The sequence below is a fragment of the Mauremys reevesii genome, linkage group 20 (assembly GCF_016161935.1).
Source record: "Mauremys reevesii isolate NIE-2019 linkage group 20, ASM1616193v1, whole genome shotgun sequence".
Classification (NCBI taxonomy): Eukaryota; Metazoa; Chordata; order Testudines; family Geoemydidae; genus Mauremys; species Mauremys reevesii.
In genome coordinates, this window is record NC_052642.1 from 22810895 (window position 1) to 23054428 (window position 243534).

The window sequence follows — 243534 nt, forward strand, 5'->3', positions numbered from 1 at the left end:
TGGAAAATCATTTTGAAGTTGGAAAATCCATAGTGGGATTATGCAAGTGTGCAGGGCCATTAATTGTCTCCTGCTATGCAGGACTGTAACTATTGGCAATGTGCAGGGCATAGTGGATGAATTTGCAGCAATGGAGTTCCCAAACCATGCTGGAGCAATAGACAGCACACATATCCCTATTTTGGCACCAGACCACCATGCCACGGAGTACATCAACAGAAAAGCCTACTTTCCTATGGTTATGCAAGTGCTGGTGGATCACCGGGGATGGTTGATCAACATCAGTGTTGGCTGGTCAGGGAAGGTTCATGATGCTTGTATCTTTAAGAACACAGGACTGTTAAGAAAGCTACAAGCAGGGACTTTCTTTCCCAACCAGCGGATCACCATTGGTGATGTTGAATTGCCAGTCAGGATCGTGGGGAACCCAGCCTACCCCTTGCTCCCCTGGCTCAGGAAGCCATACACGAGCCACCTCAACAGCATCAAGGAAAGATTCAACTCCTGGCTCAGCAGGTGCAGAATTACAGTTGAATGTGCCTTTGGTAGATTGAAGGGACGTTGGCATTATTTACTCACAAGATTGGATCTGAGTGAAAAAAAATCTCAATGGTTATGGCTATCTGCTGGGTACTCCATAATATCTGTGAAGCAAAAGGGGAAAAGTAGCTGAGGTTCCTTCTCCTGCATCGAGCTTTCCTGTGCTCAACTGCTGGGAAGGACTGGACTGCGGTGCAGTCACAAACAGGTCCTGGCTCATGGCATAGCTGGATCCCCCAGTCACATGTCCCCTATCTTCCTCCTCCACCTCCTCCTTGCTCTTTCTGTTCATGCCAAGGGCCTGTGACCCGGGCTTCTCAGAGGTATCCACAGTGGTGTGCAGGGTGGTGGTGGGGTTTCCACCAAGTATGGCATGCACCTCTGTCTAAAAGCAGCACGTCTGCAGCTTGGCACCAGATTGACTGTTCACCTCCTTGGCCTTTTGATGGGGCTGACGCAGTTCCTTCCCTTTCATGCAGCACTGCTGGTGGCCCATCATACCCCTGCTCCTGCATCCCCCATTACATTTGCTTGTAGATGTCCACATTTCTACAGCTGATCCATATCTGTGCTTGCACAGCCTCTTCTCCCCACAGATCCAGGAGATCTACTATTTCCTGTCAACTCCAAGCCAGAGCACAGGAGCATGCAGCCATCATAGTCACCTGGGCAACTGCACACAACAATGGAGAGCTGCTAGGTGTGCTTGCCAAGCTGGACAGTCAGGAAAAGGCATTTCAAAAACTGTCAGGGCTTTCAAAGGGAAGGGACCTTCCAGTCTCTGTTACCTTAAGCAGTGAAGTTCACAATTGTGACCAGAGCAGTCAGTGGCAGGCGTTGTGTGACAGCTGATGAAGGACAGTTAGGGTCAACATAAGTAATGCAATATCTACACTCGCGCTGTATCTACCACAGTCCATCGACTGTGGCTCAACACTGCTCGGGAGGTGGTGTTACTATGTCACTGTAATGGGGTGCTTACATCCATGGGAGACAAATGTAAGTGTAGACACAGGCACAACGAGGTTGCCGCAAGGCAGCTTCTGTCAACATAACTTTGTACTGTAGACCAGGCCTTGGTGATACTTGAGCATGGTCTCCCACTCTATGCGAGAACCACATTGGGTTGTAGTTTCTCAGAGATGTCTCTGCCCATATAGATTAAGATATATGTGGTGACTGGATTACTCCCTGAGGCGATTCTTAGGTCCTGATCTTGCAAGCTGACCCATGCAGGTGGACTCCTGCCCCTGTGTGGAGCCTTGCATGGGTCTGCTGTGGATCAGAATGCATGATCAGGGCCTTTGATTGAGCACTCTGTGGTTCAAGGACTGTAATCAGGAAAAACACAACATAAAAAAACAGCAAACAATGTATTCCTGATTTTCTCTCTCAACTTATCCAACTTGGTCTCCATGCAAGCCCCTGGTAAACCTCTACATAACATGACTTTCTCCACCTCGCCCTCCATTGTGATCAGTCTATTTCATTGTATTTATTCTCTTACACAGAACCTATGATAATAGCTGAGTAAAGTCCAGTAAAACATTCACCATTTTTAGATCCATTAAATGCTGACTCAATTAACCATCATGTCTATACAAAGAGTATGGAAGTGAGCTACTGTACAGACACGGTCACTCCTCTAGTGGTGAGTTCAGTGTCCGTGGTCCCCTGACTATCAGTGATCCCCTGCTTAGGGCTGTTCGGCCTTCCCGCCCCACACTCTCACTGTATGTATACGGTTTTGCTGGGATCTCCATAAATGTCCTAGCTGGCAGTTGTATGTTAGGACGTGCCATGCTGGGCTGCACCACTCATGCCATATCGCGGCCCTTCACAATGTGTTATGACAGATACAGACCAACAGTAGATGTCACCCTGAGCTAAATTAGATCAGATGTTAGAGGTAACCGAGTGTCTGATAAACATAGTCACATCTCAGGGTATCCCTGAATCCTCTTTAAAAGACAAAAGAAAACACTTTGGACTGGGAACAAGCATGGTGAGGGGCCATCCAAATCTGTGTCCATTCAGACCTATGATCAGTGCTGAAGAGGCACTCGCTGAGCTGGGATGGATGGGGAGGGACATTGCTGGAGAGGCCTTTACCCTGCAGCAGGGCTGAGAAAAGATGGAGCAGATGGTAAGAAGCCCCAGCACAGAAGAAGCCTTTGCCGTATATCAGGTCACCGGGCAGATGAGATGGCTGGATAGACAGGTGCACAGGGGCTGTTCTCCAGAGGCCTTTGGCTGAGAAGGGCCAAAGGTGACTAATACAATGATCCTGGGAGGATATGTTACTCGCTATAGTTATCCAACCACCATGATGTTTTCTTTCCCTTATAAGACAAGTCAGTAAGACAGCTTGCGTTAGCTGAGCACTAGTGGGAACGGCTGCCAGTGTGGCACTCTGAAAGGAAGTAAGCGTTAGGAGGAATACATGGGCACAGAAACACTTCCTTGGCACGTTGAACAGAACATCATTGCAATGAGACTAAAACAGCCACTTGCAGTAACTTCTCGGGGCGCTTCCTTAACTCCCCTCTTTTCTCTACAGAACTCTTCCCAGCCATCATTTACCCTGAACACTCATGGACTGCGTTTACCTGACTGGCAGTTTAGGTAAAAAAGAGGAAAAGCCCCTTGTACCCTCACTAACCCCTGCATCTCTGTTTTCAATCCAGGTCAGCTTTTCTGCCCCCACTTTCACTCCCTGAGTGGTGCTGCTGGTCTGCCAGGCTGGAGCTACAATTAACAGCTCTCCCCAACAACCCAATCCAGAGCTCCCATTTTAATTTTATTTTTGAAGAAAACATGCAATGTCACATGGTTTGAAACATGCTTCTAGATGAATCTCACTATGCTCTAGATAAACAAGCACCGGTACTGAAAATATGGCCCTTGCTCCTCCACAGCCTTGCACAACAAATCTGGGACACATTGCGCTCTGCTATTAAACGAGACTCCAGACCAGGAGTTAGACTGCACACTGATCAACAAACCTGTTGCTAGCAACCCTGGCTACTGCAGCATGACTCACCCATCAGTGCCTGTCAGTGCTTGCTGTGACCTTGCTGAAGGCTCCACCACCCACAGATCTGAGATGGGCTGTAGTAGAATAGAGACCCCAGACAGAAGTGAAGGACCTGGGGAGCTGAGACTATGGGAATGCACATCACCAACACCCGACTGAATGTAGCAACTCCGTGTTTTCACCAGATACTGCACTGAAAAGGACAGTGTCCCAGATGTTCTCAGAATCTCTTAGTACTAAACTTCCCTTCCCTTGCCTCCTATCTATTTGAAAGCATTTGTGATTACTGGAGCAGCAATATGAGAGGCTAGAGGAGAGGGGACCCAGGCAGGGCAGAACAAGCTATAGAGGTTTGAGATCCTTTATTGTATAGATGCAAGGAAAGGGTGTTGGTTCCTTCTTTTAATGTAGCCCTCACTGGCTGAGCAAATCTTTGCCCCAATGTTTTTCCTGTTTGGGCAGGGGAGGTTTCTGGGGGGTAGGGGAGCATAAGTAAGGACAAACTATGAGGAAAGGAGGGTGAGTGAGCTTGTGGCACAGTATCTGTGCATCTCAGATCAATAGGGTGGTATGAGCCATCAGGTGAGAGACAATAAGGGCTATAAATTATGTGGTGCTCTCTTCAGCTACTGCCGTTGAGTCAAACCTGCAGTTTACACATAGGAGCTCACACACCTTCCCAGTGGCTCCTGTGGATCACTAGACAGTGGTGACATCTTCAGACTAAAGGGAGCTAGCTTTGGCATTTCATCCCCAGTGCCCACCATGCCTTGTGAAGCCTAAACTGCACAGCAGGGACCATAACACGGCTCCCTTGCTCGGTGCACAAAGGGGACGCCTAGACTCTAAAAGCAAAAGGCTATCTTTCTCCCACAGGGACCAGCTGCCATGTGGAAAGGGAAGCACACGTGGGGTCACAAGTGGCAACCAATGGCCCCTGAACTGAGCATTGCTCTTCAGGGGGCTGGAAAAATTTGCATAGTGCGGGGACCAGATTGTAAACCCTGTGTATAATGGAAACCACTTCAAGCCAGAGGGTGCAGCAGCACCCCCAGTTCCAGCACCGCTGCTGCTCTTTACAGATGTGCATGTGTGTTCCCGTTTTCATCTAGATGGTGTCTATCTGTGCAGTGCTCACTGTGCCAGATTTGCAGCTTCATCCACAGGCAGCAACAGTCTATTCCCTAATAGCCTCCCAACTGCAGCCCTCCTTCAAAGATGCTCCCTTCCCATTGGCTCTGGATGGCCTACCAATAACAATCCTGGTGCCTGTCTCCCTGTCTCCAGGAGAACAGGAAGCTTGAGCCATGGGCACATGAATGCCTGAGCATGCAACCAAAAAATTCAAACTGCAGCAGCCTTTTGTGGAGTGTTCGCTTGGGAAGATACTTGTGTCTGGGGTGTGGCAAGAAGACAGGGGCGGCTCTAGCCATTTCGCCGCCCCAAGCACGGCGGCACGCCACAGGGGGCGCTCTGCCGGTTGCCGGTCCCACGGCTCCGGTGGAGCTCCCGCAGGCGTGCCTGTGGATGCTCCACCAAAGCCACGGGACCAGTGGACCCTCCGCAGGCACGCCTGCGGGAGGTCCACTGGAGCCGCCTGCCGCCCTCCCGGCAACCAGCAGAACGCCCCCCGCAGCATGCCGCCCCAAGCATGTGCTTGGCATGCTGGGGCCTGGAGCTGCCCCTACAAGAAGAGCAAGCCCACTTTGCTGCACGGCCACATCTGGAGAACCAGGGACATCAGCTGGGGAAGTGCAATATAGTCTCACTAGATAAAGAAGCCAAGAACCGTTCCAGATCTGACTGAGTCCTGGTCACTTTTCTACCCTCTGGGGTGAAGCATAGCACATACTGCTGAGATCTTCTCTTCCTTTTCTGATTGCATCTTTCCCCTTAGGCATAGGGTACTATTCTTTTCACCCCTCCTCCATTTCTTCTGGAGGTTGGGAGCATCACCTTCCACAGTGGAGACCCTCATCCCAAAGGATTAATTCCAAGACTTAATGCCTTTTCCAGGCAGGGGACAGGGCTAGGTGCTCAGGTCAGAGGTTTAAAGAGCTGGGAAATGCTCAAGGGACATGTAATGGGGGTGATATGCAGCCTTTCACCTCCGTGTCACTGGCTCCAGTGACCAAAAGCTGTCAGGCGTTCAGTGGACCCTGTGTGAAAGGAATTGGTGATCTCAGTCCAGTTCCTAGCAGCCAGGTGTCTATGTAGATACAAAACACACCACAAACACTGACAACATACACTGGTCCCCTTGTGGGCATTCTTGGCAGGCAAACCAAGAACTGCCTGGCTTCTGGAGACTGAACTCCCTTCACCCCAAGACAGGGTTGAGGTACACTGGCATGATGTGGTGGTGGTGAGGAAGCTCACCCTGTGGGCTGCCCACCTTTACCTGCACTGGGGATCTGCTGATGCACTCATTTAACTTGACTCAGCACATGAAGTGTACTCACAGGACTTACACCCTGATCTCAGGGCCTTAGGAGGGTTTTCTTTCATACTGGTAAAGAATGCATGGGGGGGGGGTCTAACGCCCTCCTGCCCCGAGCTGGTGCCCCAGTGCTGCTATCCAGGCACAGCTGAAAACAGGCAGACATCTTTCCTGTCTGTTTGAATATCCTGAGTCACAGATTACCAGTCGGAGTTTGTGCTGCCGTTTTTATTTCTTCCTTTACAACTGCACTCTCTAGAGGTGACACAGGAGAATGGCAAGAAAAGCATGTTCTGTGCACTTGTCTGAGTCTGCACAACTGATGGGAGACTTATTGTTATTATTACTGTCTGTGAGGTGAGCTGATGTACTTCGTTACTGTATGTGCTGATGTCTTTCCATGCAGACAACTGTCCATATTGGCAGATTCCTTCTGAAAAACGAACTCCATTGTATTATCTAGTAAAATGCCTGCAGTGTGGGAGTGGAAATCTGATGTTTTACATAACTGTTGAAGACAAGTGATAACCTGATTTCCGTAGTGCTTTAATAGTGGGACTCAGATAACAGGTGCAACGATGGGTGAAGCATAAGGACCTAGAGATAGATAGATACATAGATAGATAGATAGATAGATACTAGCACTAATCTAATCTATGTCTGTCAAGCCCTGCTATGAGGAAAAGCTGGTGCTTTGCATGAACTGACAGGTTACCTGTTCTCTCCATTTTGTCAGACATTCTCACTACACAATGTTTATTGTCCTGTGTATGTGAAATCCCAAAGCAAGGCTGCTGAAGTGCGGGATGAAAAAATGCAACAAAGAATGCTCGACTATTCACTCTTAGTCAAGTAATTTCACCATATGATGCTCAGTACTGGTGCTGTGCACAGCTGCCTGTAGAAAGGAAGGGCCACTGAATGCCCATTGGATCTTGGTCCTGACACAATGTTACTGGTGATATATCAGTCTCAAGTGCGTTCACTGTCCCTAGCAGACCCACCCCAGTTCTGGTCCATTCTGTTTCAAAAAATGATACATTAAAACAAAAATATTATCCTAGCCATCACACCGTCTGGATGGCATCAAAACAACCAACCAACAAAATGTTCCGACTAACCTGATCTGACAGTCCTGAACAAGATACACTCCAATGGCTGATCGATTTCACTACCATGAAGGCTGCGCCATATGTCACATAGATCAGGCCTGCAGAAAAGGGAGACCAGCTAAAGCAACCTCTGCAGCAAGCTGAAACACCCAACAAAATACAGCATCACTCAAAATAAAGAAAACCCCATCTAAGGGAATGAATCTGCCTCTAACAGGTTGGCAGTATTTGCCTGAAACAGTCTATCCTGTTGTCAGGAGCTGCTCCTACTAGAAGCGGGTACATGGGTCCTGGAGACTCCCTAAGGCAGGTGGCTTGTTGTCCCAGCCAGACAGAAAGGAGATGGAAGTGGCTGTCTTAGAAACAAGATCTCCAGGACATGGGCTGAGCATTCCTGAGGGAGGACCTGTCTGACCAACCGAGTCTGGGCAGAAAGTCTGAGCTGAACTTCTTGTTTATATCTGTGTTTATTCAAACAAACCTCCAGGCGGGGGGAGTCTGGGCTCTACAGGACAGGAGAGAGCAGGACAGGAACAACACCTGCTCACATTGTTACCTGAGCCTTCCCTGGCTACCAAGAGGGCTGATTCACTAGGAAACAGACCCAGTAAAACTGAGCATATAAAACCCTCCGGAGCCTCAAACTAAGTGATACCTGGAAAGATACTGGAACAAATTATTAAACAATCAGCTTGTAAGCACCTAGAGGATAATAGGTTTATAAGAAATAGCCACAAATCAGGCATGGTAACATACAAAAGCCAGTAGAACACTTCAATCTCCCTGGACACTCAATAACAGATTTAAATGTAGCCATCCTTCAACAAAAAAACTTCAAAAACAGACTTCAAAGAGAAACTGCTGAGCTACAATTCATTTGCAAACTTAACACCATTCATTTGGGCTTGAATAGGGACTGGGAGTGGCTGGCTCACTACAAAAGCAATTTTCCTTCTCTTGGTATTGACACCTCCTCATCAATTATTGGGAGTAGACCACATCCACCCTGACTAAATTGGCCTTCAGCATTGGTTCTCCACTTGTAAGGTGTCAAGTATCAGAGGGGTAGCCGTGTTAGTCTGGATCTGTAAAAGCAGCGAAGAGTCCTGTGGCACCTTATAGAATAACAGACGTATTGGAGCATGAGCTTTCGTGGGTGAATACCCACTTCATCGGATGCATTTACACTTGTAAAGTAACTCCCTTCTCTTCATGTGCCAATATCTATTTATGTCTGTATCTGTAATTTTCACTTCATGCATCTGAAGAAGTGGTTTTTACCCACAAAAGCTTATGTCCAAATAAATCTGTTAGTCTTTAAGGTGCCATCAGACTCCTCATTGTTTTTGTGATATTAGGAAAATACTTTCTAACTCTCAAGGTAGTGAAGCTCTGGAACAGGCTTCCAAGGGAGGTTGTGGAATCCCCATCACTGGAAGTTTTTAAGAACATGTTGGACAAACACAGGTCAGGGCTGGTCGAGGGTTACTTGGTCCAGGCTCAGCGCAGGGGGCTGGACTAGCCGACCTCCCGAGGTCCCTTCCAGCCTGATGTTGCTGATTCTAGTGTTCAGGAGGCAGGTGATGCTAATGGAATGAGCACCTGCCCTGCCATTAGGGCTTTGGTGAGGACCAGCTTCTATCCAAACCATTTTTTTCCTGAAAATTTGCTTTATACCCAAAGGGCCCCTCGAGCCCCAGCCCCGACCTAGTGCCTAATGCCCACTGACATCACCCCCAAAGCTGTGTCAGATGCTGTGTTGCTTAGATGAGCCATGTCACAGTGCTGTGCGAGGCAAGCATGACATGGTGCCAGGAGAGTTGGAGGTACAGATGGGCAGGGCACAGGCACCATCTGGACAGCTGACAGGGTCCCGTTACTCACAACCCGCCCGGGCAATGTACAAGTGGTGCTGTGCTGGAGTTTCTGAAGCACAACACTATGGAAATGCAGCTTGTGAGGAGCATGGGGTAGGGGCAGCAGCAAACTTTTGTGGGAAAGTCCAGAGGGCAGGAGCTCTGCAGGAGCAATCAGGTCAGGACAACAGGAGTCTGACCCACAACCAGAGCTGGAACGACTCCCCTTTGGGGCCTGCTTCCTCATGGGGCTTTTAGTCTGAGCCCTGCAGCTTACTTCACAGGGGGACAGGAGTGGACCAACAGCTCCACGTTGCTCTAGGTTGAGTCCCACTTTGAAGGGAAAGTCTCAGCCTTGTGGGTCCATTCAGCTCTCCCCAGCCTGCCAACAAGCCCTGTAGGTCCCATCTCACTTTAGATTCAGGAATAGGGCAGCAAGGGTCGGCAAGCAAACCCCCCCACTGCAGCTGTAAATAGGACTAGAGCTAGAGGTGTTTCATGATCCTTAACACCCTCTGCAGGCTCCCCGCTGCCGGGCTAGAGAATATAAGATGCTCCTGGCCTGAGCAGCTGCAGTGAGAGGGGAAGAGTTTTCCATGCTCCTGCTCCCCTCTGAGGTCTTCATTTGGTCTCCCAGAAATCCTAGTGGTGGGGGGCAGGGGACAGTCACCTAAACAGCCTTGTAGATGCAAGGCCTCTAGTCACCTTGAAGCTGTGGGGAGGGCGCTACCTAACCCCATATAACAGGGGTCGGCAACCTTTCAGAAGTGCTGTGCCAAGTCTTCGTTTATTCACTCTAATTTAAGGTTCTGCGAGCCAGTCATACATGTTAATGTTTTTAGAAGGTCTCTTTCTATAAGTCTATAATATATAACTAAACTATTGTTGTCTGTAAAGTAACTAAGGTTTTTAAATGTTTAAGAAGCTTCATTTAAAATTAAATTAAAATGCAGAGCCCCCCGGACCAGTGGCCAGGACCTGGGCAGTGTGAGTGCCACTGAAAATCACCTCTGTGCCACTGTAGGTTGCCTACCCCTGCCATATAAAGTGGAGTGGCTATAGGGTCCCCTGCAAACAGCAAAGGTGAGATGGGGCCCTCCTGGGCTTATTGGAGGGGCAGCTGTTTGGGGTGACCCACACTCCCTGCCTCACTCTTCTTCCCCTCTCATCTGACTCACTCACTCTCACTGATTCAGGGGGTTCCTTTGCTCCCCGTTCAGCCAGCTCATCTCCCCTATCCTCCTGGCTTCCAGTTCTGCTAAACACAGTTCCACTTGCTTCTCCCCTCCCCCCTGACTCCCACTCAGATTGCTCATGCTCCACATTTGCTGCACAGCCCCACCAGGCTTCCTCCTTCAGAGAGAACAAGTGTTCAGGCCAGCCGCCCCTCTGCCCGGCACACTTCCTGCTGGATCGCCCAGGCACCAGAGCTCCATCAGACCAGCATGAGCTTATGTGCAAGGCTCCCCTCTCCCATCCTGCACAGAGTTCCATGTAACATCCTTCTCTCAGCATGCACTCACCCACCCCGAACACCAGCTGGCCTGAGGCAAACTCAGCTGTGCAAATCTCTGCCCAATGCCTTTTGTAAGTGGGCCCGTGCCTCATAGGCTGGCAAGTTAGGTGCATGCTGGGGCCAGTGGATCCACAGCACCCTCTGCCGTCCCAGAAGCGGCGCAGGCCAAAGGACAGCATGGCAGGAGCCCCGGCCAGCTTCTGTCATTCCCAAGCCGTGTGGTGCTCATTCCTGAAATGCCCATAAACGAGATCCTGGTGTGGACAGCCTGCAGCCCTGGGCAAGGCAGACAAGCCCAGGTACAAGGTCACAATCCAGCCTTGTTCACAACTAAGGTGTTCGTCACACATGGTGGTGCAGAGCCTGTCAGCAGCCTGCAGCTTACAGGACAGAGATGGGATCAAAATAGCGCCATAATTTTACAGCACAGCTAAGAATAGCTCGCAGGTCAGCCTCCTTCTGAAAGGCAGCCGGGACATCAGCTGGAGCATGCGCCTTGGCACGGTCAGAGGAGCCGGGTAAACCCAGGAGAAAGGTCTGCCTGTTAACCAGCGAAGCGGGATTTAGGAACGAGAAATGCTGAACCATGGCAGAGAGAGACAGGGAGAGTGCAGCAGGAGAGAGGGACACAGATGTGGGGCAGACCAAGCCCCCTCCCAGTTTGTGTCACCAGCTAAGCTGGAGTGTTTTCACTGCAAGCCTTTTCCTCTTGGGATTTGATTTCTGTGATGCTTTGACGGGCAGCACTTGACAGGCTCCCCTCTAGGGCAGTGGCCAGCATCAGCGCGCGTGGGTGGGGCAGCATGCAGGCCATCTGCCAGGGTAAACCCTTCATTCCCAGCCAGCGAACACATCAGCTCTGTGACCCCACCCTCCGGCGTGGGGTGGGGCTCCGGGCGACAACATAGAGGGTGCGAGACGGAGCCAGTCACAGAGTGGGGGTTGAACATACTTCCCACTGGGGTCACAGTCAGAAGGAGAAGCAGCCATTTTCCAAAAGTGTCCTATTTCCTGGCTATTTTACGCATTTCTTTCACCAAACTAGCCTATGCAACTGGGCTCCTTCAGGAGCGTTTGCTTGCCAAGCACCGCGTGGTCAGCCAAGGCTGCTTTTCACAAAGCGCCATAACTGGGGCAAGTGTTAGTTACTTTCACTTGAACGGTTTGTGAAAGGCCCTTGCAGGACCTGCGAAGAGCTATCTGCAGCTATGACCAATACAAAATGGCTCCTACACCATGCAGAAGGAGGTGACCCCCCAGCAGAGCACAGCTCCAGCTGCCTTGACAAACAGCAAGGGGCTTCCAGCCACGAGCAGCCCCCTAGAGCTTCTGCTAGCTTGGAGAAGGGGGCGGCAGCTTCTAGCTGAGACTGGCTGCGTGCAGACCCTCGCAGCCTAGCCAGGGAGATGACTGCAGACATGAGCAGTTCAGGGGAGTTCTTATCAGCTTGGTCCAGGAGAGAATTCCTGACTGGTTCACCTTGGGGAGCTGCTGACTCCAAGTCATCAGGGTCCTGGTTTGGGTCTTGGCTGCGGTGATATGTAAGGACCAGACCACACCTAAAGCAAGTCTGGGCCCTGGATGTAAATTAACTCATTAGCAGAATCCTTAAGTCCAGGCTGAGGGGCTGAAATAAATGGGTCTGACTCCCATGGAAGCTGATGCTCACTTACGCCCTACTGCGCAGCTGATCAGTTCAAGCTGGTTTTTAGTTTTTTACTCTGGTTAAAACTCTCCAGGGCCCTTTGAGCTGGGACCCAACCCACTGAGCTTTACCCCAGAGCACACTGACCTGGCCACCTTTCCAAGCCCCTGGAGACAGGCACATGTGATGGGGATGCTGATGTCCACAGCTCTGGGCATTCTTACCTCACACTGATGTTGTGAGGGAGTGGGTCTGCTTGGTGCATGGGTCCCCCTGCTGGGGGCCGTGGTGCATGGGCTTCAGTCTGCCGGCTGGTTCTGCTGTCCCAGGACCATTCCTATTGCAATAATTCTTGAGATACTGGCTCCTCTGGATCCCAGCTGAAGGTAGGTTTGCACTAGTGGGAGTTGGGTCTCAGCAGGCTGTCTTACCCATTGTCTGAAAGGGAGTAGGAAAGGCTCAGGCTGGTGTGTGAGACCAGCTCCGTGAAAACAATGTGCTTTCCCAGTAGAGCGTCACAAGACCCTGGGAATGCCTGCTTTGCCCTGCACAGCAAACCAGTATCAGGTGCAGTGGTGGAATCATTTCAGGGGCCATCTCCTCTGCTAACAAGCTGGAAACAGGAGAAAAGCACATTACATAACTGGCCTTGGCTGTAAATGGCAGCACACTAGACTGTCTCCTGCATTCTCTGCAGGACTGCTGGCATTACAGAAATCCCCCTGCTTTTGAGCCCAGGAAGGTGAAAGGACTTATCTGTGCATGGGGGAATGCATTGCCAGCCTGCCTGAGCTGGCGGGAGGGGCCCAGTCCTGGTGGGCCTCTCCCACATCCTCCAGGGTGGCACAAACATCCCAAATTTAGGTCAAGTAGGGAGGAAATGCCTTTTTGCCCCACAGTGTCAGGCTGCAGCTTTGAAATGCACTGTGCTTATATGGAGGGTTGATTGCCTGTATGACCACCCAGCAGGGTGGAACCCCTGCTAGAGTACATGGCTGTGGGGTCTATGCATACAGTCTGTGTGCAGGACATTGCATGTGTACAGACAAACTTACAAGCCATTGCAATGCTCAGGGAACAACTGGTTGCTCCCCTTATTCATTGGGAGAAAAGATGTTTCCTGGGCCCGCTGTACCCTGGTGCAAGTGAAACCAATGTAAACAGGCTTAACCTGATGTCAGAGCATCTGCACACCATGTTGCACTGCTTGAGCTCTTCCATAGCATGTGCCCACGGCTCCAACAGCTTTAACATTCCTGGTGTGTACTCCCTGAGGCTCAGTGTATCTTCTTTAAACCAAACAGCCCTAGTAAAAGGAGGACATGGGGAGGAAGCTCGCAGCCATGCCAACACTTCGTTTAATAACAAAGGCCACTTCTCAAGGATACTATGCTACTCACTGTGCGTGTGGCAGGACTTGACAGCTTCTTGATCATCAGTTCCCCCCTCCCTGCGTAGCTTCCACCCAGTCTCTGCAGAACTTTCACCTCTCACCAGCTCCATAGTATCATAGGACTGGAAGAGACCTCGAGAGGTCTTCTAATCCAGTCCCCTGCACTCAAGGCAGGACCAAATATGATCTATTCTAGACCGTCCCTGACAGGTGTTTGTCTAACCTGCTCTTAAAAATCCCCAATGAGGGAGATTCCTCACCCTCCCTAGGCAATTTATTTCAGTGCTTAACCACCCTGACAGTTAGGAAGTTCTTCCTAATGTCCAGCCTAAACCTCCCTTGCTGCAATTTAAGCTCATTGCTTCGTGTCTTATCCTCAGAGGTTAACAAGAACAATTCTTCTCCCTCCTCCTTGTAACAACCTTTTATGTACTTGGAAACTGTTCTCATGTCCCCCCTCAGTCTTCTCTTCTCCGGAATGAACAAATCCAATTTTTTCAATCTTCCCTCATAGCTCATGTTTTCTAGATCTTTAATCATTTTTGTTACTCTTCTCTGGACTTTCTCCAAACACTATCAATGCAGGTGCAAATATCCATGCATGCAGGTGTCCTCGTTGTGCGGAGACACTCAGCTCTTCTCTTGCACAGAGCTCTAAGTGTTTTACAGGAGGAAAGACTGAGGCACAGGGAGGACGTGACTTACCCAAGGTCACCCAGCAGCTCAGGGCCAGAACTGGGAGAGAACCCAGGTGTCCAGGCTCCAAGACCTGTCTACTGGCCAGCACCACCTCCTCATCTTTTATGCTGGGCCCTGTGGTCTGGGTTGGTGTGACATAGGACTGTCTAATGTGCAAAGCCCTGGGGACACAGTCATTCCCTGTGTGTAGTGCCCTCTTCCAGATGGAAACTGGGACAGGGGCTTATGCCAGGATAGCTTTAGGGACATGGCACAAGAGGTGACATGGTGAACCAAGCTCACAGGGCCCTCAGGGGGATCAGCTTTGCCAGGGTGAGCCCAATGTCTCACCCTTTTTCCTGGAGGCACTAGAGGCTCCATGGGAGGGTGTGTTTACTCCATGCTGGTTGCACTGGGCACAGGCTGTTGCCGGGGTGCCCTGAAGGCACCTATGAACTCTCACTCAAACCACGTGACAGAAAGAAACTGCAGGTGTCCGGTGCAAGGCTTAGCGAGGGGAGAGCTGGGGGCCACCATGGCAGCCTGCTGTAGCAAGAAGCTCTCGGGAGTGCAGGTGCACTCAGGACAGGCAACTGGCTCTCTTGGAAGGGCTCATTTGAAGAGCTGTTTGCATGTTTTCGGACCTTGTTGGGAGCTAACGTACACAGCTTTAGCTCACTTCACTGGGAAGCTGAATGTTAGCAAGGCCAATGAAGTGAACATGACAATACAGCTCTCCCCCTACTCAATGGGACTACTCCCCACTCACCCACGCCTGCCACTCATCAGCCTCTGGTCCTTTCCAAAAGCTGTGTGGATAATGGGAGGCAGTAGCAACTCAGCAACCCACCTCCTTCCCCACCCCAGGCAGACGTAAAGCATCCCACTGCCTTCGGCCTGCTGGAGTCATTGACCCCTGGGCAGAGCAGATGTGAAATGCTGCTGTTCTCGTAAACATGCTGCCTCATGCAATGGGGAGGCCACTTCCCACTGCCACATGGTGGGCACCTCCCCTACCCTGCCAATGGGGTAGAATTCAGCAAAGGAAACTGGAGTCTGGGTTGCAGGCAAAGCTTCCTGACAGTGAAAGCTCTAGAGCCTGACCTTCATGGGCATTTGCCCCATCTCCAGCCACCTGCGCCCATCCCTGGTGCGGACCCCAGGACAGACAGAGGAAGCTGCTCTAAGCCACAATCTGCACCACTGCAGTTTACCTCCCTTTCAAGCAGGGGAAAGCCCTGCTGGTGCGAACAGTGGCTTTACCTTTCAGCATTGGTGCAGCTACGCTGATGGCACAAATCGGGGCTAATCCCAGGGTAGCCAAGACCGAGATTATGGACTAGCCTCCCAAGGGATGCGGGGAGGGCACTGAAAACGAGACTTGACAAGGTGTTAGAAACTGTACTGAAGAAAACAATGTTACCTGAGGTGGCCCCATTTGGAGATATACCTAGCTCACAGAGCTGGAAGGGATCCTGAACAGTCATCGAGTCCAGCCCCCTGCTTTCACTAGCAGGACTAAGTACTGATTTTGCCTCAGATCCCCTCAAGGATTGAACTCATAACCCTGGGTTTAGCAGGCCAATACTCAAACCACTGAGCTATCCCTTGCACCCTCCTGCATACAGAGTTACTAGCTGTCAGATCGGATTGCAGAAGCATTTGAGCTATCTGTAGGAAACAGGCGCTTTGTCCTTGCCTCTCACAGGAAACGAAACCCATTTTGGCTGCGCCCCGTTAAGACGGGCACAGAAACCAAAGGAAGGAGCAGCAAACACCAGGGCTTCACTGCTTTAATATGTACTGCGTTTCCCACCACCTCTGTGCCCTGAGTCAGCAATAACCACTCACACCCCACAATGTGTGTGTGTGGAATGCGGGTCCATTTGAACCTAAGAGGAGCAATCTCGTTCCTGGCCAGGCACAGGTGGGAGAGATGTGACCCATTGTCTCCCTCCCCTAAAATGGCACAGACAGAAGCTGCAATGGATTGCCAAAGGGCCAGATGCTTATCCTCTTACTCAAATTGAATGGTCCCTTCAGTGGGGCTATCCGCTGGGCAGGATGCTCCTCGGGGTGAGTATGGGGACCAGAATCTGGGCAAAGAGAATTTAATTTCTATAATCCCTGATCTGATGGCACTTAAAATAACAGCACGTCTAAGCAAAGACACTGCAGACGTTGGGCATTGGTACGGCCTGCAGGAAAGGGGGATGCCCACCACAAAGCCAGCGTTGGCCCTCACCAAAGGTTTTGGAATCACTTGTGATGTTACTGATCAGAGTCCAGAGAGAAAGGGGAGGTGATCCCCAGAACCCCACTGGTGACCGATCAAACCCTTAGAAAGCAATCCTATGGTGACTGTGCAGAGCCAGGGGTATTCTGGGGTGCAGTGTTTGACCAATAGAATTGCCCTGGCCTATTGGGGCAGATCCTTGCACATTTGTGTGCTCACAAAGGGTCTGTGTGGATCCAGTTGCAGGATCGGGGCCTAGGAGGGTAACAGTAGCTGACACAATATGAATGAATCTGTTTGGCAAGCGTTTTGCAGAACTCTGGATATTAAACCTCTTTTCCAAAAAGGGATTTAGATTGAAAATTCCAGTTGCCATAGCAATGTAATGCTGCTCTTTCCTGTTTCATTTTTCTCCTTCTATTATTTCTATATCTTAGCAGCCATTAGATAAAGTGCCAATGAGACAAACCTCGGGATTGTTTATGGTAAGAATGATTTTTGTGTGGTCTCCTTGTTGAGTTGGACTCAAGAGGTTAAGGATCGCATTGTGTACGCTTCCGGGACCAGGACAGCGTCTACCAGTCTAAAGATGCTCATTGATAATCAATCATATTAATATTTAATGGCACTCAGAGAAGTCCCATGATACTTTTGCATGATACGCTGACGATCGAAAACCAGTATAATTACATTGCTTGTGCGTGTTCACACAATGCTCCTTCTGTCGGCGGAGCGTGTCCACAGTTGGTAGTCTAGCATCGACAGAGAGAGCAGTGCCCTGGGGGTAGCTATCCCACTGTGTTCCTCACCCCCTTCTGCAGCCAGGAGTTGTGAGAAGGCGGAATGGATCGCAGCACATCATGGGTTCACATGGGCTCAATGTCCCATGATGCAGTTTTTTGTCCCATCATTCCATGGGTTTCCAACTGCATTTCGCGGCATTTTTCAACAGTCCCAGTTTAATATGCGCCCACCATCTCCGTCTGAAAGCTTGGATCCTGCAGTGCGCTTTACTGTTGCGGTCACTGTTATGAACACATTGCGGATGGTCATGCAATATACCATGAGCTCAGACTCTGAACAGGAATCAGAGTTGCCTGACCTGTTGTGTGCCACGGAAACATACAACACCAGATTACTTTTGGCATTCCTGGAGCAGCTGAACTTGGTGGACCATAGCTTTAAGGCTCTGGAAACAAGCACTGAGTGGTGGGATCGCATTGTTATGCAGGACTAGATGACGAGCAGTGGCTGCAGAACTTTTGGATGTGGAAAGCCACCTTCCAGGCACTGCATGCAGAGCTTGCTCCAGCACTGCGGCACAAGGACACCAAAATAAAAGCTGTCTTCTTGATGGAGAAGTGCATGGCGATCGCTGTGTGGAAGCTGGTGACTCCAGACTGCTACCGGTCAAACACAAATCAGTTTGGAGTTGGGAAGTCGACCAGGGGGCTGCATTAATACAAGTATGCAAGGCTATTAATCGCATTCTGATACAAAAGACTGTGACTCTTGGCAATTGTGTAAAATAATGGTATAATGGGATAGCCTAATTTTGGCAAGTAATTCATCTTTGACTACTAGCGGGAAATATGCCCAATGGCTTGTGATGGGATGTTAGATGGGGTGGGATCTGAGTTACTACAGAGAATTCTTTCCTGGGTGTCTGGCTGGTGAGTCTTGCCCACATGCTCAGGGTTTAGCTGATCGCCATATTTGGGGTCGGGAAGGAATTTTCCTCCAGGGCAGATTGGCAGATGCCCTGGGGGGGTTTCGCCTTCCTCTGCAGCGTGGGGCACGGGTCACTTGCTGGAAGGATCTCTGCACCTTGAAGTCTTTAAACCATGATTTGAGGACTTCAATGGCTCAGACACAGGTTTGATACAGGAGTGGGTGGGTGAGATTCTGTGGCCTGCATTGTGCAGGAGGTCAGACTAGATGATCATAATGGTCCCTTCTGACCTTAAAGTCTATGATTCTATGAAATATTGGATGGCTTTGCAGCAATGGGATTTCCTAACTGTGGAGGTGCCATAGATAGCACACATATTCCAAGTTTGGCCCTGGACCATCTTGTGATGGAGTACATCAATAGAAAGGGGTACCTCTATGGTATTGCAGGCACTTGTGGATCACCGTGGGCATTTCACCAACAATGTGGGATGGTCTGGAAAGGTACATGATGTATGCATCTTCAGGAACACTGACCTGTACAGAAAGTTCCAAGTAGGGACTTTCTTTCCAGACCAGAAGATTCCAGTGGGGGATGTTAAAATACTCATAGTAATCCTGGGAGACCAGCGTACCCCTTACTCCCATGGCTTGTGAAGCCTTACATGGAAAACCTGGACAGCAGCAAAGAGTGCTTCAACAATAGGCTGAGCAGGTGCAGAATGACTGTAGAATGTGACTTTGGTAGATTAAAAGTGTGCTGGTGCTGCCTTTATGGCAGGTTAGACCTAAATGAGGAAAATATTCCTGTGGTCACAGCCTGCTGCACGCTCCATAATATTTATGAGGCTAAAGATGAAAAGTTTCCCCCAGGGTGGATCACAGAGGCAGATTGCCTTGCTGCTGGATTTGAGCAGCCAGACACCAGGGATATTAGAGTGGCATGATGGGTGAGGGGGGCTATTCAAATCAGGGAGGCTTTGAGGCAACATTTTGACAATGAGAAACAGTAATGTGTTTTTCTATACAGCACTCTGTCATGCTTTGTTAATTTGCCACCTTGCATGACCATTGTGATGATTCCTGATTGGGATTTGTAGTCAGCTAGTCTTGTACAATCCCTTCACCTACTTCTAGAACATACAGAGCAAAGGATAGTTCTACCTCATATAACCGAGCAGCATCAACTCAAAACGATCACTTACCATGGCTCTCCTCTCCTGCATCATATGCACTAGATGGACTGCTGGGACTGGCTAGACTCCTCTGGAGTGGAAAAGAGGTCCTGACTTGCCGCACCACCAGATGACCCTGCCATGTGCTCCATATCATCCTCCAACTCGACCGCCTCATTCACGACTATGTCCTTGGGGTTGAGTCCATTCTCCGTGTCATAAACAGATAAGGGTTAAGGTCTCTTTTACCTGTAAAGGGTTAACAAGCTCAGTAACCTGATGAACACCTGACCAGAGGACCAATCAAGGGACAGGATAATTTCAAATCTCTGTGGAGGGAAGTTTTTGTTTGTGTCCTTTGTTTGGATTGCCATTCTCTCTTTGGATTTAAGAGAGGCCAGACATATGCTTCAAGTTCTCCAAAGTTTCCTGAAGTATTTTCTTCTATTCAGTATAGTGAATATTAGAAAGGCGAATTATTCTTATAATTAATTTCTGCATTTGCAATTGTGTGTTTGCTGAAGAAATATCTTTATTTGTTTGCTGTTACTTTGATTATTCTGAGAAAGGATGGGGGGGGGAAAGCCTCTCCAGGTTTATAAGTTAGACCCTGTATTTTTTCATCCTGATAATACAGAGATAGTGTACTTTTTTTTTCTTTCTTTAATAAAATCTTTTCTTTTTAGAACTTGATTGATTTCTTCCCTTGTTTGGATTTTCAGGGGAAGGGGAGGGGGGAAAAGTGAATCCCTCTTTGTTTTGATTCAAGGAGTTTGAATCTGTGTTGATCTCTCCTAACGGCTAGGGGAGGGGGGAAGAAGGTGGAGGGGAATAGTTTATTTCCCTTTGTGTTGAGATTCAAGGAGTTTGGATCTGTGTTCCCCAGGGAAAGTTTGGGGGAACAGGGAGTGTGCCAGACACTAAAAACTTGGCTGGTGGCAGCTTTTACCAGATCTAAACTAGAATTTAGTTTAGAGGAGTCCATGCAGGTCCCCATCTTGTGAACCCTAAAGTTCAAAGTGGGGAATAAACCCTTGACAGTCCGCCACCTCCAGCCCTGCCGAAGTATCCATGGGTCTCTTGGCGATGGAGGATGGCATCCAGCTCCTTACAGAAGTGGCAGGTCTTCGGTGCAGCACCAGAGCTACGGTTTGCCTCCCTTGCCTTCTGGTACGCTTGCCTCAGCTCCTTTCTCTTCACACAGCACTGATGTGTGTCCCGTTTGTAGCCCTTAACCAACATGGCACGAGAAATATGACCATATGTATGGAAGTTCCTACGGCTGAAGTGAAGCTTGAACTGCGCAGCCTCCTTTCCCTACAGTGCCAGCAGATCCAACAACTCAGCTGTGGTCCAAGCGGTGAGTGTTTGCTATGTGGAGCTGCCACAGTCAGCTGGGAAGATGCAATGAGAGCTCTCCACACTGAGCAAACCAAGTGGAATATCAAAAATTCCCAGGCCTTTAAAAGGGAAGGGGTGGATGCCTGTGTAATTGGGTACAGGACAGCGGAGTTCAAACTGCTGACCAGAGCGGTCAGGATGGGCACTATGGGATACTTTCTGGAGGCGATTTACAGCGACATAACCAAGCAGAAGAGTTTTGCTGGCAGAAGGAGCAGTGCAGTGTGTACACCTCCCCCGGTTTGTCAATGAAACCTGACTTTTGTCGACAAAATTGTGTAGTGTGGACAAGGCCTGTGCCAACATCCAGATCCCACCTAAGGACCTTCCCTTTTCCAGTTTTGCATACAATAAATTATTCATTTCCATAAAAAACACCCCAGGCTATTCATTCTCTGGATATCCCAGTGCCTCCTGTCTTTTCTGTGTCTGTCTTTTGGGCCCTAATCCTGCTACCAGATCCACATGGGTAGGGCCCCCCTGAAGCCAATGGGAGGCCATGTGCACGTGTCTGACTGCGTGGCTCTGATTCCAGGATAGGGCCTTAAAATTGTAAGCAACTTGGCAGGGATCAGCTTTAATTTGTGTCTTGTACAGTGCCGGTGCTTAACAAATGCTAAACAACTCCTACAATAAGGAACTGCAATACTGAATCGAATTCAGGGGCTCACCTAGTATCCCGTTTCCTACCATGACCAGCATCTGATGCTTCAGAGGAAGGTGCAAGAACCCTGCAGTAGGCGTTTGTGGAGAGCGGATATGCTATGACCACTGCTTAGCATGCTGTTCGTAATTGTTTTATTGTTGCCTTATGCTTCCCTCCCCGTCTGTCTGTCTCCTCCTATTGGTTCTTATTTTACACTCTGATTATAAGCTCTTTGGACCAGGCATGGTCTTTTTGTTACATGTGTCTAGTCCCTGGTACTGATCCCTGACTGGGTCCTCTGGCACTACTGCAGTACCAGTAACCAAACTACCAGCAGTCAGAAGCTGGTTTATGCCTTAAACTCTCCTACTTCATCACCCTGCCCACATCCTGGTTTATATATTAATATTTACTATAACAACTCTGGATATTCTTGTTAGCCGCATAAACTGCCACCCTTTTTGGAATCATGCTACAGTCTTGCCCTCAATTATATCTTGTGGCAAGGAGTTCCACATACCAATTGTGCAATGTGTGAAAAATCATTAACTTTATCAGGTTTGAATTTCCTACTTTTCAGTTTCACTGAATGTGCCCTTGTTCTTGTGTTCTCCTAGACTCGTAGACTTTAAGGTCAGAAGGGACCATCATAATCATCTAGTCTGACTTCCTGCACACCGCAGGCCACAGAACCTCACCCACCCACTCATGTAATAGACTCCTAACCTCTGGCTGAGTTACTGAAGTCCTCAAATCATGGTTTAAAGTCCTCAAGTTACAAAGAATTAACCATTTACACTAGTTTAAGCCTGCAAGTGACCTGTGCCCCGTGCTGCAGAGGAAGGCAAAAAATCTGCTAATCTGACACAGGAGAAGATTCCGTCCTGATCCCAAATTGGCGATCAGTGACCCTGGGCATGTGAGCAAGACCATCTGGGAAAGAATTCTCTGTAGTAACTCAGAGCCCTCCCCCTCTAGTGTCCCACCTCTGGCCGTTGGGGATTTTTTATTCAAAGTTCTAATCTACCTTCCTTCCCTAGACCATTCATAATCTTCTGTACACCTCTACCCCGATATAACGTGGCCCAATATAACACGAATTTGGATATAACGTGGTACAGCAGTGCTCCGGTGGGGGGAGGGCAGGGGCTGCGCTCTCCGGAGGATCAAAGCAAGTTCGATATAATGCAGTTTCACCTATAACGTGGTAAGATTTTTTGGCTCCCAAGGACAGCGTTCTATCAGGGTAGAGGTGTACCTTTACTCTGTCTCCTTACGCATCTCCCCTCTAAGGCAAACAGTTCCATTTATTTCAATCTCTCTTCAAATGAGAGCTTCCCTATGCCTCAGTCATTCTAGTCAGCCATCTCTGAGCCCCCTGGAATTCTGCTATATGAATAAAACAATAATAATAAAATAAATAACTACAAAAATCAATGGTATTAGTAATATATATTTGTATTGTGGTAGCACTGAGAGACCCCCAACCAGGGATTGTGCCCTCCTGTGCTAATCACTCTGCTCTACACACACAAGTCCCTGCACGAAAGAAATGTGTCATGTCCAACGGTGAATGAAATGGTGAATGAGTGACCTTATAACTGTTGTGTTGGAACAGACACAAAGTATTTGTCTTGTCTTCCAGAGATCAGAGTCCCCTGCAAGCAGCCACTGGTACGTGCCCTGCCCAGAGAGACAGCAAGCCTGCCTTGGTTGCTGCTGCTCTGGGGCCCTGCTGCAGTAGTTCTGTGGCATTGTCTGCAGCCTGCAGAGCGGGATTCATGCAGAGTATACCAGGTCCCTGCATGATCCAAGGCAGCGGGAGCCTGGGCGGAGATATAAATCCAAGTCTCTGTGAAATCCTGGACAAATCACCACTGTAGAGGCTCAAAGGCAGGCTTGGTTAAGGCTGACCTGCCAGCCTGCCTCATGCATGGCTTCCCTTTTGCATCCAAGAACCCGCCTCCAGCTTACTTGGTCACACTTTAGGAAACAAGTTTCGTGTTTCAGGCAGATACAGGGAGCAGATGTTACCCTCTTCTGTGTGATCACAAGAATGTGTTTACAAGAAGGGACATTCCTCAGATCCAGTCCTACTAAAACATGGATCTAGCCACCAGAAACAAACGCCGCCTAATATCTACACAAAACACCCTGGGTCCGATCCTGTTACATTAAGGCCCATTCACACCATTCTGGCCTGAGGCCTAGAAAAATCAGGTATTTCATACCAATACGACCCTGTGAAATGATGATTGATACTGTCATTATGTGTGAAAGAGGAAACAATTTCTAAGGTTTCTGAAGAACCCTAATTTATGGATAAAAGTTAACGAGCTCTCCAGTAATACAGTTTTTGATGTCGGAGTTGTTTTGGAGAGTAAATGAAGAATTGACAACACAGTGGCCACGAGGATACATCTTGGATGTGGTTGACAAAAGATTTGATAAAGTACATACTGTTAAAATTTTGTTTAAACTGTTAGACAGGAGAGAGAAAGAAATATAAGTGCCAAGAAATATAAGTGCCCAACACGTCCATTTCTACCAGCCAAAAAGAACTCACGTTCTCTTTTACCTCTGCCAGGCCTCTTTGGGTGAGTTCAGTCCCAGACTCCATACACAGGATCCTTCACATTGTCTTTCTTTGTGGCCATAAATAACATACATAGTGTAAAGCAGAAATGGAGTTCAATGATAGACTCCACTTTACCTAACATAGAATCACAGAACATCAAGGTTGGAAGGGACCTCAGAAGGTCATCTAGTCCAACCCCCTGCTCAAAGCAGGACCAATCCCCAGACAGATTTTTGCCCCAGATCCCTAAATAGCCCCCTCAAGGACTGAACTCACAACCCTGGGTTTAGCAGGCTAATGCTCAAACCACTGAGCTATCTCTCAATCTTGATGCACAAGACTATTAGGAAACAGGACTCTAGGTTAGCTGCAATGTTACGTTCTCTCATTAATGTAGTAACTGAACCCAGTGAGAATATATGTACCCTTCTCTTCGAGGTGAAAGGCTGCAAGAGCAATCTGGTCCCCATTGCATGACCATGTCCTGGGCAGGTTATACCGGTCTCTGACAATAAGGTATGACTCTTGCATATTAACAGCAATTGTCCTGCCAATAAGGTATTTCTGGACTCAATTAAAATGTATTGAATTGAGACAGATTGGCTGGATGGGACTTGAGGAGAAACAAGGAAGTGGTAAGCCCTTCAGGAGGGGAGGAGACTGCAGGGGATGATGATAGAGGCACCCACTACAGGGGGTGTTCTGACATCTTAATAGAGGACCTGTCAATCCTGGCTGCAACCCTCAGGCCATGTCTACACTACCACTTATGTTGGCAAAACTTATGTTGCTCAGGGAGCTTCTCCCACCGACATAGCTACTGCTGTTCGTTGGGGGTGGTTTAATTATATTGACAGGAGAGCTCTCTCCTGGCTACACAAGAGATCTTACATCAGCATAGCTGAATCGGTCCAGCTCTGTGTTGTGCAATGCATCTCCACCTGCAGTACAATGCATTCATCATCAAGAGATCAATCCTGCAAGGTGCTGAGCAGTCTGACCCTGATCCAGCAATGCAATGCACGTGCTCAAACTGAAACACATGCTTACGTGCTGTGTTGGGTTGGGGTCAAAGTGCTCACTGCTTTGCAGGTTCAAGATCTTGGTGAAATATTGATATTGAATTCAATTCTGTGCTAAGGCCATGATCAATATTTAGACACACAGCAAGTCTGATGTTCTAAGTTTAAAAAATGTTGAACCAGAGACACACAAAATATTATAAAGCCAGTAAAAAAAAAATTAAAATTGGTTAATTTTAAATGCTTCTAACTTGTAATTTAATCAATAAAATAATTTAAAATTTTCACAGAAATTTTTCTAGATGTTTCACAGAGTGGTGAGAGTTTGGAAAGAAATATTTTGTTCTTCTTAGAAAAAAATCCCTGGAATTAATCCCCAGCATTATTTAAAGCAAACTTCCACCATATGGAATCAAGGCCACCATCTCCATAATAAAACTTTGTTATATCCTTGATCTCACTTGAAACAGTTGATTCAGTCCTTACTGATCTCAATTAGCACATTTTTGGACAGTGGATTCTCAGTGTATTTTAAAGACATGTAAGGTAGGAGCCAGCTCTGAATGAAAGAGCTAATAGCGACACTGACTGTGCCCAAGCTCTGTGCCTGGTGGAGGGATTATTTGTCACGTGGAGTGGATGTGGAATTTGGGGAAGATGTCCTCTTCCCTGTGCATGAGGCCTAGCAGACTGGTCACACACAGACGTCAGCAGGAGCAGCTGCAAGATGGGAAAACATGGGAGTAGAGGGGGCGGGAGGAGCTGAACTTACCATTTCCCTCCTGAGGAGCTTTGGAGAATGCAGTCCCTGTAGCTAAGTAAGTTTAACACATTGTCTAACAAGCACAACAGCGTTCACGTTATTGATTTGGGGCTTAATCTAGCTTCAACGGAGTCAATGGGAGCCTGGCCTGGCCCTTATTCCTGGGTCACAGACATTTTGCCAGACTGAGGGCTGAATGGGGAATTTGCCACGGACTGCAGGGAATGCCCCTGTAACACTGAATGCAGTGGTGGAGGGTGTGAGTGCCAACCTCTGGGCAGATTGTTAGGAAGCAGGGCACAAACCTCAAATAGGTGGTGAGTTCAATACTTAAACTCCACCAACCAATTATCATGTGTAAACTCTTCAGACACTATAACAGACTTAACATGGAGTCACAAACAGTCCCCCTCCCCTTGGGTACTTGCATCTATCTCACACCCACGTGAACCTATCTTTGTGATAGATGGTCCCTGACACCAAGGATCACAGCAATATTCAGGTTACTCCCAGCCCCAAAGGACTAGTCACTACCCCAGGTCAATTGCACCTCAGATCGCACACCAAAGACAACGTTTGTAGCCAATCCTATAATAAACTACCTACAGATTCATTAAATAGGAAAGTGAAACCAGGGAGTTATTTACAAGGTTTATGGAGGTAAACATAGATACACAAATGGGCTACAATCTTAAGCTTCTATAATCAACAAGCTCTGTGTCCTTTAGGGCTAACCCAGGCTAAGCAGCTGTGGATCTCTTGCTTATGCCTACAAACACTTTGCCCCTCAGAGTCCAAGCAGCATAGAGATACCAAATTCTTTTTGTTTGGGGTTTTTATCTCCCTCCTGCCCTGTACTCTGAGCTGCAAACTCAGCTGATGGGGAGAGGAGATGGAGAGAGTCCACTTGCATGACTCATTTTAAGGGGGAGGAGAGCCGAACAACAGAAGTCTTTTGTCCTGTTTCTGACAATATGCAAGGAGATTCTAGCTGCAATGTCCCACAATACTGGGGCTGGTATCAATGGACCTTTCCTTCTGGAAAGGGTGTAACATTTTCTGTTGAAGAGCAGCCCTTCACACTAATTTGTCTCTCTTGTCTGGTGATCTACACAGTCACAAAGGCTCACAACACAACGGCTCAGATATTACCTGGGATACAGACGTTACAAGTGAGATTAATTCAGGCAGCAGCTCACAAGCATTCAATAAAGTCTAAACTTTAAACACAGTCTTATCATTCTAATACCTATTTTAACAACACTAACACACAGGTGAGCCAGCCTGATTCCAGCTCTGTATTTGTCAGGGTTCAACTGAGACATGGGGACGTTGGCATGAGCTGGCCATGATCTGCTGGTGTCACAGCCCCTAAAAAGAACAAATTGCAACTACCTTTAATATGAACAGACAGTCCACAGAAACTACAGATTAAAAAAACAACAACACTTTTTTTTAAACCAAGTGGTAAGCTGCTGTGTACCTTGTAAAGTGTTAAAAGAAACTCAGAAAGTGTGGAGGTTTAGCAAAGATATCATTATGTTTCAGATTCCTCAAATCTCTAACAAGAAAAAAATGTAGGTGTGGGAGTTAAAATTATGGTGGGAGAAGCTTTACCACCTACACAACAAAAATGCCCCCTGCTGTTTGATTTGTAAACTGCCAACTACACTTTGTGTAAATAACATTTGTAATCTGTAAACTCTGTGGGGCAGGGACTGTCTTTGAACAACGCCCAGCACAATGGGGCCCTGATTCTGATTGGGATCTCCGCGCACTGCTGAATTATAACCATTACAATTATGTATATTAAGGTTGCAAAGTCAAGCTCTCAGAAGTTAGGTAATGTCAGGTTTACAGTTGTCTGTGAAAGGTTAATTCAGCCCCCTTGTGTGTAGGCCTTATGATTAAGGCTGCGATTTAGTCATGGAGGTCACGGAATCCATGACTTCAGAAGACCTCCGTGACTTCAGCCAGCACCAGCTGGCAGCTGCAGGGTAGCCCCGCAGCTCCCTGCCATTGCTTCCAGCCACCATGGGCGGCAGGGGGTATCCGCTGCTCCTGGCCACCGTGGGCGGCAAGGGGGACCCCCACTGCTCCCGGCTGCTGTGCATGGCAAGAAGGACCCCTGCCGCTCCCTGCCCGTGCAGAAGTCAGGGGGGACCCAGCGTCTGGTGCAGGGCCATCCCAAGGGGGAGGGAAGGCCCAGGACATAGGCACAGAGTTTCTAATTTGCTGAGGGGTGCTCCCACCCACCTCCGCCCAGGCCTTCCCTCCAGGCCCCACCCCGTCCTGCTTCTTCCCATCCCCATTCTGCCCCCACCCCACCTCTTCCCTCCCCAATTCCATCCCCTCCCCGAAGTGTGCTGCACCCTTGCTCCTCTCCCCTCCCTCCAGCACCTCCTGGTGCCATGAAACAGCTGATCCACAGCAGGCGGTAGGTGCTGAGAAGGAGGGGGAGGCACTGATCAGTGGGGCCCACCAGCAGGCAGGAGGTGCTGGGGGGAAGGGGAGGTTCTGGTAGGTGGGCTGCTGGTGGCCGCCACTCGCCTCCTCACCCTTCCCCCACCCACTGCCCTCCTCCTCGCTGTCTACCCACCCACCCGCCTCCCTCCTCCCCTCCTGCCTCCCCTCCCTACGATTGTATCGACGCGCGGGGCCCAGGGCGGTTGCCCCGGTTTGCTGTACCCAAGGGACAGTTCTGCCTGCCCCCATAATGGAAATAAGGCATAAATTTTCAACAGCGAGAGTAATTAACCATTGGAACAATTTATCAAGGGTCAGGGTGGATTCTCCATCACTGATGATTTTTAAATCACGGTTGGATTTTTTTAAAAAGATCTGCCCTAGGAATTATTTGAGGGAAATTCTCTGGCCTGTGTTATACAGGACGTCAGACTAGATGATCCCAACGGTCTCTTCTGGGCTTGGAATTTATGAAAAACCCCATCCTGCCTTATCTCCCTCTGTTCCTGTCCTCCCCAGTCTGCCCTGTCCTCCTCTGCTTCTGTCCTTCCCCAACGTGCTCCTGTCTGCTCCTCACCCCTCTGCATTCAAGGCAAGGTGCTTCTTCCTTCTTCTCCATGCTGCCTGTACACCACCAGGGAGCATTTTAAGAGAAAAGGAGAAACAGTCTCCCTGCTCTAAGTTCTAGTACCAAGCACCACAGTGGCTCCTGAGGCCCAGGAATAGCAATTGCAGGGAAAGTAGTGCTAACCCCTGGAGCCCTGAGCTGGAGCACTCCCAGTAGAGATGCAATGTTTGGAGAATATAGCTGCTAAACTCTAACAAACCTCTTCTGAGCATGTGTACGTGATGATTTCCAGAGAATTGCAATTCTGCCAAATGTTGGTGCATTTCACAATGCAGCAAAAAGCAGCTTTCTAACTCCAGAAGGACACCTCTGCTCCAGTCAAATTTCAAAGTCCCCATTACAAAGATTTGCTACAATTTTTCAACAAAACCACTATAATAATTTTTTTAACCTTGGCAAAACAACCTATTTTCCTCTAACCGTGTTCTCAGAAATGACAGAATCATTTTTGCTGTAGCGTTCCAGAAAAATTTAGCCTGAGGCAGACACCAGCATGGAAAATGTCAGCCCAAACAGTTAAAATTTGGCAAAATACAAGGAAATGAAAACAATGTCTTTCTTAGAGCAGAAAGTGTTAGGCAACCTTAATTATAGGTGTTGCTGCCTGCTTCTCGTGTAATACTAATAATTTTCGGATTAGATCCTAAAAGGCACTAAACACAAATATAATACTGGAATTATAAGAATTCACAATTTCAATATCAAACACATTTGAAAGTATATTTTAATGACAACCTAAAAATATAAAGAACATATGCATATTACTGGTTTTACACTTGAGGGTTGAAGAGTCTCTTATTTAAGAAGCTCTGTCATCTAAAAATACTCCTGCAGCTACATCTTACTAATATAATTTAAAAAATGATAAAGAATAATTCTGAGTAAGATATATTTTTTTGTATTTCGATTTTTAGTTAATTTTAGTGCTAGTGAAAAATGCTGACTAACAGCCATGAGGACTGATGGTCTCCATTTCTCCACAGAACAGGTTTTAGGTGCCATGCAATGAAATCATTCAGGTAAAGTTCTGATTAAAAGCAACACAAAAGTTGGCATGACAGACAAGTGTAACCTGGAACAGCATGTGCATTCACTGACAGAGCTCTGAGCATAAACTTGTCAGTGTTGTTCTGCTTCTAGGCAAAACTATAGGCTTCCAACTTGTCTGGGTATCAAATTTAGCCCAAATACTTTGTACAGAGTAGTCAATATAAGATATGACATGAATGCTATTAGAACACTTTTTATTTTGGAAGGCTGTCCCTAAAATAGGCTATTTAAGGGTGAAAAGAGAATAGTGACAGCTTTGTATAATTTTTGGTGGTGTCCAGAATGGGTCCAAGTCCTGCCCCTTCCCCCCCCGCCTAAGACTCTGGGAGGGAGTTTGGTGCGGGAGGGGTGTGGGCTCTGGGAGGGAGTTTGGGGTGCAGGCTCTGGGAGGGAGTTTGGGTGCAGGAGGGGTTTGGGCTCTGGGACAGAGTTGGGTGTGGGTTGCAGGCTCTGGGCTGGGGCAGGAGGTAAGACAGGAGGTAACTGTCCTGATCTGTTCAGCACTGGTGAGGCATCAGCTGGAGTACTGTGTCCAGTTATGGGTGCCAAACATTGGGAGTGATGTAGACAAATTGGAATGTTCAGAGGAGAGCAAGAAAAATGATAAAAGGTTCAGAAACCCTGACCTACAAGGAAAGGTTTAAAAAATGGGTATGCTTAGTCTTGGAAAAAGGAGTCTGAGACATGCCCTGATAACAGTCTTCAAATATGATAAGGACTTTTATAAGGAGAATGGTGATCAATTGTTCTCCCATCCACTGAAGGTAGGACAAAGAGTAATGGTGTTAATCTGCAGGAAGGGAAATTCAGGTTAGATATTAGGGAAAACTTTCTAACTATAAGGATAGTGAAGCTCTAGAACAGGCTTCCAATGGAGGTTGTGGAATCCCCAATGCTGGAAGATTTTAAGAACAGGTTAGACAATTTTCCTAGACCATCCCTACCAGGTCCTGCCTCAGCGCAGGGGGCTGGACTAGATGACCTCTGAGGTCCCTTCCAGCCCGATATTTCTAGGATTCTATGTCAACAAAATAATTCTAAGACAAATAGTGCATAAATAACATTTATTTTCTTCCTTACTAGTATTAGTAATAACAAAGGATAGTTTCCTACTATGCGGAAACTTTTCTCACTAAAGATACTCACCTTGTAGTTATTTTCCTACTTTGTTTTGCCAAATTTTGTGTTGTACATGATTGAAGAGTTGCACAGGTACTTAAGTGATGAGATCTAGATAACAGGGTCTCTGAGTGTTTGAGTGATGTGTTATTGATACCTTGTTGTGAATGGTGCAAAGCAAGGATACAACATCCTGCAAAGGTCATGGAGAATCTTTTCTGTCCTACATGTAACCATGTTTGTGGTTCTTGAAATGGTCTGACCTAGCAGGTTCACTTGCAGTGTTTGCTGAATCCTTGTATATGGACATGAGTGTGAGACTCCATCACTTCTATTTTGTTTAACTGGTTGAGTGTGCTTTCATCTGATAATCTGCTACTGGAGTTCTAGAATAAGACAGTATGTTCCAGCTCTCTCAGCCTACTCCTGCAGTTGAATTAAGTTTCTTTCAGAAGAAGCTGTGACTCTGACCAGGGGTGCTGGAGAGCCATTGAACCAAACGTTAAACCCGGCATATAACGGAAACTTCGTCAAGCCAAGGGGGTGTGGCAGCACCCACAGCACCCATTTACCTGACATCTTAAATAAAGGTTAGTGCAAATACAATAATTTATAATTTGCTAATTTAAATCCCTGTCTTAATCAATTTCAGTTTGCTCATTTTGAAAGTTATTTAAACTAAACTCTGCTTAAAACATACACCCAAGCAACCTCACTGATTTAAATAGGGTTGCCTGGAAAGTGATGGTAGGATTTGACTCATTTATGTTTAAATGAGTATTTGCTTCTCCCCAACCTTCCTCTAATTTGATCCTGCAGTGAAGTCAGAATCTGAATCAGGACATGACATTCATTTCCAGGATGTGAGATTGTAGAGTTGCAAAACAGAATTATGACAGACTTTTCTGCACAATCAAGATGGAAAAAGCTTTTATTCAACCCTTAAAGGCTGAAATAATAGCAATGGGAATACAAAAAATGACTGGCCAAATACACTGTTTTTGAATGAGTTCTTTTTTCCCTAATTTAACTATTATTAGAAAAAAACATGGTAAAATATCCCCCACCCCGCCCCCTTTCATTTAAACTAGTCCTAAATCAGAACTTTCTCTTAGCAGCAAAACTGATCTTACCTGCCGTGTTTCATTTCCTTTTGGAAACTCTTTAAATGTTGATTCTTCCCTGTACAAAGGAAAAATTGGTTAAAACTGCACCGTGCCCTTTTAGAAAATTACACAGACACTGCCCTGTAGAGCTTTATAATCCCTCCATGGAAATGAAGAGATTAGCATCTGAATGCAATGCAAAATGAATCCAGAATACAAAATGATTTGCAGGCTTCTTTAAACGTTTGCATTATTTATTTGAATTACTGTTCAGTTGGGTTGGTGGCATTTTCCTTGTGCTTCAGCTCCCCTCCTTCGTTAGGAAAATAAAATAAGGAGAGAATTTTCAAAAGGGGTCGGGGGGAGGGGAGGAAACGGAGTCGATGCAGAGGGAAATCGAAGTATCGGATTGCTCCAGAAATGGAATCTGCTTGGCTGCACTGAAGCCTGCTTGTTCTCAGCGAGTGTGGAAAGTGCTGCTTGCAGACAGCAGGGTGAAGGAGACAGGCAGACAGAGACCATAGTGCTGACGTTGGAGGCCCAACCCTTGTGAGGTTGCAGAGGGTAAATGGTACGGCGCTGGCTGGCGATGGAGAAGGGGGGGGCTGGGTGGTGGGCGGGGAAAGCGGCCCTGGAAGCTTCCTGATTGCCGGAGCGAAGCTGCCAGTCTGCCCGGCTCCCCCAGTCAAGCAGAGCACTAGTGGAAGAGCCACACTTCTCGTCTCCCCGAGCCGGAGTGTGAGCCGTGTGTGCCCGGCGAGCAGCCCCACGCCCGGACGGTGCAGCGCGCAGCAGCCAGCCAGCGAGCCCCAGCCCCTTTCAATGGAGGAGCAGCCCGGCCAGCCTCCGCAGCACAGCCAGCACCACCACCATCACCACCACTACTACTACTACAACCACAACCACCACCACCACCTCCAGCAGAGCCCCTACCTGCAGCATGCGGCCGAGCCCAGCCCCAAGGCCCCGCCGAAGCCGCTGCTGAAACATGAGCACAAGCACGCGGGCCCGCAGCACCAGGACACGCCGAAGAAGAAAACAGGTGCGGGAGGCCGGGGGGGACCGGGCTGGGGCTGGAACTCGGGCCGGGGAGCGGGCCCGGAGAGCGGGCAGGGGTCGGGCGGGACCGGGCTGGGGCTGGGCTGGAACTCAGCCGGGGGAGCGGGGCGGGGGTGGGGCGGGACCGGGCGGGGCTGGGGGAGGCCGGAGAGCGGGGCCGGGGAGCTGGGGCAGGGCTGGGCTGGAACTCGGGCCGGGGAGGCCGGGAGCTGGGGCGGGGAGGCCGGGAGCTGGGGCGGGGGTCGGGCGGGACCGGGCTGGGCCGGGGGAGGCCTGGGAGCGGAGCGGGGGGAGGGAGGCCGGACAGCGGGGCCGGGGGGCTGGGGCAGGGGTCGGGCGGGGCGGGCAGCGGTCCCGGGCGGGCTCGGCGGGAGGCGGTGACGGGGGAGGATGGGAGCGGCCCCTGCCGTGGCGTGTCAGCGCCTCCCCCGGGAGCGGCCCGGCGGCGGGACGTTCCCGGCTGCGGGGCGGCCCGGCTCCCCGGCCCTGCGCCGGGCCCTCGGGCGGGGGTTCGGCCGCGGCCCCCTCCCCAGGCCCGGCTGGAACATTCTCCGCGGCTCTCGGGCCGCTTCCTGTCCGCCATGTTGGGAGCCGGGCCCGGCGGGGGGAGCCGCCGGCCGAGCCTAGGGGCTGGGACCCCCCCGCGCCGGCCCCACCCAGGCCCGCCTCCCGCCGCAGCGGCCCTTAGGTGGGCCTGGGCGGGGGCGGCTCTGTGGGGCCAGCGTCTCGGCGCGGCCTGCGCGGGGCTCGGCTCAGCGGGCACGTTTCCCGCTCCCCGGCTGGGCGGCGGGGGGGCCGAGGCCTGGCTGAGGGGATGGAGCGGGTGTGGGGGGAGGGAGCTGGGGGGTGGCCGGGGCCTGGCGAAGGGGCGGGGGAGCCTGGGGGCGGCGGGGCCCGGGGCCTGGCGAGGCAGGGCCTGGCGGAGGGAGGGAGCTGGGGGCGGCCTGGGCCTGGGCCTGGGCCTGGGCCTGGAGAAGGGTGGGGAGCCTGGTGGCGGCGGGGAGGGAGCTGGGGACGGCGGGGCTGGGGCCGGGCGAAGGGTGGGGCGGGCGGGGCCGGGCCGGGGCCCGGTTGTGGCGAAGGAGGCGGCGGGGGAGCTGAGGGGCAGCGCGCGGGGCCCGGGAGCTCGGCGGCGGGTGGGCAGGGCCGCGTGGGGCGCTGGTGGGGCTGGGCCTGGCGGTCTGGGTGGGACGGGCGGGGGCTGCGGGGAGGCCGGGCCGCCCCCTGGCAGTAGCAGCACATGGCCCGGGGCGGGGGGGTGGCAGGTTGGGGTAAACCCCGCTCAGCCGGGCTGCAGGGGCCCAGCCCCCACCCAGCGCCTGGGCTTGAAACACTTGGGCGGCATGGCCAGCTGCCTGCCCCCAGCCCTAAGCAGTGGGGGGCACGGGGCAGTGGAGGTTTTATTCTTAATGGAGGTGCTCATCTGTGCCGCAAACATGGCTATGTTTAGCCTTCTCCCCCGGTCCTTTGTGTGAGCAGAGTATAAACTGGCCCCTTTCCCCCTCCAATAGTGTCTGGTTTTATGTGGGAAGGGGAGACTTACAGGCTTTACCTTACATTTGTTTAATGTAAATGTTGTCGGAAAGCTCCCCACTGTAAGTGAAGACAAACACTGGGTTGTAGGTTAGAGATTTGAGGGAAGTGCCTAGCTTCTCTGGAGTCAGACTTCAGTAAGCAGGATTAAGCTTAAATTGATTTTATTAGGGCTCCATGTTTGTGACAGTTTCTAGAACATCACATTGAAATATAAAATTTCAGTGCAGTGTGCATTCAAACATCACTCCTCAGGAAACCTTTTGTGCCCTTCAAATGCAGGCAATGGCAGCTTTGCCTCGATGTTTGGAGAAACTGGGGAATTCTTTAGACGCTATGAGAAAACTTAGCTGGTGTTCTGGATTTGCTGAAGGATCAAAAGAAATTATTCTGCTAATAACGGAATGGCAATAGATTTCTAAGGCCCTGATTCTGTGAGTGGAATCTTAGACTCATTTGGATTTTCATCACAATTAATGGGACTTCACATGGGGATACGGGCCTGCCTGCTCAAATCTGGTTGCAGGATTAGGACCTGAGAAATAAAACTCCATGTACAATATGGGGTCTTTCAGTCTCACAGATCCTCAAGTGCTTTTTGGGTATATTGAGGGATTGTTTTATCTACCACTGAAAAGCAGCAACCTCTTGGGTACTGTAGTTATTTAACAAATAACACAGAAACCCTACATAATGGTTTCAGGCTGCAAAGTCAAGAATCCCATATCCATTTGAAACTATGGGTGAGACCTTAGACGCATTTGAATTTGGCCATGACACCCTAGCCCCGGTGAAGAACGTACAGTGTATCATTAATAACATAAGGGGTCAGGACCTTAGGTTTTCATCTTATGCCATAGATGGCAATTCCAGCCAGTGCAGTGTGTCTCTCACCTCCCAGCATTATCCTGGCATGTGCTGAATTAACACCTCCACTGCTGAATGGCTTATTCAATCATCAGCACCTTAGAAGTAGGGTATGCGCCTGCCACTACAGACCAAATGCCATCATTCCTTGGCCTGGCCTACACCTAAAATATAGGTCAACCTACCTACATCACTCAGGGATGTGAAAAATTTCACAGCTGTGCAACATAGGTCAATGTAACCCTCGCTGTAGGTGCAGCTATGTTGATGAAATAATTTCTGTGAGCCTAGCTACCACCTCTCGAGAGGGTAGATTTACTACAGTAACCAAAAACAGCCTTCCACTGCTGTAGCAAGTGTTAAACTACAGTGATGTAGTTGCAGGTGTGCCTCTGTAGCACTTGTAGTGTGGACATACCCTTGGTTTGTGAGAGCACAGGCTGAGGTAGTATAGTTGTGCTACTAAAAAACCTAGTAACACTATTGGTTGGTATTGTGATATGACTGTGTGCACAGAGGAATTTTTTTTTCTTGTTGTAGAATTAAAACTAAATGAACCATAAATTCCCACAATGGTCCTATAATATATAAGAAAAATTTTCACTCTGAACAGTTCAAGCATGGATTAGAATGTGTGCTTAGAACCAATTCTGCTCTTATCCCCCGCACAAGAGTGGTAAATAACCCAGATATCCCAGCCACTTCTCTGGCGGCTTGATTCTGCTTCCAAGGAAGCCCATGGAAAAACTCCCATTGCCTTCCATGGTGTGAGACTGGACTTTAAGTGATTTTATAACTGGCAGTCCAGAAGGTCCTTCAGAGAATTCATTCCAAATACCTCACTTCCATTCATTAAAAACTAAACTCTGGGTAAGGATCTGATCCTAAATCCATTGAAGTCACTCTGGAGTTTTTCTGTTGACTTCATTAGACTCTGCATGGGGCTGGGATTCCTAAATGCTGTTCTCAAGGAGCTGAAGGGAAGAATCTCCAGACATTTCTCTGGCCCACAAACCAGTTTAATGACAGAAAAATAAAAAAAAAAAATCCTAAAATTTACCTATTTCCCTGTTACAGAAGGTTATTTGTATGTTGGGTGAATAAGACCATCTGCACTGAAATTTGGAATTGTGTTAGCATCTTTCTACTAAGAACAGTATTTAAATGTGGTTCTCCAGAAAAGTGGTAGCTAAAGCAGACTGATCCCCACCCACACAGATCACATTGCAGGATCGGGGCCATGGTTTCAAATCTCAGTGTGGCCAGGACTTTGTTTTTACAACTTATATTACTGCTGCCCGTGTGACTTTTTTTTTTTGAACACTTAATGGTATGTTATAGTACAGTTCAGAAAGCTGTTAGAATGCCATGTGCATTTAGTCTTTTAAAATGTTCTTTTGCTGGCTACCCAAAAGGCTATTAGGGATCAGAACTGTATCAAAAATAGATGTCAAGGTGCCCCAAACCTGCATGCTAATAAGTCTTGCTCAATCATCTGCAGGTGAGTGCAATAGGGGACTGACTAAGTATATGCTGAAACAAGTTGAGCAAAATAACTGAATAAAAATAATACCCAAGTTAAATTTCCAATATATCCAAAGGCAGTAGTGTGACTTTGGACTAATGCCTGTCAAATTCCAGTTTAAAAATGCCCTTCTGCGGTCTTTTTTGGGGGGTCTCATGGCCAAACAAAACATCTGGAAACATACTTCTGTGTTTCTAAAACTTGACAGTGGTAGAATAAGCTTCTCTATTTGAAGTGCACTTTTACAGCTGTCAAGCCAAGACCTTGTATTCCAAGCATTAGCTTAGAGAGAATTTACGCAGTTCATGTAAATGCCTGAAAACCGGAGCTTGAAACTGACACTGTTAATGAAGTCAAAAGCAAAATCCATTAGTTTCTCACTCCTGATGCATAGTCTTATGATCATTCTCTTTATTTTGTTTTATTAAATAGTGATGTCAGAAATCCGAGTTACAAAAGGCCTTACACAGTATCTTATCCTTGAAAAGACTTGCTCTCTGCATGTCATCCTGAAACTAATTTTCAGTCCTTGGCTCATACATCAGAATTCCATCAATCTGTGCTTCATTGGGTTGAAGTATTTATGGTGCACAATATTAACACCATTACATTACTGGAAAACTTGTAGCAGTTGCTGATAGTTCCACAGTGTCTTACTTTGTTTAACCTCCCTCAACAAGCTGAGCAATGGGGTTCTTGTAGGAATCTCTATGGTTCAGAGTTCCACAAGATATGACCACTTACCCTCGGATGCCTGGTAGCTGAATGTCTGCACTATAAGTACTACAGCAACCCAGCTGCAACTACGCCACTGTAGTGTAGACACTACAGCAATAAAAGGGGTTTTTCTGAAGCAGTAGCAAATCCACTGACCTATCTGTGCTGCACAGAGCCTGAACTTTTTCACAGCCCTGAGCAAGGTAGCTAAGTTGACCTTAGTTTTAGTTGTAGACCAGGCAGGAGTGTTTAGGATGCAAGATCCCTTAATTTTGAGAGTGACAGTTTTTAGTGTAGCAGTCGAAGAATAATAAAATTTCTTCTTGGAAAATATTCATTGTGAACTTGCTAAACCAGGGTGTAACCTTCATTTTACACCATTTTTACAACAGTGTAACTGAATCAGGTCCAACGTGTTTTCTGTTGAGGAGAACACATGAGTTTTCTTGCATCTGAAAAATATGATGCACTCAAGCCATATTAAGGTAATTTGAGGCCCCAGAGATGCCAGGACATGGGGAGGGGGCACCTTCTGGCCCCACCTGCCCTTGAAGTGGCATTAGTGATCACTCTTCCCCCCCCCCCAAAAAAAAGGGGGGTTGGGGGCAACACCAGGATTTCTTTCTTTGTCCCAAGAGCTCCAGCAGTGCCCTCCCCCTCCAAAGGGGTAGCAGCAGGGAACTCCATTATTTACTTGTTTATGGTGGGTGGACTGAGCCCTGTCACAAATGCAGTCCTCTGATGTAGTGATGGTGGGGCCCTCCAGAGCGGTAGGTCTTGGAGTTGCGCACCATTGACGTGCATGGGACAGTTCATGCTTTTCTGTAGACATCAGTTGCACCTCATCATGTTTTTGAATTTCTCTTTGCAACCACAAGGGCTAGAAACCTACTTTTTCTTTTGATGGAAGCTGAGATTCTGATGTAATCACATGGTTCAATGAGGTGGGGAATCTAGGTAAGGGCCTGTGTTTCCTGTACCTAAATCCAGATCTGCCCAATACTTCCATTTTCCCCAGGATGCCCTTGTAATACTGTAGTTTTTCAATGGCTTGGCCTCGCACTGATGGAAAAGTTCACCTAAAGAATAGATTATTTCTTTCCAGTCGTTATCTTTTTTAAAGCTAATAACTCATGCAGGGAAGCGGTGGGACTCCTATAACTTTTAACACTGTTCCCTCAGAATAGTTACAATGGGAAATTTTCTAAAAGCATTTCCAAAGCTGATGAGCACTGGAAAATTTGGCTCACAGATGGTACTTAGGGAGAGGATGAAGTGCGATTTAGGGCTACTTGTCTCTTACTGTCCTGGGTGCAAAAAGCAGTGTTTGAGAAACAATGACAAGGTGGAAACGTTATCAGTGTACGAATTGGATGAAGTCCTGTTGATCAACAGGGACTTTGAAGTAGCTTGTGTAGCAATGTCCTAAGCATTCTTAAACTTACCAGAATCAAACCGTATTATCATATCTCTTTCAGTGAATAAGAATTTTACTAGGAAAATAGCATAATTTCTTTATTCATCTTCACACCAAAAATTCAGTCACATAACAAAGAGGTGGAATTTGGTCATGGTTAACTATCACAGATATTTGTGCACTTCAGCTTTGCATGGCAGTCAGTTTTAAATACAGACCTTAGAGATGGCAGGAGCTTATAAAAATTGGCCCTGTGTTCATAATATGCTGGGTTTTAAGAAATTGACTTAGCAAAGGTGGAAGATCCAGCTGTCCAGTTGTAGCTTCTTGGGAGTGAATTTTCCTTTTCCTTGGTCTGAAAATCCATAATAATGTTTCAGTTCTCTTCAGCATTATGAATAGCCTGATTGCTTGCTGTATGCAAAGGGATATAGTCTTCAAAAAAATAAGAGCCCAGAGGCCTGCCAAATACTCTATTGCATGTTAGAGGCCATAGAGAAGTGTTTCCTTCTAGTGGATTTATGTGCTTAACTCCATCACTGAGGTGAGACCGTACCTTTACTTTGACGTTAAGCGGTAAGGCCCTGCTTTCACATATCAAAGGGTGGACACTTTTTACTCTTTTAAAAAGCCTATTTGAAGAAGATGGTTATGCTTAGGGGTTTAATTATAGCTTGCTTGTTTTTTCAATTAGAAGTTTAACATTTCACATTTTTAATTCTTGCCTTTTTGTTGTCTTTGCCTGTTTTTAGGCTATGGAGAGTTAAATGGTAACGCAGGAGAAAGAGAAGTATCATTAAAGGGCCTGTGTGCTGATGAAACAACCAACCCATCTTCCAGGGTACCGAATGGCAGCCAGCAACTTGTAGACACTAATGTAAACCCAAAGCAGACTGTTAAGGCCAGCACCTTTGGGAAAGCTGGAATCAAACCCAAGAACTTCATTCAGAAAAACAGCATGGACAAAAAGAATGAAAAAATTTATGAGAATAAACTTAGAGAAAATCAATCCTCAGACAAGCCAGAGGCAGTATCTATTCCAAATGGTGTTGTAACAAATAGTTCTGGTTATATCACTAATGGCTATGTAGGCAAAGGGGCAGATAATGATGGTAGCGGGTCTGAGAGTGGATATACCACACCTAAGAAACGGAAAGGCAGGCGTAACAGTGCCAAGGGTTGTGAGAACTTGAACCTAGTGCAGGACAAAATAATGCAACAGGAGGTCAATGCCCCATCCTTAAAACAGGAACTTGAGAGTTTCAAGACTGACTATAGTGAACAAAAGGGAAACCGAGTTGACAATACTAGGCCTGTTTGGAAGTATGAAGCTGGGCCTGGAGGGGCAGGTCGTGGGAAAACGGGGGTTGGGGAGGTACAACGAAAAAACTCTGATGCCAAACCTGGGATTAGCAGCAAAAAGTTTGATGACCGGCCCAAGGGGAAGCATGCGTCAGCGGCTGCATCAAAAGAGGACTCATGGACCCTGTTTAAACCACCCCCAGTTTTTCCAGTGGACAACAGCAGTGCTAAAATAGTTCCTAAAATAAGTTATGCAAGCAAAGTTAAAGAAAACCTCAACAAAGCAGCTCAGAACCCATCTTCGTCTCTGTCTTCTTCATCATCGTCTTCATCTACTGGAGAAACGCAGGCCCAAATGCCGAGTCGACTGTCCCAAGTGCCCATGTCTGCTATGAAGTCTGTTACTTCTGCTAGCTTTTCGAATGGGCCCATTTTAGCAGGGACTGATGGAAATGTATATTCTCCAGGGACCCAGCCACTGCTCACAACTGCTGCTAGTACTTTAACATCAACCTCGTCTGAGTCCGTACACCAGGACATAAGTACAACTTCAACAGCCGTTGAACAAAAGAAGTCTAGCCTTTTTATCTACCCTTCAAATATGCAATCTGTGCTTTTGGGCGCAGCACAGGTAGATCTGCCATCTCAGACAAATCAGCAGAACCTGGGGGATATCTTCCAGAACCAGTGGGGTTTATCATTTATAAATGAGCCCAGTGCTGGGCCTGAGACTGTTCTTGGGAAATCAATGGATAATAAAATAATGGAAGTGACATTTCAAGGGGAATATCCTGCCACTTTGGTTTCACAGGGTGCTGAAATCATTCCCTCAGGAACTGAACAACCTGTGTTTCCTAAGGCTTATGAGCTGGAAAAACGGACTAGCCCTCAAATACTTAGTGGTATTATAAAGCCTGGGACTGCTAGTGAGATTGGAGTCTTGTCTTTGGAGCCACATCACATAGGTGACCTGCAAATGGCAGAAACCAGTAGCCAAGGTGCTTTAGTGTTCCTCTCAAAGGACTATGAACTAGAGAATCCCTTGGCCTCTCCTACGAACAGTTTGTTAGCCTCCACCAAAGATCAGAGGTGCCAGAGAGGCCTAGGAAGGAAAGATAGCTGGGGCTCTTTTGACCTGAGGGCTGCTATTGTTTATCACACTAAAGGTAATGGTTCCACTTGTTTCCTAACAGAACTCTCTCTTAATTGGTTTGGGAAAGTCCAGTCCTGTGAAGGTTGCAAGCCTTGATCTTAAGAACGGCCTTGGTGCTCCCAGTCTCTGATGGCCATAGCAGTATAAGAATTGTGTTTTTAAAATACTCTAACAGTCACTTGATTTCATTCAAGCTATGTTAAAGGTGCTCACTTCTCTATTCATGTGGGTAAGTGTGTGAGATTTGGTAGCGGTAATAGCAGCTGTTTTACCTTCGGTGCCTGTTTGTGTGTCTTTAAACTCATGTACGGTGAGTAGATCTTCCAAAACTTCCTGACGTTGAAGAGGGTGAAAGCTCAGCAATGGACCCACTGGTTGACCTGGTTTGTTCCTCTTGTTCTAAGGCTGTCTGTCACAGACAACGCTCCAGGGGTTTCTCTTTAAAAAACGAGCTGGGTGTCTGAGCCGTGGCACGGATATTTCCAGCTAGGAGCCAATAGACTAAAATGACTCAAATTACCCCTCATTCTTGAAGTTTTTGAATGTTCACAAGCTCTCTGCCTCTTCTTGCCAGCTCTGCAGTTCAGTTAGCTAGGTCAGGGGCGGGCAAACTTTTTGGCCTGAGGGCCACATTGGGTTTCCAAAACTGTGTGGCGGGCCGGTTGGGGAGGCTATGCCTCCCCCAAACAGCCAGGCGTGGCCCCTATCTGACCCCCCCCAACCGTTTCTTACCCCCTGATTGTCCCATTTCTCTCCCTCCCCCCGACTCCTGCCCCATCCACCACTCCCTGTCCCCTGATTGCCACCTGCTGCCATGTCCAACCCCTCCTCTCATTCCTGACCCCCTCCCACCCCGTCCAACCCCTCCTCTCATTCCTGACCCCTGACTGCCCCCATTCCACCCCCCCGTTCCCCACCCCCTGATCAGCACCCCGAACTCCCCTGCCCTTTATCCAACCCTCCCCTCCACCCCCTTACTGCGTTGCCTGGAGCACCGGTGGCTGGCGGCGCTACAGCTGCACCACCCAGCTGGAGCCAGCCATGCCACCGCACTGCACAGAGCTGTGCTGCCCCAGGAGCTTGCAGCCCCGCCACCGAGATCATTGTGCCACAACGCAGTGAGCTGAGGCTGCGGGGGAGGGGGAACAGCAGGAGAGGGGGCAGGATCTCAGGGGCTGGGCAGGAGGGTCCTGCGGGCGATCGTTTGCCCACCTCTGAGCTAGGTGCTCCCTTGACTTGGTCTTGCTTATCTACCTTTTGGGCAGTTCCCTTTTATTTTATTTTTTGCTATTCCTTCCCCCCCCCCCCCGCCCAAAAAAAAAAAAAAAAAAGGAAGATGCTCCAGGAGCCTTCCATGAAGTATCCCTTTCAAGGGAGAGCTGAATGATAGCTGCTCAGAAGTGGGAGGCCATTAAAGAAATCTTGTCCAAGTGGGAAATTTAATGCCTTATGACCCATTGCAGAGAGAGTGCAAAATTACCTCTCCAAGGCCTTCACAGTTCATTCAGGTAAAGCGTAGAAATCTTGGTGGCTTTGTTTTGCCATTAAGCAACTCAAAAATTGTCCCAGGTCATCACACTGTAATTTTGTAACCCTTTATGCTCTAGTGTTCTCATTGGGAATAACAGCCTAGTGTTCATCAATGTATTTTTATCTACATTTCAGGGTTTCTTTTAGTCATGAAGCAGAGCTTTAGAGTTTTGTGTTCCTTTCACCTGTTGAGGCTTGACTCTCAGCCAGCCTTTCAGAGAAAACCAGGGACACTGGGAAGTAAAGTTCCAGGCAAGCCTCATCCTGCCATGTCTGGAGATTTCTGCAACAGTTGTGAACTTGGATTTTTATTTTGTTTTTGCTCAGCTTAAATTTATTTTTTTTAAAGAAACGAAGTAGCCATTCTGTTACCACTATTCTTTAGATCTCTTCCCTTCTTCAGTCAGCTGGGCAAGACAGTCTCCACCTAAACAGTAGTAGCTACAGTGGAGGTGATGAATAATTCCCCCTCCCGCGTTCTGCGAAGGAGCTAATCATTGTCAATGGCAGAAATAAACGCTTAATGGGAATGAAAGCACTTCTAAACTAACTCTTCCCTTTCCTTTGCCGGCCACCCCCTCCACCCACACCTGTACACACACTTCTTCTATTTTGGCCCATCCAGAGCAGTAACTCCAGTCATCATATGATTCTGGGAGTTCTCTGCCCCAACATCCTTCTCAGGTACCTTCTTTATTTCTCAATTTGCCTTCTCCTATACCAATTTCCAGATGACATCTTGGCTTCAGCCTAGAAGATAATGGGTGGATGTCTCTTGTAATCAATGCCATACAGATCATGTGACGTGGGTTGCTGGGAAGAACCTGAGCTTGCATCATACGAGTCAGTGCTCATTAAATGCCTTTCCTGGTTTGGGGAGTGGAAACCAAAGTCCAAATTTGAGTGTCTTCCCATTTTTCTGCTTTCTGGTTCATCTGCATGTTGGCATTTGTTCTGAAAGGGTTCCAACATGATTTGGAGCATATTTTCTGAAATGCCATTTTATGGATCTGTGGTGTGAGACATACTGCTCATCCTCAGACAGCTGCAGAAAGTAATTACTCATTAAGGCCATGATCCTGCAATCAAATCCTGGTGGGTGACCAGGCAGAGCCCAATTGAAATTGGTAAACTTCATGCTGGTGCAAGGGTCTGTCTGCCCACATCCAGTTACAGGACATTAGCCCTAGTCAGTGATCTATCTGTGTGGATGACAATACCAGTACCATTTTCTGCTTATGTTCTGTTGGCCTGCAGTCAGACTACAGCACTGAAGCAAACAGCTCTAATAAAATGTCTAACAAAGCTTCAGAATATGTAGAACAGCAAAATAAGTTCCCCACGGTTCTGCCACTGTTTGTTTGTCTTGTGCAGTTTCCCAGTGTCCCTGGTAAATAACTGCCATGTTCCTATGAAGTAAGTCTGACAAATCATTCTATGCTATCTCCAGTGGAGAGAAGCTGAAAGCCTGACTTGTGTTCTAGCTGTTGTAGTTTGGGGGAGATTTGTGCAGACTGGACAGTTAGTGTGTGTAGATTCCATTGGGGGTGGGGGGGAATTGCTCCTCAAAAGTTGCTAATCAACTTGGAAAGAGAGGTGTTGCTGGCTCGCTTCTCAGATCTGTCCTCCATCTTAATCTGGTAACGCTCATAGTTGAGTCCTCTCAAACTAAAACACAGGATGGTTCTGTTGATACTTTCTGTACGTGTATGTTCCATCCACGCGTTGAAAGTGCTTTACAAAATGTAACAGTCTCAGCTTCCCATTGAAAGGTGTTGCTGCCCTTTTACTGATGGGGAGGGGGGAAACTGAGGCACACGGCAGTACAATCATAGAGGCAGCTGGGAATAGCATTTGAGTGATAGTCCTGTGCTCTAGGCACTGGACAGCGTTGTCTTTCCAGACAGGATACGCTTTGCTATAAGGTGTATTGCTGGATATGGGAATTCTTGGAGTGGAATGCTTGTACATATGAAGACATGTACCCAGTGTGCTTTTGCCCTCCTCAGTTTGCTGGGCACATGCATGTCGGGCACTGGGAACATGCTGAAGGTCTGGCAGTGCTTGGTTGTGCACCTTTTTATTTATTTTTTGGATGCTCTGAAAGTTAGTTTCACAAGTCTTTCTCCCTGCTTTGCCTCCAGGGTTCCATTGATTAAGGCCAAAAGGGACTATTATGATCTAGTCTGATCTCCTGGATAGCACTGGTCCTAGAATTTCAACTAGTAATTTCTGTAACAAACCAATAACTTCTGCGTGAGCTAAACAACCTGTCTCTTTGCTGGTAACTCGTACGTCTCCACTATGTACTGCAGTACTGTAAAAGGAATCAACTACACCTCTACTCCGATAGAAGAGTGTCCTCGGAAGCCAAAAAATCTTACCGCATTATAAGTGAAACTGCATTATATCGAACTTGCTTTGATCCCCCAGAGAGTGCAGCCCCACCCCCCCCGGAGTGCTGCTTTACCGCGTTATATCCAAATTCATGTTATATCGGGGTAGAGGTGTATGTGCTAAATGAGATCTACTAGCTAAATATTGGGTTCTGGTTGTTACATGGTTGGAGATTGGGTGGCTATTTTGGGTGGGAGTCTGAAAAAATCCCAGACCTGCAGGAGGAGGTGGTGACTATGCAGGGGGCTTCACTTCCCTCTGGATTGGCACTGATGCAGTCATGTCAATGCAGTAGGGGCTATTGAAGCGTCATCTTTGTTGAGATAAAACTGTGGTCTTTACCAATTCTGGGGGTACCTTGTTTTTTAAACAAGAGTATGGTATATTTGTCCCAGCTATACTTTAGCTGAAGTAACTATCGGATTGCTTAAATGCTCCCTTTTTTTAAAACATATTTCATATCCTAAATGGTCATGTATTGTAGCCTTTGTGTTTAAAATAGATGCCATTTTGTAGGTCAGAGATGGCTGCATTTCAGGGATTCCTCTGTATGATGTGGGGCTTTTTCGAGGGGGCGGGGGGTGGAGGAGGAAGCTATGTAGTAAGAATATTGTTGGCTAAAGGAAGAAGGATTTAGGTCTCATTACAAAGTAGTAAAGACCTCAGATGAGATGGGGAGAGAAAGCTAAAGTTATATCTACTGCTCTTTCCTGCCCGTGGGTTTTTCCCGGTGCCCCTGCTTAGTTCTTCCTTGGCTTCTCTGCTGTACCCAATGAAGAAACACTAGTGGCATGGAAAGTAGAGCAAGCAGCCACTAGTGGCTTTCACTGGAATGGTGAACCGGGTCAAAAAAATAGCAGAGCTGTGAATTCAGCAACTTTCTCTCTCGGGGTGGGGGGAACCTAGTTTTCCTTTTGTTGGGTGAAAGAAGTTAAGTCTCTGTTTGACACTGATGTTTTTGTGGGTCCTGAATGTAAGAATTCTGTCCGTCCCCCATCCCCCCCTTTGTTTTTTCTTGCTGATCAGGATCCATTAATTAGTGGCTAGAATTGTGGTACAGGGTACAGAGTTACTGAAGATCTATTCACAGTTTTAGCCTTATGCATTTTCTTATACAAAACCAGAACATAGCCTAATTCTTCCGACCAGCAAGTAGGGACACAACTCAGACCATGGGGAAGCTGGTATTAAAAGCCTCCCTCTCCCTAGCTTCCTTTCTAGTTTTCTGTTTTGAGCAGGATATTTACAGTTGACATAGTAAATTGAAATCAACAAACATCTAGCCCACGGCCCTACTGAAATATGTAACCTGTTGGCCACTGGCAGGCTCTCCGGAGGGGGAGATTTTATGGAAGTTAAGTATCCATCTTTATATAGAATCATAGCAGGCTTCTGTTCCCCATTAGGTTAGGCCCCTCTTGTATTGTCAGAGCCATCTGTGTGGGACTTGGGAACCCCATTGAATCCATAGGGCTCCGTGCAGGTGTCTCCACACAGGTCCCATTGTAAGATTGAGGCCTTAGATAACAGGATTCCTGGTTTCCTAGATAAGTAGTGTGACAAAGTTCCTCTCTGCCTTGGTGGGTCCTGTGCTTACTGGTGGATTTGCTCACCTCAGAGATTCACCATGTGGATCAGGAAACAGCCCAGAGACCTTCCCCTCTGGTAGAAGCCACAGTCCAGGTCAATTCCTCCTGTGTCTGATCAGGAGTTGGGAGGTTTGGGGGGAACCCGGGCCCACTCTCTACTCCGGGTTCCAGCCCAGGGCCCTGTGGACTGCAGCTGTCTATAGTGTACAGCTGCATGACAGCTACAACTCCCTGGGCTACTTCCCCATGGCCTCCTCCCAACACCACCTTTATCCTCACCACAGGATCTTTCTCCTGGTGTCTGATCATGCTTGTACTCCTCAGTCTTCCAGCAATGTCTTCTCACTCTCAGCTCCTAGTGCCTCTTGCTCTCAGCTCCTCACATGCATGCTACAAACTGAAGTGAGGTCCTTTTTAAACTCAGGTGCCCTGATTAGCCAGCCTGTAATTAGCCTGTCTGCCTTAATTGGTTCCAGCAAGTTCCTGCTTGTTCTGGAACTGCCCCTGTTACCTTACCCAGGGAAAAGGAATCTACTTAATCTGGGACTAATATATCCGCCTTCCAACACTCTCCTGTAGCCATCTGGCCTGACCCTGTCACAGTAGTAATTCCATAATCTCAAGCTGTATGACTGGACACTGCTGGAAGGCCCTGTCCCAGACATCTCCTGAGATCACCAGGAAGATGGAGCTTCTGCTTGCCAGAGCTGAGCCCTGGTCCAATGAAATTTAAGAGCTTCATAGAGCATGGACCTGGAGAGCCCAGGGTTTGGAAGACCTCATGGGAAGGGGACCAGACCCATTGAATCTCATCTCTATTCTCTTGGAAGGGTTTGCTAGTGAAATCTTTCGGGGTTTGCAGGTCTCTGGAGAGAAGATGCACTGTTTCACTTGTCATTGTTCCCGAAAATCCAGCATCTCTCCCTGAACGTTTCACCAATTCTTGAGGCTTTGCAGTCTTTGAGTTGAGGTCCTGGAGCAGGAACATACTGCAGATTTTTGGAGGGGAAGGGGGTGCGCTCCTCTTGCTTTTAAGGAATGGGTTATTCGATTCCTGGTTAAGTTCTCCTTTGTATTTCTGGGGGTTACGGAAGCCTCTTCTAGGGAAAGGCGATTGTGGAAATAAAAGGATCTTCTTGGAGCTGTAAATCCTGTGGGGAGCATGGGGAAGTTGCAGATCATATTATTGTCTGAAAAAAGAGGGAGGCTAGGAGTGTTTTAAACTTCCAGAAACTTCACCAGCATCAGTATGTAAAAACCGATCTCAAAATAGAGAATGGGAAGCTGGGAAATCAGCTCATAGATCGAAAGGGCTTAGCCTACAATTCTAAACAGTCTTCTACTGATCGTTCCAAATTATGCAACTTTCCTTTTTCTCTGTCCTTCACCCCGGGTCATTGTCCTGATGAATTTAAAGGGGTTTTCTGCAGTGGTCAGTTTGTTGAGCTGCCAGATATGACGGGCCAATGAGTGAGGCACTGAGATAATCCAGAACTACGGGGAAAACTCACAGATTCATTCTAGGGAAAGCATTGAACAAAGAATCCAACATTAAGATTGATCAAATTTTAAGCTCATTAGTTTTCTGTTGTAATTGGCTGAAGAGAGCCAATGTGGAGAGAAGTATTTTTCCTTCATGAAAGAGTTTCAGCAGGTAAATAAAATGTTAAGATAGTATGGGGTGACTGCATTTCAGTGTTACAGGTCAGTCAGAGGAGAAGAACATGTATGTATTTGTTCTTATTTAGCATTTAAACCCATTCCATGTCAGAATAGTTAATGCTGGGTTTATGGCAGTCTGTCTCAGACTAATGTGATGAGCTCATAAATTTTGTTAGTTCTTCAGGATTTGTCAGACTGTATGCTTCAAGATAGCCAGGAATTACAGGACACTTTGCTCTCATCGCCCTCTTCTCTTCTACCTGTCCTTCTTGGGAGAAAAAGGAAGATCACATTTGGAGGCTAAAGGCTAGTCTACCCCAAGTTACATCGGCACAGCTATGTGTCTCCTGTGCCTCGGTTGTGAAATACACATCCTTGAGAGACCAAGTTAAGCCAATTTAACCCCTTGTGTTGGCGATGCTAGGCTGATGGAAGAATTCTTCCAATGCTCACTTCTCAGAGGTGGACTACTCACAGTGAGAGGAGAACCCCTCCCTTGGATGTAGAAGAGGTGTACGCTGATGTGCTGCAGCATTTTAAGTTGAGACGTCGCTTAAGGAAGCTGCGTTGGTTTTACGTTCTTTCCTCTTTGGGCATGTTTATACCACAGAATTACATCAACCTAAGTTCCACTCCGTGTGTCAGCGATGTTTGTCCTCACTAGGAGCTCTTGTACTGATTGTACCGTCAGTGTGAGACATTGTGGGATTGCTTCTGAAAGACAGTGACAGTCAATGTAAGCAACTCTGTGTTTGCAAAAAGAACAGGAGTACTTGTGGCACCTTAAAGACTAACACATTTATTTAAGCATGAGCTTTCATGGGCTACAGCTCACTTCTTCGGATGCATAGAATGGAACACACAGACGGGATATTTATACATACAGAAAACATGTGTTTGCACTGACACTACATAGACCATGACTCTGTGCTGCTTGTGCAGGGGGAGTTAAGTCAGTAGCATGTGGTAGCTACATGGACAGGAGCAAAATTGTAGTGTAGACCCTTCCATAGTTAGGTTGACATAAGCTACCTTGCGTTGACTGAACTCTGTAGTGTAGACCAGGCTTTAGATTACAAACATCAGGCAAAAAGTTGTCCATTCTCATTTTAGTTCTGTATGAGTCCTGTCTTTCGGGGTCGGACATGCTCTGATGTAATACAGCTTTCATGTTCGTGGCATCTGATGTAGTTAGGACCAAATGAAAGCACAGAAGCCAAGAACTTTCTGTTTTTTTTATTTTATTTTATTTTATTTTGCATGAAAGAGTGGTGGTGTAAGGGGTTTGAACTCCTCCTCATCTTTATTATAATGTATCTGATTTGAATGATTACAGTGTTTGATAGTAACTTGTTAGTTGTTCTGTAGCTAGAAAGAGGGCTCATGGTTTCCAGTTGTCTCTTCCTTTTTCCTTTCTCACCCCATTGGACAAGACTGTTCATAACAGTGATATTCTTTAGCAGCTAGGAAATGGTGCATGCACTGTCATTTTTAATGGGCAAGTGTAATGCCGCTTTGCACTTCCAATAAATGTTTCATTTCACCTCCTAGAAGGCTGCATTACACTGATGAGTAGTGGTCACTTGCACTGACCTCTCTCAGGCTGTTGAGGATTAGTTAATGTTTTGTAAAGCACTTTGTGTCATCTGATGAGCGCAGAGTATTGTTGTTATCATGACATGAAAATAACAGGCTTAGTAAAATTTTGTGACTGGCCTTTGTTACAAAAGGCCTAAACGCTATCCCGAGTTCTCACTGCATGTATCAATATGCACCTTCTTGCCCACAGAGCTTGCCCACGTCAGCAAACAAGTGTTGTTGGAACCACTGTACAGACAATTGATTGAGGTGGCATTTGGCACATACCTGGTTAAATTTGTTAATTCTGTAGATATTCTCCTTTTGCCGCTCCCCCTTTCCGTGCTGCCTAATTTCCTTATTGCCTAGTTCCAGTGTTAGTGGGCCCCACTCCCATCTTTGGTAATAGTATTGCTGTTCACCCACAGCTATTCTCCGTTCCTGCCCACTTCCCATCCACGTCCTGCTTAGTACAGTCACTGGCTTCGCTCTCAGAAAGGAATTCTTAACGCTGATTCATTTTATTTTGTAGAATATCTGCTCCTTCTCCATAAGTATTAGCCACATTTCCAATATTAAGACACAAATAAACCCTCCTTAAATATTTTAAGCCATACAATAAAGACCTGTTAAGTGAATAACCCTGGTTCTTTTCAAGAGGACTCAAGATCTGTTATGAAATACAGTTTGGCTTCCTTAGAGAAGTCGCATTTTGTTCCTGTTGGTACCCTGCATGTGAATTTGTGTAAGGGAGACTCATTTAAAAGCACCATCACTGTATGTCTTTTTTGTTGGGGTTAGGTAAATAGAAAATGTGCGTTCTGTTAGTGAGCATTTGTTTAAATTGGCTCCAGGATGCTTTTATAACGAAAGCTATATGTTGAGCAAGTAGCTTGGCAAGCTCTTTGGTGTTTCTGTGCATACTTTTTCTCTCAGGCCTGGTCTTCACTAGAAAATGGAGGCATTTTAACTACATTGTTTAGAGGTGTGGAAAAAGCCACACCCCTGAGTAGCATAGTTAAACCAACCTAGCCCCCAGTGTAGACAGTGCTAGGTCAACAGAAGAGTTCTTGCAGCCACTTAGCGCTCACTTCTCAGGGAGGTGGGTTTCCTACCTTGCAGAAATGCTTCTTACTGGTTTCATGGTGATCTTAGTCCAATACCATTATGTATGCCATGCTTCAGCAGGTCTGTGCTGTGAACCAGGAGACCCTTTTTCAGGCAGTTTTAATTTCACATGCTATAACTGTCTACTCATAAAAATCAGCACTTCAGGCTACTTGTAACGGTTGAAATAGTTGCTTCTAAGGGATATTCCTGTCAGTATAGTAAATCTTGAGCTGGGTAGTGATTTGTAAGGCTGGGAAGTGGCAAGTGACACATCTCGTTTCTGATGCAAAGTTGGCTGTCTGACTTCTGAGGCTGTATTGCAGCTGCTTCTAGGCCTCTTATTACCACGTCATTCAGGCCTGATTCCCCTCTGTTGCACCAGTTCAACCTAAATTTCCCCTTTAATTCAGTGCAGCAGTTATAGTATAGTGCTAAGCCTGAAAAGGAAAGCGTGTCCTGAAGCTTCTGCAGCACTACAGTAAAGTCAGTGAACACTAACTCTTTGTCTCTTTTGCCTTCACAGAAATGGAATCTGTTTGGAATTTGCAAAAGCAAGGTAAGAGTTTCAAAAAATGAAACTGTGACACTAGTAACAATGAGATGTTACATTAAACCAAGAGAGCTTAAGAGCTGAGCATGGTGAAGCAGTGTCCTGAACAAAAGCAGGCAGTGGGTGAGGTGTCTGGGGCTTGTCTTCTAAAGGTGCTGACCGCTGTCAGCTCCTCATGACGCTGGCTGAAGACGTGGGTGCTCAGAAGTGACAATCAGGACTGTCAGCCCCATCGTGAAATGTAAAAAACAAAAATCAGGCTAGGTCTGATAACGCCTGTAATTTTGTAATTGCTGGTGTCAAACTTCACCCAAATATCAACCTTAAACTTTCCTGGGTATCCAGATTTCAGCTGTGAAAATGAAGTTTCTTTTCATTTGTGGGAAGAACGCTAAATGAAGATCTTTGTACTTTTTGCCGTATTACTGCACTGATCTAATGCTGGGCGCGAGCACTCATCTAACTGACTCCACACAGGCGCTTGAATACATTGGCTGGAGGTGCTGTTGCTGGGAGTCCACTGGAACGCTGCACAGCTCTTTTGTATAGAGGAAGTAGATCACTGACCTGTCAGCAAAGAGGAAACTGCCTTTTTAAAATTGTGGCAGTTCAGTGGTGGTGGGGGGGCGGGGGAGCGGGTTTTAACAATTAGCTAAGTGTTTTGCTGGTTTGTGGGTCTCTGGCCCACGAATATTTTCTGCTTCAGAACCTGAACACAATTTGTTTAATTTGTTTAAAGCTGAATTTAATTTCTTTTCAGATCCCAAAAGGATAATCACTTACGATGAAGCCATGGAATGTCCAGATCAATGAAGGTAGCAGGACAAGACTGCCTGTTACAACCTTTCTGCAGTGTGATGCTGTTCACAGGGGACAAAAGGCTTTTATGCGCCTTCTAAATCTTCAGTGCAGCAGAGGAACCATAACTAGAATCACAGGATAATATATACAAATTATATATAGTTATTTAAAAAATGGCAACTGAAAGTAATTAGACTTCTTAAGGAATCTGAAAATTTATTTCAACAGACTTCACACGTGATTATTTAATCTCCGGTACTGAATAGGTTTTTTTAGTTTTATTTTTTGTTTTTGTTTAAAGAGCGAATGCAAATGATTAACGAATACAGACTCAGTTCACAAGCCTGGTTCTAAAGTTCCTGCTGTCATCAACGTGGGCAACAGTGACCGTTGGAGAGGCATTTCCACTTTACAAGGTTTCTGTTTCTGTTGTTCTGTGACTGTAGTGATACACTAATCACAGGGAAATTGGGATGTTTCACCATCCTTCATCTCCCCTTCCCCTCCACCTCCTTTTTGTTTTATTTTGTTTTACTTTGAACCCTGTGCGAATGCTGGAGAAACGCCTTGAAGTTTGCAGGGTTTCCTTTTTTCCAGAGAATATAATCTGCATGTCTTGCCAGGAGTCAAACAGCCCATCAGGTGCTGAGAAAATTGTCTTAAAGCATCGTTCTTCTGGGGGGAAGATTGTAATTCTGCAGTTCTGGGATACACGTTGGTTTTACAGAGTTGACAAAACTCCGGTTACATTTTGGACTATTACAACTGAAGCGCTCTTTCACGAGTGTCATTTTAAAAGACAACATGCAAAACAAGCAATTGGTTTAGGCATTTAATATGGAAAAAACCCTGTTCCCACACTTTTATGCCATTGTATCACTGGGAGCAAAAAAAATATATATATACACATATATATATCTCCTGCTATCAAATGTAGGTGCTTCATATTTGCTCTGTCTGTCTCAACACTAAATGTGCTTTTTTCCTGTTTTCACTGAAAACCTGAAGAGAAATTGTTCTGCTAACTTTCACCCTTCTTCAATAATTTTTTTCTCTTTAGAAATAAGTTCTAAAAAAAAGGAAAACAAAAAAAAAAAAAAGGAAAACAAAAAAAAGAAAAGAAAAAGGAAAAAAGAGAAAAAAAACCTATGGGAATCGTAACCCTTTTCCATTTGTCCCTGAAAGCAATGGGTGAGGGAATACTGTCCCGGCCATTGGAAATATTCTTTTATATTTTAATGCAGTCTGTGTATTTCTGAGCTCTTTTGCTGCTTCTCATTATAGCTCTATTAAAATATATTTTATTACAAGAGCAAAATGGGGGGTGGGGTAGGAATGAAAATTTAAAAAAAATCAAAACAAAGGAAAGCTTTCTGGCAATAGCAGAGAAGGCGGAAGAGTGCAGGCTCCAATTGTGTAATCCATACTGTTGCGCTGCAGCTTGTGTGAAGCATGTTAAAAATGTGTTGGGGTTGTTTTTTTTTGGTTTGTGTGTGTTTTTTTTTTTTGTTTGTTTTTGTAGGTGCAAAATTCCTGGGGTCCAATGTAAGACTGATCAGTTAATCATTAGTGAAACAAAACAAGTTTTCTGGCCTGTCCAAATTCCATACAGACACAACTCTTAAATATTCTTGTATGTTCACAGCTAAGTGTTGGCTAAAATATTTGGGCATTTAGATTGACAGGAGTTAGCATCTGGTAAAATCAGACTGGATCCCATGGGGTATTAGGGGACAGAAATAACCCCATTACTTTTGCCTACTCTTTGTGCTTAAATGTATCTACTCTTTTTTTTTTTTTTTAATGAAAATAATTAGGTATGTAGCATGTGTTTGTTTTTTTTAATTGTTTGATGCTTTTATTGAGGTTTGTTCCTGAATGAAGCTCTCAGGTTCATAGTGGGACAAAGAAACTTTAATTTTTCCTGTACCTTTTTAAAATTGTTCGCTTTCTGCCATGCTTAGTTTTAAAAGTATAACTGTGGATTGCCTACTCCATTTTATGTATTTTATTTATATATATATATATATATATATATATATATATATATATATATATATATATAAATAAAAATAACTTACTGTATCAGTCCAGGTTCAGAAACTTGTGGTTGGCCAGTTGCGGAATAGTTCTGTTTCACCTATAAACTGTATCACCTTTACAGGTGTTTGTAACTTTCAAATGTACAATATGTTTACAGATGTGCCCTGCATCTAGTCCTCCCACGTTCCTATTTTTTAATTTTGTTAAGTCTCCTGACTGCTTGCCAAAAGTTGGAATTGCTGTCGGTTTCTCTGTGAAAGAGAACTGATGATGCATTCTTGAGCTTTAAAGTGTTGAACAAACTGGAAAATATGACTTAAAAGTTGAGGCGAAAAATGTTTGTTTGGTTTTTTTAAAAAAATCTTTCAGGTCAATAGCAAAGTCTCTAGTTTGTTTTACAGGCTTTAAAGTTCCGCTGTATATTTATTTGCCTTGTGTAATCACTTGCCGCCTTAAGGGCTGGATTCCATATAAAAAAGCCGTTTTGCTTGCATGGGGTATAAAGCTGTGCTCCCCACAAGATCTGCTTTTGGGGCTGGTGTGATGCAGGAGCAGAATAGCAATATCTTTTAAATGGAATCTGACCCTTAGAGTTTAGAAATGTGTCTTAGTCTTGCTGAGTATTGAGGAAACTCACCTTAGCTAATCCAGTGCATCTTTCAAATAATGAAATAAGTTCTCAAAAGAAACAGAATAAAATAATCTCTAAATGTTTGTTCCCCCGGCTTTTACTCACATCTTGCCCCTTCCCTAGGCCCATTGGTATTTGACACAGAAACACCTTCTACAGTTCTCTCCATTGTGTTTCTGAGCATCTCATCTCTTAAAATATTTCACCATCTGCCTCCTCCACTCGAAAGCTCCATTGGTTGTACCATTGGCTTTAAGCAGTTAGGAAATTCTCTTTCTGAGAGCCCTGTAGTTCCAGCTTGCTAACAAAGGCAGTATTTCTGGGCAACAGAAACTTTGGATAAACTTTATTGCCTAGGGACAGGCAGGACCATGGAATAAACTTCCTTTGTGCTGTTTTGGAACACTTAACCCTCTCTGTGTCTGCAGTCTTTCTCCTTAAGTCCTCACACAATTCTTTACTGAGCACTTATTAAAAAAAAATCTTAAGAGTTAATCTGTTTTCTGATTATTTTTGTGTAAATTTATAAAAACAAATTCAGCTGTGACTAACTTAGTCCATTTAAACAATGCTATTGTGTTACTGATAGATCTCTTGAATTTTCCTTGGACTCAGAGTATTAGTACTGTAGCATAAACCAAATACAGCCTAGAAAAGGTGCCACCGTCTCCCGTTCTGGGGACTGAATACGGTGTGGGGGTGCATGCAGGGAGGTGGGACGTGAAGACTAGGAACTGAATGAATGTGTGTGCAAGCGTTTTATTCCTGTTTGCAGAACGAACTTTGTATTTATTTTTGTGCCATTTGTTTTTATTACACTGAGTAAAATAAGTTTAAAACAAAACCCTAAAATACATGTAGTATTGGAAAGTGGCACTAAGAATGAAATCATGATCTATTTTTTTTAATAGCTATGAAGATACTAATTCAGGTTAAAGGCTTCTTTTAACTTTCTCTTTTGATTGTAGGCCCTATGAGTCAACCTACTCCTTACCCCTCCCCCTTCCCTTACCAAGTGAAGTTTTATATTTATTTGACTATTCCAGCACAAGAGGGGTGTGGGTGGGTGCGCGTGCGCACATGTGTCCTCTTCCTCCTGACTAAAATCTGAACCCCACCGCCACCACCACCTCTCTCCTTTCCTCATCCCTCTAGTGGCAGGTTTCGTTGGGGTATTAGCTGTAATGTGTCTTGCACAAATGAAACCTGAATGTGTACCAAAATAAACACGTGGCTATTTCTCTTTGGTGGACTGAGGTGTGTTTTTTGTCCACTCCAAGGAATGGCTTAACAGGTGCCCTGTGTTTCCCCCTTCCCTCCTGTGATGGAGATGTCGGTCCTTTCATTCCGACAGCATTGGCCTCTGTGCTCTCCTCATCTGGTATCCCATCAGACTGACGGCTGTGGTTACTCTCAAGTTTTTGATTTTGTATTTGATTAAAAAAAAAAAAAAAGTCCCAGCTCAGTCATTTGGGGACCCTGATTACAGCTGCAGAAGCCAGTTGCCTAGCAGATCTGGTGTGCACCTTTGAGAACTACCTGTGTAGTGTAGATGGCTTCTGGTTTGTCACTAACCCATTTTGAACCATAAATCTGACTGTTTGTTTGCTTTCTTTAATTGCTGCAAATTTCTTTTCAATATGGAAAAGACAAATTTAACCGCAAAATGGAACTGTCATGTACTCAACGGCTGGGGAAGGGGACTAGAGAGAGCAGGCCATTTCAATCAAAACAAAAATCACTTTCTGCTTTGAGAAAATAACTTCAGAGAGATGGAAATTGTCCTCTCTAACTTTCATAGGCAATTAGTGTTTTTTCTACCACTCCTTTCAAAGACCAGGATTTTGATGCAAATGCACCTTCCTCGTTAACAGCTGCTAAAAGGTGGTGGTGGTGGTAGAAACATTTCTTGATGGTAGCATGGCAGAAAGTTGTTACATGCATAATTATTGCAGGACAACTTGTACGTGGCTAATAGTGTCTCTGTGTGTTAAGGTCTTGCTCTTTCTGGTAATAGCATTTTCAATAACTTGCTCCAGTGTCCGGTGCTTTCAGTAATCCTATCACTCGGATGTTTTTGTACATGTTTAGTGTTCACTTTCATTACCGAGGCTGTTTACAAGGGAGGAGGTGAATGGCGTTAGGAGAGGAGAGAGCAAGGCTAAATATGATTCAAGCTGCTACAAGAGTTTTTGTGCACAAGGCAAGATTCACTTGATGATTGCAAGAACTTCGCTAACCAGTGTGGTGTGGCTGAAGCAGGGAATGGTTGGGGAGTGGATAGAAATCCTGGCTTTTAGCACCATAGGGTTAATGGAAGTATGCCTACCCATGTGAAAAAGTGAAACCAGTTGAGAACCATGAATCTGGACTGATCCAAAGGATTGGAAGATCTCCGGCTCCTCTACAGACACGCTGCATTACAGAGCTTCAAAAATTTGCCCAATCTGTATTACATCACCAGGGTAAAGCTGGCTTCCTTATATCCTGTCTAAAGTCCTCAAAGTTGTATAACTTAGCACCATGACACTAGGGGTAGTGGATGTCTGAGGCAGCACAGGAGTGTTGTATTGCGTGACCTTGTGTTCAGAGTATAATAATTCCTCGGTGATGCGCTGCTAGGATTGTTGGGTTGCTGTTGTGAAATGGAAATCTCATTAAAGGAACAGAAGTCATAGCTTCGCTTTCACTGGGGGATACTGAGTTGTATTTATCATTGACTGTTAATCAGAAAACTTCACTTGTGTCCAGAGTTCTAAAGCCATTTTGTAACATAGCAGTATCCCTTTTCTACAGCCTTATTAATAAGTTTAGTAGCTTCTTTTAAAAAAAAAAAAAAGTTCAATTTCTTTCTGTGGTATGAGCATTGTATACTGCGAACATATGGACGTTCAGCAAATCTCAAACTTGCAGTTTTTCCATACAGTCTTTCCTCAGGTGCTAAATAAGGGTTCCAAAAAAATTGATACTGCTTTAGGAGTTTCTGCTTTATTCCTAAAATACCTATTTTTTTGCTTAGGTGTTATAAAGATTCAGTATTTTAACAAGAATGTTTTTGTTTTAATATGTAAATAAGAATATGCTTCTTCAGTTTGGTTTTATCCCGTTTGGGCCTATGTTGGTCTCCTTTATCCTTTTGAGAAGGACTGACTTATGACCTTGAAGACATTTCATTAAGTGTTGCGTTTAAGAATGAATCTACAATTGTTCACGTCTTGGATTAATGCTACTGCTGCTATCAGTAACTCTGAAAATCAAGAATGTGATGCACTTTTTACATGACCATATAGTTCTTCTAAGGACGGTTTGACCCCTCCTGTAAAACAGCCACTAATTCTGAGGGTAACCTAGAAACTGAAATAACAGGGTTTGGAAGATGAGCGTAACTAATTTTGGTGCTGAACCATCTATGAGGATTACTATGCAATGCAAGCAAAAGAAAACTGTTAACTTCAAAGAACACTGTGTCTCATCCCTCCGTCAGACTGCTATTGGAAAGGTGGTGCAAATGCCTGAGATGTCACTTTCTCTTCCTTTTTGGCTGGAACAGGGAATTCAGCTAAGAGTAACCTTAGGTCAAAGAAATCTAGCTGACGCATGTTCTGTTTTGTAGCCATGTAGATCTTTGGAAGGAAAATGCTGATGGCTGCAAAATCATGTTTTTAATGCTTAATCTCAATGTGAAATTTATGGCGAGGATTAACCAGCAGTATTAAAAATCATCTGACCTCCCTAGCCAATTGCAGCTCTGCTTTCCCAAAGTTGTGAAACACTCTTATTTTTGCCTGGTGTCTTCTCTGGCTGCTCTCAGGCTGATGGGGCGGGGAGCCCAGCTGGCATCTGAGGTTAGCTGTCTTTTCCCATATTCCACTAGTGCAGCGAGACCTTGAGATTGGGGTCTCTGCTTTGTTTAGCAACAGAACAAAAATGTGAATGATTACAAATAAATGAAGGCATACGGGTTCGTGAGAAGGAGCGTGTCTCTGGTATAATGGCACTGGCTCGTTTGACATAGACACACCAGAGCTATTCACCTTTGTGGTTCTCAGCCAGATCACTCACAAGCCATGCACTCCTGTTCCGCAGGAGAGCTTGCATGCCGTTAAGTGAGAGATTGCTGGAAGAACAAAAGGGAATTTACTTGATCTTTCTGTTGTAGAAAACTTTTTTTTAAAGTGGGTAGAAATTTTTGTAGGGTGAGGGAAGAATTGAGGGGGTCTGAAATTGTATGTGATCATGCTTCTGAAACAAGTCAAACTGCAATATGGTAGGTAAATATAGAGCAGAGTCTTCTGCCTCCTTCATTAGCTTCTCAGCACTGTGGTTTTTTTGTTGACCGGTGTTTGCTTTTTAATATAACGTGCCTTGCATGCCTATTGAATTTAAAAAAAATAATAATTCAAATTGTCAAACTCACCAGTGATTTGTTGTGGAGCTTTGCATTGGTAATTCTGGGCTTCTCACCCCCTTGTATGGCATAATGAACTCCCCCTTCTGCAATCTGGGATTGGCTATAGTTCTCAGTAATGAGCTGGATCAGCTGTCAAAACGAGGGCATAATCTTAAATTGACTCTGAATAGTGGCTGTTTTACAGGCTTGGGGAGAAATTCAAATCCTATGATATGGCACCTTTCCTATCTGAACGTGACCCATATTTGTGTGTGTTTAAAGGAATCCTGGCTTGCTGTTCTTCCCCTATTCGCAAAAGAAGGTGTTGTAATGCTTTGTCTGCAGAACTGGAAGGTCTGGAATCAGCTACGCTCTGGAATTCAGGTTTTCTGCAGAAGCTGAAAATTCCATTTACTGGGCGGGATTTTCCTCCCATTTTTTTCCCCCCTTTAAGTTTTGTAAAGGAAAAAAGAAAATGCACCTTGCTTAAAATAAAAAGAAATGCTTGTTTGCAACCATTGACTCAGAATATTAAACTGTGCAATTCTTGTTTTCTCCATTTCTGCAGCTCTCTAGATTCAGTCTCCCCAAAGTGATTTTTTTTTCTGTTTTAAGACTCTCTCTCTCTCTCTCTCTCTCTGTATTTCTGCCACTGTAAATGTGAAAGCTTGCTTGCATTACTTTTTAGAAATGCATTTTGCACACTCGGGTTTCGCTGAAGCGCCGTGAAAAGGTTAGTCCTAAGCAGATGAATAAAGCTATGCACATGTTTTGAAAGTTTAATTTGTGTCTCATTACCAGAAGTGACTTATCTGTTCTTGTTTGCATTCCTGTGCTATCATTGCATACGCTGGCTTTCCCATCTCTCGGAGAACGATGGCGGTTCTGTGCTATCAGTCCACTAGCAGAAAACTGGTGCTTCTTTTAGTAGCCTGAAGGGGGGGGGAGGGGTTGTTTTAAAAGCCTAATTTAGAGATTTAAGTAGGAGGGAGAAGGGTGTGGTGCTGGATCTATCCCTTGATCGCATTGAGCGGATGTGCCCTTTCTGGTAAAGACATGACTGGAGGGTGTTCCCTCCAGACTAGCTGAGAAGTTGCAGTGGGGGAAGGCTGATCAGTTTACACTTGCTGCTTTTCAATCCCATTTGAAAGGACAGCCCTGATTATGGGGTGTTAACTTGAAACTAGTTGAACAACCCATTTGCTTAGATAAGTGTGGGGTGGACTAATTGTGAGCTGTGTAGAGGGAAAACAACTTAAACCCGTTTAGTCTTTGCCCATAGTGCAAGGCCAGAGACAGGCTCGGCTGTTCCAATCGCTGCAGAATGCATGCAGTAAATGGGGGACGTTGGCCACATTGAAGCTGATGGCAAAAATCCCTTTGATCTCCAGGAAGCAAAGATTTTTGCCCTGTGTCTTTACTTCTGTTTATGCAGATGTGTGGCTGCGCTACATTGGTTTGATTGAACCATCCTTGAAAACTCTTCTGTGATCTAGCCCAAGCCCTTGGTGTGTAGGAGTGGCTGGATTTCATGTTAGAGACCGTATCCCAAACACCTTTCTTCCGTGTGCTCCCTTAGCTGTGGCTGAAATTTGTACTCATTTTACAGGAGCTTTTTTCTGTACAGAACAGGGCTGCTTTTCTATCTGTCACACGTGTACTTACTGCCTTCAGTGGCTCAGGCACCAAGTGGCTTGGAGGCTCTCAACATGTTTACTTAAGGGAATATAAAACCACAATCCCTCCTGACTATTTCAGTGTTAATGGCACTTTGAAACTCAACTGCATACTACAGAGCCAGACAGTTGGGCTCATACATGTGGTCTCGTGGCAGAACTGCAGGAGCACAGCAGGCGGTGTCTTGCATGGATAACAGCCTGCGCGCGTATATCTGCCAATCGTTCTCATTTCTTTTCAGTTTCCTGGTATGTATTTTAAAATCACAGCAGATCCGGTCTTACCTGCTGAGGAGCTGAATCACCTCTTCATGTCTAAGAGGGGTAGCCCCTCTCTGTTACCGGTGGGGTAGCTACATACTACCACACACAATGTTAAATAATTTGAAATAGGCTAAAATATTGTGAACCCAGTTACAAACGTAGACATTTTCCAGATTGTGGGAGGAGTGGCTAGAGCATTAGTGTAATGCGTAAATACCTGCTGTAGCTGTATCTAGTGCAGGCTGTTAGAGTGATGTCACAGAATGTAAGGCTAGATACTGTCCATGAGCTGTAATGGCAGAATAGATCTTTACTGAAGATGTCACACTTTAAATGTTTAAAAAGTTACCTTAATTTCATTTATTCTATATTGCACCAACTGGTCCTCAAAAGTTGCCCAAATTTACTACTTTATCAGGAAGAAAACAGAAAATTGTGTAGCTCAAATACATTGACAGACAATAAGTGATGTAAATTGTTGAATAAAAGTTTTAAAATTTGTAGCTGTCTGCGTGTCTTTCTCATTCTCTCTTACAAGGTTCCTTTAACACAATTTCTGGGGCTGGTTACTTGAGTTTTACTCTTGTGCATTATCAGGCAGTGACAAAATGCAACATTGCAGCAATTTTCATAACACTTTATTAGAGAGCCCTTGACATGAAGATAGTGGGTCTGTGGATGTAAGCGCAGAACAGAGTATAGAGTTGTCCATTACAGAGCTGCCCTGGTGGGTTAGTGCAAGTGTATCCAGCTGCTACCCAAATAATATCGATGCAGAGATTCCAAGGCCAGAAGGGACCACTGTGCTCATCCCGTCTGCCTTCCTGTATAGCACAAGCCAGAGAACGTCCCCAACATAATTCCTAGAACAGAGCTTTTAGAAAAACATCCAATCTTGACTTCATTGTCAGTGATGGAGCACCCTTGGTAAATTTGTTCCAATGGTTAATTCCTTACTGTTAAAAATCTTCACCTTATTTCCAGTCTGAATTTCTTGCTTCAGCTTCCAGCCATTGGATCGCGTTGTACTTCTCTTTGCTAGATTGCAGAGCCCAGTGTTGACTCTCTGTTCCCCAAGTCAGTATTTAGACTGGGATCAAGTCACCCTGAACCTTCTCTTTAAGTTAATAGCTTGAGCTCTTTGAGTCTCGCTCTAAGACGTGTTTTCTAATCCTTTTAATCATTCTCATGGCTCCTCTCTGAACCCTCTCCAGTGTATCACCATCCTTCTTCTTCGAGTGGACACCAGAACTGGGCAAAGGATCCCAGTAGTGGCTGCATCTGTGCCAGAGGTAAAATAACTTCTCTGCTCCTGCGCCATTTCCCCATTTATGCATCCAAGGATCACGTTAGCTCTTTTGGCCACAGCATCACACTTGGGAGCTTATGCTCAGCTGATGCCGAGGATAGAATTCCCCATGCTATAAGTACGGCCTGCCGCCTCTGTCCCTAGATGTGCACGTGTAGCTGTATTAAAACACACACTCTGGGCTTGTGCCCAGTTTACCAAGTGATCCAGCTCATTCTCTGGTAATGACCTGTTGTCCTCTTCATTGTGTACCACCCCCCACATTTTTGTGTTTTCTTCAAGGTCATTGATAAAATGCTAAATAGTGTAGTGCTAAGAGCCAGTCCCTGCAGGATCCCCCTGGGAACGTGCCCCTGATAGCAATGCTGGTCAGTAATGCCTAATGACCAACTAATGCAGCCCTGGTAACAGGTTTGAGGAGGCAGGTGGACTCAGCTCAGCCTGCCTCACTGTGATGCTGTCTCTTTTGCAGTGCAAGGGAAGGAGGACAGAGCTCTGGGGTCTGTCACTTCAGGGGAGAGGGGCAGAGAAAAAGTCGAACATTTTGTAGCTGTAGGGCTGCGATGAGTGGATCTGCCCATCTTAGAACTGCTAATAACTGGGGGAGAACATCCGTCTGCAGGTCAGTGGCCAGGAAACCATATCTGCTCCACATGGTTTGAATACTGAGGGCTTCTGCTGATGTAGCAATGTTGTCTCCCTGTTTTCCCTGCAGCCCTTTTCCACCATAGACCTATATTGGGTTGGTTTTGCAAGGAGCCAGGTGTGCTGACGACCTGCCCGCTGATCGACTAATGGCTGCAGTAGCGTGCTTGTGAGAAGATCTGCCTAATTCTGAACTCACTGGTGTAAATCTCAAGACACTCCACTGAAGTCAATGGACTTACCTATGTGTAAAGTCGTTGGAAGGAAGGAGAATTGGGCCCAATGTCTTGGGTAGTTGTGATGTGAATTTGAGACGACCTAGTGCAAGTTTCAATACCCTTTGTTAATTCTGAACACTGGAGTGACAGAGTCCAAACTGTCCAGTAAGGAAAGCTGCAAACAAACATCACGGTAGCATTTTCTTTCAGTGACATTTATTGGTAATTGCAGCAATTAGTACCATAAAGAAGTGATGTCCCAACAGCAGTCACAGTACAAGAAAGGAATCTGTTTTGGAAGGGGAAGTGTTAGCACCATAAGGATCAGAGTGCTTTAGAAATCCAGTGAAGACGCTCTTGAAAGAGGAGAGTGTGAACACAAACATCTACTGCTGGACACGCCGAATAGACTGGACCTGGAAGGTCTGGGCGTGTGAGCCCCACTCTCTCCAGTGCTTGTAATCTCCACCGTGATGGTCGCTCTCCAAAATGTACTGGTAGCCACGGTAACCAGGATACTGGTAGCAAACCCAGCTGGAACAAACAGAAGAGTCAGAAAGCTGTTGGACTTGGAAAGGGGAGAAATCCCCTGGCCTACAAATCTAGAACTGTCCTAGGTGTATCTTGGTGAATTGCTCACCCAAACCCAGAAAGAAATCGAGCCAGATCATCTGCCTCTAAACTGCTCCTAGAAAACCAGGAGAGGAAATGACCCTACATGGCACTAAAGAAGAAAATACTCTTTTCTTGTCAAACTGGAGTTCGTTTCCCAGCTTTATTATGGGTAAGTCATTTGCAAACAATCAGGAGTTTGTCATTGTGCTCAGATGTGAACCCATATGCGGCTGTGTCCACCAGGACTGCAGCTTGTGGCGCTTTCTGGAGTGCAACCAGCCCTCTGGCTGCTGCAGAATTCCTACTAGATTTGCTGTTTTTTTTAAGGTTGCATTCCTCTGAAAAATATGTGCTTCCTCTGAGCTCTAGCTCAGGTAGAGCTGTCCTCACCTGAAAGCCCTTGGCTGCCCATGCCCACATGCTGAGGTACTGATGTGCTTGAGCAGTGCCACAGCTGAGGGACTAAGGAAAGGGTAGAACTGCATTGTGCCCCATGTCCATTGTGGCCTGTAGGCTGAATTCTGCATGTTCCATTTCAACAATGGAGATGGCCCTTGCTTGGATAGCCTTGGCTCTGCCTACATTAAGAGAATTTGCAAGTTGATGCAACTAGAGCAAGCCCCTCATGCAGAAACTGCACTGGCAGAAGAATGGGTACTGGACTAGGTACACCCATCCCCAAGTTATCTACACCTGCTGCGCTCGGCTCAGAACAGCTCCAGCAGGTCTTGTGCCAGTGGTGGAGCTGGGCTCCCTCAGCGGGGTAGGGCTTTCCTTAGGCCTGTCCCTTTAGGAGGCCCTGCTGTGACTGGGAATCTTCACCCACCCCTAGCCGAGCGCTGGGCTTTACAGCCAGCCTCCTGGTGCGCTGAGCCCACGCGTCTCACTTACGCGCCACGCTGCACCTTCATGGAGCCCACTTCATTGTTTCCCCAGCCCATTGCCTGCAGGGAGGGGTAGTCGTCCGATAGTTCCCACTGGCGTCCTATGAAGTTCTCCTTCTCAAAGACTGTCATCTTGGACTCCTTGTGATTCTGGGCCACAGGAATAGAGCAGACAGGAGAGGGAAGCTAGCAGCATCTTTCAAACAGAGCGTGTGGTGGGAAACAGACACAGCTCCTAGTGCTGGGCCCCTCGCTCCAGAGACCCCCATTGACTGGCTGTCTCCCATCTATTAACCAGGATCAGAGATCCATGGCTGAAGCAGAAGGTACGAAAACCTTATGCTAAAGCAAGGGAGGTGCGGCCATCTACGTCCCCTGCCCTATTGTGTGGGGACTCAGAGATACTGCAGCGATGGACAGCCAAGGGTTCTGCACTTCCCTTCCCAATCCCATCAGACTTTAGCAACCCCTGGCTGGAGCTTGCCTTATACCTCTACAAAACCAACCCAGCTCATTTTTAGAGCCCAGGGAGGGATCTGAGTGCGTCTGAAAGCCCCTTGGTGGTGCCTTACTTGCCCCTAGGGCCCAGCCCTGCTGCACAATCACACTACAGAACTGTTCTATGGAGCCTCCTTGCTTTGCCCTATGCTTACACCCCAGCATCAGCTTGGCCCTGCCAGCGGTGCTGCTGCACGCACTCCTGGGAGCGGGGCCGGTGGGCTCATCCAGCACCGCACTTCCCTGTGCTCTACACAGCACAGAGAGGACACAGCAGAAGTGTGCGGACGCTACCAAGCTCGGAGGGGTTGCAAGTCCTTTAGAGGACAGAATTTGCATTCAAAATTATCTGAACAAACCGGAGCAGTGGTCTGAAGTAAATAGGATTAAATTCAACACCCATGCAAAGTGCTCCATTTAGGCAGGAACAATCCGTTGCGCGCACACAAAATGGGAAATGGCTGCCTAGGACGGAGCACTGCGGAAAGGGATCGGGGGGTCATAGCTTGTGATCCACTAAGTATGAGTCAATAGTGTAACATTGTTGCCGGAGGTGGGGGGAAGTAGAAGCGAACGTCATTCTGGGCTGCATTAGCAGGAGTGTCGGAAGCAAGACACGAGTAGTAATTCTGCTGTACTCCAGGCTGATTAGGCCTCTACTGGAGTATTTGTGTTCAGTTCTGGGTGCCACATTTCAGGAAAGATGTGGACAAATTGGAGACAGTCCAGAGGAGAGCACCAAAAATGATTCAAGGTCTAGAAAACATGACTTAGGAGGGAAGATGGGGGGGGGGGGGAACTGGGTTTGTTTAGTCTGGAGAAGAGAAGACTGAGTGGGGGGGGGGGACATGAGAACAGTTTTCAAGTACATAAAAGGTTGTTACAAAGAGGAGGGAGGAGAATTATTGTTCTTAACCTCTGAGGACAGGACAAGAAGCAATGGGCTTAAATTGCAGCAAGGGAGGTTTAGGAAAAACTTCCCAACTCTCAGGGTGGTTAAGCATTGGAATAAAGTACCTAGGGAGGCTGTGGAAGCTCCATCACTGGAGGGTTTTTAAGAGCAGGTTGGACAAACACCTGTCACGGATGGTCTAGATCAGGGGTAGGCAACCTATGCCACGGGTGCCAAAGGTGACACGCGAGCTGATTTTCAGTGGCACTCACACTGCCCAGGTCCTGGCCACCGCTCTGGGGGGCTCTGTATTTTAATTTAATTTTAAATGAAGCTTCTTAAACATTTTCAAACCTTATTTACTTTACATACAACAATAGTTTAGTTATATATTATAGGCATGTAGAAAGAGACCTTCTAAAAAGGTTAAAATGTATTACTTGTACGTGAAACCTTAAATTAGAGTGAATAGATGAAGACTCGCCACAGCACTTCTGAAAGGTTGCCGACCCCGGGTCTAGATAATTCTTAGTCCTGCCATGAATGCAGGCAACTAGACCAGAGACCTCTCGAGGTCCCTTCCAGTCCTAGCATTCTACTCACTGGAGTGACTGATGAGTTTTTAAGCAGAGTGGTTGTATTTGCTCACTCTCCAGCTGCCGTTAGTAATTTGTTGACTCTTTAACACCAGTGTGATGGTCTCCCTGTCTCTCGTCCAGGCCTCCCCAGAAGCATCCAGCAAAGGGAAGAGTAGGCGACTGTCAGGCTAATTTGCAGCAGCTCTTAAAAGTTTTAGGCTATTTCATTCCAAAAGCAATGTGAACCCAACCCTCCCCTCCCCTCCCCCTCTGCCGGCCCTGAGCCCAGGAAGCACCTTTTTGGAGGCGTGCTTTTTGCATAACTACACTTGGCATGAAGGCAGCGGGGTGCTGGGAAATGCGACAGCGTTGAAGAGGCCAGGGCCTCGCACTTACAGCACAGCAGATGGGGCGGAAGGACATCAGGCGCTCGGTGTGGTAGGCGTTGCTCCCACTCCAGGCATCCCACCGTGGGTATTCTCCCCTTTCCAAGATAAACTGCTGCCCGCAGAAGCTGGTGTGCTCATAACCGATCCAGCTGCAATGACAGAGCATAGGTCCTGGGGCAGCTCTGGGCTGGGAGTCCATGCCCCAGACACAAGCCTGGGGGGAAGCAGGCAGGCCTGCCCCGTCCGGCTCCACCATTTTGTGTCACTCAGGGAGAAGGGGCCCAGAAAATCCCTGTGGGCTCCCTCGCTGCCAGAAGAGAGATGAGGCCAGGCATGGCCCCAGCCGCCTCCAGCTGTGCTGTCAGGTCTGGCTGGCTGCAAGCTGCTGCTTCTCCTGGGCTGGGTGCCCGAGGGGAATGGTGCGCGCATGGCACCCGGGGCTGCTAGCTGTGCCTAGGGTTAGGACAGGCCCTGCTCTGATAATCACCTGAGCTGGAGGTGGTATGGCACCGAGCTGGGTGAGTTTGTGCCAGAGCTAGCTCAGGGGCTAGGGCCTGCCCCGGGTAAGTGGCTGCTGGTTGGGCCAGGGATTGGCCAGGCTCATTACACATGCCTGGGTGTCTTCAGCACCCAGGCTGCAGCGTTCGCCAAGCCGGAGCAGGGGGGGGCTCCAGGGAATGGACTCCCCAGCTGGAGTCCCCACTTCCCCTGGGTTACAGGTGACCTGCACCGGCTCTGACAGCTCCACCCTCCTTCGCTTCTCTACAAGGGTCTGCAAGGGAGATTTTCTTCGCCTGTTTTTTTACTGTGGAAATATGGGGACTGTCTCATGCTGCTGCTCCCAGATGTTTTGGGAGGAGTCCCAAGGGTCTCTGCTGCCTATAGTGAACCCTGCACCAAAGGGCTGGGGGAGGTTTGATCTTCCCAAGAGGTGCCAGCAGGTTCTTTAGACATGGGAGTTATGGGCAACTAACACACAAGATGTTGGCTCCGCTCCTCAGTTGCTCGGGTTTTGCTTTCTTGCAATGCTGTCGTGGGGCTAGTTCCCCGGGCACCCCAGAGGCATCGGCAGGCTGAATTCCTAACATCAGAAATGCCGCCCCCTGCCCCGGTTCTCCCAACCACTCGCACCTGCCTCTCTCCACCACCCCAGCACCGCCCCGCTCTGAGAGATGCTTCCCCGGTCGTCTCTTGTGCCCATGTGTCCACAGCTCTCGCGGCAGGCGAGTCTCTGTGTGAGGCCAGTACCCACGCTGCCCACCGGAGTGTCTGCACCGCGCCCGGCAGACAGCCTGGATGTGATTAGGGACGGCTGCTTCTGCCCACCTCTGTTCTGCAGTTAGAGGCCGGATGAATTTCTCTTCTTTTCTGCTCCTTCAGGAGCGAGAACCTGAGCCTCTCAAACCCCCAACCCGCCCTGCATCCCTGCACGTGTCTGCCTAGGAAAGCAGTGACTCGGGTGGCAGGTGCGATGGGGAAGAGATGCCCCTTGGTGCATTGTCAGGTTGCGCCAGCGCTGGGCCACCCACAGTCCCCTCCTGTCCTCTGTGTATTAGAATCTCTACCGGGGCTTCCCCAATTCAGCTGGATATAATTTGTGGAGGTGGGTTGTTGGGCACGGGGAGGGGTTGAGGGAAAACAGGGGGGTTTGAGGGCTGAGTGGCACGAGCCGTGTGGGCATCTGGCTGCAGCCTCGGGCAGGTGGATCAGTTAGTAACATGCTGCCTGGTTAGGGTGTGCCTCCTGCCTTAATCCCATTAGCAGTGTCAGCCTCTCTCCCACCCTTCCCCAACCCTAACTGCAGCAGGGTTCTCACTGCAGGGCCTGTTCTCAGCATTAAGGGGCTGGAAGTGGCAGAGAAATTGTCCCTCTGCTGTGCAGCAGATTCCCCGTTTTGGTTGGTGGAGAGGGCTCCTATCACTCCTGGAGCCCTGAGTCTCTCCACGTTTTTCTGCTGTGCACCCCATCTTGTGGACCCCACCTTTCCGGGCAAAGCAATTGGGCAGGCGTCTCTTCAGAGTCCTCCGTGCTGCTGCTTACCTAGCTGGCTGTGTTGCTGAATGGTGGTAGGCATGTTGCTACCAGGCAGAGCATGTGGCCAGCACAGTGCTGTGCGACGCATCCTGGTGACTGGGCCCAGCTCTCCTGTTCGGCAGCGGACAGGCCAAGCCGATGTCATTGACTGATGGGATCCCAAGCAGTCACGGGCCCCAGGCCAACAGTCACTCTGCAGGCTGGTTGGGACTAGACTGGGTCTCCTGGGTTGAGAGAACTGTTCAGTGCAGGGCTTGCTAAGCCGGGAGGTTCCACTTAGCCATGTGGAGCACTAGCTGCAGAGCTGGAGGGGGCTTTGGTGAAAACGGGGTCATGCTGTCTGTGGGGACGCTGGGAAGGGGAGATGCCTGTGTGCAGGGCCCTCCGCTCTCCACTGGCTGCTGCCTTGAGGATGTGTCGGACCTGGCAGGCCTGGCTGCGTGAGGAAGCTGCACTGGGTTAAGCAATTTCAAAGTGACGTGGTTAATCTGGTGCAGAGCCCTGGGTGGGCACTGGCTGGGCTCACAGGGTTAGCTCACGCTGATTGGGAATGGGATTACGCTGAATCACACTAATCCACGCTCCAGATGTTGATTTGGTGTGTTGTAGGTGACCATAGACCGCAGGCCCTGGCTGCAGCTTCAGATCCGCTCTCAAAGTGAAGTAATGGGCTTAACCCCCATCTCAGCCAAGGGGTGTGTGACAGGCTCAACTGCCCCCATTCCTCTCTGCCCCTCGCCAGCCCCCTCCTTCTCCAGAAACAAGCCTGCCATGGCTGATGCTGTCCCTGCTGCTCACTTTAATTACCTACGTTTTCGTCTTGGTGCCATCCGAGCTCTGCTCCATCCCACACTGGGCACAGTCGTGCGCTGCAGGACCCAAAATGGGACACTAGTTTCCACCTCCACTGCCCCGGGTAAGTGGAGCCCAGGAGCCACCTGGCTAGTAGGCCTTGTGGTTTGGCATAACGGCCAAACTCCTTCTCCTGAGGTGAGATGACAACCCGTCCCAGCCGTGCTCCATCCAGCTCCCCCAAGCCGCGGGGGAAGAGCCGGCCAGAGCTTGAGCTACTTACGCGCCACTTTCCACTTTCAGGGAGCGGATGTTCTCGAAACCGCACTCGATGATGGTGGGGCAGGCCGAGGTGAACTCCATCTTCTTTCCCTGGAAGTTTTCTTGGTCGTAGGCTGTGATCTGAAAGGAAGAGTCATCCCCTCATGAGTGTCACTGAATCGGGGGAGGGGCGTGGTGCACGTTAATAGCCCTGGTGAACTGGGTGCTCATTGACCAAGAATTAAGGTTAATGCCCCGGCTACAGCTGGACACTGCGTGGTCTGCATCTGTGCCCCTCAGTGCTGGCCCCCAGCGCTCCTGTTATTCCAGCTCTACTTGTAGCACTCAGGTGCATGGGTGGTCAGAACCACCTTGGCCCCATGGACGTGTTCTTTCTCTGCTCCCCTACGGCGCACACAGGCTGCTGGGCTCTGACGACGAGCTCCGGGCTCGGCTGGGGCATCCCCGTGAGGGGTATGGAAGCAACCACACCCCGTTGAGTGCACGGAGACGTGCTGATGCCAGGCAGGCTGCAGAGTCGACAGCCCTAGGGCTGCGCTTAGAACTCACGCTAGTTCCGCTCCAAATTCTCCAGTGCAAAGAGGATGAGGTGGAGAAAGGAAGAGCAGGGACTTTCCCGGTGCCCTGGGCTGGTGCACAGGATCATCACCTCTCCCCAGCAGCATCTGTGGAAGCAGCTTCTTCGTCCACCCCCTAGATTTACACACCTGCTTCTCTTCTTCCTTCTCACGCTCCCACCCAGCAGGCCAGAACCCCGGCTGCTCCCCGGCAAATACGCTAGCAAGCCCCCTTGGTGGCAGCTCTGTCAGACCTCAGCCGGCTTTGCTCCGGCCACCCTTGCTCCCCTCACCTTCGCACTTCCACCGTTGGGCTGCTGCGCTTGACAGGCACACGCCTTCCCAGCAAGCGACTGCACGTGAGCATTCAAACCAGCAGTGTGCGTCCAGGGCAGGGAACTCCTGCCACCTGACTTCTGTGCAAAGAGCCCAGGCTGCACTCAGCGTGGTCCAGCAGGTTGGCACTGGGCTCTGCCACTGGTGGGTCACCTTGGCCAAGTCATTTTTTGTTCTTCTTTCCTCTCCCCTCCCTGTTGGTCACATTTAGTGTGTGGGCAGTGCCCGTGTGTGGGCAGTGCCCGGTGCACACTCAGCAGGGGCCTTGAGACCCTACATGATATAATTTATAATGTGCAGTACAGCTGGGACGTACCTTCCACGGGCCTGTGGGGCCAGGCAGAGGGTTGGTCTGAGCCATCTTTGCTGCAGGGCCGGTGCCTGAAAAGGAGGAGGGAAAAGCACAACTCGCATCACAATGACACTGGTGCAGAGCCAAACAGGCTACTTTGAAAAAGCTTTTTGGCAGGCGCTTGCTAGTGCCCACGTCCTGTCATTCATTGGGTCACCCCTCCATTCACTGCCGGCCCCATGCGCTCCCCGGTGTCCCCCGCGGAGGGCGGCGTGGGGCAGCGCTGCTCTCAATGGCCACTGAGCACGTCTGACATGAATTCAAGTGAAAGAAAATGCACCTGGCAGCAGGCCGGGGCCGAGACTATTCCAGGACAGCTGCAACCTTGTGAGGCAACTGGGGACAGGTAGAGACACATCCACACACCCCACCACGGTTTGGCACAGGTACAGGCATACACACAGAAACACCCCCCCACACACACAGCAGTGGGGTTGGGTACAGGTACACACACTCCCTCACACCCCACTGTGCTTGGAGATGGTACAGGTATATGTTTGCGTGTACATACACACCCCAGTGCGATAGGGGTGGTAGGGCACAGGTATAAACACACACACACACCAGCACGATAGGGTACAGGTATATACACACACCCCCACACACAGCGTGATAGGGTACAGGTATAAACACACACACACACCAGCACGATAGGGTACAGGTATATACACACACCCCCACACAGCGTGATAGGGTACAGGTATAAAAACACACACCCCAGCACGATAGCATACAGGTATACACACATCCACACACACAGCGTGATAGGGTACAGGTATAAACACACACACCCCCACACACCAGCACGATAGCATACAGGTATACACAGACCCACACACACAGCGTGATAGGGTACAGGTATAAACACACACACACACACACCAGCACGATAGCGTACAGGTATACACACATCCACACACACAGCGTGATAGGGTACAGGTACACACCCACACCAGCGCGTTAGGGTACAGGTATATACACACACACAGAGCGCGATAGGGTACAGGTACACCCGCACTCCCGCACACCAGTGCGTTAGGGTACAGGTATATACACACACACAGAGCGCGATAGGGTACAGGTACACCCGCACTCCCGCACACCAGTGCGTTAGGGTACAGGTTCTTGCAAGAACAGACAGGTTCTGCGCTGGTGGCTTAAGGGGTTTGTGTGGGCTCTAGATGCCATATGGAGATGATCCCCCACCCCACTCCCGGGTTGGCTTTAACCAAGGAAGTGCTCTGGTTGCTCGTACCCCCTGCTCTGTAGGAAGCCTGCCCTGGGTTACGCCTGGCATTTAGGGACAAACAGCTGATGATTTTCTCCTTACTGGTGCCCAGAGATGGTCCCCTGGGCCTGGAGTGCCCCTTGGAAGAGGAGGTTTCTTTCCAAGGAAGACCCTCCACCTGAAAGCCTCCTTTCCCCACCTGCCCCTGGGTCTGCAGCCGAGGGGAATTCATGCAGAGGAGACCAGAGACCCTGGTTTATCTGCTGATTCATTCAAGGCTCTTTTATCTGTTAAACAAACAGGGCCATCTCTCAGCTGAGACCAGACACCTGCTGTGGCCAGGAGCCCCCTGCTAGCCTGGGCAGGGTTAGTTCCTGCGAGTAGAATCAGATCTTCCAGACAGATCTGCTGGCAATGAGCATCCCCACCTAACGGCAGGGATTTGGGGGGTTGTGGTGTATGAGATCAGTCACATCACCCCTTCCCTGGCCTGCACCTCTGTACAGATAATAACACCCACCAGGGATGGCTACAAGGTACCTCCACCCCAAGGGGATGTGGTCTTATCCCCCTGCTTGGTAGCACTGTTAATTGACAGCAGAAATGCTGGCAAATGGCAAATACTAAAACCTTGACAAGCGCCTCAGTCTAGCTGCACTCCTGGCTTGGCTGTTGTTTCTGTGGGTCCTTCTCACACAATTTCATTTTTAACGTTGTCATTGGGAAGTTCTGCCTACTACCTCCCCCCCATATGTCCCCATCACAGCAGGATTGGCGCACCCCCCAATGCAGAACCAGAACGAAACAAGTTCTCTCTCTTTTCCTTCCGAGACTGTAGGAGGAAGATCTTATAATTTGTGTGTATGTATGAGCAGGTGTGTAGGTGGGGAGGTGTACTATGGGTCTGTGTGTATTCCCTGTCCGGGTGTGTGCGTGTGTGGGTATATTCCATGTCTGGGTGGGTGTGAGTGGGGGTATTCCATGTCTGGGTGTGCGAAGATCTGTGGGGTAGGGAAGACGTCTTCCTAAGTGTTTGCACAGCACCTAGTGGAGTGAGTGGGGCATGTGAGTGTTACCACGATATAGATATTAAACGCTACAAGTGACAGCTCATCTTCAGGCAGCGCAGCCCAGGTATAACAGAGACATCACCTGCGTACCCAGCTATGCTCTGCTGCATCCTCCAGGCACGGATTCCCTGCTCCGTCCATGCATCCGCTAGAGACTTGACTACTTTGCCCCTCAACAGATAGCTGAGGTGCGGAAATCATTTCTACTGAAAATGGCGGAGCGCGAAGGAAGCTGATCCCCAGGCTCCTGGGCGGGGGTGTTAATCTGAAACCTCCCGAGCTACCTTGTCTGTGTCTCGGGCTGTCACACCCTATGTGTGACCTGAGACACTTGGTCACGGGTTTAAAGGCCCAAGTTGAGACTGTGGTGTATGAATATGTCTTTGCAAAGGGTTCACTCCTGGTCAGTTTGATTTCAGCTCCTGGCGCTAGGCAGGAAGGAGGCTGTGTCTGCCTGGCTCTTGGAAAAGGAGAGAGAATGGATGAGGTGATAGGAAAAGTTGAAAATTCAGCCCCAGGACTCACCTAGCTCAGCCTGCACTGCTGCTTCCTCCATGTAATATCTGCCTGCTCCAGCGCCTCTGGTTATATAGCAGCCGGCTGGCCGGGGCCCCAGGCCTGCGTTTGTAAAGCAGTCAGCACTATGCTTTCTCTGAGATCCTTTCTGCTGAGCCTCAGAGATTCCAGCAGCTCAGGCCCATAGTCTGAGCCACGGGTCGGCTGTTTGCACGGCTAATCTTGGTCACAAATGACTCAACAGCTTCGTTGCTCTGGTATTTTCCAGCCTGGCAGCATCATTCTGTCATGAGACAAGCTTGGGGTTCTGTCTCTGTCCCCTCTCCCCTCCCCTGCCAGGACGCCCCCCACGGTTGCTCAGAAAGGTTCTTGGTATTTGCTTTTTCAGGCCAGTGTTTTGACTGTTTTCAGAGACGAGCCTTGCAGAATGGGACAAAGATTTTCCCCAGCAAGAGAAGAAAAAGAGACCAACAGTGAAGGGGGGATGATACCCAGCCTGAAGCACCCCACCCTGCTAGCAGCTGCTGGGAAAGGGGTGAGTCCTGCTGCCTGACCAAGCCAGAGCGCTTGTTACCCCACACGCATGTAAAGGAAGGGAGCAGCTCTCTGGGCAGAGAAGATTTAGGGTGTGAGCTGAGTGACCCTGAGGGAGGACCCGTCTCAATCTATATTAGTACTCAGATGGCCCCCATCACCATCTTTAATGGATTTACCCCTCAGATTATCCCATAAGGGGAATTATCCCCATGGGTCCGATGGGGAACTGAAGCCAAGAGAGGCTAAGTGTCTGGAGCAAGGCCACACAGGAATCAGTAGCAGAACCAGGAACTGAAGACTGGTCTCCCAAGACCCAGGCAGGCACCCTGACCGCTGGGCTGGGCTGTCCTTCCTCTCTAGGAGCCCCAAGCGGGTAAAGGCGTCAGAGCTGAACATTACCTGGGTTTTGATTTCTGTGTTAATTAACCTCCCTCCCAGGGGGAGCCAGACGGGGCTCCCCGGAGGTTTGCTGTCTGAGACCAGCTTGGGAAGGGCTCTGGCTCGGGGCACCAAGACAGAGGCAGCTGCTTGACAGTGACAGAGACAACGAAGTGCATCACCCCAGTCCGTACCATTGAGCGCAGGCCTGGTGCAGTGTGAATGTCAGGCCATGTGCCAAGGCCCTGCTCAGTAGTTCCCCAGCCCCTTTCCAGGGCCATCGGCTCGCAGCAGTTGGTGCTGAGCAGAGGGGTCTCTCCAGGGTGCGTAACATCCTGCAGCACAGAGGGCCTCCCAGGAGCTCTGCAGGCCAACGCCCAGCTGCTCAGGGCGGTGCTGAGTCAAGGGGAGGAAAGGAACCTGCAGCTGGTCTCTGGGCCACACATGCTCTTCTCAGCGCCTGACCTTCAGCTAACCGGGGTGGGCGCAGGCTCCCAGAATGACCCTTGTCCTGGTGGAGACAAGGGGGGTGAGGGAATATCTTTTATTGGACCAACTTCTGGTGTGGAAGCTACCGGCTTCTGAGCTTCACAGAGCTCTGCTTCCCCTCGGGGAAGGGTAACCGGAGCCTCTGAGCTAAACTACAAACTGGGCAGATGGTTCAGCATGTGCCGCAGGAGACCCCTTCTCTTGGTGCCTTGCAGACCAGCTCGGGGGATGTTTGTGGGCTGCAGGAGACCTGCTGTGTCTTGGCAGAGCCCCAGCCCATGAGCTCTCTGGGCAGGGGCTGTCTCTCCTGTGTGGATGCGGGGCCCAGCACAGCAAGGCCCTGCTCTGTGCTTGGGAGCCAGGGCACCCTGTTAAATACTCCCCTGCTAGCTACCAGAGTCCTGCAGAAAGCGTCTCACCAGCAGCCCGGCTTCAGCCTCACACTCCATGACTGGGGCCCTGATCCTGCCTGCCCCGGCGCTCTTTGGTAACCATAGTAACTGGATCTCTCTCTGTCCCATCCCTGCCCTGGGGTTATCCCACGTGGCCTGGCATGAGCAGGTTTCAACTGCTGAGCCCTGCAGGCCATGAGTCCTCTGGGCTGGACGGGCAGGGCTCCTTGTGGCCAGGCCCTGGGCCAGGCCATGCCAGGCCAGGCCTGTGTTTGCTGTGAGGCTGCCGGGGCCTGGGGCCTGGGCGTCGACTGCACCGAGGTGGCTGCCTGCCCTGCAGCGCTCTCCAAACAAGTGAGGTCATGCGCAGGCTGCCGGCTCAGCGCTTTGCTCCCCGCGGCACAATGCGGCCGCTGGGACGTCTGACTGCCCCTTTTGTTTGGCACTAAGCAGTGCGAGGGGACAAAGCGCCCCGTCAGCTCCACCTGGGCCTGCCTATTGTCCTCGCAGGGCTCCCTCCCCAGCCCCGGCCCAGGGGCACACAGGGGACCTGGCTCTCCCCGGCGCCCTTTGCCTGGAGCCACCATTGCCAGAGGGCTCTGGGCCCTCACCCCGCAGGAACATTCCTGGGGCGGGGGGAGCATACAGCCGTCTTGCCCCCAGTGCCCCAACCCTCCTCTATGGTGTCTGCCCCCACCCCTCTAAATGTCCTCCCAGGGTGCCTGCTCTCAAACTCCCCCATCTCCTCAGCCCCCAGTGTGGTGTCTGCCCCTCAGACCTCCCCCTGCGCTGTCTCCCCTGCAGGGTCTGAGCCCCTAAAGCGTGCCCCCCAAGGGACCCCGGGGCCAGGAATAAATATCTAGGATGCAGCATGTTGGGGCTGGGAGATTCCAAAATCCAGCAAGCTCTGATGCAAAAGGAGGCACCTCCATGCTCTGGGCGTGTGGAGGGGAAATGGGGCAGCCTGAAGTCCCAGTTCGGGCACAGCAGGTCTCAGTACCGCTGGGGAGGAAAATGCCAAGCAGCGGTGTGAATGCCCAGCGCCTGCCCTAAGGGCTGAGGGCTGTGTACCCTCCCCCAGGGGTGGGAAGCAGGCAGGGCCGAGGAGCACGCCAGCACGGAGAACCAAGGAAGGCTGGAGGAAGAAGCCAGCCTCAAAGCGGGTTATTGCTCCTACTGTCGCAGAACTAGGGCTTGATCGTGACTTGGGCCACAAGCCCACGCAGAGGACTAAGCCCCTCATCATGCCCACATGTGGGCTACACAGTGCACTGGGGCAAGTGGGAACTGGGTGGAGGCCGGGCTCTGACCCCTAAAACACCAGCCGGCACAGCTGAACTTGCAAGGGGCATGGTCCTGCTCTCCTGGAGTGTGCCTGGAGCAATACTATAGAATAATAGATTCTTGTGGGGGCCCCTGCAGGACCCGGGGCCTGGGGCAAATCGCCCCACTTCCCCGCCCCCCCCGGGCGGCCCTGGCCTGGTGGCACACTCCTGGGGCAGTGCAGCTCCTGCACTCCCCTGGCTCAGGGCTTTGCGCTCGCAACGGCTTACAAACTGCATATTACTAACCTGGGGAAAGTCTGAGGAATCCGTGCTGATGCACCACCCAAGAGCTGCTTGGTCTTAAACTGTCTTCAACAAGAACAATAAGGAACATGCAACGCCTGACAGACAATCACGCCCTCTCATTGAGTTTGAAGGCCCAGAAGAGCCTCACCCAGGGATTCTTGCATTGAGCCCAGATCCATTTCCTTCCACAATTCCTCGGGTCTGGATGTAAAGCTGTCATGTGACCGAGAACCCCCCAGAACCCCTGGTGAGTTGTTAACGGTTAATTCCCCTCCCTGCTAGAAAATTGTGCCTTAGCTCTAGTTAGTTTCAGTCTGAATTTCAGCTTCCAACCATTAGACCTTGTTCTGCTTTTTGCTGCTAGTATAAAGAGCTGCCTACGATCAAAAATCTCTTCCCCAGGTAGGTCCTTATAGACCATGATCAAGTTACTTCTCAGCCTTCTCTTGGATGAGATTATGTCTTTAGTCTCTCACTCTAAAGCAAGTTCCCAGACCCTGAGTCCTTCTCCTAGCAATAAACCCATTTTTGAACCAGTTCCAGTTTGTCAGCATCCTGTCTGAACAATCCCCTCCTTGCTGCCTTAGATATGTGTGGAATCGCTGCCCTCCTTTGGTGCTCAGATGCTTTTCAGAGCACGGAAGGCCCAGCGGATCTATGGACATACACGTGCTCCAGAGACCTTCTCCTCTACTTGAGATATGGACAGTGTGCACTGAAGTCATCTCAGGCCAGACTCTGCCGTCCCTACTCATGGTAAGTAGCACCTCACTCTGCAAGTACCCTGGGGGAGTAAAGCACTACTCAGTGGGAGTAACAGTGGCAGACTCTGTCCCTTTCCTACCACCTCTGTCCTGTAGTTCAACCAGCAACGCAGCTTCCCTTAATAACAGCCACAGGCTGTGGCTAATTAAGCTGCAACTTCAGGTGGCCTATATGTGCCAGCAGACTTGGAGAAGTCCTCTGTGATACACCTAGTCAGCAGCACGTGTGCAAGCGCTGCTTGCTCCCTTTTCTGACAGCAACACGGGAATGGGGATACAGGGAGTGCAGAATCGGGCCCCCTGGAGTTGCTGTACTGCTTCTGGCCACTGGAGGGAGAGCGAATCACAAGAAGTGAGCTGGTCCGTCTGTGCCCAGGCCCGGCAGCGGACACATGCGCCCAGGTGGCCTGTGGCCCTGCTGGCTACAGAGTTTTGTCCCCTACACGAGCCACTCAGGCGCCCGCCAGCCAGTCACAATGAGAGCGTGGAGGGGAGAGCAGAAAGTTTCCCTGATCGTCTTGTCTGGGGTGGGAGGGGATGCTGGTTCTTCAGCCTCGAGCAGGGAGGTGCAGAGGGACCCAGGCTGGGCAGATCGACATGGGCCCGTCTGCACCCCTGTGTGGGGGACGAAGGACAATGAAATGCTCTCCGTAAAGCCGCTGTTGTGCTCCAGCCGCTGGTTTAGTTACTTTTGGAGCCAAAGGCAGAGGCTATTCATGGGGAGCAGGTGTAGAGCATCTCCCTGCGATCCTCATGTGCCTCGTGCTCCCCGTCCATCGGCCTCCACCAGCTGCCCCTCGCCTTACGCCTGGGGAAGGGGCTGTCCTTGTCCTCTGTGCTGGTCCAGCGCCCAGTGCACCGGGGCCTGATCTGCACCAGCACAATACAGCCAGGAACGGCAAAGGCAAACGCGGCACAGTGGTGGTCGTGTGCAGTGCTGGGAGCTGTGCCCTGCGGGCTGGGCTGAACCATCACGTTTACGATGGAGACGGGCAGGAATCAGCTGCCCCGGTCTCAGCCCCTGTAGCCCAGGAGAACCGGCTCCATGCTGGGGGCTGGACCATTTACAGGTCTCCCCACCAATACAGCTGTGCCTAGCCCACCCCTGGCTTCTATCCCTACCGCTGACATCAGCTCCCTCTATGGCTCCAGGTTACTGCCTCCGCCACACCCCCTGCAGGAGCCATGTGCCCATCTGGCGGGTACAGGGCACACGCTTGTCCCTTGAACCCCACAGCCCGAGCATGTGAATTTCCTGCCCGCCCTGCTCTCCCCTAGCCAGCACAGCCCCAGAAGCAGCCACACCCTCTGCTGTCAGCTTGCCCGTTCACTGTGTACATTTGCTGGCCATTTGGTTGAATTTCTGGCCATTTGAGTTCACCTCAGGTCGGTCTGGAAGACCAGGGCCTACGGGTGTCCCTCCCTCCCACCCACCCCACAGCGTTCCCCACTTCAGAGAGGCGAGAGAGGAGCCTTTTCTGCCTTGGGAATGGCACTGTCTGCAAGGGCCCCCCAAAGACTGTAAGCCGTCTCGGCTCCTGCAAGAGGCTCTGCTAGCGCATGAGTCTGGGGGACTTTCTCCTCAACGCTCAGCTCCCCTCCCCTCTGTGCTGAAGCCTGATGCAATATCCCAGCCTGAGAGGAGCCAGCCCCTTGCAAAGGCAGGTTCCCCATGGGCCGGATCCAAGTTCTTGGGCTGGAGCTGAGGATAACACCTCAGACGGGCTGGGGTTTGCCGAAGGCTGCATGGTACTCACATAAGCATCGTGCTGTCAGATCCAGCTGGAGCCCAGGGCAACTGGCTTTTCTAGATCCTCGGGATCCCCAAAAGGGGAAACCCTTTAGCACTACAGAATGAATTCCTTCCTGTTCTAGTCTCTCCAGGTTCTCATACCCCCGACCACTACAGTATCTGAACACCGTCCAGCAGAGCACTAAACAATGCACCCATCACCTGTGCTTTGCTCTCGTCCTCTCCCCAGGGGGAGGATTGTGTGTACAGCAGAGTGGTTTGTTTTGGAGGTTTTTTTTTTCTTTAACATACGCACTGCTCCGGATTTGGGTCAGAGACGGGTGGGAGCAGGGCTCCTGGGGAGTCTGGGATGGGCCTGAGTTCCTGGGGGTTTGTTCCGTGGTCTGGGACTGGCCTGTGGGATGCTCTGTTTGCTGCCCAGCTGGGCTCTGCTCTGGTGGTGCAAAGTTCCACGGACCCGAGGGGTGGAGTTATGGACCTCGGTCCCCAGCCCGGAGCCAAAGGCCCCTCCAGATACGCTGAGCCCCGGCCACTGAGCGCCTCGAAGATCAGGCCTGAGACGCGGCATGCTATGGGAAGCCAGCACAGAGAACTAAAACACAGGAGCTGCAACAGTGCACGGCCACCCCCATTCCTTACCCAAGGGCCACGGCTACTGCTCAGCTGGGAAACTGCCACTGATTTCAGTCAAACAGCAGCCTGCCCGGTGCGATCTGCCACAAACAAACGGGAACCCACTGCTAGGCTGACCGGAGACTCGGAGCAAGCTTGGGTTACCCATCAGTTGGCATGCAGGGCTGCTTCCCCCGTCCGATACCCATGGACGGAGAAATCTGAGTGCAGCCCCAAGGCATGTGCCCTTCCCATTCAGGCAAGGGGAAAACCTGCAGCAGCATAACCAGCTGCTGTTCCTTCACTGGAAAGCACCCAGGCACCCTGCTCTCCTGGCCAGCCCCAGCCCTGGAGGAGCTGCACCTCCAGCTGGACAGGTAGCTCCTGGACGTCTCAGCCCCACGTGCCCAAGACAAAAGGAAAGCACAACATGCAGTGCTGACAAAGGCAGGCAGCTGTGTCACAGTCCCCTCCCCCACTGCAAGGCCTGTGTCTAATCTGCCTATTCAGTGCTGGGCCTGTCGGCCACAGCCCATCTGGTGGAGCAGCCCAGGGTGTTCCTTGGTCCCCCCACTCTCCCCAGCATTCAGAGGCTGAGAGCATTGAAACAGGGCCCGTTGCTCTCTGCAGCTGTGTCCAGGGGGGGATTTCTAACGAGACCTCGGGCTGGACAGAGAGTATTCCCAGGGCATGCATGTCCCTTCTGAGCACCTACGCTGGATGGGTGTGCACCCAGTGCCTCATTATGCTACTGCAAATTCAGGGGTGCACGACACAAGGCACGAAGCCACTCGAGAGCAGCAGCCTCCTGTCGTTCGAGGTAACTGCCCCCGAGGGCACTTTCATTCTGCAGTGGTGGTGCGTGCTGCAGAAATGCCCAGGTGAGAAATGCAAGACCGAGGGCTATGCCTCCCATTCAGCGCTGCGTACTCTGAGCGCAACAGAGCGAGGTTGGGCAAGCTCGTGGGGGAAGCGGCTGGAGCAGCCTCAGCTTCCGTGCTGGTTAGAGCACACGCAATGGAACAGGAGGTGACAGGAGCCTGGAGAGTGCTCTAGGCACTGGTGTGGCAGGGGCCGCAGCGGGAAGATGATGGCTGGTGTGTATTTTTCATTCCCACCCCAGCTGGTAATGCTGTGCAGGAGCAAAGTCCCCTGTCAGTTTACACTGCATCAGGTCAGTTCCACACTTCCCTGCAAACTGAAATTCAGATGCAACCACAAGTGGCAACAGCCATTCTCTGAGAGCTGGGCCCTCGCCGGTCACAGACAGACACACGCGCAGGGGAGTGGAATTACTGTTTCCTCCAAAACCTGAAAGCCAATAACCCCAAAGCAATCCCAGTCTTGTTCTCTGCAGGGGCTCCTGCCTCCTTGAGTTGGCTTCCAGTTTCTCAACCGGGCCCTGGGTTTGGATCAGCCTGGGGTGTTCGTTAGGCAGAGGTTATTCCTTTCACAGCTGCCTGAAGAGCAGGTAGGATATCACCACATTCCCACAGCTGTTACTCCTTCGATGTCAGGAATGGCACTGGCTCCTCACGCCTGTGTCCATCTAGGTCAATGAGCTTTGAGATCCTTCGATGCCCATGCGTGATGTCCATTTAGCACAGCTGGGGTGGTGCCTCCTTCCCACTTTACTGGCACAGGAGAGCGCTGCCAGTCACTGGTGCTCTCTAGGGGGACCAGCTAGCAAGTGTGAGAAATCGGGACACTTTTTTTGGGGGTGGAGGGGGTCTAGTTGCGTATATAAAACAAAGCCCCTAATATTGGGTCACCCTAGTGCTATTAGCAGTGACGGCCTGTCCGGCACGCTGTCAGTCTGGCCAGTGCCCCTCCTCCCATCAGAGAGCGTTCTGCGCTGCCGGCACTGGGCCGGGGAGTTTGCTGTTCTGGTGGATTCTAGCGGCTGCCTAGCTGAACAGAAGGGCTGATCCCCATTGTACTTTTGTGTCTGCAAAAACTAGCCCTTTTTCTCCTCTGCCAACCACTGACAATGAAAGTTTGAGGCCATTTAGTGACCTGCTCGGCCTGTTCCCCAAGCAGGCCCAGCAGAGGCAGCCTCACCTCCCGGCCAGCAGAGCAGTACAAAAGGGCCTTAGGTAAGCTGCACCTTTCAGCTTTATTTCACACCCCACTCCAGAGAAGAGACCCTTCTCAGCAGGGCACTCCAGCCCCGCCCCTGCTCTGAAAGGGGGTCCCTCTCCGGCTGTCTCAGCATGGCTTCTAAGGGTCACCCTTTCACCTCACTGTGCCGCCTCAGCCAGTCCTGGAATACTGAATGGGTGTTTTTTCATGCATGAGCCACCCAAAGCTGCTTTAGTGTGCTTGGCAGCAGATAAAATACAGACTAAAATCCATGGCCGCTTTCAACTCCTCATTGAGCACAGGCTGCATGTGAAGCTAGAGTCAATTACATCCCTACTGGTCCTGCTCAAGGAGTCGGCATTAACTGCATGGCATAAATGGACATGCACAGACATTACGGGGATGGGCCTCAGGGACTGAACTGTCTGTTCATGTAAGGCTCAGCCAGGACCCAATCGCTATCATAACTGCTTGAGTACAACAGGGATTTTGCCTGAATTAGCGCTGCAGCCTTTGTCTCTAAATCACTGGTACCCCGCGTGATTCTTTCTGAGCATCTGAACTGCAGGAATCCACCTCCACGTAAACTCCCTCCTGCACCTGCATGTCGCTCCACAATCAGTTTCCCAGCGTTCCTGCCTTGGGCTTTGTCCGATCAAAGTGTATTGATTCTTCACATCTAGATGCGCTAAGCAAAGTGTGTTTCTTTGCTTTGGCCCCAACCAGGTTGGTGGTAAATTATTTCTTCCTGGACGGAACTGGGCAGAATTGGAGACTCGGGTCACTTCACAGGGCTGTATAAGAACTGGGTGAAGAGCAAAGAAAGGACAGACAAACAGATCTTAACGGTCGGAATATTTGTAATTAGCTCATCAGCACGGGATCTGGGTCCAAATGTCCAGGGGCCACAGCGATTGTGAAATGTGTGTAACAACGGATTAACTGCCATTGCAATTGGAAGACGTTTGTGATAATGCTACCATCACAGCGCCCATTTCACCTCCTGTTAGATGGATCCCGGCAGAATCCTCAAGGTCCTGTGTTCTACAGCATCAGCTCATGGGTACCTCAGGGACGGAGGGTGCACCAGGGATATGAATGAGTTGCTAACTGGCTTTGTGAACTTGTCGGTTTTATGTATCTTCACTTGTTCCCCACCGGCTCCCACACGGGCACCGGTCAGCTCTGGGTCAGCTGTTTACGGCAGCCCAGCACCACGCCCCTGCCAGTGGGAAGAAATGGCTGATGACACTTCTCATTTTCCGAAGCCTTCTGGTCAACTTGGTGGGAGTTGCTGGTGATGGTGCCGATGGTCCCAATTTACCTGCAACGTTAGCTGTGGCAGTTTCATGGTTGCACTGCCTGTGGTTCTGCACCTTTCCGACTGCCTCGGTCTCCTCCCCGTCCATGCTCCACCAGATTGCCACAGACAAAAGGGTGGAGCTGGAGGGAGTCCGTGTCCTTGAGCTTCTGCAAAGTCTGGCGGCCAGTGAGCAATTGCAGAGGAAGTGTGACCTCGGTCAAGGACCTAATGTCTGGCCTGAGGGCAAAGCAGCATCCAAGAATCGGGAATAGGTGATGCAAAAACTCACCAGGCAGGAGGCTAGAACTGCAGACCAGAGCCCCTTCTCCTCCCGCTGATGGGCTCCATCTTGCAGGCCTCCTTGATGCTGCCTCAGGAGAGAACTCTCTTCAAATGGCCATTGCAAACACACAATAGAAATACACGCATACAACAGACTTGGGTAACAGCTACGCTACAGAACTAATTGCTACCCACACCACAAGGGCCATTTAAATGACTGCTTTAACCACACGTTAGGTGGCCAAATCCCTCGGGCCGCCTTGAGCTAGATGCTCCTGTCTCAGAGGCGTGCAGTTAACAGTCTTATTCACTCACTGATAAAGCCCAGAGTCCCATTTAAAACTCTGCCCCTAAATTCAGTTCCCGGAGTTCTCCAGCTACTTTGACTGGCTTTGCAGAACAGGCTTGCTGCCAGGAGCACAGGTCTGTGCTGCTTCGGGTAGCAGGGATTTTAAATCTCGCGGGAGGCACTGGGACAGGGGCGTAGCCAGGTTTTCAGCGTAGGGGGAGCAAACATTAAAAAGGCGCCCTCCCTTGGCTCCTCCTCTGGCCACGCCCCCCGACCGGACCACCCCCCCCCACCGCTCACCTTCCCTCCTGCGCCGCCGCCTGTCCCCGGCCTGCTCCCAGCGCTCGGCGCGCTCCACGCAGGGCTCGCCAGCCAGGCGGCCTTAAAGGCACAGGGGCCCTTTCGCCTCCCCCCGCCCGCCGCATTAGCAAGGGGCGGGGAGAGCTTGGCCGCCGAGCCCTGAGCCGAGGAGCCGGCCCCCTCGCTCCTCCGGCTGCATCTGCTGCCCCTGCATGGCTCCTCTGGCTGTGCTGTTGCCAGAGCTGTCCGGCAGGCGCCACTTCCGTGCCAGCCTGCTGCTGCCGCCCCACGGCTCCTCCGTCTGTGCTGCTGGTAGCGCCGGCCGGCAGGCGCCACTTCCGCTCCTGCCGCCCTGAGGGGAAGCAGCTGCTTCCACTGAACCCCGCTAGCTACACTGCACTGGGACCTGGGCCTCTACCTCCCTTATGCTCCTTTGGAAAGCCCAGTTCTGGCCCTTAGGTTTCTGCAACTATTTCCAGTTTGCATTGCCCCACTTCTCCAGGGTATTTCTGACCATGGCAGGGCTGTATCAGTCCCTGAAGGTGCGCTGGCTGCACCCGATAAGCTGCTTCACCTACATGGGAGATGTCCCGGCTGCAGGGCTACCTGCTCCATTGCCCAAGTATCAGGCCATGTGTCTTTACCTATCCTGGGGTCGGATTCCACAATTCTCCCACTCCCAGACTAGGTGCTGGCATCCACCAGGCTTACCTGGAGGCCCGGCTGAGTTCTGGTTCTTCCCTTTAGGAGTCTGTGCCCAGTGGAGTACCACAACCAGGGTGGATAAAAATCAATGATTTAAAAAAAAATTGGAATTTTTTTTAATTTAAATTGGATGTTTTTTATAAAATGCTTTTAGAGGAAAAAACCTATCTAAAGATAGTTTTAATGAAGATACATTATAGCTCAAAGATCTCTCATCATGGACTAGGGATTATAAATTCTAATTCTATAATATAAGCCAATATATTCATGTCATGTTTAAGAAAAGTTTTGTAAATGAGTTCCGCTAGTTCATGGATTAGGGACCTAATTTTATGGGGTTCCGGGTGCTTCTGTATAGATTATTTAGGTTAATCTTTCTATCTACCCAATGGGACTCGGTGCTCAGTCTACACGATACCATTAGAGATGCCAGGTTTTGCAGTTCTCAAACTGTGGATTTGTGTCTCCAGAGATAACATGCTTGTTAACAGCAAAAATGTTTTTAAATAAATAATATATAGAGGTGAGAAATAACAGACCTCAACCCTATTGTCCCTCTGCAATGTGTGTACACAGAGTCAATCCCTTATCTCTCTCTAAAAGTGCAAAGTTTCAAAAAGTCCAATAAATAGAAGATTGTTGGGGGCGGAATAGATGTGGACAAGGAGAAGAAGTCTGGAGATAAATGTGAGAAGAGAGGGACAGGCAGCAGAAACAAAAGTGAAACGGTTTGAGTAGCACATTCCAGAAGTCTTGAGGTCTTTCTGAGTGTAGCCTTCATTGATTTGAGATCTGCCATACCATCCTCTCACTAGAAGGGAAAACCCATAATGGCAGCAGGCCGTAAGAGAGACCCAGTTTGGGAATAAGAACCATTCAAGAAATATATGTTTGCTGATGATGTTTTACAGAACTGCTGGAAGTCACTTAAGTACTTGGATTCAGAGACTGTTGAAGTGATAATCTCACTTTTAACAGCAGTAGCTTCTTCTGCCGGTGTAGAAAGAATATTTTCTTCCTTTGGACTAGTTCAGTCCATATTGAGAAATCATTTGGGACCTGAAAAAGCAGGAAAGCTTGTTTTTCTTTTCCAGATTATGAACAAACAGGAAAATGAAGGTGAAGACGCCTGAGTTAGCTACAGAAGCCAATATTTTAAGTTTCTCATGTTGACCTGGCTGACATAGTCAATTTAATTTTTGTTTTTAAATATTTCATTTAACTATTTTAGTTAAGAACAAGCCTGATTTTAAAAAGCTTGAACATTTAACTATATTCAAAATTTCATATGATTGTTTTGTTAAAATATTTTGTTTGCTGTTGAAGATAAAAATCCAGAATACATAACATTGTTGTTTTAGTTAAATAAAACAGTTTAAATGTCTGTCTGGTGATGTTCTCTTCCTAATACGGCATGGCAAGAAAATCCTCCAAATATTAATGATGAACCTGTTGAATTGGAGATAGTTCACCTCCCAATGACTTCAAAAATATCTGCTTCAATTACCTTCGGTAAATTAAATAACCAATCAATCATTCATTTTCTGATACAGCTGTAAAACTAATCTGAAAAATTTTCAAAATAAATCACTTAAAAAATGTATAGTGTGTACCTTCAAAAAATGAAACCTATGTCTATCTCTGAGTTGTGAAGAATGTATTCAGATTATAACAACCAACAAGAATGCACTTTTATGTAAAAATGCATGATTAAATGGAGTCTTCCTGACTAGTGATTTAAATCATGATATAAATCAAATCCACCCTGACTGCGACACAATAGCCTTCATAGCCAAAGGGCTGCTTATTTCAACCAAAGGAACAGATCATAAAAAGATTTGAAAAAACAAACTGTCTATACTATCAGAGGTGTAGCCGTGTTAGTCTGGATCTGTAAAAGCAGCAAAGAGTCCTGTGGCACCTTATAGACTAACAGACATATTGGAGCATGAGCTTTCGTGGGTGAATCCCCACTTTGTCAGACATATTCACCCATGAAAGCTTATGCTCCAATACGTCTGTTAGTCGATATGACGAAGTGGGACTGTTCTTAATGTTCCCTCTGAATACTGTGTGGGTGCCTCAGTTTCTGGCCGACCCTCTGTCTCCTGGCAACTAATGGCCAGGCCCTTCCCCCGTGCAAGGGGATGCTAAAGGTGTGGGAGAACAAAGAGATCAAATGACCACCTGGCCCGGGAAAGAGACAAAGGCCAGAGAGGAGGGGCTGGAGGGGTTTTTCAGTTTGGGGCTGGCTGGGGACGAGGAGTGAGGGCAGACGGGGTTGTCTGGCTCACTGGGCCCCAGAATGGACCCGGCTGAGGGGTCCTGTTCTCTGTACCTACAAGCTCTGTTTTAGACCCTGTTCCTGTCATCTAATAAACCTCTGTGTTACTGGCTGGCTGAGAGTCACGTCTGACTGCGAAGTGGGGGTGCAGGACCCTGTGGCTTCCCCAGGACCCCGCCTGGGCGGACTTGCTGTGGGAAGCGCACGGGGAGATGGGGATGCTGAATGCTCCAAGGTCAGACCCAGGAGGTGAAGCCATGTGAGCTTCTTGCCCTGAAGAGTCTGCTCACAGAGAGGAGACTTCACCAGAGTCCTGCCTGGCTTTGTGGGGAGCAGCTCCAGAGCATCGCCCGGGGACTCCGTGACAGTCTATAAGGTGCCACAAGACTCTTTGTTGCTGTCTACACCATGTTGGTCTTACCTAAAGGCTTCCCACCTCCGACAAAAAAAAACCAGGAGTACTTGTGGCACCTTAAAGACTAACAAATTTATTTAAGCATGAGCTTTCGTGAGTTACAGCTCACTTCTTCGGATGCCACCTCCGACAGTAACCCAGGCAGGGGTGTCCTCAGACACCCCCAACAGTAGCTTGTGTCTCAGCCAGACTCCCCCCAAACAACTCTCCCACTCTTGCGAGTTGTCGTTTTTGAGCTGCTAGAGTCCTTGTCTGTGTTCCTGGGCTGCGGCCCTTATGGAGATCCCCGGGCTCAGCAGGAGATGGAGTCAGAGCCCTCAGAGCCAGTGGCTCTACCATTGTCCCTTAACAATTCTCAGGTGCTTGCTGAGAGGTGGCTGCCTTATCTTGAGCTAGTCTTTCACTTCCTGCTGGCTTTTCCTTACAGCCCTCTAGGAGCCCAACCCAACATATTCACACCAGGACCATCCCAACATCCAGTGTCTGTACATCACTCCAGAGATGCTCCGTCTCCATCACAGGCACCTCGGCTTGTTTCCTTTGTTCTAAGATCAGACTGGTTTTGCTATGCTGTGCAATTCTAGCCAGATGGACCTGGGTGTGCTTTACAGAGCTCAGTGGCCCCAGCTCTGCACTGCAGCCACCTCTGGGGAAGACCACAGCAGCTCTTTATGACAGTACATAACAAATAAACACTGTATCTAACTGAAACTACAAATGATTGTATTTGTTACCTTACCTGTCCTGCGCTGGGGTTTCTGTGTGGCCCATCCCTGTCGTATCTGAGCACATTAGGGGAATTATTTTCATGAGCCCCCAGGAGGCAGGGAAATGCTGTTATCCTCAGAAAGCCAGAGAAATGAAGTGAGTTGCCCCGTGTCAAGGCTGTGGGACAGCTGGAGAGTGTACCCTGATCTCATGGGCTCTGTGGCAGGCCCCGAATCCCAAGGACGATCTGCCTGGTCCCCTTCTCGCCTTCCGTTTGTGTGCACATGTGCAGGTATGTGTTTGTACCGGCAGCAAGTTATGAGAGCCAGTGTGAATGTCCATGTCTCTGTGTGTCATGTTGGCCAGTACGGGGCTGTGTGATACTATATGGTGTGTGTGTCTGTGTAGCTTTCCACTGTATGTGAGAGTGCGTGTAAGGATAGCTGGAGAGTGAGTTTGCAAGACCACTGTGTGTGTGTAAGGCTGGTGTGAGTGTGGTAAGGATGGCCTGTGTGTGTGAGGCAGGCTAGTGTGAGTGTGTGATGTCTAAGGCTAGTTGGTGCCTCTGTGTGCATGAGCGTGTAAGACTGGCTGGTGTCTTGTGTGTGTGTGTCTGTAATGCTGGCCGGTGTGTGCAAGTGAATGGCAAGGCAGAATGTGCAAGTGGTGTGGGTGTGTGTAAGGCAGAGTGTGCATGGCTATGGGGGATAAGTGTGCAAGGCTGTGGGGATGCAGGGCTGGGTGTGGGTGTGCAAGACTGTGGGGAGTGCAGGGTGGTCTGTGGGGGCTGGGTCTGCATGGCTGTGGGTATGCATGACTGGGCGGTGCGGGGCTGTGGGTGCAGGGCTGTGGGGTGATGAATGTGCATGGTTGTGTGGGGGCTGGGTGTGCAGGGCTGTGAGTGTACACGGCTGTGGGGGGGCTGGATGTGCACAGCAGGTGTGCAAGGCTGTGGGTGTGCATGGTGGCGGGGAGGCTGGGTGTGCAGGGCTGTGGGTGTGCAGGGTGGCGGAGGGGCTGGGTGTGCATGGCAGGGGGGCTGGGTGTGCAGGGCGGTGGGTGTGCACGGCCGGGGGGCTGGGTGTGCAGGGTGGTGGGTGTGCAGGGCGGTGGGTGTGCAGGGCGGTGGGTGTGCACGGCAGGGGGGGCTGGGTGTGCAGGGCGGTGGGTGTACATGGCAGGGGGGCGGGGTGCGCAGGGCTGTGGGTGTGCACGGTGGTGGTGGGGGCTGGGTGTGCACGGCGGTGGGTGTGCAGGGTGGCGGAGGGGCTGGGTGTGCACGGCAGGGGGGGCTGGGTGTGCAGGGCGGTGGGTGTGCACGGTGGTGGTGGGGGGTGGGTGTGCACGGCGGTGGGTGTGGGCAGGGCGGTGGGTGTGCAGGGCGGTGGGTGTGCACGGCAGGGGGGCTGGGTGTGCAGGGCGGTGGGTGTGCACGGAAGGGGCTGGGTGTGCAGGGCGGTGGGTGTGCGGGGCTGGGTGTGCAGGGCGGTGGGTGTGCACGGTGGTGGTGGGGCTGGGTGTGCACGGCAGGGGCTGGGTGTGCAGGGCGGTGGGTGTTCACGGTGGTGGTGGGGGCTGGGTGTGCATGGCAGGGGGGGAGGGGTTTGCTGGGCGGTGGGTGTGCACGGAAGGGGGCTGGGTGTGCAGGGCTGTGGGTGTGCACGGCAGGGGCTGGGTGTGCAGGGCGGTGGGTGTGCATGGCAGGGGCTGGGTGTGCAGGGCGGTGGGTGTGCATGGCAGGGGCTGGGTGTGCAGGGCGGTGGTGTGTGCGGCAGGGGCTGGGTGTGCAGGGGCGGTGGGTGTGCACGGTGGGGGTGGGGGCTGGGTGTGCAGGGCGGTGGGTGTGCACGGTGGTGGTGGGGGCTGGGTGTGCAGGGCGGTGGGTGTGCACGGCAGGGGGGCGGGGTGTGCAGGGCGGTGGGTGGTCACGGGGGTGGTGGGGGCTGGGTGTGCACGGCGGTGGGTGTGCACGGCAGGGGGGGCTGGGTGTGCAGGGCGGTGGGTGTGCGGCAGGGGCGGGGTGTGCAGGGCGGTGGGTGTGCCGGGCGGTGGGTGTGGGGCGGGGTGCGCAGGGCTGTGGGTGTGCACGGTGGTGGTGGGGGCTGGGTGTGCCCGGCAGGGGGGCTGGGTGTGCAGGGCTGTGGGTGTTCACGGTGGTGGTGGGGGCTGGGTGTGCATGGCAGGGGGCTGGGTGTGCAGGGCGGTGGGTGTGCACGGCAGGGGCTGGGTGTGCAGGGCTGTGGGTGTGCACGGCAGGGGCTGGGTGGGCTGGGGGGTGGTTGTGCACGGCTGGGGGGCTGGGTGTGCAGGGCGGGGGGTGTGCACAGCAGGGGCTGGGTGTGCAGGGCGGTGGGTGTGCACGGCAGGGGCTGGGTGTGCAGGGCGGTGGGTGTGCATGGCAGGGGGCTGGGTGTGCAGGGCGGTGGGTGTGCACGGCAAGGGGGCGGGGTGTGCAGGGCGGTGGGTGTGCACGGCAGGGGAGCTGGGTGTGCAGGGCGGTGGGTGTGCACGGTGGTGGTGTGGGGCTGGGTGTGCACGGCTGGGGGGGCTGGGTGTGCAGGGCTGGCGCTGGGCCGGGCCGGGCCGGGCCGCTCCCCGCCGCGTGCCGGCTCCGGGGCCGATCCGGGCTGGGCCCGCTCCTGCCCGCCCCGGGCCCGGGCCCGCCCGTCTCGGCCGCGCGCCGCGAGCTCCGGCGGCCGGTGAGTGCGGGCGGGCGGGCGCGGCCGGGCTGCGGGCGGCGGCGGAGCCGGGCGGGGAGGCCGGGCGGACGCGGCGCCAGGTACCGGGAGAGGCGGCCCGTGCCCGGGCCCAGCCGACATGGAGGGCGGGGAGCGCCGCGCCGGGCGGGGGCGGGTCGCTGTCCCCGGTGTGTGTGTGTCAGTGTCACTCGCCCGCCGTGTGTCTCTGGTGGGGGTGCCCCCCCCGCGTGTGTGTGGGTGGGGGTGTCCCCCCATGGGTGTGTGGGGCATGTAGGGGTGCGTGCCCCCTCGTGTGTGTGTGTGTGTGTGCCCCCCCGTGTGTGTGTGGGGGATGTAGGGGTGTGTGTGGGGGGGATGTAGGGGTGTGTGTGTGACCCCGTGTGTGTGTGTCCCTGTGTGGTGGGGATTTTGGGGTGTGTGTGACCCCCTGTGTGTGTGTGTGACCCTGTGTGTGTGTCCCCCATGTGGGGGATGTAGAGGTGTGTGCCCCCTCCCCCCCGTGTGGGGGATGTAGGGGTGTGTGTGTGACCCCATGTGTGTGTGTGTCCCTGTGTGGTGGGGATTTTGGGGTGTGTGTGACCCTGTGTGTGTGTCCCCCATGTGGGGGATGTAGAGGTGTGTGCCCCCTCCCCCCCGTGTGGGGAATGTAGGGGTGTGTCACCTGCTCTGGTTTTGTGGTTCATGGTGGTGCCAGTACCTGGCCAGCTGTGCCCCCCCCTCGTTTGTGGGTGGGGGTGGAGGCTGTGCCCTGACCCTGTGTGCAGGGGCCCTGGCAGGATGGGTGCTGGGGGGCTGTGCATGGCACATGTGGGTCATTGGCGGGCTGGGGGCTGGCAGCAAGGTGGTGAGGGAGGAGGGGTCACCGTTGCTGTGCCCTCAGAGCAGGGCAGGTCCTGTGGTCTCCGTGGGGCTCTGGGCAGGGCTTAATTTGTACCACAGCTGAGCCCCGGGCGCCTCCGGGCCCTGGCGATTCCTAGCCCCGGGCGCCTCCGGGCCCCGGCGGTTCCTAGCCCCGGCGGTTCCTAGCCCCGGGCGCCTCTGGGCCCTGGCGGTTCCTAGCCCCGGGCGCCTCCGGGCCTGCTGCGTTACTTATGATTGTAAAAATATTGCTTGAGCCCCAGCCCCTCTTTCATGACAAACTCAGCACTGGGTCAGGCGGTGTGTGCTGGGTGGCAGCCCACAAGGCTTTGCATGGGAACCCATTATCTCAGCGTGCCATTAACTCTCTGGCTGCTGGAGAGACAGCCTGCCTTCCCCGCCTGCTCGGAAGAACAGCAGCTGTCTGGCACCTGGTCCCCCTTTCTCTCTCTGTGGACAAAACAATGTGGGGGGTGGGGAAGGAAGGAGCTGCTGCTTTGCTTCTCAGGCGGCTGAGTTGCTTTGCTACATTGCAGCAAGATGTGGAGGGGGCTAATTGGGCTAATCCTGGGGAATACTTGATAGCTGGGGACTGGAAACGCAAACCTATTCCAGGTTCCCTGTGCTGCGGTTACTGCTAGTCCTTTGCCTGCTGTTTACCTCACGTTTCCAAGGTAGGGAAATCCTCCTCCTGGTGCGTAATGAGCAATTTCACACCAGTGTAGGGCTTCCTTCGTTCCTCCCCAGGGCTGGTCGCATGGCACTGATTTGTAGTGCTGGTCTCTCTGCTGCAGTGCTGTAGCCAGTGAGAACTGGAGTGGGCTTGCCTAGGCTGGGTAAGGCTGGTGGGGATAAGGGCAAACTTGTTCAGTTGCCTGGAGCCCTTGTGCTGCTGGGTTGTGACTTTTGGCCTAATAGCTAGAGAGCAGCCAAGAGTCTCATTGGGGATGGCTGAGGTTTGAGCTGCCTGCCTCCTGCCCAGGGGGTTACTGTAAATCAGGGGTCAGCACCTTTCAGAAGAGCTGTGCCGAGTCTTCAGTTATTCACTCTGATTTAAGGTTCCGCGTGCCGGTAATACATTTTAATGTTTTTAGAAGGTCTCTTTCTATAAGTCTATAATATAGAACTAAACTATTGTATGTAAAGTAAATAAGGTTTTTAAAATGTTTACGAAGCTTCATTTAAAATTAAATTAAAATGCAGAGCCCCCCCGGACCGGTGGCCAGGACCCGGGCAGTGTGAGTGCCACTGAAAATCAGTTTGCGTGCTGCCTTCGGCACACGTGCGATAGGTTGCCTACCCCTGCTGGAAATTGACTTGCTTAGGGAGGAACATATAGAGTAGCAAACATCTGCTGAGGGGCTCAAAAACTCTGTGGTTTTGAACTATGTGAGATGTAAATTAGCTGGTCAACAAGGAACTAAACTTAAACAATACTTGCATGCGTGGGGGAACGGGACTCAGATTCCCTCTATCAAATGGAGCTGAGGAGCTCCAAGCCTGGTGGGGTGCTTTAAAAAAAATGTACAGGCAATTTTCTTAGCCATGGCTAGCCATGGATCTGTACAATCTAACTTCTGCAGTAGCGTATGGTACAGATCAGATGTTTCTCTGGCTGGAAACAACATATGAAAAGAAACTTCTGTATTTGTAGGGTCTAATTCAAACAAAGCATTGAACTTTGAACAATAATCAACTCCTCGCTTTACCTTTGTTTGCCACGTTGATTCTGTTTGCTGTTGCAGAAAAGAGCTGCATTTGCTCACCCCTGAAGCTTAAGGTGTCAGAAATGTATCCTAGGTGCAGACCTTGCATTGTGGCAACTGGCAAGAAGGATCTGAGTCACAGTTCTTCTTGTGGGAGAAGAACTGAAACTGGTGTGGAGAATGGGCGACTTCCTTGTAACCTCTAACCTGCATTTTCCCCCAACATTTCCAAGTTGTACTGTGTTAAATGCTGTTGAATATTTGCTTGCAATTTCTCTCCCACCCAAAACCTAACCCTGTGGTGAATAATTTCTCTGCAATGTACATTTTGTAATTAGTAGTCAATCTTTGTTTGTAGCTGCCTTTATTACAAAACTGCCCTTGTTTGTGCTGAAGCAGGTATTGCAAACAAGACCTGGGTGTAGCGGACAGGGTTATGGCCTTGTATAGGGTTCTCAGAGGAGGGTGGAGTGCTGATGTGCAAATACTATGGAAATCCTTCCAGACTGTGTCACCAGTTCGGAGAGTGACACTTCAGACTGTCGACAGTTGTGCTTGTTTGTTTTAGCCTCCTTAGCCAGAGCTGGGGAGTGTTTATCTGCAGCAACAGCAGCCGAAAGGAACAAATTAATCAGCTGGGCTGTTTCCTTCACTGCCCCCATGTTGTCTGCTGGAGGGTGAGCTCACCACAGGGCCGTGGCCATTGCAAAATATATCAAAAACTGCCTCAGAGAAGGGCAGCTCCTTCTGTGTGGGAATTAGATGGAAAGGAATCTGTCTCATCCAAGTGCATCTTGGCATATGCATGAGGTTAGACAGACACTGAGTTACTCCTTGAGATCTGCTATGGACACTGGGAAATAGTGCTTTGTAATTAATCTTCCTTATTACAGGGAAACACTAAATTCAGATTTTCTCAGACTAGTCAATGAACCCTACTGCTGGTGGATCCTGAGTGCTCTCAACCCATCCTTTACACTGGTGCAAGTAACGCAAGGTCCCATCTAAATATGCAGTATAACCTCTGACATGGGCCTTCTGTCTGGACTGCTCATGGAAACAGCATTAGCACCATACAGGTAAGAATCCTAGTCAGCATGGGTCCACACACAAGGTGCACCAATTTACTTAAATTGATTTTAAAACCGATTTAGTTAAATCTGTGCAACCCCCTGTGTAGACACTTCAGTTTTGGTTTCATAGTGGCTTATTTCCCTTTAGCGTAAAACCTGATTCTAATCTGCTTCTGCTAAATTGATATAAACCAGGTTTATATCGTTTTAAGAGAGATTCCATGTAGCCTTTTGCACTGGTTTAACAAAATCAGTGTCACACCTCTTGTTAAACCAGTGCTGCGTTTCTTATAGATGAGCCCTTAGCATGGTTTGCTCAAGAGGTGCTACAACAACTTCCCAGGACAGGCTAGGCAGGGCCTGAAAGACAGTTTTCCTGTGTGCCAAAACTTCTGTATGATGAGAGCAGATAGGGTCATCTAATTAAATACACAGTGCAACCAGTGTCCAGAACAGAGGGCTTGAACCATTATGTTACTGAGCCAGAAAGAAAGAGACTAGCAACAAATTGGTGCTCCAAGGTCCTTTTGTTACCATTGCATTGAACAAGAATGTCCTCCGGTCGAGAGGAGCGGTCTAGTGAGAGTCTCGGTTTAGGTGCTTCTCCCGGAAGGGCTAAAGGCTTTTTGATTTTTCAGTGTTAAGCAGCAGTTTGTCATTTTCATTATTTTATCCAGAATACAAAGGTGGGGGGGGACTGGGTGGGTTGGGGTTGGTTTATATGGAGAGTTTCACCTCAGGGGGCCAGGCTGGCTTGTGTCTGGGAGCCATTCCCATCAGACAGCTGTTCTGTAGTCCTTGTGAAACAAGTTGGTGGGTCTCATTTTATTTCCTAGTGAGACAGGTGCCCACGTCACAAAACCCGCTACTGTCGTTGGCGCCTGTATTAGTGGTCTGGGTGGAGAGATCAAGGACTGGTGGGTGGTCCCGGCGGGGCGGGGCGGAGGCAGTGGTGCCTAGGGAAGTTCAGTCTGCTGGTGGACTTGCTCTGTGGATAGAGAAGATTCAGTCTCTGGGCTTGCCAGTGCAGCACTGAATTCGCTTTTGTTTGGGGTACCCCCAGGGGGAGGGAGCCAGCCCTAAGTATGTGCCAGAAGCAAATGTCCATTCCGAGATGTAAAGGCACTCGGGGCTGTAGGGGAGATGTGTCAAAGAATGGGTTCCCTGCCACAAATGGCGAAAGCAGCCCCTTCCACGACACCGGAGTACAAACATGGGGAAGGGAGTGGCTAGGATACGGCCAGGTTTGGGAGTGTTTAATGAGTGCTCCGGAGAAACGTTTGTTAATTGGGCGACTGAGGGTGGAGAGCAAGCAGTGGAGTTGGTGAGTGGCAAGGTGATGCTTGGGCAGAGGGTGAGGCAGGAGCTGGGTAGTGCCAAGCTGGGCTGTGCAGACACTGTTGCCATATTTTAGTCCGACAACTTGCACAAGGGAGAAGTGGCTGAGTATTTTAACTCTGTATAGATACACCCCCCATCCTGTGTTGCAGTTGGCTGGGATCAGGACTTCTGGAGTCTGCTCCTAGGCTGTGCTCTGATTCCGGGGAGCTTGGGCAAATGGTTTCCTTGCCATGTACCTCAGTCTCTCTCTCTGTAACATGGGCACTCTGATACCTTGGATAAGATGCTTTGAGACCGGAGCGTGAGCATGCTGTGTGTGTGAAGTGTCGCTGTGTTCTTCCCCTCCGTCCCTTGCCCCATGGAGAGTTTGTCCTTTCTGAATAGCCCCCCTCACCCCCTCAGCAAGGCCTCTGGCTTGCCATCTCCTCTCCTTCCCTCTTCTCCTTGGCTAACTCCACCAGATCATGCCTGAAGTATGCAGTTGCTCTGAACATACCTAGGGCCAGATAAGCACCATATGACACAAGAGCAAGTCAGTCAGAGAGAGAGATGCACTTGGAGCTCAGAGCGTGCAATTCAGCAGCAAAGGCTCATTTCTCTCCTGGGCTTTGCACTGGGGGTATAGAGCGCATGAGACCCATGAAAATCGGCTCTGCCGGAGATCTCTGCTCAGCAGCTGGGGCACTGGGAGAGGCCTGCCTTTCAAGGTACCGTCCTGTCATAGGGTCTCACCCCCACTTTGAGCTTGTGGGTTCAAAGATGGGGACCCGCATGTATTCTGCCACCATGTCATGGGGTCTCACCCCCCCACCCCCTTTTTTTTTGGGTTCAAAGGGGGGGACCATGTATTCCCCCCCAAAAAAAATCCTAAGGTAGGTCTCTGCCACACTGTCACCAGTCAGTCAGGTGTCAGTGTCTGTCTGCCTGTCCCCCCCCCTTGGGGAACCCAGGGAACCCCCCATCCTACACAGGAACAAGCAGACTTCCCCCCCCCTCTCCTCTCTCTCTCCACTTTGGAGAGTGGAGATATGAGACCACATCAATGACTCAACTCAAAGAGGACCTCACTCCCCTCCTAGTCCCTCAAACTGAGAGACTGATCTGACCCAAAACTAAAAAAATCAACTCTTCCTCCCTCCTTCTCCTCCCTCCCCTTCTAGAATCACCAGAGAAGAGAAGAAAGAGAAAAAGAAAAAAAGAGAAAAGAGAAAAGAAAAGAAAAATTAAAAATACAAACAAAAATACAGATCTCTATGAGCTATCCAACACTCATCTCTTATCAATCTCCTCCTCTCTTCTCCAATCCCCTCAAAAAAAAAAAAAAAGCACAATCAGCAAAGCAACAAAAACACAAAACAGAAATCAAATCATAAGACTAATTCGCCTTCCTAATTAATACTCACTATTAATAGTAGAAACTACTCAGAGAAGAACTTGAGATGACTGTCCTCTCTTAGATTCAAAAAGAAAGACACAAGAACACACACACAAAAAAAAGCTTCCTCCACAGAAAAATCTCACCAGGTACTACATGTTAACCCTTTACAGGTAAAAAGGGACCTTAACCCTGATCTGTTTATTTATGACACGTCCTCTCTCTACACCCGTATGAAGGGTGTTCTTAAGCCTGACTTCATAAGCAGCTGGTGACACAGTTTCCCTTTGGAACGAGTGTGTCTTCCTCCTCGGCTAACAGTCCAACAGCCTTTGGTGTTTCTAGCAGAAAGGCTGTAACAGCCAGGGATGTTTGCTTAGAACAGGCGTCCCCCAGACCTGGCTCCAACAGGGGCCCTGTTGGCAGCTTGCCAGAAGCCCGAGGGCTGCACCCCGTTTATATCAAAAGGAACAAATTACTGTTGCTCTTCTCTTCCTCCCAGAGGTTCAGCAGGGCCCAGCATGGCATGGTGGGACTTGTAGTCCTATGGGCTCCCCCGCCACATGATAGAGGAGGGTACCATTGGGCTGCATTGTCCTGGGTTGCCCTTTGGCCAGGCTGCCCAAGTGCTGGGTCTCATTGGAAAGGCCATGCACGGGGGATGTTCCTGCCCTGTGCTGTACCCCATCCCTCTGCTAACGAGCCTGGCTGGCTCTCCAGGCCCCTGGCGCCCTGCTGTGAATAATGGAGTGGGCTTTAAGTTGGGAACATGTAGCTTGGGCTGTGAATTGGCAATGCTGGCTGATTAGCAATGCAAATTGTAACACTTACTTCCCCATCTGTTGGGGGAATACAAAGACTAAGCTGGGGGGGGGGGGGAGGAAGGGAGGGAGAGGGTTGCTTTAGGAAGGAGGTCTTTTGCCCTAGTGAGTCACACTGCGGTGTGATGATAGCAGTGGTATCTTGATCACTGTCTGTGGTCCATAGGAGCTGGTGACGATGGTCCCAGGCTGGGATCCCATCTTTCCTTGTCGTTTTCTGTTCTGCGTGTGTGACTCTGCCTGGTGCCAGGGAAGCAGGCCTGACCCACGGCAGAGTGCTGAATGACCCTGGTGCCGAGATCTGACTGGTGCCTTCCTAGCAAGAATGGGGTTCAAACCTTTCAAAATACCAGAGGCCACACTTCAGGAGCAGAGTGAGGCCCAGCATGCTTGCCCATGTGTCCACTCTCTCTGTGTTCCTGCCAGACCCCTCAAATCCCTGATGTCTCAGGTGGCACGTCCATCCAGGTGTGTTGGCTTTGACTGCTGGTTGTGCAGGAGACTGCCAGCCTCCAACCCTCCCCCATAGAAAGGCAGGCTCTGAGGATGGCATGGTTCCCGGAGGAGGATTATGGGGCTAATGATAGTAGTTGTGTGAGATCTGTGGCTGAGATGCTCAGAGTCTTAGCATTGCAATTGCGTCCTGGTCGTTTGAGCTGAGATCTCCATCGCTCTGATTCACTTGGAACCTGGCCCTCTGTGGAAGAAACCTCTGTGCTTTCCCTGGCGTCACCTCTCCTGTCCTTCCTTCCCACTGGTGTGAGTCTGAGACACTGCAAGTGCTGGGAGCGGAACTGGTCCCTGAGAAAATGTGCTGGAGCCCTCCAGAAGATTTCCCATTAGCCTTGCTGATATCAGGAGCCTTTTTCCATCTGGGGCCACTGCAGTCACCCCTGCAGTAAATGCTTTGGAGATGTGGGGCTGGTAGGTGGTGGCTGTTCAGTGTGATCAGACCCGTCGGCTAGTCTCTCTCTTCGGTGTGAGCCTCGCTGTCCCCACTCCTGGCTGCATCCCCTCTAAAGCCGCGGGGCAGCACCTCTGCCATGTCAGGCTAAACTGATAGTGGTGATATTGTCGGCTGAGAACCGCCCAGCCCTGCTGGGGGATGGGGCCCTTCTGGACTGGAGCAGTAACTACAGTGCTCAAGTGGGTTTCTGCCGTTGTGCTGTGCGCTGTCACCACTCTGTGTGTAGAATAGCTCCATCAGTGCGCTGGGTGCTGTGCAGGCAGGGCCTGCTCTGCCGAGACGAGCTGTAGCTGAAGAGTGGGGTGGGAGTCTCATTAGCTCCCTGTGGCTCTGTGTGAGTGGACGCCCAGAGCCCCTAGGGCAGAGCAGTGTCCTCACTCCTGCCTGATTGGCAGCCTGAAAGTCCTCCAAGTTTCACGGCCTGTGCAAGGAAGGGCCCACCTGGGCTGAGACCCCCTGAGTGCCTCCTGTCAGTATCCCTGTCTGTCTGTCCTGCCTGAGTTCTACTGTGGCCGTGCTGAGCCTGGCGGCTGCCCCCATTCCCTTCCTGGCTGCTTAGCCCGAGGGCTCCTCTTGAAAGGCGTCTGCTCAGTCTAAGGAGGGGGAAGAATGCAGGGCAGGGTCAAGGGGTCAGGTCAGTTGCTGCAGAATTCAGGACTCGAAGCCAAGAAGGAAGGAGTTGGGGGGGGGGGCGGCGGACTTGATAGGTTCCCCTTTTAGGGGCTGTGAGGAGAGAAAGCGGGGAGTGTCCTACCGCGCAGTACAGACTTCCTGGGCCGTGGCTGGCTGTGGGAATGGAAGCGAAGCAGGCAAGTGACTGCTATGTGGTGCGGGCGTCTGGTAACGTGGAGGACGTAGAGAAAGAGCATGAGCTCTCCACTGTTGTGTTTCAGACGAGCTGCACGTGGGCCACAAGACATTGGGGTGCTGGGTGAGAGGGACGTGGGTTGGAGTCAGGAACTGCTGGGTTCTGTTCCCAGCTCTGCCACTGACCTGCTGCCTGGGCAAGTCACTTCCTTTTCCTGTGCCGCAGCTTCTCCCTCTGCAAAGGAGGGGCAGGTAATGCTGCCCTGCCACACAGAGACCACAGGGTATGTCAACACTGCAGATAGACACCCGTGGCTGGCCTGTGTCGCTGATGGGCTGGGGCTAAGGGGCTGTTTAATTGCAATGTAGACATTCGGGTGGGACTGCAGCTGGAGCTCTGGGACTCTCCCACCTCGCTGGGTCCTAGAGCCCGAGCTCCAGCCTGAGCCTGAATGGCTACACCGCAATTAAACAACCCCCTAGTCTGAATCCCTTTCCTTGAGTCAGCTGGCATGGGCCAGCCATGGGTGTCTAATGCAGCATAGACCTACCTGGTGTGGATTAGTTAGTTACGGAAGATGGAAAGTGATAGCACAGGAACATGGGTATTGCCACAGTGGGTCAGACTAGTGATCCGCCTACCCCAGGGGACAGTACCTGATGTCTTGGAAGCCCACAGTGGATAGTTCTGGAATAACTTGCCCCTGGGGCATTTCCTCTTGACCCCATTACTTAGTGGTGATTCATGCCTAGAAAGCAGGAGGGTGTCTGACCTTTGTGACTGTTTCTCCGCTCTCACATAGAGGTGCTCAGTGTGCATTACAGGGCAGGTTGAGGCTTTAGTGTGGGATGTTTCCAAATGTTGTGTTAAAGGTTATGAACACTGATAAATGAAAGGTGTCCATGGACCAATGGAGAGACCAGGTAGGGGAGGGAATAGCTTGTTTTGGACCAACTTCTGTTGGTGAGAGAGACAAGGGACCACCTCAGACGAGGAATCCTCTCGTGCTCCACACACTGGAAGAATGCAGACGTCTACGGACTAATGACATTGCCGCGTTCAGCACAGAGCCGGCATGGCCCGGGTACAGCTTCAGACGAGCAAAGGAAAGACACGTGCTCTTCAGACTGTGCTGTGAACAATCTCAAGTGTCAGTTCTCCTTCCTTGGCCTGTGTGTTCCTGCCCAGGCTGAGTGTGTGGCCTGGGCAGGTGGCTTAGTCATGCTCCTCGGGAGGGTTCCAGGAGATCGCTGTGCCTTTGGCTGGGGTGTGTGAGGAGAACCGCTCCCCGGGGGTGGGTGAGAGCCCTTCCCAAAGCAGCCTGTGCCAGTGACAGGAGATTCCACCTCGCTATTGTAAACGCAGGGCCTGGCTGGTCCCTTGCTGACATCCAGGGGCACTGCCGCTTCCATTTTTCATTCATTTCTTTGCCAGAGGCTTTGCCCCCATGGGCTGTGTGCTCGGGGTCACATTGTGTAACCAGCAGCTCCTTGCTTGGACTCCTGTACTCTCTGCCCATCTTACCCTTGGGGTGGGATAAGAACGGGGGTTTGTGAGCTGCCCCCGGTATGCCTGAGCCAGGTGCAATGTGCCAGTGCTGCACGAGCCTGGCCCGGGGACAGGAGGTGCCTGAGGAGATGAGGAAGGAGGCTGGTCTCATGGCCCCTTTGGAACTGCTGGGTGCTTTGCTCTGACATGGGGCCTGGTTCAGTCTGGAGCAAGCAGGCGCATCTCCCCTGCGGTCTGGGGGATGGGAACGGAGGGTGAGCGACGTGGGTGAGGGTTCACAGCCGTCTGGCTGCTCAGGGAGTGTAATAAGGGGGCAGACCAATGGGGGAGGGTCGATAAAGCGTGCAGGGGGCAGGTCTGCTTATTCTCACGCCCTCCAGATTGTTGTTTCTCGTGCTCTAGCCTCTTGGTGTGTAATCTGCCCTCATTCTGCAGCTCTGCTGACTGGCTAATCACCCTGCTGCTTACGTCACTGTGGTATGTGCCCTGTGTGCACAGCTGAGAGCTGGGCTGGCAGCTCCCTTGGTGCTCCAGGGCTGCACCTAGTTATGGTAAAAAGAGCAAATTGCAGCCGCTCTCCTCATCAGAGCAGAGGTGCGGCTGGCGTAGGTGACGGGTTCCAGCGTGCCTTGCTGGCTCTCTTGCCAGGAGGCAGAAGTAGGAGAGGGAGCAGTCATGTGTGGTACACGTGCAGAGTTGCTGTTCGGGTGTCAAATCCAGCACAGAGAATAAACCTTAAATGATCCCCCCACTGCACAGACCTAGGGCGGGCGCTGCAGGAGGAGGCTGATGAAGGCTCCAACGTTTTGGCAGTTAGCAGGATGCTGGGGGCAGGTGAACACAGTGGTGAAGCCAAACTGTGGTTTTTGGCCTTGTAACCCTCTCAGCGTGTGACAAGAGTTCTCATAGGTCTTTGCCATGCTGCATGTGCTATGGGCGGGTGTCCCGGGCTCCTTGTGTCTGTCTGTGTGGGCGTGTGCCCATGTGGCTGGCCTGCACTGGGAGGAGACATGTTTCACCAGCTCCTGCCCTGGCAGCACTTGGCGGCAGAGCCTGGGGGCCGGAGCTTACCATCGACAAGCTGCTTCTCTTTCCCTTGCCTGGTCCTGGCGTTGCCAGCTGGGAATCCGGATTCCCCTCACCCTTGAGCTCTGTACTTGCCAGGCCGAAGGGTCTGGTAAAGGGTGAGTGGTCAAAGGAAAAGCACTTGGTACATGGATAGTTGGTCCTTGAGGCAGGGCCATGGCTCTTCGTTTGTCTGCCCAGCAAGGAGCGTGCCATTGCTGTGCCTCAACAAGAGACTCGCAGGCTGGAATTGCTCTTGGGCTTGTCTACATTTGAAAGGTAATTCGGATGAAGGGAGGGTGTTAATTTAAAATGCAGTAGATATTGCTGAATAACTCCACGTGTGGACAAGCCCTTACTCTGTTGCTGTTTTCAGGAGTCAGAGGAAAGGTGCTCAGTACTTAGAATCATAGAATTCCAAGAATCAGAGAATGTCAGGGTTGGAAGAGATCTCGGGAGGTATCTAGTCCAATCTCCTGTTCAAAGCTTAAATAATTAGTACTTAAATAAAAGGAAGGCAGTGTTGGTCTAGTGGTGGAGTGAGATTCGGGACTCCTGGCTTCCATTCTAGCTTTGCCACTTTGGGCAATTCCCATCGCTGCTCTGTGCCTCAGTGTTCCCATCTGTGAAATGGGTCTAACAGTTCCTGCCCACAGGTAGGCAGTACAGATTAATGGTAGCAGCTAGTAGGAGGCATGGAAGGCACTCTGGAGGGACAAAATGCTGCTGCTGGTGCTCTCCAGTGTTGACCCAGCATTAATTGACATCCCTGGGCCTCCTGATGCCTCTCTTCTGTTTGGCAAGCTCTGGGTTTTGGTTTTGTGTGTTAGCTGTGCCTTGAAATGGGGCTGAGATCATCTCGCTCTTTGTCCTGCCTCGTGCGTGCGTTCTCCTTGGTGTCAGTGCAGTGCAATGCAGCCAGGATTCACCTTATAGCTGTTGAACAGCCAGAAGGGGGAGCTCAGGAACCCAGCACAATGGGGCGTGTGTGTGCTATGTAAATGGCTTCTGTTTCTCAGAGCACATGAACTGACAGCTCTGAAAGCAGATATTTATAATCTGGAGTATTTGCTCATCAGATACATTGTTGTAAGGGTAATTTCTTTAACTGTGTGACTTCCTGCTACATTTAAATATAGTTGTTGGTCTATATCGCCCCATTTTTTTCCATACAGCTGTTTGATTTTGTCTTGTTTTTGTAAACAAATCACACAGTGGAGTTTGGAGTGTAATTGGCCAGAATCTGTGTGTGCAATATTGAAGAGGAAAGAATTGTCTTGAGAGAGCCATGTCTCTTACCTGACAGCGAAGGGTGTGATCACAGGGTAGGGTTTTGTGACGCCACAGAGCGTGCACCTCTGGTGTTGTCTGGACTTCCTTTTGGCTCTGGGCACATAGAATAGCTCAAACCTGTTGGCCCACTGATTTTGGATGTATGCTATTATCAGGGTGCTGACTAAAACCCCCATAAAGGGGGAGGAGAAATATCCTTCCCTATATGAGTAATGCAGCAATTCTTGCAATTCCTCTTTGGCTGTGGCTGGGGCAGCCCTGGAGAAGGCAGTTGGAGCAGTAGCCCTGGCAGGGGCTTTTGCTTCTAGCTGGGACTGATTGGCTAAGGAGTGAGCCAGGATGTTCATGTGTCTGTCACGTCTTTGCAGCAGGCTGGGTACCTCCCCCAAAGTCAGGGAGATGCAGCCGAATGAAAGAGCGACTGTTCCTAGAGGTCGCCTGGCAGCATCACGGGTTCTGTGTTGCAGAGGCTAATTTTAGACACTTATCACTGTCTCAGAGGGATGTGAGTTTCCAGGATCCTGTTTATTATAATAATAATAATAAAAAATAAAAATGACTAGTAAGGGCTGTGTTTTCCATGCTCCCTGCAGGAAACTTCCCTTCCTCCAGGCAGGGACAGCTAGCTGCTGCTGTCAGCCCAGGTCCCCTTTCTTCTGGGTCACTGCCAGAGGAGGGGCCTCAGCGCTCAGGGGTTTTGTGACAGAGGGAAAGAGGCACTGCTGCTTTTTGAAAGGCCCAGGACAGAAGCCTAGGGCAGGGCTTTCCCCTGTCCTAACAAAGCCTCTGTTATTTTAACAAGGGGCTTTTTGAGTGAGAGAGCAAGAGACTCTTACAGCTGCAGCAAAGCAAGAATGGGCTGCATGCAGTCCTGTATCAGGGAGGGAATCTCTGTGCCGGCTTAAACCCTGCAAGTAAAATCAGACTCTGAAAAGCAATTCCTTTTACTTGGCGAGACCTGCATGCCCCTGCAGCTGCTGGCCTGCCCTGCCTAAGGCACAGCAGGGGATGGATGCATGGGAAATTCTCCTTTAGAGGTTAGTGGTGCTGTCCTTTGTGAGGGAGCAGGGCAGGAAGTTCAGGTCTTGACAGGTAGAGGGTTGGGGGCAGAAGAAGGGGATTTTGTTTCAAGACATGCCCATGTGACCTGAGCTGATTTGGGATCTGGAATTGTCTTTGGACAGAGGCGGATGGAAAAGCTTCTTCCAAAGACAATTCCAGATCCCAAATCAGACACCTTATTCTGCCTGTGATGCGCCATGCTGGGGTCTCCCAGTACCGTTACCTTTGAGCGAGAGGGGAGGGCAGAAAAGCTTGTATGCAGGAGCCTTCTGTTAACCCTGTTTTCTCTCCCTGGCAGAGGGTCATTTGCTGTGTTCGGGCATCCAGGAGGAGTGTGGGTGGGTGGGCTGCACACACAGCTCTGCAGGACACCTGCATCCTCTCCTTACTGGGAAGAATCTTCAGTGCTGTTGAAAGCTGCTAGATTGACAGCCATAGAGATGAGCTTTTTCTGCCTCTCCCAGCTGTGCTCCTCAGCCCTGCCTGTGCACCGGGGCGGGGAGGCAAGGGGTGGTGTGTGGGAATGCTGTTCCATCCAGTTGTTGTTGGGGTGAGGGGAGTTTGATCCCAGTGGCGTCTCGGTTGGGGTTGTTAATCGGGGCCTGAGTCCAATGGAGATGCCGATGCTCGCTGCCTCCCAGGGTCAGGCCATAGGGAGTGAATAATGTATCTTGTGACATGGGCCCTTGTCCACTTGCGGCTGTCTGTGAGCCATCCCCTCACTTTGCAGAGCCCATGGAACGCTTGCGGTAGCTTGCTTAACACCAGGCTGGGCTGGGAACCAGCCTCCTAGGATTGAGGTGTTTGGAATCCCATCCCTGGGATGGCTTCGCTGGCACGTCTATCTCAAATGCAACAGGAAAAGGTGGGCTGCCCTGTGCCCTTGTGTCACGGAGTCCCCGGGCGATGCTCTGGAACTGCTCCCTACAAAGCCAGTTAGGACTCTGGTGAAGTCTCCTCTCTGTGAGCAGACTGACTTCAGGGCAAGCTCACATGGTTTCACCTTCCTGGGTCTGACCTTGGAGCATTCAGCATCCTCTGCCCCTCCATGCACTTCCCACAGCGAGTCCACCCAGGCGGGGTCCTGGGGAAGCCACAGGGTCCTGCACCCCCACTTCGCAGTCAGACGTGACTCTCAGCCAGCCAGTAAAACAGAGGTTTATTAGATGACAGGAACACAATATAAAACAGAGCTTGTAGGTACAGAGATCAGGACCCCTTGGCCGGGTCCATTCTGGGGGGCAGCGAGCCAGACACCCATGTCTGCACTCACTCCTCGTTCCCAGCCAGCTCCCAACTCAAAACCCCCTCCAGCCCCTCCTTTCTGGCCTTTGTCTCTTTCCCGGGCCAGGAGGTCACCTGATCTCTTTGTTCTCCCCCACCTTTAGCATCCCCTCCCCGGCCATTAGTTGCCAGGAGACAGAGTGTCGGCCATTTATGCACACTGGCCTTTATCCCACCATCTAGAGACTTAAGAAATGCGAAGGGGAAACTGAGGCACCCCTACAGTATTCAGAGGAAACATTAAGAACAGTCCCACTTCGTCACACCTTGACCCGTGTGTGCAGCTCCTGTTGCCATCAGAGGAGCTGCGGGCTCGATAGCCTGGTATGTGCCCTGGTGGGGAGTGGCCAGTGTGAGCCAGAGAGCAGCAGAGACTGGGTTTGGGGGGCTGGGCCATAGGTCCAGGCTGGGGAGTTGGGAGGTGCCAGCTGTGTGAGCTCCTGTGGCTAACAAGATGTTTTCTTTTTGTTCTTTGCCTGTGCAGCAGGAGACCCAGCAGAAAGGCAGCAGGATCCAGAGCTGTAGAGCAGCTGCCGCTAGCCCTCAGCGGCCTCCTGCCCTTTGGAGCCCTTCCAACATGTTTAACTTGAAGAAAAAGGACAAAGACAAAGATGGGTCGAGGAAGGACAAGAAGGAAAAGAAGGAGAAAAAGGAGCGGATGTCGGCAGCCGAGCTCAAGAGCCTGGAGGAGATGAGCCTGCGCAGGGGCTTTTTCAACCTCAGCCGCAGCTCCAAGAGAGAGTCCAAGTCCCGGCTGGAGATCTCCAACCCCATTCCCATCAAGGTGGCCAGTGGCTCAGACCTGCACCTCACTGACATAGACTCAGACAGCAACCGGGGCAGCGTGATCCTGGACTCGGGCCATCTCAGCACAGCCAGCTCCAGTGATGACCTCAAGGTGGACGACACCAACTTCAAGGGCTCCGTCCTGCAGCGGGCGGCCAAGTTCGGCTCCCTGGCCAAGCAGAACTCCCAAATGATTGTCAAGAGGTTCTCCTTCTCCCAGAAGAGCCGGGACGAGAGTGCTTCGGAGACCTCCACACCCTCCGAGCACTCTGCAGCCCCTTCCCCACAGGTGGAGGTGCGCATGCTGGAGGCTCAGCTCAGCAAGCAGGGAGCACCCGTGGGCCACCTGAGGGCCCCCTCATCATCGGCGCTGCGAGCCAGGGTGCCCGAGGTGGTCAGCAAGAGGTTTGCTGCTGAGCTGAGGCTGCCCGTGGTGGTGCCGCCCCAGCCCCCTGTTCCCCGGGAGCTGGAGCTGCAGCGGCGTAACACTGGTGACTTTGGATTCTCTCTGCGTCGCACGACCATGCTGGACCGGGCCCCTGACGGGCAGGTGTACAGGCGGGTGGTGCACTTTGCGGAGCCGGGTGCTGGCACCAAGGACCTGGCATTGGGGTTGGTGCCGGGGGACCGGCTGGTGGAAATCAACGGCCGGAACGTGGAGAACAAATCTCGGGACGAGATCGTGGAGATGATCCGGCAGTCAGGGGAGACTGTGCGGCTGAAAGTGCAGCCCATCCTGGAGCTGAGCGAGCTGAGCCGCTGCTGGCTGAGGAGCAGCGAGGGGCTGCGCAGAGCGGCCTTGGATGTGAGTAGCCACCATTGCTGTCGCTCGTTGCTAAAGTGTGTCCGTCTCTTTGGTTCGTGCAGTGCTGACCAGCCCTGGAGGTAGCCAGCTCTGCTCCCCTGGCAGCTCTGAGGTTGGGGGATGGTGCACATGGGCACTGGTTTGTGACTAGGGAGAGGGCAGTGCCCTAAGCTCTTCCCAGCTGAAAGGAATAGGGAGTGAGGAGCAGTGGATTCTGGGAGATGGTATCAGCGTCCGGCCCCCAACGTGGCTCAGGTTTGGCAATTTAACGTAATAGCAGCTTGAAAGGCTTCGCCTGGTGTTGCTGGAGATTTTTGGGGAGCGGATGTGTGTGTTTGGGCCAGTCACTGCCGCCCTTCACAGGTTTGAGGGGTGCCCCTTGAAAAGAGAACTCGGAGCAGCTTGTGACAAAGTGGGGCTGTTCTTAATGTGTTCTGTGAATGCTGAGTGGGGAGTGTTGGCCTGGGAAGGTTGCAGGGGAGTTTTGCTGGGACTGGCTGCATTGGGGATGGCAGACTTTCCTTGAGGGAGGATACCTGAGCACGTGACATGAGAACCCAGGACGGGGGTTGGAGGCCAGGTGGACACCTCTGCCTGGGACACTGGACAAAGGCAGGGGAAGGAGCTGGGGGGAGGCTGAGTGAGACGGCTGGAGGGAGTTTCAGTTTGGAGCTGGCTGGGAAAAGGGAGGGGAGCCCAGATGAGGCTCTGGCCTCCCAGACCTCACCCCCAATAAACCTTCTGTTTTGCTGGCTGGCTGAGAGTCATGGTGAATTGCAGGAAGCCGAGGGTGCAGGGCCTTGTCTCCCCCCCACTCTGTGACACAGCTGTTGGTGGGAGAGAGCCTTGTGGACCTGGCGTGTCTGCTGGCACCTCGTGCAGGCATTTCTTTTTATCGTACTGACAATAGCTTCTGTGGTCAGCTGTGTGTTCCACAGACTTTGGTGCCCTGGACTCCTGGCAAGTCATCACAGCAGCCTGCAGGGTCTGCCTGGGCTCCCTGGGGTAGATCCCTATATAGACACTGTTCTTGGTGCTCCTTATGCCTGCATTATAAATGTAACCTCCTGGACTGCTCCTGGGGCCTGATTCAGGCCTGTGGAGTGAGCCAGCTGCTAGGCTGTATGTGGATTGTGGGGTAATAGAACCACAGGGTTCGTACCCAGTTTCTCTGTGATAACACATGTAGGCCCTTAGCTCATATGCTCTGATGTGCTTGTCACTGCTCCATATGCAGAGAGCCAGGGGAGGGGAACTGGAGAATGTGGTCAGAGGTTCCCTCCGTTAAAGGCTGTTCTTCATTCCCACAGGCCAGTAGGATCCAGACTTGGATCCATTGCAGTAGCTGAGATCTGGATCTCTTGACCTGTTTGAACTCTCTTCTTCCCCCTGGGGAGTTATTACATGTTGGAGTCGGGCCTTGGAAATACCTTGCCTGTGGTGTGAAGGACTGGGAGGATATAAGGTGCTGGTCAGATGGGACCAGAGCCGCCCTGGCTACAGTTGTTAGCTTTGCTACCTGCCAGGGCCTAGCCAGGTTTCACTCATTGTGTGGGCAGAGATGTGTCATAGTTAACATTGCGCCTCAGGTGGTTTGCGACCAGTGACATGACTTTCAGCAGGACAGTCCTTGTCTACACTGAGTGCTAAGCCATGTTTGACATTGCCAGGGCAGGTGTAAACTGAAATGAGATTTTCTAGTGTAAACATGCCCTTAAGAAAACGTTGTGTCCTTCTAGCACAACCATGCAAAATGCCTCTTGCCCGCTCGCTGCGGGAAGCAAGTAAAATATCCCTAGTTTTTTCACTACACTCTCGGTTTGTGGAATGGGGGCCAATAGATTTTTTGTTTCTTCTGGAGAACGGTAAATTTTCCTGGTAGCTCTGCAGGCTCCAGTAGCACTTTGTGTTGCAGGAAGCAGTCTTGGAAAGCCCAGCTCTGTAATGCCTTTGAATCCCTTGAACAAGGGAGTGGATTGTTGTACATATCAGATAACTAAGTGTGTTGCTGCTGTTTAAAGGAAAGTGAAAAGATTGCTCACTTGCTGTTCTGGCGGCTCAGGTAATCCAGATACTAAATACTGACAGGCTTTCATGTAAATACCATCTAAAAAAATTAACCATTTAAACCATTACAAATCTGTCATTTAAGCAGTTAACCAATTAAGTGGCTGGGGCCGATCCCGCCGGCGGGGCTAGGGTCGGCCGGCCGACCCGGGGTTAACAGTTAAGGCAGGTTAACCGGTAAGACTATTGCTTACCAGTTAACCTTTTACATCCCTAATAAAGAGGAGCAAACGCTTATGGCATGGTTGATAGAAAATGCCACCTGCAAAGGGTTAATTTTTGCCACAACTTTCTGTGCTGCTTCCAAAGTGGCTGTGCTCTGTGGCTGGTTCGTGGCGAGCTGAGAGCCTCCTGGGTAATTAGCCCTGGAAAACAGGATAAGCTATTTAAAGGGACATGATCTAGTGGTTTAGGTCCAGTGTGTAGCTTTGTGTAAAAATAAATAAATGAAATCAAATCCTGGCATTTTCCTGTTTAGAGTGTAATGAAAACAGTGTTCTTGGTTGGATTTAACCCTTCCCCTGCCAGTGTGTTGGCATTGCGGGGCTGGGCTGGGGCATGAGAACCTGTGTGTGAACTGACTTGAACAAAAGTGAAGCTGACTAGTTTAGTTTTATTGTTCCCAGGGAGGGACGTGTATAAAGAAAACAAACAGCATCCCTGGTGGGAAGCTACATGAGGGTCGGGGTTCAACGACCCAGGAAGGGGCTAGCAGTGTGGGGCAGGGCCGGTTTTGCTCAGCACAGTCCCGTTCCAGGGTCTGGCTTTGCTCTGTCCACATGAGCAGTGGAGGGGAGTGGAATGAGGCTAGTGGGACAGGGAAGTGCTAATGAGTTTCCAGAAGCCGGGTTGGAGGAGATACACAACAAACCGAAGCGTGTCTGCTGCTGCAGAGAGCCGGGGAGCTTGGCAGGTGCTGAGGTTCTGGAGCGTCAGGCGCCTGGCTCAGAGTCTGTGTTCTGCAGCTGTGAGCCGTGTGTGTGTGGTGGCTCCAGGTCTAGATGCGTCTCCTGTAGTTTCAGTGGGGAATGTTTCTGCATATAGTAGTGCGATCCTAGAGGGAAATAAGCCTTGCTGCTCACCGCCAGCGGCATCCCCATAGTCCCGCCTTGCAGAAAGGGTGCTTTAGCGTAGCCACGTTGAGCCGCTCTGGGTATATGGAGGTGTCTCCCAAGGGGGGATTATTGAAGTAGTGTCGTATGTATAGCACAGGGTGGGACAGGTGTGTTTTATAAATCGCAATGCGTCGTTTGTGATGTACCAAGTGCACTGTGGTGCTGTGTAGACGGTAATGTGATGGCTCGGTGGCCCGTATCCTGCTTCCTGGTACAGTGGCCACCCAGCTACACTCTAAATTGGCTTGTTGACTAACAGCTTTTCATTCTGACAGGGTCATTTTAAGTTTGGGCAAAGCTCCCCAGAATGTGAGGACCCTGAAGAGTTAAGCCAGCCTCTGACACGGAGAGATGTACTTGCATTTTACCTCCAGCTGCCTGTACAAGAATACCCTTTACATCTAAAAAGAATAAAAGATTGGCCTTGTTTCAGGCTTCTGCCAAAGGGATGCGTATTGTAAAGCATGCAGCCAGCAGTGTAGGATCAGCTGCTAAACGACCTGCCAGATGTTTATGGTGCAGAAACGAGTAGGAAGTCCTAAGGAAATGTGCAGCATAATAGAAACCGACAAAATCTAAGAAGTCTCTTTCAGTGGAGAGTGTGTTCAAGGAAGCTCTCCAAGTAAAAGCCAAACGGCTATGTTTGCCTGGTACCGAGTTAGAGTGGGGAGGAAAGGCAGCCGGTCTCTGGGCCGTGCATGCACTTCTCAGTACCTGACCCTCAGCTCATGTGGAAGTGGCCTGGGCTCCCAATGTTACTCTTGTCCTGGTGGTTTTCAGACCAGCTTTGGGGGGAGATCTGGGCTGCAGGAGACCTGCTGTGTCTTGTCAGACTGGGAGCTCTCTCTAATGCAAATCATCCTCTCAGCAAATAGCAGCAAAGGCCCTTGCCTTTCGTTTTGCACTGGTGTTTTGCTGGGGTCTTTGCCTTACCAGGGGAATAAAATGGCTTCAGGATCCAAAGGGTGAGCCAAAGGTCTGCGTGCAGCGGGTGATATCATGAGGCACAGGCAGTGCCTTCAATGCAGAATGGCAGCTTATGGGCATCCCTGGTGGAGACCCATGTGTCACCTGGCGGGAAGGCTCCAGGATGCACTTGCTGCCATTTGTTCTGCACGGCTTGTCTATATCCATACTGAGCAAGAGCAGTTACACTGGTGCAGACCCTTTCGTTGGTTTAAAACGGGTTGTGGTGAGTTAGCTTGCAACCATTATCAGCCAGGTTTAAATCAGAATGTCCACACACAAAATTGCTCCAATTTAGCTAAATCTGTTCAGAATCACTCCTTAGTTGAATGAGAACAGGTGTCAGCAGTGTAACCTGGGCCTCGTAAGAGATGGCAGCAGGGAAGCTCTGGGAGCATGTACTGTGTACACTCTTGTAGTGCCTGTTGCTTTGATTGGGTAGGCCCTACAGTAAGCATAGCTTTTTGGTACTTAGCTCTGGAATAATTAACAACCAACTAACCCCTCCTCCACTCCCCCCTTTTTCAAAAATGGAGATATTCCTTCCCACAAGCGATAAACTAACTGCAGGCAGCCCTTCTCACGGAGTCAGCACAATGGGACATGCAAGTATCAGCTGCCTGGGCCAGGCACGTTCTGTGCAACCACTTGGCAGATATTTGTGTTCTGAATTAGAACTTGCCTCCACCCCCCAACTTGATTTCTTCTGCTTCATCCTACAGCAGAGTCTTAGCTAACGTTTGAGACCGGAGAGCCTGCTGCAGTGGGTGCGAATGAAATGCCATCCCTTCGCTGCAGGATCAAGTAGGCAGAGAAGAGGAGATGGGAAGCAGCAAGGCCCTGGTTTAACACACACAGCTTTGCTTAGCAGATGGATCCAGCCAGACCCTCTGGCATTCAGGTGGATGGATTTATGCTTGTCTGAGAGCTTTAACAGTGTACTTCATGGCTGACATACAAGCAGAGATTCTGAGTTAAGGCAGCACCTCCACCTGGGGCCTAGGAGGCAGTGCAGAATTTGGTGCATTAAGCTACAGCCTATGGGGACTGCCCCAATGGGCCGATTTAGGGAGTGAGGGTCAGCACAAGGCCTGACTACTACTCGGATCCTACTTCAGGCCTCAGAGCATTGCTAGCTAGGCCCGGTGGAGCATAGGCGTTGTGCTGGCCCTGTGCACAGAGAGGTGAATTCCACCCCGAGTGACTACTGAGCTTGGACCTCATTGCTTGTGTTGCTGGTTGTGCTGTAGTGCACGTTGTGATACAGTTGTGGTGTTTGGCAGGTATTGGCTGAATGTGATGCTTGCAGAAGCCTCCTGGTCAGCCTGTGGAGACCAGCCCAGGCACTCAGACTGATTTTGCTAGAGTTATGCTGAATTGGAAAATAAAGAGAGACTCAGGTACAGTCAGAGCAGCTGGAGCTGCAGTTGTTGAGAAGCCAGTAGCATGTACCCCCGTGTGCCTGCAGTTCCCCTGACTGAGTCTAGCTTCCTTTCCCTCCTGTCCTGTGGCACCTGTGTATTTAGGCTGCAGGAAAGTTCTGATGGTTGCGGACACCTCTCCCCTGCCCCCCAGCTGTCTCCTCGGTATGTTGACCTCTTCTCAGAATCGTAAGAAAGCTGATTGGAATCTTTCAAATCATTGTAGGCAGAGATGCATGTTTGATTATGGAAGAGGCAACGTCAGGATGGGTGATGATGCTGATGTAGCGTGTGTCTTGGGGAGCAGGTTGCTGCGCTGTGGATAGCTGCCTTCTGTGCTGATGACACTTTGCTGGCGATGTCCTGAGAGGAGGGTTTGTAGGGTAGATGAGCAGATTTGACCTACTCATTGCTGGCAGGAGCAATCCCTGCTCTTCCGTATGCTGCTGTGGCTTGTCTGTGTCGTGGAATGGGTGTTCCCATACACACTATATACACACCTTAATGATCACTCTCCTTATAGTGTGTATGGGAACACCCATTGTTTCATATTCTCTGTGTATATATCTTCCTACTGTATTTTCCACTACATGCACCTGATGAAATGGGCTGTAGCCCATGAAAGCTTATGCTCAAATAAATGTGTTAGTCTCTAAGGTGCCACAAGGATCCTGTTCTTTCTTCCTTATGTATTGCAAAGCTGAAACAATTCTTTCCAGTTCTTCAAACCAAATGTTTCCCTTCTGCATTTATCCTTACGATCAAGTGATGCCGGCACCCCTTGCTCACCAGTGTGGCTACAGTGTCACACAGCAGCGAGAACAGCCTTACAAGAACACAGCATCACCATCCAACTCCTGGAGGGCTGGCGAAAGAGAAGAGAACAAGCCCATATTGTCTCCAAATGATGTGGGAGGAAGGGGGTAGAACTGAGCAGGAGGACACAAGACTGTTTCACAGTGTCAGTCTTCGCAGCTAAGGATCGTCCCGTGACTTTGAGTGAACAGAGAGCACTGAGATGTGTCCTTGGGGAACCTGCCCTGTGTTGGAAAGAAAAGTGTTAGTCCATCACCCTGGCCATCTCTGTGTGGTATTGATTCCATGACAGCAGGAGGAGGCTCTCCTGTGTGAACTGTAGTGTAGTGGTTAGTGGGCCGAGTGTAGCTAGTTGGAAGACTGGGGTGCATTGTGTATGGAGACCTTTTAATCCTCAGCTGTTGTCAATACTTAGCTCGTTACAGCACCTCACATCCCTAAGCACACAGTGCTTTCAAGAGGAAGCTGTGGTGGTATCCCGATGTACAGATGGGGAAACTGAGGCACAGACTTGCCCAAGGCTGCACAACCAGTCTGCAGCAAAGCTGGGAACAGAGCTCAGAGCCCTGGTGCTACTGGCTTGTGCTGCCTCTTTGACATACCTGCATCTCATGTGCTTTCCTTTAGCCCTAGAGCTGCCAGAGACCTCGCTGGCTGGTTGGATCATGTACGTGGCGCACCTCGAGGGAGAACAGCCCGTAGTTGGCATCGCTAGTCTCTGAAGTATGTCCTGTTCCTGTCTTGGCAAACCCTTTCCCCGTGACCAGTCCCAAGAAAGGGTGAAATAACTCGGAGGCTTCACCAAATTCCCCGGCTGCTGGTTTGCTGTCAGGATGTTTGTTCCTAGGCAGTGTGGTTACATTGTTAGTGTTTCATCTGCCGCGAGCCCAGCGCATGGCTGGTGTGCCTCGGGGTCTGAAATGACTTGCGCCTCAGGCCAGTGACGGGAGGGAGAGACCCAGGCAGAGGGTCAGTCCAGTGTTAATGAGAACGTAGGTTTAGACGGCGCTTTGAATATCACAGGACCCCAAAGCCCCTTGCTGCTATAAATGGCAGGGCAGAGTGAAATGCAAACTGAACATGCAGCCAGTTGAATGTGACCCTGAACCCAGGGAAGCCACCCAAAGCTGCAGAGGAACCAGGAGAGAGCAGGTGCATGGGCCAGAAGTCTCTTGCAACATTGGTAACTCTGAACAAAACGTTATGGTTGGTCTTTCAAAAGTTAACTACTGAACATTGACTTAATACAGCTTTGAAGCTTTACATAAGAGCAGCCATACTGGGTCAGACCAAAGGTCCATCTAGCCCAGTATCCTGTCTACTGACAGTGGCCAATGCCAGGTGCCCCAGAGGGAATGAACAGAACAGGGAATCATCAAGTGAGCCATCCTCTGTTGCCCATTCCCAGCTTCTGGCAAACAGAGGCTATGGACACCACCCCTGCCCATCCTGGCTAATAGCCATTGATGGACCTATCCTCCATGAACTGATCTAGTTCTTTTTTGAACCCTCTTATAGTCTTGGCCTTCACAGCATACTCTGGCAAGGAGTTCCACAGGTTGACTGTGCTTTGTGTGAAGAAATACTTCCTTATGTTTCTTTAAACCTGCTGCTTATTAATTTCATTTGGTGACCCCTAGTTCTCATGTTATGAGGAGTAAATAACACTTCCTTATTTGCTTTCTCCATACCAGTCATGATTTCATAGACCTCTATCATATCTCTCCGTAGTCATCTCTTTTCCAGGCTGAAAAGTCCCAGTTTTATTAATCTCTCCTCGTATGGCAGCCATTCTATATCCCTAATCATTTTTGTTGCCCTTTTCTGGACCTTTTCCAATTCCAATATATCTTTTGTGAGATGGGGCGACCACATCTGCATTTAGTATTCAAGATGTGGGCGTACCATGGATTTATATAGAGGCAATATGATATTTTCTGTCTTCTTATCTGTCCCTTTCTTAAGGATTCCCAACATTCTGTTTGCTTTTTTGACTGCCGCTGCACATTGAGTGGATGTTTTCAGAGAACTATTCACAATGACTCCAAGATCTCTTTCTTGAGTGGTAACAGCTAAATTAGACCCATCATTTTATATGTATAGTTGGGATGATGTTTTCCAATGTTTATTACTTTGCATTTATTAACATTGAATTTCATCTGCCATTTTGTTGCCCCGTCACCCAAGTTTTGTGAGATCTATTTGTAGCTCTTCGCAGTCTGCCTGGGACTTAACTATCTTGAGTCGTTTTGTATCATCTGCAAATTTTGCCACCTCTCTGTTTACCCCTTTTCCCAGATCATTTATGAATATGTTGAATAGAACTGGGCCCAGTACAGACCCCTGGGGGACACCACTATTTACCTCTCTCCATTCTGAAAACTGACCATTTATTCTTACCCTTTTTTCCCGTCTTGTAACCAGTTACCAATCCATGTGAGGATCTTCCCTCTTATCCCATGACAGTTTACTTTGCTTAAGAGCTTTTGGTGAGGGCCCTTGTGAAAGGCTTTCTGAAAGTCTAAATACACTATATCCACTGGACCCCCCTTGTCCGTTGACCCTCTCAAAGAATTCTTGTAGATTGGTGAGGGATGATTTCCCTTTATAATTTATGTTCATGTACGTGCCTGACGATTTTATTCTTGACTAGAGTTTCAACCAGTTTGCCTGGTACTGACGTCAGGCCTACTGGCCTGTAATTGTCGGGATCACCTCTGGAGCCCTTTTTAAAAATTGGTGTCACATTAGCTATCATCCAGTCCTGTGGTACAGAAGCTGATTTAAATGCTAGGTTACAAACTACAGTTAGTAGTTCTGCAGTTTCACATTTGAGTTCCTTCAGAACTCTTGGCTGATATCATCTGGTCCTGGTGACTTATTACTGTTTAGTTTATCAATTTGTTCCAAAACCTCCTCTACTGACACCTCAATCTGGGACAGTTCCTCAGATTTGTCACCTAAAAAGAATGGCTCAGGTTTGGGAATCTCCCTCACATCCTCATCCGCAAAGGCCGATGCAAAAAATTCATTTAGTTTCTCCGCAATGGCCTTATCATCCTTGAGTGCTCCTCTAGCACCTCCATTGTCCAGTGGCCCCACTGGTTGTTTAGCTGGCTTCTAATGTACTTAAAAATGTTTTTTACTATTACTTTTTAGTCTTTAGCTGGCTGTTCCTCAAATTTGTTTTTGGCCTCCTAATTATATTTGTACACTTCATTTGCCAGAGTTTCTGCTCCTTTCTATTTTCCTTTACTATGCAGAAGAAAAATGCCACTTTTAAGCATCTTAATGTAAACGAAACAAGCACAGAAACAGTTTCCTTACCTTGTTAAATCTTTTTTAAACTTTCCCTTTATTTGCGTTTAGCACAGTACTGTACTATATTTGCTTTTATTTTTGTCTCTGCTGCTGCCTGATTGCGTACTTGTGGTTCCAAATTAGGTGCGTGGTTGACTGGTCAGTTTGTAACTCTGGTGTTTTCATAACTCTTTGTTGCTGTTTCTGTTGAGAGTGATGGCAGCTTAGGTCTGAGGTTTTCATTCCCTTTGTAGTTTGGAATGTGTGTCCGCCTCCGGAGAGGGCGGAAGCCCTTGTTTTGTGCAGGTTCGTTGATTAATAGTCACCAGAATACAGTGTCACAGCTGCTGTTTTTAACTGGCTTTGTTGGCTGGGTCTGAGCAGCCCTGTGATGGGCTGGGATCTCTCCTGCCCGCGTGAGAGAGGAGAGCTCGGAATCCATGGCTGGTGCCCCAAATAAACCCTTGGAATGGATCTCGTTGGTTCTTCGGCTGAGGAAGCCGAGACGGTGAAGGTGACTGCTTATGCTGGGAGAGCTCCATGGATGTCCTTTGGGCAGCGAGGGTCTCATGGCACCTGTTTGTTTGAACGCCTGATTTCACCCAGTTATCAGGAGCGTGGAGTGTCTCACCAGAGAGCTTCTGGAGCAGGGGCCCAGCTCTGCACTCTTAAGGGGCTGGAAGGCATGCCCAAGAAATGGGAGAGCCAGTGCCATGTGGGAACTGGGGAGCAACGGGAGAGTATCTGGGGTTAGGGTTAGGGTGATTTGCCTGGAGCACTGGAGAGAACTAGTGGTGTAAGGACCCCTGGCTGTAGCGTGGGAGCATGCGGGGGGTTTGATACTCTGGGCCTGGAAGTGGGAGGAGAGAGGTGGAGTTTCAGAGCTCCTTGCTGCATCCCTAGCTTCCATGGCAATCACAAGTGTGTGAAAGTGCTTTGGGGGACTCCATTCTCCATTCCCAATTCCTGCTTCTACGGGCCTGTTTCTTGAGCTGGGGGGTGTGGTAGGCATGTCAGTACCAGGATAGAGAGAGACAGAGGTGAGGGAATATCTCTCCTTGGACCTGCTTCTGCTGGTGTACAAGATGAGCCTTCCAGCTACACAGAGCTCTTCTGCAGGCCTGGGAAATGTAGCCAGGGTGTTGCTACTTATGCTAAACGATTTGTGCACCTTGTATTTAGCTGAGAGACTCTGAGCACATTTCCCAGCCCTGCAGAAGAGCTCTGTGTGTAGCTTGAAAGCTTGTCTCTCAAAACAGCAGAAGCTGGTCCAATGAAAGATATTCCCCCACCCCCCTTATAATGGGGACAGCAGAGGGAGGGGTTTTCCCTGGATTACGTCGTATTCATCACCCCACCCGCTCAGAATGTTTCACCCAGATGAAGTGATGGATTCCCCGCTCTCCTTCACGCCCCGCAGTGAGATGGGCATCGGGGTTCAGCTCTGAACTATGCTCGGCTGTTCAGGACTGCCTGCAGGATCTCCCAGGAACAGACAGGCTGTCATAGAGTCATAGACTTCAAGGTCAGAGGGGACCATCATGATCATCTAGCCCAGTGGTCCCCAACCTTTTTGTGGCCAGTAGCATAATCATGTTTTTGGGAGTGTGGCGGGCGGCAACAATTTTTCAAGGCTTATTTTCTGTTTGTACATTAAATAATACAAAAAACATCATATTTAATATTACATAATATATGAATCCATAAGATAAGGGTAATTTTACATGTAAAAGGTATTAATTAAATTATTCGGCAATTACTCGTTCATCTTACCATGTGAATTTGCTCTTTTTTATCTACAAAATATTTTACAAAATAAATATCATAAACAGTTTTCATCTTATTTATTTTAAAAAAGTAAAACATTGTTGAACTGCTGGCTCAAATATATTTATTATTCTTACTTTAACATAGAATGAAGCCTGCAGCCCTGGAGTTCTCTGTCCCCGGCAGGGGCGGGGCTGCAGCTTCTCTCCGGCTTCGAAGCCGCAGCCCCGCACCTGCCAGGGACAGAGAACGCTGGCGCCCGCAGCCTGCAGCCCGGAGTTCTCTGTCCCCGGCAGGCATGGGGCTGCAGCTTCTCTCTGGCTTAAGCTGCGGCTCCGCGCCTGCTGGGGACAGAGAATACCGGTGCCCACAGCCTGCAGCCCCGGAGAAGCCGAAGAGAAGCCACAGCCCCACGCCCGCCAGGGACAGAGAACGCTGGCGCCTGCAGTCCCGGAGAAGCCGGAGAAAAGCTGCAGCCCCGCGCCTGCCAGGGACAGAGAGCACCAGGGACAGAGAGCACCGGTGCCTGCAGCCTGAGTTCTCTGTCCCCATCAGGCGCGGGGCCGCAGCTTCTCGCCCCTGCTGGGCACTAGGCGGGCACACATAAATGCCCCGGCGGGCGCCATGGCGGGGACCACTGATCTAGTCTGACCTCCTGCCCAACACAGGCCACAGAATCTCACCCACCCACTCATGTGGAGACAGAGTGTCGGCCATTTACGTGCACCGACCCTTTGCTCTGCAACAATTACGCCCCTTTATCCCACCACCTAGAGACTTAAGAAATGCATAGGGGAAACTGAGGCACCCCTGCAGCATTCAGAGGAAACATTAAGAACCGTCCCACTTCGTCACACCTAGTCTGAGCTATTGAAGTCCTCAAATCGTGGTTTAAACACTTCAAGGTGCAGAGAATCCTCCAGCAAGTGACCCGTGCCCCACGCTGCAGAGGAAGGTGGAAAACCCCCAAGGCGTCTGCCGATCTGCCCTGGAGGAAAATTCCTTCCCGACCCTGAATATGGCGATCAGCTAAACCCTGAGCGTGTGGGCAAGACTCACCAGCCAGCACCCAGGAAAGAATTCTCTGTAGTAACTCAGATCCCAACCCATCTAACATCCCATCAGAGGCCATTGGGCATATTTACTGCTAATAATCAAAGATCAATTAATTGCCAAAATTAGGCTACCCCATTATACCATCCCCTCCATAAACTTATCAAGCTTAGTCTTGAAGCCAGATATGTCTTTTGCCTCCACTGCTCCCCTTGGAAGGCTGTTCCAGAGCTTCACTCCTCTGATGGTTAGAAACCTTCGTCTAATTTCAAGTCTAAACTTCCTGATAGCCAGTTTATATCCAATTGTTCTTGTGTCCACATTGGTACTGAGCTTAAATAATTCCTCTCCCTCCCTAGTATTTATCCTTCTGATACATTTATAGACTGGGCATATGGCATTCCTCAATGGTGGGCTGACACTGTGCTTTGACGCTTACCCTTTGTTGGTTACTGACTTCCATGTTTTGGTGGGTCCCGCTGGCTGCGACAGACCTGTCCTGTGGAAGGCCAACCTTCAGTGTTAAGGGCTGAGAGGAGAACAAGGAGGAACTCCCCCGGCCCCAGTGTTTGTGGTGGGTGAGCTTCCAGGGTCCCTTGGAAGACTCTGCTGGGTCTATTATTCTTTGTTCTCCTTCCAGAAAGCGGAAATCTCTCCCTGGGCGTGGTGGGGTGGCCCTTTTCCAGAAGGGGGAAGCTGCAGGCTGTCTTCAGTGGCCGTCCTGATGGATTTCCCTAAATACAGGGGTGTGTGGCAGTCAGTTTAGGACACTCACAGGTCTCCTAGGTAAATAAAGGTGCATGGCCTAGGGGAGGGAGTCGCATGGCCTAGGGGAGGGAGTCGCATGGCCTAGGGGAGGGGTCTGGGGCGATGTTCTGGAGGAAGAGGAGGTGGAATTTAGTGACTGTGTGTGAGGAGGGAAGGGGAGAGCGGAGTTGGGGAGGAGGCGCTGGCAGGATGATGGTGCTTCCAGCTGGGCTGAGGAATTTGGGGTTTGGGTATTCAGGGGGTTGGACTAGATGTTCCAACCCTGATATTCTGTGATTCTATGAGGAGATGTCAGGTGTGTGGGACTGAACAGAGGGGCAAAGCTCGGGGTGGGTGGGAGCTGGAGCTGTGAGAGCGGGTGAGGCTCAGCACCGGGCCCTGAGGGACCTGGCAGCAGGGGTCTGGGGCCTCCTTCGCTCTGTGGGCTCTTCTGAGTGAGTGCAGTAACAGAATGTCGTGATCCTTCGGGAGACAGCTTGTTAGCAGCAGGGTTGGTTGTTGCTGCCGCGTTCCCTGTGACACACACAGTCTGCACATGAAAGCTCAGGACAGCTGAAAGATGCCATGCGTGAGACAGGGAGTGGGTTCCCTAACGGTGGAAATATCAACATGCAGTGAGCTCCAGGGGGTGCTGAACACTTCTGCAGAGCAAACCTGACGCTAATGAGCAGCCGTCAGAATTCTGGCCTAGTTAGTTCCCAGCGCATGCACCCCAATCATTCACTAATGCGCACGGGTTAGGGTATGGTTACCCGTAGACTAGCTCCATAGGAGAGGCAGGAGGGTCCAGGGTTAGGGTGCGGGACTTGGGGGTGCTGGGTTCAGTCCCCTCCCCCCTAGGTTACCTTGGACAAGTCTGTCTCTTCCTCTCTGTGCCTCAGTTCTCCATGTGGGGTTAATAGCACTCCTTTACTCCGGGGGTGCTGGGAGGATAGATGTGCTCAGACGCTGTGGTGACGGGGGCTATGTAAGAGGAGATAGGATATGTACAAGCCTGTGCTAATTATTGGCTTTCCATAGCTGGGGTACAGAATAGCTGAGTTTAATGACAGAAAAGGAAGACGGGGGAACTGCTGAAAGCTTCACTGTCTGCCTGCTGTGCTCTGCTCCACATGAGCAGTGTCCCACGCCCTCAGTCTCCCTCCTGCTTGCACAGGAGGGTGGAGGGTGGAAGTAGATGGCCCACTCCTGTCCTCTGCTCCAGACATTGGGGGGTTCCATGTGGGACTTGCCATGCAGAACTGCTTTTGAGGGGAGTTGCTGTAAAGAGCCCCTTTAAATCTGGGTACTCAGGCGTTTCTGGCCTAAAGAAGATGTAGCAGCTCTCCCCCTGTAGACAGTGCTGTGAATGTTATAATCCTCTGCAAGCCAAAGTAATTGGGAGCACAGAGCCGGTGACTCGCAAAGCAGTACTGGCTCACGGGTTCCTGCATGGGACACGAGGGCTGTGCCTGCACTAAGTGTGTTGGTAGCTATGACACCTTACAGGAATGAAGCGATCGGGGTGTGGAGGCTGGGTTACCTTCTCGCACTAAGGACCCTGCTCCAGTAAAGCTTGTGCCTTTGCTGCTTTTGAGAAAGACACTGTGCTGGGGAGAGGATTTTGCCTCTGGAGTGGAGAGTGAGTGGAGTGGCTCTTGTGAAATCAGGGTGAAGCTGAGCGTGTTCAGCCTGATCACGAAATGTCTGTTTGCGGTGAAACATTGCTGGCTTGTTGCAGCCCTGAGCAGGGGCGGCTCTGTGACGCTCTCCAGGGAGAAACCCCAGAGCGCCGCTGTGAGGAAGTGGGACTGTTCTTAATGTTTCCTCTGAATACTGTGTGGGGGCCTCAGTTTCCCCTATGCATTTCTTAAGTCTCCAGTGTGCATAAATGGCCGACATTCTGTCTCCTGGCAACAAATGGCTGGGACCCTTCCCCCTGCAAGGGGATGCTAAAGGTGTGGGAGAACAAAGAGATCAGGTGACCTCCTGGCTTGGGAAAGAGACAAAGGCCAGAAAAGCAACAGAGAGTCCTGTGGCACCTTACAGACTAACAGACGTATTGCAGCATGAGCTTTCGTGGGTGAAAACCCACTTCGTCAGATGCATGTAATGGAAATTTCCAGAGGCAGGTATAAATATGCAGGCAAGAATCAGTCTGGAGATAACGAGGTTAGTTCAGTCAGGGAGAGTGAGGCCCTCTTCTAGCAGTTGAGGTATGAACACCAAGGGAGGAGAAAGGCCAGAAAGGAGGGGCTGGAGGGAAGATGGGAAGTGGGAGCTGGCTGGGGACGGGAAGTGAGGGCAGACGGGGGTGTCTGGCTCGCTGGGCCCCAGAATGGACCCAGCTGAGGGGTCCCGTTCTCTGTTCCTGCAAGCTCTGTTTTAGACCATGTTCCTGTCATCAAATAAACCTCTGTGTTACTGGCTGGCTGAGAGTCACGTCTGACTGCGCAGTGGGGGTGCAGGACCCTCTGGCTTCCCCAGGACCCTGCCTGGGCGGGCTCGCTGTGGGAAGCGCATGGAGGGGCAGAGGATGCTGAATGCTCCAAGGAGAGACCCAGGAGGTGAAGCCGTGGGAGCTTCTTGCCCTGCAGACAGGCTGCTCCAAGGGAGAGGAGGCTCCCCAGAGTCCTGCCTGGCTTTGTGGGGAGCCGTTCCAGAGCATCGCCCAGGGACTCTGTGACAGCCGCTCATGTCTGAATGCTCCGCTGGAGCCGCTCAAGGTGCAGACCTGCTGCAGAGAGGCCCGTGCTCTCCCCAAGGCCCCGCAAAGCTGCAAGGAATGTTTCTGTTCTTAATTTAAATAAAAATGATCCATTTTTTGGAAACAGGAAATGATATACATATTTTGGCCATTGCTTTAGAAACCTCCCTGTTTTGCAGTGGGGAAGCATGCCTCTGTGCGGAGCGGGATGCCACGGGCCTCTCAGGCCCCTCCTTCACAATGCTGTTGAAGGGTTATGGTTAAGTTCCGGCGCTTGGCATTCGTGGCAGCAGCTGGTCAGTTGTGGGGTGTCTGAGAGGTGAGCTGCGTAGGGTCTCTGTAAGCGTTGATCCTGGGCACTCCCTGAGCACACGTGGCCGTGTGGCCAGCCCCACCTGGAGCCCACTTCCTTTTGGTATGAAGTCTTGTGTTTCTTCTGGGAAGTGACAGCCGGGCAGGAGCAATGTTGGAAGAGGGAATATTTTACAGACCTGAACAGTTGTTCCCTCAGATGCTTGTGGTTTCTGAGAGATGCCATAATACCAGGCAGGGCCCGTAGTGCCCCCGCACGGCTGTGTCGGGTGTGGGTATGTTCATTTCACGCTGTAAATAGAGGCCCCCCAGCGCTGAGGCTGCCTCCTTTGTGAAAGGCCCAAGGGGCGGGAGCTGGCCTTGCACCCCAGTGCTGTTCTGGCATTGCGGGTGCTCCTGAGGTTTCCTAGCTCTATAAAGCAGGGCGCTGCATGGCACCAGTGACTCTCCTAGTCCAGCTGAGCGGGAGAGCTGGCAATGCCTGGCACCTAGGGCTGAAAGTTTGGGGTATCTGCTGCGGCTCAGCTACAATCACACCCCACTGGACCCTTCTCCCGGGCCGCCAGCGGAGTCTTCGGAGGGTTGGGAAAGCTGGGTGACTGTCTTGTGATGAGCTGGATTCAGCCTTGTTATGGGTGGGGTTCACACCTCATCGACATGGACATGTGAACACACCCTTCACTGACATGGTTAGGAGGCACTTGAGGGGCCACACGGGAAATGTCTACACAGCACCGGGTTGACAGGCTTGCCTAGCGGGGGTTGCACCAGGGCTCTCAAAATAGCTGTGGAGACAGCGCTCTGAGGTTGTGGCTTGGGCAGGAGCTGCGGCTCGGAACCCTCTGGGCAGCTGGAAAGTTCAGCGTCATCCCTGGAGAAACCTGGGTTGGGGCACAGGTTGAACAGAGCACTCTGGGTGCTGTGAGCAAAGGAAGCTCTGTCCTGCTCTTTGATCTTCCCTACAGAGGGACCGGACTTGGTACGTTCCTTGTAAATAAGCAAAACTGTCTGTCTCTGAGCAATACCTGACGACCACCAAATCCTGCTCCCAGCTGGAAGGGCCCCTGAGCCCCAGACTCTGACTCGCCGCTTGGGTCAGAAAGGGGCAATGTTAATTGTGTTTCGCTCCCGTTTCCAGGAAGCAGAAGGGTTAAACGTCCCCAAAAGGCCCCTCTGCAGGCTCTGACCCCTCCTGTGGGTGCCTGTTCCTACAGGACTGCCAGCCTGGCATATGGACTTGAGCAGTTCAGAGAGGCGTCTGGGCCGTAGGGGAGCACACAGGCTCTCTGGCAATGCCTCTCCCCCTCCCACCCCCCAGCCTGCTAGTCTGTTACCTTGGTGCCCCTCCTGCCTGCGCTGAGAAGGGAGTTCATAGGGTCATAGACTTTAAGGTTAGAAGGGACCATTATGATCGTCTAGTCTGACCTCCTGCACAACGCAGGCCCCAGAATCTCACCCACCCACTCCTGTATCAAACCCCTAACCCGTGTCTGAGCTATTGAAGTCCTCAAATCGTAGTTTAAACATTTCAAGGTGCAGAGAATCCTCCAGCAAGTGACCCATGCCCCACGCTGCAGAGAAAGGCGGAAAACCCCCAGGGCCTCTGCCAATCTGCCCTGGAGGAAAATTCCTTCCCGACCCCAAATATGGCGATCAGCTAAACCCTGAGCATGTGGGCAAGACTCACCAGCCAGACACCCAGGAAAGAATTCTCTGTAGTAACTCAGATCCCACCCCATCTAACATCCCATCAAAGATCAGTTAATTGCCAAAATTAGGCTATCCCATCATACCATCCCCTCCATAAACTTATTAAGCTTAGTCTTGAAGCCAGATATGTCTTTTGCCTCCACTGCTCCCCTTGGAAGGCTGTTCCAGAACTTCACTCCTCTGATGGTTAGAAACCTTCGTCTAATTTCAAGTCTAAACTTCCTGATGGCCAGTTTATATCCAATTGTTCTTGTGTCCACGTTGGTGCTGAGCTTAAATAATTCCTCTCCCTCTCTGGTATTTATTCTTCTGCTATATTTATAGAGAGCGATCGTCTCTCCCCTCAGCCTTCTTTTGGTTAGGCTAAACAAGCCAAGCTCTTTGAGTCTCCTTTCATAAGACATGATCCATTCCTCAGATCATCCTAGTAGCCCTTCTCTGTATCTGTTCCAGTTTGAATTCATCCTTCTTAAACATGGGAGACCAGAACTGCACGCAGTATTTCCAGATAAGGTCTCACCAGTGCCTTGTATAACGGTACTAACACCTCCTTATCTCTACTGGAAATACCTCGCCTGATGCATCCCAAGACCGCATTACTTTTTTTCACGGCCATATCACATTGGCGGCTCAAAGTCATCCTGTGATCAACCAATACTCCGAGGTCCTTCTCCTCCTCTGTTACTTCCAGTTGATGCCTCCTCATCTTATAACAAAAATTCTTGTTATTAATCCCTAAATGCATGACCTTGCATTGTTCACTATTAAATGTCATCCTATTACTATTACTCCAGTTTACAAGGTCATCCAGATCGTCCTGTATGATATCCTGGTCCTTCTCTGTATTGGCAATACCTCCCAGTTCAGTTTCTGGGGCCCATTCATTCGCTGCCTTTTCAGTGGAGGCTTCCAGCAGGGAGGCTAGTTAGTGCCGACTGTGGTGTTTTGTGATGTCTGTTGGGAACTGGACTGAGAACCCACACGTTGAACAGCCACCATGGGGAGCAACTTCCTGTCACTCTGACCTGTGACGATAGGTGCCCAGCTCCACTGTCCCCATGTCCTCCATCCTGTCTGTGTCATGTGGACGCTGCAGTGAGTGTCTTCCGGGGCAGCCCTGTTTACAGCGCTAACGAGAGCACCTGGCGGCAGAGCAGGGCATGTGCGTCGCTGGAAGGAATGTGCCCTTTTGGGTGCTGCAATGCAATGCACCGGGGCCTCTGAGCAGAGAGCCCCCTCACACCCAAAGTTCACCCCGACCTCTTCTGCCAGGCTGGCTCTGCTCCAAGTTTGTATTTGTTTATTTACCATTTAAATTCTTCTGGTAAGTAGCAGGTATGCGCAGTTCTCTTCTGGCAGGGGCAGAAATATTCCAGAGACGCCCCAGAGCACTACAGCACTTCAGAGAGACCACAAATATTCAGTGTTTGCGCCAGCAGAGCCCTGAGTGCCCCCACACATCGCTATCTCTGGAGTCATCTCTCGCTGCACCATCAGATGTGCACATGGTGCTTGTGCTGTGCTCAGAGGTCAGACCAGCCATCTCCCACTCCAGAGGAAGATTTCTGGGAGTCCCTCTCTTCCTACCTTCTGGGGGTGCACTGCTGAGATTTCCTGTCTCTGCACTGTGATACGTATCACTGAAGAGTCTCGCTGTGCATTAGCTGGCCAAAGGTGCCAAATAGTGGCTCAGGTACTCTCTCCTTGAGAGCCCACTGACTTCCCCGTCTTCCCGATGCCAAGCGCTGGCCCACGGGGACTGCATCTCAGCATTAGGCAGGGAATGTTGGGTCTGATGTGGCTTGTTGAACGCACAACCCCAGAGCTGAGCTGTTAGGAGCTAAACGAAGGACTGAGGGGAGGGGGCTTTCTCTGATTACAGTGCTTGCTGGAGACCCCCCTTGTATCCCTTGGCTTGGCCTGTATTGCTCTATTGAAGTGGAGGTTGCAGGAGACACAGGAAATACTCTGGATTTTTCCCTGGCTCCGATTATCCTGGAGATACATTTTGGGTTTTTTCGTATTTCTCCAAGGAAAGTTTGTAATGTCTCTCCCTGTTCAGCCACCATTCGAGCTGCCTGGATCCCGCGTTGCTGGGTGTGGAGCAGGGGAACCTTGCTGGAAATGGCAGCGAAGGAAGGGGCAGGTGGTGGAGTGGCTGCTCTGGTATGTTTTAGGAGCAGCAGGTGAGGAGTGATGGGAGGAGGGGCCTCGTCCTGGTGATAACTGAGCAGGTCTGAACGTGGGCCCCCAGAGGAGAGGGGGAAAAGTCCTGCTCTGTCCCTCCAGGCCAGCTCGTGGGAGCCAGGACAGGATTGTCCCCCCCTGCCCTGCTCATCCCATCTCTGCCTAGCTGGAAGTGTCCCAAGCCATGGGGTAAGGTCACGGTCTCCCTTAGGGAAATGGTTCTCATACCTTCTGAGAGGGTCTGCGATGGGTTGTGGATCCCCCCGTCCCATGAAAGGGAGCAGGCTGGTGGGATGGAGTGGTCCATGCCATTCAGGGCTCTGTGGCAATGATATCCTATAGGCCAGTGACTCATTCCCAATGTGATTGGGCCAGTTCCCTAGCCTGCTTCTGGCTGGCCCAGCAGCACCAGCTGCCTCCCAGTAAGCTCTGTGTGCTCCAGCTCCCTAGTGAAACAGAGCCGCTCCCAAGCCCCAGTTCCCTGCCTAGACCGTGCGTGCTCCTACGCCCCACCCAGGATTGAATAGACTTGTGATAGGCCTTGGGCGTTGGTGGGGCTGAGGTCAGGGCTGGGGGCTTTGGGGCGAGGGGTGGCAGGTGGTGCTGAGGAAGAGGAGGGAGCTGTCTCTAGCTGCTGGGCTAGGGTGGTCTCTGCTGCAGTTGCTCCGTGAGGCTCTGAGGAGGAATGAGAGGAATCTGCTGGTGGAGCAGAAATCCTGGTTGTGAGCAGCTCGGGCCCAAGGGAGAGGCTGAGCTGCTGAGAGTGGCACTCCGGAGCACAGACCCGGAGCGGCAGGGGGGATCCAGTCTCTTTGCAGCCCTCTGCTTGTTCCCAGCGTCCCCCGATGCCTGGCTGGGTCAGAGCCATTCTCTGCTTCCTGGCAACCCTCTGTGCTAACCTGCCGTGCCTTGCTGCGTGGGCAGGCTGGGCTGTCGGCCCTCTGAGCCCTGGTGGAGAGGAGAGGTGCCAAAGGATCGAGCAGTGCGTATGCTGGGCTCCTGTACAGTGCCTGGGAGGAGGTAACAGCCTCCCTGTCCTGCTGCATCTCTCTTCGCATCACAGCCGGGAACGTGGCTGCCCTGCCCCGCTTGGTTTCTCTCTTCCCCAGACTGGCCCCCTGCTCTGCTGCGCTCCGGCACGCTTACCATTGTACCCGTCGTCTTCCCAGCTGCCCTCCACCTAAACCTTGCAGGCGTCCCTTAATCTCTGCCAGCACTCTCTGCTGCTGCAGTGTCCCCACAGCAGTGAGGGTCACTCCTACCCTTATGGCACCCATCTGCGTCCCCATTGGCCTTCTGAGCATCCTCAGCCCCCTGCTCCCCCCTCCCCACTCTGCCGGCGCAGCGGGAAGTGCTGTGGCACCACGGCAGAGTCAGGAACCGATGTGTTGAGGAGAGAGTGATTCCGCCGCCCTGGCATTTGCGTCTTCTGCTGCAGCGTCTGCAGCCTGCTGACTTGCTCTTGGGAATGAATTGCCTTGTATTCGTAGCAAGGACACTGGATGCAGAGCTCCATCTGCCTGACGCACGCCCTGGCATGGAAGCAACGTGTCTCTGCCGTGCCTGCGGGGAAGGTGATTGATCCAGCCAGTGCTTCGCTTGGCCTGCTCTGGCCCTAGTGGATCGAAGCCCATGTCGGGGTGCAGCTGAATCTGTAATGCAGGGCCAGGCACAGTTAGCCGCGCCAAGGTAGCAGGGGCCTCAGGGCTGCCCCTCTTTACAAAGAATGGAGGGAATTGCCCTAAGGGAGTGTGGCACAAGGGTGAGTCCAGATGCTACAGGCTGAGACCCACGTCGCTGTGCCAGCTGCCGTTTGCCATCCCCGCCCCCTGGAGTGGGAAATGCTTTCATGGGGAGAGAGGAAGCTTTGTCTGGGATTGCTGTGGATTTGGCTCTGTGCAGGGGCCCGAGTGGAGTGACGAGACCTGAGTGAGGTGGATAGATCCTGTGGGGGACTCCCTGGGGCTCTGGTTCTGCAGTGCAGAGTTCAGGTGGCAGCTTGATCCTGCTCCAATAGGTGAGTCCCATCTGATGAGGGACCCCCGAGGCCGCTTTCCCCGAGGCTCTTCCTGCCCTCGTCAGTGCTGTACGGCCCTGGAGATGCTGGGCGATCAGTGGAGGAATCCTTAAGTTGCAGAGCAAACCTCCTCCCCAGCCCCCCAATAAAATGGGCTGCGTGGGAAGCCTTGGTGGAACATGGCAGGGGAAGGCAGTGTGCATCTGGAGTCGGGCAGGGTGTCCTGCTGGGGGGGCTACAGAGCTGTTGTCAGCACCATTGGCCTCCAAGCTAATCCTCTGAAAAACAGCGTGTCCCAGCAGCTGCCATCCGGAAAAGTTCCTGCTTTCTGTCAGCCTGGCCACGGGCCCGTTGAGCTGCCCAGAGCAGGCTGTGGTGTTTTGTGTGGCAGAGACACCCCCCCCCCCCTTTGGGCTGGGCAGTCATTGTCTGAGCACTGTTCTGCTCGCTGCAGAGGGGGAGAACTGTCTCCCTGCAGTAGCCGGTGGGATTCCCCAGTGACTGAGCAAGGGGAGGATAGACCCACTTCCAGTCTCCCGTGCTCCAGCGGGAGATCAGGGCTCATGGCCTGCAACCCAGGGCGTGTCTGAGCTCTGCAGAGTCACCAGTGTCATCCGTGCAGATGGGATTGGCACAGCAGACTCTGCGCAGTCTGCCTGCCCCGGCTCCCATCGCCCTAGGCACCTCCTGGCTGCAGCCGCCCCCACATTCCTGAGCCATGCATCACTTTCCAGCGTTCAGGCCTTGTGAGTCTGCTGCCCCCTGCTCTGTGGGTGTAGGGTTTGGAGAGCCCTGCTCTGTGGCTGCTCAGTCCTGGCCTGTCTCCTCCCCTTGGCAGAGGGAGGTATGCCCACCGGCTGGGACATGGAAATGTTTATGTGCAAAAATTCCTGTGCATTGACCATATCCTGGCTAGCCTAGGGCTCCCCAATGAACACCAAATGGCCTTGACCTTTCTGCTAATAACTCATCTCAACGTGTCCTCCCAGCCCTTTCCGATCTGGGAAACTTCTCCTGCAGTGTCCTAGATTTCCACCACCACCTGCCCATGTCGTGGTCACTCTCCCTCCAGCCAAGGAGGCATGGACCTGGCTTATTCCAGGGGTAGGTGCGAGAGATGCCTAGGAGTAGGGAGCCCTAACAGCTCTGTCAGGCCTGCTGGGCTTCTGGCTTCCCCAGAGCTCAGGGGAGTTCAGATCTGGGGCTGGGTCATGTTTCTCTCTGCCTCGGCCAGAGCCCAGCCTTCACTGCCCTACCACCTGGCATGCTGGTCCCAGGGGAGAGGAAGAGGACATGGGAGGGAATGTTTGGAGCCAGGAGCCCCAGGTTTGGGCATTGTCCCATTGCTTGGGGCAGGCCCTGTTGCACCCAGGTCGAGGAGGGCGCACAAGCGCTCTTGCTGAGCAGAGTACGGGTAAAGGCGGCTCTTTGGAAGGCTCTGGCAAATCCTAGTATTAATATTGGTCAGCAAATGGCAGAGGGCTGGTTTCAGGGTATTCTCCTCCACAGTCGTCTGTGGTTACCCGTAATTTGTCCCTTGGGGTTTCTGGTCAGCAGCCAACCAGCTGCCGAGAGAAATCCTGAGCCAGTCAGGAGAATATGAAATGTCCTGAACTCGCGGGCCCCAGGCTCTGGGAATGTTGTGGCCAGCGTCACTGCATGGTAAATGAGCTAAAGACCTAGGCATGGGAAGAGTTGTGGGGATGAACTGCAGCCGTCAAGCCGATCCCAGGGCCCTGTGCTCCAGTGGAAGTCAGATGTCCTCTGAGCTGGGGACACAAACCCTTTCTTGCTCTTTAAGGGAATTTGGTGTCACTCAGATGATGAATCTTTGCCGAAGACCCTCAGAAATGTACTGGGGTATTCTCCAGTCCCGGTGCTTCACACTGCCGCATGGAGCATGTCTCCACCGGTCACTGCTGTAGAAAAGGGCTCATTCTCCAATGAGAGCAGCAGCCAAGGGTGGAGCAAAACAGGCCAGTGTCCTCATAGGGCTGATGAAATCGTGGAACTGCACAGCTCCGAACATTGGCCTTGTCTTCCCCCAGTGCACTGAACTCCAGGGAAAGACCCTGCACAGAGCTTGAGCCTGGCATGTTTCCTTCCATCGCAGCTCTGCTGGAGCTTGGTCCAACGAGTACTTCCAGCCCAGTGACTGGCCAGACCCTCCCAGGGGGTTTGGCTATGCTGAGAAAATGTCTGATGCAATAACTTCCTTGCAGGCATGGATAGATGTCTGGCATGCTTACGTGCATTGGTGTCCAGGCCTACCCAGGGGCAGCTGGTGGCTCACACATGTGCTGGGGGAGGGAAGAGAGAGAATTGCTTGTATTGCAGTTGAAGAATTGCCGGGCTGGCGTGGTAGGAAGTGCCAGTGATGATGCCCAAGGAAGGAACTGCTTCCTCTCGCTTTTAGGTCCCTGTCCTGTTTCCCTTGAGCCGTGGCTGGCTGAGGGAGCTAGGCAGAGAGCTTCCTGAATTGCTGGGTGTCACAGAGTCCCCGGGCGATGCTCTGGAACTGCTCCCCACAAAGCCAGGCAGGACTTCGGGGAGCCTCCTCTCCCTCAGAGAAGCCTGTCTGCAGGGCAAGAAGCTCACACGGCTTCACCTCCTGGGTGTCTCCTTGGAGCATTCAGCATATGCTCCTCTGTGCGCTTCCCACAGCGAGTCCACCCAGGCTGGGTCCTGGGGAAGCCACAGGGTCCTGCACCCCCACTTTGCAGTCAGACGTGACTCTCAGCCAGCCAGTAAAACTGAGGTTTATTAGATGACAGAAACACGGCTTGTAGGTACAGAGAACGGGACCCCTCAGCCGGGTCCATTCTGGGGCCCAGCGAGCCAGACAACCCCATCTGCCCCTCACTTCCCGTCCCCAGCCAGCTCCAGACTGAACCCCCCTCCTCCAGCCCCTCCTCTCTGGCCTTTGTCTCTTTCCCGGGCCAGGAGGTCACCTGATCTCTTTGTTCTCCCCCACCTTTAGCATCCCCTTGCGGGGGGCGGGGGGGAAGGGCCTGGCCATTAGTTGCCAGGAGACAGAGGGTCGGCCAGAAACTGAGGCCCCCCCACAGTATTCAGAGGGAACATTAAGAACAGCCCCACTTCGTCACGCTGGGGAACAGACCGGCTGCGGCTGCTGAGGTCTCAGGCTAAGAAACGATCACGTCAAAGAGTGATAACCGGGGTGACAAGGAGCTTTGGACTCTAGACCACGGGCTAGACTGTTCTCACTACCAGGCACCTCCGTGGGGGGCCAAGTGGAATGAGTTTGGGGATTTCAGCCCAATGGGACAGTTCTCCACATACCAAACCCTGTTCCCCCGGCAAGGTGTGTCCGAGTGAATTCCGAGGGGCTGGGAAAGCGTCTGTCCCCCCCTTCGCCCCTGCTCGTGCCCGGCCGTGTGTTTCTGTCTGGAGCAGCACCTTTGGGGCATAGCAGGAGATGCAGCACTGTGGTTGCAGGTGCTTGACCAGGGCTGCTCGGCTCTGTCAGAGCCCAGTCTGCTGCGTGCGGCTGCCAACGTAATTCCCAGGAGGGAGCCTGGGGAATGAGGGCTCTCCCGCTGGGATTGTTCTGCCATACAGCTTGCCCCTCCCAGGGCGGCGCAGGCAGGCAGGTAGTTGGATTGACAGGGCAGCTTGTTTTCCCTGTTGGGCTGCAGGTGTTCCTGGTTTATCGTCCTCTCCGTGTGGGAGAGTCTCATGAACCCGCTGCCCCAAGAGCCCTGGGGCTCGCTCCCTGTTTCCTTTTATCGCAGGGAGTCAAGCCATGGGGGAGGCACCAGAACAGGGCCTTGCTCTGAGTTCCTCCCTGTGTGTGAGAGCTGAGTCCTCTGGGCTCTGCACCGGCAGCTGGTGGGATGTGCTGAGCGAGGCAGGTCACAGCTCCCCACCCTGTCCAGGTCAGACTCCTTGGGTGCTGCCCCAGTGAGGGGATGTGTGGCGGGAACAGGTAGGTCCCAAAGGGCACCTTCCATGGGGGGGTGCTCTGCTCGCTGGTACATTGGTGGGAGTGTCCCCATCCAGGTGTGTGTTGTGTCCCCAGGAGAGGCCCAGATGGGGGAGTTGGTGACTTTCTCCAGGTATGCAGGGCTTTACCGGGAGTGTGTGGGCCCCGCTGCTGCTCCTCAGGGCCTTGGGACACACTAGGACTCTGCTTTGTGGGGGGTGTTGGTAATGCAGCCCCCCCTCCAGAGCTCTGCCTCGCTCCCCAGTGTCCTGGCAGCTAGTGTGTGACATGAACAGCCCTGGGTGTCAGGCCTGGTCCCCAACATTGCATGCTGCTCCCCAGCCTCTGCCCCCGTCCCCCAAGCCCTGCTTTCCAGGAAACCCCGAGCGCTTGGGCATTGCCTATGCTGATGAGTGACTTGCTCCCTCTGTCCCTCCCTGGGGACTGAGCAGGAATCTGTGTGCACATTGTCTCGAGGCCTGGGGGTCTGGAATGCAGCCTCTCGGGGTGCTTGTCCCCCTGCCCGCCAGCTGGAATGTCTGAGTGTGGGGAATTTGCCCTGTCAGGACTTCTGAGCAGCAGGAAGAGATCTCAGCTGGAGGGAGAGGAAGTTGTGAGGGCAAGGACCGGAGTGGGGAGCCTGGCTCCTTTGGAGGGAGCAGCTCTGGGATGGGGCTGTTGGTTGCTCTCTGGAGACTCTCCAACCTCCCTTCCCCCTGCTCCTGCGATCTCCACTGTCACTCTGCCCTCACCCCTCTCCTGTCCCCCTCGTTCTCCGTGGTATCTAAGTGCCTTTCCTCTGATCTGTCTCTGCCCGTTCCCCCCTCTGCCCCTCCTTGTGACTTGCTTGTTCCCTTCCGCAGCCCCCCGGGGCACTGAGCCACTTACGTGCCTCCCTCTCCCCTTTGCAGCATATGTGACTCTCCCGTGGCAGGGAAGTGCCTGGTTCTCAAGGGCAAACCTGCAGCACAGAGCTTGTTCCCCTAAACACTGGAGGGAGATGCCTGGCAGTGCCTTAAAGCCCAGTGCTGGCCCGGTGCCTTGCAGGGGCTGGAGCACCCCATTCGGCAGTGGGTGCCAGCCTTTACCTGACGCCAAGGAAAACCTCAGTCTGTTCCTATCCAGCTCTGGAGCCCACCCTCCCCCTCCCTGGGCACAGGGGCACTTGGCCTTGCAGCTCCTTGTTGGCCTGTTCTGAGAAGGGAGCTGTCCCGCCGATAAGCGAAAGCTGCACATGTGCCGTGGGGGAGACTTTCATTCCCTGCTGTGAGCGTTAACAGTACTTGGAGCTTTTCAGCTACCGGGCTAAGGATAAAGGTGGTCAAAGCTCCTGCTTCAGGGCCCCACTTCGCCACTCCAGGGGTCAGGAGGGAACCCGCCCTGTGAACAGCAGTGTGCAATGACCAGGGGCGCTCCTGTCCCTGAAGCACCCATGCAGGAATCGGCGCTGGAGGCAGGTGGCTGGGCTAAGTGGGCCAATGTCTTGGTTCTGATTCAGCAGCTGCTGTGTTTGTGAGTGTGAGCTTTGCCGTCCCTCTGGGCTCGCAGTCCGGCCTGTGGGGCTGCAGGCCAGAGAGCGCAGGGGAGGTTCGCCCCGCTGCCACCAGGGCTGGGCCTGCCCTGAGGGTAGGGAGCTGCCGGCCACCACTCGTCTCCCTGGCAGCTGCTTGTGTGCTGAACGGACGAGGGGCAGTGCAGGCCTCTCAGGCAGCCCCTCAGATTGACTGGACATGCTCTCAATGGAAGGTGCAATCAGCAGCGGAGGCTTCCGGGGGGAGAAATGAGCAGGTGGCTTAGTGCCAGCTGCAGGGCTGGGGCTGCTCTCCAGCGCGAGGAAGAGTCTCCTCCCCACTCTTGGTGTATTGGTGTGGACTGCAGCTAACCGCTGCTGCTGCGCAGGTGGGGCAGCTGCTCCTTTCTGGCCTGTTTGTTGTGCCAACCCAGGCATGTTTCTTTGTGATCTGGGCTACTGGGGCCTGCTGGATTTCTCAAGCTCTGTGCACCCCTCTTGCACTGGTGGAGAGTGGGGATAGAGGCGGCCTGGGTATTGCTCTGAAACCCCCAGCCCTGTCTCTTCACCTCAGCCTGGTGCCCGTGGATCCTGGCCATGGGAAGCCAGTGTGGCCTGGTGAGCCAGGATCTCCCAGGGCTGCACACTGCCTGCCTGGAAACAGGTCTAACCGGGTGCTAGCTTCTTCTATCTCCTGGCATCGGAGCGGAACTGGTTCCTTCCCTGGAAGCAAGTGCATCGCTGCAGTCATTGCTGCCAGCTGCCGCTGGCCTGTTAACCCCTAGGCTGCCGGGTCCCCCGACGCCATGCTGCAGTGTCCCTTAGGACCAGCAGAATGGGGCACGCTGCGTGTGTGGGGCTGGGTGGTGACGTACGCGCCCTTTTGAAACGCTCCTTGGGGGGGCTCCAGGCTGCCTCTGACTGGAAAGCAAAAACCCGACTGCAGTGTCCTCCAGCCACCTCCCGAGCGGAGCCTGACTCCAGGGCCGGCCACTGCACTGGGGGCTTGGAACGGGGAGGGCCGACGGCTCCCTCTGCCGTTCCCAGGGAGATGGGCTCTGCTTTGCAGCCGTCCCAGGCCTGACCCTGCACCTTGACAGACTTCCCCGCCCTGCGTGTCTTATTTTTATGGCCGATATTGAACTTATTGCTGTGCCAGATGCGAGCGGGTCCCTCATACAGACCCTGGGCCATGCTGGCTGCAGGGGTGGCAGGAGCGACTCTCCCTAGGCCCAGGGCGAAGGCAGGTCTCAGCAGCAGGGCTCCAGCGAGACCCCTTGGAGCCGCCATGGGCCCTGCATGGCAGGCTGGACAGTTTGGCATTCTGGTGGCCCATCCTCAGCAGTGGGGTTGCACAACACACCCCAGAGCATTGCTGCCTGTGGGCTGAGAGTTTGCCCAGGGCTACCCCATCTCCTGGCCTGTGCCGTTCGTGTGCTGCGATTTGCCTGCCCCCTTCTGGCAAGCGTTGGAGTAGGTGGGAGGAACCCCCCAGTTCTCATTCACCTCCCCAGGGCTGTATTCCCGTCCGTTGCCATGGACACGGTTGTACGTTCACTACCAAGCTTTGCAGCAAAAGCCGCTTTACTGTCGATTTGGCTGGTGTGGGTGGGGAGAGGGCCAGCGAGAATGACCTGGCTTTGCGGGCCCAGCTCTGGGCTGCAGTTCAGGCACAGTTCTGAACCTGGGGCCGGGGAGCCCCCAATCCCCGAGGCGAGGCGCCTTCCCTCTGAGGGCTGGAGGGGATGCTGCTAAGGCACCATGGACCCACCCTGATGCTCCCTTCTCTGCATTCCCCTCTAGGATGGGGGGGCCAAGTGTAACCCCTGGGGTTCTGCAGCATGGCCCGTCCTGCCCTCCCCTCCCCTCAGGATCCCAGCATGATCCTGTGGCCTTGGGGGAGTGCAAGGGAACGTGGGGAGGTGCCTGGTGGGAGAATGCAGCACCACGCCCCTCCTTCTCCACCCGAGTGACTAGATGGTCCCTCTCTGTCCCAGCACCCCAGTGCTGCTCCGGGCTCTGTCCTCTCCCTGCCACCCTGATGTCTGGGGCTGGGGGAGTGCTGGCTGCCTGTGGAACACGCAACTGTCTCGCTGCTTGGCAGACAGGCGGGTTAACCCAGCTACTGGTAATTAGCACTCGTTAGGAACAAATGACAATGGAGGCCTGCTGGCTGCAGCAGGGGTGTGTAACTCTGGCCTGGGACGCAGGGCAATTCACTGCAGGGCCATTAACTCATGCTTTGCTCTCCCAGACAGATCGCTCTTCTCACAGGCTTTCTTGTTTTGGGTGTCAAGGCCTCAGGCGTTGCGGGGCTGCAGTTCTTCATGGACTCCCCCTCCTCTCCCCCCCCCCATGTTATACAGGAGACATGCCACCAAGCTCAGGGCTCACTGAGTGGAGCCCCTTTCAAAGGCTCTGTGTAATCTGCGGGCGTGCCAGCAAATATGGGGCATTGGCAAAGCTGGTTGGGGCCCAGGACTCAAATGAGGGTACTGCAGGATTAGGAATGGTCCGGGGGTGTTGGTGTCCCCTAGAGACAGCCTGATGTGTCCTGGAGCAGACAGGCGCATTCTCTGGGCGTTTTCTGATGGCCTCCTGGTTTCTGTAGTGAGAACATGCTCATACGTGACACTTCCTCCAGGAGGATCCTGAAGCTCTCTGCAAGCTCTGTGTCTGGGCCTGTGTCCCGGGGGTCCTCTGGCCCACTTGGCTGGAGTGGGAGTTTCGGCTAAGCCGGCTACGCAGTATTGCATCTGCTGCTGGCAGCAGCCGCCTCTGAAAGCGAAATGCAGTAGATGTTTAACACGGAGCGTTACACAACAGCTCTGAGCAGGACGTGAAGCTGCAGCATGGCTGGATGCAGTTGCTCCGACTGGGCTTTGGCCAGAGTGCTGGGGGCTGGCACCCCTGTGGGGAAAGGGCCATGGGGTCGTTAGTGACTGAGCCGTCAGGACCTTGCTTTTCTGTGTCAGCACCAGGGCTTAGCTGCACAGTTCAGCTCCAGTGGCTTTGCTTTCACAGCAACCTGTGCCCCCCACACCCCGTCTCCCTGAGGGAAGTGCTCCAGAGCCGGGCTCGTGCTCTGCAAGTCATCCGTACGCCTCTGCTTCTCCAGGAATGGGTGGTGCCCTCACCACGGCAAATCTGTGAGCCTTGCACAAACCTGTCATGGCTAGTGAAGGGTGCACATGCAGAGCGCAGCCAGCTGGGGGCGGGAGGCCTGCGCCATCTGCTGGGCACAGTGGGTTTTGAAAGGCTAAGGCAGACGTAAAAAGTGGGGGATTGTTTTTGTGCCTTAGTGTGCGCTGCCCTCCACGTGCTGGCTGTGCTCACGGGGGTACTTGCACACTCGGGAGCTGCTGCACCATGTTACTCCCACCCAGGCTGGATAGATTAGTGCTGCCACCTTCTCTCCCCCGCTGGGGACTCTCTGATCCTGGCCCCCTCTCCTTGGCAGGTCCCAAACACCCAGGCTGTCTCCCTGGCAAACACCATGGGCTTATTAGACTCTTGCCAGGTGCCTGTTGGTGAGGAGAGGGTCCTGTCGTACCCCCTAGCACTGAGACGTGGGGTCCTCCCAGTTTGCTCCCAGCCCCACGGGGAGAGCAGAGTAGAGCTGCTCTGGTTGGCTTCTCCCCCTGGCTACTGCCTGCTCAGGCCATACATACAAACCAGGCCATTCCGCCATAGTTTCCATGGCCGGTTCCTGTGCTCTTGGGATTGGATTCAGGGGGGACAAGAGTTAACTTCCCCCATCCTCTCCCACCCTGTGTGAATCTTTACCCGCACCTGTAAAATGTCAGGGCACTGTTTCTGTTCGTGTGAGGCTTTGTCAAATGTTTTACCAATGCAGACCAAATGTTGGGCCTGAACTGGGTTTCTCTGTGACAGTCCTACGTATGGACCCCTCCGGATTTAGGCTGGAATGTGTGCGGGCATCCACTTGGGAAAGGCAGCCAGAGAGCCGCAGCCCCTGTGAGCTGGCTGGATCTGGAAGCCTTGCTTGCGGGTACCCCAGTGAGCCAGGCTGGGGGACACCAATGTTTAGCCCCTGGAGCCCCAGGAGTATGTGTGAATCCAGAGGGTACACTGGCCATGTGTGCGGGGATGTCTCCCTGGTGGTGGCGCTAACACGGGCTCTGATCACTCCCCCTAGGCTGAGCAGTTGGAGGATGTGGTGGTTAAAATCCAGCGCTGTCACTGGCAGAGCTGCAGCCGGGGGAAGCTTTTTAAGAGGGAACCGAGCCTGGCTGCGTGGAGCCCACTCTTCCCCTGAATCTGGAGCAGACACACAGAGGGTTATCCCTTCCCTGAGCCGCTGGCTCCCCAGGAGCTCTTCGTCACACACGCTGCCCCTGCTCCCCAGGAGCTCTGGCTGCCAGCAGAGCAATGGCTGCATTTCTGCTGCTCCCCCCCGTCCTGTTTCCTGCCTGCTCCCCGGAGGGGCTATTTGTGCTCTGTGTGCACTCCCTGTCGCCTGTGTCGGGCCTGCACACAAGGCTCCTCCCTCTGCTGCTTCTGGAAAAGCTGCAGTTCCTTCTTCCTTCCAGCACCCTGCCGTGGCACAGGGCCTGGAGCAGGACGCAGTCACTGGCACGGACACAGCATGTGGAAACCAGTGAGGCTGTGCCAGCCCGAGCCGTGGAGGGCTCAGCTCAGGAGGCCTCTGGCCCCTCCTGTGTGGGGTTATCTTTCCCCTGTTCATGCAGGCTTCCCTGGCCACAGCTGCTGTTCTGCCGGGCCAGGTGCGGGCCAGTCCTGGTTCCCCTGTGTAGCTGGCGGTGTGGTGGGTGAGGGGCTCGCAGTGGCCACGCTCCCCTTGGAGGAGGGTTTCCTTCCGCAGAGCAGCGTTTAGCAGCCCGGCTGCCAGACGCCCACATCACTTCCTCTCCCTGCAGCGAGGCCCTTTACCCCGGCGGTGCAGCTCTTCCCATGTGTGCATTCAAAGGCCAGGCAAAGGCGAGTGGGGACCGGGGGTGGGGGCTGGCGAGAGGGAGCAGGGCAGGCTTGCGCTCTGCCTTGCATTCTTCGGCTATTTTTAGGGTGGCTGTATCAGCCCAGCTGTCCCTGTGCCTCTGGCTGCAGCGCTGGGGAACTGACACTTGGCTTACCTATCGCGTTACGCTCGCTCTCTTTGCTCGGACGCCCTGCCTGGCTGCCTGCTCGGCACTCTGCTCTCGGGCGCTGCCAGGGCCCCAGCCCCAACTCACTGGTAAGGTGGTAGGCTCTCCAGGTAAGGGCTCCCTCCCCTTGCTCTGAGTGCTCTCGGCTCTCCGGGGGCCAGCAGGCCACCATTGTAAGGCTGGCCTATTTTTAGATGCTTCCCAGGGTGTATTGGAGACGTGCTGATGTTTCCCAGTCATTTGCCCTGCCGTGGCTCAGTCTAACGGGCATCCAGGCTTTTCAGGTGCCCTTGGGGAAGTTTGCAACACGTGGGACGAGGTGTGATTTCCCTTGTGGCCTGCTGAGAGTGCGGCCGGCTCCTGCCCGCTGAACAGGGAGTGTGGTCCCCGTAGGCGAGCCCTGGTTAACCATCCTGGTGACTCTAACACAGACTTGCTAATGTCTAGAGAACCCTTCACGGTGAGTTCGCTAGCTCTGGCACCTGAGCAAACCCCCGGAGCTGGGAGGGCTCTTGGGGCAGCCTCTAGGGCACTTCCCAGTGGCATTGCAGTGCCGCCCAGTGGGAAGGCTCCGGGGAAGGCTCTGGGTTGGAAGGTACATTTCACTGAGCCTGCTCAGCCTTGGCACCAGCTCCTGCATTGTAGTGCTGGGGCAGCCGGAGATTTCTGCTTCCAGGCCCTGCCCTTGAGATGTGCTGGCTGCAGATTGATTTCTCCAAGCCCCTTTATTTGTCAGAGGGGCTGTGCTGGAGTAGCTCTTCAGGGCCGGAAAGGGCTGTAGCGCAGGCAGGTGTGGGGAGGAGTCAGAGCCCTGGAATGTGCTGCCTGTGGTGATGTTTGCTGTTAAAAGGGCCATCTCCTAATCCCTGGGCTGTGAGGGTCCAGGCTGAGACAGGGCCTGCGGTGGCAGTGAGTGAGGCTTCATTGGCTGGGGGCTGAGTACGACTTCTCCCGCGGCAGGGATTTCCCTGGCCTGGGGCGTTGCTGTGCGCCCACCACCGTGGTGTCTGGGTGCTGGGGAGGTCATTCTTGGGCGTCACTGGGTTCCCCTCTGGATCGCAGCGTTGGCTTACGCTAGGGGTAAGCAGTTCTCTTTTGTCAAGGTCCAGACTGCAGAGAAAATAATAATAATAAAAGTAAATAAAAAGTGTCTGGAGGTCTGGCTTTGGCCCCGGTCCACCTGCTGACTACTCTGGCTTAAAGCTCTGCTTGGTAAAGGACCAGCCTGGAGCCTTCTCCACCTCCTCAGGAGCAGTCTGGTGCCTGCGAGATCGTTCTCGTTACAGAGCAGACCCAGGCAGAAGCCTTTGCTCGCTGTGTCCGGGGCAGCGAACCAGAGCAGGCTGAGCACTGGCCCTGCCCACAGAGGTCTGTCAAAGCAAAGTGGAACAGAACAAATAAAAGGAGAGGTAGGAGAACTGGAGCCCAGTTGAAGGCAGGAGGATAAAAAGCTGCTGAGAGGAGCCAGTTTTCTGTGGCGCGAGCTCTGGGTTGTAAAGCCTGTCAGCATCTCTGGCTTACACCGTTGTGTATAAGGAAAACGGTTTCCAAGGCGGGTGCATTAGCAGGGCCCCCGGCAGTGCTGAGGGGCAGCAGCGGTACCTCCCTGCATGTAGCCTGCTGCTGTGGGGCTGTGGGAGCTGCTGCTGGCCAGCCAAGGCTGTGGGGTGGGGCTGCCCAGCGCTGGCACAGAGCTAATGGCAGCGCCGGGATGTCCCCGTCGCCAGCTGTGACTACGCAGCTCTGACCCTTTGGTCCCTGCTGCCCAGTCGGTTGAGTAGTGAAGCTGGGATATGCTGGTCTTGTGTGAGAGGGAGACCCCCTGGATAACTCGGTGCTTGGCTGGGGTTCTGGGGGGAGGCTCCTCTCTGGGACGGGGCTGGTCTCAGATAGGGACTGTCTGACGGAGCCGGAAGCAGGAAACCAGACAGATGCCTCTGCCTCCAAATTTGTGGTCAGAGTTTTGACAAGTGTAACAAGTTCAGATTCCGGGGAGGGGAGGGAGCAGCTCACTTCCCCAAAGGGATTCCCTCCCACCGCCCGATCTGAGCCCCACGTACGGGGCTCTGGACGGATCGTCCCTGCCTGGCCAGCCTGCCACAGCCCTCATACAGTGGAGCCAGGAGCTGTGCTGGGGAGCTGGGCTATCCCAAAGCCACTCATCGCCCTGTTTGGGCTCACTGAAATCCTGGGGCCCAGGTGGTTGGCAGCCAGCGTCTCAGAGTCAATGGTGAGTGCCGGGTGTGAGGCTGGCTGGAGAGGGGAGGGGCGCCCAGTGGGGCAAGGTCCCTCCTCCTGGAGTTTGCTAGCTCATGCCACAGGCTGGCTCGGGCTGTGGGGTATCTGTCACCAGTCCAGATCCGGCAGTGACCACAGGATATCGGTATCTGATGTCAGCTGCCCTCTGGTGGGTGCCTGAGTGGGCCAGTGCCCCTGTCACCACAGTGTCCCAGGCAGCTCATTGTAATGCCCCTTGTGGCTCTTCTCGGCAGAGGGGCGGGCAGGGACCGGTCCCCTCACTCCAGAGGCTTTGCTGCAGGGCAGGGCTGAGGCAGGCCGGGGTGGGGAGCTTGTCCTGCTGCGGCCCAGGCTGTGCCAGTTTTTGTCTGCACGTCTCCAGAGCTGTCTGGCAGCCTCCCCCAGCGCTACATTCCCCTGGGGAGGGGACCCACTGGGCTTGCTGGGGGGGCACAGAGCAGCCTGGGGCAGAGCCAGGGGGCCCATTGTTGCTGTGAGGCCGTTCCGTTCACTCTGGCTGAGAATGAGTGAGAGCGCCTGTGAAACGCCCTTTCCACGGGGATTTCAGTGCTACCTTCAGCCCCGGCGCCGGAGAGCTTCGGCTGGGAAGGGCCCCCCCGCAGGGCACTGGGGCAGGGTGGCCCCCCAGCCCCGGTGCTGGAGGGCTTCGGCTGGGAAGGGCCCCCCCGCAGGGAGCTGGGGCAGGGTGGCCCCCCAGCCCCTGGGAAAGGCTCCCCCTGCAGGGCGCTGGGGCAGGGTGGCCCCCCCAGCCCTGGCGCCAGAGAGCTTCGGCTGGGAAGGGCCCCCCCTGCAGGGTGCTGGGTCAGGGTGGCCCCCAGCCCCTGGGAAAGGCTCCCCCCCGCAGGGTGCTGGGGCAGGGGGGCCCCCCAGCCCCTGGGAAGGGCCCCCCCTGCAGGGAGCTGGGGCAGGGTGGCCCCCCAGCCCCTGGGAAAGGCTCCCCCTGCAGGGCGCTGGGGCAGGGTGGCCCCCCAGCCCCTGGGAAGGGCCCCCCCTGCAGGGAGCTGGGGCAGGGTGGCCCCCAGCCCCTGGGAAAGGCTCCCCCCGCAGGGTGCTGGGGCAGGGTGGCCCCCCAGCCCCTGGGAAAGGCTCCCCCCGCAGGGTGCTGGGGCAGGGTGGCCCCCCAGCCCCTGGGAAAGGCTCCCCCTGCAGGGTGCTGGGGCAGGGTGGCCCCCCAGCCCCTGGGAAAGGCTCCCCCTGCAGGGCGCTGGGGCAGGGTGGCCCCCCAGCCCCTGGGAAAGGCCCCCCCTGCAGGGAGCTGGGGCAGGGTGGCCCCCCAGCTGGTGCCAGCCCAGCGTTTGGGTTTGAGTGGATTTAAACCTCCCTCCCGGCGTACACCCTGTTGAGCCCTTGAGTCGCTGACACACTAGCAGGGTGAGAGCCCTGTTCTGTTTCTCTGGGTGACAGTGGCCAGAGCGCAGCTCAGACAGGACCCGGTGGGGCTCTGGATTTGTTTGGGGGAAGCCATCTTCAGGACCTTCCCGTCTGCCTGGCCTCTCCCGTCATGGGAGGAGGGCGACTGTGTATCCCACAGGGCGTGCTGGAGGCAAGGCTGTTCTCTGACGCCGCCGGGGGGAGCCGCTCCTGGGGGATGGGGTGGAGGCACCGTTGCCCAACAGGGTGCCCCCCGCTCTGCCTCGCGCTCTCTCTCTCTCGAGTGGCTTGAGGCCTGAGGAGAGGGCAAAGCTTAATAAATCTGCTTGGTTTGTGCTTTTAAAAGGGGGGTGTGTGTGCAGCCTGCTGCTGCTTCTAGAGGGTTCCTGGGGCCTGAGCGCGAGCTCAGCTGAAGGGATGGGGGTGATGAAATCCATTCTCCAGGGGGGCCTGGGGCACTGGCGTTAAACAGGAGTTACCCCTCGGAAGGGTTTGCTCTCTCTGTTCCCTCGTGGTGGCTGGAGCGTCCCCTTTCCTGTCACTAGTTCTGCACTTACCTGGGTTCTCCCAGGCTAGAGAAGATTGGAACGCCCACGGGACAGGCCAGCACCCCACCCCCTGTCCCCCCGAGAGCTGGTTTCTGGCTCTAGCTGACTGGTGCCGTGAGGATGGGCGGCCGAGGACAGTTCGTGCCAATGGAGGCTGTGGCAGTTGCCAGGAGGCCTCTGTATTCGGCTCACCAGGTTTCTGCTGGTGGAGAGCTGCAGAGCTGTCCCTTGTGTGCTCCTGCCATGCTGGGCTCCGAGCGGTGCTCTAACAATTCCACCACATGCAGGTCCAGCCAAGCCCTCCACTGGTCCATGCGATGTGGTCCCTGCTGGAGCCCAGCACTTCCCGCGTCTCCATCCCTCGGGCCGCTTCTAGCCACACCTGCAGCACAGACGTAATGGGGCACATGGGGCAGAATGCCGGCACTAGTTCACTCCATTGTTGGTTTTCGTGCGTGCGGTGTGACTGGAGAGGTGGGCTGCAGAGGTTTCCTTGTCAGGGCTTGTGTAGCTCCCGGGAGTCGCCAGTGCGGTACGGCATGGCTGCACGTTGTCGGCTGCAGTGACTGTGTGTGTGTGTTCGCTCCATTGTGTTGCTGGGTATTGCACTTCCAGGGCTGGGAGCTCTCTGGGGCAGGCGTAGCACTGGGCACACTTACGGTGCCACATGTTAGTGAGAAATAGGAAAGGGCGCAGTTTAGCTCGGAAGCTTGTTTCTTCTCCAGGCACGGGAGCAGCCAGACTTCCTTGAGCTGCTGGACTTTGGTCTGAGTTGTAACCTCGGTAATTTGCCTTGCGCTGTGTAGCCAGTGTAAATGCCGAGATCTCTGTTTTACACGGCCCTTTGCCAAAGGCCAGAGCTGTATGTCAGAGCTGGCAGGGTGTGTGCCTCTCCCCTCAGCACGCGACAGGTCAGGAGGGGAAGCAGTGACCCTGCCCTAGTCCTAGAGGGTGTAATTGGGGCACTTTGTATAGATCTGTATTGTGTTTACATTTTACGTATAGTTGCTGCTTAAATTCCAGTAACTCCTTGGGGTAGATCTGGGGACACCTGGAGTGATACCAGCAGCTGAGCCCTGACGACTGGGGTTGTGTCTGTTTGTTTTACTAGCTGGCTGCTTGTCTTGTGATGCTGTTCTCTGTAATGCTGGTGCTGAGAACAGCAAGGGCAGGAGCAGCTTTTAGCTAATTAACAGGAAAACAGAAGAAAATGTATCTCCGAATAGTCTGTGCCCAAGCTGCTGTCTGGAGACCTGGCTGGAGTTTGGTTCTCCCTGTGTGCAGAGCGTTCAGTCCAGCTCTGCTCTCGTGCCTTCCTCGTGCAATCCCTCTCATTTTACAGAACTGATTATTGTAAATGTCCTTGGAGGGCTTCCCGCTTTCCCTGCCTTACCCCCGCACGCCTGCTGAATGGAAGAAGCAAGGTCATCGCTTTAACGTAAGTTTCACCTCTCCCCTTTCTTCCTCCCAGTCAGGGTAGCTGTCCCAGTTCCAGCCCCATGTGACATCGCCATGGCCTTTTCTTCACGGTTTGCATTCTGGGAACAAAAGGGAAGTCTCTTTTGTGTTTGCCGTCCCTGCCGTGCTCGGCCTTTGTGCAGTTTGTGTGCCCAGCAGACAGCATGTTTCCAGGAAGCTGCCCCTAGTTTGCCCAGTTTGGGGAGCTTGCCGGGTGAGGAGTCGTGGTGGGGCCTGGAAGGGTGGGCACAGCAACGCAGCATGCACTTCAGGCACTTCGTTTGAAACAGCTGCTGCGAATTCCGCCTGGTGCGATGTGCTGCTCCCCTTGGGTGCAATCCCCCCAGTGCAGCAGGCCAGCACAAGGCCTGACATGGGATTTCAGTGCTGTCCTCTGCACCGGGACCCTGTGAACTGAGCAAACTGGGAGCTGCTCCCCCCATCACTAACATCTGCCTGGTAAATACTCTGTGTCTTCTAAACCCATGTTAAGCAGCACTAACATCTGGGCTCCTAGTCCAGCTGTGCTGTAAGAACATGACTGTAACCTTGGCTTTGGGGGCTGTGCAGGGAGGCAGAGCGGAGAGCCCACAGCTGCTGTGCGGTCAGTCACTCTTGCAAATGAAGGGACTTTGCTGCTCTGGAGTGGAATGTGCCAGAGCAATGCCCAAGCCACAGGAGCGGGGGCTGAGCTGTGCTCGCCAGTGCCAGCAGGAACCCAAGCTGGTGAGGAAGGATTCCCTTCAGTGCACTGACCTCACCTTGTGAGACTTCTTTGGTACCATGAGTCAAGCTGACTCTAAATGCAGTCACTGAGCTCCAGGGTGGGGATGTCCTGGGGGGGTGTTGAAATGCTCCGGAGAAGCTTCCCAAGGTGTTCTGCTAGCTCCTGATCCGGAGAGCACCGGGCTCTGGGGGCCAAGTGCCGTGCAGGAGCCGTGGCTTCGCTGGCTGAGAGGCCGGGTGCACTGGAAGCAGTGAAATGGTGAGACACCGAAGCCTGTTACATCCTGGACCCCAAGTTTTACAGTAGCTGTGCATGTGGGGTGGGGCTGAGTTCCCCCTTGTACCATGGTATCAGGGGGATTACCCCAAGGAGAGGTTACTAATGCATGGCCTGAGTGGGTGACTTACTAATGCCGCCAGTGGCCCGCTCGTGACTGACCTTTCACGGAAGATGTTCCTCACCACGTTTAATTGCAACCATTGCCACATGCCTCGTGTGGGGGCGGGGACTGTATTTCCCTCAGCTAAAGCTGGGGCACAGCAGTCAGCCGTGAATGCTGCTCCACAGGGATGGGAATAGCTGAAATCCCACTTCCCGGGGGTGCATTCAGTGGGGCACAGGGGTTAGGCAGGCTTCAAGGAGAAACAGCCGAATGCAGGGACTGTGGACTCTGTAACACCAGTACTGTATTTCAGGGTAAGGCTTTTCATGCTGCTTTCTGTTTTAATGGCCTCTCTTAGGGTCTGATCCTAGAACCAGTGAGGTCCATGGGAGTTGTTCCACGGTTTTCAGTGAGCTTTGGCTCAGGCCCGTAATTGGGCTGTCCCCGTCAAGATGGCACACCTTGGGCGGTGGCTTGCCCTGACTAGAGATCAGCTATTGAGTGGGGGAGTTGCTGTCCTTCTTGCTGCCAGCGACCCCTCGTTGCTAATGCAGTGCAGGGCACAATCACACAGGCCAAGGAAAGTTTCCTCCGTATTGGTCTATCCTCTGCTGTAGAGAGGCCTTTTCAGAGCACTGCCAGGTTTAAAGAAGCCCTGGTCACCGTGGAGTTTTCCAGGGCAGGCAAAGGCATGTGCTTGTGTTCGCCGGTGCTTCCAAAGGGATGGCTGCTGGAGAGATTAGCCGATGACGTTTAACTTGCAATACGGCGTCTGATGTGGTAAGAGCAGGGGCAGCTCGCCCCAAGCCAGCTCACTTTCCTTATCTGAGCACTTGGCTTTTCACTTGTTACTCAGTTTAGCTCCGTTGTCAGAGCTAAACTGAGTAACAAGCAGAAAGCCAGAAACCCTCCTGGGGAGGGGAAATGGGGCTTTATGTGCCAGCCACGTCACCAACTGCAAATACAGTCCCTCCCGTTCGACGGAGCTTAGCTGCTGTGAGCTATGGAGCATGTCGGCACGTCACTGACCGAGGGCAGCCGAGTGGTGTTACAAAGCCACGCAGCAGGAGTGTTTCAGTGTCATCTCTGCTTTCTCCCCCGCAGCAGGCCCGGGGCGGTTTTTGATTTTGAAATAATTGGGAAACATTTTTGCACTCATCTCCAATGCTTGTGAATGTCAGGGAAGCCATAAGCGTTACCGTGTACTGAATGCACTGTCAGGGTCCCTGGCTTTGCCTTGGCCTATGCTTCAGAGGAAGGCACAAAAGCCCCCCCACAACACACTCCATTGTGTAATGGCATCTCTTGGGCGGCTGTTGCTTCCTGAGCCCCGCAAGCAGCCGCTCTTTGCTCTGAAGCATGAGTATCAGTAGTCCTTGTAACTTTCTCCATGCTAATATATCTGCTAATGCTACTCTTGCTCTCATAACTGTTGTCATCTTTGAACCTTACTAAGCTGTTTGCCCCAGTGTCCTGCAGTGGTGAGTTCCAGAGGTCCTGCTTCTGCTTCAACTCTTGTGGTCGCAGCAGTGAATTGCACAAGAGCTGAAGTCTCTGGAAGCAGCCTCACCCCCACAGCTCGGATCTTGGCCACGCTTGTGTGCTCAGAACGTGGCTAGTGCAAAGTGTGTGCAAGAGAAACTCTGGAAGTCCCTTGGAGAGCTCTGACTGAAATGTGCCCCTCTTCTCTGTTTATCCCCCAGGTTAAGGACGAGGACAAAGTTTTATCTGTGAAAAAAACTGGGAAAGAGGATGGGGCAGTAAGTGTCTGTGGGATCGGGGGAGGGGGGGTAGCTTTGAGTGTTGCATCCAGCTCGTGCTAACTCACAGGCCCAGACAACCTCCTTTGAGACCCAAAGGCCATTAACGGCAAGTACCAGACCGACTCTGCTTGACGGGCAGCCCACTCTTTGGGCCGGTACTAGCACTGATGGTGACAAAGGAGTGGACCCAGGGTGGTGGGCTGCTTCTGGCTCTGGGGGCTGCGACGTTACCCGTCCAAGGTGGTGAGCATCTGGTTCAGCAAAGCTGCTGCTGCCGCTGCTTTTCCTTTCTGAGGGTGGGATTTATCCAGTAAGGAAAAGCCGCTTTGGGCTGGGTGTGGCTCCCTCTGGGGCAGCTGGTCACACCCCTGGGTAGGTCAGAGAGGCCTGTAGGGGTTCCGGGGTGAATCCCGTGTGGCAGTGCCCAGGCTGCCTCTGCCATGTGCTGCTTTGAGCCATCAGTCCAGCCTGCACCCCTTGCCTAGTGCCTCGCTTATCGGGGGTCAGGGAGTGTGATTCTGTGGCTGCAGGGTTGTTACCTTGGAGACGGGATGGAAGCAGAATGGGGATTTGATTGGCTGAGCATGAGCTGCAGGTAGAAGTGGTCGCTGAGCAGGTTGACATGTCATTCTGCATTCACATAGTGCCTGTAGGACGCTGCCCCCAGAGGCTGGGGGCAGATCCCTCTGTGCTAATGAGGGTGGAGCCGAAGGAGAGGGCATCAGCTGACTTGAGAGGGGATGGCTGGTTGCTGTGCTAAGGCTCAGATGGGGAGCCTCTGGAAGCAGTGGTTCATGTCCCAGCAGGGTCGCTCTGTGCTCCTCGCCAGGCCGTTCCATGGGGCGGTGGCAGGTTATTGGGATGGTCTTTCACATGCACCCTGAGGAGCCCAGGCTTGCTGTGCTGTGCAGGGCTAGTAAAGGTCCTGGGACATGTCCCGTCAGTGTCCTTGTGTCTCCTGTCCCCACACCAAACTTTCCTTTCTTTCCTCTGTTGTTGTGGGCATGAGCTGCTCGGCTCCTCCCCAGAGGTGGCTGAATTCCAGAGGTGGATCAAGTGATTCCTATATATTGGTGATTAGCAAAGCTGTGTGGGACCCCTCTGGAGGAAAGAAATGACAGACCGTGCTGGTAAAGCGGTAATCTTACCAAAGTCCCAGCTCATTTTGCTGGGACTGTATCGCTATAAAAGTGACCTTACAGAAAGATACATACAGCATCAGCACTAATCTGCATGACTGGCAGATTGGGCTGGGTGCAGCCTCCTCTCCTCCAGTCGCGTGTCCAGAGAGCTATGCTGCTGTTCAGACAGAGCACAGGCTGCGGTAGCGGAGCTGTGGAAATGCTGCCCCCTGACACCCAGCAGTGTCACTTCTCGCTTCAGTGGCATTAAACAGCGACATCTCGATTGATGCGGTATCAGCAGGCAGATCCCTGGCGCTGGGAACGTTGATCCCATGTGGGCTGCTGCCGTCTGACCCTTTGGGAGCTCCTCCGCCTCTGGCTGGCAGCCACTCGGCACAGACCAGCCACCCGCTCGCCGCCGGGTCCAGGGGCTGTGGGTCGCGGCTCGCCTTTCCAGGGGATCCCTGTCCCTCGCCAGGGAGGACTTTGCCCGTAAGGTATTTGCCCAGCCTGAAGCGAATGCCACAGCATTTCCCATAGGCACAGAGCTGAGCTGGCTTTCTTGGGAGCTGCTCCCCAGAGCTGCATGGTGCACAAGAGAGCAAGGGTCCTTCAGCTGCCAGTCACAAGCCCTGTTCCCTCTGAATGCCTGTCCTGCCTGCAGGGGCCTGGGGCAGTGCCCTAGCGGTGGGGAGTGAAGTGCCTGGTGGGCACCCCTGCAGAGGCTGTTTTTGTGAGTGCTTTGCCTTCTCAGTCAACTTGCTGCAGCGTGCTTCTCAAGGCAGCCTGTGCTGCAGTGCAGTCTGTTAAGGAGGCTAGATTCAGGTCTAATGTATCATCCCTGCCTCAGATCTCACCAGCGGCGTGCGACCCGCTCAGGTGACACAAACAGGGTTTTGTCACCACCTGCTGTGCAAGGTTAACCCGTTGGGGGTTGGCTGCTCACTCAGATGGGCGCTCTCCACCTTCAGCACATCTATCCTGTGTTGGCTTTAATTGGAGCATTGGGGGGTGGGGTTGTCTGGGGGGGCGATAAAAGGCTTTGTGTGGTTTGCATCCTACGCGATGGTAAATGAGCTGGGAAGGAAATTCCAAGGCGTGCCCTGTTTGTGGGGCACCGCTTTGCAGGGAGAATTGCTGAGCGTGTGAACATGCTGCAGAACCCCTGCTGGCCAGGTTGATTCCCCCCCGCCTCCCCTTCGGAAATGGAAAGCTCAATGGAGCGCGCAGCTTCCCGCACGAGGCTGGAGAGGCTGTTCTGAGCGCTCAGCTTTGAACGCTGGGGCATTATTGGCAGCATCTCGGGAACAGAAAATTGCGGTGGGATTGGGAGATGCTGCCTGCATGGTACCAGCCCGAATGCAGACTCTAGCTGGCTTTGTTCCTACCTCTGCCTGGAGACCTGGAGATCAAACGGGGGCTGCCTGATGAAGGCAGCACCGGCAGTGCCGTGCTAGTGGGATCCATTTCGCCATCACCAGGGCAGTAAATAATTCACAGGGAGAGAAGCCCAGAGCTGAGTGACAGACAAAGGTCTTGGCAGGTGCATATGAGGGACAGGTGAGAGGCGTGGTCAGGACGAGCTGGGTCACCAAATGAGCCACATACAGGGAGGGGACTAGGGCAGCAGCCTGAGCCACCCAGCGGGATCTGTGCTGGCCCAGGCTCCTGCGTCTCTCCCCGCCTGGATCGTGGGTGGGTGGGTGGGAGCCACTCGTTCCTGGCAGGGTGGGAAGAGCAGACCTCTGGGCCTAGGGGTGTTTCTCAGTCATTTGGTTTTCCTGCTGCAGCCACCACTAGCGACATGCTGCAGAGCTGATGCCACAGGACTTGGCTCCAGGCGTTTCAAAGCCCTTTGGTTACCCTTCTTGCCAAGGAATTGGCAGTTCCCAGGTTCCTTATCCACCTGCCTCTCTGCAGACAGCGGGGGCAGGGTGGAACCCACCCCTGCCGCCCCCTTCGCCATGGGAAGTCTCAGCGGAGGCCTTGAGTTAGTTATGTTCGGCTCAAATTCCCACGTCTTGGGCTGGTCCCACTGGAGTCTGGCAGCAACATAAACCTGTGAGAGGAGTCCCCCAACCCGTGCAGGACTCGTGTGTGCATCCCGGTACTGTCATGGCGGAGGCAGGAGCCCCAGCCATCTGTACGTGGTTTGAGCAGCTGAGCCCAGAGCGGGGGCGCTCTGCTGGTCTAGGCGTCTGCAGGTTGTCTCGTCCGGCTATAGTGCAGGAAGAGGTTTCTCCTCCACCCCCCACCAGACTGGCCCTTGCAGGAGGTGGGGACCAACTGTCCTCCATCCCCTGTGCTACGGGTGCCCCTCTCCCCTGTTGCAGGGAGGTGGAGCCTGCATCTGCAAGTTCAGGTGTCCCCCAGCATTGTGGTGGTAGACGCTCCAGCAGGTAGGGTCGCACATTGACATCATCTTCTCCTGCCTGCACCTGGAGATGTGCTGAAACTTTCTGGGAGTGTTTCCGTTAGCCCTGGTGCTAGAGCTCAAAGCAGCAGCGCATGGAGAAGGCCCTCTCCAGAGAGAGCCATCCACCGCGGCTGCTTTTCCAAACCCGTCCTTGGGGAGCACCCTGCAGAGCAGTGGCTGCTCTGGACTCCGGGAGGGGTGCAGCTTTGTTTCCAGTGCTCTTCGTAAGCTGTGTCACATGGCGAGGTCTCAGAACACGCTTGTCCTGGCCTGGGAAAACCGTGAACACTAAACAAAGTGTCTGTAGCTCCAAGGCCCAGTCCTGAGCCCATTGCAGCCGATGGCAGAACTGCTGCTGATGGCAGTGGGTGCAGGATGGAGCCCAGAACACTCTTCTCCTGTCTGTGTCACCTGCCATGTGGATGCACTGGGGGGGTTGGCAGGGGAGGCTGAGGCTGGGTTAGCTGCTGAAGTGAGGTCTCTGTGTGCATGTGTGTGTGTTGTGGGAAGGGGATGCCCCCCTGTAATGTGGTCATGTATTTGTAACTGTAGTCAGAAAATCCAAATGCAGGGAAAGACGAGCCACCCGCTTCCCGAAGCCCAGAGCCTCCAGAGTGTCCAGAGAGAGTGAAGAGCCCAGAGCCTCTGCTCAACGGCGAGAACCAGCCGCCCTCCCACGCACCTGCCCAGACCATGAATGGCCTGCAAGGATCCAGGGCTGGCTCGTTGGCCCAGCCCGAGCCGCTGGGAGAGGAGAGCCAGGGCCTGTCCAGGAAGAGAGTGGTGAGGGTGGTGCGGAAGGTGGTGCGCAGAGTCCTGCCTGGCGAGGACTCTGGCAGCACCAAGGAGCTGGGCAGGGACGGGAAGTCTCCTGAGCCAGCTTCGCCAGCCAAGAAGGAAGAGAAGGCGCCACCCAGGGTGGTGTCTTCACCTCCATTGCCTGCGTCCTCCCCGAAGCCGGATCCCAAGGATGAGATCTCGGTGGGTCTGAGAAGCCTGATGTCCCGAGGCAAAACCAAACAGCACAGGCCTCGCCTCAGGCCAGCAGAGAAGCAGGAGGAGGAGAAACCTCCCGAGCTGAAAACACCCCCAGTGGGGAAGGAACCCGAGAAGCCTGGCTCCCCGTCTCCTGCGCAGGAGGAAGGGCCAGTAGCCACCCCAGACCCCAAGGCAAAGCAAGAGCAGACGGTGCAACCCTCAGGAGCCAAAGTGGAGCCAACACAAGTGGCACCTCAGAATGCAGCTGCCCTGGGGCAAGCCAAGGTACGCACGAGTGTGTGCAGTCTAGACCGGTGATGCATGGCACCGGCGTGTGGCCTGGGCACTGCTGAGTGTGGGGATCACTGCCAGCACACGTCCCGGGTCTGGGTGCGTGTCCGTGCACACGTGTGGTGCCTGGCTGAAGGAGTGCATGGCTTTTCCTCACAGGAGTGCTAGGACATGCCAGTTCAATCCGTTTGGTGACAGGTGCATGGTGTGAGCTGCTCACTGTAACTTGCTGCGTGTTCTTAGCCCTGTGCTGGTGCTGCTCCTCCCAGGTCAGTGCATGGGACCTGGCCCAATGTGTGGGCTTGCTCCTGTTAGCCTGCGAGCCCGGCTGGAGGAGGAGCCCCGCAGCTGCTCAGCAACGGGAGCCCCTTTGCCTGTTGGTTCCCCTTGGTGAGCTCCGGGGGTGTCATAAGGAGAGGGGTGGGTCCAGCAGCGGTCGGCTGTGACCTTTCCCCTCCCAGCTCTGTTTGGTAGCGAGTCTCCCAAGAATTTGTTTTGGGGTTGTGTTTTAGGGACAGAGCTCATTCCACATTGCCAGGCAGCCTGCTCAGGGCGCTGCATTCGTGGGGGCTCGCAGAGCAGGCTCCCACGCTTGCTGCAAGCTGTGCCCCCTTCCTCCAACGGGCAGAGCCTCTGGGATCTGCCTGGGGGAGCGCTGGTGCCCTGCCCCGGCTGCTCCAAACCAGGGACGGAAAAGCACACCCCTGCCACCCCCAGGGCTTCCTGGGAACCTCTTGCCGATGCTGTTCATTTCTCAAGGTCTGGGGCTCGGTTCCCCAGGTCCCTCTCCGAGCCAGCGTTGCCACTCCCAGAGTGACAGGAGGGGACGCTGCAGAGCCAGGTGTTCCTTCCTGCCCAAGGCGTTGGGTGCTTGGCCCTGGTGTTCGTGCCACCATGAGCCCTCTGCCCCCGGAGCCTGACCTGTGTCTCCTGCATGCCAGCACAGCGTCCTAACCACAGGCCCCTTCCCGGCCCCTGTGGTGCTAGCCCGGTGCTGTGGGAAATGTTCGTTAGTCTGCAGGCCTGACGTGTGCTGTGCAGCGTATGTGAGGCTGGGCGTTGGCCCGGCCCAGCATGTGGGGTGGAACCTCGCCTGGTCTCCTTACCGGGATTCCTAAGGACAAACCCCAGTCACTCAGCGTCCCTGTGTCTCTCTGACCCGGCTCGCTCCATGGAGGAACCCCAGCCAGCAGAGAAGCAGCTGCCTCCCCCAGGAGCCGCAGAGGGATCCCCCCAGCAGGCGTGCGTGGTGAGCTGCTGGGTGGGGGAGCTGGGGACAGGGGAGGCCAGTGCTGTCGGTGGCTGTGAAAGGCCCGTGACCCCCATTGGGCATTGTCACTGAGACGGTAGCTGGCGAAGCTCTTAGTTCAGGAGTACAGAACTGTGCCCCAGTTGTGCAGAGCGTGCCAGCCTGGCTGGTAGAACACACCTGGCGGTGGCCGTGCCTGGGCGTGTGCTGCATGGGCATGGCTGGCCGTGTGTGTAAAAGGGCACTCCCCTGACTTCAGGGGCAGCTGGGGGTCGGGGGGCAAGGGGCTGGCGTCAGTGGGGAATCAAGCCCTCCTTGTGAATGGCTGAGAAGCAGCCTGCTCCTGTGAGTGCTCCGCTCTGCTAGCAGGTGGATGCTGCTGGTTTTCCCGGGGCGCACTCGAGTGTGGGGGATGCCATCCCTTGCGCCGTACGATCCGAGCTTCCCCCCCGGTAACTAGCGTGTTCCTGGGACAGTTGCTTTGGTGTCGTGTGTGTTCCAGAAATGTGGCCAAAGAGCCAAGGTCTTTGGCTAGCAGCTCTGCCTGCACGGCAGCTCTGGTGCCTGGCTCCAGCCTCTCCCCCGGAGGGAAGTTTGCCGGGCCCCGGCCTGCCTGGTCAGGCTCTGCGGAAGGGTCGCCGCTTGCCAGCGCAGTCCTTTGGCTCTGGTATCGCCGCCCTCGAGCACACGCAGACTCTGCGGGAACCTGAAGAAGCCTTTGCTACGCAGTGTTAAATGTAGCCCGGAGCCGCCACGTGCATTGGCCTGGGAGCCGCTAACCCGGTTCAAGTCTGTCTTGCTACCGCAACCAGTGGAGCCGGTGGCGTTAAAGACCCCCCTCCCCAAGCCCCCTCCTCCACACCCCCACTCACCCTCCTCTTCTGGATGCTGCTCTCTGGTTCTCCAGGTGTGACTGGCCGTACCCTTCCCCCACGGGCCCCTCGTGCTGGGCGAACCCCTCAGCTCTCTAGCTTGGGAGCGCTGGATCGGCCCCCTACCTTCCTCCTTGCCCTTAATGGCTGCCAAGCACTGCAGCAAGCTCCCGCCTCTTCTAGTGGGGGGCCGTCCAGCATCCCCTCTGCTCAGCCAGCGGGTAGGATCCCCCACACAGGGACTCAGGCGCATGGAGCCCCGGGCCACGTGGTGAGCGTGTGAGCTCAGCAGGGCTAACCCCCAGCTCCTTCGGAGTGCTGACCCCTCGGTGCCCTGCGTGGGCAGGTGGGCCAGTGCGCCAGGCCCGGACAGACGGTGAGGCCTTTGCCATGCTGTGTGCCTTCACCTCCCCACCCCGCGGAGTGCTGGCTGCAGGCTGTGCCCAGAGGAAGAAGGCCTGGAGAAGGGGCTTTGGGAGGCAGTTCCTGCTTGGAGCTGAGCCCTCCCTGAGGGAGCCTGGCCCCAGCCCTCTCCCTGCAGCGTGCAGGGCGTGCCAACTCCCATGCTGTGCAGCAGCAGGCGACTGAGGGGGCAAACACACAGTCCCTCTGCATTGGTCACCAGCTCTGAGGCCCAAGGAGGCCAGCTTCCTCCTGCCTTTGGCAAAGCACCCCAGCAGTTTGCCAGCAGCCAGTTCCCCAGCTGCCTCCTTTGCTCAGGGCTGGGAGTGGCACGAAGGGTGACGCTAATGCTGGTTTGACCTTCAGGCTGCAGCCGGCCCCGGTTCCCAGCTGACCCCAGTGGAGGAAGCTCACAGAAGGCTGGAGAGGATCTTCATGGCTGCTGTAATTCATGGAGTTATTCCTGCATACCTGTGTACATGCACCCGCTCAGCTCTCTCAGCCAGCGTGCTATGGCTTCCCCGCTGCTTGTGCTCCGTGCGTGTGGCAGCTCTGACTTGGAGTGCCTCCGGGAGCGGGCTGGTGTGCTCCCATTGCTCCCTTGGCTTTTCCGGGTGGCCTCTCTGCGTTTGGGAGCCATCAGGAGCTTCTAACCCGTGTGGCTGCGTCTGGCGAGAAGCCTTGGCTCTCAGATTTTGAGGCACAGAGTGTCGTGTGCTGGAGCTCCCTGGTTTGATCAGATCCCCCCCTTACCCCTCACATCTGGCTGCAGAGGTCACAGGATTCTCTTCCACAAAAACCATTTTCCTCGCTGCACCAGCTACCTACACGAACAAGTCCAGGGGTGCACAGCCCAGGGGTTCAGGGGTGCTTGGCTAGCAGGCAGGGTAGGAGCTGTGCTTTGTTCTCTGAGGACGCCCCTCTTCTATCCCTTGCTAGTATTACTGCCCGGAGGAGGATGTGTGCGGCTCGGGGGCCTGCCGTTCCCTTTCATGCTGGCACTGCCCACGCAGGAGAGGCCCCCGTTTGCTTCCTGCGCTTTCTCTCCAACGCCTCAGCTGCCTGCCACCGACTAACTGCTGCACCTGTGTCCCAGAGCGCAGCAGGGGATGTCCCGACACGGGTCCCTTGTGTGGACCCTGTCCTCTGACTCCCTGGGGTGGGAGTTAGCTGAGCGTCAGGGAGAGGCCATGGCTAGGCGGACTTGCTCCACAGGTGGAAGAGTAACGCTGGGGTGAGGCTGCTGGCGCTCTGCAGCCTGGAGAAGGAAGCGTGCCACCCCTCCTGTGCCAAGGGGCAGCCCACACCTGCTGCCACCAATGGCCTGCTGGTCCCTCCGCTCCTGGCGGGTGAGTGAATGGCACGCGGGGGCCTCGAGCCCGGCTGCACTCGCTGAGGAGGACAGCAGCAGCCGCAGTCACTCACTTGGGTTTTTACCGGGGGGCATTTGGGCTGCTGGCCAGCGAGCAGCGCAGCCCGCGGGTGCAGCCCGGAGTCGGTCAGGTCTGTAGAGAGTTGGTACTGACCCTGGTGAGCAGCCGTCTGTGGAAAGGCCAGTGCTGCCAGCTTTCTGTGAGCTCCCTGGGCCTCCGCTGGGGGCCGGCCATGCTCAGCACCAGGAGTGGTTCCATTAGTAGCAGGGCCATTGGTTACCAGTGGGGTGACCTGCTTCCTCCACCCTCCTCCTGCTCTTCCTCCTCCAGGAGAGAGCTTTGGGCCGCCCAGCAGTGAGGCTGGTGGCTGGCTGGAGTCAGAGGTGGGCTAACTTTGTTGGGTCCACTCTGCAGCACTGGCTCTTGGAAATCCAACCTGGCCTGCAGTAGGGGCAGGCTCAGACAGCTGTCAGCCAGTGGATTGTACCTGCGGGGGTAGTTTTAAAGGGCCGGGGCAGGGTTGCTCTGTGATGTGCAGGCTGCAGTCCCTGGGGTCAGACCCATCCACTGTGGACCCAGCCCAGCATCACATCCTTGTTGGCTCACTCATGGCTGTACCAGGCGATTAGCAATTCGACCGAGCCAGCTGCTGTGACTCCTGCACTGATTTGGAGGCCAGGCTCCGTTGAGAGACAGCTGTGCAGTTCCTACGCCGAAGCCTGTGCGAGGTGCTGGGCAGAAGCTGGCTGGCTCTGGGACCTGGCCTTGCTGGTTGAGTGAGGCCCCACTGGCCTGACAAGGGTGGTGGTTGTCCCCTGAGCCGTGGGGAAGTGGTTGGTTTGAGCAGCGCGTGGTTGGATGTGGATGTGGGGTTTTGGCCTGGGCAGTTGCACGCCTGCTGTGTTTGGGGTCGCTGGCCGGGGTGCGTTTCCTTCGCTTCTCTGCTTATCTCACCCTCTTTCTTCTCCTTTTTCCCCTTCTTGCTTTGCTGCCATTAGCTGGAGCCTGTGGCCTCCCCGTCAGCACAGAGTCAGGTACTGTACCCCTGCCCACAGAAGCTCTCTGCTTCCACCGGTGACCTTCCACCGTCGTCTGTCTGCCTCTGGGCTGGTGTCTGTGCACGCGCCTCATGCTGGAGTGTAAGGCTTTCTTCACCTGTCTGGTTCTCTGCCCTGCTCATTCCTGCCATCGTGCTAGCTAGACCTGCTCTGGGGCCATTCTGTAGTAGTCCCAAGTCACCCCACCTGTGGGCAGGGGCTTGTGTGTTACTAATGAGCCGTATTTCCTCTGGCCTTGAGACTTTCCTCCTACTAGCCAGACAAGGGTGTGTGGGCGGGAAACAGGCCGCCCGGCTCCCAGCAGCGGGAGGCTGCGTACGGCGGGGCGGGGAACAGGCCGCCCGGCTCCCAGCAGCGGGAGGCTGCGTACGGCGAGGTGGGGAACAGGCCGCCCGGCTCCCAGCAGCGGGAGGCTGCGTACGGCGAGGCGGGGAACAAGCCGCCCGGCTCCCAGCAGCGGGAGGTTGCCTACGGCGAGGCGGGGAACAGGCTGCCCGGCTCCCAGCAGCGGGAGGCTGCGTACGGCGAGGCGGGGAACAGGCCGCCCGGCTCCCAGCAGCGGGAGGCTGCGTACGGCGAGGCGGGGAACAGGCCGCCTGGCTCCCAGCAGCGGGAGGCTGCATTGGCCAGTTCTGCTGACCGCTGGCCTCCCCAAGTTTCTAGAGTAGCTAGTGTGGGTCTCCCTCAGGCCAGTGGCTGCCTTTGTGCACCGGGGCTTCCTGGCTGCAGACTGACTTGTTCACCTCTGCGCAGGAGTTGCCCTGGGGTCGGAGTTCCTCCCTCCCTCCCTTCCCACCCGGAAAGCCGGAGGTGTGAGCTCTGCACCGGGATGGTGCCCGTGCGCTTGCTGAGTGTAGTGCTGGCAGCAGAGAACTGACATGCAGATCGGTGCAGGCATGGGGAGGCTGTTGGACAGTGTCAGGCACGAGGAGCGTGAGCAGCTGTTAACGATGTCTCAGCAGAAGGCTGCATTCGGGCATCACCCAGGTCCTCCCCTGCTAACAGTGAGTGGGACGAAGGACGCCGCACCCTTGCCGGCTGTCCGTCCCCAGGGTCGCTCGGCGAGTCAGTGGCCGAGCTGACGAGAACCCAGGAGTCCTGACTCCCAGCTGTAGGCCCTGTGTACGGAGTAGGCTGCCTCTCGACTAGACGGGCGCCACCCCTGGGCCTGCTCCTTGTACGAAGCGCCCAAAGGTGAAGGGCCAGGCTGAGCAGCAGAACGGGATAGGCAGTAAAGTCCCCCAGGCCCCAGCGGGCACTTGGGTCAGCTCTTGGGTCCCCAAGGCTGCAAACACCCGAGCGTGGACGAGGTTCCCGAGCCGGGGCTGGTCTGGTGAGCCCAGCGGGCGGCTGTAGACAGGCGAGGGACCCCAGCCAGGCAGGTAAACGGGTAATCCAGAGCCTCTTGCCTCAGGTGCAGTCTCTGTCTCCACCTGCCGGTCAGCAGTGAAACCTGCATCCCCTCGTGGGCTCTAGGGGGAGGTGTGATCGCTCGCTCGCTCGCCCAGCCCCAGTGGGCTCTGGTCAGTTCCTGGCTGGGCAGTCACCCGCGGATAGGCGGGGTCCGCAGGGCGCGGGGCTGGGGCTGGGGCTGGGCGTCTCTCGGAGCGTTGGCCTCTTGCCCGTTTCAGCTGCCAAGCTGGACTCTCCGTGTCGCTCGCTCCCAGACACGCACGCAGCTGCCTTTGGGGAGCAAGAATCTGCAATGTGGGGGGTCCCGTTCACCCTTCTGAGCAGGGGTGAGGGTTCCTCCACGGGCCGGAGAACGTGCCCGTTTGATCACTTCCTGCCCGACGCCCGCCTGCCTCTTAGCCTAGGTGGGACCCGCCTTCCCACTGGCTGCTTGTGGATTGGATAGCTGGGGGGCACAGCAAGGCAGGCAGGGGGCTTGCCCCAGGCCTCCCGTGTGGTGGAGCAGAGCACTGAGGTCAAGGCCCAGGCCTAGGAGACGCGCTCCAGGTCTGCCACTTACTCCTTGGGTGACCGTGGGCAGGTCAGTGGCCTCTCTTCAGAGGCCCAGCTCTGCAAAGCGCGTGGGGGGCGTGCTGGGAAACGCAGGGCACTGTTGTGACCCAGGGAGCTGTGGGTGGGGGCCCACCCTGCCCACAGCCCTCCCCCGAGCGCAGGGTGGGCACCGGACACTCTCCGTCAGGTGCAGCGTGGCAGGGGGTGCTCGGGGCAGTGCTGGCAGCGACCGAAGGGTCGGGAGAGACGCTGTGCCGCTGGCCCCTCGTTGCCCCATTCACTTCCATTCGCTTCTCATAGTAGCTTCCCCTGCTCTCGGCGCCTTCCCCTGGGGGGAGAGGACATTAACCCTTTACACCTTGCTTCCCCATCCGCCTCAATAGGGACAGGCGGACGATGCCCCAGCAGCCACGTTGGGCCCAGCCTGTGCTGCATCCCTGCCTCAGGTTTGGCTGCTTGAGCACACTAGCGTTTCCGGGAGTGTCTGTGAATGTGCTGGATGCTGGGGAGTGGGGGCACTGCCTTGTGTGTGCACTGGTGTGTTGCTCCTCCTCTTTGTGTTTGCACGAGGCCTTTGCCCTGCATGTTTGCATGAGGTCGTTGGTGGGACAAGGTCTTAGCCAGGACAGCTGGAAAAGCCCCTGGGCCCGGCCCATCTACTCTCCACAGGCCAGCCTGGGCTTGCTCCCCGAAGGAACGTGGCCCCATCCAGTGCCTCCAGGGTTCAGGGCCTGCCCTCGGGACGACTCCTCCACCCAGCAGAGCCTGCTGTTGGGCAGCTTTGCCAAATAGCCTGAGCCCCGGTTCTCCCCTGTGGCCCACCCTCAGCAGTTCTCCTGTCCCGCGAGCCCCAGAGGGCTGTGCCTGCTTTGCAGAGCTGTCTGTGCGGGGCCCTGTTTGCCCGGCTGCAGGGGTGTTGCTTTGTGAGACTCCAGCTGTCGTTAGTGTGGTCTCCGTTTGCAGAGTCGCCCTGTTGTGCTCTCCGTGCCCTGTGCAGGGGGGCAGAGGCTGCGAGGGGGTTGCACACTCAGCTTGTCCCAGCTGCACCTGGGCAAGTGACTTGGTCCCAGACCGGGTGTGAGGCTGGCTTGAGCAGGGTGGCTGCTCTGAGAGCTTGTGTCGCGCAGACCGCGCTGGCTGTTAGTGGCACAGGGGTGCTGCCATGCTCCCTTTGATGGGTAGAGCCAGGATCTGTCACGTGGAACAGCAGGGACCAGCCTTCCCACCTCCGGGTCACTGCCGAGCTCCCTGGGGTCTGAGCTCTTCCCTGGGGGGAGCCCTGGCACAGGGCTGGGTTCGCTGTCCTGGTGATCAGGGGGCGCCTGGGTGGGGAGAGGGGAGGGCAGCAGGGTGAGAGGCGGTGCTGGAGTCTCTGATGGTCTACGCTGGTCCAGTCCCCCCAGCCTGAGCCGTGACCTCTTCCCCTTTCTCCTCGCTCTGGCAGGCGAAGACGGAGGAGCAGATCGCTGCCGAGGAGGCCTGGTATGAGACGGACAAGGTGTGGCTGGTCCACAAGGATGGCTTCTCCTTGGGTGAGTGTCCTTCACCTTCCACGGGGGGCTCTGGCGTCCTTGGGGCAGTGCCGTGCAGTGGGGCTAGACCACGGCTCTGCTCTCAGCCCCCCTTGCTGCTCTCCAGAGCATTGCTCGCCCACTCACGGTGCGGGGCGGAGCTATAGCCTGGCTCTGACCTGCCAGGTGTCAGGCAGAAGAGCAGAGGCTCCAGAAGGCATCACTAGTGCGCCCTTGCAGCGGGAGAGCAGGGTGCCTTCTCCTGAGCCTCCACGCCCGGGCCACGGCTCAGGGAGGCAAGTGGTAACCAGGTCCCTGGCCACCTACCTGTCATGTGCCGCCCAGCCGGGTTCCAGCCGGCGTGGGGAGACACGGCCAGGGGCGTGCCCCGTCCTGCTGTCTGGAAGAAGTGGGGCCTGGTGTGCAGGAGCAGTCTAGCCTCAGTGCCAGAGCTCCACCACTAGGTGTCAGCGTGTCCCCGGGCACGGAAGAGATGGAGGGGGGACACGAGGGGCCGTGGTGCCTGCCCATGCCATGGCGTGTTCCCTTCGCAGCGAGCCAGCTGCGAGCAGATGAAACGAGCCTCCTGCCCGAAGGGAAGGTGAAGGTGAAACTGGACCACGATGGGGCCGTGCTGGAAGTGGACGAGGATGACGTGGAGAAGGTGGGAGCCCTGGGCCCTGACTCCGGCTGGGGGGGCAGGGCAGGAGCAGGGGCCACGGGGTGGGCGAGAAGTGGATCTGTGCCTGCGGTGGCAGGGGCTGTGTGGGGTAGGGGCTGGGATTCCCTGCCTGATGCTGCCTGTCTCCTCTGTGTCCCCAGGCGAACCCGCCGTCCTGTGACCGGGTGGAGGACCTGGCCAACCTCGTCTATCTCAATGAATCCAGCGTGCTGCACACGGTGCGCCAGCGCTACGGCGGTAACCTGATCCACACCTACGCCGGGCCCACCGTGCTGGTCGTCAACCCACTCAGCTCCCCCTCCATGTACTCTGAGAAGGTAACGCTGTAGCTCGGGGCCTGGCTGCATGAACCCTTGTCGCAGCTTCTGCGCCCCATCCACGGGGTCCCACTCCACCGGCAGCAGGCTAGGAGCGTGGCCGAGGCACAGAGCCCGGGGCTGGGAGCCAGGATGCGCTGTGTTCCCAGCTCTACGACAGTGCCCTGGGCACCGCCAGCCTCCCCCGCTTGCCGGTCTGTACCGGCGATGGCAGTGCTGCCCTGCCTCGCGGCACAGTGGGCAGCCCCTGGCTCTCACGGGGGGTCTGTGCTCCTGGTCCGGGGGCGAGGGCAGACTCTCCTGCGGGTGTGGGGGCAGGAGCAGTTCTTGGCTGTGTTCTCTCCTGGCTGCATTGCCCGTGTTGAGGAGAGGTCCTGCTGGACGGTGCCAGCAGGTGGGCACGCTGTCCTATCCGTCTCCCGCCCGCTGCTCCTGCCCGCGGGAGCCCTGGAGCGGGGGGAAGGAGTGATTTGTGTGCCTCAGGCCGGCACGTGGGCTGGAGGGGGAGTGACCTGGCCCGCCCAGCACTGCGCTAGGTCCCCCAGCCTCCTGCGCTCTCCCCAGGTGATGCACATGTTCAAAGGGTGCCGCAGGGAAGACATGTCTCCACACATCTACGCCGTGGCCCAGGCCGCCTACCGCAACATGCTGATGAGCCGCCAGGATCAGTCAATCGTCCTGCTGGGGAGCAGCGGCAGTGGCAAGACTGCCTGCTGCCAGCACCTGATCCAGTACCTGGCCACCATAGCTGGCAGCACGGGGAAGGTCTTCTCTGGTGAGTGCCCAGCAGTGCTGGCCGGGCCGTGGCGACAGGAGAGCACTGACCTGCCGAGCTCTGCAGCCTGGATGGGCCCTTCATTGCTCTCGCCAAGGCCTGGCCCGGGCGGGTTATTAGCAGCTCTCTGGGGCAGCTAGAGGGCTCCCTTGCAGCACTGCTGGCTCCTGCCAGCCCCACGTTGCTTGGGGGGCTTGCTTTCTGGGTCCCTGGCCACAGGCGTGAGCTGGGGAGCACAGCTCGGACCAAGGGCACTGCTCCCCCTAGTGCGGCGCAGGGGGCCCCGGGTGGCGAGGTTGCCCTGCTGCCGCCCATTCTGTCCCTGCGCCGCGGGCACAGAGGCACTTGCTCTGTAACTCACGCAGCCCTCTGGGCCATGGGGCTGGCCGTGCACATGCCCTCTTGCTCGTGTCCCCACAGTGGAGAAGTGGCAGGCGCTCTACACCATCCTGGAGGCTTTTGGCAACAGCAGCACCAGTATGAACGGCAATGCCACTCGCTTCTCCCAGATCCTCTCGCTGGACTTCGATCAGGCTGGCCAGGTGGCCTCAGCCTCCATACAGGTGCGAAGGGGCTGGGGGGGAAGAACACGCCCGGGGTGTGCTGAGTGTACGGCTGGGGGGGCCTGAATGGCGCTGGGCAGTGAGCACAGAACAGGGACCTGGTACCTAGCTCAGAGCTTGGGGCTGTCCCTGGCACGTGACTCCTAACAGGACCTGTGGCCTGTCCCGCTGGCCCAAATGGGGAGCTGCCTTTGGCAGGCTCCGCAGGAAGCCAGGGGCCCGGTGGGGCCGGAGATTGCTCTCCCCTCCTTGCAGATCAGATCAGCGCTGAAGCTGCCCCTGCTGGTCTCAGCGTGGGGCTAGCCTGGCGCTGGCAGGTGCCTGCCTGGGCTCTCTCTGGAAAGGGAGCTGTGTGCTCACCCCCACGCTCAGCAGCTGCACTGCCGGGATGACTGGCCCCGTTCGCTGGTGCTCCTCTTCCTTCACATCTGGAGCACTGCACAGCTAGTGGCAAGGCCCCTCGCAGCTGGCCTTGAGTTCCTTTCATTAGTCTCCAGTAACAAGGCGTCTCTCTCCCTTCCGCCACCCATAAAAGCTGGCACCAGCGTGGTAAGGAGAGCGCAGCCTCTGTACGCCCGTGTAACACGAGCTGCTGATCAGCTGCAGGGAGATAGGTTCAGGGAGGCTGAGGAGGCTTCAAAGAGTCTGTCGCTTTCCCAGTGTTTGTATTGACCTCATCAGCTGCCGCCCATGGAGAGCGACCCTGGCCTGGGGTGAGACAGGGCGGGGCGTTCAGCGTCACCCTGGGCATGGGGCAGAGGCAGCCGCTGGCGGGCAGGCGGGACTAGCTCAGCCCCCAGGGAAGGCTTGGCACCCAGCGTGTGACTGGGATTTCACCTCTCACTGAGGCAGCTGGAGGGCCCCTGCTAGAGACAGGCTGGGTGTAATTGATTGTGTCTGTTGGGATAACACTGAAGGGCCCATGGTGCTGGGCACAGGCAGCCCAGAGATGGTCCCTGCCTGCCCGTGAGTCAGAAAGCGCAAGGCTGGGGGGTAAGGGGCCAGCAGAGCCCGGTGCATTGGGCTGCCGTTGCAGCAGGCCCAGCCCTGGTGAGCAGAGCTCGGCCTGCACTGGTGCTGCCTGGCCGGTGGGCAGCTGGCAGTGTGCCACAGCCCTGCCCCAAATGTCTCCGTTCTGGTCCCCAGACGATGCTGCTGGAGAAGCTGAGGGTCACCAAGCGGCCGGCCAACGAGGCCACCTTCAATGTCTTCTACTACCTGCTGGCTGGCACGGACAATGCCCTCAGGTGAGCCCTGCGCCAACTGCCCCCATCACTGCCTCTTGCCCTCCCCTGGCAACGGCGTCCATTGCACCCAGCTGTGGTGACGGTCTGAACGCTGGCGGGTCTCTAAGCTCTGCTCCAGCCATTCCTCTGCCAAGAATTGCTTCGCCCATGGCTGAGAGCCAGCCTCAGCCCTCTGGGTACGGGGCTGCAGGCCCATGGGTGTCTCTGTGAGGTCCTGGAGATGGCAGGGGCCAGAGGGGGGTGGGCTGGCTGCCCCATCAGGCACGTAGCCTGCAGGGGTCAGAGAGAGAGATCAGGGTCCCGGAAGCTGCCTCAGCGCCCTGTGGCAGGGCGTGGTGTGTAGAGATCAGCCTGCATGTCCGAGCTGCATCAGGCCTCGGGGGAACCTGGCCCTGGCGTGGGGCCTGTCAGCGTCGGCCGGCCCTGTAACGCTGTGTTTTATCCCCACAGAACCGAGCTTCACTTCAGCCACTTAGCAGAGACCAGCGTGTTTGGGATTGTGCCACTGTCCAAGGTGACTCAGGGCAGAGCCGGGCGGGGCTGGTGTTACAGGGGCGCAGTCCTGCATGGGCAGGGCTCACCTCGCAGGCCTGACCCAGCATGGGCTGGGGCCTGGCTGAGCAGGGGGGTCCTCGGATGACAGTCCAAGGCCGACAGTCACTGCGGGGCTGCTAGAACAGCTGCAGAGACCTGGGGGCCTGGGCAGTCCACTGGGGGCTGCTGCTGCCTGCCAGTTCCCAGGGAGCGATGCAGCACGGTGACTGCGAAGCCTCCGCCTTTCCCAGAGAGATGGACTCTGCGTCGCCTGGGCTCCATCTCTTTACTCTTCTGCTCTCTACCTGAGCCCAGGATTAGCCTTTGATGTAGATTTTTAATTAAAAGCTTAACTAAAGCCTTCCCTGCATGTGCCCGATGCCCCGCTCTGTCCTTCTGCGGGGACGCCTGCTTTGCCCTGGCCCAGGTACTCTCCAGGGCACCCCGGGCGGCAGAGATCCATGCAGACCTGGCCTTGGGGTGAGGGGAGCAGGGTGGGGCCTGGAGCTCCGGCCCAGAGCAGGTGGCTGTTAGCCGGCAGTGAGAAAAGCCACCCCTTTGACTGAGGCAGTGGCACCGCGTTCCCTTGTTCTCCAGCCGGAAGAAAAGCAGAAGGCAGCCCAGCAATTCAGCAAGCTCCAGGCTGCCATGAAGGTGCTGGGCATCTCCAGCGATGAGCAGAAGGCGTTCTGGCTTGTCCTGGGGGCCATCTATCATCTGGGGGCCGCAGGAGCCACCAAAGGTAACGAACTGTTCAGAACTTCCCTGGGCGCTTCCATAAGCCGAGGTTTGCCGGTCTGAGCTGCCTTTCTGTGCACGGCTGTTTCCCGAGAGGTCACTGAAAGGCCGATCCCCACAGGGCGGGTCAGTGCCCATGGGCGGCTCTCTCAGAACTACTCCTGGGGGTTAGTGAGTCCTGAGTAGAACTTCCTTATTTCCCCCTCGGCAGCCCTGTGTGCTTGGAGACCTGGTGCTGCCTGGCTGCACCCAGTGGGTCAGGGGCCCGTTGGGCATGTTCTGAGGCCAGGATCATCCCCAGTGCTTGATCCACCCAGCTTTCACCCCGTCATGCACAAGGGAAATCACCAGCTCACCATTGACCTCAGGGCCTTGTGCAAGGCTGTCCACACACTGGGGGCGGGAGGGAGGGGACGCTGCACGGCCCTGGCTCCAGCCCTAGTGTTCCCCAGCTTCCTCCCTCCCCCACAAAATGGGAGGGAGCAGGGAAGCCCCAGCACGGGTATGCTGCTGCTGGCGCTGGGTTGCTGCAGGAGAGACACGTGGGGTGGGGCTGAGGCTAAGCAGAGCAGATCTGAGGCCTGTCCTGAGTTGAGGCAGCAGTGCTGGGAAGATATTTGGGTTTCCAGCCCTTGGCTCGGGGAAAGCCTCGTGGCCACAGGGGTGATTGCTACTGTCCTGCACAGACCTTAGTTCTGAGGAGGCCCTCCAGGCTGGTGTGGTCAGGCCTGGCGTATTGTGGCTGTCCCGGCAGGGCATGCGGCAGGTTCTCTGGCCAGGTCTGTGTCTCGGCACTGGCTGGAAGGCCCAGTTCTCGAGCTGGGAGAGTGCCTAGAGAGGCAGAGCCCCAGGTGGACTTGGTGCAAGTGCAGGGCCACGGGCTCCATGTGAAGAGACACAGAGCTGCTGGGTTTGCCCGGGCCGTGATCTGGGAGGTCTCAGCGCTCTCCCTGAGCTGGGGCTCTCCCGGGCCTTGGGCCTTGTCAGATACCAGGACGGGTAGGGGCCAGAATAGCTTCCAGGGCTTGGGTCGCGTCTGCGGCAGCTCCTCTCTGCGAGGTGGAGTTCTGGGGAAGTCTGTCTGCCCGCGCTCTCGCCCCGTCCCCCCGGCAGTGGGTCACGCTGGCGTCTGCTCCCCGCTGGCGCCCTGGGATTTCCCTTTTGAGACGGGGGTCCCAGAGGTTCCTGCTGTGACTAGAAGGGCTTGGATTTTACAGCCCAGAGAGCACCGCCGGGCAAGGCCCCTCAGACCATTGCACCACAGGGGCTGTTTTGCAGTGGGGGCAGGGGGCAGGGGAAGGTGATATCCTAACATCCCACAGCTGGAGGGGACCTGGGGCGAGAGCAGACCCCCGGCACTGGTGTTAATTAATAGCTAGGGGGCAGCGTGGCACTGGTGGCGAGGGAGGGGGCCGGAGTGGAGTCAGGGTCTGCGTGGGAGCAGCCTCAGTCACTGTGTGCTGCAGATCCTGCTCTGCCAGGTACCGTGCTCAGGGGACGTGAAGGTGATCTTTATCCGTGCGGTGTGTCACTAAGCAGACAGAGGCCCTGCTGGAGAGGGGGAGAAGGGCCCACGTTACGGTGTCCCCACCATCCCCCGTGGCGTGACTGCCACTGCCCCACTGGCAGCCGGGGCAGCCCATGAGGTTGGTTCACAGCCCCTCGGTACACGGGCCGGCCCTCAATCCAGGCCCAACCTTGCCCCCGCTCTGCCCTGGAGCTGGGGTTAGATACGCTGCCCTCCGCGTTCCAGCAGCTCCATGGGCAGTTGCTTGAGGGAGGGGCTGTCTTTGATCCACGCTGAGCGGGGCCAGGTGGAAAGGTCCCCGGATGGCCCCAGAGAAGCTCAGGGCTTCCCGAGCCGGGGGGCCCACAGAGCACCTCTGTCTGCGAGCATGGCCCACTGGCTGCCCTGTTGATGGGAGGCTCCCAGGGCGGCGGTCTTCGCTGGCTCCGGCCTGGCGACTCTGTATGGGGCCCCAGTGCCACCTCGCATGGGGCTGTGCGGGCCCAGACCTGCCCCAGGTCGGGGCTGGTGAGACCAGGCAGAGGATTGGCATGGGGGGCAGGGGGGCGAGTGGAAAGATGGGGGCCGGGCCTTGGGTTGGGGGCTGGCGTGTGCCTTCTGTGGCTGCCTGGCTCCGAGGAGGGGTCCCGGCGGGAGGTGACATCTCCGTGTCTGTGTGTGTGTGTGTCTGTGTGTGTGTGTGCCAGTGTGCGTTGGCTTGCCACGCTTGCCCCCCAGGGGTGGCCCGTCCACCCAGTGCAGGTGTTCGCTGGCAGCAGCTGTCACCGCTGCATTCTAACCCCTGTTTTTGTTTGCATGGTGCATGCCGTCCCTTGGCAATGCAGACACCGACGAAGGTAAAGCCTCCTTTCTCTCTGCTTCCGCACCGCACCGCTGTGTTCCACGTGTTACCCATTAACTCGCTCTCCCTGTGTGTCCCCGGCTCCTTCCCTGGTGCCAGGCGTTCCCGCGTTTCCCCTCCCCCAGGGCAGCCAGGGGCGTTCGGGTTCAGGTGTCCCCGCGTTTCCCCTCCCCCAGGGCAGCCGGGGGCGTTCGGGTTCAGGTGTCCCCGCATTTCCCCTCCCCCAGGGCAGCCGGGGGCGTTTGGGTTCAGGTGTCCCCGCGTTTCCCCTCCCCCAGGGCAGCCAGGGGCGTTTGGGTTCAGGTGTCCCTGCGTTTCCCCTCCCCCAGGGCAGCCGGGGGCGTTCGGGTTCAGGTGTCCCCGCGTTTCCCCTCCCCAGGGCAGCCGGGCGTTGGGTTCAGGTGTCCCCGCGTTTCCCCTCCCCCAGGGCAGCCGGGGGCGTTTGGGTTCAGGTGTCCCCGCGTTTCCCCTCCCCCAGGGCAGCCGGGGGCGTTCGGGTTCAGGTGTCCCCGCGTTTCCCCTCCCCCAGGGCAGCCGGGGGCGTTCGGGTTCAGGTGTCCCTGCGTTTCCCCTCCCCCAGGGCAGCCGGGGGCGTTCGGGTTCAGGTGTCCCCGCGTTTCCCCTCCCCCAGGGCAGCCGGGGGCGTTTGGGTTCAGGTGTCCCCGCGTTTCCCCTCCCCCAGGGCAGCCGGGGGTGTTCGGGTCCAGGTGTCCCCGCGTTTCCCCTCCCCCAGGGCAGCCGGGGGCGTTTGGGTTCAGGTGTCCCCGCGTTTCCCCTCCCCCAGGGCAGCGGGGGGCGTTCGGGTTCAGGTGTCCCCGCGTTTCCCCTCCCCCAGGGCAGCGGGGGGCGTTCGGGTTCAGGTGTCCCTGCGTTTCCCCTCCCCCAGGCAGCCGGGGGCGTTTGGGTTCAGGTGTCCCTGCGTTCCCCATCCCCCAGGCAGCCGGGGGCGTTCGGGTCCAGGTGTCCCCGCGTTTCCCGTCCCCCAGGGCAGCGGGGGGCGTCTGTTGGAGGAAGAGCTGCAGCGAGAGCTCTGCCCAGCGCCTTGCTGGGAGTTCGGCTCCTCCCGCTTTTCCAAGAGGCGCCCTAAGACACAGCCCAGCCAGGATCCAGGGCAGCTCCCTGACACGGGGGGGGAGGGACGTGCACTGCGTCGCCCTGCACTGAAGCGGGCTCATCCCCCACCGCCGAGGTGGCTCCTCCGTCCCAGGCGGGCACTGTGTGGAGCCCTGGCTTCGGGGCACTGCCGGGTGGCCAATCTGTGGCTGAGCTGGGAACACGAGAGCACCTTTCTGCTATCCCAGCATGGCGGCATGTCTCCGCCATCGGCCTCCGCCATTGAGTGCCAGTGTCCTCTCCTCAAACTCCTGACTCCGTGTTCCTTACGGCCCAGTCTGCCCCGCTCCACACCGAGCTCTTCGAGCTGCGTGAGCGAATAGTGGCCAGGCTGCACAGCGGGGTTGGCTGCGCCGAGCCCTGACACTCCCGCGTCCCCTCCCGCGCTCCCTAGCCCCTCCTAGCTGCTGCTTTGACTTGCACTGAATCTCTTTCCCCGGCATTGCTGTTCTCTGAGGACACCTGCCGCCGGCCCCATGCCTGGGTCGGGATGCCCCTGACACTAGACAGCCCCCGGTCCCTCGAAGACCCACAGCCCCTCGGGGAACCGGCTGCATTCCCAGCACTAAGACTCTCTCTCTCCCCGCTAGCTGGGAGGAAGCAGTTTGCTCGGCACGAATGGGCCCAGAAGGCTGCTTACCTGCTGGGCTGCAGCCTGGAGGAGCTGTCTTCATCTGTCTTCAAGCACCAGCCCAAAGGGAGCCTGCAACGATCCACGTCCTTCCGCCAGGGGCCCGAGGAAGCCGGCTTGGGAGATGGCTCAGGTACTGGGTTGCTGCCGCACATGGGGCGTGGGTGGTGTGAGCCGATAGCATCGAGCAAGGTGATGGCACTTCCTACAGGTGCACGGAGCCTGTCTTCCCTCCCCGGCCCATCTGCCTTCTTTTGCAGCTGACGCCCTCCTGGGTCTGTAGCTAGCCAAGTGGGAGAGGAGCATGGGCCAGTGGTTAGGACACTGCCCCGGAGTTTGAGAGACCTGGATTCATTCAACTCCCTGCTCCACCACAGACTGCCTGTGCGACCTTGGGCATGTCACTTTGCCTCCCTGGGTTCTGTTCCCATGGGGGGTAATAGCACTGCCCTATCAACACATAGGATTGTGAGGCACCTCAGACAGGGTGATTCCCCTGGACCCCATCATCTCCTTGTCATGAATCTCTGAATGGTATTGAGCTGGGCCCCATCGTCTGAGCACGTCACAGTCCTCAGTGCCTGTAGCCGCCCAGCCCCGGGAGACACAGGGCAGGGCTGTTCCCCTGGTACCGAGGGAAGCCGAGGCTCAGGGAGGCTGTGACTGCCCCAGGCCATGCAGCCAGTCTCTGGCAGAGCGGGGATCGGGCCCCATCCCCGAGTTCCAGGCTAGCACCCAAAGCATTGAGCTGCCCTTCCTCTCCGTGCCCAGGCATTCTGGGGCTGCCGGCTGTTACCAGGGGTCACTTTGGAAGCACGTTGCTTTCGGGTTGCAAGGAGGGTGGTGATGTGGGAGCTGCGGCCCAGGCTACCTGGCTCTGCTCACTGGAGATGCTGAACCCTGGGTTTCCCCTTCTCCCCCTGCCCAGCACGGAGCCGCCCGAGCTGTGGACAAGAACACAGGACGGTCTGAGCCCAGAAAACAGCGGAGGCCCCCGAATCCCACCCCCTTTTCTGACGGGCCCCAGTCCTACCCCAGGTTCCTCCTCCAAAACAGCCACTGCTCTCTGCCCGCTTCCAGCAGCTCCCACTGAGGTCATCAAGGGATCCAGGCCCTTGCGAGTCGCTACCCTCTTCTGACAGGCAAGGACAGAGGCCCAGAGAGGGCGTCAGCCGGGGAGCCAGTGTAGCACTGACGTCCCCCCCGCGCTCTAGACCTTGCCCCAGCTCCCCAAGTCGGTCCTGCCCTGGCCCTGAGCTGCACAGCGTATGGGGGGGTGTTTGCAGGGGAGGGTGCAGTCGCCTTCACTCTGGAACCATTTCTCCCCCCAGGCTCCAGGCTGACGGCTCTGGAGTGCTTGGAAGGCCTGGCCTCGGGCTTGTATTCAGAGCTCTTCACGCTGCTCATCTCGCTGCTGAACCGGTACGCACCTGCTCCGGGGCCAAGCCGAGCACCCAGTGCGGGGGGGGGAGGGCAGGAGCCTCGCTCCCCCTGCTGGGAGGAGCTGCCCTGGCCCCATGTGTGTTGGCCAAGCCCGGAGCACCAAGCTGTCCTGCTGCTGGAGCTCAGCATCCCGCCCTGGCTGTCCGTGCTCCAGCCCGTGTAGGCTCCCCTTCGGGGACGGGACCTCATCTGGCATGCTCTCCTTCCCGGCCCTGCAGCCGTCCCGCTGTGTGCTCCGGGGCCGGGAGCGAGGCCCAGGCCGGGCGTAGGGACAGCGGAGAGCGCTACCCTAGGGCAGCTGGGGGAAGTGCTTCACCTCACGCGTGTAGCCAGGGCATTCCGGGGCCCTTGTCTTCCTCTGGAGCTGCAGGGGTTGCTCCTGACGAGGCCCTGCATGGAGCCTGCGTGCCCTAGCCCCTCTCTCCCCCATGTGCAGGGCTCTCAAATCCAGCCAGCACTCCCTGTGCTCCATGATGCTTGTGGACACCCCAGGCTTCCAGAACCCCGAGCTGGCAAACCAGAGCCGCGGGGCCAGCTTTGAGGAGCTGTGCCACAACTACGCCCAGGAGCGGCTGCAGACGCTGTTCCACGAGCGCACCTTCACTCAAGAGCTGGAGAGATACAAGGAGGTATTGCCTGAGGATCCCTGTCTCGGCCCGTGGCAGAGACCTGCTCCCCAGCTGGAGCAGACACGGCAGGAGCCCAGCGAGGGACTGGAGAGCCCCCGCTGCGGAGAAGCCTGCCCAGGGCACGTGGAAGGGGCAGCGGAGGCTGTTTCCTTAGCTAGTTGTGTTGCTGTCTCCTCTCTGCTCTAGCATCTACTAGACTCCAGCTGATTTCTAACCCTGTAGGTGACGCGGGCAGTCACGCCTAGACAGGACTCAGCTAATCAGTAGCTCTGAATCTGGTGCTTCTTGAAGCAGGGGTTTCCCCGGGAACAGGCCGTTTGCCATTGGCCCTGCCCTGGGCACTGGTGGCTTTGCTAGCAGCCCTGTGCATTGCAGTCACCCCTGGCAGCGATGGAGGGGTGGCTCCTGGCAAACTCCCCAGGGTGGGAGGGGAGCCGTGTGCACCAGTCAGGTCGGGCTAATTGGGCCCAGCCCCCTTTGCTCCCGGCTGGGTGGGCTCTCAGTGCCCACATAGGAAGGGTGCGCCCATTCTGCTGCGCTGCCTGTGTGCACGGCCCAGCTACCCCTGAACTCCCAGGCTGGGGAGGGCTCTCTGGGGGCGAGGGCCTGGTGAGAAGCCAGCCCAGGATGGTCATTGCTCCTGCCCCTGGCTCTGGGTCTCAGCCCAGCTCCTTGGGGTGCTGGTGTCTGTGACCCAGGCACCACCCTTTGGTGATGACTCCAGGACTGGCTAGACCCTGGAGGCTCAGTTCCCCCGTCTGTTTGAGATGGCTCCCCAGGGACGCTTTGCCCAGTGCCCCCCCCCCTCACTTCACTGGGGACCATGGGCCCTCTCCCAGCCCCTTCCAAACACCCCAGCGGCAGCTGCTCTGCCATCGCCCTGGAGGAGTGACCCAGCCTTGGGAGCTCTCGCTCTGCCTCCTGCGCTGCCCAGGGGGCCGACTCCTTTCACACCTGGCACGCTGCCTGGTTACTGCTCTGCCTTCCCTGTTGGGGGACACGGCAGTGCCCCCCGGGTGTGATTACAGCCCAGCCCGGTCCCCCCAGCTCACCCCTGAATAGTGCACACTGGCCAGGGCCGTGACCCCGCTCCCCTGCCCCAGGGACTCCCCTTCCGGAGCTGAGCAGCCCGGGGCGGTGGGCTGACCGAACTCGTCCCCTGTGCACCGGGAGGGAGACTGGGGGTCTCCAGGGAAACCCCTGTGGTCTAATGGCCTGTAGATTCTATTCAGACTAATGTACTGACTGACCCTCTCTGGGTCCCGTAACTGTGATCTTTAGTCACACAGGCACTAACCCTTCGTCTGTCCGTCCTCTCTAGGAAAGCATAGAGCTTGCATTAGATGACATAGAGCCCAGTACCTCTGGCTCTGTAGCCACTGTAGACCAAGCCTCACACCAAGCACTGGTAAGCACACACCCGCTTTCATGGCAAGAATTTCTCTCCTCTCCCCTCTGTGTCGAAAGCTCCTTTCCAGGCCCAGAGCACCACCTGCTCCCTGAGCCAGCAGCTTTGCAGGGCCCCCTGTCTAAGCAGTGACCAGGGAGTTGCACTTTCCTCTGGGCCGGATCTTGACAGGGCTGGGCAGGGGAACCTGGGAGGTTTCTTGTGTGCAGACAGGGTGAGGGGAGGCTCCATGGCTCCAAGCAGGGTGTTTCCCTGTTCCTGCTACACCCGGTAGAAACCCAGCCAGTCACCAGCGCCCAGAAGCCTGCAGGAGGTTCTGCTGCCTTTGCTTGCATGCAGAGGAGACCCCTCAGTCCCTTGGCAGATGCACTCCTGGGGTTCCGTTGTGGGGAGATGCCAAGTTAACTCCAGTGTCACACGCGAAGCAAGCTGGGATTGCAGCTGTGCTGGGAGCTGCCCGGTAGCAGCAGCGCTCATCTAGCTGGTTACCTGGCGCTAACAGCGAGAGGCTTCTGGCTCTGGGGGGGGAGGCTGCTGTTAGCAGGGGCTTGCTCTGATCTGCTCCGGGTGGCGTTGATCTGCCCACGTGCTGGCAGAGCCAGGTCAGGGGAATGCAGTTAGTCCTGATGTCTGCAGAGCTGTCAGGGAGGTGGCCCTCCCCATGCAGGGGCAGGAGGGCTCAGCGGGGAGGCAGAGTCTGTCTCGTCCCTTCCCAGTCTGACCTCTTCTCTGGGGTGGGCCATGGCCTCTGCGTCAGCTCGTGGGGCCGGCGTTCCCCTCGCTCGTCCCCAGGCCACCCAGCTCTCGGGTGGGAGAACTGTTTCCATTTCCCCTTTTGGTCCCTGCATCCTGCTGGCGGCTCTGCGGGGTGGCGGCTGAGGGTCACCCTGAGGGAAGCTCTCTGCTGGGAGTGTCTGGGGGGGAAGAGAGGTGATCTCAGCCCCCCTTGCTTTGCTCTCTGCTGCGCTTCCATATGCCAGACCCAGACCTCTCTCAGCCCCGTCCCACCCAGCGCTCTGTGCCCACGCTTGGGAACGGCCCCGCTTCCCTTGGAGCCCGGCCACATTGCTGCCGAGCTGGGGCTTGCCGTGGGGCGGCTTTGCTCGGCGTGCCGGGGAGGGCGATCGTGCCGGGCAGACGGCTCAAGGCAAGCGGGGGGAGATTGGGGCGGTGGGGCCCTGTCACCAGTAATTACCTCTCCCGTTAATGCCTCGGCCAGTGAAGAAGCAGGAGAACAGCAGGCCTGAGAGCCGCTGCTGCCACTTCCCCTGGCGACGGAGGGGCTGCGTTCAGCACCGATCCATTGCTGTCATTCATGGAGCTTTCGGAATCAGACCAACGCTGCCAGGGCCCTTCTCCTCCCCGCTAGCGGTGACTACGGCAGGGGAAGGCCCTGCCCTGATCACCAGGCAGTGCTGGAGAGTGCAGCTGGGTACCTGGAAGCTCCCTGGGAAACAGGCGCCATTGCCAGGAGCTGGTGGGCTGAGTGCGGGAGACACATGGGGGCCTGCCCTCCTGACTGCGTAGGGTCACTTCCCCCGGCACTGAAAGGCAGCTGTCTCTGGGGCAGGACTGAGCAGCACTTGAACAGCGCAGCGCGACAGCACAGGCTGGAAAGCAAAGGGTCCTGTGGCCCATTGGAGTGTCAGGGAGCTTAGGGAGGCCCCGTGGCATTTCCGGCTCTAAGAGCTTCCCCAGCAGGGCTTCGATGGGCAGGGCCAGGGCTTGGCATCAGAGGGAAGAAGCAGTCTGCCTGGGGCGCGCTGGCACCATGGGGCCGGGATGGGAGGGACGAAGGCAGCCAGGCTGATCCTCAGGGTGGCAATGGCAGGGGGACCTTACCGTGTAGCCTGGCTTGCGGTGCAGGGAGCGCCAGGAGGCAGAGTGCTCAGCTGCGTTAGCACTCCTGCCCGCCGGCCCAGCAGGCACTCGGGGAAGCGGAGATCTTGCCACAGGCTCGATAGTAAATGCCACAAAGTGGTAAAGGAGTGAAAGGAGTGCAGGCCCAGGGCAGTGAGCCAGCCAGGGGCGCATGCCATCGAGTAACCCTGAGCCCACGGGAGCCTGCAGGGCAGGAATTGCCTTCCTGGAGTAACCTGAGTGGCTTCACTCTGCGCCCAGGCCCGTGCGTGCAGAGACTGACAGCTCAGATGGATGGAGCAGGGAGGCCCCCGGTGAGAAGCCAGGGGAGCAGCCAGCGGCAGAGTGGGAGAGCGTGGGCCTGAGATGTGGTGGGTGCATCTCTCGGAGCTCTGCACGGTGGTTTTGCCTGTCTCTGGATGTGGAGCACGTCGGTGGCTAAGTGCGAACGCTCCGGGCTGACGTGTGTTTTACTGGCTCGGGTATTAAGTATTGATTCTTTCTCTGCAAAGAATCTATTAAGTGTTACTCAGCGCGAGGCTCTGACTGGTCCTGGGGAACGTGTCCCAGACTCCCGAGGGCTGGGGCATAGCCACCCTCGGCACCTCTCTCCCTCTCGGGGGGCTCTCGGCCCAGGGCAAGCAGGGCGCATGCTGCCAGCCCCGCGTGCCCAGCAGGTGGGGAGCAGACACGCTTCGGGTGATGCGTGCGGTTGGGACCGTCTCTGCAGGTGCGCTCCTTGGCCCGCACGGATGAGGCCCGTGGGCTCCTGTGGCTGCTGGAGGAGGAGGCTTTGCAGCCTGCGGGGAACGAGGACACGCTGCTGGAACGGCTCTTCGCCTACTACGGGCCCCAGGAGGGAGATAAGAAAGGTAAGGGGGGAGCCAGCCCTCCGCAGGCCTAGCCAGGCCCTCTGCGCTCTTCCCCTCCCCGCTCCGGGCTCGCGCCGAAGTGAGGCTTTCAGTCCAGTTGTGTCCTTCGTACAGGAAACGGACAACGCATGTGGCCTGTGCGTGCCAGGAGCCATGGCCCAGGGGCCCTGCCATGTACCCCTCCAGGGGAGGGTGGGGCACCTGGGCAGGAGATGGGGAGGGGAGGCTCCTGTCCTGTGCATAGGGCTGCTCTCCAGCTCTGGCAGCTCTGCCTGCTGGGGTGGTCGGTGCTGTTCACCCCAGGCTCGTGCTGCAGGGCTAGCAATAGCCAACTGGGTGTACGGGCTCGGGCTGGAGACCCGGGGAGGGGCCCAGAGCCTGAGTGGACACTTCTGCGCCCCACAGCATGAGCCCGGAACAGTTGACCTGGGCTCTGAGACTCGCTGGCACAGAGTTTTAGCCTCTGTTTCCTTGTGTGTGGGCTTTGCCAGGGCTTTGCCACTCCCCCAGCCCCCACCTAACCCAGCCCCCAAACTGCCTCTCCCCTGGCCCCAACTCAGCCTGGGGCCTGGACCTGCCGGGGTGGCGTGGCCGGAGCAGCCCTCTCCCGGCCCAGGCCTGCTGGGGCCAGGGGAGAGGTGCCTATCCTGCCGCCCCAGAAATCCTGTGGCCTCCATACTGGTGCACATAACAAAATTCATTCGGCACGTGGGTGGGACAGATTCGAGGGAGCACTGCTCTTGTGCCTTCTTGGCCCAGGACAGGGATTGCCTCTTGGTACCTGGCCTGCGGGGGACTCTCTGGCCCTGCTGGGGACCGGTTCACTAGTGGGGTTTCTGTCCCTACAGGCCACAGCCCGTTACTCCGAAGCGACAAGCCCCGCCACTTCTTCCTGGGTCACAGCTACGGCACCAACTGGGTGGAGTACGACGCCACGGGCTGGCTGCATTACGTCCGGCAGAACCCAGCCTCTCAGAACGCCGCGGCTCTCCTGCAGGACTCTCAGAAGTAAGCAGCGGCTGTGCAGTAAGAGGCTGTGGCTGGGGGAAGGGCCTGGGGTCAGCGGGCACAAGACAAGGCCCCAGGGAGTGGGGAGGCTGGCGTGGCTGCTCTGCCGGGGTGGTTCACGCTCTCTGAAAGGCAAAACCTTAATTTCCAGTCCCCCAGGAGCAGCTGCTGAGCAGGGGTGGCTGGGCGCTGGTCCATGCCCTGGCAGCCGGGCAGCCTCTTTCTTTTGAGCAACGTGGTTGCAGTGGCTGGGTGACCTCTCAGGCCCGTTCCACCATTCTGCCCCCCTGGCTGGGTCACGCTGTGGGCAGCGGGCTGCGTATGGCCTCTCGCCACAGACTGTGCGTGGTGTGGCGCATGGGCTGTGGTCCTGAGCCACGCCGGTCTCCACAGAGCTGGTTTAAAGGGCCCCAGGAGGCTCTCTGGAAAGTGAGTCCTGCTTTCATTGCAAACCTGTGAATTACACATCTCTGCCTCAGGGCTGGTGACCCCTGTGTTCCCATCCCCCTCGGGCATCGATGCCTGTAATGTCCCAGTGCCGCGCCACTCGCCTCGGGGTCTGTGGAGCTGAGCCAGCAGCGAGAGCAGTGATATGATCGTGCCAGGGACGGCTAGAAGAGTTAGCATGCCTGAGCCGTCTCTCCCATGAGAGGTGTGCGCAGTGCTACCGCGGCCGAAGCCTCTGCTTCCAGCCCTGTCCGGCGTCTGGGCTGCAGGGGGGTTCTCTGCATGTTTAAATCTTCCAGAGGTGTCCTGCTGGGCTGGCTGGGAGCACTGGGCTTCGTCAGCCCCCCTTCCGAGTGCCCGTGCAGATGCCTCTCTGCTGGCTTTGTGCCTTTCCCGTTGGGGTTGCTGCTGCCTGCCCCCCGCCCCCCAAGTGCGTGGTGGGACTCCAGCTGCCCAGTTCTGCTCACGTGCGTCCCTGGCTCTCCGCTCAGCTGGGGCCGGGGGTTATGGGTGATAACGTGCACTCCTCAGCCAACCCAGAACAACAGGAGGTCATACGCTGACAGCGGCTACACACACGCATTCCCTCACTCCCCAGGGCAGGTGAGAGCCTGGCGCTGAGCCCTGTGCAGTGCCCGGGAATGGCCACACTCAGCCTGTGTAGCTGGATTTGCATCACCTCCTTGGGCCGTGGCAGGGGGCGGCTGGTCACCTTCTCTCTCTGACGGCAGGAAAATCATCAGCAGCCTGTTTATGGGCCGGGCCGGCGCGGCCATGGTGCTGTCGGGGTCCATCGCCGGCTTGGAAGGCGGGTCCCAGCTGGCCCTGCGCAGGGCTACCAGCATGCGCAAGACCTTCACCACAGGGGTGGCAGCGGTGAAGAAGAAGTCGCTGTGCATTCAGATCAAGCTGCAAGTGGTGAGTGAGTGAGTGAGCTGCAGCCTGAGCACAGCAGAGCCAGCGCCAGTGACCCCTCCCTGCTCCCACAGGCGGGCAACAGCCAGGGATGGAGCTAGGAGCCCGCGGGAATCCGCACCCAGCCAATGGCCCACCCATTTCCCTGCCCCGCTGCTTTACATGGGCTCTGCGGGTCGCACTGTCGCTTGTGCACACATCGTTGGTTTGCGCTGGTTACAGGCATTGCTCATGGGCCTGGCTGCAGGAGCCAGTGCTGAAGTTACCTGCCCAAATAGCCAGGCCGTGGGTGCCCGTCTCCCCCTTCTCCTGCTGGCAGGGCTCCCCTGGTCCTCCCCCCTCACTGCACCCCTGTGCCTGCGGGCCCTGGAGGAGCCGTGTGCCTGGAGGGGTGGTGGTCCCCTCTGCCATCTGGTCCATTTACATTCGCTGGAACAGCCTCTGTTCCGTGCCCCAGTAACCTTGGCAGCAGGTACCGGGGTCCCTGCAGGAGCTGCCGCTGCCACCTGGTGCTGGGCTGGAACCAGCATCTGCCATTCGCGCTGCGTGTGCAGGGTTAGAAAGCGAGCGACTGGCTGGTCACCCCAGTGCAGAGATGTGGGAGCTGGGGGATCTGACCTGCTGGGAGCTTGCTGGGTGCAGCACTCCATGCTTGGGCAGCCTCCCACGGCCCAGCCCATGCTCCCGGGTGCTGGGTAACGCCCCCGGTGGGGTTAGAGTGACCCTGCCCCCCCAGCCTGATGGCACCATGTGGTCTGCAGCAAACTCCAGCTGCAGGGGCTTAGCTTTCCCCAGACAAAGCTGCAGGATCAGGACTGATCCTAGGGGTAGTTTCTCCTTTTGCCCCAAGGTCACTCACCCCAGCTTCTGCCACATCGGGTGAAGGCTGTGCCTGAGCCCCCGGCACGCCCAGGCTGAGCCATCCTCTCCTCGCCCCCAGGATGCTCTGGTTGACACCATCAAGAAGTCGAAGACCCACTTTGTGCACTGCCTCCTGCCCAAAGCGGAGGGCTGGAGCGGGGACCCCAAGGGGCTGGCGGCCCGGCGGATCAGCAGCAGTGAGCTGGACCTGCACGGGGAGCACTGTGAGGCGGGGCTCATGCAGCTTGATGTGCCCCTGCTGAGGGCCCAGGTCCGGGGCTCCCGGCTCCTCGACGCACTGCGCATGTACCGACAAGGTTTGTGCTCTGCTCCGGGGCGGTGGGAGCAGCACCCAGAGCCTGACAAGCCTGCTGGGCGTCACTGCGGTATGCACGGCAGGGCCAGAGACGTGAGCAGGGCCCCTGTGCCTGTGGGCTGCAGAGAGGGGCCCAGGGACTGATCCTCCAGCACGGCAGGTAGTGGGGAGTCCCACCTCTGCCCATTGCTAGCACTCAGTGCAGCTCTGCAGGGCGGGCACTGCCCTCAGGGACCAGGGAAGCCAGATGGGAATTTTCTGAGCTGTGGACACTGAAGAGGTAAATACTGGGGCGTTCCCTTCCTCCCCCCAGGAAGGAGGCACGTGACTGTCCCCTTGCTTGTAAGCCAGGCCCCCAGTGGAGAGAGGTGGGGCCCAGCTCAGTTCCTGGGGGGCAGGGGCCCACATCACAGCAGGGGGCCAGTTAATGCCAGGGGGCAGCCTTGGCGAAGGCACTAAGAACTGACCTGGCTCCTGGAGAACAAGCTCCTTTTTATCCCTGGAGACAGCAGGTCACGCTCATGGTTCTGGGCTCTGAGCTGGCCCTTGTCAGCCGTGTGCCTGTGAGCCCCCATGAGAGCGACCTCCGGGCGAACAGCCCACCTGCCCTTTGCCGCAGACAGGCCCGGGGAGCTCGGACTGCAGAGCAGTGCCTGCTCCTGCCTCCCAAAGCAGGAGAGCACAAGAGACCCCTGGGCCATGGCGGTGCGGGGCCCTCGGCAGGAGTGCGGGTGAGCCAGCGCTGCTCCCCCGGCTGTGCCTGCTTTGTGGGGAGAGGCCTTCGCTCTCCAGGGCGCTCAGCCCCTTTCCCTAATTACAAAATGGGCTAGAACTGACTCTGCAGGTGGGCCGCTCCCTGCTCGGCCGGGGAGAGAGCGAGACCTCATCTATTTATCGGCACAGGCATCCTGCCCTGGACTTGGTGTTTGGTATTTCAGAACCAGGTGACTGCTCAGAACCAAAATCAATGTGGCTCGCGCAGCCCGGGATCGATGGTCCGCGGCCGCCTGGCTCAGTGTGCTGGGCTCCACGCCCCATCGATAGCGCCGCGGGTGAATTAAGATGTGAAGCATCAACTCCACTATCTTTGCACATAAATTTAATTACAGTCCAGAGCAGGGTTTGTTCATAAGATCCCTGGTCACTTGATCCAGTTACACACACTCGCCTCAGCCCTCGCCCCAAGTCAGGCGCTCGGCTGGTTTCTCTCTGGAGCCGGCAGAAAGCCACAGCCAGTGTTGCCAAGCAAGGGCTGCGTAAAACCGCCAGGCTCTGGCAGCTGTGGGGGTGGCAGGTTGGCCGAGAGGCTGGGCGTGGACACATTCGCCGGCGTGCTGTGCGAGGTGCCGGTGCTCTCCGCAGGGTAACGCGCCGTGTGCCACGCCAGCCCTGCCACTAGGCTGGGGTCCGTCCGGAGACCCGGCCCTGCCTCACCTTGCGGGACTTGAACGAGTCACAGCCGGAGACGCTGCATCTCCAGGCGCTCCCCTGCCCTCTTGCCCTAGGATTGCAGTGGGGCCCCTCACCCGCCTGGGTGGCTCTGGGGACCCAGTGCTGCTCTGAAACAGCTGCTAGGTCCCACTCCAGAGGTGGCTGCACTTCCGTGGCTATGCGTAGTGTAGCCCTCTGTTCCCCTCTCTGCCACTGGCCTTTCCGCAGGGAACAAGCCCTTTGGGCCACATCGTGCCTGTGCCTGTGCCTGGCTGGCTCCAGGCAGGGCGCTCCCCTTGCGCTGGGGTGCGCAGCAGGGTGCTCCCAAAAGCCGGCGCCCACGGCAGCCGTGTGGCTGAGTCTGGGCTGGGGGAGAGGCGCAGCCTGGAGATCCAGTGTGTGGATGTCCTGGGTGGGTGGCCCTCCACGCTGGGCATGGGGGGTCTCTGCATCTGTAGCGTCCTGCCTGCGATGCTGCCAGACTGTCCTTGCACTGCGAGGGCCAGAGCCGCTGGAGGGGGAGGGCTCCAAGGCCACGCATCAGGCAGGCAGGATCTTCCCCTGGTGGCAGCGGGGCCTGGGGCCTGCTTCCCACGCTCAGGGGCTGCAGTGGGGCTGGGAGGGGCAGCCTGTGCACCACCACCCCCAGCTCCTTCCTGCAGGCTCGAGTCTGCCCTCCCGCGCCAGGGGCCAGGCACATGCCCGCTCTCCTGTGCTCTGCCCCCAGGTTACCCGGATCACATGGTCTTCTCGGAGTTCCGGAGGCGCTTCGACGTTCTGGCGCCTCACCTGACCAAGAAACACGGGCGGAATTACATCGTCACGGACGAGAAACGGGTGCGTGTTGGAGCCGGGCAGGCCGCATGATGGCCGTGCCCAGTCACTGTGCCAGGTGCTGCCTGCCCCCAGGAGCTCGCCGCAGACAGGGGGCGGGTGGGGGAATGGAGACGGCGATGGGCAGTGCCCTCTGCCCGGGCCAGGCTGCCCCCAGAAGTGCCCATGCTAGGGAATGGTGAGCGGAGTGCCCCGGAGCCTACTGTAGCCAAGGCACCTTCCCTTCAGCCTGCTGCTGCTGAAGGCCGCCTGCAGCTGGCGTGTGCCCCTGCTCCTCTCGGCTCCCGGCAAGTGGCGTAGTTTGTCATGGCTCCAGCGCTAGGTGCTGGATGGGGACGTGGGAGGGGCCGGAGCCCCCCAAGGAGCTGTCGGGGGCTGTGACAGGGGGACAGTCTGGGTGCAGTGCTGCAGCCCAGGATGGAGAGGGAGTGGCCTGGGGGCTTACGGTGCTGGGCGGCAGATTCCAGGGGTTCCTGCTGCTGAGAGACCAGGCAGGGCCTTGTACACAGGGCGGCTTTGCTGTCCCAGAGCCCCTGGCAGAGCCCCAGGAGCGCAGCGCAGCACGTTGCACAGAGTGGGGAGCTGGCTCTTCCGCGCTGGGCATTGGTGCTGGCCGAGCTCTGCAGCGGAGAGGACTGATCCCAGGGGCTGGGTTTTGCTGAGGGCTCCCCGTTGGCCTGAGCCCAGCCAGGCAGCCTGGCAAAGACCTGCCACGCTCGCAGCGGAGTCTAGCTGGCAGCATTGCAAACGCCCGGGCGCGAGAGGGCTGTAGCCTGTGACGGGAATGCAGGCCGGAGCCGCGGGAAGCCTCTGGTCTGGCTGCTGCGCTCTGGTCCCCAGTGAGGGCCGTGCTCCCTGCTTCACCGCTAAGCACTGGAAGAGGGTTGAACCCAGCAGGTGGCCTGCCAGGACCACGTAGGCAGGTTGCGGAACGGGGGGCCGGCACATCCCAGTGGGGCAGGTGGGCGTCCCCTCTCCAGCCTTGCCTACCGTCTAGTGTGTCCCATGGCCAGGCTGGCTGGGCGCTGGCTGCGTGGGCAGCAGGAAAGCTGAGCGATGCGCTGAGTGCAGCGTGGGAAGGGGACCGGGAGGCCAGGCAGCTTCAGGAGACAAAGGCTTCCTTGACTAGCCGTGACCTCCTCCTCCTCCCTCTAGAAGAGCACGTGGGACCTGGACCTGGGGCTGGGACAGCGCTTGCTGCACCTCAGAGCTGGCAGCACGTGCCTGCTTGGGGAGCTAGCAGCTGTCCCTGGAGACAGCCCGTGTGGCACGCTGCCTGGGCGTGGGAGAGGGAGCCCCCTGAGTGCACGTGCCCTGCGGGGGGGGAGGGGCGTCTCTACTCTGCTGCGTTCGTGCCCCTTTCCTCTCAGCGGGGCTCGGTAGCAGTGCCAGCTCCTGCCACGCCTGCCTGCAGCTGAGCTGCCCTGCCACAGCGCTGACTCCCCCCTTTCCCTGCAGGCTGGGGAAGAGCTCCTGGAATCGCTGGACCTCGAGAAGAGCAGTTACCACATGGGCCTGAGCCGGGTAAGCCTCCCGGCCTTCCTGCCGTTCCCAGCCAGCCCCTCAGGGCCCCGTCCCGGGCTCTGCGCTGCCCCTCGGCACCAGGGGAGGTGAAGCCAGTCACAGACACGCTGTATGATGCACTGTGGGGCGTGCTGGGGGAGCGCAGCAGAGCAGGGGCCAGGCGCATGGCACTTCAGAGCCACTCCCACTCCCAGCAGACTGGGCCGAGTCCCTGTGGGCCCATGGCACCAAGACAAACACGCTGCTCCCTCTGCAGAGCCTCGCCCAGGCAGGCCGGCTCGCTGCGCCTCCTCCTGGCCACTCAGCCCCGGCTGCTTCCCAGAACCTCGTCTGCTAGCTGGGCCGTCGGGCACCTTGCCGGGGGCACAGGCTGCAGCCATGAGGCGTCCGTGTCTCTCACCCATGTCCCAGCATAGGGCTGGGATTGCGGGGAGGGCCGCTTGGCCCTGGGACTTTGTCCACCCCCCCTTGCTCTGGAAGTGGCACCGGGGAAGGAAGTGAGGTGGGTTGCAGTGTGCTGAGAGCAGCAGAGGATCTCTGCTTGGCCCTGGGGGCGTGGGGCACTGCTCACTGGCACCCCCAGCTCTGAGTGGCTGAGCATGGCGATGGGGGGGGCGGGGTGCCACAAAGCAGCCATCTCGCCCCAGGGCCGAGTCGTGCAAGATCTCGCTCCAGCAGACACAGCGGCAGCTCAGACACCTGCGAGCCCCCCTGGAGCCTGGCACCCCTGGCACTGGGCGGCCTGGGCCCTGCTCCCCAGACCCATGAGGTCAGTGCAGGCCGGGGGAGCAGGGGATTCTCGGGGTGCATTGCTCTGGGCAGAGCCTGGGGCAGATGAAGCCCGGTGGGAGCGTGGTCAGGCTGGTGAGTGCAGCGTGGGAAGGGGGCCGGGAGGCCAGGCAGCTCCAGGAGACAAAGGCTTCCTTGTCTTTCCGGGCGTCGGGCTCCCCCGCGCTGGGTGCTGGGACAGGAGGAGCTGGGTCTGTGCGTCCCGCCCGCGGAGTTCCAGGGGGCCGAAGGCGAGCTCTGCCCGGCCGCAGTGCCTGCTGTCCCCCCCACCCCAGGCCGGTAGCGCCACAGGGCCATAGAGCCAGCGGCCGTGGGGGGGTCTCCCCTGCTCAGGAGCGGGGGACGCTGGAGGGCTGAGCGCCAGGACCGTGTGGTATTGAGGCCTGTTCCATGGCACTGACTGCGGGGGCCTCTCCCTGGTCTGGGGCCGCACAGCAGACCCCCAGGGCCAGCTAGTCCACCCTGTGCCACGTGGCTCGTGTGAGAAGACAGCCGGGGCCTCGGAGAGCGTGGGGGTGGAAGTGAACATCTCACGTTCTCCCAGCCCAGCACCAGGGACCCCCCACCCCAGGTCTGCAGACGGGGCATCACAGCCATTGCTGTCAGACAGACTCGTTCGCTCTGCAGTGACTCCTCTGGGTTATTGTTACCTGGGGGTGTCTGGGGCCTGAGCCAGGGGCCCCCCAGAGCAAGGAGGTGATGGGAGACGCTGCGCTGGAGCGAGGGCCGAGGAGTGCTGGCTGCACCACCTCTGCCCGGCCTGGCAGACCAGCCTTCTGCACGGCCCCTGGGGCGGGTTATCGCCGCATCTGCTCCCCAGCCAGCCAGCCGTCCGTCCCCCTCGTCTGCCTGCTCCCCACCACAGCAGCATCTGCCCCAGAGCACACAGGTCCCGATCAGGCTCCAGCCGTGGCGTTTGCACCCACCTTGTGTAACGGCTGGTGCTGTTAGTCACAGCCCATCTCCAGGGTGCGGCCCCAGCGGGAGCGGGGCTGGGGGTGATCTGGCTGCACGTTGTGCCCCGGCATGGCAGGTCGCGCTGTAGCCCAGGGCAGTGGCAGAGGCTGCCTGTGAAGGCAGCAAGCTGACAGGGGAGCTGTTCTATCCGTGAGGCCAGCCCAGCGGGGGTCACTCCTATACCTCTGCCTCCCGGACCCCGGCTTGGCTCCAGCTTTGCAGGGCTGGGCCTCTGGACTCCGGTGGCGGTGGCGGGGGGGGCGCAGTCCATGGCAGTCTGGTCTCGGGGAGGTGAGCCTGGGGGAGCAGCGCTGCCCAGAGAGGCACAGGGAGCTGCCTGTCTCCGGTGCAGCTGGCAGTGTGCTGCAGGGAGCAGTGGGGAAGGCCGTGTAGCCTCTGGCCTCATGTGCCATGCTGTCACCATGGCGGCTCTGCCTGGTCCTGGCAGCTGCGCGGCTCCCCTCTGCGCTCCGGCCCCCTCCTTAGCCTGCCCTGCCTGAGGGCTGCTTGCTGGCTCGGAGAGTGGCCGATGCCGGGTGCCTGTGAGGAACGGTGCTGAGCTGTACTGCTGTCTGCCCCCCTGGGCTCTGCTCACTGCTCTCCTCCCCCACAGGTGTTTTTCCGGGCAGGGACCCTGGCCAAGCTTGAGGAGCAGCGAGACGAGCAAACGAGCAAGAACATTGCGCTCTTCCAGGCTGCGTGCAGGGGCTTCCTGGCACGCCAGCACTTCAAGAAGAGAAAGGTATTCAGCAGGGCAGCCCGCCTGCCGCCCCCCCACGTTCCCCTTCCCGTTTACAGCTGCATGACTTCGCCTAAAATGGGCAGCTCGGCCTCCAGCGCCGCCCCCTCCGAGCTGGGTTCCCCCCGGGAATCTTGCCTGCGGGGCACCCGCTGCAGAGGAGACGGAGCTGCTCCTGCTCTCCCCTGCGTTCTGGTGCAGTCCCAGCGTGCCAGCAGCCGCCCCCTCGCGAGGAGCTGTGCAGGAGGGCTGCGTGGGGGCTGGGGAGGAGGAGGTATCTTCTGCACTCCAGGCTGCAGCCCGCCGGAGCCGGGAGCCGACGTTACGGGTACAGAGGCACTGCCCGCAAGCTGGCAGCCCTGCGCTGCAAGGGGGCTGTGTGTGGCCTGCGGGGCAGCGGCTCTTCTGTTAAGATTAAGTAGCTGTGTCAGCTCGTGTTTGTCTTATGAAAGCAGAGCTCGCGGGGCTGTCGGCAGGAGCAGCTTTGGTGGCTGCGGGGGGCGCGGGTGCTTGATTCATCCAGGTGCAGTTGCTGGAAGAAGCGGGACAGGAGTGGCTGGGCAGGCAGGCGGGGGCTCTGCTCCGCCAGGCCCCTGCCAGGCAATGCCTCCCCGCTGGCCCAGGGCCCCAGGGCCCGGTGTTCTGCCCGGGGATTGCTCCTGGCAAAGCCGGGCGCTGGGCTCCCCCGGCTGGAGACGCTCGGTGCAGGGTGGGGCTGCCCTGACCCGGGCTGCTGTCCCCAGATCCAGGAGCTGGCTATCCGCTGCGTGCAGAAGAACATCCAGAAGAACAAGGGGGTGAAGGACTGGCCCTGGTGGAAGCTCTTCACCACGGTGCGGCCCCTCATCGAGGTGCAGCTGACAGAGGACCAAATCCGCAGCAAAGACGTGCGTAGGATCTCACAGCCGCTCGCGGGAGGGGAGTGCAAATGGGAAACTGGCCCTTGCCCCCTCCCCGGGTCGGGGGGGGTGCACTCCAAGGTTGGGTTTGAAAGCGACATCCTGTCGCAGACCAGGCTGCGGGAAAGGCCGCGCTGAGAGCCCCAGCCCCCTGCGTGCCCCTCCCAGCCCTGCTGGTGTGGGGGGCTCAGACCCCCAAACTGGCATCAGGTACTAACAGCTCTGGGGGGACCCTGCTGTCCCAGCCCTGGGCTCCCTGCCGCCCGGACTGGTGATGCCTCCTCCTCATTGCTGCCTGGGGGGCCTGCTGTCCCAGCCATGGGCTCCCCCCTCATTGCGTCTCTGCTCCAGGAGGAGATCCAGCAGCTGAAGGGCAGGCTCGAGAAGGTGGAGAGAGAGCGCAACGAGCTGCGGCTGGGCAGCGACCGGCTGGAGAGCAGGGTACGTCCGGCCGGGCACATGGGCGCGGTGCCAGCTGCTTTCCCAGGCTCGCTGCGTGGCCCGGGGGTGCAGGGCAGAAGGGTGGTTCCCTTTCCTGGTCCCTGTGTAGGCCCCGTGGCCAGGCCCCGCCTCGCTGCGATCCCTGGGCACTGCCCCTTCCCCCCGCCCTGGCCATGGTGCCCGCTCATCCTGGCTCTGCTGCTCCCCAGGTGGCAGAGCTCACGGCGGAGCTGACGGACGAGCGGCACACGGGTGAGTCGGCCTCCCAGCTGCTGGATGCGGAGACGGCCGAGCGGCTGCGGGCGGAGAAGGAGATGAAGGATCTGCAGGTGAGGGTCTCTTGTGTCCAAGGGGGGCTGGCGGCCGGCGCACTCCACTGTTCCCTCCGTGAGCAGCCTCCTTTCGCTGGGGCTGTGGGAGCCTGGAGCAGGACACCCAGCCGCACACTGGCAGTGCCCCCCGCCCCCCCGGTCTGGCACTGCCCCCTGTGCCTGAACACCAGCCGCCTGGGCTCCCCCCCCCCCCCGGTCTGGCACTGCCCCCTGTGCCTACCCACGAACCCCCGCTCTGCCTCTCAGCACCGACCAGGGCCTTGTTTCCCCCTCCCAGGTCAAGTACGAGGCGCTGAAGAAGCAGATGGATTCCATGGAAATGGAGGTGATGGAGGCGCGGCTCATCCGGGCGGCCGAACTCAATGGGGACCTCGACGACGATGACTCAGGTGCTGGCCTGCACCAGGCAGCCCCCTGGGACCCCTTGGAGCCCCTCTTGCTCCCTGCCCTCCGCTCCCCTCCATCTCCACACACGGGGGCACATCACCCAGCTCACTCTGCGCCCTGGGCAGGTGACTTTCCTGAGCCGTGCCTTGGTTTCCCTCCCTGCATTCAGGGCATCGTGGTTACTGATCAGTGGGGTCACCCGCTGCCCCCTGGGGGGCTCTCACCATCCGCCTTCAGCACATGTGACAGCAGCAGCAGCGAGACCCCCGCTTCCCCCCACCCTGTTCCATGTGCTCCGCAAGCCCAGTCTGGGGTCTGCTCATGAAAGATCCTCAGTCCGGGGCTCTGGTTCCCTCCCGCAGGTGGCGAGTGGCGGCTGAAGTACGAGCGAGCCATCCGCGAGGTGGATTTCACCAAGAAGCGCATGCAGCAGGAGTTTGAGGATAAGCTGGAGGTGGAGCAGCAGAGCAAGAGGCAGCAGGAGAGAAGAGTGAGTGTGCCTAGCCGGGGTGTGTGACACGTGCACCGGTGACCTCCCCCCTTCCCCCCGCGTGCACGGGGGACCTCCCCTTCCCCGCGTGCACCGGTGACCTCCTCCCTTCCCCGTGTGCACCTGTGACCCCCCTTCCCCCAGTGTGCACCAGTGACTTCCTCTTCCCCGTTCCACGCGCACCAGTGACCCCCCTCCCTCATGTGTGCACCAGTGACCTCCCCTCCGCACACACCGGTGACCCCCCAGGTACACCGGTGACCTTCTCTTCCCCCACCCGCATGCACCAGTGACCCTCTCCTCCCACTCCGCACGCATCAGTGACACCACCCCCTGCAAGCGCACCAGGTGCCCGGTTATTTAGCTTCCTGGTGGCCGACGTGGCGGCCTGCGCTGCCCTTACCGTTAATGGAGTGTGTACTTCTTGCTGAGCCGGCAGTTCCCAGCAGGCCCTGCCCTGTATGAGCCGAGGGCGCCTGTCGTCTCCACATGCCGTGCAGCCGGGGACCCTGGCAGGCTGGCAGCCCGGGTGCCCAGGCTGCACACTGCAGAGCGTCTCCTTCACTGGGGTACTCAGAACTCAGCCTCTCTGTGCCAGCGCTTCTGGCTCCATTCACCCCAGTCCCGCGCCTTGTGACGATGGTGCCCGTAGGAGCTAGCTGAGGTCACTCAGGGTGAATGGCAAAGAGAACGGGGCAGAGAAACCACTAAGCTGGTGGATATTCCAATACACCTCTACCCCGATGTACCGCGACCCGATGTAACACGAGTTCGGATCTAACGCGGTAAAGCCGCGCTCTGGGGGGCGGGGCTGCGGGCTCCGGCGGATCAAAGCAAGTTCGATATAACGCGGTTTCACCTCTAACGCAGTAAGATTTTTTGGCTCCCGAGGACAGCGTTCTATCGGGGTAGAGGGGTACTTAGATTTACCAAGCCAGCCCAAAACAGCTTCTATGTTACCTCACTGGTTACTCCGAAGTCCCCTTAAAGTGCCCAGCCCCAGGCCTCCATCCAGACACACGTCAGATGTGATGATGGTTACTGAAAATCTTATCTCAGCACACAGAATCACAGAATCCCAGGGTTGGAAGGGACCTCAGGAGGTATCTAATCCAACCCCCTGCTCAAAGCAGGACCAATCCCCAGACAGATTTTTGCCCCAGATCCCTAAATAGCCCCCTCAAGGATTGAACTGACAAGCCTGGGTTTAGCAGGCCAATGCTCAAACCACTGAGCGATCCCTCCCCCAATATAAAAGAAAAGGTTCTTCCCATCCCAAAGGATCAGCCACACACCCAGGTCCAATTATAACGTAGATCTTTCCCAAATACCCGCTATAGTCAATTCTTGTTAACTAAACTAAAATTTATTTAAAAAAAAAAGAGGGGGGGGGTTGGTTAAAAGATCAATCTACAGACAGACCTGAATTCAATTCTTGAGGTTCAGACACAGCAGAGATGTGTTGGTAGTTGCCAAAGGTTCTCTTAGGAATAGTCCATAGGTTATAGTCCAAGGTCCATATTCAGGGTGGCTCCAGTCCATGACTGGGGATCTCAATTCTTGTGGCTTAAGGTTTCACCCTCTTGAAACCCAAAGCAGATCTGAGATAAAGCAGGATGGTGGCCCAGGGTTTTATACATTTTCCAGCAACCTCTCGGCCTGAGAGAATAAGCTTAATCTTCTGTCTCCCAAACATCCTGGCAATTAGCACAGGGTAATTTATCCATTAAACAGTTCAGATACAGTTTATCACAACCTTCAAAGAGACATAGAGACAATAATACTATTTCACTCAACTGTCGTCATAAATGCTAATACTCCTGTTTTGATTTTTCAATTAAAGCTCTAGCAATAGACAAGACTTGTTTGCTTACATCCCAAGACCTGAGCAAACAGCTCACGATGCCGGCTGCATTTCAAAGCTCTGTGCATTTCTCTCTCTTCCTAACAAGTCTTGAAAGTTGGGCCCTGGGTCAGGTCAGTCGGGGAGTTAATTAACTCTTTCTGGCCCTATGTCACCTTTCAGTGAGATACCATACTACACTCAGAACGTCACACGCCTAGAGCCCGGGCCGGATGGAGGCTGTCTGCTCACCCTCCCCTCCCACACACCCAGGGAAGGGGCTCACCCCAAAGGCTCTGTGGCTGAGTCGGGAGGTTGAGTGGCGGCGATGGCATGCCCAGCCTCCTCCCCCTGCAGAGCCCTAATCCGTGCCCCGCCCGCAGCTGGCAGACCTGCAGGCCGATAACGAGGAGTGCCAGCGTGCCCTGCAGCAGCTGAAGAAGAAGTGTCAGCGCCTGACGGCAGAGCTGCAGGACACCAAACTGCACCTGGAGGGGCAGCAGGGGCGCAGCCATGAGCTGGAGAAGAAGCAGCGCAGGTGAGGAGCGTGGGGCATGAAGTGGGCACTCCTCCCTCCCTGGCCCCGCTGGAGAGCACAGTGCAGGGGCTGGTTGGATGGGCCATGTTGCCAGGCCAGTGCCAGTGCCAGCCCCAGAGGCAGAGCCAGCAGGTGGGCATGAGGAAGCCCAGTGGCCTCTGGTGAGAGACCCGGGCTCAGTTCCCGGCTCAGCCGTGGACTCGCCGTCTGTCTTTGGAGTGACTTTTTCTGAAGGGCCTGAGGGACTTAGGAGCCTGCGGGAATGTCTCTGGGGAGCTGGGGGAGATTCCCAGTCCGGGCAGCCGTACCCGCACAAGCTCCAATGGAACAAGCGTGCTACAGGCGTCCAGGTGGGCTCGGCACGCTCCCGTCCGACACCCCAGGCACATCGCGCTGGATCGGACCTAGCGCCTGTACGGCTGCCCCAGTGGGGAATCACCTGCAGCTCCAGTGTAGACGTCTCCTGAGTCACTGTGCCGATTTTCAAACCGTTCCCCTGAGGGTACTGCGGGGATGAGGGCCCAGCGATGAGAAACCGATCATCTCCCAGCGTCAGGCCTCACCCGGCCAGTCAGCAGGGGCTGTTCCCGGGGGGACGTGCTCACCGAGCCGGCCTCATGCCCCCTGGGGATCTGCTCTCTGTGCTGCCTGGGGTGGCCAGGGTCAGCGCCTGGACGCCGTGGCAGAGGGAGGGGCTAGCTGCCCCGAGTATGTGCCCGTCAGAGACGCTAGGCACATGCTCAGCAGCGACCCCTCCTGCTGCTCGCCCAGAGGTAGCGCAGGGTCATCTCGAGCTGGGACTCACCCCCAGCTCCCAGGGTCCATGCACCCTACAGAGGCATTTCCCTCCTTTCCTGGCCCTATGCATCAGGCCAAGACACTGTCCTGCTGTACAGGGCATCTGCTGTCACCCAGGGCTCTCCTGGCTGGCCGGTGCAGGCCGGCTCCTTGCACAGCTCCAGGAATCGGCATTGCCAGCAGACTAGGCAGTGACAGGACAGAGCTGAGCAGGAAGGAGGTGACGCTGCACCCGCCTCCCACGCTGTGCAGCCTCAGGCTGTCATGGCTCTGTCCTGGCTGCGTTAGCACCAGGGCCGTCTTCCCAGGAGGAAGGTGCTTAGCTGCCTGTCCACAGGGACAACGGCCTGGTGCTGGTCAGCCCCTGCTCCCCAGGGCTCCAGTGCCGGACGGGACTCTCCTGGGGGGTCCAGGCTGGGGGGCAGGAAAAGATGCGTGCCCTTCTGGGCTGGAGCCAGGTGCACCTTCTCAGCCGGAGCTGCTGCCCCAGCCGGTCTCGGCTTCGTCCCGCCCGGATCCTGCCTCGGGCAGTGACGGGGCAGATGGTGGGCGGCTGCACCTCCATAGCAGAGTGCTGGGGCTTGGTGCCTGAGCTGAGCTGGCATGTGCACAGCTGACGGCCTGGCCGTGGGTGTCTCGCAGGTTTGACAGCGAGCTCGCCCAGGCTCATGAAGAAGCCCAGCGAGAGAAGCTGCTGCGGGAGAAGCTGAGTCGGGAGAAGGACATGCTCATCGCAGAGGTCTTCAGCCTCAAGCAGCAGCTGGAGGTGAGCAGAACGGCCACCCCGTTCCGGTGGGGCCGCAGCTGGGCGCTCGGGGCGGCCGGCTCAGCAGGCTCTCCCTGCACTCTCTTCCAGGACAAAGACTCCGACATCATGAGCTTCACCCAGAAGGTGGAAGCCCTGGAGGCCGAGCTCCAAGATGTCTCCTCCCAGGAGTCCAAGGACGAGGCCTCCCTGGCCAAGGTGAAGAAGCAGCTGCGGGACCTAGAGGCGAAGGCCAAGGACCAAGAGGAGGAGCTGGATGAGCAGGCCGGGACCATCCAGCTGCTGGAGCAGGTGCGGAGGGGGCCCGGCTCAGACTCAGCTCGGGGGGATGGTGGTGGGGGGGGGTTGACCCACTGGATTCGATCCTGGCTCGATGCAGGGAACAGAGTGCGGCTCCCTCCTCGAGTGGGTGGCAGGCGTCCCAGGCTGGCAGGCTGAGCCTGAGACTGGGCTGGTTTCTGGGTGTGCCGGTTTCATGTGAGCTTGTCGTGCTGGCTGCACGGCTCTGGCCAGCGGCTTACTGGGTGACCCTGCGTTCAGTGTGGGTGGGGCACTCCCCTCTGCTGCGGCAACCCCCTCCAGGGGACTAGAGAGCGGGGCGGCCGGCTGGTGTGTGGGGCCAGGCCTGCCCCGGGGGCTTGGAGAGACAGTAACGCTGCCTTCCCGTCATGGAGCAGTGGCCTGCAAGGGCTGCAGAGATGCTGGCTGGCAGAGCAGCAGCACGGGCCTTGGATTCGGGGCATTGCGAGTGTCACTGCTGTGAAAAGCCCCGGCGACGGACAGGGAGCGGGGCCCGTCTCTGGCACCGAGCCCCGGCGACGGGCAGGGAGCGGGGCCCGTCTCTGGCACCGAGCCCCGGCGACGGGCAGGGAGCGGGGCCCGTCTCTGGCACCGAGCCCCGGCGACGGGCAGGGAGCGGGGCCCGTCTCTGGCGCCGAGCCCCGGCGACGGGCAGGGAGCGGGGCCCGTCTCTGGCGCCGAGCCCCGGCGACGGGCAGGGAGCGGGGCCCGTCTCTGGCGCCGAGCCCCGGCGACGGGCAGGAGCGGGCCCGTCTCTGGCGCCGAGCCCCGGCGACGGCAGGGAGCGGGCCCGTCTCTGGCGCCGAGCCCCGCGACGGCAGGAGCGGGCCCGTCTCTGGCGCCGAGCCCCGGCGACGGGCAGGGGAGCGGGGCCCGTCTCTGGCGCCGAGCCCCGCGACGGCAGGAAGCGGGCCCGTCTGGCACCGAGCCCGCGACGGGCAGGGAGCGGGGCCCGTCTCTGGCGCCGAGCCCCGGCGACGGGCAGGGAGCGGGGCCCGTCTCTGGCGCCGAGCCCCGGCGACGGGCAGGGAGTGTTTGTCACCTCAGCTCCCCAGGATGAGGGCTCCCCGTCCCTGCGCTCCCTGGCAGTTCGTAGCCGGGATAACACAGGACCTCTCTGTGGGTGCAGGCTGGTTGCTCTGTGCCATGCCGGCCAAGAGGGCGTTGGCGTTACCGGGGCAGACAGCTGCTGTACAGTGTGCAGGGTAGTCAGGAGGGGTGGGGGGGATTGAGGGCTATGGAAGGTCCGACGGCCTTGGGCTGGCCCTGTCCGTGTGCTGCCCCGAGGGCTAGTGGCCATGCTCTGGCCCACGCTCGCTCTGCCTGGCTGCATTCGGGCTGGGCGGGATGGAAGTGATCAGCAGAGGGCCACTCTGCCAGGCCCCCAGTGTCGGGCTGACCGGGGCTGCTTTCCGCCCGCAGGCCAAGCTGCGGCTGGAGATGGAGATGGAGCGCCTGCGGCAGACCCACTCCAAGGAGGTGGAAAGCCGCGATGAGGAGGTGGAGGAGATCAGGCAGTCGTGCCAGAAGAAGGTGAGGCCGGGGCGTCTGCTCGTGGAGGGGCTCATGGAGAGCCGGCTGCCACCCCGCTGCCTGGCACCCACGTACCGCAGGAGAGAAGGGGGGGCTCTTTCCCAGAGATTAACCCCCTCTCTCCTGTTCCACACCATGATATCCCTGCCCCGCTGCACAGTGTCCCCCCTACCCCAAGACCGGTGCTGTGGGGCTGGCGGGAGGGCCCTGTGCTGCGATAGGCGGGTTCTGTTAATCTGGCTTCCCAGGCAGATCTTAGCTGGCAGCTGGCTCGGCCCCTGGGCTGACGAGTTTAACCAGTCGCTCGGCCCGTCTGCTCGCTCTGCCTGCGTTAGCCGGCTCAGGCAGCGCGCTGCCCCCACTCGACCAGCGACTCGGGGCGGGCTGAGCCAGCATCCCCACTTCCCAGAAGGCTGGGGGCCGGGTAACTGCGGTGCCCTCCATCCGGAGTCAGTCCTAGGGTCTCTCCTGAGCCAGGCCAGTCAGTATCACCAGAGTGCCTCGTGGGGCTGAGACTGGGGGGCCCGACTAGGACAGGGACCCAGGGCTTGCCGAGGGGCCCCCAGCCGGGAGGGGACTGGCTGGTACAGGTTAGGGCCTTCCCTGTGCTCGCTGCCCTGCCCCCCCCCGTCCCCCAGCCCCGCTCGCCGAGCCCCCCTCGTGCCACGCACCCCTCGCTCATCCCCCCCTCGTCCCGCACACCCCTCGCTCATCCCCCCCATCCCCCAGCACCGCTCGCTCATCTCCCCCCCCCGCACCACTCGCCGAGCCCCCTCCATCCCGCTCATCCCTCGCTCACCCCATCCCCAGCACCACTTGCCGGGCCCCCTCATGCCCAGCACCCCTCTCCCGGCCTCCCCTCGTCCCCCAGCACCGCCGCCCACCCCGGCCCCCAGCACCCCTCTCCTGCCCCCCCCTGCGCGCCCCTCCCAGCCCCTCATCCCATGCACCTCGCCGAGCCCCTCCTTCGTCCCCAGCACCCCTCTCCTGCCCCCGTCCTCGCACCCCTCTCCCAGCCCCCTCGCTCCACACACCCTCGCTCATCCCCATCCCCAGCACCGCTCGCTGAGCCCCTCATCCCGCACACCCTCGCTCATCCCCTCGTCCTCCAGCCTCATCTCCCCCAGCACCACTCGCCGAGCCCCCTCCTCGCTCATCCCCCCTCATCCCCCAGCACCACTCGCCCACCCCAGCACCATGCACTGGGCCCCCACCCCCATCCCGCGCACCCCTCTCCCAGCCCTCCCTTGTCCTGCACACCTCGCTTGTCCCCCCCGTCATCCCCCAGCACTGCTCACTCGGCCCCCCCATCCCGTGCACCACTCGCCCACCCCAGCCCGCGTGTGCCTCATGGAAACCCTCTTGCCCTTGTGTGTGGGGTGCCGGGCGCAGCTGAAGCAGATGGAAGTGCAGCTGGAGGAGGAGTACGAGGATAAGCAGAAGGTGCTGAGAGAGAAGCGGGAGCTGGAGAACAAGCTGGCTGCGGCGAGTGACCAGGTACTGCCCGGGCCAGGGACCCCGTCGGGGGTGCAGCGTGGAGCTGGGCCTCCCAGGGGTTAATGGCCAGGACTAAACCCAGGCAGAGCCGAAAGTCACTGGCTTCCAGCGGCTGCCCTGCCGGGCGCTCTCATCCCGGGGACAGTGCCGGAGTAGGAGCTTGGCCCGGGTTGGAGCCAGCATGGCAGGGTGGGGCGTGGGCACCCCAGCTGGCTAGTCCCTAAACCAGGGCTGGCCCCACTGCGTCTGCCCCAGGAGCACTCCTCTGGCCTGCCGCTGTGGGGTGGAGCGGGCTGTGGGGACCACACAGGTCCTTGGCTGGCATGCAGCTGCCTCTGCAGAGGGAGTGTGTGCCCGGTGGTGCAGGGCGAAAGGCCGGGCTAGGCGGAGCAGAGGGAGTACGGCGCCCGCTCTGTGCCCGGGTGGCACCGTCCCCTGCAAGTGCCGAGCTCCCCCGGGCTGGGGGTCTGCGCGCAGGTTGTAGGGGGAGCCGTGCCCATTGCTGTGGGGGCGGGGCACCTCTCCGGCATGCCCTCGAGCCTCTGCATGGCCTCCCCACGCCCAGGTCAGCCAGCGGGACTTGGAGACGGAGAAGCGGCTGCGCAAGGATCTGAAGAGAACCAAGGCGCTGCTGGCGGATGCCCAGATCATGCTGGATCACCTGAAGAACAACGCGCCCAGCAAGAGGGAGATCGCTCAGCTCAGAAACCAGGTGTGCACTGCCCCCACCCTGCCCGCGCCAGGCTTGTCCTCCATGTCCCCCGACGGGGATTCCCAGCCCTGGGCACTCAGCGGCTCTGAACTAGGGAGAGCCGGGGCAGCTCTAGGCTGCCATCCCGCTCCCCACGCTGTGCGCTGGCCGTGTCTGGCACTGCGTTCCGCACCTGCCACTCCTGAAACGGCTCCTGGGCATCACCAGTGCTGCTGCCCCCTGCCTCGCCCATGCTGTGCCCGGTGCTGACAATCCCCGTGTCGGGCTCTCTCTGCAGCTGGAGGAGTCTGAATTCACCTGCGCGGCGGCAGTCAAGGCCCGCAAGTCCATGGAGGTGGAAATTGAGGATCTTCACCTGCAGATCGACGACATCTCCAAAGCCAAGGCAGCCGTGAGTGCCTGAGCCGGTTCCCTGCCCGCGGGGCTCCACTCCCCTGCACCGAGCCAGATGCCGAGGGGCTCCTTCCCTCACCCCAGCGTTCTGCCGATGCAGTGTGCCCGGCAGGCTTGTGCAGGCCGCTCCGAGCCCCATGGATCATGGCCATCATAGAACCTCATGGTTATGGCAGGCAAAGGGGCCACCAGCTTCCTGCAGGCGTGAGCACCTCAAGCTAATTCCTCCCGGCTCTCGGCATCAGTCTTCCTTACGCAGGGGGAAGCCCCGGAGCCCACCCCCGAGAGAGTCCGTCTCTGGCCTGTGTCCAGCTCAGGCTGGGTGGTCTGGTGCGCTGGAAGGTCCATTATTGTCACGGGTACTGGCCCGTCCCAGGCACAACCCGTCTGGTGCCCAGCTATGGCAGGACAGAGGGGCTCAGAGGTGCCTGCTGCTGGTGCCGGGCGGGCGGGGGGAGCCTTGGGGGCAGTGGTTGGGGGGCAGCAGTGTACGTGGGACTGGGCGGCCTCACCTCCCTCTCCTCTCTCCCCCTCCAGCTGGAGGAGCAGCTGAGCCGGCTGCAGCGGGAGAAAAACGAGGTGCAGAGCCGCCTGGAGGAGGACCAGGAGGACATGAACGAGCTGATGAAGAAGCACAAAGCATCAGTGGCCCAGGTGATGCCACCCGCGCCCAGCGCCACCAGTCCTGTGTGCTGCCGGCGCCCCTTCCCCTGGCATCCCCAGCCCGCGGGCGCCCCATCCTCACCACCACGCCCCTCGGCACCCTGTGCACGCCCCCCCGCCCAGCCCCCGGGTGCCCCCCGCCCCCGGCACCCTGTGCGCGCCCCCCCGCCCAGCCTCCGGGGCCCCCCGCCCCCGGCACCCTGTGCACACCCCCTGGCCCAACCCCGGCGCCCCGCCCGGCACCTGTGCGCCCCGCCCAGCCCCAGGCGTCTCCCACCCGGCACCCTGTGCACGCCCACCCAGCCTCCGGGTGCCCCGCCCCGGCACCCTGTGCACGCCCGCCCAGCCCCGCCCCGGCACCCTGTGCACGCCCCGGGCACCCTCCTCCCCGGCACCCTGTGCACACCCCTGGCCCAACCCCAGGCGCCCCTCCCGGCACCCTGTGCACGCCCCCGCCCAGCCCGGGCGCCCCCTCCCGGCACCCTGTGCACGCCCCCCGGACCAGCCCCGGGCACCCTGTCCTCACCACCACCACCCTTGGCACCCTGTGCGCCCCGCCCAGCCCCTGGGCACCTCACCCCGGCACCCTGTGCATGCCCCTGGCCCAACCCCTGTGCAGTCCCCGCCCCGGCACCCTGTGCGCCCCGCCCAGCCCCTGGGCACCCCGTCCTCACCACCACCCGTGGCACCCAGTGCACGCCCCGCCCAGCCCCGGGTGCCCCGCCCGGCACCCTGTGCACACCCCTGGCCCAACCCCGTGCGCCTCCCGGCACCCTGTGCACGCCCGGGCGCCTCCCGGCACCCTGTGCGCCCCGCCCAGCCCCGGGTGTCTCCCGCCCCTGGCACCCTGTGCGCGCCCCGCCCAGCCCCCGGCACCCTGTGCACACCCCTGGCCCAACCCCGGGCAGTCCCGCCCCGGCACCCTGTGCACGCCCACCCAGCCTCCGGGTGCCCCGCCCGGCACCCTGTGCACGCCCCCCCACCCAGCCTCTGGGCGCCCCCTTGGCACCCTGTGCACGCCCCCCTGACCAGCCCCGGGCACCCTGTCCTCACCACCACCACCCTTGGCACCCTGTGCACGCCCCCCCGCCCAGCCCCAGGGCACCCCGTCCGCACCCTGCTAGCCCAGCCTTGCCCCACAGACACTCGTAGGCACCTCTCTGTTGAGGCTGGAAGTGAGGCGAGCTGCTCTGTAGTCTCAGCTGAGCTCTGGCCATCCCTGGCATCCCGTCCGGAGAGCAGGCCTGGCACCCAAAGGGCACCGCTGGATCCTCTGCCGTGAGCCCGCCCAGGAGAGCTGGCTGGGGGGGCTGCCGGGGGGCTGGCAAGTCCCACTGCCTGCCCTAGGGGCGATGTGCCCTTAGCCATGGCCCTGGGGCTGGGAGAGGGCAGCTGGCCTGGCACTGGATTCTGAGCAGCCCAGACGCGCTCTGCCCACAGGCCTCCCGGGATCTGGCCCAGATAAATGATCTCCAGTCCCAGCTGGAAGACGCCAACAAAGAGAAGCAGGAGCTGCAGGAGAAGGTAGCAGGGTGGCCCTGGGTCGTCGGCGGGGGGGAGGGGGCACAGTGTGCTGGCAGGTCTTGTTGCTCAGAACCCGCCTTTGGGTTTGGGAGGGGCTGGGCCCTGCACTGCAACCCGGGACACGAGCGGCGTGAGTCCGGCCGCCTGCGGAGCCCCACGCGCTGCTCCAGGTTTAGCCTGACCCCCTCTGCAAGAGCCAGACGGGGGAAACGGCTGGCCCCAGCCGCCCACGCTGCACCGCGGGAGTCCGAGCCCAGTCACCCAGCATGGGCACTGCCTCCCTCCCAAAGGCACCAGCACCTGCCACTCTCCCAAGCGGGCGCATGGCCTGCAGTTTGCCAGGGGGCTGGAGAGAAGGGAGCACCCGGGTGCTGGTTCACGGCACTGCGCCGGCCCCCAGGGGCTGTGTCTGGCTGCGGCTGAGCTGGAGAGCTGCCGGATGGGCTGGTCCTTCTCCCGAACCGGGGCCAAGCCTTGGTTTCCTCTTGGCGTGACCTGAGCGGCTGCCTGTCCTGTCCCCAGCTGCAAGGGCTGCAGAGCCAGCTGGAGTTCCTCGAACAGTCCATGGTGGACAAGTCTCTGGTCAGCCGACAGGAAGCCAAGATCCGGGAGCTGGAGACCCGGCTAGAGTTCGAGAGGACCCAAGTCAAACGCCTGGAGGTAGGGAGCTCCGGATGGTCCTGGCCCCGCAGGTCGCGATGTTGGGGGAGGAGGGGAGCCGGAGCTCCTCTGAGCCAGCTCTGACGCTGGTCCCGCACGGCGGGGAGCAGGGCAGCCCCATCAGCGCAGTGGGCTCCCCAACAAGCAGGTCGGCTGCCAGTGGCCCCCAGCCTGGCCTGTACGCTGGCTGAGAGCTCCCTGGGCATCTGGGGACCTGAGCCCACCCCTCGTTTCCAGCCCAGCCACAGCTGGCAGCGAGCGCCCGTGGAGGAGCGTTGGCAGCTGCTGCTCCACTCACTGTGTAGGGCTGGCCGTGAGGGGAGCCCACAGAGCCTCTTGGCCAGTCTGTGCAGCAGGCGCAGCTGCGGCTGCAGCCACTGGGCACCGTCAGGCAGCCAGCGGGGCACAGTCCTCACCCCTGGCACATGCCGTCCGTGCGAAGCCTGGACCGAAAGGTCCTCCTGTCCCAGAGCAGGTGCTGTGGGTTTGGGCAGGGTTGATGGTGCCACTGGGGACGCTGAGGGCTCCTGATGCCGCCCCGGAGTGGCCTGTGCAGAGCTCTGGACTGGGGGCACTGGCTAGGCAGCTCTCTCCGGGCCTCCCACTGCCCACGGCCTGTTACCTGGGTCAGCACCCTGTGGGCCCTGCCCCCGACCGCCTGGCTCCATGCCTGCCTGGGCTGGTTATCGGCGGGCGCTGATAACAATAATTCGCCGTCCAGCCGGCGTGCGGCAAAGTGCTGCTCTTCGCCTGCACTGACTTAGTGAAATTATAGACTCTGCTGCTGCCTCCCAGCGCAGCCTGCTTTATATTCTGCGTTCGCAGGCGGCGAAGCCCCGCGCTCAGCTCTCCCTCGCCGTGTTTTCCTGCCGTCCCCCTTCCCCTCTCGCTGGCGGGGCCATAAATATGCAGCGGATGGCTCAGCTGCTGGGAAGGATGGAGTCTATTTTTTCTCGGCGTTACAGGCTGTAATTACTTCACACAAAGTTAAATCTATTTTTCCAATTCGCCAAAGCCCCGCGATTGTTCTGCCCCCTCCCTCGCCCGGGGGAAGCGGCTCCTCCGTCCCCCCCCGCCCCAGCCCCCTCATGTAAATGCATGGCGCTGGGTTCGTTTGTTCCATTAGCGCTCAGTGGGAAGCGACGGGGCGGCGCTCGCTCCGGAGCCGGGCTGGGTAATTGCCGCTCTCCACTGCGATTATTCTTGATGAGTGAATATTGATTCTGTCAGGGCTGCCGTCTCCCATCACCTGCTGCGGGGAGGGAAGGTGGGCGTGAGAGGGGGCCAGCGCGGGGACTCAGCCGCCCCTGCTCTGGGCAGGGCACCCGGGAGCCGCTGTGGCTTGGAAGGGCCTCGATGACGGGCTCACACCTCGGGTGGCTGTTGAGGTGGCCTGGTCCTGGAAGGCCCAAATGTCCCTGCTGATCTCGAGGGGAGCCAGGATTCCTGGGTTCTGTTCCCTGCCCTGCCTGGGGATTGGGGTAACTGACTGTGCCCCGTTCCCCGCGCCCCCAGAGCCTGGCCAGCCGCCTGAAGGAGAACATGGAGAAGCTGACGGAGGAGCGGGACCAGCGTGCAGCCGCTGAGAACCGGGAGAAGGAGCAGAACAAGCGGCTGCAGCGCCAGCTGCGGGACAGCAAGGAGGAGATGGGCGAGCTGGCCAAGAAGGAGGCCGAGGCCAGCCGCAAGAAGCATGAGCTGGTGAGGAAGCCTGGCCAGAGGGCGAGGCGGGGCAGCCAGCCCCCCCCTCACCCCACTGAACTGTCAGCTGAGGTGATGGTGTGCCCAGGGCTGGGAGCAGGGACGGGTCATGCCACTGATCCCCAAACATCGCTAGGAAACCAGGCTGGTTAGCGTAGGTCCTACCCATAAACAGAGCCTGGCAGGGGAAACTGGGAGCTGGGCAACTTGAGAACAGTCCTTTAGAAACGGGAGCTGGGCTAAACCCACCCCTGGTGTAACTACCCTGGAGAGGAGAGGGGGCAAATCTGCCCCGGTGTAACTGCCCCGAGGGTGGTGGGGCAAATCCACCCCTGGTGTAACTGCCCTGGAGAGGAGAGGGGGCAAATCTGCCCCTGGTGTAACTACCCTGGGGCAGGGGGCAAATCTGCCCCTGGTGTAACTGCCCCGAGGGTGGTGGGGCAAACCCACCCCTGGTGTAACTACCCTGGAGAGGAGAGGGGGCAAATCTGCCCCTGGTGTAACTGCCCCGAGGGTGGTGGGGCAAATCCGCCCTGGTGTAACTGCCCTGTGCCATGCTGGGCACACCTCTGGTCCCTGCCTATGGACGGGACGGGATGCTGCGCTCCAGCTGTGGCTGCCCTGGCTCCTCTGTGGGGTGACAGCGCATCCCTGGGGTGGCAGTTCCAGGCCGGCACTGGCTGCCTCCCCGCGGCATGGGGCTGCAGCCGATGCTCACTGGGTTCGCTTTCCCCAAGGAAATGGACCTGGAGAGCCTGGAGGCCGCCAACCAGAGCCTGCAGTCGGACCTGAAGCTGGCGTTCAAGCGGATCGGGGACCTGCAGGCCGCCATCGAGGACGAGATGGAGAGCGACGACAACGAGGACCTCATCAACAGGTGGGAGCCGCGCGGTTCCCCGCCGGAGACCCCCCACTGCCCCCCACCCGCCAGGGCCCGGGAAACTCCCACATCCTGCTCAGTCCTTCCTAACAGAAGGGGCAGGGCTGCCCCATGGTGAGGCTGGTGGGTCCCCCACGGGCATGCTGCAGTCAGCCCCCATTCCCCCAAGCACGATCACCGACGCGTCTCTGCACGGCCGGGTTTGAATGTGCCTGGATAGCGGCGGGTCGGGTGCAGGGCTGCTCTGTGCCTGGTGGGGCTGGATCTTTGCTCCAGTTCAGGCTCTTCCCTCCCACTTCCTCTCGCCATAGAATGGGAGAGCAGCTTCTGTTTGCCAGAGACTTGGAAACGATGGGCTGAGCCAGCGCGCTCCTGTGGCCCTGGGGAGTCCCAGCTTTCTGACCGTGACAAATTCCGCCATGATTCTGGCCAGCCCGCCTTGGCCTCACATTGCCGCTTGCAAAGCAAGCACTTGTTTATGGTGCTGGGTGCGTCCGCACCTGCCGAGAGTGGGTGGTGGATAGAGCACTGGACTGGGACTCTGCCACTGGCCTGCTGGGGAACTCGAGGCAAGTCATTTCACCTCTATGCCTCAGTTTCCCCATCTGTTAAATGGGCGTATTGACACTGACCTTGGGAAAGTGTGTGGAGAGCAGTGGATGGAAAATGCTCTCGAAGAGCTGGGTGTTATGATGGGACACGCCTGCAGGGGGAGCAGCTGAGTACTGCCTGCTGTGCCTGCTGCACCACAAGCAGCCACCCGTGCACCATCGTCAGAAAGCATCGCGAGCGACCCCAGTGCCAACCGCGGGGCGCTGGGCCGGGGCTCCGGCCTAGCACTCAGCAGAGCTGGCGGCTGGTCCTAGCCCTGGCGCGCTGTAAGCTGTGGTGCACGTGTGGGCTCTCCACGCGGGAGACAGTGCTGCTGTCTGAGCTAGGGGCCCCCAACCCCTCCTCGTTACCCCCTCCCGCCTGTGCTCGTTGCTTCGCCCTGGTTCGTTTCTGTGGTGGTTTTTTCCGTTTTGCCTCTTTAAGTTCATTTATTTTCTTTGTCCCCCTCCACCCCACCCCACCCCCCTTCTCAGTTTGCAGGACGTGGTGACAAAGTATCAGAAAAGAAAGAATAAACTGTGAGGATCTCAACTCTCCTCTCCAATTAAATAACCCCTGGTTCCTAACCCTGAGCATGCCTGGAAGGAGCCCGCCGCTGGGCCCTGCATGTCGCCCCCACAGCGCGCTCCATGCATGTGCACAGCCTAACCCTCTAATCCCCCCGCCCCGCCGGCAGGGGGCCTCTCAGTGCCCCGAGGGACCCGTGCTGGAGCCGCATCGCACAGGCCTGTAGCTGGAGGGGGGCTGTCACTGGGTGGGGGGTGCCCCGAGCCCCTGCAGCTCCTGGCTGGCCCCGTTGCATGCTGGGATTGGCAGTCTCCAGGGGCTGCATTGTGAGCATTCAGCCTGCTGGAGCAGCTGTTCGCGTCACGCCAGGCTCCGCAGGTAACGTTGCCAGCGTAACTGACAGGCTGCACCTCTCCCCTGGGAGTCCCGGCAGCATCTTCCGTAGCCGCTCCTGGAACGGAGAGGAAATCAATTATAAAGCTGGATGTCCTGTGAATATGATGAGACAATAACTCATCCCTTCTCCTCACAAGGCAACAGGCAAAGCCGGGCACACCTAGGACAAGTGCCCCCTGCCCTCAGAGTGACCACTCCCCCAGGCTCCCCGTCCCTGAAGCCCCGTCAGAGCAGCAGTGTGTTCTGCCTGGCAGACAGATGGCAAAAAAGGTCCCCAGTTCTTTGCCGTCTCAGTGGCTCCTGACCTCTCCAAAGCCAGAACTGCGCCCCCAGTGAGGGAGCAGGCCCCAGTGCAGCAGCTGGCAGGGCGTGGGGATTTGTGGGGAGTGGATATTGGTCGGCTGGTTCCAGATGCCATGCTAGGTCAGAGCAGTTGGGCTGGTCTCCTGCCTTTGGCACTGGCTGCTAATTGATGCTTCCGAGGAAAGTATAAAGCCGCATGATGCACCTGGCCAGTGGAGCGATTGTGTGTGGTGAGAGTGAGTGATTCCCTGTGGTGCCAGCCGCGATGCCCTGAAGCCCGAGGTTTAGTGATCACAAATGGTGCCGCTGGGATTGTCTGGCCTGTCTGGGGTTCTTCGCTGTCCCTCACAGGCTCCGCCATGTTGTAGGGAGAGGAGAGAAGTGTGGCAGCCTGTGGAGGGAGCGCCATTGGGGGCTGCCCTGCCCCGACGGAAGGGTCCCCGCCCCGGGGGGCTGTGTGTGCACCTTGCAGGGCCTTCCTCTGTTTCACGTGCCCCGGGTTTGAACACGAGGGGTCAGGTGCCGTCCCCTGGAACCCGAGGCTTGGGTGTCTCTGGACTGGCTTTGCCAGTGAGGTCTCTTTCCTGAGCCAGGAGGGGCTGTTGGTTGTGAAAGGATCTATAACAGCTAATGATAAATGTAATAGTGTGTAACAGTGATAGAGGGCCACTGGAGCCTTGTTGTCACACACAATTAATATCCTCCGCAGCTCAGTCTCCGTTTGTTTGTTCCCTTGTGATTTGGATCCCAGTTAACTAATGGCACACTAGTCTGGACATAAATTGTGTTTGACATCAAGTTTAATTCCGACGATTTAAAATCTCAGCTGCCCCCAGAGTTTGTTTATGGGGCTTATTGTTTTTAAGGAAAATAACCAAGCGTTGCCTGCGCTATATTGCAGAGGAGGGAGACGTTTGTATGATCAAGTGCAGCCCATTGCTTTGAATTTAACAAGGAGAATTCATAGTCCGGGTCTGTAATAGCCCGTCCCCTGTGTGATTCCGCCCCATGCGCCCTAGGCAGAGAAGGGCCCTAAGGCTAGGCAGATAAAATGCTCATTTAAGATCACATTATATATCTGTTCCCAGGCACACTTGCAATTCTAACAAAGTTCCCTGGGGTTCCCGAGAGACTTCCTTCCCCTTTACCAGCCAGTGAATGCTGGGGGAAGCCAGGGCAGAGTTATCGAGCCGAGTGAGGCGGGAGGGAAAATAATGTTTCGATTTACTTAGAGATACAGTTGTTATTGCTATAACCCTAATGAAAGCAGTAAACAGTTATGTATTAACAGAGATTTATACAGAACTGCTTCTAACACGGCGAGAGAGATTTTGCAGTGCATACAGCACCTTCTTTCTACAGGCAATCGATAGGGTTCTGAACGGTGGTTATAAATTGGCTGCTTTAAGCCAGATAGGGCTTGCTTTGTGTGTGTGTATAAATCAGGCGGCTCTGTCGTTACGGAGGGGCTCGCCTGCCACTGGAAATCTGCCTGCCACACTTGGGCACCCAGCCTGCCAGAGTCATTTCCGTTCTGTCTGCTAAACTCCTGTTTACCCAGAGACATCAACATCGCTCTTCCTTGCTGTAATTCTGCACTTGACAGAGGCCTATAAAATGAGCCCACTTATTTCCCTCCCAACCCCCTGCTCTTTGCAGATTTGAAATTTCAGTCGCTCCCAGAACTGCAGCCTCTTTCTTGCTTCTCCTTTGTTATTTATTCAGGGACATAATTCTGTACAGAAGGGCCTCTCCTGCTGATACGGATGAAAGGAAATTTATCCCCTGGGTTGGGGGGAAGCCCAGCAGATCCACAGTGAGGGATGTGGTGAACAATATTTTTCTAAATTTATACAAAGCATCCCAGCCTGCCTCCCAGGCCACGCTCAGTGTAATCGCTGGGGGAAGCTGTGTGCAGGCACAACCCACTGGCTGGCTCCTGTCGTGCGCAGGACTAGTCTGCTGGGGTCACCGCTCCACCTTAAAAACACAGGGCGTGCCTGGCTGGCTGGCCCTAGCGACCCTGCTCCGGGAGCCACCGGCTCAAGTGTCCCAGGTTCATTCAGAGCCTCCTGTTGCAGCCGTCCCGGTGCCATACCAATGTGCTTTGGCAGTGACCGTGGGCGGTGCACGGGCAGCTGCACCAGGGCATGAAGAATCGCACAACGTCCCGTTGAACAGAGGCCCAGTTTGGCTGCCCTTGGAGAAACTGAGTGTCCCTCAATCCCCTATTGCAGCCTGGGCATGTGTGTGTTCTCTGTCACCTGCACGCAGTCTGCAGCCCCCACTATCCCAGCCTGGGCTCCCCCAGATCTGCCAGTGCCCCCCAAGCCCAGCCCTGGGCTCCTGCCTGCCCCCCTCCCCCAGCTCTGCCGGTGCATCACGGTGTTGACCTGCAGCAGCCCTTGCTGTTTCGCTCCCGGCTCTGCCTGAAGCAGAGATCAGAGTTCCAAATGGCAGGGTGATGTGTGTGCTGCACACGTTGCACACCCAGCCCCACAGCCTGGTCCAGGGGCCTTCTGGGAAGCGTTTTGAAGAGTTGTTCCCTTTGCCTGTCTCCTGTTAGAGGGGACCTTGGCTCTGAGCCCAGGGCTCTGATTGATCCAAGGGCGCAGCCGGTTCATAATATAGCGGCATTTAAATGAAACTAACGCGAGCCCTTTGCACAGACTTCCTGAGTCTAATTGAGAGCACAGTTGTGGAGACGTTAAATTGCTGGAGCAGTAAGAACTGGTCAGTAAACGTGTCTGTCCAAGGTGTGGGCCCTCATGGCCAGTTAGCCAGCGCACTGAGCTGCCTGCTAATGGGAATCCCATCGGCCTCTTGATGGTGCGTTGCAGGTCTGCGGAGCCGGTTAATGTCGGGGGAGCAGCACTCGGTGCACTGTGTATTGCTGAGCGGTGCTGGGCTTACTGCCTGGACGTTCATTCCTAGAGTGCTGGGAAGGCCAGCTCACCTCCCACAGTCTCCCTGTGCCAGGCCCTGACCATCCCACCGTGAAAACAGAACGGGACCTCAGCCAGCATCTGACGCCGCTCTGAGGCGGGCAGAGGCAGCACTTGCTCGTGGGTGGGGCACAGGAGAGGAAGCCAGGACTCCTGGGTGCTGTTCATCCCTGTGTCACCCACGCAGTCCCTGTCTGGGCACTGCCCCACCGCACAAGAGGTGGGCCTGGCGCCGGGAGGGTTGCGGCGTTGGTGCCGTTGTGGGTGTGTTTCCAGCGTGGGCAGGGCAGGTCCGCAGCCCGCAGGAGCTTGCTGAAGTCGATGCAAACATTCCCCCACCCATGCCGAAGCACCGTGGCAGCTCAGGCTGTGCCTGGCGGCGGGTGAAGTCAATGTGGAGCCGCTGAGGCCTAGGTCTGGGGATGCTGCTGCAGTGGGGTGGGAGAAAGGGGCAGTGCCTGAGAGCCAGGCCCTATGCCATAGGGCATTTGTCCTGGCGCCCCAGCAGGGGGCGTGCTCTCGGGTGGGGGGCTGAATCCCCAATGTGCCCTGAAGCCGGGCCCTGGTTCTCACCATTCGTGGCACATCACATTGTTCCTGGCACACACAGGCTTGTCCTTACAACGTAGCCACAGAACCTGTCGATGGGAGCCGAGCCGGCCCCGCCTGGCTGGTGTCACTGAGTAGCACAGCACGAGCGACTAGGGAGGAGTGTGGCTTGCACTGCCCACCCGTGGCCAGCTCGCAGCCGGGCTGGAGGTGTGGGAGACGGGCTTTGCCGGGAGTGATTCACTCGACTCGGGGTCCGAGGCAGGATCCCTGCCCCAAGAGGTGGCTGCACGTTTGCCAGGTCCTGCCCCACATCGAGGGATTGGGAGCCCAGTGAGAAGTTTGCCCCTTCCCCTTCCGGGCTGAGCCGGGACCGTTCTCCTAGGGGCGCGCAGGGCTGCAGGGCAGGGGCTGCCCGGGCAATGGGACGGGACTCGGGGGGGCCTGCCAGCAGGAGGCTCTGAGATGCCAGGTGAGCCTGCGTCAGCGTGTCCTGGTCCGTAGGGCGGCACACTCAGACCCCGCTTGGCAGGAGCACGTAGCTGCATGGGGAGCCAGGCTGCCTGCCTCAGGCACTAATCTCTCCCGCCCGGATCTCTCCCTCTGGCAGCGAGGGGGACTCAGACGTGGACTCGGAGCTGGAGGACCGCGTGGATGGAGTGAAATCGTGGCTCTCCAGGAACAAAGGCTCCTCCAAAGCAGTCTCTGATGACGGCAGCTGGAAGAGCTCCAGGTCAGTGTGGGGTCAGCGTCCCTGGGGAAGCAGCCACTTGCCATCGCTTCTCCCCATAGCAACCGGGCGGGGGCTGGGACGGGGGCTGTCACCCAGGCAGCTCTCACGGTGCTTCCCTTCCGGGGACCCCGGCTCAGCAGCCCCGTGGGGGAGGGAGCTGGTCTCCGTCACTCAAGCGGGAGACAGAGCAGTCGCTTGCCAGGCAGAGCCCCGCACAAGAGGGGCAGGGTCGAGCCGAACTGCCGTTGGGGTGCAGGGTTCAGCCTGGCCTGTTCCGGAGCAGCTGTGCCATCCAGAAGGGTGCACCCCAGCAGCCACGTGCTGCCTGCAGAGAACAGTGGCCAGTCGGGGCTGGGCCTGCAGTGATGGCTCCCACAGCTGGCCAGGAGCCGTGGGTTCCGTGCCAGGGGCCGGTGGCTGGCGTGATGCTGGTGGGCAGAGCAGTAAAAGTATCCAGCTTCTCCTGCTTTGTACCCCTGAGAGGCCAAGCCCCGGGGCCCCACGGGGGGTGTGTATTGATCTCTGGATAGAGCACTCATTGCTATGGCAACTAAGCGCATTGAATTTCAAAAATACAAATCAGAAGGTACCAAAGACATCGGCGCTGGAAGCGCTGGAGCCACAACCGAGCCCCCGGCTCCCGCTGCTCTGCCCCTTGGTTACTCAGCAGGTGGGATAGCTGTGAGCAGGGCCTTGTCCGTGGCTCTTCCTTGTGCCTCGGGAGCATCCGTGGGGCTGGGTGGGCCTGGCACGGGGGCCAACAGAAGCGGGTTGGAGCAGCTTCTCCTGGGGAAAGAGCTACCTGCTGAGTACAGATTGGTTTGGTATAAAAGCAATTTCCTGCTATGGATTCAGGGATCTCAGGGGCTTCTCCCCCCTCCACAGAGCCAAAGCTCTTTCTCTTAATTGGTTTAATTTCTTCGGCGGTGCAGACGTAGAGTGTTTCGTGTTGGGGATAATTCCACCTTCTTGGAAGCTGGCTATCAAAGGCAGCGGCTCCAGGTAGCTGACAATGAAATAATTGAATGAAACGTTTGAAAGGGGGATGAAAGCGATGGGATAGAACAATTCCCTCATTTGCGTGATATTTCCCAGAAAGCTATTTTCCACTGACGCAAATTATGTAGCTGGGTTTGCTCTGCTGCCTTCCTCTCTCCTGTGCCTGGTGTGTCTCTCTGACCTCACCTGCTATCTCTCTCCCCTCTCCCTCCCCATTTGCTGCTGTCCGCTGGTCACTCTCCTCAGGCCGGCCCTGAACTCGGCCCCCAAGGAGGGGAAGGAAGGCAGAGAGCCCAAGGAGGCCGAGGAGCGGCCGGTCTCTGTCACGAGCTCCCTGAGCTACAGGAAGCGGCTCAACCTGAAGGACTCTATTGGTGGCCAGGGGGACTCGGAGACACTCTTCACCACCCTGAGCGAGCGGCCGGCCTCCCCAGAAAGGTCTTTCCGCAAGGCCAAGCGCAGCTCGGCAGCCAGCGGCCAGGAGGAGACTGGCTCTGTCAGCTCGTGGAGGAAGTCCCTGGGCAGCGAGGACCCTGATGACAGGGGCTCCATCATCTCACAAGCCTTCTCGGAGGCCAGCAGCAGAGCCCGGAAGGGGCTGGAGAAGAGGTGGTCTGTCACCACAGCTGACTTTGACCAGGCCTCTGCCCTGTCCGCCCCGGCCAGCCGGACTGCCTCCTCCCGGCACGGGCTGGAGGCTGACGAGGCCGACGCCAGGTCCACACTGAGCTTCACGCTTTCAAGCCCGGGCAGCTTGCGGCGCAGCACATCCCGGCTCAGCGAGCCGCTGGCTGGCGTCTCTGGTGCCCTCAGCCCCCCGCTGAGCCACCGGGCAGAGCTGGGGCTGGAGACCTCGACCCTGGGCAGCCGGGTTGACTCCCGGCTCTGCCTGAGCAGGAGCCGGCTGGAGGAGTTGGATGACATGTCTAGTGTGGCTCTGAGCGACACCCGCTCCCTGTACAGCCAGCACTCGCTCGGGCGCAGCTTCTCCGTGCCCCCCCGGCCCAGGACCTCCGCCTCCGACGAGCTGCAGCTGGAGGCCTCGGACATCCGGCCTGTCAGCCACCGCTCCTACCTGGACCCTGACCTGGAGGCTGCCATCAACGAGGTCCTCAACTACAAGCCCATCAAGTTCAAGCGCTCCAGCTTGGACCCGGACCCGGACTCGGAGGAGGACAAGAGGAGCGTGCGAAGCGCCAGGAGCGCCGCACGGCCGGAGAGCTCGGAGCGCTCCTTCAGCAACCTGCGCCGCTCCGCCTCGGCCTTGGACTGCTCCCGGCCGCGCAGCCGCAGGGGCCCGAGGAGCAGCAGCAGCTCCGAAGAGGACTCCTCGGAGGAGGAGGAGCGCAAGAAGAGCGCCAGGAAACATGCCAAGAAGAAGTCCAAGAAGAAGTCCAAGAAGAAGCAGCTGCCTTCGGATTCGGAGTCCTCCTCGGACTCCTCGTCCAGCTCCTACCACAGCAGCTCCAGCATCAAGAAGGGCCCCAAGAAGAGCCCAGCCTCCGAAGGGGAGGGAGCCGCGGCGGGGAGGGACGTGGAGAAATCGAGCAAGCGCCTGAAGAAGGAGGAGAAGCAGCGGAAGAAGCAGGTGGACAGCCTGATGATGAAATACCTCTACCGGCCCGAGAGCGACTAAGGCAGTAGGTGCTGAGTGGTGTGCAGTGCAGCATGCCAGCATGCCTGGGTGCCACTAACCCCTCACCCTGCACTCCTTGCTTCCCCTAACCCCTCACCCCCGCCCAGCTGGGCAGCATGGCTCCAGCTCGGGGAATGCCTCTGAACTCGCTGCCCCAGCTAAGCCGGCTACTCCAGATCGATCAATCACGCTGGGAAACCCTAATGGCCTTGGGCAGGAGGGATCAGCTGCTGATTTACCATGGGGGGCGGGGGGGCTGTAATCCCGCCAGCCCGGCACTGCTCAGAGAGGGATATGCCAGTGCGCATTGGGGCTCACCGCGCTGCAGACGCTGAGGTTTGCAGGCCCTGAATTACTAACCCTGCCAGGTCTGAGCCTGGCATGGGCCCCCCTTCGTCAGCCCCCTCCTCCCCACTGCTGCATTGAAGCTGCCTATGTTCAGCAAGAGGCCACATCACTGCTGCGGGGGTTGGCCGGTGCTGCCGCTTGGCAGCAACCAGCCCGTTTGGAAACCTGCTGGAGAAGGATGCAGCTCCAGCTGCTGCAGCGTAGGGCTCAACCCCGTGTAACTCGCTGTGGGGTGAGGTGTGGGGCCTGCCTTTGGCTCTCGTACACTCCTGTGACAATGCAGCCCAGGCAAAGACAGCAGGAGCGCAGAGCGCTGGCAATAGTCACAAAGGGTTTGTCAATGCAGGCGGCTTTTTTCTGCTAGTGTATCCCTTCCAGAGATTAGCGGCTGGCGCGCGCAGGACACTGAGAAGCACTAATCCCTCCCGGCCTTTCAGAAACTGTTAAGTATGCGGCTGTATTTATTTCTCCTGAAATTAATGGGTCACAGTGCATTGCAGGATCCCCCGCTCCCGGTTCAGACCGGGGATTAGTTACTGTGGGAAAGACGAGCATCAGTCTGTATTTAAAAAGGCCCTAACGAGGAGCATGTGCTGCCAGAATAAACCTGCCGTGGCATGAACAGCTCCCACACCCCATCGCTGCAGAGCCTCTGCATTCTCAGGGGCAAACTTTAAAAGGCCATGGAAATCATCAGATGTCATCACACCCTGCCCTCTTGCTCTCTCCCTGCTGGCCTGTCGGAAGCCCTGAGCACACTGGCTGCTTCTGAGGTGTTTTAACTCCGAGCCAGCAGCACCCACGCTGGCCCCAGCTGAGGGATCCTTGGCACCCTTAGAGATGAGGCAGCTGGACACAGAGCCAGTGGTTCTCTCAAGCTCCCACACTGACTGTGCTGTGTAATGTCATGCACTGCGCCTCCACCACGTGGTGAGAGACAAGATGGGACAGTGCAGGCTTCCCAGAGTTCAGGGGTGTTCAGCTCAAGGGTGCCGGTTCAGAGCCATCTCTGCGTAAAGCAGAACCAGCTGCAGCTACCATCAGCTCCGATACGGAGAGTGGCCAGCAGAGACTACACGTCCCAGCATGCAGTGCTGCTCCAATCAAGCTGGTGCCTGTCATCTCAGCTCTGTAAGGAGGAGCTGGCTCCGGGGGCTGGTTCCCAGCCCCCTTTCGCAGACTCTTCCCCCCCCGGCAGAGTGGTTTACTGGGGGGTGATTTGACCACTGTGGGCCAGGGGTGCTCGCCATGGGATTGCTGCTGCTGAGTTTCCAGCTGAGCCGGGGATGTTACTCGTGCACACCGGCGGGCTTGTCCTCCCTCCCAGCACCCCGGACGAAGGGCTAGATTGCGCGGGGACTGTGGGCTTGCGAAGGGTGGGGACCAGACCGGAAGCCTACAGCAGAATGGCATGCGCATGCAGGGAGCCCCCTGCACACGCCTGTGCGGGGGAGGGAGGCAGCCGTGTGTGACTGCAGCTTAGTGAGCAGCACTGATCCTGTGCCAGAGGCACTCCAAGGGCGAGGTGGGGCGAGAGTTGCTGGGCTCCAGGCCCTGCCCTGGAAATGGAAAACTTTCCGTGAATTCCTCCCGCTGGGGATGGGGCCATGTGATTCTCCCCAGATGTCCCATGAGCAAAGCCGGCGTGGTGCTGCGCACGGAAAGCAGGCAGTGCCATGGGGTCCTGGGCATTCCCTGAGGGCTAGAAGTCGTCACTTGCCCTCCTCTGTGTAGCCCCCAATGCCATCCCCATGCCCTGACCGTTCTGGGATTTATGGGGCAGCGAGTTATGTAGAAATAGAGACATCCCCCTCCTCCCCCCCCCCCCGCACAGGTACATATGGCATGGTGCAGGAGTGGGGCACTGCTCTGAGCTGGGGCAACCAGGCTCTGGCCGACTGGCTGGGCTCCCTGGAGGAACCAGGGCCTTGTTCTGTAGCTCTGGTCACTTTTTGGTTCTTTCTTAAGCAGGCAGTTGGGTGGGAGATGTGGAGGGATGAGCCAGAAGCGGCTGGGCTCCGGGAGTGCCGAATGGTCCCAGGATCATGCCCCAGGAGCCCACGGTCGACAGCCCCCGGGGGCTAGGTTAGAGATCTGCAGGAGAGGCCAGTCAGGAACCGCAGCTCTGGGAAGGCAGTGCAGGGAGGGGGAAGGGAAGCGACTGTGGTCAGGGCCAGGTTTTTTTCTAGCAGGAATTTATTTGTGTATTAAATTGTTTCCGACAGCTTTGAATGGGAGAATTATCTGAGAAGGAAAGAAGCTTTTTAAACAATTCTTTTAAAGTGTTCAATTGCTGGAACAATCCCCTGCAGCTGGGGCTGCCGCGCTGCTTGTTTGTAACGTGTGTGACGCCGGAGCTGCCATAACAGCAATGGAGCCGGCAGTTCCCAGAGTGGGGGCCGTTTCTCTTGTCTGGCCAAGGCTGGCGTGAAAGGGTTTGACTCAGCGCCTGCGCTAAGAGGCGACGCAAGTGGGGGAAGGCGCAGGCTGGTGAGGGGAAGGGGTGTGAACGCCAGATGACTGGTGAGCAGCACAGATTAACGGGCAGTGACGGATAATGTAGCCTCACACCTTCCTCTTGCTGTTCCTTGAATAGAAATGAAATCCACTTGTGAGCGTCCCCAGGCCACCTGGACTGGGTGACTGCGCTGGATTCCCGGAGCTGGGCGAATAGGCCGGGAAATGTCTGTAGATGTTGGACGGGAATATGAGGTTGGGTTTGTCGGCGTGCTCACCCCACAGACCCTCCAGCGGACGAGTTTCTCTAGCACAGACGCTCACAGGAAGCAAATTTCAAGTGTGAATATTTGCTGATGGCAAAGCCCTTATTTAAAATTTGCGCTGTTGCTTAGTAACAGTTATCCAATCAGGAAACTGAAATGGTCCAACATGACCTAAGTAACTGCTACCCAGCGCAAAGTTCAAAATTCAAATAGTGAATTTTCTCATTTGCAATTTCTTTTCACAGGGAAAAAATAGGTACAAAACTTTAAATAATGAACAAATTCTGCAATTTCACAGTCTTCTCGCAAACGCTTCCTGAGCAGATAGAGGTGCAATTCAACAAATGCATGATTTGTTGCTGATTACTTGCTTAGCTCTGCTAACTCCAGGGGAGAGTAAATCTCTCCAAATGGTCTGAAAATGTCTTAAAAATAATAAAAAAGAATAATGAGCCCTCGTAAAGAAAGCTGCCAGGTTGACAGTCTGCTGTGGCAGAGGCAGTCCTGGGGGAATGCAGCCTCCATGTCAATGCACAACTCTCCCAATTATCCGGAGCTGAATTCAAGTAATTAAAAAAAAACTCCCCCCCCCCCCCCCCCACACACACAACCAGCTTTTGGGAACAACAGAAACTTGGAACGGCTCCTCCTTGCCCTGCATTCCAATGGGAGCGGCCATCCCTGCGTCTCTGTCCAGCAGAAGGCCCAGCTGGAGCCAGGAACTCCTGCTGCTGATCTGCTGGGTGTTCTTGGGCAGTTCATGGATTCCCTGGCCAGAAGGGAGCGCTGTGATCGTGTAGTCTGACCTGCCCCAACGAGATTCCTAAGGCAGAGCCGCAAGAAAAACATCCAGTCGGGATTTTAAAATGGTCAGGAGTGGAGAATTCTTCCTCCCGCCCCAGCCCTGCCCCACCCCTGGGTAAATTGTCCCAGTGGTTAATTCCTCTCACCGGTACAAATTTACGCCTTACTGCCAGTCTTCGTTTAGCTTCAGGTTCCAGCCATTGGACCCTGTTAGACCTGCCTCTGCTCGGCTTAACAGCCCAGTATCAAATGTTTGTTCCCCGTGTAGGCACCTGTAGATTAAACAAATCATCCATGTCCAGCTACATAGACTGAGCTCCTCTCAGCATTCTAAGGCAGGTTTCTAATCCTTCCATCATTCCTGTGCTGCTTCTCTGAACCTTCTCCCGTTTATCAACATCCTTCTGGAATTGCAGGCCCCAGAACTGGCCACGGGAGTCCAGCAGCGAGAAGTAAAAGAACCTCTTTGCTCCTACTGGAGAGTCCCCTCTTCATATATCCAAGGGTCGCATTAGCTGTTTTGGCCACAACCAGCGGATTCTCCATCACAACCCCTACATCCTTTTCCGAGTCCCCCATCCTGTAAATATGGCCTGCCACCTTTGCCGCTAGGTGTATTCATTGACAGTTAGACATAGTACAGCCCATTGTCTGCATGCACCCAGCTTACCAGGTGCGCCAGATCGCTCTGCATCGGAGACCTGGCCTCCTCATTACACTCCCCCACTTTTTGTGTCATCTGCAAACTTTATCGGTGATGATTTTATGTTTTCTATTGATAAAAATGTTAAACAGCACAGGCCTAAAACTGATCCCAGCAGGACCCCACTAAAAACTCACCCGTTCGATGACGATTCCCCATTTCAAATTGTAGTTTGAGGCCTGTCAGGTAGCCAGCTTTTAATCTGTGTAACCTGTGCCATCTTAATTTGATAGCTTTCTAGTGCAGTACCAAACCAAACACCTTAGAGAATCTACGTATATGATGTCAACATATGACCTTTATCAGCCAAACTTGTACTCATGTCAGAAAGAGAGATCCAATTAGTTTGAGCAGGCCTATTTTCCATATAATTAATTATATTACCCTCCTTGAATTCTTCATTAATCAAGTGCTGTGTCAGGGGCTCCATTATCTTGCCTGGGATCGATGTCAGGTTGACAGGCCTATAATGACCCTGGTCATCCCATTTACTCTTTTAAAAAATTGCTTTCTTCCATTTTCTGGACACTTCCCCAGTGCTCCAGGACTTATTGAAAATCTAAAATCCAGCAAGCTTCTCAGCCAGCTCTTTTAAAGCTCTTGGATGCAAGTCCATCCCCCCTTTCTGCCTGTTTCTCAGTCTATAAAACGGGCCCGTCTCAGAGCAGGGTCTGGGTAGCCCCGATATAGCACTGCTGGTATCTCGGTCCTGTGTGGAGTACTGGAGGAGAGATGGCAGTGCGAGATCCCTGGGCGTATTTGCTGTTGTCTCTGTAGGATGCTCACAGGGACGTGATGGCAGCACTGCTTAGCCGTGGCAGGGCTGCTGGTGCTGTTCCGAGGTGTGTCCCTGTGCCCAGTAAATGTTGGGGCGCAGTAGTAAGGCTCGGTCTCCCTGGAGTCCCTTTGATCTGAGGTCTAAAGCCCTTTGCAAATGTTAGTTACTCCTCACCCCATGGCTGGTACCCCTGAGTGCAACTGGGAGACTGAGGCAGAGACCAATCCCAAGAGCCTGCGTACAGGAGCAGAGCTGCTCCAGGGAGTTCGGATGCCTGCGAGCTCGGTTGGCCATCAGCACAGGATATTAGCGCACTAAGCCAGGAGATGCACACTGACCCACCCAGCCCTCTGCTGCCAGAGGGCCCCTTCCCCTCTGGGGGTGAGCCCATGCCGCGTCACACAGCCCCCCCACCCAGCACCCTCCAACTCCCTATGCCCAGCCTCCCCCAGACCCGCTATGCTGACCCCCCCCGCCCACAGCCCCATCACTGCCCAGACCCCCTCCCATGCCCTGCCCCCTGGCTGCACTCACCAGCCCTACTGAGCCAGCACAGAGCAGGGATCCCCCTCCCAGCACAGTCCTAGAGGGCAGAACAGCTGAAACTTGGGAGCACAGAGCGGTGCCATCCCCCGGGGCCCCACCCAGCCCTACCTGCCTGGCGCTGGGGCCCGCGGTGGAGAGGAGGCGTTTCCTTGCAGGGGCGGCGCGTGGCAGCCACCGACTTCCCCAGCCCACTGCTTCTGCAGAGCGAGCCCTGCGGCCCGCCTGGGTGATTTAAAATGTCCCGGGGCGCCCGGCCACCGCTACTGCAGCAACGGTGGCAGCTGGGGGCCCCCAGGACCTTTTAAATCACCCGGACCCCTGGGCAATTGCCCCCTTTGCCCCCCTCTGCTGGCAGGGGCCTTCTCATTCCTGAATGGGGCTGGGGAAAGCCTGGGGGCCGGCTCCTCTGAGCCCCCCCTCCGAGGGTAAGAGCCCTCGTGTGCCTGCCCCACCAACCCACTTCCCCACAGCGTGGCCAGGCAGCCTCCCTGCTGCCCATGTTGAGGGGTGGGGGTGGGGGTGGGAGGGAGCCCAGCCCTGTGCGGGGAGCCCTGCTGCCCATGTTGAGGGGTGGGGGTGGGGGTGGGGGGGAGCCCTGCTGCCCAAGGCAGGGTCTGAGCTGCGGCTCCTGAGGTGATGTCTGCTCTTCCATGGCTGTTTGCTAACTGCCGTGTTCCCTGCGTGCAGCCCCCCAGGCTACCGCCGAGCGTTCGCCTGCGACAAATGGGAGGAGGAGCGAGCCCCTTTGGAAAGCAGGCCCAGGCCCAGGTACAGTGACAGCGACCCAGAGAGCAAGCCAGCAGAGACCTCAGCATAGCCCCGGGAGGCTGCCTGGAGGGACGCATTTTCCACAGCCTCAGAAATACTCTGCCGCGCAGATCCGTGAGCCAGCCCATGCCAGGCCTCGGCGACCCTCCGACTGGCCTCCAGAGAGTCCTGGCGGCCCCTCGACAAGCGCCTTGCCTGGGAAATGCTGCGTTTACAGATTGTCTTGTGTGCACCCCGTGTTTCCTGCATGGTGGAAAATGTTAATCTAAAGCCCTCTTCTCCGACCCCTCCCTCAGAGCAAACGCAGGCCTGTCCGCGCGGGCGAGGCACCAGCCAGGCTGGCCAGCAGCGGCTGCAGTCCCCTAGGATGGGGTGAGCTGGCGCCTCCGGACCGGACTGTGCATTGTGGGGCTGGTCAGTGTTCCTTCCCCGAGGTCCTGCCAGCTTGCCCCCCCCCCCCCCAGTGCGACCCCCATGCTGCTCCAGCCTGGGCACTGCTCCATTCTCAGTGGAGAGGAAGCTGAGCTGGTCTTCAGGGGCGTTTTTCCTCCTCGGTGCCTGCTGCCTTTTTATGTTATAACTCACCCCCCCTCCCGCCCGTGTGTGTCTGGCCCTGACGGGAGGGGCCCTGGCAGCCCCCGTTTCCACCGTCACTCCTTCCCGTTCAGCTGAGCCAAAGGGGACGCTTTCTTACCTGGCTTAAAAAACCCAGCGAAGAATGAAGCTGGTTTCCCGGGGATCTGTGTGTGACAGCACAGTCCAGGCACGCCTGGGTGTGCATCTCGCACACTCACGCTCACTCTGCTGCTGCATGTGGGGTTTCCTTGCACATGGGTTTCTCTTTCCCAGGCACGGCAATTGATTTTGGGTCATTTCTTTTTCCAGGGGCTGGTGCCTAGCACACAGTTTTGTTTAAAGTATCCTTGAAATAAGATGTACCCCTGCCCCTGTCCACACGCATGTGCACACGCACGCACACGGTGTCTGGAGAGTATACGTGGGCAGGCGCTGCACAGCACACGCACATTCACACCTGCACTGTCTGCTGAGCCTGTGGGCAGGAGCTCCACAGCGCCCCCTCTGGTCACAGGGGGCTGGAGATCCAGAATAACTGCATCTGCTCACCTGGGAGTGTGCCAGGGCTCTTCTCCGCAGCTGCCCCCCTTACTGACTCCACTGCCCTCGTCAATGCCAAGGAAGCGGCTTATCTCCCTCCAGGACTCAGTCCCCAGAGCCAGCCGTGGGGCCCGGTCATCTCTGCTAACTTCTCAGCGGCTGGACTGGACACTGGAGCTGCCCGGCCCTGCCTGTCTGGTTTGCACTAGTTCGGCTGTGCGTCTTTTCCTATCCGTTTAAATATTAAATGTCATTTATGGCTGGTGAGGCCGGTTCCTCCCCTCGGGTTGTTTGTTGCAGCAGGATTGCTGCTGCCAGCAGGGGGAAGGGAGTCGAGGTGGGTGCTGGGTGCGGGGGCAGCACTCGGACAGGAAGTGATGGTTTTCCTGCGGGGCAGCAGTGCGAAAGCTGCACGGGGCGTGGAGCCTGCGGGGCAAAGCGTCTGGGGAGGGATGGGAGGTGCAGTGATTTGAGTTAACCCAGCGTGGCAGCATCCCATCTTCCCCCCATGCCTATAACAGAATGCGACTGTTCATGAACCAACTTCCGGGCTGCCATCCTGTGTGGCGGCTCCGTGCTCCCTCCCCACCCACCCCCCAGGCCTGGTCCTGGGCTTTCGTTGTGGGGTGAGCCTTGGCTGCGGTGCAGGCTCATGTCTTTGTTCTCAGGTCACCCAGCAGTCGGATGCTAAGTGCAGGGTCGGGCGTGTTCGCTCCCAGCAGCTAGAGAGGGGGCTGGAGTCCCCCCGAGCCAGGGCAGAGCCGCTCAGCTGTTAGAGCTCGCTGGGGCGGGCTGGGAGCTGCTGAGGCTGGGGGTGGGTGGCCAAGGGCAGCACAGGCTCTGGCTGAGCTGTGACTGTCCTGGAGCTTTGCCTCCCACTTACTCCTGTTCCCGGAGGCCCCCTTAGCCCGTCCTGAACAGCAGCCCCGTGCTGGAGCCCTGCCTCCGTTCGTTCAGGGCCTGCCTGGGCCACTCCAACCCCTACAGCTGTCAGTGCAGCTGCACCCTGCTCCGGGCTGGCATCCCCGGCCCGCTGGCTGTCGCTGGGGAGAGGAGCCAGGGCCAGGCTGAGTGGGGCTCGCTGTGTTTCAAGTGCCAGGTGCTGCAGGAGAAGAGGTGCCCAAGGAATGGGCAGGAAATCTCAGCCACAAATCTCAGCTTGTTTGGAGCAGATGGTGCATGCCAAGCGCTCAGGCGCCGCGGGCTGACCCACCTGGCTGCTGCTCAGCGTAATCAGCCAGAGAAACACGTCCCAGCGTGAGCAGCTCGCGCAGCTCAGGGACCCAGCAGTCGCAGCAGTGAAGCCCCAGCCTCTGGCCCGTGCACGAGCCAGGCCCACTTGGCCAGGGCCTTGTGCCCCTCTCACCATCACAGCTGTGGCCTTTGCCTGCCTCTCTGCCCCCCTCAGTTCACCTACACAACGGGTCCCTCCCACCCCCGGCTGCGCCAGCACCGCTGCCCTGCGCGGGCGACCTCAGCCCCGTCCATCCCTGCTGAGGTGGGAACCAGGCAAACACCCTGCAGAGACAATAGCGCTGGGCCAGGCCTGAACGCCCACGGGCCAGGCCCTGCTTTGCCGTGACTCTCCAGTGAGTCCATAATCCCCGTGCTCCTGTTGGGGCTGGGCGTTCGCCGCGACGCAGGCCGGGTGTCTGTCCCCAGCAACAGTGGGCGCTGGCTTCACTACTGCCAGGCACGGCTGCTGGCCTCAGCCCTGGGGCACTGTGTGTCGCGGTGTCCCTGGTAGCACCGTTGCTGGATGTCGAGGCCTGTGCAGGCAAACCCTGGCTCTGGCTCTGGCTCTGGCTCTGGCTGGCACCGGCCCCAGCTGGGCTGCATCCCGTGACTCAGGACTGAAAGGTGGCAGAGGGGGGAAGGGAGACGTGGGGCCCGGCCTCTGGTCTGTCGGTGGGGGTGAGCCCTGGGAGCGCTGCGCTGGGGCCGGTCTGTGCTCACCAGCCGGGGCAGGGCTCGTGCCGCTGCTTGGAGTCAGTTTGGGCATCTTAAAGGGGTAATTGGCCGACCCCTCCCCAGGAACACGGCGCACAGTGTGTTCCCTCCCGGCCGCGCACACGCCTGATTTATGGCTTGGCGCCTTTGCAGGATGCTTGGGAGAAAAAATGTGCTGAATATTTGCTACGTGACACATGAGAGCTGCTGGCCGAGGGAAGCCAGCTCCCCCGCAGCCCTCCCGCCCTGCGCCCTCCCAGTGCTTCAGCCAGAAGCACAGCTCCCTCCTGGCCGCGGGGGAACGGGCAGGCGAGGGGCAGGTGGAGCTGGGGGGAGCAGCCAGGCCCATGGCAGAGGGAGGGAGGTGGTGGCTGGGCAGGCCTGGGGTGTCCCCAGTGCTGTGCTCCAGGCCAATGGGCCGGCCCTCACTCACCCCAGCACGGCCGTCCGATGGGGCCTGGAGCTCATCCACTGCCCACCCCTCGTCCCCTCCCAGGCGCCCACCCCTGCTGCCCATGCTGATTTTTGCTGATGTGTCGCCTGCTGCTTTCCCCCACCCCGTTTCCATCCCCTCCAAGGGCTCCTGGACACACCCACCTGGGCTCCTCCCGTTAAGGCTGAGCCCAGCTGCATCCCCCTGCCCGGTTCTGCCTGGCTCTGGGGGAGGGCAGGCAGCCGGTCCTGGCCACGCGGGATCGTGGGGGGCTGGCTCGGGCGCTCCCCATGGGCGGCGTGCAGCGCCGGCGTTCCCGCCTCCCTGCATGGAGACCGGCTGGCTCCCACCCACGCAGGCAGGGCCCCGAGACGCCCTTGTCATCAGCACTTGCTGCTGCTGTCACTTCCCCGATTGTCCCTGCCATGGTGCATTAGTGCAGCTGCCTGCCAAGGGCTTCATTGCTGCCAGCCCGGCAGGAGCGGGACGGGGGCCCTGGGCTGCCTCTGCATAGCCCGTGCCAGCGTCTGAGCCACGGGACAGAGCAGGCTGGGCTGGCCAGGACCCCCGGGATTCACCTGCACAGCCGGCATTGCCTCGCCATGGCTCGGAGCCCAGCCCCCAGTGCGCTGCCCCCGGCCTGGCCCTGCCCAGCCCACCCCCACCCCCCAGCGCGCGGCCGCCTGGCCCTGCCCCGCCCAGCCCACCCCCCCCCCTCCCAGCGCGCGGTCCCCGGCCTGGCCCTGCCCTGTCTAGCTCACCCCCACCCCCACCACACTGCCCCCGGCCTGGCCCTGCCCTGCCCAGCCCACCCCCACCCCCAGCGCGCTGCCCCGGCCTGGCCCTGCCCTGCCTGGCCCTGCCCAGCCCAGCCCAGCCCCACCCCACCCCCAGCGCGCTGCCCCCGGCCTGGCCCTGCACTGTTGGATCCGATCCCACCCACCCTCTGCTCTGGGCCATGGCCTAGGGTAGCTGAGCCCCAGTGCAATGGGGGGGGGGGGCTGGCCCAGCCGGGCTCCCCCTGGCTCCCAGCCTGCCCCACATTCCATGTCCCCCCCCCGGCTCAGGGGCAGGGGCTGAGGCTGCGTGTCCCCCCCCCCCCCGGGGCCCCCATGGAGGGTGTTTGAATCATTTATAAATCGCAATAAATATGCAGATGAGAAGCAGGGCCCGGGAGCCCCCGGGTGGCTGGTGTTAATTATTTAAAGTTATGTTAATTTGGAGGAGCCACTCATTTGCATAATCACACTCGTAATCTCTGCAGCCTGGTGCCCTGGTGTCTGCTGGGTAGTGGAGGCCAGGCCCAGCCTTGGCCCCTTCCCTGAGCGTTTCCCCTGGAGGGCCCGTGTGGCCCCCGGCCCGTGGGCGGCTCGCTGGGCCGCAGCAGCAGGCCCCTGGGGGCCACCGGGGCCTTTGGCTGGGCCGGGAAGGGCACCCAGATGCCACCAGCAGCCCCCCACTTCCTGCCCCCCAGCGCCTGCCCTGCGTTTGGATTGGTCCCAGAGCCCTTGGGGCCCTTCGAGCGGGGAGAGCCAGAGCTCCCTGCCTGCCCCTTCCCCAGGGCCTGCGGCTGGACCCCCCCAGCCTGCCAGGGCTCCCCTCGCGCCCCGGGGAGCTGGGGTCCCTGCTCCATCCCTCCTGTGCCGGCTTCGCTGACCATCTGTCACCGCGCGCTGTAAGGGAGGCTCTGTCTACGCTAGGCGCTGGAGGCGAGTCCCAGCTCAGCGGGGAGTCCCAGCCGTGCTGGCTGCCTGCAGCCAGGGCCAGGGGTACGGACTGGGGGCAGGCAGGTTTGCAGAGGGGCAGCCCATGGGGTCACCGCCTGTGCTGCCGCAGCTCTTTGCAGGGGCTGGGAGCGTGTGCACGGGAGCTGGCGGGGCTCACCCCCCAGCTCCACGGGTCTCCTCCCTCACCCTGCTGCTCCCAGCCAGGAGAAGGGAGCCGAGAGCCCGTGGGGGCAGCTGGGCTCCTGTGGGGAGCTGCACGGACCCCGAGCCCTGCCCCTCGCCCCCCCATGCTGCCCCCCTTCAGTGGGGGAAGCGCTCACTGCCGCCTGGAGCAGGGGAGTGTGGCCATCGGCCATGGCAGCCATTGTCGGCCTAAGACAGGGCGACAGGGCTGCAGGATAGATGCGTCCTCACGTGCTGCAGCACCGGGCCAGTACGCCCAGCGATCGCGAGCCCCTTCCTGCCCAGGCCGCGGCCATTTGCTCCGCGCTCCCGACAGTGCAGCAGGAGGCGCTCGCCGGCTCCCGGGTGGCGAGGGGAGCGCTGCGCTGCAGGCTCATTGGTCTGCTCTGGGGCACCCCGGACCCTAATCAGCGAGTGACATGCAAATGGGGGGACCTGGAAGCCTATTTCCCCCTCCCCACGCCTGCTGTGTGGGTGCACCCAGCCTGCCCTAGACCCCCCAGCCCCTGGCTCAGCAGCAGCTGCAGAAGGAGGTGGTGACGGGGAACGAGGCAGCTGGAGCGTTAGTCCCTGATGGGTGGCGCGGCGCCGGAGATGGAAGGAGCGGAGGTCAGAGGGGCACAGCTCGGTCCCCTGCCCCCGGCAGGTGGGCAGATCCCCAGGCCTTGGGCAGGGGAATGGGCCTGGCTGGCGTGGGAACCCAGCTCCCTGTGTCGGCAGCCACTCGCACCCTGCTGCGGGCTCCCCCAGCCTGTCTTGGGCCTGCCGACAGCTGCACCCAGCCCCCGCGGCTCCCTGTGGGCTCCAGCCCGGCCCCCACAGAAACCCCCGATCCCCACTCCTGCAGCACACCCAGCACCTGAGTTCAGTTATAAAACGGGAATTGACCGGAGTCAGCCGAGATGCAAATAAACCCCCCGGCGAGGTGGGGACGAAAACCCGTCGCCTCCTGTCTCCCCTGCAGCCCTGTCCCCTTGGCGGGCAGGCAGCTGGCCCCCAGTTCTTCCCCGTCTCGTAAGCTCCAGCCCGGCTCACAGAGCAAAGGCTGCAGGGCGCCTCTCTGCGCCCCCCAACGCACCACCCCAGCCCTGTGATGGTCACCTCAAGCCAGGGTTCCTGCCCTGCTCCAGCTGCAGGCTCCCTGGGCGCCTTCACCCTGCTGTGCCAGCGGCTTCACGTGTGAGATACACAGTGCCACACGCCCGGCTTGCTGCCTCTGAGTGACCTGCCTGATCCAGCAGGCCTGGAGATCACCACAGCTCCCCGGAGCTCCTCGAGTGTCCCTGGACCTAGCGCTCTTGTGAGGCAGGTTCCTTGGAGCCAGGGGTCCCTGGATCCCTTTGGCCATTGGCAGCGAGAGCTCCTTGCACTGCGAGAAGCGGGGGCGCTGTGCGGCTCCGGCACTGGCAGCAGGCAGCAGGGTGGCTGCACCCTCTGCCCAGCGTGCCCAGCTCCAGTTCAGCCTGGGCGATGGACCCGCAGGTGCTGCTGGGCTGCAGTGCGATGCCTTACCTGTGCCCACTGCACGGATTCGCCCGCTCCCCATGGGGGATGCCCGGCTCAGCCTGTCATGCCAGGCAGGACCGGGCTCCGTGCAGCAGGGAACCAAACCGCTGGGGCGGGGTGAGTGTGCCACACGCTGCCCCTGCCCAGGCACGGGGCCCTCGCACCTCCGCAGCCCCCTCACGCCCAGCGCTGCCCTTGACCCTCTACCAGAAACCCGAGGCAAGGCCGGGCTGCCCCACGCACGACCTGGCCTGGGCCTCGGGTCCCTGCGGGCGGGCGGGGCAGGCCCTGGTGCACGGGGCTGCGTCCACGCTGGCGCCGTCGGCTCCAGAGCCCAAGCCGGGAGCCGGGCCGGGAAAGGAATGGGGCAGGCTGGGCACGCGGAGCCATAAAGCCTGCGCTGCACTAATGCGCGTTCATTAAGTGGGAGCGATCGAATGATAATAAAATGGCACATTTAACATTCAAACAGTCACTTGCCCCCTAAGCGAGTGTGTCTGCGGCTCAAACAGCTTCATCGGCACGAGCCAGGAGGAGCCTGTGCCCGGTGGCGCCGCTGCAAAGCACCTGCTGAGGAGGCGGCTTCGCAGGCGGGGGCAGCTCAGGCTCCCTCCCAGCGAGAGCTCGCGCCCAGGCCTCACTGCTGGCCGGCCAGGGAGCAACGCGGGGCCAAGACCGGGCTGGGGCTCTCATGGCGCCGCCGGTCGATCTCCGAGTGAGCCAGGGACCCCCACCCGTCTGGCCCCACCTGTCCAACCTACCCCCACCCATCCGGGACACCCCCATCCAGCATGGTGGGGCTTGTTCAGCTTCCTGAGGCCCAGGGAGCCCCCAGCCCCCTCCACACTGGCCGCGGTCCCCCCAGCTGGGGTGAGAGAGAGCTGGCACACGGGGCTGGCTTGCCTGGTGTTTATTGCTTGGAATAGGAGCGGGGAGCCCCGTGCTCCCCTTGGCTCAGTCTGTGTGTGCCCGGCACGGGGGGATGCTGAGACCCAAACAAAGCGGGGAACAGCGCCCAGGCAGAGGCGTGACCCCCATGCTCAGCTCGAGCCCCCCAGCCCCACAGCCGTGCCCGTGAAGCCGGGGGTGGACTGCAGCTCTCCCCGGTCCCCTCAGCCACGGGGCGGCCCAGGCGCAGGGCAGCTACAGGGCAGGGGCGGGCAGCCCTGGGAAGCGGTGGATGCGGAACGGCTCCAGGGCGTAGGACGGCTCCTCCCCCACGCTGAGCTGGCACAGGAGCTTCCCCACCACCGGCGCCAGCTTGAACCCGTGGCCTGCGTGGGCAGAAGCGCAGAGACTCCAGTCGTCTGGGAACGGCCGCCCCGAGAGTGAGCCCTGTGCACGGGCGCTGCCCACGCTCGCCTGCCCGGGCTGGCACAGGCCAGTGTCCCCGGGGGCCCTGCAGCTGGGGGGCTGCACCACACCCAGCCCCGTGGGGTGGGACCAGCACTGGGGCAGGGCTGAGCTGTGGCAGCAGATTGAACGGGGCCTGGGGATGGAGCAGCGGGGGGGGGGGGCAGCTGGGCCATCCCAGCCCTTTGGGGAACACCCCGGTCCCGAGGCAGACAGCCCTGGTGCTGCACTGGCACCGGGGGCAGGCACTGAGCCCCCGACCCGCTTACCTGAGACCCCCCCCGCCGTCCCACCCCCGCTTACCCGAGAACCCCCGACACCTCACCCACCCCACCCCCGCTTACCCAAGAACCCCCCGCTGTCCCACCCCTGCTTACCCGAGAACCCCTCGACACCCCGCCCCTGCTTACCCAAGACCCCCAACACCCCACCCCGCTTTCCGAGACCCCACACCCCACCCCACTTACCTGAGACCCCCGACACCCCACCCCCACTTACCCAAGAAAACCCCCCACTGTCCCACCCCCGCTTACCCGAGAACCCCGCCCCAATGATGATGTTGCTGAACTTGGGGTGTCGATCCAGAACAAAGTCTTCATCTGGGGTGTTCTGTGGGGAGCCAGTGCGCGTGTCAAGGAGGGCAGAGCCCCACTGGTTCAGCACCCCCCAGGGTGGGCGAGGGGGACATTGGTGCCCTGGCTCCTGCTGGGGTGGGGAGGGTCTGGGAGCACCCGAGTGACTTTGGGGGCCATCACCTGGCCTGTCCATCACCACCCGTGTGGGGCATGAACTGAGAGCAGGCGTCTAAGCAGAGGGCAGGCTGCCTGGGAGCCAGGACTCCTGGGTTCTGCCCTGGCAGGGCAGTTGGGATTAGCAGGTTGGGCAGAGGGGGACCGGGAGCCAGGACTCCTGGGTTCTGCCCTGGCAGGGGAGTTGGGATTAGCAGGTTGGGCAGAGGGGGACCGGGAGCCAGGACTCCTGGGTTCTGCCCTGGCAGGGCAGTTGGGATTAGCAGGTTGGGCAGAGGGGGACCGGGAGCCAGGACTCCTGGGTTCTGCCCTGGCAGGGGAGTTGGGATTAGCAGGTTGGGGAGAGGGGGACCAGGAGCCAGGACTCCTGGGTTCTGGCCCTGGCTCCAGGCAGGGGGTGCCCATGTGGGTTGGCAGGCCTGGGGAGGGAGTTCTCAGGCCCAGCGTCTGCCCCTCACCGTGTACATGCAGTGCTCCACCACGGCCGGCTCCGGCACCAGGCCTGGCAGGTATTTGCTGACGAAGTCCTGGAGGATCTGGATGTCGGGCAGGGCTGAGGCCTCGGGCGGCTGGTCGCGCTCCTCGGGGTCTGCCGGGCTGCCAGAGTGATAGCAGATCTGGGGGGGTTAGGAGGGAGGGTCAGGCCAGCCCTGCTCCTTCCCAGGCAGCCCCGTGGGGCACCACTGGGCTGGGCTCTCCCCCCTGGCCCCAGGATCCCTCCCCTGAAGCTCTGCGCCCGCCCCCACCCCCGCAAGGGCAGGGTTGGCAAAGCCCAGGGCTGCAGCAGGCCGGGAAGTGCCCATAACCTGCCTGCCCCCCAACAAAGTGTGTGGAGGTGCGTGTGCACACGCGTGCGAGGGGGGGGTGCCCGTGTGTGGGTGCGTGAGCTGGGCCCCGTCTCACCTTCACCAGGCCTGGGTACTCGTTGGAGGGCAGCCCGTAGATGTGGGGGGGGGCGCAGAGGACCAGGAAGCAGGGGAAGTTCGCTGAGACCCCGTAAGCCCCGGGGACCGTCTCCTTCCAGTAGCAGACGTTGATGCGCAGCGTCTGCGGGGCAGGGAGCACATGGGTTGAGTTGTCTCCTCCCTGCCGGGGGGTCCTGGGGTGGGCGAGGGCATGTGGGGGTGGCAGTGCAGTGAGCGAGGTTCGGGGCCAGCCGGACCCACGACCACGTGCTGAGCGCAGGCAGCAGAGCTGGCAGGCAGGGAGGGAGGCTGGCGCCTGGTGCCCCTCTGCTTACCCTGACCCAGCTGAGCTCCTAGGCCAGTGCCCCCCGTGCCACGTGTCACAGCAGCTCCAGGCAGCGACTGCAGGGCTCCGACCAACCACACAGCGACCCCTGGCCAGGTGCGCTCGCTCCTCCCAGCCCTGTCCGCACAGGCATGGAGCCCTCAGGCACGCGCAGGGACACGGAGCCCCAGGGGCCCAGCCAGGCCTGAGCCAGGGCAGGACACGGAGCCCCACGGGCCCAGCCAGGCCTGAGCCAGGGCAGGGACACGGAGCCCCACGGGCCCAGCCAGGCCTGAGCCAGGGCAGGGACACGGAGCCCCACGGGCCCAGCCAGGCCTGAGCCAGGGCAGGGACACGGAGCCCCACGGGCCCAGCCAGGCCTGAGCCAGGGCAGGACACGGAGCCCCATGTGCTCAGCCAGGCCTGAGCCAGGGCAGGGACGTGGAGCCCCAGGGGCCCAGCCAGGCCTGAGCCAGGGCAGGACACGGAGCCCCACGTGCTCAGCCAGGCCTGAGCCAGGGCAGGGACACGGAGCCCCACGGGCCCAGCCAGGCCTGAGCCAGGGCAGGACACGGAGCCCCACGTGCTCAGCCAGGCCTGAGCCAGGGCAGGACGCGGAGCCCCACGTGCTCAGCCAGGGCAGGGACACGGAGCCCCACGGGCCCAGCCGGGCGTGAGCCAGGGCAGGACGCGGAGCCCCACGGGCCCAGCCGGGCGTGAGCCAGGGCAGGACGCGGAGCCCCACGGGCCCAGCCGGGCGTGAGCCAGGGCAGGACGCGGAGCCCCACGGGCCCAGCCGGGCGTGAGCCAGGGCAGGGACATGGAGCCCCACGGGCCCAGCCGGGCCTGAGCCAGGGCAGGGACATGGAGCCCCACGGGCCCAGCCGGGCGTGAGCCAGGGCAGGACGCGGAGCCCCACGTGCCCAGCCAGGGACACACACGCGCGGGTGAGCCGGCTGCAGGCGGGTGCCGTGGTGGAAGTGAGCTGTGCAGAGCGGCAGAGAACTGGGTAACAATCCTGTGCTCTCTGGCCCTGCCCCACGTCGCCCTGGCACAGCCGGCGCCAGCCCTTACCTGGAGAGGCAGCTGCAGTCCCAGCGGGGCCAGGAGCTTATTGGCCCAGGGGCCGGCTGTAATCACCAGACTCTTGGCTTGGTACACCCCTCTGCTGGTTGTCACGGTAACCACGACCCCCGGCTTGATGTCAGTCACCTTCTCGCCGTCGCGCAGGGCTCCCCCGCGCCGCCGGAAGCCGTCCTGGGGAGGGAGCCGGCTCAGCCTGGGGCGGGGGGGGGGGCCCTGCCCGAGGGTCGAGCGGTGCTGCAGTCAGTGGGGTGAGCCCGGCCAGGGGACCCCTCGTTCCTGGGCTCCGCATGGGCGCGTGCTGCTGGCTGCCCAGGGCCTTGCAGAAACACATGCCGGGGATGAGAAATGCCAGGCAAAGCTGTGCAGCGCTGGGCGCCGCGTGGCAGCACCCCCGGGCGTTCCCCACCGGGGCAGGGACTCCAGCCATCCCGTGCCCATTGGCCTGGCTTGTGGCCAGGCCGGAGCTGTCCCAGGAGGTGATGCTGTGGGTACCCCCATCTCCTGGGGCCGAGCCCCCGGCCCCTGGCCGCAGAGAAACCACCTGCCCCAGGCCCAGCCCGGTACCTGCACAGCCCGGAGCGCCCTGTCCGCGGAGAGGACCCCTGCAGTGTGGTCGGACACGCCCACCTCCCCGTGGTAGGGCCGGATGCCAGGGAAGCGCCTGTGCAGTGACTCCGTGGTGAACAACTCGCCAGGGACGTCGTGCTTCACCAGCGTCCGACAGCAGCGCTGGAACTCGGGGTTGGTGTTGGCCCCCAGAACCAGCAGCCCCGTCTGCCTGCGGAGACGGGCCGGGGGAGCAGAGCGTTACGGCACCAGGCAGTCGCTGCCCACGTCCCGGCCCCGCGTGCCGTGTGCCACCGTCTGCCACGAGCCCCCCCATTCCCAGCCCCCTCTGGCAGGCTGGGACGCGGAGCCAGAGAGCGGGGCAGTGACTTGCACAGGGGCCGCCAGCAGGTGGGTGGCAGGGTCCGGTCCTACCCACTGGACCACGCTGCCAGGGAAGCTGCCTGCAGAGGCAGCGCTGCCCATGTTCCAGTATCGGAGGCTGGCCACAGGCTGCCGCCCCTGCGGTCGGATGTGGGTAAAAACCAAAGGTTGGGGCCAAGGGGCCAGGCTGTGACGGTGCCACGTGGCACCCACCAGGCGCTGCCTGAGCCGCCATCTTCAGAGCACATGAGCGGGGCACCCGCAGGGCCCCGCTGTTAGCTGGGGGAGCCGGGGCTGGAGGAGCAGGGGGCTGAGGGGCACTGGCAGAGCTGGGGGTTGCACGGCGGCAGGTCGTCCCGTGGCCACGCAGGGAGCTTGGCCTGGATCCCTCCTGTCACTAAATGCCATGGGGGCGATTCCTGCCCTTCCCGGCGGCTGGGCAGTGCCGATCCCTGCTCCCAGCGGTCGGGGACGGGGCGGGAATCTCCCCTCTGACCCACGGCTGCTGCTGCCCCACAAGAGACTGGGTCTGAGTCTCTCCCCAGGCCGCGCCCTCATGGGAGATCCCTGAGCCCTGCCAGCCCACGGGCCAGCCCAGCCCCTGCGTGGAGAACGGGCAGGGCCCTGTGGGGCGAGGCCAAGGGATCGGGGAGTCAGTCAGCCGGGGACAGCGGAAGGGGCCTTTCTGCCGGGCTCCCGTCTAACGAGATTGATGGCTCCATTAGCTCTGACCCTGGCTAGATGGGGAATCGTTTATATGCTTATTTCCTTAATGGCTCGTCCTTTATAGAGTCGATAAATTACTGGGCGTCCGTCTCGCCCGCCATGCGCTCTGCTGCCTTGGGAGCCAGCCCCCGTCCGCGGTGCTGAGCGCCCCCACGGCAGGCCCGAGCCAGGGCAAGGGCTGGGCGGCCCCGCGAGTCGCTGCCCCAAACGCGCGTCCGGGATGGAGTTCAAAGCCAGGGAGAATGTCTGGGGCTCTCAGGCTGCCGGGCTGCTATTGCACCTGTCTGTGGCGAGTGCTGCTGAAGTTTGTCGGGGGTGCGGGGCTGCGGGTCGGGAGTGAGGGGCACCGGCAGAGCTGGGGGAGCCCAGGGCTGGGCTAGCAGGGGGCTGCGAATCAGGAGTGAGGAGCACCGGCAGAGCTTGGGGAGCCAGGCTGGGCTAGCAGGGGCTACAGGTCAGGAGTGGGGGCCACCAGCAGAGCTGGGGGGGGGGGAGCCAGGCTGGGCTAGCAGGGGGCTGCCAGCCAGGAGTGAGGGGGCACTGGCAGGGCAGGGGTGGGGAGGGTCCCAGAGCTGGGCTAGCAGGGGCTGCGGGTCGGGAGTGGGGGGCACCGGCAGAACAGGGGTAATGGGGTGGTCTGGGTCTGGAATGGCAGGAGTGCTGTAGATCACAGGATCGGCGCCCCTGTGAGCAGTCAGTTTGTGCGGTAACGTAGCAGCCTGGGACCCGTGCTCCCTATGTCTCAGTTCGCCATGAGTTTGCTCTGTGCTGGGCGGGGACGGACATTGTCTGTAGGAGGCGGGGAGCCCAGGGTCAGGTGGACAGTGTTGCTGCATGCTGTTCAGTGGCTGCCATGTCCCACCCCAGAGGTGGCTGCAGGTGGCTGGCAAAGTCTAAAGCCAGCTCACAGGGCGTGTGGGAGCTGGTAATTAAAGGCAACCGGACATCCCTGAGCCCAGGGAACAGGCCTCGCTGGCCCCTGCTGCGGGTTATTTCCCCCACTGGGCCGGGCCAGGCCAGGGTCTGGCTGAGGCTGACTTGGGGCAGTGCCTCGTGAGCCAGCGGGAGCTTCCTGGGGCACGAGCAGGGAGTCCACGGGCTCGTCCAGCAGACCTGCCCCCGGCCTCTCCCCCAGGCCCCCCCCCGGCTGAGCAGTGCCTGAGGAACGCCAAGACGAGCGGGGCTGGAGGGTGCTGGGATGATGGGGGGGGTCCCTCGCCCTGAGCCCTAGGGTACTTCGAGGGCCTCCTGGGGCTGGCGGCAGGGGCTGCCCCCGGCCTCGCTGCTGTGCCCAGCCTGGCGCTGGCCTGGAGGGCAGGGTCTGGCTGGCTGCCCCTCCCCCACATCCTGGCAGCTCTGGGCCAGGTGTGCTGGGGGCGGGGTCTGTGGCTCCGCCCCAGGCCAGGTGGGAGTGCAGCCAGTCCGGCAAGGCCCCACCCAGCACCTAGCACCCAGCGGAGCAGGTGAGCAGGGGGGCTGAGCACAGGCTGTCCTGGTGCGGTTCCTGCAGGGCCTCGGTGGCCCAGGGGCTGCGAGCTCCTGGGGGTGGCTCTGGGCTGCGGGGCCGGGCACTGCCTGGCCCTTGCTGGCGTGATTGGAAGTGGAGGATGTATCGATGTCCGGGACACCCCCCCAGCAGTGCAGGTGCTCGCCCTGTGGGCCTGGTGCCCTGCAGCTCTGCCCCAGGGGCTCTGCATGCCGGCATGTGGGGGCAGGGGCTTCTGAGCCGCTGGCAGCCCCGTGCCAAGGTTGACAGGTGGGTGCAACCTCCCTCCTGGGCTCTCCGTCCATGCCCGGCCCTGCACTGCAGCCCCCCTGGCCTGTGGGGCCGTGGCCCGGAGGGAGGGGGCCCATCTCTCTGATAGCAGCTGAGCAGTCGGCCACGGACCGGACGGATGGAAGTTGACCATTTGTTAAAATGCCCGTTAAGATGGCCTAGCACGGAGCTGCTGCTGGCTTCCCCTCTGGGAGCGGGTCACGCCCTGACCCCTCCAGTGCTCAGCTCCCCTGCGCTGGGGAGGCTCGCAGGGGCTGCTGGTACAGGGGGGTGAGGAGCTGCAGGGGCTGCCCTAGGGGAGCTGGCAGGGCCCTGCCCCGTTCAGAGCAGCGTGGCCAGTAGCGGCTCTGTCCCACTCCCTGCGGGACCCTCCCTGCACTTCGCCAGCCTGCATCCGGGCAGCGCTGCCAGGCAGGATTGCTTGGCTCCGGCTCCGGCTCCGGCTGTTTGTGGCGGGCGCCAGAGGAAACCGGGTCGCGCTGTCTAGGGCCCAGGCCGGGGGTTGTTGTTGCTCAGATGTGGCTCTTGCTCGGTGCCAGGGACTTCGCTCCTTCTGCTGCTCTTTGCTGGGCCCCGTTTGCGCTCGCTGGCCTGGGCACCCTGACCAACGGGGGACGGGCCCCTCCATGCTCCAGGATCCTGGCTGGCCGCAGGCCTGCGTCTCCCACTCCCGGTTCCCTTCCCTGTGCTGCCAGCAGCCGCAGCCTGGCGGGATTGCTGGCCTCTCCTGGCCGGGGGGCTGTTCGGGGCATGCCTTGCTGGGCGGGCACGGCGCCCCGTTGTGCTCTCGGGCCGGGCCCAAGGGGGGCTGGCCTGGGGTCGGGGGGGTCACTCTGCTCTCGTTCGGGCAGGGCCCCGCAGCGAACGGAGCCACCGCTGAATCTTGGGTCAGTAAAATCCTGCCCCTGCCCTGACGAGGGGCTGAGCTGCTCGGCCAACCAGCCCAAGTGCTCTGCTTGGTCCCGGGGCAGCCTGGCTGTTCCTTTCCATTGCTCGCAGTGCCTGGCCAGAGCCAGGGGGGAGTAACCCGGCTGGGGGGCGGGGGCCAGGGCCTGGGGCTGGCTCCCTTTCCCCAGGCCCCCAGGCCAGGCTGGCTGCCCCTGCGGCTCTGGAGCACGATGCTAAGTGTGGGCCGTGGGGCCAGCAGCGCCAGTAAGTGCTGAGCGCGGCAGCTCCGGCCCCCAGCTCCGAGGCGTCAGGGCTGAATTCCTCCAGCAGATCCCCTTGCAAGGGAGCCGCGCCCCCGGCGGGCAGCACCCCCCCCTCGTGGCACCTCACCTGTACAGCGGGGTGCCAGCCTCGGCTTCCAGCTGCTCCCACAGGCGGTAGCTCTCTGCCATCATCTGCGCGTAGTGCTCCTGGGGGTAGGCGTGGCGGATTATCCGGCTCTGGCCATGGGAGCTGCCTCGGGAGTGAGGCAGGGGGAACTGCCAGGATGGGGGGACAGGGGGAGGGTTAGCTGGGGATCCCAGCCTGCTCTGGGGATGCTGGTTCCCTCTCCCGGCCCTGGCTGCGGTGCTGCTGGGAGCCCACTCGCTCCACCTGGGCGGGTGCACGATGCACGTGACTCGCGCGCCTGCACCTGGGCTGGGGCAGGGCATCCTAGGGCAGCGCTGGAGCCAGCCCCTCCCGGAGCTCTGCTCCCTTCCCATGCTGTAGGGGAGGCTGGGGGCAGCAGCTGCCCTGGCTCCGTGGGCAGAGGTACCCGGACCTTCCCCCCTCTTTGCCATCACTTCCTGAGTGTCTGGGTTCCAGCTGCTCTCTGCCCTGGCTGTGGGGCACCCCGTGGGCACAGCTAGGCCACGCGACCCTGCCTGGCTGGTGTGATAGCTCGGGGGGGCTGCCCGCTCCGCCGGGAATGCCGTGATTCGCCCCAGCACCTCTGGCCAGTGCTGAGCCAGGTGGGGTCGTGTGGCTGCTCCAGCCACTGATCTCCACTGCGGGGCCCCCGTGCGCCAGCCGCTGCTCTCCCAGATGGCAGGTCCTGGCTACGAGAGCCCCTGGCATACGGGGGCGCTGCCCCTGAAGTGCTGTCGGGGGGGGTGAGGGGGCGCCTCCCAGCCGCCGGGACCCCCCCTGGAGGGGCGGAGCAGGGCCTTAGCTCCCCCAGCGCGGGGCTGGGCCAGAGCCTGCAGCGGAGCTGCGCTGTGCAGTTGGTGTCTGGGGCGATGCCCGTCCTGCCGGCTGCCTGTCGCTCAGGCAGAGCCCGGGTGCCCAGCTGCCGGAGGGCGCGTTCTGCCTGGCTCCGGTGGTGGAGCGGGGGCTGCAGCGGGAGCTGCGTGTCTGGGGGGTGCCTGGGCAGGGTGGTACCTGGTCCAGCAGGAGGGTCTCTCCGCCCCGCTTGGCCAGGTGGTAGGCAGTGAAGGAGCCCTGGATCCCGGCCCCCACCACGATGGTGTCATAGAGGGAGCTGTGGGGCTCGCCTGCAGCCGCCATCTTCAGTCCCTCAGCTGTTGCAGGGGCCTGGGACCGGAGCCAGGAGCAAAGTTCAGGCTCCTGGAACGGTCAGGCAGGAAGTTGTGTGGAGCTGCCTCCAGCGCCGGCCTCCTGCATCCGGATGCCTGGGGCTTCCTGGCTCCCCAGCATGTGCCCCGGCCGGCGGGTCGGGGCTCCTGGCTGCTTCCCCCTGCCACGGGGCCTGGAGCAGCCCAGCCTGGGCGGCCATAAGTGCACTGGGCACTTCCCACCCACCCGGTCCCTGAGCAGGGCGTCATGTGGCCTCTGCCAGGGACTGTCCCCGGGCGCTGCTCAGCTGCTGGAGCCCGTGGGACTCCTGCCTCCCTCACAGCCAGGCCATGCAAATAGCTCTGGCCCCCGCCCGGCCAGCTCAGTCCCTGGGCACCATCTGCAAAGGGCGTGGGGGGAATCCAGGGCCCCTGGAAGCAAGATGGGGAGCACTGGGCAAACTTCCCTCATGCTCTGCTCTGCCCTGCCCTGCCCCTCAATCCCGACCCGCAGCCCCCCCCATCCCGGCCCTGAGCTCCCCCCTGCTCTGCCCTGCCCCTCAATCCCGACCCGCAGCCCCATCCCGGCCCTGAGCTCCCCTGCTCTGCCCTGCCCCTCAATCCCGACCCGCAGCCCCCCCGTCCCGGCCCTGAGCTCCCCCCTGCTCTGCCCTGCCCCTCAATCCCGACCCGCAGCCCCCGCCCCGGCCCTGAGCTCCCCACTGCTCTGCCAGTGTCCTCAATCCCGACCCGCAGCCCCCATCCCGGCCCTGAGCTCCCCTGCTCTGCCCTGCCCCTCAATCCCGACCCGCAGCCCCCGTCCCAGCCCTGAGCTCCCCCCTGCTCTGCCCTGCCCCTCAATCCCGACCCGCAGCCCCCCCGTCCCGGCCCTGAGCTCCCCACTGCTCTGCCAGTGTCCTCAATCCTGAGCTCCCCTGCTCTGCCAGTGTCCCTCAATCCCGACCCGCAGCCCCCGCCCCGGCCCTGAGCTCCCCTGCTCTGCCCTGCCCCTCAATCCCGACCCGCAGCCCCCGTCCCGGCCCTGAGCTCCCCACTGCTCTGCCAGTGTCCCTCAATCCCGACCCGCAGCCCCCATCCCGGCCCTGAGCTCCCCCCTGCTCTGCCCTGCCCCTCAATCCCAACCCGCATCCCCCCCACCCCGCCCCCAGAAAAGGGGGATTGCGTAGAACGGACACTGTGTCTGGAAGAGAAGCACCGTTATCTCACTGGGGTAGAAGTGGCCACGTTTAGTAACAGGCCCTTTGAGGGCTGTTATTCCTGAGCTCTGGCCCCCACATCAACCAAAGCTGTCTCTGCCTCAGAGCCTGCTGTGAGTCATCACTGCCCTCCCCTGAGCGGAACTGGAACTGCCTGACTTTGTGTCATTGGCACTGTACTGCTAGCAGCTGGTGGTGATTTTCCACTACCTCAGCTGGCAGGGACTGTGCTTTCGGCACCAGCCCACCCTGGTTTTGTCCCTGGCATGGCAGGGAGTGGGGCATCCTAAGCAGTTCTGACTTTGCTACGATTCCCCCCCAGGCATGTAGTGGGCGGCCTTTAGTGTTTGGGAAGTGTGGGATTGCTGGGGGCAGCGGGTGATGCAAAGCCCTAACCTGCCCCCTGTCCAGAGAGACCTGCCACCACTCCAGACACGACGCCCGTGTTCTGCTCAAGTCCCGCTCCCCGTGCTAGCCTCTCTGCGGGCAGTGGAGTTCACCCTAGACAGCCAGAGGCTCCCGGTCCCCCTGCCTCCCCTGCCCTCCCGCTCCAGAGCAGCAAGCGCCGTCCCATGTCATGAGCCACACGTGAGCGGGAGCGGGGGGAAGATCTGAACCGTTTTGTTTGGACACGACCCCCCTTTTCTGCGCGCTCCATTGCAAACAACCGCCGCAGAAAGGCCGCTTTGCCCTCAGCGGCCTAGAAGGAAACCAATCCACCTGGCTTCTGAGCCGGTCGCCCGCTCCCGCTGCTCAGCCTGGCAGGAGGCTGCGGAGAGGAGCGTGGAGCTAGAGAGTGGGGGGGTTTTTTCTCGCTACATTTTTACACCAGTTCTTGATATGAATAATAGTAATAAAAAAATCTGCACATCACGGCACTTATGTCTCAGCAATTGCAGTCTATGTCCTGGGGCGGGCGTGCGAGGAAAGAGCTGGCTGTGGAATAGTGCAGTGCTGAGCACGCCGAGCCGGTGCAGGAGGCGAACTCACCGGCGCTGGGAAGCCGAGAGAGCCAGCGAAATAAATCAATCCGTGTAACTGCCGATCTCGGCTAAGCAGAGCCGCTGCGAGGTCCCTCCAGCGCTCCCGGTAAATAGCCTGCACGGCTTGGGAAATGGCCAGAACGCACCATCAGCGGGGCCTGCCTGAGTGTCAGCTGGGGGCAGTTCTGGGGGTCGCTCTCCACCACTTGTAAAGTGCAGTGTCTGCTTGCGGGGCAGGGGCTGGGGGGCTGGAGCCAGGCCGGGGGCCATGCACATGGAGCGTGAGCTGGGAGCATTAGGAAAGAGACAGAGACGACAGTCAATAGAACCCCTGGAGCGCCTCCCCCTGGGCTACTGCGGGCAGTGCTGGGTCTCCAGCTCCGGAACGATGGGACGGTTCAGAGAAAGGCAACAAGCATGATGGGGGGCCTGGCCCGGCGGCCAGCTGGGGGGAGCTCCGAGCCTGGGACTGTTCAGCGTGGGAAAGAGCCGACGAAGGGGGTGATTGAGGTCTGTGACATCGTGACGTGTGGAGGAAGCGAATGGGGCACAGAACATACAAAGCAGGGGTCCCCCCCTGACATGAACAGGCAGCAGGTGCAGAACGTGCGCCGGGCAGTCTGGCTCCCGTGGGCGGACGTGGAACTCGGGGCCAGGGGCTGGTGTGCAGGCCAGAAATCTACCTGGGTTCAGCAAAGGATGAGAGGAGTCCACGGAGGATGGTCCATCAATGGCCATTAGCCAGGCTGGGCAGGGACACGACCGCATGCTCTGGGTGTCCCTAAGCCTCTGACTGCCAGAAGCTGGGCCTGGACGCCAGGGGCCGGATCAGGCCACAATCCCCCTGTTCCGTTTGTTCGCTCTGGTATCAGCTGGGGGCTGCACGTACCTGACCACAGCTGGGGGGGCAGGAGCCACCAACACCTCCCTGGGAGTGTTGCCTCTCCCTGAGCCCCCTTGCGTGGCCTGCGCTGGCGGTGGCCCCTCCCCTCCTGCGGCAGGCAGAGCATCGTCCCTCCAGCCGCGGCGGCTGGGCTGGGGGTGCAGGGCTCACGGAGCCGATCGGGCCGGGCCTGGGCCGAGAGGGGCACGGGGCCGGGAGGCAGCCTCTGGGGTTGGCTCTCCAGGATGGGCCCAAGTGAGTATTTCCTACGGCAGCTACAGCAAATGATTCATGATTCCTCCGCAAGCGCGAGGAGAAGGGCCTGTCTCCGGGCCAGTCTGCCCCAGGGCCCCAGCGGCGCTCCGCAGCCCGCAGCCCAGACGGAGCGGCCCGGTGACTGTCGGGCTCGGGGGGTGCAGAGCAAACCCCACCCCAGAGCTCTCAGTAACTGGCCTCGGCTGCGACGTGTACCCAGGAGCAGGCTCCCCGTCAGCGGGCTGAACCCGGGGCGGCTCAGGGTCAGGCCCTGCGGCTGGGGGAGCTGAGCACTGGAGTCCTGGCAGAGTGGAGCAAGCGCAGCGCTGGGGGCGGAGATGCTGCCTGCACTAGGGGTGCGATTCCAGCAAGCCATGGCGCTGCCCAGCTGCACTGGGCCAGGAGCCGGGCGGAGTGTGTGGCATTATTTCCTCAAGGGCGAAGCGCGCTCAGCTCTGGGAGCATGTTACTGCCAAAGCCCTGTGCTCTCCGGCCGCAGGCCAGGCAGGGGGAAGGGTTTGGTGTTTGCTGACGGCGATATGGGGCAGCTCCGGGAGCATGTTACTGCAAAGCCCTGTGCTCTCCGGCCGCAGGCCAGGCAGGGGGAAGGGTTTGGTGTTTGCTGACGGCGATATGGGAGCAGGCGGGCCGAGTGCAGGTTCACATCTACCTTGTAACGGGGCTGACGCTCGACAGACAGACAAAGCGAGGTGCGGGAGGGGGATTCGCTCCCGGCGTCACTCATTGGTATTCCTGCCAGTGAACCGGGCAGAGATAGGGATCGCACCGCTCGCGCTGAGCCAGGGACGCTTCAGTTGGGGCTGGGGATGCTTATATTCCCCTGGCCGAGATCCACGCCCCGGCCTGTGATCTCCGCCATGCGCAGAGCTGGGGGGTGCAGCCAGCCCTGCTGCAGAGGGAACATGCACCAGAGCGGAGCACTGAGCCCTCTTTGCTGCAATTAGCCCTCTGGGCAGATGTCGCTGCGCCATGGGGAGGTGGATTCCCCAACCCAACCTACTCAGCAACTCCTCACTTGCCATGAGAAATGAGCCCAGCGCTGCCTGCCTGCAAGACCCCTTGGGGAGGGGGCCCCTCTTGGAGTGTGTCTGGCTGGGGCTCTGCCGTCTCCGGGCGCGGAGCAGCCAGCACGGCTCAGGCGAGTTGCTGTGTGTTGTGCAGCCCTGGCGGGGAGCGGGGGATGATCAAAGGCCAGCGGTGGAGATGAAAAGGCAGAGTGGGCCTTGCTGTGCAGCAGCGCTCTCAGCCCTCCACTTTATTCGCTCCTTTCTCTCGGGTGCTGCCGACAGCCGGAGGCTGCAGCGTCTCTTTGCTGGGGCTGCGTGTGGAAGAGACTCCCCCAGCACCAGCTCTGTCTCCGGCTGAGGCGCTCCTGGATAATACCCACCCGCAGGCGTCTTCCTCAGGGCAGGGCTCCCTTCCCACGGAGAGCCCCTAGATGGGCCCTCCGGCTTCCTCGGGACCCTGGCCCGTCTCAGGCTCCGGGGCTTGGAAAGCAGGCGCTGACCATCCTGCCCGGGCGTCTCCAGTCTAGCTGGGGTCCCGTTGCTGCCAGCTCCCAGCTGGTCGCCTTTGCCCCGGGGCAGCGCATCCAGAGGGAAAGGGGCCTGGAGAGATGAGTGATTCCGCCAAGGTCACGCACAGGAAACCGGGACAAAGCCAGGTCCCCAGGTCCAACCTCCCTCCCTCGGCTTCCAACGCCAAAGCAAAGCTGCCCCCGGGGACCGCGCCCCTGGCCCCCCCGTCTCGCTGCTGGCCCCTGGCCCGGCCCGGAGCTGGCTGGTGCTTGTTCGCGTATCCTGGTCCCAGCTTTCCCTGGCGACACTGAGTCACTTCTTGCCTCAGATCCTTCTTCCCTCCTTAGCCGGTGAACAGACGCTCGCTCTCTGGGGAGAGCTGGGCATGACAGCGGCTGCCTCGGAACAAAGGGGGAAAAGCTTCCAATCTGCTTCGCAGCCCGGGACCGCGGCAGGGGCCAGATCCCCAGCGTAGCACCTGGCGCTGGGTGTCGGGCCCAGTGACCAGCACCTCCTGGCCACCAGGGAGATGGGGCGAGTGCCCCAGCCCCGGATACGGCCGCTGCCCAGAGCAGGGCTGGTGAATGCTGCCAGGAGCAGCATGCAGCCCCCGTGGCTGCGGAGGCCCCGGCGTCATTAGCGTGGCTGGGAACAGGGGGCAGGAGTGAGGGCAGCATGACCAGGGCCGGTGCTCAGCTCTGTGTCAGCTGTGGGGGCAGCCAGGGCGTCACTCGGCCCCGGATGGGTCGCCTGGCCTAGCCGTCGCTGTCTGGCGGGGTAGGGCTCCCCTGCCTTTGCCAAGGGCTGCCTTGCTCCGGGGATGTGCTGCACCCCTCTGCCCC

The 243534-nt window shown here is 56.4% G+C and overlaps 4 protein-coding genes and 1 long non-coding RNA gene across 35 annotated transcripts; 2 read left to right on the forward strand and 3 right to left on the reverse strand.

The window, feature by feature from the left end:
• Positions 1–16930: 16930 nt before the first annotated feature.
• LOC120387246 lies at positions 16931–33149 on the reverse strand. The gene is made up of 4 exons (XR_005590071.1): positions 33012–33149; positions 32106–32154; positions 19330–19548; positions 16931–17905 (listed from the first exon to the last, which is right to left on the reverse strand). It is a non-coding gene; the product is annotated as an uncharacterized LOC120387246 (long non-coding RNA).
• On the forward strand, positions 32646–53683 carry NUFIP2 (nuclear FMR1 interacting protein 2). Its single transcript, XM_039507670.1, has 4 exons — positions 32646–33120; positions 39949–41664; positions 52041–52073; positions 52828–53683. The coding sequence occupies exons 1-4, from the start codon at positions 32901–32903 to the stop codon at positions 52878–52880; spliced, it is 2022 nt and encodes a 673-aa protein (XP_039363604.1). The 5' UTR covers positions 32646–32900; the 3' UTR covers positions 52881–53683.
• A 10560-nt stretch (positions 53684–64243) lies between these two features.
• Positions 64244–94198, reverse strand: CRYBA1 (crystallin beta A1). 8 transcript variants are annotated; one of them, XM_039508212.1, is made up of 7 exons: positions 76891–76949; positions 75077–75350; positions 72218–72282; positions 71010–71128; positions 67908–68049; positions 65551–65693; positions 64244–64578 (listed from the first exon to the last, which is right to left on the reverse strand). In XM_039508212.1, exons 2-7 carry the CDS (start codon positions 75105–75107, stop codon positions 64431–64433), a joined length of 648 nt encoding a protein of 215 aa, XP_039364146.1. In that variant the 5' UTR covers positions 75108–75350; positions 76891–76949; the 3' UTR covers positions 64244–64430. The 8 variants fall into 8 exon arrangements, with proteins under 8 accessions (XP_039364146.1, XP_039364150.1, XP_039364153.1 ...); XM_039508216.1 differs by lacking the exons at positions 75077–75350; positions 76891–76949 and adding an exon at positions 94149–94198; XM_039508219.1 differs by lacking the exons at positions 75077–75350; positions 76891–76949 and adding an exon at positions 85820–85838.
• On the forward strand, positions 92596–221989 carry MYO18A (myosin XVIIIA). Of its 24 annotated transcripts, XM_039508194.1 has the most exons (47): positions 147800–147879; positions 150599–150655; positions 154751–155461; positions 158357–158434; positions 160362–160397; positions 162770–162832; positions 163831–163918; positions 164452–164561; positions 164720–164896; positions 165461–165671; positions 166092–166234; positions 167381–167481; positions 167932–167995; positions 168613–168757; positions 171106–171117; positions 172826–172999; positions 174198–174288; positions 174746–174938; positions 176260–176346; positions 178937–179078; positions 179927–180086; positions 181265–181451; positions 182389–182626; positions 184784–184893; positions 186349–186414; positions 188774–188902; positions 189643–189786; positions 190150–190239; positions 190449–190568; positions 190849–190960; positions 191321–191448; positions 193675–193829; positions 195270–195393; positions 195484–195684; positions 197116–197226; positions 198619–198723; positions 199289–199435; positions 199713–199826; positions 200366–200482; positions 201932–202015; positions 202538–202675; positions 204191–204376; positions 205114–205253; positions 206342–206386; positions 211179–211301; positions 212547–213940; positions 220526–220658. In XM_039508194.1, exons 1-46 carry the CDS (start codon positions 147841–147843, stop codon positions 213934–213936), a joined length of 7386 nt encoding a protein of 2461 aa, XP_039364128.1. In that variant the 5' UTR covers positions 147800–147840; the 3' UTR covers positions 213937–213940; positions 220526–220658. The 24 variants fall into 24 exon arrangements, with proteins under 24 accessions (XP_039364126.1, XP_039364125.1, XP_039364124.1 ...); XM_039508192.1 differs by lacking the exons at positions 147800–147879; positions 150599–150655; positions 154751–155461; positions 158357–158434 and adding exons at positions 92596–92630; positions 108277–109383; XM_039508191.1 differs by lacking the exons at positions 147800–147879; positions 150599–150655; positions 154751–155461; positions 158357–158434 and adding exons at positions 92654–92710; positions 108277–109383.
• A 6439-nt stretch (positions 221990–228428) lies between these two features.
• On the reverse strand, positions 228429–237941 carry PIPOX (pipecolic acid and sarcosine oxidase). Its single transcript, XM_039508211.1, has 8 exons — positions 237683–237941; positions 236651–236799; positions 232504–232717; positions 231928–232110; positions 230527–230670; positions 230082–230240; positions 229408–229483; positions 228429–228795 (listed from the first exon to the last, which is right to left on the reverse strand). Exons 1-8 carry the CDS (start codon positions 237806–237808, stop codon positions 228665–228667), a joined length of 1182 nt encoding a protein of 393 aa, XP_039364145.1. The 5' UTR covers positions 237809–237941; the 3' UTR covers positions 228429–228664.
• Between the last annotated feature and the right edge of the window lie 5593 nt (positions 237942–243534).

What these genes read in the sequence shown, in the direction of transcription:
- PIPOX (XM_039508211.1), bottom strand. Translation starts at nt 237,808, where the DNA reads ATGGCGGCTGCAGGCGAGCCCCACAGCTCCCTCTATGACACCATCGTG. An exon ending in GACTGCAGCTGCCTCTCCAG is followed by an intron (nt 230,671 to 231,927) that starts GTAAGGGCTGGC and finishes CCTGCCCCGCAG; the next exon opens with ACGCTGCGCATCAACGTCTG. An exon ending in AGTACCCAGGCCTGGTGAAG is followed by an intron (nt 230,241 to 230,526) that starts GTGAGACGGGGC and finishes TAACCCCCCCAG; the next exon opens with ATCTGCTATCACTCTGGCAG.
- MYO18A (XM_039508192.1), top strand. Translation starts at nt 108,370, where the DNA reads ATGTTTAACTTGAAGAAAAAGGACAAAGACAAAGATGGGTCGAGGAAG. An exon ending in TCGCTCAGCTCAGAAACCAG is followed by an intron (nt 199,436 to 199,712) that starts GTGTGCACTGCC and finishes CTCTCTCTGCAG; the next exon opens with CTGGAGGAGTCTGAATTCAC. An exon ending in AACGAGGACCTCATCAACAG is followed by an intron (nt 205,254 to 206,341) that starts GTGGGAGCCGCG and finishes CCCCCTTCTCAG; the next exon opens with TTTGCAGGACGTGGTGACAA.
- CRYBA1 (XM_039508212.1), bottom strand. Translation starts at nt 75,107, where the DNA reads ATGGAGGAAGCAGCAGTGCAGGCTGAGCTAG. An exon ending in GCCCCACAGGCCCGTGGAAG is followed by an intron (nt 71,129 to 72,217) that starts GTACGTCCCAGC and finishes TCTTCCTTTCAG; the next exon opens with ATCACAGCCTACGACCAAGA. An exon ending in TCCGCCCCATCTGCTGTGCT is followed by an intron (nt 65,694 to 67,907) that starts GTAAGTGCGAGG and finishes CCTGTGGCCCAG; the next exon opens with AATCACAAGGAGTCCAAGAT.
- NUFIP2 (XM_039507670.1), top strand. Translation starts at nt 32,901, where the DNA reads ATGGAGGAGCAGCCCGGCCAGCCTCCGCAGCACAGCCAGCACCACCAC. An exon ending in TATTGTTTATCACACTAAAG is followed by an intron (nt 41,665 to 52,040) that starts GTAATGGTTCCA and finishes TTGCCTTCACAG; the next exon opens with AAATGGAATCTGTTTGGAAT. An exon ending in TTGGAATTTGCAAAAGCAAG is followed by an intron (nt 52,074 to 52,827) that starts GTAAGAGTTTCA and finishes ATTTCTTTTCAG; the next exon opens with ATCCCAAAAGGATAATCACT.